A 256,269-nucleotide genomic window follows, 5' to 3' on the forward strand; every position below is an offset into this window, starting at 1 on the left:
AGGGGATGCCCAACTTCCTTATCCTGGCAGGGAATAGAGGGGTTGGGTTTCAACGTGGCCTGGAGAAAGTGCTCTGGAAGCTGTCAGCTTAAACCAAATTGGAAGAGTCCCCCTGCTGTGTTCAATCTGTTGATTAAAGTGGCAGCTGATCTTATTGTCATTCCTAACAGATCAGCTCTGAGTTTTCCAAGGTTTCTGCTGAGTCCATTGTTAGCTTGGCCAGTTGCAACGAATTGCATTTATCCTAAGGGGTTTTTGTTTGTCTTTTTTTTTTTTTAAGTGGTGTTTTTCTTTCTTTCCATTTTTTTCACTGTGGTTTTGATCCTGCTCAGAAAACAACTTCTTCCTCATTTTGCATTCATTGCGGCTTCACGTGAAAGGACCTGGCAAAAACCCTTTTGGTCATGAGCTGCTGAGGAATGCTGAAGCAACTAAAACTAAATCAAACTCCATGAAATCAGAAAAAGCCATGCTAGGGTCAAACCAGACCAGATTCAAACAAACCCCATCACACCAGCTTCAGCCAGACCAAACCAAAGACCTATCTTGATTTTGGCACACCAGACCAGACGTATTTGAATTAATATTTGAGTTAAGGGGAATAGAAAGGCCTTTGGGCATGGGAATAAAAAGATTTTCTTTCCTGCTTCCACTGACTCCAGGAGGAGCCCTGCTCTGCTTTCATCAGAAGTGGGACTTCTGCCCAGGTGCCAGGCTCCCCTAAGGTGAGTTAGCTGCTTGGAGAGCTTGCCACAATGCCACAGCATTTCATGGGGTACCAATTTTCTTTTTGTGGTAAAAGCCAAATGAAGGGAGAGACCCATCCTTACCTATTATTTACTGCCTTAGGAATCTCTGGAAAAAAGACAAACCAGGAAATGGTACCCATTGGTATCACAGCTCTGTCTGTGACTTCTCTGCTATGGTTGATGCCAGATGATAACCTTATTTTTTCCTACCTGGAGGTGACACACAGCCCTGATCTAAATGAAGCTATGTGCCTACGCTGTATGATCAGCCAGCAGCACTGATTCACGGCCTTGATGCTCTCCACACAATAAGGTATCAAACAGCATTCCTGAACAGGAACAGTGAGTGTTAAACAGAACAGGTCTTTGGAGACCGGGTATTTACCAGACTGTCATTATCAATTGAAGTCCCTTACGTTTTTTTCCCCCATAAAACCAAGGAAACAAACAACCCATCAGAAATGATTTTCTGTAGTATCAACACTTAGGATAAAATCTTTGGTTTTAGACCCTCACTTCTTCCCCATGCTTCAAGTTGAGCTCATTACATTTCACAGCTAATTAGCATGCAGCCTGCAGGTTCCGCAGCATCAGCTAAATATAAACCATCCTTTCATTTTTCCCTTTTGTTTGAGGGCTGTTGACAGAGCTTTTTGTTCACTTGAAAGGTAGAGGATTAGCCATGTGAGGATCATTCCTCATGTCTGTTTCCTGTCATCCCATTAGCCAGGCACATGTCCAAGGCAATTCGCCGGGCACTGCTTCAGACAGGACAATGTCAAAGTCAGACTCCAGGGAGTGAGCTCCTGGGCTCCAACCTGGCCACAGTCTAGCGCTGAGGACAGGAGCTCAGCTCTCATCAGTCCTGGATTTTCTTCTCTGCCTCTTGACTGTTACAGAGCAGCTCCCTTTCTTCAGGAGGAAGAGTAGCTGAGGCCTATGAATAGAAGAGTTGCAGGGGGGTTGATTCCAGTTATCAACCTTTCCATTTAACCAGCTGGTACCTGTAAAATTCTATGAGATTTCCTAAGAAATTAGCCTCTAGCAGCCATGGGGCAATGATACATGTCCTCTCCGTGTGCTGTCAGGCTTCTACTAACAGAGCTGGCCTCTGTATCTGACTTGTCTGCCAGTTCGTAGTGCTTTTGAAGTGATGACATTCCAGGCGGGGGAAGGCTGAACACAGCCTCTGCTGTTAATTTCTCATCATTTGGTGCCCCCCATGTCCTTTTTATACCCATTAGGAGGACAGGGTGACATTAAGGGAGCCACAGACTGCATTTCAAAGCCTAAGGGAACACATCTTGGCTGAACTGTAAGCTGACATTTCACCCACCCTGGGATTTAATGTGGAGCAAAGACCCTCTGGGCATGATACACAACTGTTTTATAGAGCACAAAAGCAGAGCATTCTACAGCTGGGATAATAAAGGGAGGGATTTTTTTTCCTGCAGTGGTTCCTGTTGGAACATGTCACGAAACCCTTTGTGAGAGGCTTTAAAGAGTGCATTTAAAATTAATTCAAATGGAGTGAGACTTGGCAGAGATTGAAGGGAAGAAGAACGCAGGGGATGGAGAACTTCCTGTCTGTGTCCAGCGTCACCAGTGATTTTGCATGGAGAAGAAAGAAAAAAAATGGACAAGATCCCCCCCTTCCTAGCACACATTGTTTTGTAGGAATTTATAAAGCTAAGGAATAGGGATCTGTCAGTTCAAGAGACCTTCACCCTGTTGAGCTGATACCTCACCTTGCCTCTGTCATGCTTGCGGATGCTTCATCCCAGCAAGCCCAGAAATCTGAGCAGTCCACCTTGCATCCTGGTCCCCTGTTGCTGACCCAGGGGTGTGCTGCTCTCATGTGAGGACAGCAAGGGGTGAGGACAAGCCATCTGCTGAGGGGACAGCATCATTGGCAGGCACAAGACAGAGATTTCTGTCCCAGCTTTGTCTGACTGGCAGCCAGGGCTGTCAGATGTCCAGAAATCAGCAGGTCAGTGCTCAAAGTGTTAAGTCTGCTAGAACCAGGGCTGATGTGTTAGGGGCTTTCTGGTGAGCCTGCTGAAAGAGAAAGTGGGTGCTTTCTGATAAAGGCTTGTTTTCCTAGTCAGATTACATGGTTATTATAGGGAGTAAAGGATGAAATTTGAAGATAGCCATGAGCATGGGAATCTGTATGGTAAGGTGTCTCCTACAGGTTGAAGTCTTCTCAGAGGAAAGAAATAAAAAGTAGTCTGGAACTGAAGCACAAGAGAGCTGAAGCCTGCTTCAGCCTTGGGAGAGGGAGGAAGGGAATAGTGTTTGGGGATCTCCATACTCTGCCAGCGAAACCTTCTGGTGCAGTACAAGTCTCATACTGCATGACTGACAAAAAGGGAAGCTAGAAATCCTGTAGCTTGACCACTAGCCTGACTCTGCTATATTTTCATTAAACCCAATATCATTGTTACAGTAGAGCCACTAGTTTCAAAACCTTTATTCCTCTGTGCCTCCTCCAAAGTTTATCCATATGTTAACTGTGCAAGCTGGAGTTTTCAAAGCTAGAACTATGCCTTGGGCTGTTTTAATGTTTCATCTAAAGTGGGTCATCCATCTCTGAGGAGAAGATTAGGGAAAAAACAAACACCACTGCTTAGACCACACTGAACAGAATTCAGACAGATGGGTGGTTGGAAAGTCCAAGCTTATATGTTGGAGGCAGGAATGGATGTTTGTAAAATACCATTCAACCTAACTAGAGCTGTCCCAGTGAAAAGCTATGCATCTTGGAAAACTGCCTGTCTCATGTGTTTTCTGTAGATACTGGTTGCAGCTGGACTGTTCTGTCTTATGAAGTTCCTGTGTATGCTGAGCTTGCTCCACCTTCCTGTGTCTCCTGTGGTCCAATTTGGCAGTACTTCCAACAAAGAATCATAGAATTCTAGGATAGTTTGTGTTGGAAGGGACCTTCCAAAGTCATCTAGTCCAACCCCCCTGAAATGAGCAGGGACATCTTCAACTAGATGAGGTTGCTCAGAACCATGTCCAGCCTGGCCTTGTATGTCTATAGGGATGGTGCATCCAACACCTCTCTGGGCAGCCTTTGCCAGTGATTTACCATCCTCTCTGTAAAAAATTTCTTCCTCACATCCAGCCCGAATCTCCCCTCTTTTAGTTTAAAACCATCACCCCTTTTCCTGTTGCAACAGGCTCTGCTGAAACATGTCTCCCCCCCATCTTTCGTACTGGCCACTTAAGTACTGAAAGGCCACAATAAGGTATCCCCAGAGCCTTCCCTTCTCCAGGCTGAACACCCGAAGTTTCACCCTTTCCTCATAGGAGAACATCTGCATAAGCTTTTCTTTGGTGTGGCTGTTCCGCTGTTGTCTCGAGGTAAAGTTTTCAGCCCACAAAGCACCCTACAGCACTGCCTCTAAAAGATGTCTCCCCATCTCTCTGTGCTCAGGAGGAGTCCCCCCTAAGGGAGCAGGAGGCAGCTCCCTCTCCAAGAGCTGCTGCACACTTGGGGAAAGACTAAATCAGGGTAATGCAGAGAGCAGAAGGATGATCTCATGCTGCCCAACCCAAGGGACTGGTTTGCTTCCTTCCTGTCACTGAGCTCCTTGCTGTCAGTGAAAGGTTGCATAAGGTGAGATGTTCATTGGGAGCAACTTGTTCCTCCTTTTCTGAGTAATAAGCCTAACTTGTGCTGTCCATTATAAGCAGAAGGATTCCTGCTTCAAACACATAAAATCCTATGTAAACCCTGACAAAATCATACTTTAAGATCTTTGCAAATCTAGCAGCCCAAATTAATGATATTTTTGAATGAATTTGGCTTTGTTTCCATCCCTCAGTTCATCAGGTATGAAGATAATAAAACCCCTGAGTCAACAGAGAAAGTGCAGATGAATAATTCATTAATACCTGTGGCACTCAAATGCTATCATGAGCAGAACTTAGAAAAGGCTTTGGGGAAGGGCTTTTTCCCTGCTGAAGGCTGAAAGTGAACCCGAGCCAGAAAAGCTGAGGCAAAACTGAAGGGATCGGAATAACTGAAGTCAGTGTGATCAGAGGGAAAAGACTACCTGTCATTGTGGTCCCTCAGTCTGTAAACCTTCTCCCTGGTCCCTCTGAGGAGAGAAGGCATGAGGGTACTTGTCTTGGGGTGTTTGACGACAGGACTGGAAAGATGCTGAGGAACAACCATGTCCTGGTATCCAGGAATGGACCAGATGGGTGGTCTCCATCACAACATCCCCTCCTGTAATTCCCTCCTAGGCAGGAGCACAGGGCTGAATGCGAGAGACAAACGACCCTCCTGCAGGCAATGTGGTCTTTAAAAAGAAACTCCACCGAGCTCTGGCTCTGCTCTGTGTGCCAAGCTGCAAGGCAGGACAATATCAGCTTAAGTCACCCGCCACTATGCTTCTGGCCTCCATTGCTCCTTATCCTTGTCCACCACACACCGAGGTGTTAGGCTGAGAACAGTCTGCTTGCGCTATCCGCGCAGATGCAACCAGCCTGTGAGGGAAGGAAGAGCAGGTATCAAATATTAAGTAACATATAACCATTAAGCACTTCTAAGACATTTCAGTTTGGGTGTATAAACTTAGTGAACTGCTAATCGGGTTATCTGCCAAATGGTAGTTCACATCTACAGAGTGGATCATACGCTTGTGCACATAGTGCAAGACAAAATCATCCGCAGAGCTCTGCTCCTTAGCTGGGCACCCTCCCTCTGTTTCTGATCCCCACAGAGACAGTTTCTCAGCCCTCAGCACTCTGCCTTTTCCCATAATGCCTGAGATGGTAAGTTATTGAGTGATTGCATTCCAAATATTGGCACTAGGACAAGGCAGGAGTTTTCTGAGAGGTGGCTCACATATGCAAAAAAGAACAGGGTGGTTTGGTTACAATGGGGTGGTTCCCCAGCTCCTGGGCAATTCAAAGCATCTGGCATACTTCATAGGCCACAGCAGTGGTAACATGGGCTCCCTCTATCCCACAGAAATCCATTACTATCAAAAAGTAATCAAAGCAATCTAAGTGATGGGAATAATCCATTTGGAGCATTGGTGGAGGTAATACACATCCTCAGGTGTTCCAAGCATCTGAACCCAGGTGACTCCGACTTCTTCCATGATATATCACCAGAAACATCAGGACATGGATCCCCAAGTGTCTCTTGACTGTGTTAGCTCTTGGTGGACAGCCTAGGTCAGGTCAAGCAGTGAGCTACTACTTTGCACCAGGTGAGAAGTTATCTGCTTGGGAGAGGAATATGCTTTGCAGTAATCTGAGCAGTTTAATATTCGATCAAGAAAGTGCCACAGCAATGGGGTTTTCCACTGGGAAGCTCCAATTTATTGAAACCCAGAGTGTGTAACAACAAGAGCTGACTTCAGTGAATGGGGACAAAAATATATGTGCAACAGTATGCATTTGTAGGAAAAGAAAAGTTCCCAGATTGTCAAAACCATTGTGAAATACTTGGGGCTTTCAGTTTGCAGCAATTTTCCATCTTGAAATGTTGTTTAATTCATGGATAGAAGAAGGAGGAATAAAAAACCAGAAGCCACTAAAGCTCTAAAGGTTGTTGAGGCTGCATGAATAAAAGTCTGTAGCCTTGGAGCTGTTGGAGAGTCATTCTCGCTGCACAAGAGCCAGGCAGTATCTCCCATCTACTCCAAGGAGTGCAAGTGCCAGGGCAGGCTCTCAGCCCTGGAGCAGCAGCCAAATGCTGGGCAAGGGCTTCTCCTGAGCATCCTCCTTCCATAGCACCATTTGGCAGGAAAACGACACGTTGCCACGGGGCAAGGGGAAAGATGCTGCGGCTCCCTTCCCAACTGCTTTCCCCTCCCGAGTTACAGCTGGATCCATCCCTCTTCTCTCAGGCTGAGGGGAGGAGAGAGGAGAAGACATGCTGTCATGGAGGGCTGGGCAATAGCAGCCTGTTTGTAACCCTCGATAAATGCCATGGTGCAGCCAGCATGAAATGAATAATATTGCTTCTGGTAAATATTTATTTTATATCAGAAATTAGCATACCAAATGTAATTAAAAACAACTTTATGTGCACATCCTTTCCCCCTCCCAAGTCTGTCAAGTGACATCTTAGAATAACTAGTCATAAAGTATGTGACCTAATTAGCAAGCAACCCAGCCTACTGTTGCTGTTTGATAATTACCCTACAATGAGCTTCTGAAATTAGGATTTCATTCCCCCCACTCTGCCCTTCTCCAGCTAAAGCCAGCACTGGCTGGTTTCCATTCTTCCCACTCTAATTTTACCTTTCTCCTGGTGAGTACCTGAGCTCCTGTGTGCCAGAGCCAGCCTCAGAATCCTTCACTTTGCTGAGCTGGGGATGGGTGAGTGACATCTGTCAGGAGAGGCACCTCCATCACTGGTGTTTGGGAAGCAGGCACTGGGGTTTCACTTGTGCTCCTCAATTCCTCATCTGAGAGCCTGGGCACTTGGCAGGGGTGAGAAGAGTGAGGGTACAGGAGGGCTGGGATATGGGGACATAAGAGAGAGGCATACGGAGGAGCAATTAGAAGGATCTTAAGACAAACAGGAGAGCAGTTAATCCTGATCTAGGGTGCCGCTGCTTAATTGCTCATCCTTGGGCTGCTCAGGGAGTGCCAGCATGCAGTAAGCCTGCTGCCTCTGTACGCCAGGGCGTGAGCCAGATAAAACCCCGTTTTAAAGAGGGCTTACAAGTCTTACATCCATCAGAAATGACTCATCAGTGTCAGAAAAAATAGAAGAACCAGCTGGCGCCTTGTGACAGCTTTTCTCCCCTTGTTGCTAGAGCAAAACCAAGGCTGCCTTCTCCTGTCCTGCACAGGCTTTTACTGAGCCAGGGATTGGGGCTGCTGGCTGCTGGGAAGACACGAGTGTCTCATTTTCTCCTCATGAGAATTACGACTATACCCCAGTGATCTCTGCTGCTCTGTCTCATCCTGGCCCCTTCCTTGAAGATCCATCCTCCAAAGAAGCATCCATGGGGTCCCAGGGGCAGGGCAGATGGAGGATGGCCCCTGGGGCAGGTCCTCAGGAGACCCAGTGGGGCTTCACTGCTGCTCCAGACAACTCCAGTCTGCCTGTCTCTGCCCAAAGGAAATCCTTGCTCCCCTTCTCCCTAGGGGAGAGGATGAGATGCTTTAAGGACCCCATTTGTCTAACTTAGTTTAGACATTGGCTTTAGTATGAGACAAACTACGTCATGGAAAAGTCTGTTTTCTTCACTGATGAAGCAGAGACCCCAGGGTGACTTGCTCAGATAAAAAACCGACAGTGAAATGATTCCCATCCTGAGATCTTGTTCTCCCACAAATAGAAGCTAACCAAGACAAAGCAGAGGAGAGGGGCAGCTAGTGTTAAAGAACAACAGAATCGACTATAGTGGGAAGCATTTCCCAAGAGGCATTTCAAAGAGGTTTTTCATCAGCACACAGAGAGGCATTGGCTTTGCCTGGCTTTGTCTCTCTGGGATGCTTTATCATGAGGAATGAGGGCATGAAGAGCCAAGATTTTGGACAGAGCAGCAGTTGCAAGTGTCACATTGGAGCTGAGTTCACTGGAAATTCAGAAGTGATGCTCAGGCATCCTCAGCACCATTGGCACAGTCAGTGATTTTGATCACTTGGTTGGAAAGCGGAGGAGTAAGGGAAACAGGGGCTTTGGGAAGTAACCTTAAGAGCAGGTTGGGAAAGGCCTTAGGGGCACCTATTCAAGCCACCCCGCATCTCTAAGGGGAAACAGAAAGCTTTGTCCTACTCATCCCTTCCATCCCATGTGAAACCAGAGACTTCAGATCCCAGCATGTGCACTTTGCGACATTGGGAGGACAGCAAAATGGGAACTGGGAAGAGAGGCTGGGGTGAACTTGCTGGGTCTGTAAATGAGGAGAGGCTCTGAGCAGATACAGAGGGGGCTGTGACCCTCCTTGTTGCCTGACAATGTCGAGTCTTGTTCTGTCTGAAGTTTGAAACTGGGTTTGGTGTCCCCAGAGACAGTTTCCCAGGCAGACCCTGCACAGCTGGGGCTGCTGTGTGTTTGCAGCCCTGGGGTCAGCTCTGAGGCTGCGCTCTGAAGGGCTGCAGGTGCCATGAAGAACATGAAAAGCCCCATGCTGCGGCTTGGGACCTGGCTGGCTTAGAGAAGCCTTCCTGAGACTCTGCTGTAACTGTCCCTGTGCTGGTGATGCTTCCTACTTTGCCAAGACCTCCGCCTCTTCTTGGAGAGGGCAGAAAGGATCTCTATGCTGACAGTGCAAATGCAGCAGCCCCAGGCACTGGTTTCCTAATTGCTGTGCATGGCTGGGTCCTCTTGGGGATCCAGCAAGGAGGGCTATTGAAGATAAAGAAGGCTGGTGTTTCATTTAAGTCATTAGAGAACTCCTCAGGGAGCTGGAGGAGAGATAGAGTGAGTGGGATGAAGGGGGAAAGGGAGGGAGAGGCAGCAGGAGAGGAAAGAAATGAGGAGGCAAGCAGGGAGTGAAGGGAGATGTGGATGACAGAGGATGAAAATATGGTGAAAGTATCTGGAAGGAAAAAAAAAAGGAAAGGGAGAGGAGACAGAAAGGAGTGTTGGTGAAAGAGCTAGGGGGGTGTGATGGAGGAATGATGCCCCTGTGTAAGAGGATGAGAAAAGAAGACCTGGTGTTTACCAAAACCAAGGAAGAGCACTGCAAGCCCCTTTCCTGGGGTGGGCTGTACCGGGTCGCTGCAGCCACCCGCTTCTTCCCCCTCTCTTCCTTCCCTTGCACCCCACTCTTTGTACCACTTATCCAGTCACTCTCCCTGCAGTTTCCCCTCTGCAGCCATCTCCGTCCTCTGGCTTGAGCAGCATCAGGCAGATCTTTAACCTGGAAAGTTTTTATTTTATTTTCTTTACCCCCGCCTTTCTTTTTTTTCTTTATATTTTTAAAAATTTTCTTTCTATTCCTTCTTTTTTCTTTCTTTTCTTTCCTTGTGTCCTTTTTGCCTTCTTTCCTTCTCTCTCTCTCAATCTCTGTTTCTCCCTCCTTTTAGACTCCTAAGCTCTTCTCCATCTCCTGCTTCCCCCTTTCTGACAGAGGGAAATGGACAGCCGCTTGCAGAGCAGAGGAAGGAGCCAGCCAGCTGCGGAGTGAGCTCAGCATGGAGGGCTCTGCTCTCAGGAACTCCTAATTGGAGACGGTTAGCTGGTTTTCCTTGGAAATATTTTCCAGTTAAAAAAGCGACCCTTTGCTATACACTTCTTGGTTTTTTTGGGTAGCAGACTGTTGCTTCTGTCAAACATTATGTTTTGTAGATTCAAGAAAATAACAAATATGTATAACAAACATGTACTGTCTTTTCTTCCCTTTTTTCCACGTTCGGAAAAAGAGAGGAAGCTCAACAGAAATTACATGCCTGGAAAAGTGAAATATTTTAATGGATTATTTTGAAGAAAGTGATTTTTTGTTGTTGTTACAGAGCAAAAGCGAAAAAAAACCAAAACCCAAACAAAGAAGAAAGCCAGTTTTGATGAATTCTGCTGGCATTCTGAATAGACAAAGGGATATAGCTGCACTGTAGCTATTCCACTGCTGTCTTGCAGCAGGGGAAACTGAGGTACAAGCATCTCAAAAGGAATTTAAATGCAAGCTGTGAGTCTGGAGGAAAGCGAGGCATCAATCCTGCCTTGCAGGCAGTGCCATACCTGAATGCCATCCCTAATGGCCATGAATCCCTCCCATCTTAGCAGTGCTGCAAAACCCAGGGGGCAGAGTGGAACTCTATTATTCCTTGAGGATGCGGGAATGGGAGAGGGGCTGGATTAACCTTAGCAGCCGTGCCTGGCTGCTTTACAGGCAATTACCTCTTTCCAGTCTAAACTGCACTGTGCTTTTTCCCCTTTACACACAGTATGCTTGCACCTCGCCCACTTCAGCTGCCCAGGGCAGTGGGCACACAGGGTGTGGGCTGTGCCCAAGGACGTTTCTGCAGGTGAAGAGGCTGGGGGGAATGGGAAGGAGAACATTTAGTTGCTGGAGCTCAGGATGTTTTCCAGAACTCGCAGTGCAGACTTTCTCAAAGATGGGATGCATCAAACCTAATTGCTCTCCAGGCTGGCTTGCTCCTTAATTAGAAAGTGTTTTAAAGCCCCATGTCAACTCCCTGCTGGTAAAAAACTGCCTTGCAGAATGAAATGAGAACCAGCTGCCCCAGCAGCACCGCTTGGCTGAGGCAGAAGTGCAGGTTACTCAGTCCTCTGCCTGCAGGGAAACCCCACAGGGCTGCAGCATGTGGGGTTCAAGGGTGCCCTTTGCCTATGGCTACCCCACCTTCCCTCAACCCGTTTCCAAACAGGACTGTCCCATGGGATGTGTACACTTCCCTGGGAATGAAATACCCCTTTATATAAATCCCAGTTCAGTGAGGATGTGGGGGGTCACCGCTGGTTCAGTCTTGAAGCTGGACAGCCTGAGAGCAGCAAAGGGCAAGCAGGGGAGATGCTCCTGAGCTTTCCTGGCATGGAGATGCTACTGCATCAGCCCTCCTGTTTGAGCTGGTCCAAGCTCAACCCATGGGAGAGAGAGGAAGCAAATAGTCCCCAGCGCAGCCTCCTGCCTCTGAATGTGTCCCCCTCCTCTGCTTTTCCCTGGTCCCCTTTGTTATTTCCCACTTGACCAGCTCCACAAACATCTTAATTTCATGCCTGCTTGTTGGGGCTGCTTTGCGAAGCAGCTGAATGACATTAACACAGTTTAAAAGTGTGACAGACTGAGGAGCAGCAGCCTCTTGTGATTGCCTGTTCCAGATGGTTAAGTGACAAATCTCACTTCTGATATCTTAACTAGAGAGGTGCAGGAGGAAAATGTCCCCAGGGAACATCAACTCTCACACGCCCTACTCCAGCTCTGAGCCTTTGCTGGGACCAGGCAGCGGTTAATCCAGACAGAAGGAGACATGCAGCAGATGCCATATTCTTCAGGGACTCTGGAAAGCTTTTCCCCTCCTTCTGACTTGTTGCTCTCTCATCTCAATTACATGCACAGCCGTAAACATCTTAGGCAGTGCTTGTTCCTGCAAGTGTCGTTTGCCCAGCAAGTCTTCTCACTAGGCAAATGCCGTATTCCATTCCCTTCAAATGGTATTTGCAGCCTCATAGGCATGCTTCAACTCCCAGCCTACGGCAGGACATTCTGCAGGAGAAACTCTGCATTCACACTGGTAGTGAAAGACAAGCATTGCTTGGGGAAGGTTTAGAGCCAAAACTTGATGTGTGTGTCTGAGGAAAATGTAGTCCAGGCTGGTGAAGCCCCCAGCTAGGGTGACACTGCAAGTTACTTGCATCTCGACTCCCTTGCTGAACGCAGCTTTGCTTTTCAGTGCAACCCTCCCGGGTTGTATCTATTTCTTTGACCACTCCTTTCATTAGTGTAAGAGTCTGCTACTACTACTACCTTTAGGAGTGATAGAAATGCATTGTAGGACTAGTGCGGGCAGGTTCAAACTCAGCCAGCAAGTAAGGCTAGAAGTTTCTGGGTCAGCACAGGTGATTTTGTGTGTGTGTGTTTTTACGGACTGCTAATCTGCCTCTTGAAATCCAGCTGACCCGAGCCTGGAGCTGGTTGGAAGGACAGGGAAGGATAGGACAGGACATGGCAGGAGGTGTCAGAGCAGCAAGTGACATGAAATACTGTAGAACTGGGGAGGAGTACTTAATGGTCAACTACAGTTGGAGTTTTGTGCCTGCTCTGCAGTACAGCAGTATTACACCACTTTCAGTGAATAACCTGTATGAAATACTTCCTTCTGTCAATGCAGTTTAATGTAAGTTTCTCATCCTGGCTTGGGATCTGGATCTTGAGATGATGGTGTCCTTTCTCATGCTGTGCCGGCAAATATATTTTGGGTCTGCAGGCAACAGAAAATACAACACACAAGGTAGATATTGAGAGGCTATGACCTTCTATGCTCTCAATGCCCTTCCCATTGCTATATTTACAGCCATGCAGGTGTTTGCTTGGTACATGCGCTTGCCTTCCCTAACCCCCCCACATCCCCAGCATTTATTCCCAAGGTCAGACACCCCAGCGGCAGAGGCTCGCCAGAGCCTTTGCTGCCAGCTCGCCTGCCTTGCTTGTGTCAGGGAGTTGAGTAGCTTTACCAGTGCTCAAACAGGGTAAACAGTCCATTCTTCCTGCCCTGACTCAGCCTCCCAGCCCCGAAGCAGGGGCTCCCTGCCTCCTGGAGTGTGAAGCTGAAGCCATTGGGAATAGGTCTGGGAGGTAGGAATGAAAGGCAACAGCTTATCAGAAAATAAAACCGGAGAGTCTGGGGATAGGAAGTAAATCTGGCTTTTAGTGATCTTACATAAAATAGCAGCAACCTGGTAGGTAGATAACTGCCTTTGTAAAATGCTTGGTTTTCAATGTAGTGGTTGTAATGAAGGTTTCCTGGTGATGATACATGAATGAATCTGGAGTCTGTGCAGGTACTGCTTTCCTCTCAGTGAGATGTTTGCTTTTGGCGGCAGGTGACTCACAATCGTAACCAGTGCTCTGCTCTGTGCTTGTGCTCAGCTACTGCAGTCTGAAGGCAAGTCTGACTCTGACTCCTGAGAAATGGTTGCAGGAGGTATTCATCAGCATCCTGGTCCCTGCCTGCCTTCCTCCTGTTGTGCTGAAGCACATCTGTTACTTCAGAAATACCCGTTGAGCCTTTTTGAAACAGAAATACATGGGGATTAGTATATGCTGTTGAAACCCTATCTTCTGCCCTCTGCAAATGGGAGGTAGAAATGGGGTTCATCCAGCTAGGATTACTCTGGATGGTTGAAATGATTCCCAGGCTGGTCCTAGAAGAACAGAAGGAACAGCAGGGGAAACAGACTCTAAAACCAACCTTGCCAGTGGAGAAACGTTTGAAGTTAAACCCTTAAAGAAGAAAGGAGATGTTCAAGGGCCAAAGGGAAGGTGACCTGGCCTGATTTAGTTCCTCTGAGAGGCTCTGGGTATGAGGAATCATCTGCCCCAGCTTGTACAGGGTGTTGCACATCACCTCCAGCCACTGCCTCCCTCCACAGGGATCCTGGAGAAAAGTGACAGGCAGAGCAAAGTGGAGCTGGTGGGATTCAGGAAGACTGCAGCAGAGTCCCCAGCCAGGAGTAAAGTGTGCATTTCTCAGCGCTTTTAATCTCCTTATTATGGTAATGGGCTGATAACTGATTGTGTAGTTAAAATAGAATTTGGCACCAGGGCTGCAGTTTCTGTGACTTCAGAGAGATGCTGCAGTAAACAACCTGGTAAAGAGCTATAAGAGCTGATGTTCTGCTTCAAACCTGTGCTAATGGGAATCTGGAGAAGTGCAAGAGAATAAAGGGAAGCTGAATTTATGTGGATAGATGCATCAAATAGCCCTGGATAGATAGAGCATTTCTTGGCCTAGAAAGGGGATGGTAAGAGATGTCACCTTGTGGGTAGAGATGAAAAGGCACAGAAGGTACAGGTGCTGGACAAACTCTGGGGCACTGGCTGTAGTGCACAGCATCTGCACAGTCCTGCTGCAGTGGCTGTACCTGTAGCCTCAACAGGCAACTGGCCTAGCTGACAAGGATGGCCCCATCATCTGCTCACCCTGCAAGAGCACACCACACCACCTTCTCCTGACAGGGTTCTTCTCTGCTTGGCCCATCTGGTTAGCCAGTGTTTTAACCTCGCTTCAGTCTTTTCCTTCTGCTGTTTTACTAGCTCCTGGCTGCTGTTTCTGTATTGTCTGCTGTATGTCCTGATATGAGGTCCAGAGTTGCCAAGCATATTGGTGAGACATTTGCCCTCCATAGATTTCCCTTGAATTTTCCAAATGTTCGGGAACTTAGCTCTATTGCTTCACCTGATCTGACAGCTTGCTTGTTTTGTATCCTATCCTATCCTATCCTATCCTATCCTATCCTATCCTATCCTATCCTATCCCATCCCATCCCACCCCAGATCCCCCTTTCAGTGTAAGGCTTTTCCAGCAAAGCACAGTACGATGAATGTCTATGGCCTGTGGTTTGTTTCATGCCAGTGGTTTTGCACCAAGCTGTATCTCTACAAAGAAGGAAAGGGATCTCTATCATGGTCCTAGTAATTAAGCTGCAGAGGATAGGTGACAGGGCTATGAACCTATATTCTTCTCCAGCCCTATAGGCACATTTCTGCTATACTACAGAAACAGAAGGGAAGAACCTCTCTCCACTTACCCTTGTGGAATAGGTGACAACAGATGAGGCAAACTGATCTCCTCTGAACTGCTGAGCTCCCAATACTTTTCAGGGATTCTGAAGTCTGAGGAATTGCTGGTTGATGGCTTGCTGGCAGGGAAAATCCTTGTGCAGTCCTGCTGGATTTACCCCAGTGCAGGTCCCTATTCATGCTCTACCAACCACTTAGACCACTCTATTCTCCTTTTGAAAAACAGAAAGAAAAACATCATCATTGTGAGGCTCTGCATTTCCTTTTTCTCTTTTTTAAACTCACGGTCAAGTACATTTGTGTGGGGGGAAAAAAGCCCCATTGAGTTTCAAGGTCTTGGGCAGCAGCTGTTTCCTCCATTAAGCAGACAGATGTGGGGAAATGAGGGAAAGCATATTGATTGATTTTACCAAGGTCCATTATAGGTCGTGTGGCTGTTGAAATATGAATCAGGCTCTGACATAAGGCGGAGAGGAAGCTGGACTCCCAAGAGGGTGCTGTAATGAGCAGGCACAAGCTCACTTTGTTGGTGGGCTCAGCAGGCTGGGAATGCCATATCTAGCATGAAGGCTTTTATCTAACTGCACAGAGCACCCTCGGGTAACAACAGAAGAATCTGCAGGCCTGCAGAAACCCCTTGCCGGCTTTGCTGTGCGAGTGCTGGGAAGAAGGCAGGGCTGAGGGGATTAAACTGCAATGCCCAGCAAGGTGTGTGGGCTAATTGGTTTCTCACACACCTTTATTCTCAACATGTTGAGGGCAAGGAGAATTCACTCTGCAAATAAGAGTAAGTTCAGCTCCTTTAGGCAAAGCGATGCTACAGATCAAGCTATGCTGATGCACACAGCATGTGCTAAGATGTGTAAATCCCTGACACAAGAAATCATCCTGCTAATGATGAGAATAACTTAACAAAGATTTATGACACATGTAGCTAGGCAAACCAGCATGTGTAGTAATGTGATCATGGCATAAGAAGGAGTTCCTTTTCAAGCTGCTCAGTCTGGGGGGCTTTCCCAGCTTCTTTTTATCAGCCTACTGCACAAAAACATCTTTACTGTAGCCGTGCTTCTGTTTGTACCTGTATTTTTAGCAGAGGAAGGGAGACAGGTGACTGATGTTTTTAATCTGTGGGATGCTGGCTGGCTGATGTATCCTGTGTCAGAGACGTGGGCTTGTGTAAATATAGCTAACAGGAATCTATGCAGTTTTCTTTCCTTCCCAGAGCTGTCAGTATATCCAACAACACCGTCTTACAGTACAAGCCCTTTAACCAGCCTAGCTGTTGTTTGGGAGAATTTGTGACCTTCTTCAGTCCTGATAGTCAAGAGCATGCCCTGCTTTTCTGCTGGGAGGCTCTCCTTGTCTTTTTCTGTCTACATCCCAGCTCCCTCATCCCAAACTTTGCATTTGTCAGACACTGCCCATAAACTAGGAACAAACGGATGCTGTTTGCTGCCTGCTTGGCTGCTTCTTTCATATCCCTGTCACTAGGGTTGCACACCAGATTCAAGGCAGTGTTCCCTGGTGTGAGCTGGGCTCTTCTCTTTTCTTTCCCCACCACTGCACATGGTTTGAATCCTTGTCACCTCTTTGGTGCCATTCTGACTTCTCTCCTTGCCTTCTCCCTGGCCTCTCCTTATCAGATACTACTTCCAGAGGTTGCATTGGTCTCCCTCCCTTGACACAGTCCCAGGAGCACCCCTTAGTGTTAGACTTCCCCTGTTTGCAAATCACAGGCAGCCTCACTCCTTTTGGACCTAGCCTCTAATTTTAGCATCACTTTTTCATACAGCTACTCTTCTCACAAGGTCAGAAGAGTCCCTGCCTTGTCAGGGGCAGATATTTTGCCATCATACAAGCTGGCCTCTTCAGAACAAAACACCCTTTACCAGGCAATGGGGATGCAGTGATTCAGGGTCTTTAGGCTAGGCTGGCACTGAAAACCTCACCTGCACATGTGTGTTGTGAGCATGTACCTGTGGCTCTGCCCAGCAATAGCTGGGGGCTCCAGCTCCAGCCCCACACTGGGCAGCAGAGGGGTCTCCCTTCCTTGGCTGGCACTGCTGTGTGGCTGTGCTTCCAGACCTGAATCCATGCATGGACAGACCTGGATCATGCCATCTGAGTGCTGCCTGTGGGAGTAACCTCCTTTTTCTCTTCACAGTTCCCAAGTTGTAGGGAATCCCTGCAGAGGTCTGTGCCTGGGAATGGCCCTAATCTTGTTCCTTACCCAAACATTATTGCTCTGGTTTTGTGTTTCAGAAAGCTGCCTGAGTGCCTGGAAGGGGGGGTGGGGTGGTACAGCGGAGCCCTCCTCCAGCTCCTCTGGGAGAAAGATGTGCAGGAATTACCCGGTCGCTCCACATCTCCTGGAGTGTGGCTTTTCACAGATACTGCCTCTGTCATCCCAGAGTTGACTGACACCCTCTGTGAAGTGAGCTGCCTTTAGCTAGCACTGCGCTGATGGAGTGACAGGGCTGTGTACTGAGGTTCTTTGGGAAGAAAGGCAGCCTATGAATTATTTAAGCACCTCTGTTTCCGATTAGTTTATGACTAACGTTCGTTGCACTAACCCCTGAGACGCTGCACATTAAAACTACTGGAGAAAATACAATGGGTTGAATTGCTTTCTAGGTAGCAAGGTACACACAGAGCTTTTGTGGACTTTTGTGTTAGTTTTGCTTTTGTTTTTAATAGGCACACTGAAAGGGACTTAGAAAATCTGCTCAGGGACCTGGGAGTCCACAATGGGCCTGAATCATTTTTCAAGGGCAACAGAGAGCAACGGGGAGTACATACCACAGCAGTCAAGGGAATTATAAAGGAAACTTACTCCTGGTGTTACATTAAGGTTTTAAGAGCCTTAAGACCAGGAGATGAAGCAGGGAGTAGAGATTGCCTTGAGATAGCTGTGGAATAAAGGGTGTGTGAGCCACACCAGCAAATTTCACATCATGTTATAAAAACATACAAATAGTGTTGGTGGAGCTCAGAAGCTAGCAACCGATATTAGAGCAAGTTAATAAATGCCTGCTGTGTACTGAACTCTTTGTAGTCTGTGGCCAGAGTTGGAAACCCTTTCCTTCTGGAGTGGATATACAGCAATCACAACCACCCACTCTATGTAGGAGCTCAGCTACAAATCCCCTTTTAGACTGAAGAGACCAGCCCAGATTTAACTAACACTTTCATGCAGGATTCAGATACTCAACGTTGTTTCCCGGGCAATTTCTGAGCCTATTAGCAGCCTCCCTTGCCAGGGCAGGTCTCTCTTTTTGTCTGCTTCCTTTCTTCCTGTGGGTCAGATGAGTTGAAAACTCTCAGCTCGTGCTTCTTTATTGACATGCACTGGCTGCTAGATACATGTCTCTCTGGATACCTGTGTGCTGACTCATTAATTACCTAAGTTGTATTTGCTAAATAAGGGTATGGTTCTTAATCACAAAACCCAAGGAGCGACAAAACGGGAAGTTTCATTATTCATCATATTATACCACAACATCAGAGCTACCTGCACTATGTTCCCAATGGTTTGAGTTTCTTGCAGACTTTTTCATTAGCTGAGCTCCCTTCAAGCTAGAACAAAAGCCACTCAGAACAAGAGTTTGGGAGCATCAGGAAATGAGGGAACTGAGTGCACCCTCAGCAAGTTCGCTGATGACACAAAACTGGGAGGAGTGGCTGACACACCAGAGGACTGTGCTGCCATTCAGCGAGACCTGGACAGGCTGGAGAGTTGGGCGGGGAGAAACTTGATGAAATTTAACAAGGGCAAGTGTAGAGTCTTGCATCTGGGGAAGAACAACCCCATGTACCAGTACAGGTTGGGGGGTGACCTGCTGGAAAGTAGTGAAGGGGAAAGGGACCTGGGGGTCCTGGTGGATAGGAGGATGACCATGAGCCAGCAATGTGCTCTTGTGGCCAAGAAGGCAAATGGCATCTTAGGGTGCATTAGAAAGGGGGTGGTTAGTAGGTCAAGAGAGGTTCTCCTCCCCCTCTACTCAGCCTTGGTGAGGCCGCATCTGGAATATTGCGTCCAGTTCTGGGCCCCTCTGTTCAAGAAGGACAGGGAATTGCTTGAAGGAGTCCAGCGCAGAGCCACAAAGATGATTAAGGGAGTGGAACATCTCCCTTATGAGGAGAGGCTGAGGGAGCTGGGTCTCTTTAGCTTGGAGAAGAGGAGACTGAGGGGTGACCTCATCAATGTTTACAAATATGTAAAGGGTGGGTGTCAGGATGATGGAGCTAGGCTTTTTTCAGTGATATCCAGTGATAGGACAAGGGGCAATGGGTGCAAACTGGAGCATAGGAAGTTCCACGTTAACATCAGGAAGAACTTCTTTACTGTAAGAGTGACAGAGCACTGGAACAGGTTGCCCAGGGGGGTTGTGGAGTCTCCTACACTGGGGATATTCAAGGCCCGCCTGGACAAGTTCCTGTGTGATGTACTGTAGGTTACCCTGCTCTTGCAGGGGGGTTGGACTGGATGATCTTTTGAGGTCCCTTCCAGCCCTTGGGATTCTGTGATTCTGTGATTCTGTGATCCCCTACTGGGGACCTCAAATCATCTCTTGCAGCCTCCTTGAAAACTTGAATCTGCTCCTCAAACTTCCTTTGGGTTCCCCCTGTGAAGCAGCAATGTGTTTTGGGCCTGTCATGATTGCCTGAGACTCACTTATCATCAGGAAAAAAATAAAGAAAAATAAATACATAACAACAAAGCCAAGAATTAAGGTCTCAGTAACAGACTGTGCAATTCGTTGCACCGATAAGCATTTTCACAGGGCAATTCATCTGCTCTCTTCTCATCTGGAATTGACGAGATTTCTCTTGTCTGTAAAATGGCTCTTCTGTAAGAGGAGCCTAGGGTGATTATTTCATATGGAGGCATTTGCATAGCAGACATGCAAAGGGTGAGCAGGAGGGGGCAGATTGATTACAGAAGAAAATCACAAGGGATGAGAGCTGTCACCCAATTCTTCTTGTTCCCTTGTAAAGTTTTATGGAGGAATACATTGGCTGCAGGAACCAAAGAGGTATTTTCCAGGACAGACCCGAACAGTGAGTTTCTGATCAGCATTCAGACTGGGGAGCCCCCAGCTTCTACTGGAACCAAAATTAGCTCTAAAGCGTCTTGCAAGAGCTCCTCAATGGCTCTATTCATTTGAGGAACACCAGCGTGCAGTAGCCTGCTTTGTGCAGTTGAGAAAGCCAGGGGAATCTGGTCCAGTGCTGCCCATGAGCACAGAAGGTGCTACAGCACAGTTCCTTCCTTCCCTGGCACCCTCGCCTCTAAGGAAACCAGATGAATCACTGCTCTGAATTTATGTGTATGCCTTGTTGCTCGTCCTACCTCATTGAGGCATCTCCTGTCTGTGTGGTGAGCACCAGCTTCACAGCAGTTTACAGAGACTGTATCTCAGACTAACAGTAGATGCGGAACCTACTTTTGCTTGCTCCCTTCATTAGTTCTGGGGGCCTAACTAGGTCTTTTAAGCCATTTTAAGTCCCCATAGACAAAATTTCATCAGATCTCCTAAAATAAGCAGGATTGTGTGTGGTCAATATTCCCATGGGAAGCCTGCAAAGCACATGTGAAGTGCTAAAGCAGACAGCTGTGGCTTTCTGCGTCACTGGTGTGGTCTCACACAAAGGGAAACTGCTGCAGAATGAGCAATCTTGTCGCTAAATCCTGAAATGCAGACTTCTCACTGCCTTGATGAGTTTTAGTCCTGCTTTTGTGACCATACCACAGTTTGTGCCACTGCTTTGTGCACCAAGCTTCCCACTGTGGCTGATACCCTTCGTTCCTTGCCCAGTGTCTGCAAGTGCTGCCTCTTAGTCCACCACAGGGGCAGCCACACTGCAGCACTAAGGGACCCTGTTACCTGTGGGAGTCCCTTGAGATGGAAGGTGCTATAGCAGTACCTTGATGGTGGCACGAGGGAGAGATCAACTGCTCTCCGTCTCTGCCATATGTCTGTTTCTGTATGCAGCCTGAGTGCAAATGTATTATATTAGATAAAACCATCTTTAATTGAATGAAACTCCCAATGCTGGTTGCACTCCAAAAGAAACGTCAGCTCTAGGCACTGCTTTCCTTCTCTCTTTTGACTTTTAGCTTCTTAAATCCAAACATCTCTCAGATATTCTCTCTTCTGCATTTTTCATTGGCAGGGCTCACAGGGTTAAAACGCTTCTGTGCTCAGTTCAAGGAACAGCATGGCTACAGGGCTGTTGCCAGCCAGACCATCCTGCTTTAGAAGAGAGTTTAGCTGCATGAATGTCAAAACCAATGCTGTTTGCTTTCCACACCAGAGAACAGGCCCTGGCCTCTAAATCAGGAGAAAGAGTATCTTGTCCTAGTCCAGTATTTCTGGTCTTCTAATGCTTCCTGTCACTGCTCCAGAGCACTGGGGCCAAGCTGGCTGTGGAAGGAGATCCTGCACCTCCCTAGCTGTCCCAGGAAAGGATGGACAGAGCAACTTTTCTTTATCCATGGGGCTTTTCTCCTTGCATGAATCCCTCCCATCATAGCTAGGCTTGACTTGAGGAATGTGTTGTGCTCGACTGGTACAGGCTCTTCCCACTCTTTGGTTTTTCTGTAATACCCTTTTCCTAGGCCAGCAAGCCCTTTGTGTCCTATCTATCTATCTATCTCACATCAAACAGTCCTTCCTCAGACTGGTGCTAGTCCTGGGGGTACTAAAATGGAGCCCCCCAAGGGAGAGAGCAGCTCTGCCCTGGCCTGGGCAGACAGGGTGCTTTTCTGTGATAACAACACTACACTGTGTGTCTGTTGCTCTCTGTAGTAAACCAGGGGCTGAAGACACGTGCTAAGCAGTATCCAACTCATCCACAGTTCCATAACTCCCCTGCTAGCAGGGGTGATCACCACCTGCCATATTAGCAGCCCGAGCTGTGCATACAGCAGAACTGTGCTCATGGGGTTCCGAGGGCAGGAGGATGCTGAGACACAGAAAGGGATGCAAGGTGTTGAAAATGTGCAGTAAGCTAAAGCAGTCAGAGAGATGTACTGTGTCACTCTCAGTAACATCTTAGAGGCATGGCACCAGTGTGTGGAAGAGAATCTCCTTCTCCCAGTATAGCTCAGGAGCAAATGTCTACTCTGTTTTGTTACTGTCACTTGAACAAGATCACGCGTCTTGCAACCCTGGTAGTACTGTGAGGTTCTTTTCCATACTGACCCAGCTATAAAACATCCTACTGGACCTGTCCTCTCCCTGATACTGTCAGTGTCACCTGCCAAGAGATGGGACCTGTACCTTTGTCACTTAGAGCCTGCAAAGAAATTCCTCTCCCTGGAAGCCCTTAGCACTGCCCATGCTGTGCTGAAGTAGCTGAAGCAGAGACAGCTGCCTACCAACCAGGAGCTGCAAGGGGCACATGTGTCCTGGAGGGAGCCAGTTGGGCTGGTATGGACCTGGGCCATGCACAAGGGGCAGGGCAGGCTGTCTGGGGCCTTTGAGGGGTAACCAGACTCCAGCAGGATGTTTTTCCATTCTCTGGCTGACACACGAAAGTCCTGTCTGTAATTTTCCCACAGACAGGCAGCACTGGAGCGTTACAGAGTGATGTGCTCTGGCACTGTGCATTAGGCAACCTTGATGAACACTTTACTGTTGTTTTGAAACAAAGAAAGACAAAAGCAGTCATTAGTGTGCAGACATGATCTCATCCATCCTAGCAGTACCCACTCCAGCTTTCTCAGCATTTCTCATGGTACCTCCTCAACGTTGCACAAGAGGATGGCTTGACTGCCTGATTCCTCTTTGTGGCACTTAACTGCTGCTGTCTGCAGCCAACACCAGAAACAACCTGTTTTCTCCCAACACTACCTTCAGGCTTAGGACTAAAGCAGCGAGAAACCAGGAATATTTCCCATCTGTATACTCAGGCTGTTGCCATTGGGAGCCTTCATTTGCCTCGGCTGAAACTTGGAAGTGGAGCTTGGGGATCTGCAGTCAGAGCCAATTGCTTCTATCACCTGATGCTTTCAGCACTCACCTGGGCACAGTCCCCAGCAATCCTGCAAGAATGGCCAACACTTTCAAAGTGGCATCATTTCTTGCAACGCAGGCACTTTGCTTTTGACAGTGGTCCACACTATGCTCTTTGCACAACTCTTGGTTAGTGCATTGTGCAGATCATCTGATGCTGTCACAAATCATTGGCATCTTTAGTACTTGTTTCCAGTGATATTCCAATTTCTTGAGCAGGTTTGGGGTCAAATCAGCCTCACTCTGTAATCACTGGGTGGGGGTTGTTTTATTTCCCTGAACACGGAGTACCCAGGTCCTTCAAGCATTGTTTATATTCCCTCCACCCTGGCAAGGCTCTGGCCATTTTACTATTCCAGCCACGTTTCCAAAAATGTTAATTTTCTCTCAGAGTCTCTGTATAAAACCAGAAATGCTCTATCATTGCCAGTGACTCTGAGGATAGGTTCTGTGGGTTTGCCACAATCCCAGCACATGCCTTGTCTGCAGATTTAATAGACACTGATGGGCTATGCAGCAGATTATAAATTTTAGCCCCTAGTATGATCAGTAAACTGCCATTTCTTTTTCAGGTGCTACACATTGTTCACTCTCACAGCATAGGCAGAACAGTTTTATCCTAACCAGTGGAAAAGCTTGTGTTGCCCAGAACACTGGATGTGTTTAATCCTTCTCTTTCCCTCTGCCCAACTGGATTACTCATAGCGCTGTGCTGGCATCATATAGTTCCCTGTGCCAGATGCATGGGTCTCATGGGTCTCATGGGTCTCATGCTACTCCTCATTCACCAGCAGCCCAGGAGCAGGATAGAGCTGGACCACAAAAATGGGTGGAGAAGAAATGGCTGTAAGTCCTGAGGGCTGGTCTCTAACAACAGCTTTGCTAAGGGATGGTTTTGTGTACCTGTACAGGTGGAGGAGCTGTGCCATCACCTTGTGTGATGCTACCCAGGCCTCCCCCCACCTTCTCTGTCTTGCAAAGCGACAGCAGAAGCTTTGCTGATTCCTGTGGGTTTGTATGGCGTGGGCCAGCACTCCCATCTTGGCTTGGACCACAGTTATTTCCATGACTCAAACACTCTAAACCTGCCTGCAGGTTGCTGACAAGCTGCTGTTACTTCCATGTTGGAAAAATGACAGCCTGGTGGGCTCTGTGCAGGTTTTTGCCTTAGCTGGAGCACCTTTGAAGAGGAGGTTGGCTGCATGCTAAGCAGGTGACGCATTACATGTCCTTTTTTACTCCTTCTTCATACCTAGGTCTCCCTTCTGATGGCTGGGTGCTGCCTGGCTCACACAGGGGGATGCTCTGTGAGCCTGCACATCTCTAGCCAGGGGAAAACTTTTGACCTCTTTAGATTTTGCAGTCTGGCTGATGAGGACCTGTGAGTGCTCAGCCAAGCAGCATAACTCCAGAAAAGCTCCTGAGCCCTCTTATCAGCTCCCAGCTCCCAGCTCCCTGCCTTCTAACCCATTGCTTTCACCTTACATTTCCTCTGACAGCTGGATTCTCCTCCTGGTCAGCTCTCGTCCTCCTTCTGCTTTCTGAAGCTTGCAGTCAGTTCACTGGATGGAGGCATGGGGACATGAGCAGGAGGTGGATGGAGAAAGCAGGCTGTGGGGGTGAGATGCATAGCCTTCAGCATCTTACTCATGCAGATGGTGGGACCTATGAGTTACAGCATTGTTCAGTAACAAGAAGCTGGACACAAAATGCCTTCACTCCTGTGTCATAAGATGGAAGCATTGGGATGGCAAAGTGGTCTCCCAGGCAGAAGCAAGTGAAGCAGGACGAAAGGATTTCCTGAAATCCCTCAACCCCTGGTCTCTGGGCAGAGGTGATGAGGGGGTCACATTGCTCACCCCAGGTCCAGCATCCCTCTGAGCTCTCTGCTCTGGGCTGACATGTTCTCTGCTGAGCCATCCTGTCCTCTGGAGACCTGGGAGAGGTGAGTTGAGGCAGAACATGCCTGAGCTGTGGGGGGCTGCTGTGCAGCTGAACAGAAAGGCAGCTACTGAGTCTGCTGAATGTTTATATTGCATTCAAGTGCTGAGCCCACTATCAAAGCTGGGCATTCTCCATTTAGAGCCTTGTCTTTAAAATAAATGATAACTCTTCGAGGAGGAGCTGCTGCCAGGTGAAGGAAAGGGGGTGTATGTCTGATACAGGAAGAGAAACTATTCCAAGAAGGCTGACCACTCTCACATGAAAGGCAGCAGAGATGGGAAATCAGCTAGCAGACCCCAGGTATCTCTCCAGCTCATGGCATCATCCAAAGCAAATTTCCCAGCCAAGATATTTTCTTGCATTAAATTGGAGAATTTCAAACCCAACACTCTTCCCAGAAGAAAGGGTTCGCTTACTTCTTTTAAACTGCAAAGGTAAGTAAAGCCTGAGCCAGTACCAGTGGCTGGGGGAGGACAGGGGAAATAAAAGAGAACTGTGCTGGGTGGGGAATGCGATGCCACAGGCACTGGCATGCAAGGGGAAGCAGCATGGGCCTGGGGAGTGAGCTGTGTTGTCAGGGAATTAACTGTGGGATGAAGATGTGGATACAAAGGAGCTGTAGGTGTTTAAAGACGTGGGTACAGGTGAGCAGGGGGGTAGAGGAAAGCTTGCACAGGTCTGCAGGGTGCTGTGGGGCTGTGAGCCCTGGTGGAAGGTGTCAGCAGTGGGAGGGGACAGGGTTTCATCTGAAGGAAGTACACAGAGCAGTGACTGTCATTTACAGTGCAGGAATGCCCACCGTGCGCCAGCCTTACTGAGGTATGGATAAAGAGACAATTGCTGCCTGGGAAAACACAAGCTGTGAAGCCAAGAGGTAAGCAAAAGGTATAAGGCAAGGTGAACACAGGAGGGGCCTCACTGGACAAGGTGAATGTCCCTCCAGGCCTTTATCTCAACCTTTATCTCTGTGGCTGATACCAGATGCGCCAGAAGAAGCTGCAGAAACAATCTTCATAGCACATCTGGTCATTGGTGTGATAGTATCCCCATGAGGGCTCTTCCTGCCAGGGCCCATTTACTGATCAGCCTACATGTGGAAATAGAAGACTGAGAGCTCTTGTCAGTTTTGCTCTGAATGATGTTGTAGCCAGAAGGACTTTCACTCATGTAACCTGCTAGCCCAGCTGGTTCCGTCCCCACTTACTCTATGTATGTGTCTTATGGGCTTCTCAATGCTTCTGGCAAACATAGACCCATGAGCTATTCCCCTAATCCCTGTGCTCCTGCAGAGAAGCATAGCCGAGGTGCGGATGGAAAATACTCTTTCTAGCTAAGCCGAATTACCATGAACTGAGGGCTTCATTCTTATCCCACAGTTTAAAGCATCTGCTTTCAAGTGTGGGTAGGCAGCTGGAGCAGTGTGGCACCACTCTTTTCCTCTGAGAGAGACCATTCTTGGAGGATGGGTTAGCAGGAGTGTGAAGAACAAACCGGTGATCCACATACTACTGCCATGGATAGTCATGGAAGATCTAGCAATGCTACATGGCCCAACTGGAAGGTCTGTACCAGCATTTGCAGGTGCTCTAGGCACTGAGCCTGCTACCCTCATTCTGTGTGCAGCAGGACTGATGAATAGGGCAAATAAGTTTGAGGAAGGATCCCAGGAGCAGATGACAAGCATCTAGGATTTGCTGACAATTGCTGAGCAAGTTGATGGAGTGCAGTGTTATTCTGAAAGATCTTTGACAGGTCGTAAGACAACGGTCTGTAAGATACTGGAATGTAATCTACAGAGCTATTGTATATAGACCTTTCATGGAAGACCCACGCTATCTGTTCATACTTAAAGCACAGGGAAATCAAACAACAGGAGAAAATTAAAGAGGAATAAAAGAGTTTTGAAATAAGAACTTTTTATTTCGCTGTAAATTAAAGTTCCTCTGGGCTTTCTACACAGCACGCTCTTCAGGAAGATTTCTCAACAGCTTACATGGCCATCTACAAAAACAGAGGCGGTGAAGCTCTGACCTGATCATTTTTCTGGGCAAAGTCCCCATGGATCAGATTAGATGTGAGCCTGGGACTGCTCTGGGAAAGACCTTCCCTCTCCTCAGTGCTGCGTGGGAAGTGGCAGCATCAACCACGGGGGACCTCGTGGCTCACGGCTAGTTCAGTTCCTGCAATAGACTCTGAACACACTGAGGGGTGTGGGGCTCTGTTGTAGGACCTGCTGTCTGCCTTGCATGTACACCCGCACATGCACTTGCATGTGCACAAATGCCAATGGTTTCCAAGTGCCTTTCAGTGATTTTTTTACATGCCCAGCAAGAAGAAGTGGTTTTGTTCTGTCCCCCCACGCCCTTCCTCAAAGAACTGAATTTGGCAAACACACTGCACCAGTTCATTGCTGTTCCTTTATGCCCTACTGTAAATGTGTTGACCATGGATCACTGCCCCACTGGGCTGTTTCATGTGTTTGGGTTCACAGCACCACAGTCCCCAGGCAGTGGTTGCAGCCTGCTGGCCTTGCTGTGCCCACTCACTGGAGGTGCCCCAGGGAGGTGAGTGCTTGTCTGCTCAGCTGCTGTCAGCCCTCTGGATGCCTCCTCATGTCATGCTGGGGTTGTATCCCACATGGCACTTCATGAGAGGTGGACCTAGGCTGGGACACATGTGGTGAGGACATGGCACGGCGAGGTCTGTTCATCCATGCCCCGCTGTAGCTCCCACAGGAGGTGGCTGTTGTTCATCTCATGCTCCATCAGCTGCTTCAGTGTCATCATGTGCAGCAACACTGGTGCAAGAGACAAAGCAATACCTCAGCAAAACCCCAGCTCTCCATGAGTAATCACTGCTCTTTTCTGGGCAGCTCAGCACACTGCCTTTGTATGTGCAAGGTGAGGGCAGCGGGTAGTATCCCTCCTTGCACTGCTAGTGGGTCCTGGTTTGGTTCATAAGAGTTTTCTGGTACTTGGTTTGGAGCAATTGCCTCCAAAACTGCTTCCAAAACAGAAAAGCCCCAGAACTACTCAGAAAGTTTTTACTAGGCTGGAAAAACTAATAAAAGAAGCAAAGCTGACACAGGTTATTGAAGTATTGAAGCACAGTAGACTTCAGCATCCCCTACTTGCAAAGAGAAAGCCTACAGTTAATGCAGACCACAAAGTCATGAAGTGTTCCTTACATGGTTAGAACTGCCCCTCAATGTGTTCTCCCCTTCATACACATTATAACTTCCCCCCCTCAATAACATCTTGGAACTAGGGTAATCCCACTGCCCACACAGTATGGATCCACAGCTCAAGGACTCCATCAGCCAACAATAAACCACTACTCTCCAAGGCTTGCTGTGGGGCAGGGGTGCCAGGAGAGTGAAGGTTGTTTCTGTGCGAAGAGTATGAAACAAAGTTCAGGTCCCATGAAGCTGAGATTAAATGGTCTATTAGCTTGTGGAGCCAGTGAAGGATTTTTGAGCTTGGATACTCTGGAAGTCAGAAAAGGCACTTGGGAGAGCTGGGAGAAGGGCAGGCTTGTGCCTCTGGCAATACAGCCATGTAGAAATGTGTTTAACTGGATAAATTGAGTAAGATCATCTCAGTGTCACAGAATAAGTGTTCACATCCTAAAATGTTGCTTTCACTGTTGGCAATGCACACACTGAGATGAAGGACTGAATGATGGATTTGTAGCCTCCCAATTGCTCCTAACAAAGATCCCAGTACTGATCCATGCAGTGCCTGTTATCTGTTCTGTGCATAAACAAGGAAATTCATTCTCCAGGGACTCTCAGTCTAGTTTCTTTCATTAAGAATAAATTAAACATTACAAAAAATGTAGGAGGAAATTAAAAAAAGTGGTTTTTTGATTGGAACACATTTCTGTAAAGCTCTGACTGGAATAAGCAGCATGTAGTGCAATGTATTTCAAATAGATAGAAATAATGCCCTAAATATACCAGGCTAATTAGATGTACTTTCTCTACAAACCCACAACTCTAATGTTCCTGTCTCACTGTAATTAAAGAAGCATTTACCACGCATTGGAACTTTTAATTAGGTCTAACATCTAATAAACTTGGAGTAAACTAACAAATATTTTCTTTGTCATTGGGTAGCTTGTAATCAGTGCTTGGAGGTTTAAAATTTCAGCTAGCAGACATCAAACAGTGTCTAAAGAGCCTGAGGAGACATTTGAGCATAACCTGGTAACCATTCTTCTTACCCTCATACAGACATGTTGAGGGACCCATTTCTCAGCTTTTTCCCTTTGGTAGTTTAATTCTGCTGGGAGGGATTCACTCTGCAGACTGCATTTGCACAACATTTGCTGGGCTGTGGGGTGGACTTCGGTCCCTGCTGGGTGCTGGGTGTGGGCCCCTTCCCCTTTGCAGCAGCCATCCAGAAATGAGATCAGCTCCTTCCACTCCTGCTGTAGTCAGTAGAGGAAAATAGGTGTTTAAGAGAGGTGAGGTCAACCCACTGCCCAAGATTCCTCTCTTTCTCCATCAATACAGAGCACCTTGGTGGCCATCTCAGATTAAAATGTGGTAGCAGGGCAAAGCGAGTGGGGGAACTGAGTCATGAAAGGAGTCAGAGATTTGACATTCTCTTCAGAAGAAGAAGGGGCGGGAGGGTAGGGTATGGGTTATACATTAAAGGAGCTACTGAGGAAGCAAGCAGAGAAGGCAGGAGGCACATTCACAGGGCAAAGGCTGGGGGAACACTCTCAGGAGAAAGAGGGTGTAACAGAGGATTTGGTGCAATGAAGATACTGGAAGGATGGAGAAGACAAAGGCTTTCAGATTTGGCCGGGGAAATGGGGCTAGGACCCTCTGAAGGGGCAGGATGAAGCCAATGTGCTGCTAAAAAATGGGGACACAAGGAGCATGGAAAAAGGAAGATGGTAATACTTCCCTCCGTACAACTGGCAGGTGCCTTTATTTTTAGAAGAGAAGGCCATATATTTTGTGTGAAGTTTCCTGCATCTCGGGAATTACTTTAATGTAGCTTGAAGTACGAGTAAGTGGAGTAAGTATGTGCCATTACTAGTAAAAATAACAGCCCTGGAATACTGTCTACCCAAGGATCTCAGAGCACACCTTTTTATGACTTATTAATTGACTCTTTATGTTCCCAGAGAGGGAGGGGATTATAATGATCACTGACTTTATACGAGGTGAAACAGAGGGTAAGTGGCTGAGCTGTGAATAGAGCTGTGACTGTTCTCTGACAGTATCAATTTCCCAAGTCATTGGCTGGAAAGGAAAAACCTGCAGCAGCTGCCAGGAAAAGCCTCTGACATCTCAGGGATGCGGAGCGGGTACCTGTCACACCTTCCTGGTGTGGCTGTGGTGTGGAGAAGACAGACACTCAGGCACCCTGAAGGCAGACCCAAGCTGGCTCAGCCCTGTGCTCTGGCTCCTGCGGCGTGGATCACAGTGCCGTTCGGCTGCAGACCTGCAGATGTACAGGGGTGAAACTCAGCTCTCTCCCCTGTCATGGTTTAAACTCTGTCAGCCACACAGTCTCTCTCTCACTCCCCCCACCTTCCTTCCCTCCCCCTACTCCTGGAGGGACAGAGAGGAGAATCGAAAAGAATGCAACTCGCACGGGTTGAGATAAGAACAGTTCAGTAACTAAGGTATAACACAAATCACTGCTGCTACCACCAATGATAATAATGATAAGGGAAATAACAAGGGGAAAGAATACAACACCTCATCACCAGCCGATCAATAACTTGCCCAACCCCACCCAACCGAGCACCGACCGATACCTTGTCCAGCCCTGCAGAGCACTCCCCTTCCAGGTAACTCCCCGTTACATCCTGGGCATGACATGCTGTGGTATGGAATACCCCTTTGGCTAGTTTGGGTCAGGCGTCCTGTCTCTGCTTCCTCCCGGCCTCCCCTCCTCCCTGGCAGAGCATGAGGCTCAGAAAGACCTTGGTCAGACTAAAACATTTGTGTTATCAGCAATGTTCTCAGGCCGAAAGTCAAAACACAGCGCTGCACCAGCTACTAAGAAGGAGAAAAATGACTGCTACTGCTGAACCCAGGACATCCCCTCACTCCTGGGCACACAGGCTGGTTTCTTGCCTGTGGGCAATTAATGAGCCACACAAGGGTGGTTGTTCTGACCTGGGAGTGTGGAGAATATTTGGGGTCTGCTACTTCCGACTATAACTGAAGTTCATGTTGGCTCTTACGCTAACAGAACAAAGACTAAAGGGTCCACACAGCTGTGGGTCAGAGTGCAGACTGTATGCTGTAGTGTTTGGAAATTTACATGGAAATTTGACAGAGAAACCTATCCCCACTTAAGTCTTTAAGAAGCCTACTAGCAACTTACCTGGGCACTACCAATGTAGTAGGCAACTTCCTAAAAGGCCCCTATGCACAGCTGTGGAGATGGTTGTCTCCAGATGCAGAGCAAAACCTTGAAATATTCATGTCGCAATGGGAAAGGGCCCAGTCCCTACTTGGGCAGGACACAGTTAAGTGTCTTGGCCAAAGCCACTGAGGAAGCCTTTGGTAGTGGAGTGGTGCCTCTCTCTTGCCTCCTGACCCTTTCCACCAACAAGACTCCCTCTTCCCCACTTGCTGCCTTTACTGGACCTGACTGGAGACAGACACCAGCAATGCAGACCATAAGAGCCAAGCTCCTGGAGATGTTTCACCAGTGGGAGCAGCAGTCTCAGCCCATCCTGGGGGCAGAAGGTGGCCTTGTTCCTGCCTACACTGCCTGGCTCCATCTCTCAAACAGGCACGGGCTAAAGTGAAAAGCCTGAGCTTGCCTTCTGCAGCTGAGGAGGGGCTGAGGGAGCTGCATGGCAGCACTGAGAGTTATTGCTATGGCATTCATGCAGCATGTTACTATGAATCGATATCTCACCATAATTACCTCATTTGCCCATTTTTCAAATTAGATAACAAGGCTGAATGCTTGACCAGACCATCCCTCATCCATTTACATTTCCTCCTCTCCCGGGCAGAGGAGGGGAGTGCCTCTTCTATTAATTAGCAAGTCTTGGGGTGAATGGGGTTACACCCTGAAAACTCACGTCTCCTTTAGCCTCTCGTGCCTGAACATTGTCATGAAAAGGTGGGAGGCCAGGCCAGACTGCCTGCTCCGCAAGGACAGGCGCTGTTTGTCCAGGCTGGCTGTGTGCTGAGATCAGAGGCGGAAGGGAATGAGCTCACGCTCTGTTCAGACAGTGACATTTCCATGGGGCAGGGCTCATCCATCATGATCTGGTGGCTGAGGAGAGCTGTTAACTGTGTCGAGCTGGCTGGCTGCCTCCTCACTGCAGCCAGGGCTCGCTCCCCTGGGAGCCCAGGACCCACTGCATCCCGGAGCGGGGGCAGTGTGTGGGGTGGTCTGGGGGAGAACTCAGCCCCCTGAGCAAGGAGGACAGGAGAGCCCCACCATGACTCAGTGTTTGGGGAACACAGAGCATCCATTTGTAGGGGCAGTGCTCCTCTTTCACCCTCCATGGCCAGCACTGGGGAGAGGATTTTTACACCTTTGTGCCCGCTGTTTTCATCACGGAAGACAGGCAGACTCCCCCAGCACATTCCCTGCCTGCATGAGTGCTCCTGGTCTGCACCACAGGCTGACGTGCATCCACCTCTTACCTCAGGGGTCGATTCCTGGATGGACCTATCACACCCCCTCATTGCTGTGGCAGGGGCTTTTCTGTTTCTATTGCTCAACAAAGCGTTCATTCATTCATGCTCATCTGGCTGTCCACTTGGCTTCTGTGAAAATGATACTTGCTCCAAATCAGAAGCTCTTGCAGCTTTCTGTGTGCAGTCCTCCTAAGCCAGCGTCCAGGGCAGTACCTATTGCCAGGTATTACGAGCAAAGCAAATGCTTTGTCTCATTATGTCTCATCAGCTCCTGCTGCTCTGGGGATGCCCTTGTGCCTTTCCTCTGCTTGCTCTTCCCTGTGACAAGCAAAGGACCCCACCTTTGTCAGCACTAGACAACGAAGAATTAGAGAGTCATCAATCTGCAGAAGGGAGTGCAGGAAGGGCACCAGCTGCTGAAGTGTGGTGTTTCAGGCACAGGCAGGAATGCAGCTTGGATCAGAGATGGGGGAACTCCGCTCAGCCTCTCCCTTGCTGTCAATCAGTGCAAGAGGTTAGCCTTGCCTCCAAGGAGCCAGGAGACCTTGGAGCAGCTCTCAAAACCACAAGCAGACTCTTTGGAGACTAATTGGGATCTTTCACCTCCTTTTAGCTGCTTCTGAGTGATGTGCTCTGGAGTGCGAACAGGAGAGTAGGTTCTGAGTTTGCCAGAGACCATAAGTCAGCAGGGCCTCCATGCCCTGGAGCCCAAAGGATAATAGAAAAACAGAGCTGCAATATGGCCCAGTCAGCATGGGTTTAAGAAAGGCAGGTCCTGCTTGGCTGACCTGATCTTCTATGACAAGGTGACCCAGTTAGTGGATGAGGGAATGGCTGTGGATGTTGTCTACCTAGACTTTAGTAAAGCCTTTGGCCCTGTTTCCCACAAAGCTCTCCTGGAGAACCTGTCTGCTCATGGCTTGCATGGGTGCACTGTTCACTGGGTAAAATACTGGCTGGAGGGTGAAGCCAAAACGTGGTGGTGAGTGGAGTTAAATCCAGTCGGTGGCCGGTGACAAGTGGTGTTCCCCAGGGCCTGGCGCTGGGGCCAGCTCTGTTTAATGTCTTTACCGATGATCGAGTGCACCCTCAGTAAGTTTGTGGATGACACCAAGCTGGGTGGGAGTGTTGATCTGTTGGAGGATAGGAAGGCTCTGCAGAGGGATCTGGACAGGCTGGATCAATGGGCTGTGGACAGTGGTACGAGGTTCAACAAGGCAAAGTGCCAGGTCCTGCATTTGAGCCACAACAGCCCCATGCAATGCTACAGGCTTGGGAAAGAGTGGCTGGAAAGCTGCCAGGTGTAAAAGGATTTGGGGTGCTGGTTGATGGAGCTGAACATGAACATGAGCAGCTTGTGCCCAGGCACCCAAGAAGGACAACAGCATCCTGGCCTGTATCAGATATAGTGTCGCCAACAGGACCAGGGAAGTGATCATCCCCTGTACTCAACACTGGTGTGGCTGCACCTCAAATATTGAGTTCAGTTCTGGGCCCCTCACTACAAGAGAGACATTGAGGTGCTGGAGTGAGCCCAGAGAAGGGCAACGAAGCTGGTGAAGGGTCTGGAGCACAAGTGTGATGAGGAAAGGCTGAGGGACCAGGGGGGGTTATTCTGGGGAAGAGAAGGCTCAGGGGGTACCTTGTCACTCTCTCCAACTACCTGAAAAAAGCCTGTAAGGGACCACCTGCTTCTTCTATACCTTCTCCTCTAGTGGGAACACGTGTGGGGAGGCATTTATGGATGCGGGGGAAGCTGATGTTCTGACAGTATGCTGCAGAGGAGGAACAGGTATATCCACATGGAAAAGCACCCCTTACCCCTGCTGCTGCAGGGCGCTGATGGTGACTTCCATCAAAAGGTAACAGAAGGTGTCCTATGACAATGGAAGGGGCAGGGTTGTCCAGAGGTTTCCTCCAGGAAATGTGTCTCCTCCAGTAGAGAGGAGTAAGGGACAGGGCTGTTCTGAAGAGGCGCTGTGGACTGCACCAGAAAACACTGCGCAATGAAGTTGAATGGCAGTCGGTTATGAGCCCCGGGGAGGGGGGGCAGCAGGATTCAGGCTCAGTTATTAAGACCATAAATCATGGAGACAGTCATGGGGAAGTCTGATGAGGCGGGTGCGTGCAGCCAGGACTGCCAGGAGGGAGAAGCGCTGGGCATGGGAGGCACACGGCTTCTCCACATTGCGTTATTTTCAGGATTTTTCATTTTTATGGCGATGCTGTCAGTTTTCTCAGAAGAAGGGACCAAATGATTTCAGGTCCCCTGAATTCCTGAAGGCCCAGGCATGAATTCCAAGTTGTTCCTGATTAAGAGGAACAGATGGGGAGTGGGGGTGAAACAGCATTGGCAAGGGATGCAGGGCAAGAGCAAGAGGCAGGGACAGGGTCAGGGTGAGGAACTGAATCACTGCAGGAGGAGGAGGGTGTTTCAGAAGGAGGAGCCCATGTCTGGGGCAGGGAATGGCCAGGATTGAGGATGACAATGATTTCACTGTCAAAAGCAGGAGGCATTTTTTGATGAAGGGGGAAAACTAATCTGTAGCACTGCCTGTAGTGAAAGATGGAGTTGTTTGAAGTAGCTGGGAGTGAGACCGTGCAAACCCAGGTGAGCTGAAGCCCTTCACCTTGGGCAGACCACAGTGCTGCTTGGCTTCTCTGCTGTCTAGTGCCCAAGCACTGTGGTTTGTAGTCAGCTCTGGTATCTCTATGCTATGTTGTAGATGTGATGCTTGAATACCTGGAGGGTATAACAGGCAGATCCTTGCCCATTTGCAGCTGTTCAAGCCTCCTGCATCTTCTTATGAGCCTTCATCCCTCTCTGTTTTGATGCTGGGTCTCTGAAACATCTAGGTCAAGGAGAGGTGAACAGTCCCTCCAAGCTGTGCAGTCAGTGCACCTGCACTTGGCTCAGGGAGAGGCACTGCTGGGCTCAGGACAACTGGCTGGCTCTGGCTCGGCTCTGGCTCTCACTCAGAGCACCACACACAGCTGGAGCTGCACAGAAGGCATACAGCAAGCTTTAGGCACAGTTCAAGTACTGACAGCTCTGGGCCTGTCGCTTCTCAAGGCGAGGCAGTCATTAGCTAATTAATCCCCGTTCCCTCTCCATGCAGGGAGGAGTACCAGCTCTGTGCCAAACCCGAGGTGGGGGAGCGGGCAGTGATCTTGCCTTACACTTGTGGATGATGAGGTAGTGGAGCTGGTGCGGAGGGCTTCAGCACCCTGCGCCCTTGCTGCAGCAGGGGACAGGGCAGCTAGCCCAGGGTTCCAGACTGTCATCTCCAATCAAGAGTCCCTAGGGCAGCAAAGAGGATCAAGACTCAGTTGTGAGAAGCTGAAGGGAGTCAAGCTGGTTGTCCCATGCAAGGTGGGACAGTGCTGGTGGCAGGTCATGGAGGGAGGCGGGTTTTCCAGGGATCAGAGATCTAATGGGAGCAAAACGCCAGGAGCAGGTCTGTAGGTGGCATCAGCACAGGGCTGTTGCTGGTAGAAAAGGGCTGAGGTAGGGAAGCATGGGCATCCAGAGCCCTCATGGGGGTGGATGTGTGATGGGGCGTAAGGGACCACATGATGGAAGAGTGTGACAGCATGTGTGGGGAAAGGCAGCTGGAGGTAGGTGCCCCCCCCATCAACAGATACCTAAGCATAATCTGATCCAACACATCTTCCCCTTCCCCTGCACACCAAGCTGGTGGACAATGCTTTCCCAGCCAGACTCATGACCTAGCTCTGCTCTGGGACTCACATGGGCTGGCACATGGAGGCTGCTGAGGTGGGCTGTAGTTACAGCCTCTATCTCTAAATCTTCTCTGCTTTTTAGGTCACTTTGCTCTGCTTATAAATCCTGGCCTTGTTGTACAAGCAATAAATCTTCCTCTGTAGTCAGCACCATTTTTTTTTTCCTCTGGTCTTGTTAAAATAACAGGGTCAGAATGTTTAAGACCCAGATTGTTGCATTTTGTGCAGTTTTGGCTCATGATAAGTATTCTCTTCCTCTCTGGGAAACTGACTCATGGCTAGACAGGGTCCCTGAACTTGAAGGGGAAGAGAAACAAGGAAAAAGGGATCCAAAGGACGTGCTGAAATGATCTGCCACTCATATAGCCCCCCCCACACGTGCACAATCCCATGCATTGTGTGTAGCATACCTAGTGCACCTATGTGCCCTCAGCCTTGCCTTCCCTGCTCACACACCTACTGCCTTGCTGCACCCTGCTCCTGCCTTTGCTGAGGCATAACTTTGCACAGATCAGAGCTGCATCTCCCCCCTCCATCCTTGACCCTCATATCCATCCCCAGATACCTGGCAGGGAACCACACAAGTGGCTTTTATACACCTCCTTGCCAAGCAGAGCTGTTCTCCCGGTCCCTACCTTCCCAGCTTGGTGCTCTGTGGCTTTCCACCCTCCCCAGTGCCATGAGTGCCTTCTCAGCCACATCTTTACCCAGCTGTGCTGCTCACCCTTTTCTGCAAGATGCTGCCAGGTCCCCTCTGCAGCATTTCCTCTGCTGCCATCCCAGGGAGGGGAAGAGACTCTGTAAGAGTTGGGTTCGCGTGTCGGTGCAGTGGGAAATAGCCTCTGCTAAGCACCAGGTACCGAGGCAGCCCTGCACGGGCTCAGGAACCTACCAACAGGTCATGTGTGATGGTGCAAAGCCAGCACTCCCAGGCTCAGACAGCCTGGAGCCTGCAGAAGCGCAGTGGAACATCCCTGTGCTTCCCCATTACGGTCCTCTCCTTAATGACTGTACAAGTAGTGTTCCTGAAGGTTTCAAGTGAAGGGCTGTACTCACTTGAGCATGCAGTCAATACTCCTTTCGATCTTCATCACTCACTGTCTGGCTCCAGGCTTTATTTATTGCACAGCATCAAATCACCGAGTCAAAGACAAAAATGGCTTGCTCTCTTGTGGCCTTTTTGGTGGGCATTTCCAGCGATCCAGCTTTAACAAAAGTAGCATCGTTTCTACCTTTAGAAATGATACTGCTGCCTGCAGTGCAGGCAGGAGGGGCTCAGCTGTAGCTGCCATACAATCAACAGTACAGAGCACCTTCCAGGGGCAGCCTGGACCTCAGTCTATTTTCTAATCTGCGGGCACATCCTCTTCTCCTTCAGGGAAGAATTGCAACATAAAGTTCAGGAGTGTATTTGTAAGTCGTGAGAAGGGCTGCAGGCGGGGTGTAAAGCACGGACACAAACTTTAAAGTACGGTTTATCAGACGTAATTCTCTATGGTGGTGCCCTGCATTTGGGGTAAGTATAATTTTATAGCTGAAAGATGTGAGTGCAAAGCAGACCCTAGTGTTGGGGCATCTAGATCAGGTGGAGTTAACAATTAATGACAAAAGCACAAAATAACAGGACAAAAAATCAGTGGCTGGAGCAGACTCCAGCTCTCTGGGTGATACTTACTAGCTTTACATGTTTAATCCTTCTCTGGGTGCTATCTGTGCCTCATTTACCCCCCCAGCCTGGGCAAGAATGAAGCCAGGTTCCTGCAAACTGTAGCCTGTTTCCTTGCCCAGCCTCAAAGTTGTTCTGGCCTGTGTGCTGATGGAGTGGGGCCCTGAGGAGAAGTCAGGCAGAGCTGGGACTCTGTGTTTCAACATGTGCATGACAGGGGTGACCTGAACCTGTGTGGTAGTGACAAAGATGAACACCATGTGCATGCATATATATGTGTATATGTATGTATATACATATATATGTATTTGCTTAATACTTTCCATTTTTAAGACCTGAATCTCCACAGTAATTCCAGTATCCGTCTTCCTCCAGACTCCCACTTGGAGCAGTTATTTTTCATTATAAGAGAGAATAAAGGAAGCATTTACTAGACATGGTTACTTTCATAGATGTGTAGAACCAGCTATCAACTTTGCCAGTGGGTTTCACAACTGCTCACTGCGAGGGAGGCATAGGAGGCAGAAATGCTGGATTGACTTAGAGGACCCTTCTGCATTACTCTGAGCCCCACCCCAGACTTTCTCCAGGCAGCCCAAGTTGCCACTGACTCAGCATTATTAACACCAGCCAAAGTGGGGGCTATGGCTGTGGCATGTGTGATCTACTGGGCCACAGTCAGAGCAGGTACCGGAGTGCTGTTTAATGTTTTAGCATTTGTGGAGCTTCAGCCAACAGTTGCAGCATGTGGCATGTAAACATGAAACTATTTTTGACTCTCACATCAGTTCTCTAAAGTGTTGCTCTAACCACAGTGCTGGGATGAGGCAATTTTTACTTAGGCTTTAGCTAAGTAGCCCTGCAGATGTCATGGCACAGATAAGACACCTTCACCCAAGAACATCTTAGGCGTCACAAGGGCCATGGGGGCATTGCCTGTTCCCTGATGGGTCTGTGGAGTAGCTCAGCCAATGCTGCAGACCCCAGGGTGGAGGGGAGTACTAGGACAAGGGGACCTGACACCACACTGGCAGCCCACAGCTGCTGGCTTGTTTCATACCTACTAGTTTTGGAGCTGCTGCCCTATCATTGAGGAAGAGGTCAAGATCAAGGGACAGAAGAGGACCAGCTTTGCTTAGTGGCAGCAGGAGCCAGCAACCTCAATAGCTGGAGTGGTAAGGAGAGGTTTGGGAAAGGCGATAGTAGTGCTGGGTTAGGGCACATTCAGGGGAGGGCTCTATGCCACTCACCCCCTGCTCCCTTCACAAGGCTCCCCCAGCACTAGATGCCCCAGACCCTCATGTGCCATATCTCATGTCCAGCCCCTCTGGTGAGGTTTGAGCAAAAATAAAAAGTCTTCCTCGGGGAATGGAATTAACCAGACATTTTGGGAATACCCAAGGCTCAAACACTGGCACGTACCCCAGTGTTAGGCAGCAAAATGAGCTCCTTCCTGCCCCAGCCACTGTGAGCACAAGCTGCCAGCTGCACCTTGTCACCCCGACCCGACACAGAGGAACACGCAGGCTCACCCACTGGAGTACTGCAGCTTTATTTGAATGAAACAATCCACGCTGAGAGTCTACAGAGTACATGGTTGGAGTGTCAGGGGTGGGGAGTGGGGTGGATGAGGCAATGCTTATAAAACATCTCACCCTGTTTAAAAGGTTCAGTTCAGTCCCTTTGTGTTTTGTGCTTTTAACGTTGAAGACAGCTTGGTGGTGTGATGGCAAGAGGGTCCCAGCTCTGCTTGATGATGGTGATAGCACCCTATGAGATGTGGAGCAGGGATGAGGATATGGTGGGGAATGGGGCTGTATGCCAGGGTCTCCACCCAGGATACCAGTGGAAAAAGAAACAAGAGACACCAGAGGACATCCCCATTCTCCACAGTATCCCCAAATACACAAAGTCTGTGTGTAGCTCTTTTTGGGGAGTGTTTCTAAACACTTCTGTCAGGTCAATGTATACTTTCTACTGGCCTTGGTGACCTGGAGAAGCATGAGGGTGATGTAGTCTCACTGGCACTGGATCCCACTGAAGTGGCTCACCACTGGGCCTGAGCTGGTTCTCCCTGCCCCTTTCAAGCTGAGGATGGGATTTTGGTGCGATCCTCTTCTATGGAATCCGGGGATGAAGTCTGCTGCTGATCTCTCCAGCCTGGAAGTTAAACACTTGGTGAGGTTAAGTACAGAGCTGGGGGATGGAGTGAGTGAGAGTGTGGGAAACACTATCTGACTCTTACTTCTGGCCAAAGGCAGGAGGTGCCAGAGCTGTTTCCCCACGAGACAGGTAGATCTTGGGTGATGGTCCCTTTCCTCCACTATGTGCACTGCGGTACAGGCAGGATGGTTCTGCCTGGGAGAAAAGACCTAGGCAAAACCACACTGACACCAGATTTTCCATCTCATCTAGACATTAGAGATTGTCTCCATGCTGTCAGGCAAGGGCTGTGACCAAAACCACAAAGCACAGCCATGTATCTGTAGCATCCACAGCTTTTGGGTATGTCCTGAGAGATGAATGAATGCTCTAGAGCCCTCTGGGGTGAGATGGTAAATCTAGAAGATCCCAAGAACTGGGAAAACAGGCCAAGATCATCTATTTGAAAGCACTGACACCAAGCAACTCTACCCAGTGCTAATGTTACCAGTCACATCAATGCAGCAAGAAGCTGGGGATGGACAGCACAGAAGGACAAACATCAAGGTTTGATGAGAGGAAAAGGTCTCCTCCAGCAAACTCTGAGGGAGTCTTTTTGTCCCAGGATGTTACATATGAGGGCCTCCAGAAAGCACCCAAATAAATTCACAGGAAAGCTCCTTTGCTCCCATCCTGTAAATACCAGCGTGGTGGATGCTGCTGCCTATACAAAAGTCCTAAATACTACCCCAGTCAATGCTTGTGGAATTGCAAAGAGAAAATGAAATCAATTTTCTCCTCTTACCATAATTCAGGTGCTACCGGAGCTGACCATGCTGCTACAATCTCTCCTGGCTCTTTGTGCTCTCTTTATTTATAGCCATAGCTGGTTCTGGAGAACAAGGCCCAATGAGACAAGATACACCAAATCCCCCACCTCGGAGGGTGTTCTGGGTTGGAGTGTGGACAGTGGGAAAAGGCAAATGTGTGGGCTGGTTGGAGATGCTGTTGCCTCCAAAAGGTGCTTTCAAGTGCTGCCTCCTCCCTGCTGCATCACTGGCAGCTGTAACACGCACAGCTACCTTAGTTTTCTGATTCCTTCACAAGCTGTTAAGATAAACACCTTCCCAGGGCAGGACCTACGCAGCGCAAGCAACACCCGGAGACAGTTTCATCTCAGTGCCACAGTGTATGTCACAGTCATCAAAAGAAAACCAGTTGGTCCCTGCCCACCAAGGCTGCAATGAGGGAGGGAAATGGGGCTGCACTCACTTTTAGGTGGTTTGGGCTCAGCCTGGCTAACCTGCTGTTGGTCTCCGGACCTCTCCCCTTTTGAGGACGGATGCTTGATGGCAAAGCAACTGAGCATGTACCCTATACCAAAGGTAGGGTTGAGGTGTCAGGTGCAAACCTCAGCCAAGATTAAGCAGAGTGGCACTGCCCTTCCATGGGCAAGAGGTGTCCTGGACAGCTCCCTGCCAGATGCATCCCCTTCCCCTCTGGAAAAGTAGGTGGGATGGAGGTGTCTCTGGGCTGTCCTGCAGTACTCCTGAGGCTATTTAAGGCCTCTAGGGCACAAGTGGCCATCTGGTTTGATGTGACCATACTAGGCTGTCAGTAGCCATTGGAAGACCCCAGAAAGCTGTGGTGGGCTTGGTGGTGGCAATGAGACAAACTGGCATGTGTCTTACTCCAAAGGGGAGTACTGAAACCCATAAAACACATCTGTCATTTGGGATGCTGAGTGTATTGGGGCTATTCAGCTCCCTGCTGGAAACCACCAGCTGCCAGTTATTAAGATGGAGTGTAAATTGGGTCCTGTTAAAAGGCAATTTCCAGAGCTCGCCAGCATTTACTTTTCTGCAAATGTCTTTTGTCTGCATTAAATACCTTCCCAGGCTTAGCAGGAAGAGCAGTTATCAGTGGTGGCAACACCTGGCTTCTCCTGCAGCCTGCACAGGGTCCTGCTGCTGTATGCCTGTTGTCTCTACAAACAGGGTTGCACCCGCACTGACGGCATCCTGAAAAAAGATTAGGTGTCCGTGCAGTTCAATGGAAAAAGAGAGGGGGACCAAAGCTGGTCTCTGCCAAAGCCCAGAGCGTGAAATGCCTTCTCTTTTGCACAGGAGATAGAATGCAACTTCTCATCCTCACTAAAACCAGGATCCTGTCCCCTGGGTGCAAGAGCTGGGTGTTACTGTGCTACTGTGTCCCACTGCACCCAGCTCAAAGCACAGAGCCCACAGCGACGTGTCCCTCCATGCTGTTACAAGGCTATCCAAAGGCACTCAGTAGGCAAAGGGGTGCTGTAGCATTTCCAGGGAAAGATGGATACGTGCATGGCTCCCACAGACAAAGGGGACCAAAACAGCAACACCCTGAAGCAGCAACTCCCTGAACTCTCTGCTTTAAAGAAAAAGTTTGTCTCTTTTAGTGAGGTGACACCATTTAACCCATCTAGGAGGGAAAGTTGCCTCATTCCTTTGCCACTGCCTGGGGCAAGTGGGGTCCTTCAGGGCAGAGTGAAGGACCCCCTGGCTTTTCCTGCAGGTGAAACTCCCTGCCTCAGCCTCCCTGAGAGCTAGGGGGGAGCAGTGTTTGCTCCTGCCAGGGCCTTGAAGAGGACTTCTTCACACTGGAGACAGGGCTGTGGGAAGTGATGGCATGATGGAGGGATGCTTCTCCCACCAGCGCTGCTTGCTGCTCCCAGTGACTCTCTCTCCCAGGCTGGGAAGCACAAGGCACCAACCCAAAAGCAGTGCGCTTTTCCTGACACAGATTGATAGGGGTGAGCTGAGGAGGAGGAATTCAGACACTGCTCTCCCTTTGATACTAAAGCATTTTCATGTCGTTCTGAATAATGCACCCACAGGATTTCATATAGAAATTAAATTTCCGTACTTTGAATAGCAATAGGGAATAAAATACAATTTGTATTATATTTACTACACTCATTCATACATCTATAAATTATTTCTGCGAGAAATTTACCAGCCTAAACATCTGACTCTCCCCCCTTTCTTTTCCCTGATTACCACTCTATTTCTTTCCAGAAGAAAGCTACTTCCCAGAAGAAGGGCTCCATATCACTGCTGCCACAGCTGCTTTTCAGGCAGCTCTGCTGGGGCAGCTCTGCATGCATGCTAATCATAACACTTAACTTTAGGAGTTTCCAAACCGTTTGTGCACTACATGAGGTTTTTCATACAGATGAAATACTTTTTCACTCCCATACGGCTGGGAAGAGTTGCACTCGGGCGTTCCAAATTACTTAACTCCAGATCAAATGAAACATATTAGTTCCATTGCTTTCCAGTGGCTGATCTATGTGGAAGAAAAGCAGTCTATTACCGGTACCAGGCAGGAGCTGCTTTTCAGAGCAAGGGGGAGGAATTGATGTTCACATGGTTAAAAGCCATGGATTAAAGTCCTGCTGATGACCTGTTATTTGGACTCGCATTGAACTGTGGAAAATCATAATTAAAAAAGTATATATTTCAGAATACAATGAACTACAAAAAGAGCTTTCAAATGGAAGTTTCTTTGTAAGCCCAACTTGAAACTACACAGTAGCATTCACTACTTCTAATATCTACAACTTATACCCAGGAGCCTGCACACTCACATATTTTCTGGTTTATACCCTGGAAAACAAAAAAACCAAAATGAGTATATATTGGCTAACACCCACAGAGCATTCTTCCTAATGTATTTCCACAACTACCAAGCAGAAGTCTCCTTGTAAATAAAAGCAGTCTCTTAAATTTATATTGCACTTTTCTTCCGCAGCGACTTTCATACTATGTACAGGAATAATCTCCACCACCACTGAAATGCAGCCACTTCTGGAGTGGAATAAAGCAGCAATTTGACAGGCACAGAACAACATAAAACACCAGGAAGAGAAATATAATGTTGGGACTGCAGCAGATATTTAAGAAGACAGTATGTAATTAAGTTCAAGGATCATAATTTAGCCAGAGCATTGTGAAAAGTGTGAGGAGATTTAATTACAAGGGGTAAGGAGCATGGCTTTATATCTCACCTGGGATTCATTACCACTGCAAGGAGAATTGCCCCATCAAGCACGGGGGAGTAAACCACAAATACCACTGTCCTCAGAGGTGAGGGACACTGTCTCTCCCCCATCATTGCACAACTTCTCATCCTTGCTGCTCAAGTGCCTCTTTCCTCTGCTACACTCTCTTAGCACATCTGTCAGGGAAATGAGGTCCTTCCTTTTGTCCTCAGATCTTCTGAGAAGCTGAGGCACTTGGGTTAATGACTTCCCCCCAAACTTACCACCAGCTGCTTTCTAGCCAGAGATGAAGGAGCAGAGGTCTAAGCAGGAAGGGGCTCCCTGAGACTTTACTGAAGCTGATGGGCCCATGCCTGACAGCAGGAAAGGGCTTCACTGCTGGCTGGGGCCATCTGCTTGTTCTCATCTGCCCTGGACCCAACTGCCCCTGTGCCGTGGGTTGGCTTAGTGAGGCACTTACATCCTTCCTTGCAGGAGCTGGCAGCAGGGCACGGACACCCTCCCTGCAGGTGTCCCTTTCTGAAAACATGGTGCCCCTTGGCCAATGCTTGCCTCACAGATAATGTTTTGTCTGTGATCTGAGCCTTCAGGCTGCACCTCCACAGCCCCACAGCCCCTCTGCTGCCCACTAGACATCAACAAAACATGCTTGTACCACCCTGGCTAAGCAGCCAGTAGAAGCAAAGCCACAAGGGTCTCTGCCTCAGAGCCTAGAAGGTGAAATGGTTGCCCTGGGCTACCTCTTACTGATGGGGAAATGTTCCTGTCTCCACCTTCTGCCCTAGAATCAACAACATAGCACAAATGTTTTGCCACTGACAGATCAGGAGCTATCATGAAGCATCCAAGCACCATTTCTCCTAGGAATGAAAGTAGACTTTTCAGGAGTGGGGTGATGATTTCTGGCCTACAACAAACATGTAGAAAAGGACAGAACTGAAAGAACTCAGCTAAAAGATGATGGTGGCACTGGCTGCCCATGAAAATGGCAACAGACAGCAAGAAGCAGAATTGTTGCTGACACTCACAGCATCCCACAACGCTGCCTGGCCCTGGGACACAGCTACAGGTCTCCTGGTCAAATATGCAGTGTGATTGAGGTCTGAGTTCTGGAGGGAAGAGTGGAGACAAGAAAGACAAAGTCCTCATCCTCAGAAGTGGAGAAAAGCAACAGGAGCAAGGGAGACCTATATCACCCCCTCTCACTGTCTTGCGAGGCCTCCTGTGAAGGAGGTCCCCTTTTCCCTCAGAGCTGATGCCCTTTCTCTCTTCAGTGGTGTCTAGGGAGCATCAGTGCAGATGAATGCCCTTCCAGGAGCTGGAGAGTGATGGGTTTCAAAACTTCAAACTGGATCTCTTGGGAATTAAACAAGAGCTTTCCTCCCCCATCAGTAGAAGAAATGGGGCAACAGCTGTTGCTGGAAGCTGAGCAATGCAGGGGACAGCTAATACATTCAGGCGACTTTAGACAGAGTCGGTTCAGAGAAGCTGATATATTAATCAGAAATGGGTAAGGAGCCATGGGTACTGGGAGCTCTGGTGAGTGAAAGAGCTAGCTCATCATGTATCTATGGTTAACCCAGGTATGGAGTTTGAATGGGCTGTCCTTTAGGGGGAAGATTCCCACTTACTGAACTGCCAGAGTGGCTAGTAAAGCCCGATTCACAGCCTTGTGGGGCTAACTCTGCCCTGTGCATGGAGGTAATTCATGCTCAGAGCTGCTCCCAGTTGCAACAAGGCAATCACAGCTCCCACTTGGCCTGTGTAGGGCAGTCCCTTCTCCTGCGGGGTGCATCTGTATCTGAGGTCAGGCCAGACCTGCTGCAAGTCTGCAGCAGAGAGAGACACCAACTTTAACCTTTCATGATGCCAACAGGAATAAGTTGATTTTCCCTCATCCCTGTTCCCCTGTTTCTTAGTTCAGCACAAGCCTCTCTTTTGGGTCAAGCTTCCTGCCTCCATCCTTCCTGCCTCCAGCTTTCAGCTCCTCTACCCACTGCTTTGGCAGTGGAAGCTGAGTGCCTGAGAGGCTGCATGTGCTGACAAAATCCAGCCACCTTTTCCCTGAGCAGCAATGCTGTTGCCACCCTTTGCCCACCTGCAGCTAATGCACTGTGTGTGCAAAAAGGCCTCAGAAGGTGAGAGGGCAGTACTGGAGCTGCCTGCACTGATGGCCATGGGGCTGGGGCATGGGCACAGGACCTGCTGTCTGGCTGAAGGTTTATGTGCCTGACTCTTCCCATAATTCAAAACGCTTGAGATGGGGGAAGTTAAGTGATGGAACAAAAGACCAAAATAAATAGGTAACAAAAGACAGGCAGAGAAGCAATCCTGGGCTTAGGGCTGAGGTGATTGTCATCCCAACATTCACAAGGGGAAGCCAGTGTGGAATGCTCTCCCCTTCCCACTCCACGCTGCCCCAACCCTCAGTCCAACAGAGACACATTTCTGTCTGCAGCTCAGATCTGCTCTCATAGTTTCTCCACCCAGCAAGAGTGCTGAGAGAGAGTAAGAGACACTCAGAAGCCAGTGCTGCAGCCGGATCCAGCCGGAACTTCTCCACCACTCAGCATGGTCCATGTGATGAGTCTCTTCCTGCTCCATCTTCTTCAGGCTGGTGGGTGAGAAGCACGGAGTGGTGGGGAAAGGCCAAAGCAAACCACACAGGGGGCAATTAAACACACGAGAGCCTGGTAGATGAGGATGGATGGCGACACGGAAGCACGTGCGGTGCGAGGCAAGATGCTCTGGCCACCGGCACCACGGGCGGCTGCTGCCCCACTGTCAAGGCCGGCAGCGGGGCAGCCCAAGCCAGTGGGAAAGCATGGGGAGACAAGGGGAGTGCTGCGGTGTATCATCCACTAAGCTGTGGGCTCTGCAGTAAAGAAGGTAACTGTTCTGGTAGAAATTTGTGCTTTAATATATTTTTGTTTGTTTGTTTAAAACAAGTTCCCACTTCCCTGAGGAAGCCCTGTCCAACATTCCCAAGGAAACATGGGGGTGTTTGTTTTCCTCCTTCATTTGATCTTCACATTTCTTCATTCCTATTTTTTGTCTTTCCTTCTTTTCTGTGTATTTCTGTTTCTTTCCTTCTCTCTCTCGCGCACGTGCTTTTAAAAAGCATTTGTCTTTATTTCTATATTTTGTTCTAGACATTATGACTTTCTCAAGGAGTGCTCCAGTTCTGACCCAGATCCCTTCGCATGGTCATGCCTGTCAAGTCTTTGGTAACATATGGACACTTTGGTGTGCCAGTGAGGAGGGGAGGAAGAGGAGCAGAGGTGGCTGAGTAGGAAAGGAGCAGGAATGTCTTGGTCCGAAGACAGGAGCGCTCTCTTGCCATCATCTGAGCAGCACATAAAGGAAGAAAGTCAATGGGCCACAAAGACAAGGGCTGTGCAGGGCCGGGACACCGCTTCCTGGAAGAGCAACTGCTGCCAGTCGAGAAGAGAGAAAAAGAATTAGTGATGGGACGGATCCAAAGCTCATCAAACAAGTCAACACAGAGCAGTGTCTGCCTCTCCTCCCACCCTGAACCACAGAGCACCTCCCACATATATTGAAAGGTCTTTCCAGCCTTCCCTGGGCATTCTCAAGGCTTCCCAAAACTATTTCTCTTCCAGCTTGGGAGAAAAGGTTGAGTCTTGGTTGCTTCTGCCATCTAACCATCCTTTCTTTCCCAGAAGATTCAACTTGAGTCAAACAAAACGTTCCGCTTGTGTTTTGGTTACAGTGTGGCCATCCTAGGCTGAAACAGGTCTTTACCTGAACCTGAAATTTCAAAATTCTGATTTTTTTAATGTTTTGTTTTCCCCTTCATCTTTGGAGTTAAGAAAGTTGACAAAAATTCCTCCACAAGGCTCTTTTCCTTCAAAAATAAATAGGACAAATTGAACCTTGCTCAGAAGTGCCTGTCTGGCTCTGGTTTTCGCACTCTGAGCATCTGGTGTCCTGCCCACATGAGGCATGTTACTGGGGGCACAGGCAGGACCAAGGTATGAAGCACACCAGTGATTTCTGCCCAAGGACTAATGCTTAGATACTGCTATGCACCTTGCTGTGGCTTCAGCCTATGGTGCACCTCAGTGAGGGTGGGATTATCCCTGGTTCTGCAATGCCTGCACCAGGATGATGTGGATGGACTGGAAAGGGGCAGGTGGGATTTAGCTGAAGCATCTGCCCTGGTTTTGGATAGGACACAGTTAATTTTCTTCCTAGTAGCTGGTGCAGTGCTGTGATTTGGCTCTAGTCTAAGAACAATGCTGATAACACACTGATGTTTTAGTTGTTGCTAAGTAGCACTTACCCTGATCAAGGATTTTTCAGTCTCATGCTCTGCCAGTGAGGAGGGCATGAGAAGCCAGGAGGGAGCACAGCCAGAACACCTGACCCAAACTATCCAAAGTGGTACCCCATACCACAGCACGTCATGCCCAGTATGTGAATGGGGGGAGTCACCCGGAAGGGACTGATCACTGCTCATGTTGGGCTGGGTATCGGTCGGTGGGTGGTGCGCAATCATATTGTGCATCATTGCTGTTTATTGTTTCTTTTTTCCTTTTCCCTTTAATTTCGTATTCTCTCACCTTGTTATTTCCCTTATCATTATTATTAGTAGTCTTATATTGTACTTTCGTTATTAAACTGCTTGTATTTCAACCTGCTGGTTTTACATTCTTCTGATTATTCTCCTCCTCCTTTCAGGAGGGGAGAAGAGGGTGTGAGCAAGCGGCTGCATGGTGCTAGTTACTGGCTGGGTTTAAACCATGGCACACTCACTGTCAGGATTGGAAAGGAAGTGATATACATCTCATGTAGCTTGCTCCCATCTTTCAAGGGCAATACCCTGCCTGGCTGTGTCTCCCTGCTCAGAGTGCAATGGGAAGAAGTCCAGCCCTCCCCGGCTCCAGGCCCAAAAAGGCATTTTTTTTTCCTGGAGAAGGACTGACTCAAGGCTAGAGCCTGCAGAATGTCTTTCCCTTTGGAAAGCTCCCATTCCTAGGGTTTCCAGGAAATGAGACACTACAGAAACCTTCAGCTGGTGCTGGGTTGGGGATGACACCTCCAACCTAACGAACAGGGGTAGACTTCAACACGCTGGTGTCTGGCAGCACAGTCCCTACAAGATCTGGTTGCTCCTCTCAGCTCTTCCTAATTCACAGCTGTAAAGAACAAGTTTAAGGGTCTGACACCCCTCTGCTGACTTCTGCTGATGGAGTCAACGTTCTTTTTGAGTCCCACCAATACGTCAATGTGCTCTGAAATTAGCTGTGCATCCCCAGCATATGTGTTCACATATGCACTCCCACCGACTTGGCTCCTCTGAGGCATGCACACTCTCACCCTTATTCGGTCCAATTGGCTTCCTTGGGCAGTCCCCCTTTTTCAGAGTGACATCATCGATGGCAATGTCCCCCTCATAGCTTGTGCCCCGGACACCTTCGAAGATGATCTGCAAGCAGAGCATGGGACAGACCCCAGTGTGAGGCTGCTGTTGTGGAGGACCTTTCCTGTGCTGTGGGGCTCTGCAGAGGTGAGCAGGGCACAGACCAGGTCTTACCAGGTCCCCAAGTTTATGATTCTTTCCTGTTTCTCCAGTAGTCATAGGATCTGAAGAGATAGACTGCACTGCTGACAGGACCAACCCCTGTGTGCTGAGTGTGGAGTAATAAATGAGCATGTAGAGCTGTGCTATATTAAGGGTGCTGCACTAACTAATCAACCAGTACTGAACAGCTCTTGCAAGAGTTACTATATTATTATTATTATTTTAAAGTACTTAAAACCATGCTGGGCATTTTGCCACAGTGCTACAACTTAGCAGCTTGCACAGGCCCAGCTCTCACAAACAACCCTACAACAGCAAAGTAGCATGTTGGGCAAAAACATCAGCACTAAAACATCCAGTAATGAAGCAGCCCACTTCCCGAGTACACATAAGGCACTTGATGAGCAGACACAGATTGCCACATTCATATTCACAAGGTCCTAAACCAGGGTGATAACGGGAGTGTGCTCTTGCAGCACATAGCAGAAGAAACTTCTAATGCTCAAAGTCACTTTACACCAACAGGCCAGCACCAACAGAGCTGTCACAGACCTGGTGCCAGAAGGAGCTCTTTGACAAGCAGTTTCCAGACCAGCAATAATAATAAAATTTATAGTGCCAAACTGATGCTTGCACATAACAACATTGAGTGGCTTCAGCAAGAAGTGGATTTGATTTATGTGCATCCACCAAGCTTTTACCTTGCCCCAGCGACTCTGCAGGTGGAGAGTTCCCAGTGTCCAACCAGCCCCTGTGCCATGAGGCAGATCTCTGCTGGAAAGTCTCCTGCAGCCCATGGCACATGGACAGGACAGGCAGCACGTGGCTCCTTGGCTGTGGACCTGACTTACCTGGAAGGGCCCGGGTGGGTTGATGGGCACGTGTGCTTGCTGCCACATGTTCCCTCTGTTCCCACTGAGTGACCAGACCTGGGTGTCGATGGCTCGCTTGTTCCGCACACGAACCAGCAGGTTCAAGGAGCCTGTAAGAGAGGAACCAGGCGCTGGTGTGCGCAACCCTGCCTACTGGGCTGGCACAGCTCTGGGGCTCAGCCCTGAACCACAGCTGTATGCTCAGAAACAGTCTGCAGAGCCCCAGCAGTAACCTCTTCAGGGAGACAGCTGTCTCCTGGGTTGATGGGCAAGTGCCACTGGCAATGCTTCATCCATCTGGGCTACCCAAGGGAGGACAAAGACCCAGATGAACACAGAGAAGACAGGACGAGGAAGAAGCAGTCTGCAGCATGGCTGGGTTGGCACAAGAACAGGGTGGCAGAAACGTTAGCTGTGAGGGACCTCCAGAGGCATCCCATCCAACCACCTGCTTGAAGCTGTCTCCAGCTCTACATGAGCATATCATGGCTTTGTCTGGTCACATCTTGAAATCTCCTGAGGAAATCAGTGCTGGGGGGCATTGCCTGTACCACACTGCCTGTACCATACCCACCTTTTCAGAGGGACACAACCTTCTCAATCAACAGACTTCCCAGTTCTTTCAAGCAAAGCAACTCCCAAAAGGTTTTGTCTGCCATTAAACCAAAACCAAAACCAATAAATCTCAAAGCATTTCCAGTTCTCACTTTGAAAACAGTGTCACAGCCCCCTACACCCCACTCACAAATGAAACTATCTCAATTTGTCTTCCTGCAGCATCTTCTTAGCTGGCTTTTTATTTATTTATTTTCTTTGTCTCAGTGAAAAGCCATTTTTAATCACTCACTCGGGGTTAAAACACTTTTTTATCTTTTTTTTTTCAATTCAGCTGGTAAACCAAAAAATCAATCAATCAATCAATCAATCAATCAATCAATCACAATTCTAGTCATGCTGTTTCTGTTCTCCATAGACAGACATCTGAGAGCAGAGAGGCAATAATAACCCTTATTTATATGTCCATAGTCTGTCTGCACTTGGGATGCTGCACTCTGCCCAGGTATGCCCTACTGAGAGGCAGAAGTGAAAGGTCAGGAGAAGAGGCAGGGAAAGAGACTTTCCTGTATAAGGTCCCTTCTACATGATCCCCTGAAATTCTTTGTTCTTGGCACATCACTGTGTGAAGGACAGGGACCTGGAAGTGTCCCCGTCCAGTATTTGGCTGTCGGAAAGTAAGAGATACATCACAGGGACTTCAGAGGTACATAATAAAGATGATGAAATGTTTAGATTCTGAATGGCTGACTTACAGTAAAAGGTTAAAAGAATGAAATATGCATGTAATTTAGTGAACGGATGAAACAGTGCATGTTGTGCCTGGAAATATTCACAAGTGTTAGCAACAAGTCAAGCTGAGAAAACTAGATGAAGGCCTGATGGGACATGGAGAGTTTACCCAATTCCCTTCCCTGGTGGCACCCATTTTGGGATACACACCACAACCCAAGACAAACGAGTGAAGTAATTTGTTTCTCTCTCTTTTGAGGTCACTGGCACTGCACGACCCTGGGGAGACAGAAATAACTGGGTGGGATCTCCCTCCTTGAAGCGCAGTGCCAAGGATGAGAAGTCACTATGGGAGCCTCCAGCGAAACCAGCTTTGAGCTGTTGGTTTCTTAGTGTTTGCCCTGCCCTTTAGGAGCTAACTACAAGGGAAAGTCTGTTTAAGAATTATACCTAGTCCTCACAGAGGCCCTTGGCCAAACTCATGGTCCATGCAGGAACTACATAAACCTATAGATCAATATCAATGCAGGGAAGCTAATTACAGACACCAGAGCTGATGAGGATGGGGAATTGAGAGTGAATGAAGAATTATTATGAAGCTGCTAGCAAATAAGCATTAAAACTAACTGTTGTCTATTCTACCCTCATGTGGGGACTTGCAGGTAAGATCTGCCACTCAAAAGCCTGGGCAGCACTGGGACAAATCAGGCAGCAAATGAACTTTGATGCACTGGGAAAAAAAGTCAAGGTGAGATAGAAAGAGACCGAGGGAAGCATCTGGAATGCAAATTAGTACCCCCAAAGCACTGGCTGTGAATGACTGGCCTAAACCCAAACCAAGCCTGAGCATATCCTGGCTGACAGTCACATGTCCTTGCAGCATCAGGAAAAATATTTCAACCTTTTGGCCCCTGAATTCCCTAATAGAACAATACCGAATTTTAGCAGACATTCTTCAGATGGTTTGCAACTGGAAAAGAAGCTCCCTTACCTTCCCACAGCATGCAGCATCTCACTACCCCTGTCTACGCAAGGAAAACTGAAGGTCAAACCAGATGAACAGCATGTCCCTATCTTGCAAATCAGAGTTGTGAAGGGGAGTCAGATCTCACAGCCATACCTGCAATCCCTGATAAATCACAGAGCCTCCCTGAGGCTGGGAAAGAACCATAACACCTTCCTTTCCCAGCAATGATGTCCCTGGGAATGTGCTTCCGAAGGCATGGCAGAGACTCCAAGAGATGGAACTAAAGAGGGATGAAGCTTCTATCCCATCTGAGCTGTGTCCAGAGTGTTGTAGATGTTAAAGATTAAGCAGATCTTCTAATTTATTCCCTTCTACCACATGTCAGTCTGCCACAAGCTACCAGCCAAGTTTAAGGTCATGTAGCCGGTAATTGGGATACCTGGAAATGAACCTTCAGGTCTGAGCTCCAGGCAGATCCATGAAACATTTTAGTCCTGGACTACAGAAATCTCCAAATCACCTTTCCAGTTGCTCAGAGCTTCTTTTTCTCCATTTTTCACTCTTGTTCCAAAAGCCAATTGTGTGATGGAACGAGTGCTGCAGAGCTCTGTATTTTCCAAGGGAAAACTCTGGGCTCAGCCCACTGCCTTAAAATCAAATGTTGTTCCAGGAACCCACTTACAGACATGAAAATCCATGGATTAAGTCCCAGGCTAAAAAGGGAAGTGAAGCCTATGTAAATATTGACATCCGTAGCTCCTGATCTTGGTGAATTCACACCTGCCCACACTTACCTCTGTGCAATCTGCCAATACCTATCTCATACCTTATTAACCATATTTACTTCCCGTGTAGCTTCCAGCATGTCTCACAAGTTCAGACCAAACCAGCCACCTGATGCTTGTAAGGTGCCCCTCCTAAAGCACAGACTACATATCAAAATCCCACTTTGCAGGAGGTGGCCAGTGCATGGTCCACACATGTGTGGGATGTGAGAAACTCATTCACAGCTCTGAAGTGACTTGCCACACGAACCTTAGTAAACTGCTTTTACCTACTTGTGTCTGCTGACATAATACGATGATGATAATCAAGGACAGTAACACCCACTCACTTCGGGGGGAACTCAGGAACACAGCAAATATTTTACGAGACCTGAGTGAGAAGACACTAGAGAACAGAAGTGCCTGAGCTCATCTGCCTTTCCAATGGTCACAAACTAAAGATGAACCAAAGTGGGACCTGCTTACCCACCCCTATGCCTCCACCAGCAGAGGTGTAAAAGGCCGATCTGGGATGTTCTTCAGCACTCTTGCAGCCCCCCGTTTTGCTTGATTTTATACTAAAATCATACCTAGTTTCCAGTATCAGAGTCCAAATCCAATTGGCCAGTTTTGTTATATATTCCTGTCATTATCACCCCTTCCCCATCTTCCCCATCTGGCATTTCCTAAGGGCACCTGCTGGTGAGGCACACACAAAGACAGGCCATCTATCAGCTGCTAAATCTCTCCAGCTGACCAGAGAGAGACAAACACAAGGGAAATCCCAGGACACCAGCAGCCCTGTTGCAACCTGTCCCCATACAAGGCAATCTTTGCATTTGTCTTGTAATCTGTATTATTCCTTCCTCCTAATCAAAAGGTAGAATAAAGGCCAGTGACGAGCGATGAGGAATCAATTACAGGGAGAGTGAGCTGTACCTTCTGTTGGCTGCCTTTAAGACCAGAGCTGGCATTTCAAAAGAGTGGCACTCACACAAAAGAGCACCAGCTGGGCTGCCAGATAGAGTAGCCCAAGGGATGCCTTTAAATGTTACCTTCCACAACAAGAAAAGGTTGTCTCTCAGTTTCCAGGGGATGTGGACTTCACTGTTCTATTGAATAGTGGTGTAGATCCGGAACAGCCAGCACAGGCAGGACTGGGAGGGAGGTCTTTACAGGGTCTATAAAGGCAGGGCCATGGGCACAGTCTTTGTGGGATGGCAGGGAAGATAGAGGTTTCCATGGGGCAGCTGTTGGGGATTAATGCTGGGTGATAGGATGGGGAAAGTCTGCGGCACAGCTCAGTATATGCAGCAACAGCCGAAAGCAGGCAGCCAGAGGGCTAGGAAGCAAAGAGAATTAGACACTGTATGCTGAGAGATGGGGTGCTCTGCCAAGTGCAGCATAGCTCCATGGGGTGGTACGGAAGGCTGTCGGGATCCACAGGTGGGAGGTGGGCTGGCTGCAGGCTTGCATGCAGCCTGGTCTCACTGTAACTCCCTGCTGTGGTCCTGCAGGATCCCTGCTCCAGCACATGGGGGATCTCAGGAGATCAGCTATCCATGAGTAGTCCTATTTGCAGCCTTGATTTGGTTTGGCACCCAACTAGGAATACAGGGCTGAAAGTCCCTGTGGAAATTCCCATGGCATTTCAACTGCTGGCAAGACAGACTGAGATAAGAAGAAACTGATCAATGGCAAGAGATGTCCAGTGGATGGAGAGAGATTATACACTGTGGAGAGGACTCAGACCCTGTATAGCCTGGCAGATTCACTTGCAGACCCAGCACAAAGGCTAAAACCAAGCCAGGGAGTGAAAAATCTCTCTTACCTTTCTAACAGGGGCTCTGAGCATTTCCTTAAGTGGAGTTTAGTGTTACCACCACTGATCACAAACTTAAAGTCCAAAGCTTAGTGCAGGCAAATCTCAGGAGTGATTGACAGTCCCCAGAAAGAATCTATTACTGTTCATAATCTCCACAACAAACACAGGTCCCTTTCCCTATCTCATTTAAACTGACGTTAATGGATCACAGTCAGTGTCAGGCTGGTCTCAGTTACGGTACTGTGGGAGAAAGCTACTGCTCTGAGAGCTAGAAAGCAGAGGGTGGAAAAACAATTGTAGCACAGATGGAGATGGAGCTTGTACTGACTCATAATTTCTAGGAATGTAAGTTGTCTTTGTGCCATGTTAGGATGTATTTACTTTTTCACAGTCTCTAAGGATGCTTCGTACATTACATATGTGGAGTAAGACAATTAAAGCCTCTTGGCTGCTTTCCACTCCTGATTAGAGAGAACTTTATCTTTACATGTCTTTAACTGACCTCAGCTTGGTGTGGAGGCTCCAGGCACAGGGTCACTACACAGACCCCTTCCTGCAGCCACCACTTCAGCAATTTCAAAGCAACCGGGGTTCAGACAGCTTATCAATAGTGAGAAGATGGAGTCTCGGCCAGAGTTTGGAAAGCACCACTGTCCCACCTCTACTCATCCCCACTGGCTTTAGAGAGGCACAGAGCACATTCAGTGCTGTGCTGCAGGCCAACTAATTGCTATGGGACACTCTTTTTGCTTTGTTACGGTGGGGAGGCTATAGTGAAAGGGATCAAGGGAATCAAAGCCTCCAAGTCCCCTGCTGTGGCTGGGACTTTCTGGGGATATGAACAGCAATACGGGAAGTTTTGATTGGCAATGCTTCCCCTACAGCAAACCTGTGAAAATTACTTGTATCTTGCTACAGGGAATTTTCTTTGGATTTTACTGTGGATTTAAAAAAATCAAAGAACCACACACATTTCCACCCGTGACCTCCTAAACCACCATCAAACGAGGATGGGCTTGGAGCAATATCCCCTGACATGGTAAAGCCAATTGCACACATTGATCTATGATCCATCACTATGGATCTGACCTGTCTTGCATGCATATGAATTTTGGGCTGGAGGAAATGGACCAGCAGAGAAGTAGCAACACTGCACTGTAAAGAGGCAAAGTGGACGTGCAGCTGGACCCCTGGGGGAGACGTGCTGGGCAGTGGGACCTGGGGCATGCAGGCAGTGTGGTAAATGCAATGGTATGGTCAGTCTGCCTTGTGACAAGTGCTAATGGGCGGAAGGCAGGCCAGCTACAGCTACAGCTCCTTCTCCCCAGCATATCCCCACCTGTCTGTGTACATAGAGAGCAGATGGTGATATGGTAGGAGCAGACTTGCAATGGAACTATGCTTGAGCTCCTTTGCTCATTTGAACCACGGTCTAATTAGAGAAAGTGTTGGCATAGAAAGATGAATGATACAAGACTTCCATTTTTGATGTTGTTTGTATAGAACTAAATTCTGCTACCCCTTTTCATGGTAAATTCCCTCAGAGGCTGTTTGTGACCAGTAACAGGCTTTCTTTGTGTGGACAATAGGACGTGGTTTAAGGAATTAAGAAAAGGGAGGAAAAAAATCTCCATGCTCCATAGCACTAAATTTATGCTCCCCAGAAGAATAAAGGCCTACCCAATATGCAGCCAGTGCAGAGTAGAAGGAGAGTACAGAATCTGGCAATTAAAAGACAAGACTTGGGAGTCCTCGGGCTTTTTGCCAACTTCATGTCTGATTCATTATGCCATCTTGCTTAATCACATCCCAGACTGTGTCCTTCCCTACAGGACAGATGGGGTGCCTGGCTCCCACTCCCAAGCCCAGCTGTGTTTTCACAGCCCCTGAATGCAGCCGCAGGCAGCAGCTCTCTTCCCATGTGCCAGCTCGCCATGCTGCTGTGCTGCACAAGGCCTGCCCCTGGCGAGCACAGGAGCTATCATGGAATTTCATCAGGCTAGAAGGAAGCTCCCTCTGCCTATTGCCTCGGAGCTATGGTCCCACTTGCTTTCAGTCCAGACACTCAGACTAAAAGTGACCATGTCCTCAAGTTTCCCCACAGCTCTCGGAGATCACCTGCCCTCTGTAGGCAAAGGGAGGCTAGCAGGCAGGATGGTGCCTACCACTGTCTCAGCTGGATGTGTGCTTATTTACCGCCCAGAGAAGCCGAAAGCAAACAGCATCGTGAGCTTAGTGAGTCTCCAACCACCTGCCCTCCAGCGTGCGTCCCCTTTTGTTGTCAAGCCTGGCATGGAGAATGTGCACCCCGCTTCTCCAGAGCTTGTTCTTCCCAGCCCCAGCTCAGCGGACACAAATGCTTCCCCAGAGAGGTGGTCACTGACCCACATCTATGGGACTGGGAAGCACCCAGTAATCTCAGGGGCAAGGATGGAAGGACTTTGTTGTGTATCCCCTGCTTTCTTACTGAGCAGGATGGTGCTTGTGCTGCCTTCCTGGTCTCTCTGCCTGCTACCAGTACCAAATGTGCTGCCAAGCCCCCTTCCTACACAGTGATGCTCCATCACAAAATGGAGATTCCCCCATGTTTCATCCTGCCTTGCTACAGCCCCCTCCATGCTGGTATATGCAGCATGCTGTGAAAAGGCACTGTCTGGATGCAGGGAAGCTCCCATTTGCTCTGTGTCCTCTGTGCCACAGTAATTCATGCTAACGCTCCAGCTCCTTGCGTGACTGCCTCCATAACCGCTGTGTGTAATAACTTACAACATCTATGTCTACACACCTCTCTTCACAGAGATTCTTTCTCCTGAGATTTCTCACTCTTCAGGAAATACCACCAGCGCCAAAAGGGGGGAATTTGCATTACAAGAAAATCCATATATATTTGTCAGAATTGTCTCCTGATATTTTATACTCCAGACTTGCCTCAACAGTTTGTTTTTATCCAGAGATCCTTGTAAAAGCTGGCGATGTGAAACCTTAGAGACTTCCCCACCTAAGAAAGAGAGGATGTAACTGTAGAAAGAAGTCCTCCTGGACATTTTGAACAGAACTCCATCTGTACAAATTGAGAACAACCCTTTACCCTAAGGGGTACCTCCTTTTTTCTAGGCCTTGCCCTTTGGCTCCTAGCAAGGATCCTCCATACAAATACACACAAAGGAATATCGCTGGCCTGAAGGCATGGAGCAGGATGAGATATATCCTGATCTCAGTGCAGATGTGCAGCTCCTCTTCTATACGTTCAGCCCTAAATAAGGAGTTATGACCTTTCCATAGCCACTGCTTCTACCTATGTAGCCAAGAGCCTGTCCTTGCCATCTGGGAGCTCTCCAAGCAAGCCTGCAATGATACGACTTACGTAAATGCACAGCAGGCAGAAATAGATCCTTCCCAGACAGCAGTGTTGCGTTCCTTGCTGAGCTTGAATAGATAAACTAGACAGTTGGATCAAATCTTTGGTTTTGTCTGCTTAACAAGAAAAAAACTCTCATCAGTGAAATTCTGTTGGGAGGGAAGATGAATTAAAGGTACAAACTCTGAACAAGGAGAGCTGGCTGTAGTAGCAGAAGGAAACATGATTTTAGCAGAGCAAGGAGAAAGTATATTTCAGGCGTAAGTTCAGAGTCGGTCTCTTATCAGGGCCACGGCTGTGTAAGAGCCCAGCACTGTCTCTGGGCTCTGGCTGCTCACCGCTGCTGCATCCATGACAGTGTTGGGATTTGCCAATGGGGATGCACCTACAAAGCCCTGACTCCTGCCCAGCACAATGTGGGCAGCTTCTGCACGCAGGAAAACAGCCCAGCCCTGCTGCTTTCACTGTGACCCTAATCCTCCCAAACATGGCACCATCTCTCCCTTAATTTAATGAGCAACTCTTTCTGCACCATTTCTGGTGGGTGCATGGGGCAGGTGGAAAGAAGGCATGCGAATTTGCCTTTACTGGGCATGTAATGGCGAAAGGGGCTGGCCACAGCTTCAGCTGCCAGCAAAACCACGTTTACAGGGGCTTGCTATGTCCAGACAGGACTCCAAAAGAGGTCCAGAGGGTGATTCTGTTTGGTCAGACTCCAGCTTGTTCTAAGTTGGAAGACAACCAGTGTTGGTCTTTGTCAGACACACCAGCTTTTCTCTTCTCAGCCTCCATCACTCACTGCTCTCCTAAAGTTGAGCACTGTAGACTGGAGCATCTAAATTAATCTCAGCCCCCAGAATGGACTGTCTGGATTATGGTCCTACATTTCTACAGAGGGCGGATGCCAAACCATTATTTCTCATTACAAAGACCAAATCTAAGGCAGGGCTTGAGTCCCACTCTGATAAAGCAGCTGTGAAGAGCCTCCACAGGCAGCAGTGCTGGCCAGATGAACAGCATCATTGCACTTGCTCTGTGCCTCAAGCAAGTGAGCTGCAGCAGCCCCATCTTTCCTCCCCTCTAACGTTTTCTGGAACCAAGCAGTTTGAAGGCAGCCAGGCAGCTTCTTCCCTCTTAGTGTACCTGATGGACCCCAGAAGTGCTGGGTACTAACTTAGGGAGGAAAGGCCAACCTGGAGGAATGTAGCAAGAAGAAGACCATGTTTAGGCAACTTTTCTCACCAGTTTTGCAGACTCAGGAAGCCATTGGTGTGAACTATAGCTGCTGTGGGGTCTGCTTGCTCCTTGTTCACAGTCTGATTTGTGGCATGCCCAGATGCCTCCAGGTAATTGCTCTCTCTTCTCCCAGCTTTGATAAGGGACCCTTTCATCTTTGCCACCAGAGACAGCTGGGTCCTCTGTGCAATGCATGTGCTCAGCTCTCAGACCGAAGAGCACACAGTATGCTCAGTGCTCTCAGATGAGCTGAAATAGAAATCTGCTTCATAGACACTGCCAGGTTTAAAAGAGCATAACAGGCAGACAAGTGGAGTCTGCCTGCTTCCCTTCTGTGGGCAAGCTTTGCAAAGACCTCAGACAGAGAGGAGGGAGCCTCCCAGAGCCCCCAGATACAAGTTCTGTGTGTGGGAGTGTTCCTGACAAAAATCCTGCAGAAGCACTGTAGTTATGCTGTGGAAGTCTTTGCCTGTCTCTTCTATATCCCTATTAACAACCTATTCCCCCATCGTCACCTAGTCTGTGGTCTCTTAGTCCCAGGAGCCAAACACAGGGCAGCTGCATGGCTGCAGGGCTTGGAGCAGATGGGCTGTTTTAGTGCGATGCTGAAGCCAGCAATACAGCAGGAATGAGCAGCTGAGATCACATATTCTTCCTGCTGAAGACATCACTCAAAATCTGTTCTCTGGCCTCCTCCTCTGCCTCACCCGAAGAGCAGTGAGAGGTGAATGTTTCAGGCCCAGGGAGTGGTTCGCTGAAGGAAGGCTGTTAGAGTAGGCTGTTGCCAGCTTTGGGGCAGGATGCATTACAGCAAGACACTCCTTTCCCATTGTATGCCTGGCTGTACTTTCACCAGGAAATTTCCATGGGACTGGCTGATGCAGTGAGACTCTCAATCTGGATCTGCAAACTCCAACTCAAGTGCTGGGGTGCCTATCATCCCTGAAGAACTCTCTCTGGGAGAGGCAGTCACTCCTGGCAGTAATGGTGACGACTGACACTTGTTGAGCACTTTTTGATTTTCTGGGAAGCATTTCAATACATGTTACAAAATCATGTCTTGTTAAAGTTCAAGACTGGGATGGCTGCACAGATAACGCAAGATACTTGTGCATTCTGCCCCCTCAGCCTTTATCTTGTAAGAGCATCCAAGGTGTCTCCAGGTGTGCACCTGGAATGACTTCAGTTTCCACATGGCACTGGTGAAATAGTTAATGGTCCATGGAGAGAACAGAGAAGTGACCTGGGAGTGCTACATGAGTAGCTGGATATGCACTGAGAGCTCCTGTTTCCTCTTGAGTATCTGTTAAGTTTTGTATCTAACAGTTTCAGGGTCTGAATAATTGATGCTACACCGGATGTCTCAGGAGATGATCAGGGAGATGATCAGGTTGCAATATATCTTTACAGCTACTCAGCGCTGGACAAGAAGGCTGATTCTGGGAGCCAAGTCTGAATGGAAAGGTGCTTGATGGAGAGCCTGGAGGAAGGCAGAGGGGATCATACCAGCTTCTCACCTGATGAGTAACAGCGACTCAAATCAGGTGAGCAAGGGTAAAGATGATCTGCAGGGATTCAAGGCATCTGCGAGTGAATTGGTGCCAGCAATCTGTGCCCCTGACAACCTTCCCAACAAATTCTGCAGCAGGGATGTGGTCAAGGTACTAGGCAAAATGATTGAATCAACATGAAGATGTTATTTGTGGAATAAAAATAACATATAGCCAGTCCACATCTGAATACCTTTTCTTCCTCTCTCTGTCTTCTTCAGCTTCACATGACAAGCTCTTTGGCTTAGGGATGATTCAGTCCCACCTCTGCAAGCTGTATTAAGCATGGCATTGATGGTCTTTGTAAGTAAACATCCAGTAAGGGTGTAAACACATAGTCTTTACTGAGTTTCAGCAAGAGTAACTGAAGGAGTTCTCTGCCCTTGGTTATGCAGAAAGTTTGATTAGGTGATGTATTGGTCCCACCTGGTCTTAGTAATCTTTAAATCTATGATTCTAATCCAAAGTTCACTTAAGTCTTTAGAAAAACAATGACTTCATCACTCTTTGGTTCAGAGCCACTGTATTGAACCTACAGAGCTTTTACAAATATGTGGTTATCTTGCCAGGTACTTATAATCCTTGCTCATGGATCACGGTATTTGTCTAACTTCCCCCCAAGAACCAAACAGTACCAGAAGAGACCAAATCTGTCCAAAGGGTCCACATCATAGCCCACAGGAAGCTGCTGGATGTCTGTACAAAACATTAGTCAAATGCACATTTATTGATGTAGAAATGAGTAAAGCCAAGAACCCCACTGAATAAGTGGAAAATGAAGAATATTAAAAACATGGAATACATTTTTTCATTACAAACTGTTCATTTAACTCTAACTGCAAGTTGTTTTCAAGAGCCTAGAGGGAAGCGAATCATACTCATTAGGAAAAATAGCCTCCCCTCAATCAATTCAGTGGTGTCATCTCTACCATGTAGAGTTATTGCACTGGAGATAATGGCATGGCTTTCCTGAAGGATGCATTTGTATATAAGGCAAACTTTACATATCCAACAGAATGCAGCTAACTCCAGGGTGCCACCAGTATAACTGCATGCAGTAGCAGGGTGCTGTGTTCATAAACAAGGATTGGGTAGGAATGAGGGAGCTACAATGTTGAAACTTACAAAAAGGATGTCTTCATGGTTCAGATTGCATTTACATTGACATAGCTGGTACCTATGAATCTGTGTGACCTGATAACTCTGGCTACTGTCACTTCTCAGAAACAAGATGCAGCCACGTGACAACTGTGCTAACACTAGTTCCTATGTGTGCTTGTCCACCATGACCTCTAAGGTACCTTACGGCTTTCTTGAACTTGGATGATGTGGCAAGTGATCTCATTATTGCTACTGACTGAGAACCAAAATCCCTGTTCCTCACATTATCCTAGAATAGAATAGAATAAAATAGTATGGAATGCAATAGAATAGAAATAGGAAAACAATACTTCAGTTGGAAGGGACTGACAACCATCATTTAGTTCAACTGCCTGACTACTTCAATCACATCTCTAGGAAGCCTGTTCCAGTGTTTGACCACCCTCTCAGTAAAGAAAAATTCCTAACGTCTAGTCAGATTCTCCCCTGATGCAGTTTTGAACCATTCCCATGCATCCTGTCACAGGATACCAGGAAGAGATCAATACCTCGCTCTCCACTTCCCCTCCTCATGAAGCTGTAGAGAGCAATGAGTAGTTTACAATTCCATTGGAAGCTTCCAATCCTGATTATACATAGGCTACACTTAGCTGGGGTGGCCAGATAAGGTCTGTATCAGCACTAAGCTGGAACAGAGCACCTTTAACAGCACCTTTAACAGATCACAGGTGCTGGATACATGTCAGAAAATGAGCCCATTCCCTGATTGCTGGGAGAGGAGCTGGCCAAGACCATGATACCGCTAGTGCAGAAAGGACGCTTAAAGTACAAAAATTGCAAGCCAAGAGCAGGGTCTTCAGACATTGCATCCAGTCAGGCTCGGCTCTTGAAGCTCAGGACTTGACACTTTCAATACAGGTAGCGGCTGAACAGTCCTGTTTTGGGAAGTACTCCAGGGCAAGGAGATGTCTTTGCTTTTTCACCTCTCTGAGACCATACCTCGTTATAAGCCTGTATGTAGTGACTACTGTTACTAAAAACACAGAAAACATAATTTGAAAAGGGTCTACCAGTAAGCTCGCAAATCAGAAGTAATCTGAAAAAATGTTGCTTTGGTACATCCTACATCACTGCTTTTATGTAGGTACTCCTGAGAGCAAGTAAACTTGTTGACTCAAGTGTTTTCCCCACAAGCACAGTCACTGGCTCATGAGATAGGAAGCTATTATAGTGTTGGCTACACAAAAAGCTAAATCCACTGAAATTTCCTCTTCCCTCTGAACAACCTTCCTTGCAGGCCTCTATTGCTGCAGGGTCTGCAAGAGCATCTAGCAGCAGGTAGGAGGCTGTGCAGATCATAACTTGGCTACCACTGAGCTACGAGACAGGACAGAGGAAGCACATGACTGCAGTGGGAGCAGCCCATTGACAACACTGCCCCTTCAAAGCATCCCCTGCACAGGCAGCCCTGGAAAGAGAGGAAGAGGAGTCTCATAGCTGAAGCAAGGACTTGAGGATCTGCTCTCAGCTGCAATACTCACTCACTAAGGTGATTCGACAGAGGCTTTTGGAACTGGGTGACTGGTCACTGCCTGCTTCGGCTAACTCCTTCTCCTGAAGAAAGAAAGCAATTCTTCATCTGACATGCCTACGACTTCTGCAAGTAAGACACCCTTGGTTTTGAATACCTCATGGAAACAGGATTTCTTCCCTTCCACTCCCCCTGATTTTTGTGTTTGGGCTGGCAGGATTGTAGGCCAATGCGAATGCTTGCTCTGGAGGATGCTAGAGGAAGGAAAACCAATGGCCAGATAATTCCAGAAAAATGGGAATTGCCTCCAGGGAGCTCCCCTTCACCCTGCTCTCTTATATTCAGTATCACCCTGCTCTCTCATATTCAACATCACCCTGCTCTGCTACTTGCTGAATATCTTATGCCATGGCTACAAACGCTCCATTTGTATTCTGTTTCTCTCTTTCATCATATCTATTATAAACGAGTAGTGTCTGGGAACTCTCCCAGGGAAGATTTGCCTGGATGGCTATGGATATTTTATAGTCAAATTGTGAGAGTAAGCCAGCCTTCAAGTTCTGTAGAGGGGGAAAAAAAGGTAATAAAAGGGTTATTAAAAAAATAAATAAATGTCGGGATTTTATACAGCTTCTTTTCATAGTGACAAAGCTTTGGTTTGCTCCACAGTGGAGCTGGAGCTGCTAGGAGAGGCTTGATCCAGAAGATGTCCCATTGCCAAGAGGAGCAATCTATGTGGCTCTTGCTAAGTGCTATGGCTGGCTCAGCAGGGATGGCATCTGGCTCGATAGCACTGGGCTGGCACACGGTGAGACAGGGATTGAGGCTGTGTCTGATGGCATCATATACCGCTGGCTATATGGGGAGCAGGACATGGCCCAGGGCTGTAGTCACCCCATCTTTACCTTCATATGATTGCTTACATGACACAGGTAGAAGGCCAGGATCTGCCTCCTCATCTCACAGGAGAAGTCCTAGCGAGGAGCCCTGTATCTGAGAGGGTCACTCTCTTCCAACCCAGGGCTAAAGAAGACCACCTGAAGAAACTTGCTTTGCCCTTACGCAGGCTGCCACTTCCCCAGGGAACTCTGAGAGGCCTTCAGCCACCAAGGGCATAGATAGAGCCTGGCACCATCTGAACAAACCGAAGCTTTCTGGCAGGGTTTCACAACCTCCGCACAAGCAAAACCAGCCAGGGAATAGCCAAAGTGCATTCGAAATGTAGATGAGCCATTAGACCTGCTGGTGAAACAGAGCGTGTCCCAAATGCAGGTTCGTTCGTGCATGCATGTGCAGGGATGAGGACAACTATGCCAGAGTGCTGCCAGTGTGGCAGTAAGGAAAACAACCAAAAGTAGCATAAGTAAATAGCATCGTGGGAATGATAAAAACCAGGCATTTTTTGGATTACCAGGCCTTCTGAATTTTCCTGGAGAGGTCTCAGTTTCACCCTGGTGCCCTGATATGTAGAACAGAAGCCAAAACAATTATAGAATATCATGACTGGCCTGAAAGATATACTCTCTCATGAGTAGAGAGCTGATACAAAGTACTGAAGTTCAATTTGCAGGCAGATTATCTTGTGGGTTTGCTAGACCAAGACACATGTTCCACAGACCAAGAGGAAAACAACTTTTTCTCGTTTCTTTCTCTTTCATTCCCTGACTCTATATAGCCAGTCTAATTTTTAAATAATTTATTTGCTCTCAGCTCGGTGGCATCCACCCTGGAAATCATTGTATGGCATTAAAGAGTCTGTCCACCTTGTACAGATTCATCAGTCTCCTCGTGCAACAAGGAGAATAATGAGGAGCAGGCAGGAGCAGCAACATGGGGCATGAAGGGAAAATCAACAGATATAAAAGATGCCTGAAGCAGAGGAACAGAGGATTGCACTCCACGGCTTTCTTAGGTCTTGGGAGTCACTGTATCTTTTGCTGTGGGCAATTTGTGGGTGGAGCAAATTAATAAAGAGTTAAAACACTAAAAGCCAAAAACGTGTAATGAATTAATTCCCTGTCGTGTTCAGTCCACCCCATCTACAAACAGACCACCACATCAGAGCTGTAAAACAGAGCTCTGTTTCAAAAGGAAGAAAAAGCTAATAGGCTTTTACTTTCCTCATGAACCTGGAAATATGACACATAGCTGTATTCCTAAAGGAAACAAAGCAAAAGAAGCCTCCTCCTTCCACATCTTATTTCCTTGCCAGTCTCCCACTGGTTTGGGCCACCTTTCATTGCAATCACAAAGATGAGATCCCTTTCAAAGCCTCCAGGAGAAGACACGCAGGAATTGGGCAGCAGTTGACTGACCATGGTGGGCAACCGCAGCAAGCAAGGGAATTTGCCAGCCAGCATTAACAAGTGGATTCTGTCAGCTGAGCAAGACCAGGAAGACCCAGTGTGCACCTATACTGCCAGTGCTCTGCCTGAGCAACCTGCCACCACATGAAGACAGCACAGAATAGCCTGGCTGTAGGGGGAATACAGGTGATGCAAACGTCTGACTTAGCCAGACGCTGAGTGCAGACAGCAAATATGAACCCAACTTTCAGAGCAAACACAGAGATGCAGACCTGCTCAGCGACCTGCAGCCCAGCCCTTACCCTCTAGCACCTATGGGGTCAGGGTTTCAGCCTCAACCCCACTGAGAGAAGGAGATCCCAGATTTTGCAGCTTAACCTCTCTGCCACGCCAAACGCATGCAGAGATGTGATGGCCAGACTTGGGAGCATGTTCCCTCCCAGTGACATCAATGGTGCTGAGCAGAGAACTGTTAATTAACCCCGTTTACTGAAGGGCGGACACATTCCTGCCTGGGCCCTGATTTTTCAGTCAGGCTCCAGTCCAGCAGGTGATTAATAACCCAGTGTGCTGTGGGAAGAGTGCATTTATTATTCAAATTAATGAAATTATAATCAAGAGGTGACGAATTAGCAATTGCTCCTTGACTGGATATGGAAACTCATTAGCGTGCCAGGCACTTCTGGGGTGCTTGCTGCACTCATAGGCTTACAGTTAGAGAGGAGGGAGTCAGGCAGAGCAGAGAGACCCTTGGCACAGCTGAAGGAACATGAATTCTGTCCACCCCAAAATAGCTGCAGCCACCAAAGAGCCCTCTGCTCCCACATAGCCCATCCACTTCTGTCTCCCTTCCAATGGATGGACTGTTCACCTGGTGTTCTGCTGCCTGGAGCAAGGTGGCTGTGGCCATGAGCAGGGAAAATGTACACACGTGGGTACAATGCTCTTTTCTGTGGAGAGTAGGGAGCCTTATATTAGAGGAGGATTGAGCCAGAGGGGAAGGGGTGATGGCTGACTGCAAGATACTGCCCTGAGGATGGGCTGCAACAGCTTCTCAACACTGACACTGCTAGTGTGTGGGTAAAGGACAAGGATCTGACAGCAGCATCCTACCCTGGTTCTTCGAGCACTGGAATAAGACTCCCACCCTCTTGAATTGCTGGCTGCAGGCACAGCTCGCAGAGCCAGAGGATGAAGGTCTCACCCAACAGCCTGCACTATTTACACTTCCCTAGAGGGTACTCACCAATGTGCTTCCCGTACATGTGGTAGTAGAAGGAGACACAGTAATACTTGGCAGTAATGTTGTAGAGGGGGCTGATGAGTCGGGCTTTGTCTCCTGTTACCCGGGGCCGGGATGCCTCGATGAACATGTAATAACCTGCAGAGCAAGAGTGAAAGGTGGGGAAAGGCACTGTTTCTTCCTGCAAGCGATGGGATGCCAGAGGCTGGGATACCACTCCCCCTCTCAGAGACGTGGCCTTGCTCTCCTCATTGGCTCTGCACCCACTGTGATCCCAGCCATAGACACTTGCAGGATGTCTGCAGTGCCTCCCCTCTTCAGTATTTAGGAGAGCAGGATTTAGGATGGATGCCAGCACTCTGTGAGGTCATGCAGCAGATGAGTGCTTGAACATGTGCACACACATCTGTCTGGATGCAAAACAAGCCTTTCTCTTGCAGTATGAGGAGCCCCAGAGCTGACTGCACCATGTAAGGAGAAAACCAAGGGAGAAAACACTGCAGCCCAATTTCTCTGCCTCAAGCTGAGGGAGTATTCAGTGTACCTGGCCTAAACAACATTGTCTGAAGAGAACAATACCAAGGTAGTTGTTAACTCAGGGAAGACCAGATTAGCTATTTGATTTGCTGGCATAGTTTTCAATGCTCAATCAGGCTGGTCTACTGAACACTAATGGGAAAAGCCATTTCATTATCTGGCCATTGGATGTTTCCCATTTTTTCTGAGTTCAAAGATTTGTGCTTGCATACAAATTTACTTTCCTCGTTAGAGAAAGGGGAAAGTAATACCCAGCTAAAATGGGGGCATGTACTCTGTGCACAGCTAGCATGAGCAATACATGACAGCAGCCTCTTCCAGCTAGCGGTGAGGCACCTGCTGCCACCCCACAGGCAGCTCCTACCTGGTCTCTCATGCTGCTGCTTTGTACTAAGGAGATCTGTCTGCCTCCACAAGACCTTCTTTAAGAAACATCTGTCTAAAACCAGCATTGTGGTTTCTAGTTGTTAGTGATGTTCTCCTACTTGCCTATCCTTTTCTGACTTCAAACTAAGCATCAGATGGGACAAGGGCATTAGGCAGCAGGCAATTAGCTGGTAACAAGAACTAATGCTCACACTATTCCCTTAAACAAAGTCGTGGGTGTTTTAATTGTGTGTTTAATGCCAATCAGTAACATGCAAATTAACTGCCTGCTCCCTGCACCCCGTGTAGAGGAGGAGCGTGTTGTGTGGAAAGCAGAGCAGTGCTCCGCCAGCTCCCAGAGCTGTAGGACTCCTGACAAGCAACGGCGTACATCTTGCCTCTACAGCCAAGTCGAAAGAACCCCAAATGTGTGCTTACCCTCCGGCGTACCGCTTATGTCCGTGGGGGGCCCTGTGTTGACGGTGCGCTTGGGGTTCTGCGTCAGGGCGTTCTGCCGGGTCCAGTCAAAGTTGTCCATCTTGTCCTGCATGAAGCCGCAGATCTTCTCATCCTCAAAGCGGCAAGTGTTATCTGTGGGGAACGGAATGGGGTGGTCAGCTGCCGCTTCTCAAACCTCCTCCCCAGGGGTGCCTGGGTGCCTGCAGCATGTCTCAAAGCACTGCTACATCACCACTGAGGTTCTGCATCAAGCTGGGGACAGATGGGCAGCCCCCAGCCCCAGGAGGAGGCTGAAAAGGAATATATGCGTAATTAGTATGATTATGGAAGGCTCAATCCAGGTTGATGGATGTGTTGGTTTGACAAAATGGAAGAAGGCTAAAGAGAAAGAGAGATTCTGCTGGGAGGTCTGAAGGGGCAAACATAGAGGAGGGTAAAAAAAAAACCACATTGAAGGCGAACAGGCCACAGAGGTTTTTCAACCAGAACAACTTGATGGTAGAATAATTTCCCCAGGAGAGAGGAAAAAGCTCCAGCAGAGGACCCCCCTTTGGGCTATGTATTTAACTAAACTATGGTGCACATGAAAAAAATTCAGCTGTGGAGAAGAGGTCAGCTCAGTGCTATGAATGTGTCATTTAGCTAGAGTATATCCAATTTATACCAGCTAAAAGGCACATTTGATATTGCAAATTATGCTGGTTCCCCTAACAAAATAAATCATGTAGGTAAAAGATTTTTATGTAGGATCAACCACGTGTGCAGCAGGGCTTGCTTTTATTACTGCCACAAGACAGTTACACCCTACAGCAATATTGTAAGACAGGTGAAAAATCTTGTGCATAGTCGTAACCCAATATCGTCTTGCAGAGATTGGAATGAATTGGACTTGACCAGACTGAAGATGGTAACCTCTGTGACAAAAAAATATTTCCCAAACCACAAAAAAAAAAAAAAAGACCAAGAACCAGGTTTACACTGCAGACACAGTGGGAGAGAAATGGAGGAAACAGGCAGAAGAGAAAACTGGTCCAAGACCTGATGTGAAAAGTGTTTTGTGTTCTGAAAGGCCCCTATGCAAAAAACAGAGCTGGAGAATGGGCTGAGAGTGGGATCTCAGACCTCATGAGTGGTGCAGACACAGTAAGTACAGATCTCTACCTTCTGCCTTTATGTAAAAGCAAGGATGTGTGCTCTGAAACTGAAAGATAAAGTACTCAAACCCCCTGGAAGAACACATACAGAGAGGCTTGGGAAGTGCTAGAAACCTTGTCCATGGCATGCTGGTACAAGATTCAACTTTTTGGGGTTTACCCACATCACTGTTCCTGCTATTGTGCTCAGATGAAGAGAAGCCCAAATGTCTACTTGGGCTCCTACATCTTCATTGATGATTTGCTCTGGTTCCTGGGCAGGAAGCTCTCTGTCCTAGCATGGGTGACTGGCAAAACATGCAGGGCAGAGCAGGGTCAGCAACCAATGGGCTGAGTGCTTAGGATGGGATGGGCTTTCTGCAGTGCCAGGGCCAAAAGCTCCCGACATGGAACTCTGTGATGTAGGAATTTCACACACCTACCCATGCACACCAAAATCTGTCATCTTGTACCAGAGAGGAAAGAATGAGCAGCATCTTGACTCTGAGATGCTACACCTCCTGGTTCCTACTCTGCAGCTAAGGCCCTCTGCATCCCCTCTCATTTGGAAATGAAAATGACCATCATCCAAACAAATCAACAGCCTGCACACCCCTGTGGTAGGGAAGTGGGTTCCCCTTCTTGCCTGTCATTGTCCAGCATCCCACCAAATCTGTGAGAAAAGTGGAGGCAGCCTCCTGCTATGGCTCAGAAAAAGGTCTTTGCCACCATAGGTTGGGCACTGTGCTGCAAGCCAAGGGCTTGGTTCATGGACCAGGGCAGCTGGGTTTTCTGTAAGCTCAGGGGGAAATGCTGCTCCTGTGAGCTGAGTACAGCCATCGGGAGCTCGGCTGGGCTGGCCACTTAACTGCTGATTAACCCTGGCTAAGTGCTTTCTGTACAATCCACTCGTTTCTAATTAGCTTCCTAATCCAAATTAGCCACTGCTCTGCGGCGCTGAGCGCAGGGGGTCACACGGCAGCTGGAGATGAAGGAGGAGGGAGGAGTGGGAAGCAGATGACAGGACAGATGCTGGCAGGGTCTGAGGTGAGGCAACTACACGGGATGGGGGGGAAAAGAGTGAGAAATCAGCTTCTAAGTGTCCTTCCCCAGCTCTCATGGCTGAGAGAAGGGAGCATGTGGCTGTATCAGACACCCACTGGTCCTCAGAGGATGGTCTGGAGCCCAAAAGCTTTCTGTTATTTCCATGTTGCTCTAATGCTCCTGACTTCTTTCCATCAAAACAAACATTTGTGTGGCTCCAGCTCACAGGTTGCCAGCTGCAGTTAAAAGACACAAGTTTTCTCTTATGATGGCATTATCTTACACATCAGGATCCACCATGAATGTCCTTTTTCAGTCAAAGAGACTGTGATGGTTTGCAACTCTGACCTTCAGAGGAGAAAGTGGACATCTTTCTCCAGTACAAAATTCCTGTAACAGGGAATAAAGTTCTAACACAGAGGCCAGCCAGGTAACTGATTGAGAAGGAGCAAACCCTTATAGCACAAGGCACAGAAACCAAAAGAAAGTCCAGGCTCAGGTGGAGAACAGAGAGCTGTGCAAGACAAGCGGACTGAGGACAGTATTCCCAGCCTACTGCTGAGGCCTGGTTGTGTCAGCTGCTTCGTTTGTAAGAAATCCCCTACACCCATGGGAAAAGACTGCTCATAGAAGAAGACTTGAAAGCTTGAAGAGAGCTCTTCTAATGCCAAAACAGGGTGCTGACTCCATCCTCTCCTTTCATTCAGATACAGCTACTTAAGGGAGGTAGAGATCATAAAGTAGAAAAGGGTCCTAGATATCCCACAGATACCACAATGTGATCAAGCTTATGTGCAGCACCATTTGCTGTGCAGGAGTTTGTAACTACAGCACGTTGCCTCTACTTAACTTGGGATCTCAAGGCACTTTGCAATGACTAATGAACAAGGCTTCTTAACATCTCTATGCGGTAGTAATGCCTCTTTCTATATATCTCCTGCATTACACACAGGGAAACATGCACAAAAGTATAGAGAAGTACATTTAAGGTCATAGAAGGCAATGCCAAAACTGGAAACAGAATCCAAGTGCTCTGACTCCTGGTCCTTTGGTTTAAAACAAGCCACAGGAAGGCAAAGCAAAGGCATTTCTCTGAGCTAGAAGTGAAGGTGCCCAGAATAACTGAGAGATGTTTGGTGTGGTCTGGGACACTGCCAGCACATCAGCTCTGGACTGTTATCAGTAAGGCTCACAAGCGGAAACTTGGCAGATACAGCTGCAAAGAAAACCTTTAAATGACCGGCTGTGTGTCTCAGAGGCCACAGCGGTGATCTAACTGTTGACCTCGGCTGTGTGAAGCAGACCTTCCTGCAGACTCACACCATCCGCCAGGGATCCTGGCTCAGCACTGCGGTGCAAAGGAAGCTTCCCGTTTAAAAATTAAACAGTGGATTTAAATTTTGAACACAGAAGTTGTTCTCTGGATTGTCAGAGGCGAGGTGGAGGTGGCAGGGGAACTGGTTCCTCAAAGGTTAGAGTTAGTGCTGTCTTCACCAAACAGATTTCCTTGGCAGGCTTTTCAGTGGCAGCAGCTCAAAGTGCAGAGATGTTTGCTCCCGGTTACAGACACCTCCCTGCATCCCCTGTGGAGAGACCCTTCGCTGTGGCTATTAGCATTTCTTGTTACTTTGCCTTCTTGAGAAATATAATGGAGGTTTTCATTTCAAGTCCTTAGGGAGAAGCCATCCCTGGGCCTGAAATACTGTCTGCCAGATGAATGCAAATAATAATAATCCTGTTCTAGCTGCAGACCATGGGTGAACAGCAGATGGAATGCACTTGAATAAAATTGCCTTTGTCGTTTAGCTGTGATCTGATGACTGAAACTGGCTTGGAGTATAAGGGATCATGCTTCGAGCCTCAGCTCTGTTGCAGACTTGCTGTGTGACCCACAGGCTATTGTTTTCCCTCTGGAGATCAGTTTCCCCATCTAGATGATGAGACAACGAAAACTGTATTGCAGCCTCAATGTACACTGAGATCTAAAACAAAGCATCTACTGCGGTAAGTTTCTAAAGCATTTTTAACCAGTAATGGAAGAAAGCTTCACAATACCATAGCAGGTTGGGTCATACTGGATTACCATTTGCTTTAAGATCTCCATCTGCAACAAGGGGATAATATGGTGCATACAGTCCTCTTTGCCATCAGGATACAGGAACTGGTGGCAGCCACCTTTTTTCGCCTTCCTGTTATACACATTCCTGAGGAATGGGCACAGATTTGAGGAATCCAACTCTGGACATGAGGTTCATATCTCATTCTCACATGCTCATGAGGCAACAAACTCAGCTTCCTCTGGACTATGAGGCATTATCAGAGATGGGACACACAAGCATCAGAGAGTAAGCAAGGAGCCTTGGATAATCTACAACAACCAGCATCTGGTACTTATCACCACTCACTGTACTTTTTCATGATCCCAAAACATTTTAGCACCACACACAGCCAGACTGCAGATACACGAGAAATAGTGCTGCTGCTCTGGAAGGGCAAGACACACTGGCCAAAAGGAAAAAATGAAACCAGCAAACCCGTATGCTTCTTGGTGATCATCAATGTTGCAAGGCTACTTCTTGCTAGAGCCAGGGAAACCAAACCATCCACTGCTGATGAGCTGGAACAGCTTGTTAGGCAGCACTGCACAGTTTGGGTTAGAAAGTTAAGACTATATCCAAAGGAAATTGAGAAAGTTAAGACTATATCCAAAGGAAATTGCATGGGAGAAGTAAGAGGGACAATGGAAATTGCCCAGCACTGGAATTTGGTCATGGCATTACAATGATCAGTTATTCAAAGAGATCTTTAAGGTAATACTGTAGAATTAAGATAATTCTAAGACAGTTTTTTTTAAAGATAAATTCTGGGTTTTTGTTTTAGAACCAATCTGATTTTTAAGAGTTACAGTCAGTCTTGCCACTAACCTCTAAATGTTTGAAATCCTCAATGTCTTTTGTTCACTTCCTCTGCTTTTACTTTGTTATTGCTTAATAACCCCATTACCTGGCTCTGTAACCATGCTACATGTGTGCCCGCCCCAATGTCATTAACATCTTATTAGGCTGAGAAAGAAAATGCATGAAGAAATAATTGCATTAAGTGACTCTCAGAGTTTGTAAATTAATCACCATTGTGCATGCCCTTGGATCAGGCTGCCAGAGGCATTAATCATCTAATCTTTGCCTTTCGCTTGAGAGCTCTCAATGTTTGCTCCCAGAATTTGGCTGGGCAGCCTAGCATGAAGATACTTTTACAATGCTGCGCCAAGCCTTTTCCCTGGAGGCGGTGATAGCAGGAGAAGTGGGAAAATAGGAGGTAGTAGCATAGATTTCCATGTATTAGGATGAGAATCTGGGAACTGAGCTATGGCCCAGAGGCCTTTGGGCTCACATTTCACTGGTAGTAGATGAAAAGGAAGGGGCATCTCTGAAAACAAGTCTTTATGCAGTCAATCTCAAGGCACAAACCCATGTCCTAATATCTACCACAGGCTGGGTAACTTGTATCAAACAGAAACTTGAAGTGTTGGATTTACTGCATGAAAATACAAGCGTGGCTGAGTTATGCTCCACCACAGGCAAATTTCATGCAGTAGTTCTGGTCTCAACCAAGCTGCTATAGCAATCCTAGGTGAACAGACTGAAGGTTTCGTTTACAGAGACCCCAAGAGACTGACACAATTAGGACTGAAGTTGCTCTGGCTTTAACAGTGATTTAAGCAGTGCAAAAGCAAGTGGCAAAAGGCCAGATTTTGTCACTTTCACGTGCGGGCTGGGATGTTTGCCTCCTCCAGCAAGTACCGAGGGACACGTTCTGAAGTGTGTGCCTGGCAATAGGCTCAGGGTTTCCCAGTGAGTCTTCTCACTGGGAAATATGAAGAATATTTAAATTTTCCCCAGAAGTGGGGAAAAGCAAAGCAAAAGGAATCAGGAATCAGAGCCACAAAATCCTTTTGACTATATAAGAAGCTCCTGCTCTCAGGCAGAGTACAGTTCATCAAACTACCCTCAGGGTGTGAACTTGCAAGAGTGAATGCCTCATGGCTGTCTTAACAAGATAACACCATCCCCTGATTCCTGGCTGCCATTGCCTAACCCTGGCTTCTCCTCAGTGCTACTCTGCAGTGAAGCAGTAGCACTTGCCTATACATATACAGAGTAATAGACAAAAAGACTGAATGCTGACTCAGTAGCTGGGAACAGGAGAAAGAATCAGCAACGTGGAATCTCCTGCTCACCATGGACCAAAAGCAAGTAGTCTGCCTATCTCTGCTCACGAGCTTCTGCTGGGCTTTTATCTGGCAGTAAAAGCAAAATGGCTTTTTTCTTCCCCTGAAGATCACTCCATTACTACTTAAAGCGTGCTAGAAATCCTCTTTTATGCTCAGTGGGCACCATCATACTCTTGTTAAAGACCATGATTCTGAGACATTGTGTATTCTACTTTTAAAATCAATGGGAACTCTTGGTGATCAGTAAAGATGGGCCTTCATTTTGGCAGGAATGACCAGAAGGTAAATAAGCCAGTAAACAGTGGTGACACTTGAGGGGAAGAAGGAAGGGACTGCGCTCAAGGAGTTTGCAAGAGGAACCACATCTGAGCTGGAGACTGTTCCATACCAGCCTGCAGAGATGTCAAGTGGTATCATTCCTGGTCAGAAAAGGATGGGAGATAAACATTCTTTAAGCATAGATATTTTGGGCAACATTTAATAACTTTAAATGCTTACTGTATGCAGATTGCTAATGTTAAGGGGAGAGTGGGTTCAAGGTCACACAGTCAAAGAGGCACCAGGTGTGAGTGGGAGGCATATCTCTGGTGTATATCTCCTGGCAGTAACTCCAGGTACGAAAAATAGCATTATGTACTGGAAGTATTCATGTATGCAATTTCATCTGCTTTTGGTGAAAAAGGTTTGGCAAAGGCAGCTGTGTATTCCTGATCAGCTGGAGCACTTAGGACTAGCATGCATCACATTCCAAACGTAAATAGAAAGGAGGTCTTGCTACTTACCTGTTGGGTTGGGATAGCTGATTGCTGGAAGAGGAAAAAGAAAAACAAGTCAGAACAGCTGGTACTGCCTCAAATCACAAACAAAGTCTGAAAATAAAACAAACACATCGAGAAAGGTCATAGATGTTCCTAGCAGCATCTCTGTGAAACAGCAGTGCTTGGTGTCTGCCTTGGTGATGAAAGAAGATACTCAATGTGAATCAAGCAGTAACAGACCTTAAGAAAACCCCACCCAAGGGGTGATCCCAGGATTGCACAGGGGAACCCTTATGGCAACCTAAGCAGTTTCTGGAGCACCACTGAGATAGCACCCACTAAGAAGATACCAAAGCCTGGTATCAAAGAGGGTCATCAAACTGGTTTGAGACAGTGTGGAAGTCTGAGACAACAGCTATGCTGGGTACACCAGACGTCATTCCACAGGACAAGAGGGCTTTGTGAAATCATGCAAACACAGGAGGAAGGGGGATCTGTACTTCCTGCAGAAATAGAGGGTCCAAACTTCTGAGGGGAGTAAAGAAATCAGAGGGTTCAGGGAATAGGGGGAGTTGTGAGTTGTTGGGATGCTGGGGAAAGCAGCATGGTCAATGTATATCAATGGGATGATCTGGGATTCAGGGTATTGGAGAGACCTACAGGTTTACTAGTGAACTGCGCATTCAACTCTGGAAAGAACTGAAAACCCCTGAAACCCTCTTACTTTTAAGGGCATGTGGCTAATATGCAGTGTCCAGTGACTGTCCTCTAAAATATGGCACTGAACCATGGCAAGCTGCAGCGTGGCCTGATGGGGGAAAGGGGTTTTGGGGCTCTTCTGCCCACTAAGTGGAGAATGTGAGTCAGAACTGCTGAGTAAAGGACAGAGACCCTCAGAGGTCTCTACCTAGTGCTCTGCATCGATGGCAACAACCAAAATATGGTTGTTGCTGTGATAAAATGTGATAGCACTGTGCCATCAAAACTTCATGGAGCAGAGAGATCACCTAAGGGTCACAGGAGACAACATCTAAGCATGCCCACGTCCCTGGGCCTGAGGCTCAGACCTGCTCTTGCAGCCAGGACCGAGGAGGAGACACCTACGTTCCATGTACCGGATGATGCGGGTAGCCATATCTCCAGCCCCAAAGCTGGTGATGGGTGTCAGACGAACTTCGTAGCTCTGAGGCACTTTCAGGTTGGGCAAAACATGCTCCAGCAACAGGCCTTTCTCCATTTTCTGCACAGGAATGAAGGTTTGGATGGTGTTTCTCTGAGCCAGCTGCATAGGAAAAGAACCCATAATGTTATGAAAAGCCCGAAACTGGAAACTTCAGGAATCCTACCCACTATCTAACACCCTATTCCTCCTCTTCCTATACAGACAAGTACACCTGGTTTATTAATGAGATATTCATGCAGAATTAGTTTGAAAATTCTCACCTGTGGTACAAAACAGTGACCAGGAGCCTGAGCTCTCCTTGAAGGGAAGACCTGGGGTCGCTCTGACTGGGGCACAACTTGAACTATAAGTCCTGGAGCAACTCTGGGTTTGAACCAATATCTCCAAGAGCAGAGGAATGAACCCAGCTCACCTCTATGAGTGCACTGAAGTCCTGTGCACACACAGCATGACATTTTGCCAAGATACCTTTCAGTTCACAATCAGTGCTGCAGAATTCGTTCTTTTGCTGCCTGGCCGCCATGACATTTAATCTGGTTCCTCGCTGGGACCTCTCTGCTGCCATGCTTCCTCAGCACCCTTCAGAGACCAGAGCAAGGGGTCTAGTTCAAGTCAGTGAAGTCATTCATAGGCTCCCTCCTTCTCTATTGCCAGCTGGAAGGAGCAGAACCTTGCTAGCTGAACATTGTGCAGTTTGCTAAGGCAGCATGGAAGTTTCAAGAAAATAATGGGGAAAATATTGTTGTCAAAACCACCACCACTACAAATGATGAATTACGCGTCAGTGAAAATTCCCTGCCACAGTCATGCTTGCTTGGCGGGGGAAGGATAAGAATAAGAACTGCATTGTGAAGATACAATTTCCTGCCTGTGCAGTGCCTGAATCATTGTGTCAAGATACTTTACTGGGGGTGTTGGTCCTGATAAAAAGACCTTCAGCAGGGCTTTCCATGGCTCAGTGTTCACTGTCCCACTGAACTTGAATTTGGTGTCCCACTAAGCATTCCTCTGCCTCCGATACATCCTCTAGGCTGACAGGTTTCACTGCAAAGGCAATTCTCTTGACAGGCAGCCTCAGTGTTCATCATTAACTCTGAAGTTGCAGGATTATTGGAACAGAGACACAGGAAGGAAGGTTTACAACAAATATGTCAGTGTGGAAAGTGTGGGGCAAGCAGACAGAGTGAGGGCACAGTGGAGACCATCAGCAAGGTAGGGCAGACGAACAATATAGGTGCAGAGCTTGGCAAAAACAAGCACACACAATCCCTCCTCTGCCTGCCTCCAGCCTTAGCATACATAACTAAGCTCAGATTCAGAAGAAATGGCTGTCAATAGAGAGCTTCCTGTGAAGAAGCTCTGTTTACTTCCAACACAGCCAGGACTCAACAGCCCACCTCCTCACCTGGGTTGAACTGCCCATGGTTAGGACAGTACTCCCAAGTGAAAGGACCAGATCCTGCCATGGTACTGTGTTGGGCAGGGACTGGCCCTTGGGAATGTGTTGCTGCATGTGGTTCTCACAGTGAACAAAACCTTTGTACCTGCCTTAGACTGTACCTAAGAGTCCTTTGCACCTGAACAGATCAGGGTGCATGTTGCTTGAGGAACTGCTTTCTCCACCCTCCTTGTTCTCCTCCTCCCTCTGGCAAGACAGGTCAGAGGGCTGGGAACTGTTCCGGTGCCTTCCCCTAGCTCAGTGCCTCCCCACAAGGCACCTGGGAGCAGTCCCAGCAGCCAGGACAAGGACAGTGCCTCTGGGAACCAAGCAGGAACTTGTCATGGGGATGCTGCCAGAATCCATTCGTATCAACAATGCCCCATCTGCATGCATGCAAGCTGGGTGCTGATCCAATTGGCATGCCTACCGCTCAACCCTCCCATCTGCCAGCCCTCTGCACCACTGCTCTGCCAAGTGGGAGCAGAGCTGGCCCCAGCAGCAGAGATCTCAGCTGGGATCATTAGCACCGGATCCCCAGCTATGTGGGAGGAGAGGAGGGGTCACAAGCCTGAAGCAGGAGGCTGGAGCAGCACGGCTCCTGGCTTGGGGCATTTTGGGGAGCGGAGCATGACGGGGGGGGGGAGGCTGGCAGCAGCTCCTCCCCACGGGCTGCCATGTGCTGGGGCATTGGAGAAGGCAGCCAGCAAACAGGAGGAGGTCAGGAGCCATTTCGCTCATCTAGACATAACCTTTAGAAGAGAAACGAAATGGGTTGTCAGAGAGAAGCCTGAGGGTGAGATTCAGACAGTGCAAATTCCACCTCAGCTGGGAGTCAGGTGGAATTTGGGTATCTAAAGCCTTTGGGAGCTATGTCAAATCACTTACTCTCCCACATCACCTAATCCAGGACAAATCAAGAAATCAGCCTCCTGTCTGGACTGCAAAGCTCTTGATCCCCTAATTGAGTCTATCCTAAGGGGCATGTGGGTTTAAGCAAATAGATACCTGGCTGCCTCACAGGCTTGGCTGTGAAAAAAGAAATTTGTAAAGGCACATACACACCCCCAATGGGTCACAACTGTCCTGCTTCCCAGGAGAGACCCGGATCACTAACAGGAGAAGTTGGAGGCTGGGCCCTGGCATATACCTCCTCTTGGGACTATAGGGGAAAAGTTTTGCATGGAGCCTTTGCTTCCACCAAATACTTCGGACTCACCTCTTCTCTCAGCCTGTGTCCTGTCTCTATTCAACCTGCAACTTGGACAGACACGGCAACTTGCTGCCCTCTGTACATCCTTACTACAGTCCTGCAGTCCTGGCATCCAGACAGAACTGGCCCAGGGCATCTTTGCAAAGCCTGGCTTTTCTGAGTGAAAAGCAGCATGGGCCAAATGACTCCCCTAGGCTAGCTGCAGTGGTCTGGACAAAGGGACAGATGCCCTGCCAGCAGAGTTTAAAGGGCATGAAATCAGCATAAGGGAGAAAAAGGGTACAGCTCCAGCCAGCCCTTGTTGTGTGCATGTGAAGCAGGTGCCAGCTTGCAGTCACCAGCACAGGCCCAGCAGATAGAGACACTAAGACCAAGGTTTGGCCCTGCCCCCTCCTCCCTAAACATCCTTTGCCTCCCTGACTGCCAGTAGCAGCTCTGTGCAGACCTGCATGCATCACTCCAGCAGGAATACATGTTTTAATCCTCTGCCTTAACAGCCCACAGTGCTCTCATTCTCCTGCTCTGTGTTGTCCTCTTCTCCCATGCTATCCTGGTATCTTCTTCCCCCCAACTCCTTCGCAGCCTCTTTCCTTCTGATCATGCTGGCCCAGTGGTCCAGCTTAATATTGCTGCAGTGCAGTTAATAAGGCAGAGGCAGGCGCAGAGGACAGTGAAATGCTGGCCACCTTATTAGAGATGCTGAAGCCTCAGTGGAGGATCTTACACAAGCTCATTCATCATCAGGCTCAGGATGCTGCCAATGGGACACTGTGCAATGCACAGCCTCAGCTCTGCCTTCACCTCCCTTCGTTTACAATAATCAGGAGATGGACAGGGAAAAATAAACCAAAACCACTGTTTCCGCCAGCTGGCTGTGAATATCACACAGGTTGCAGAGGGGAGAACGTTCTTGTAGAATAGGGTCACTAAAACCACCTTACAAAGGGCAAAATCAGCCCTGTGTGAGATGTATGTATTCACATGCACAGTTGGAACCTCTTTCCCCATCACTTGTAAGCAGTATTAGCAATAAAGGCAGAGCACGCTCTCATGCTTATATGTACTCCAGGACCTGCAAACTAGATGAGTCCTTTCTTGTTCTTGATCACCACATTCTGTTGGTAGGTACTGTCTGCCCAGTCCCTTGTCTTACCATATGAGCTGGCTCATGATACATGGGGAATGCTTGTCGCACTGTGGCTGGCTGAGTCTGCGCATAGTCCAGGAACATACACCAAGAGCCTCAGAGGGAAAAGCAGGATGCCCTCTGCTTCCACCCCAGTTGGGATGTTTTCACAGCAAAGGGGTCCAAAGTATGACACATCTACATTTTCTGTTTATATAGGCTATTAAACTTAAAAAGGATGCTATTTTCAGACCAAACAACGTTTAGGCCAGTCACATATTAGATATAGTAAAGCCAAAGGATATTAATAGATACTTCTGTCAATAGTGTTGCAGTCCTGCTCAACAAACAGAACATGTGTTCACAAGACCACGATAACCTACCTGTCCTGTGACTTGGTGTGACTTGCATGGCTACATGTGTGGTCTCACAACTAGCTGTGCATTAAACAGCTGTGCATGTTTTTTTAAGGAAGAAAAAAGAAGGAAAACATGTTTCATCATGAAGCCCCAGAGAATTGTATATTAAAATCATGCAGATTCCCCAGCAAGCTGATAGGAACAAAGGAACTGCTCTGCAGGCATCCAGCTTTGCAGTACTGCTATTCACTACTGCTACTCTTACTTGTCCCGCTTCTTCAGCAACTTCTCAGCGCAGCGTGTGAGTGCTAGCTTTGCTTTCCACTGTCTCCCCTCCAAATCCTTTCCGCACACACACACATGCTCACTTTCTCTCCCTCTTTTCTCAGCCCCTTTCAAATTCCCCTGGCTGCTCCTTCCTGCAGGACAAATGAGGTAGAGGTGGCTGCACTCCCCCTCCATCCTCACCAGCTAACCGCAGACATGGGCAGCTGGGAAAGCTCCCAGCTCCATCCCCAGCCACGCCAGCTGCTCCAAAGGAAGATGAGATGGCTGGTGTGACACAGCCTTGCATGCAGGCTTCATCCTTCTGACAAACTCTTCCTTGCTCCTTCTACAGCTCCGCAGACAGCACAACGGACAAAGACTGTCTCCAGCACATAGACAAGTAGGGCATGAGGCTGAGTTGTGTGCATGTCCCTGCTCCTCCTCTCTCATCTGCGAGTGTCAGGACACGCAGGAGAGTCAGGACACTCAGGCTGCCAGCAGAGCAGCCATGTGTGGGACCAGGAGCCATGGAGAGCCTGGTGGTGAGGGAAGCCCTGGTTTCTCAAAAAAGATCTGAAAGAAGCATGGGGCAATAATGTTGACAAAATAATCCTCAACTGCCCGTGCAGCTGATGAGCTGCAATCTTCAAGCAGCCAGCCATCAAGGAGGGCTTCAAAGCTCAGTGCCCTGTCAGCAGTAAGTGCAAGGGTGTCCATCTCTCTCATCTGCCCAGGAGAACAGTCAAGTGTCAGCCAAGTACCCAGTTTCTCATCAGGCATAGATATGCCTGTTTAGTATGGCCCAGGAACCAGGAAAAGCTGACAACAGCTGAAAGGCACTTTTCCTCTGACAGACAATATCACTCAGGGTGTGGAAGAGCCTCCCATTTTTATCAGTTCATCCTGTTTGCTGAGTCTTAGACACGCTATATTGCTCTACCCTACAGGTATCATCTCACATCAGATTTCCCCTGTGGCTGCGACTGCCATGAACTCTTCTTGAAAAGTCCAGCTAAAACACAGATGTTCCCTTCCAAAGTGAGGGAACAAACTGTTATCCTGAACATGATGGGACTGGCAGTGTCTGTGGCCTTAAACTGGTGTCAGCAAGGAAAGATACTCCCCAGCACCCCATCCCAGGGACTGGAAGGGGCTGAGCTTTGTTATGGTGCTGGTAACAGCTCCTGGAATGAACATAGGGCTCTGTAATGCAAGATACCCTGCAACCTCAGCAAACATGCCATGTTCTCAATTTCTACCCCAACTGCACCTCCAAAGCTACGGGATGCCTTGCAGAAAGGTAGCTTCAAAGAGTTTAGATGCCATGGACATCTTGAAGTTAAAAAAGCTAAATGATGATGACAGGATTTGTGTGTGTCAGAGTTTACAGTGTCAAAGATGGAGAGCAAGTTAACCAAGGGCCAGACCTTTTCTCCACTGCCAGAGAACAAGGGCCCAGGAGATGAGTTCCATAGGTAGAAATAAGATCATTGCAAATTCCTGAGGAAAACAGGAATGAAAAATGCCCTGAAACAGAGGCAGGAGGAAGGTGGGGACAGAGAATTTTAGGAACCTCTCCGGAACATAAGGCTCCAATATTTTCCACAATGATAGAAAAATATGCCGTTAATCTGGCCATTCATTTCCACTTCTTCCCATTCACTTTCTGCCACTTAACAATGGATCACGATTCTGGTCCTTGATGTCACTTTGGCATCACAGGGCAGAGCAGAGGAGGATGGTTTGTCTTTGACATTGCAGTTGAACACCACAGATTTGATTCTTGCTGTCTGTATTTTGGCAAAGGGATAAACCCCCTTGGCACTGGCAGCCCCCTCCTATCCTCCAAGGGTTCAGAGAAGAAAAAGTATGGCCATGATCAGGCAGACAGCAGGGGTAATACAGTCCTGACTGACAGAGCCCAGTCCCCTGTCACCACAGGGGTTACCTCTACTTACTCATTTTATGAATGTACCACATCCCATCTTTAAAGCTGCTCCTGTGGGGCCTGCTCACCCTGCTGGACAGCTGTTCCAGAGCCTGACCACCCTAATGTTCTCATTTCCAGCCTGAATTTATCCACAAGCAGCTTGTACCCAGTTGATCTAGTGCCAATATTGTCCTTTAACTTAAATGGCTCTTTTTCCTCCCTGCTGCTTGAACCCCTGATGTTTTTATAGCCAGCAATCACACCACCTCTCAGCCTCTGCTTTGCTAGGCTAAGCAAGCTGAGCACTCTGTACCTCCTCTTGCAACACAGACTCTCGCTTTCCCTGATATACTGTATAATCCTTTTCTGCATGATCCCACTTGCTGGAGTTCAGTATCCCAGACCTGCACATACAATGTGGTAGCACTTCTCCACCTTGCCTGGAAGCACCTCAGGTTTCACCCAGGAGTACATTTGCCCTTTCTCACACCTGCATTTTACCAGCAGCTCCTTGAAGTCAACTCACTCATCCTCCACTTCAGTCATTTCCCACTGATGAGCTCTCAGCCTGTAGTAGATACCTCTGATAGCACTCTCCACACGTATGACCTTGCATTTGTATCACTGTGTTTCATCCCACCTGAACCACTCAAGTAGTTTTCCATCTTCCAGGTCTTCCTTACGATATCCTGGTCCTTCACTGAAGTGGCATTGCTGCCCAGCCTGGTGTCAGCTGCACAAAATCGCAGCAGCACAATCCTAACAGCAGATTCTGATTTAACTGGCTGGTATCAGCCATGGCGAAGATGCCTGCCCACTCTGGAAAAGCCACTTGGGTAATTTTTGGGTAGTGGAGAAATTTGGTCTGAATATGAAGACAGTCACGGTAATGTTTCTTTATCATCTCTCATCAAACTTCCTGTGCCTGTCAGATCGGATTAAAACACTTCCCTAGGTTAGCACTTCATCACTACCTTAAATGGAAATAATATTAAGCATTTATAGCATTTATTAAAGGACTAGCGTAAGTTTAAACTTTGATTTATTTCATTTTCCTTGCTCGATAACCATTACTCATTAAAGGTTTCCAGAGCAAATAAACACAGTGCAAATATGAAGTTAGCATTTGCCAAAGAAGCACACGAGCGAACTGCAATTCATGCCTGTGCTGTTCATCAGTCAAGTACACAGGTTCAGATCCTGGGGTTGAGCAAGCAGGGACAGCCAAAGCAAATCCATTATTCAGTCAAAATGAGGAGCTCTCAAAGCTTTTTGTCCTAAACTGTCCTTATCAGGAGGCTCCATTTCCTGGCTGAAACATCCCCAGCTCCAAAGAGAGAAGCAACTGTGACCTTCAGCAGCTACTGAGAACAGCTGGAGCCATCTAAGCCAGGAGACAGTCTCTTCCTCTTGCACATATAATCAGCTGCCCATCCTCATTAGGTGCCAAGAGCAGCAGTTTACAGCTTCCCAGAGAAGCCAAATTGGTGCTGTCATGAATTACTGTAAGTGCTTGTTCCACACTCCTCGATAATGTCTTCCACTAGGGGCTGATCAGAAGGCAATATGTATTTTATTAGCATATGTTTCCTGCTCTAAGAACAGAACTAATCTTCACTTTGTCAGGGAGACAGTCATGTAAAAACCTTAACTGAGGCAGAGCATGACTGTCAACTTCACAAGCCATGGGCTTACTGGGGCACTGCAAGGCTGCACATCCTGATGAGGGGGAGCCTAGGAGTTAGAGAAGCAAAACTGGAAACTAGCACCTGAATTTGGTGGTGGGTGGGAAGGGAAGGAGAGCCACACTCCCCAGGTTGTGCAAGGAGCTTATGTTGCTGTCACTGTGGATGGTACTGAGCTAGACAGGTTACGTGTATGTCTAGCTGTGCTCGTTATCTCTCTCCTACTGTCTCACAACCGTATCTTCGATCCTGAAGGCACATGTCATCCTTCCGTTCAGACTGGAAGCTCTGTATTGCTGCTGCAAGATCTTCCCTGTTCTTGACAATGCCCTGCAAAGCCCCAAATCATCTCTCTGTCTGCAGCATGGGCATAAACTGAATAAAAGGGACAATATCGCTCATGTTGCTTCACAGCCCCCTCCTGCAAAGAGCAATAGTCTCTTTTGAGCCTTATATGTGAAAATTGGCACTGCTTGGTGTCTTACTGGATCCAACTTTATACCCATTCCTAATCTCAGTGAGCGAAGTCTCCTCTTCCATCCACTTCCTTGCACTGGACATGACTAGTACATGTCTATGCACACACTCTCAGCACTTCTGGCTCCAAGAAGAAAGAACAATCTGGCCCAAGTTTGCCCAGCTGCAGTTAGGTTGAGCTCTGAGCCATTTTGTCTATAATATGGTTGTAACTTACCAAGGGAGAGATGCTCCACCAACCAACAGGAGTTGCCATCTCCCAGGCTTCTTTCTGTGGGTTCTCTACAGGCCCTGGCAGAGTCCTCTGTTAGGGCACCTTTACTCTTAAAAACAAGTAATAAGGGATAGGCTATTGCTTACTAGAGCCGAAATAGCCTTTGTGTGGGACTCTGGACTTCCCAGCCTGGTAAGTGCAATTAAAGTATATAGTAAGTATCATTCCAGAGCCCATAGGCCACCACTAACTGAATCACACTTGCAGTCCTGCCTCTAGTAAAGAAGAGACAGGCAACACAGCATATACGGAGAGCCGTAAAGCCCTTCATGTTGCTTCATGAAGCAACATGTGCATGTCGCTGCTAGTGCAGGCAGCATGACTGCGTACGCTTAATTTCTTTATGAAACACAGTCAAAACATCTATCTAGTGCCTATCCTGTTTGTCACTAGCTGCAGGAGAGACTACATCTCTTCCAAACCCTTTCCCCTTCACACTCTCTCCTCTTATCTCCAACATGTTCTAGGAAGTGAGAGCCCAGGAAAAAAAAAACACAAAACCAAGAACAAAAGCCACAAAGGAAACAGAAACAAAAGAAAGAAGAGGTGGAAAATAGGAGGGGGATCAGGGAAGGAGAAGAAGGTGCACAAAGAAAAGACTCTGAAGCAGTAGGAGGAACATGGGCTGACTACTGAAACAACAGATGAGCAGAGTAAACATGAGGAAACTGCATCAGAGCCTATCGATAGTGACTCTGAAAAAAACTCAGTAACTAGCAAGTACCCCTTGAAGCCAGTGAAGGAGTGTGGATTAGAGATGCAGAAGAAGGACTTACTTTTATCTTTGATGTCTGGCAAGCATTTTTCATCCTGTGCTCAGCTTTGTAAAACACAAGCCAACAGCCTGCTGGATACGAACAAGCACAGTGGTGTGAAAACAACATCTCAAGCCTGCAAGGCTGATACGAGGGGTATATTGGTTGGGAAAATGTGATTATCTCTTCCCTCACATCCTCCTTACCTTGAACAATGGTGATAGGAGCTAGAGATAGATGAGATTTTGCTACTAGATGTGTTTTAAGGTCCCTTCCAACCCTTGGGATTCTGTGATTCTGTGATATGAGCCTTTCCAGTGATAGAATTTGTACTGTTCTTCTCAGGCACTGTAACTATTCTAAAACAGAGTCTAAAAGAGCTAGGAGTGGGAAAACTGTTCATAATTATTCCCTTGTACTAGGCAACATAAAAAAATATCTTGCTTTCTCTCTTGCACAGTCAGGTACTTGAATTGCACGAGGAGCAGTACTTACAAAGAGCGAATGTTAACACAAAATCATTGCTGCAAGGTGCCTTATGAATAGCAAGCCACCTTGTAGAACTTTCAGCTGTCCTGTTTTGGGCAGGCTACCTTACGTGTTGGGTCTGGCTGAGTGTCCTGGTTTTGAGCAGCAGCAGTCATAGCCAGGACAGCTGTCCCAAACTGACAAAAGGGATATTCCATACCATATGATGCTTGTTCAGCAACAAAAGCTGTAAGAAAGGCAGGGTGTGGGGGGTATGACGTTTGTTATTATAGTATTTGTCTTCTGGAGCAACTGCTATGTGTACTGAAGCCTAATTGATGGGAGGTAGCTGGACATGGGAAGTAGAGAATAAGTATTTTGTTTTCCTTTGCTTCTGTGTATGGTCTTTGCTTCTGCTTTATTAAACTGCCTTTATCTTGACCCACAGGTTTTGTTTTTTTTTCTCCATCTTACTTTCTCCACACCCCACCCTGCTGCAGAGGGGAGTGATAGAACAGATTGATGGGCACCTGACATCCAGACAGGGTCAACCCCACAACCTTACTTTGGATAATCAGAGGTGAGAAATGGTACCCTGAGACCAAGGCATCACTAACCTGTCACTGCCCATATTACCAATTTTCCCAACCAACTGATAACAAATGATGTGTGCACCACGGATAACCAGCTCAAGAATAAACATGAATCACACTGAAGAACAATTTATGAATATAAAAAACCAGCATTAGTCAGAGTAATTCATTAGTTAGGCGTCATTTGCTAAGCTTTCACTGTCAAAGGGAAGTCTCAATAGGGACATTGGAGATGTTAGGCAGACCTTAAGGAGGACACCTCATTCCATGGCTTCCAACCATTTCCAGTGAACTCACCAGACTTACCAGTGCTGATCTGGCCCGCATCAAGTTTCCCTAGGCAGCCTTGTGGAAATCACTCAGATCAGGGCTAACAACCATGGCTGGGCAGACACCTCTGCCTGAAGTGAGCAATGGCAAGGAAGAAACTCCCTTCCTTTGCTCTGAGTGGAGGCTCTGCTGTTGCTGACTTAGTACAGAATACATACACAAAATATGGAAAAAGCTCCTTGTTTCCCACTCCACCAAACATCCAGCTGTCCTGGAGTTTTCCGTTACAGCACAGGTAAAGAGGACCTTGTTCTAGCAGCTGGTCTCATTGACACATCATCCCCCATGACAGATTGCTAGGGATGAAAAGAGAGACGGCTCATTGTGCTGTCAGTGAGACTGACTGATGTTCTGTCCCATTGTCAGGCAGCTGAGCACATCTGAGTTAGGATCCTGCCCTCTCCACTCCCAAATGCCTGTGGCAAAGTTGCTGCTTTACCCCCAGGTCCTGCACAGCAGTCCCGCTAAGCTTCAAGCACAGCTTGTCCATCAAATGCTATTGATCAGCCAGCTCTCCTTCCACCAGTGTGTGCCACTCAATCCCACCGCAAGTTCCAAATCTCTCTTCCTCTTGCAGCCTAAAAAGGCAGTCTCACCTCTCCCTTCTCTTGTTTTCCCTGGCTTTGCATCATGATGGCTGTTCAAACCATCCATCAAGCACACCTCCTGCTGACACACTGGCTTCTTTCTGCATCCTTTTCTGCCTCTCTCAGGGCTGAGTTCTGCACAGCATCACACAAGCCACTAGCACAACTGAAGGCAATTGACATGAGAGCGCAAACGTAATCTGTCTATTCTCACTGCCTGAACAAATGTTGAAATAAAGAAAAATTAAAAAAAAAAAGCATCAGTGGAGGAGATGGGAGAGTTAGACCTGGAAAAACCACCTTTTCCTACTATGGAGGACGGCTCAGCAGGTAGGCGGAATTGCGTTGATTTGACGATGTCCCGTACGACAGCAGCCTGTGATCAGACATCAAACTGGCATCCAAGGTAAGCAAAAAAGAAGACAGGACTAAAGCAGCTTTCTGACAGATGTGGCTTAAAAGCCATCTTACAACAGAAGGTGTACTTTGAGATTCAATTCTGGGCAAAGAGTGAGAGGCCAAGTCACTGCAATCCCCAGCCGTAACACCTGTGAGACAGGAACGGTGCAGCCTGTGTCAAGTGAAATGATGGACAATAAAGGGATGTGCCATTTGTCCCACCCTGCAAGTGTTTTTATCCATGCAACATCTTACATGCAGCCAGGGCCACCATCTGCTGCTTCATGGTAAGTCACAGTCCTTTCCTCGCTGCAAACTGCCAGGACTGTGATATTCTAACAGGAAGGTGGAAAGGGAAAGGGACTTCCCCGTCCTGTTGCATGTGGCCTGTCTGTGCCCTGCACCGGGACATCAAACTGGGCTGTGCAGCTAAGCAGCCTCTCAGCAGGAGGATGTGGCTGTGGCACCACAAGCCCTTTTCCTTTTTCCAGGTAACACCAGGCCACTGTACCACAGGTCACATTTTATCCGGAGGTGAATGGGTCCCTCCCGACTTTACAAGCCACAAGTTCATCCTTTAAGCTTTCATTTTTGAGTACAAAAAGGACTTAGGAGGACAGCCCTGACTGCTTTTTAGCACCTGCAGTGTGTCCCAGATGAAAACCCCACTGCAGCACTAGTAGGGCGAAACACACGATAAGGCCATTGTAGTTCCTGTGCCCCAGGGAGCCTCGGGATGAAGGCTATGGACCCAAGCCTGCCACAGCCCTCCTGAGGCGGTTACCTTGGTGATGGCAGCGTTGCCCAGACAGCATGTAATCCCCCGAAGCCAGCAGAATGTTAGCCTAGTTGTTTGTAAAGTGAGTTCTGCCACCCCTGCCTGCCTTGTGCAGAGCTGCCTGCTTCTCTTGCCCCCCAGCCCCAAGTGCAGCCCTCAGGCACATCCCCAAGGCACTCGCACTCCATTTCCCAAGAATCTTTGCCTGAGGCCATAGTTGCACCTGCAGAAGAAAAGGGATTTTGTTCGCTTCCCAGAGCACAGGGTTGGGCTGTTGTAAGGGCCATCACCTGCTCGAGTACATCGCTTTGCTGTTTTCATAGCCTTTCCTAACCTGGGATCCAATAAACAAATGGGTTTATAGAATCATAGAATGATTTGGGTTAGAAAGGACCTTGAGGTCATCTAGTTCCAGCCTCCCTGCCATGGACAGGGATGCCTTCCACTAGATCAAGTTGCCCAAGACTCTGTCTGACCGGAACTTGAACACTTCCAGGGATGGAGCATTCACCACTTCTTTGAGCAACCTGTTCCAGTACATCACCACCCTCACAATAAAGAACTTCTTCCTTATATGTAACCTGGATCTCTCCTGCTTAAGTTTTAACCCGTTACCCCTTGTCTTATCGCTACAGTCCCTGATGAAGAGTCCCTCTCCAGCATCCTTGCAGGCCCGCTTCAGATGCTGGAAGGCTGCTATGAGGTCTCCATGCAGCCTTCTCTTCTCCAGGCTGAACAGCTCAAATTTTCTCGGCCTGTCTGCATATGGGAGGTGCTCCAGTCCCCTTATCATTCTCATGGCCTCCTCTGGACTTCTTGTGGTATCGAGGCAGACAAAGCAATAATGCATGCCTCTGTCTTGGTTTTATACTCCAGACACTGGTTACTGCTGACAATAGGAGGAGACAAGCTTTGGGATTGGATGCTCTCATTCCTCGTGAACTGGGTGGATTAGCTTGGTCTAGAAGTTTGTTCTACCCTAGCTGTCCAAACTCACTGTTTATTTTGTCACAGCATTTCTTACAAGCATTGTAAGATGCATCCAGCTTTACTAGGCTGGTTCCTCATGGGTCAAGGGCCTCACACATGGGTTCACCAAGCCATAGTGGTGCATGAATGGGGGAAGCACAGTGATGCGAGCCAATAGTGTTCCCAACTAAGCATTTACACAAAAGACTATCGGCTGGTGTACTGCTGCTCATCCTTCCTTCGGAGCGATACCACGCCTGCTTTGTGCATGAAAGAGTGAGACATGTCCCTGCCCTGTTCTTTGTGCCCTGGGAGGGGTGACCAGCTCCATGAGCTAATGAAGCCAGAGACAGACAGCAGTTGACAGATGCTGCTGAAGTGGGCTCAGAGGAGAGCAAAAGAACAACTCAGAGGCAGAAATGAAGAGATACAGATCTGCAGCCCGTGGACCTCAGCATAAACCTTCTCCTGCTGCGTTGCAATGGTCATCAGCGGAGTTAACCTTCCACTCTCATCACAATCATTAAATTCCTGCTAACGCCTCTGTCCGATGTCTGTCCAAACAGCTCTGTTAACTGTCACCTCCCCACACGGTGAGCCTGGCTCCCCACTGCCGCAGCTCTCATTAATGCTGCTCTGGCTGCCTGATGAGGCAAGTGGCAGCCGACTCTGGAGCCCAGATGAGTTTTGTAGACAGCAGGGGATGTTTATCCAACATGGAGGGGATGAAAGTACAAACAAAGAGAGACTGTACAATTACTCAGGCATCGCACAGGGCCAGTCTCATTAAGGATGGCCTCCGTGACAGGAATTAATCTGAAGTGACAAGCCAGTGAGCTAATTTAGCAAATGGGTTTGGGGCTTGGCCTTGTGCAAATTTCAGGGGTTGCTCCAGCAGGTACAGCTGAGCCTGCTCCGAGGAGGGGAAAGGCAGGAATGTGTTAAATTGGCCCTGTTCTGGCCTGAGCCTGTGTATTAGTAGTTATGGAGGAGACAGCAGCCCCAGGTCTCCTTCAGGGGCACAATGAAGATTAAACTTCTCTATTGCACCAATACCTTCTCCTTCTTTCTCCTGCAGCCTCAGGTCACGGATGGGTTCCAGCTCATTAAGTGCACAGTAATTCTGCCCCTATTCCCTGTAACTATAACCGCCAGCCCAACTCAGATCTTTCCTCCATGATGCAACCTGCTTGCAATATTAGATGGCTTTTCATTTCTCTTTAATGTTAAAGCAGAGCCCTGGGAGGGGGTAATGCACACAGAGAGAAACAAGCAACTTAAAAGGCTTTTTATTTTTTAAGCAAAGATCAGGTTTGGGGAGGCTGCTTTGAGTCCCCAAGCAATGAAAAATATGTTCAGCTGGAGCGCAGCGCCCGATGCCTTTCTATGCTATATGTGTAATTAAAAAAGATGACCAAACAAATAGCCCAAAAGCCTCATGGCATCTGCCTGCACCTAAACCACCCAAGGCTGTGAACTCCTTGAGTTCACTGGCTAAAGGGAAATAAGGTGATTGGCAATTTGATCAGTTGCCTTGGAGCAAGGAAAGAAAAACCTCCCAAACTGTCAGGACAGATGTCTGAGGCCTCTGCCACTCCTCAGAGGGGATCTACTCTTCTCTGAATCTCCTCAACACAATGCCACTGCCTAAGCACACCTGACTGATGAACACTGGGAATTAAGAGCCTCTTTGCCAAGACATACATCTGAGGCTTTACAATGAGCTTGCTCCACATTGCTATCGTATGTGCCTTGCCTGGGTCAGTGGCTCCAAGCTGTCAGGCTGTTTATTTGGTTTTAATCAGAAGTTAATTCTTATTCTACTGGAACTGGTACGTCTGCTCCACAGTGGCAAGAACAATCAGCTCCCGTGGAATTGCACCCGACTGTCTCACTGGGAGCCCCCATGCATCGCTTAGGAAACCAAATTCCCCCAGACTGCTTGCAATCCTCCCAGGAATGCCCAAGCCAAACCAGCCCTCAGAAGCTGTTGAACAGCAAGAGCTGGAGGAGCCACAGCACCAGCCAATTAATAAGCAGCACTTTTACTCTCACCCAGCCCCATTTTCAGCAGCTGCAGCAAGCAAATTTAATTGAAGGGCTCCCAGGTGCCTTGCAAAGCATCCTGCTACTTGGGGATCTTCACATTACATATGCCAAGAGCTCTTCAAGCAAACCAGGGAAAGTGAAATGAAAACCAGCAAACCATTTTACAACCAGTGCGCATCCCAGCTCAGCAAGAGTTAATCCCCTCAGGCAGCCCCTCACCACTCCGAGACTGCAGGCTCCTGCCATCACATTCGTTCATCCTTCAGATGCTGAAGAGCACCTGCCAAGGACCACTGAGGCTGGGGAGCTCCCAGGGCTGGAGAAGAAGGTGGGCTAGCTGGCTGGGTAAGCTTTCATTAGCTTGATGCTGGTAATAAATCAGTAGTGTCTGGCTGCATGTAAGGCCTGTTTTATCTGAGGAGAACATTCCACTTCAATCCTAGCTCTCTAGGGGGATTTTTGTACCCCACCAGACAGTGCCTGGAAGGCAGTGTATCCAGGGAGGAGGGCACACAGGCAAACAGCAGCTCCTCATTCAGGCAGACAAATCCCCTTTCTTAAGAGCTCTCCAGTCAGCAATACTTTAAAGCTTTTGAGCTTTTCGTAATTATATTCAGTAATGTCACTATACTCTGTGGTCCAATGATGGAACAGCAGGATACAAAGCTTAGCACAGGTGCCCCAGCATGGAGAAGGTGCAACAAGGCAAATAAGCCTGTGAGACAGGGAAGAGGGTGATGGCCCAAATAAAATAGTGAAAGGTCAGATGTCTCACTTGGGCTCCAAGCAGCCTTGAGACATCATGGGCAAAACATCAGGAATGCAGGACAAGGAGCACAGAGGCAACACTGGGAAGCAGCAGGCTGGAGATGAGAAGGGATGTGATCCACATTTCCATTTCATGGAAATGAAAAGGGCTCAGTGAGACCTCAGTATGGCACATGGAGATAGAGACCTCATCGTGAAATGCAAGTGTCTTCACTGGAGGGAGTCAATGAAGAGGGGATACCATGAAAGCCTTTTCCAGAGCGTTTCCTACTTGTGCTTGATGAAGTGGTAACAAATCTCCCCTGCTTCCTCCTCTCTCTGTTCTTCCTTATTCAAACCAAGGCCAGCACGATGACACCTGTAGACATTGCTAAGAGCCTGCCCATACATGAGACTGGGCTACAGCAGGGCCATGGTGTAACAGTCCTCTAAAACACACTGCTCAATACTCATAACTATGTGGTGTAACTGGTGGAGTTATAACAGTAGTAACTGATGGGGCACAAACAAAACCAGGGGGGTTAAATTTGCATGGGTACTCAGCTTACTTCATGTCATAACTTAAAGCAGAAATGAGATTTTCCTTTCTCTTGATCCCTTTCAGTAGAAGCTCAATGCAGAACAGACACCAGATTACTTCTAGGCACCTTGCAAAAGGAAAAAAACCAAAACCCAAACCCCTCAACATCACTGGAGAAGGATAAAAATCACAAATTGGTTCATGGAGTTGCAGTGCTGATAATAGCGAAACTTGGCTCAGAGGGAAGGGGTACTATGACAAACTGCCTTCATTATTAGAGGCTCCCCTGTGCCCTGTATTCTTATTAAGCACTTCCAATGTGCTCTACGCAGTCTGAGTAGCAAACAAAGGCTGTCCCACCCCAGAGAGCTCACAATCAAACAGAGATGTAAAACTGCAGCCTACTGTGCAGAACTAGAGGAAAGAGACTCTTGGATCTTTTTAATTATTTTGTTTTTCATCTACAGTAACAAACTTTCCTCACAAAAAACATTTGCTTCCAAGCTACCACTGAATGACAAGAACCACCAATTTTATGTGTCCCCATTTTTAAAAAATGTTGAACACAGCCATTTGCTGAGCTTGGATGAAAGTACCTTGTAATCCTGCTAGGTTAATGTGCTTTTTAAAAACACTAGACTCTTTTTCTCTAGCCTTCTTCAACCAGTCATCTCTTTAGATTCCCCTCAGTTTTCCCTCCTCATCCCCCCATATGATTTCTCTTCAGACTCAGAAACCTTGAAACCCACCTTTCTCCCCTGCTGAGTTTATATAGTCTAAATAGCTTCATTACTGTGGCAGTATGAAAGCCTTTCTCCAACACAAACAGCTGATGACTTTTTCCTGCAGTTCCTGCCTGAAGAGCTCTTCAGCTTATTCTCTTTATTTCAAACAAGTGAGGAGTATGGAATTCCGCTTTCTTGAGTCTTTGGCCTACAGAATCTACAATACCTACTAATGACCATGGGGTTTTGTTCACATTAAACCCCCATTCAAAACACTGAGCATGAACAGTCTGATGGGAGGCAGCAAGGCCTTGAAAGCCCTTGATCGCACCCAATGCCAGGTGTAAAAGCAAATGCAGAGCTGTACAATTGGCCTGTCTCTTCCATTCGATGAGGAAGGTGCAAGACCAAGAGGATCTGGCAATTTCATCACCTTCAGCTCTTCATTGGCAAGAAGACATTGATGTAACTGCATCCTGAGAGATCCTCTTCCCAAATGCATGTGTTGAGGACTCCAGAAGAGCAGATCTTACCTGCCGGACTTCCAGGCGGTACTTGAGGATGGGATCCACAGCATCAGGCTCCTTCTGTGTCCACTGCAAGATGTATGAGTAATTCTTGGATTGCTTCTGGCTCAAGGTGGGGTTGGGAGTGTCATAGTAAAACTCTGGGCTGTAAGCCTTTGCTGGAGGGGAAAAAAAGAAAGGGGTGGAGGAAAGCAAAAGTGTGGGATAAAGGGGAACATAAATTACAGAGAGACACAGTGAGAGTGGAACAGCTCCATTTGCCCAGCTTGTCCATTTGCTTTTGACATGATGAACACCTTTACTATTGCAGCTGGTGTTGCACTGATGCACCATCATTTTCTGTGAATCATGACTGCTTTCAGAGCCTAAACTACTGGGAAGGTTAGCAGCCCTGCAACACCAGCAGGACTTGACTGACACCAGAGAAGGTGGGAACAACTTCAGTTCTCCAGCTGGAACCAGCTCTCGGATTTTCTGTCTTACTTTGTAGTTTAGACTGAGGTAAGAGCTTTAAACAGGTATTTCTCCTGTTTCATCTGCCGCTTTACAGAGTCTCCTGCTAACAAATCATGAGGAAAGATCATCTGGCCAGTAGGTCATAGGAAAAGTGTTATTTATCACACAGGGACCATAGCATTAAAAAAGGAGACCTTGCTCCTTCTGCATCTCCCCTGCCTTGGCAACACAGTGCTCCAGTCTCTTTCTAACATGACAGTCGACTCAGCAGCAAAGGGGATGCTGACCTCAGCCTGGGCAAAAACAGCAGGAGCTTTTACAGGGATGGAGATGTCTTTTCTAAACCTACATCTCCCCTTAAAAACAGAGGGCAGCAGGAGGAAGGGAAACAAGGGAGAAATTATGGACCAGAGAGAAACTGGATAGTTCAAAGAAGGGATTTCCTGTCATTTCCCCAGCCGCTGCTGTCCTGAATCTCTACCAAACAGAATTCAAATGCTGCTGCCATGTAGCCCAGTGACTGATGGACTAATGCACAGGGCCCAGAAGCAACTCAAGATCTTACCCACAAATGGTTTTGCCCTCTTTGTAATTATCTTCATTTACCCCTGTGAACCTCAATTTCTGGCAAGTTCTGTCCTGGCAGGAGTTGGACATGAACCAAAACTCTCCATTCTGGATTCAGGTCCAGTCTGGACTTGCACAGACCAGAAAGATGCCTGGGCAGCAAGGGGTGCTGGAGAGCAGAACAGGCAGAAACATCATCTCTCTAGGCAGTTTGCTGCACCTTTCCACTTGAATCACAGGACCTGCCATTCCAAGTGGTTATAATTAGTCTCGACAAGATTCAATGTTTATTTTTTATTAACTCAGATGGATAATATTGATGTTTATTTCCAAGTCCTTTTTTTCTTATTATTTTTATTGACTTGGATTTTTGCATAAGTGAGAAGTTCGGAACCACCTCAAAGACTAATTGCTGCTTATTCGACTTGTATTGACTGTGGAAGTCAAGCTTCATAATAGATTCTAAAATAATATCAGAACTGATGATAGTCATCCTCTTGCATGATATTAATTCCTTATTAATTGACTTCAAGATAGAAACAGAAGCTAAAAACCAGCATTCAAACAGAAATAAAGCACATCAAAATACTTTTGGAATTTCCTTTCCAGCAACTTAACCATCGATGGGAAGTTTTCTCTTCTGCTTACAGCTGATGGGAAGAGCTAGAGGTTTTTCACTCCATCTTTCAGGGGTTTCCTGTGCTTCTGGCTAGTGAGAGTGCAGGTGGTGATCAGTATGGACTGTTCTGACAACTTGCTCAAGAGGAGGGGATTGGATGTCTCACTAGCCTTCCAAAACAACTCAGAAAGTTAATCTCCCAACCACAGAAGAAACTAATCCCACCCTGGGCATATTTATGCACTCTGTTTCCAGTATACCTGAACACCTCACAGTCACAAATGAGTCACTGCCTCCCTGTCAGATAGGAAGGTTTATGATACTTCTTTCATAGAGAAGAAATAAAAAGAGACTGTGCCATCCTCCCTGCTTGCACTGGAAGGCTGTGGCTGACGAGACTTACAACTGCAGCCCAAGCGCAGCAGTCTACCTACTGGATTATTTTTCAGGCTGTCCTATGATCTCAGAAAGTCTCATTGATTTCTAACTGGCCAAGACACAGGGAGAGATGTCTGGAGGTGAAAAGGTACCTTCAGATACCAATGCTGTGGAAATGGAGAAGGGAGGAAGGAAAATAAATGCTTGCTGCTTTCCCGATGAGTGGTTTCTAGGGATGAATGCTGCTTTCTGCTGAGGGGATGGTATCTTGTGGGGCACAGCATGGCACACCAGGTGGCAATGTATATGTTACTACTTCCAGCAAGAAATTTAGGTCCTGGGAGCATTCCAAAGCTTGCTAGGGACACAGTTTGCTGTGGCGGCTGAAAGCAGGATATGTTTCGCTTCACTTAGTGACATGAGAGTTGTAAGCATATGAAGGGGTAAAGAGGGACAAGGTTCTCAAGCAAAATCCACTGCCAAACAAATTCCAGCAAATCTCAAGACAAGAGAGCAAGGTCATGAAAATGGACCCAAACAGTATAAGTGGTTTGGACTTCCCCATTTCTGTGCATCACAGAGTTACAGCATACCTGAGCTTTTCCAAACCCTTGGAAAGATCTGCTTCAAAACGAGGCCTCTCCGAATGTTATTTATTCTCCTTTGTTCAGCCCTGACTCGAAAAGTATTATAAATTGGCCCTAGACTGACAACCAGCATTTTGGCTGAATTTATGGCTTATTAAGGCAACTTCACTGGAAAACTCTTCTAGAAACTGGTGCTCAAGTCAATTCTGGGGTCATGAAAAACTCAGATTTAATGATAGCTGGAGAGGCCAGGTCAGATGTGTGGGTTCAGATGCTATAACTCTGCCATCCCCCTTTGCAGGTGCTGGAGAGGAGTCCTGTTACGGTGCCTGCTGGATTCACAGAACACTGTGAGCAGCAAATCATAGAATCATACAATAGTTAGGGTTGGAAAGGACCTCAAGATCATCAAGTTCCAACCCCCCTGCCATGGGCAGGGACATCTCACACCAAACCATCCCACTCAAGGCTTCATCCAACCTGGCCTTGAACACTACCAGGGATGGAGCACTCACAGCCTCCCTGGGCAACCGATTCCAGTGTCTCACCACCCTAACAGGAAAGAATTTCCTCCTTATATCCAACCTAAACTTCCCCTGTTTAAGTTTTAACCCGTTACCCCTTGTCCTGTCACTACAGTCCCTGACGAAGAGTCCCTCCCCAGCATCCCTATAGGCCCCCTTCAGATACTGGAAGGCTGCTATGAGGTCCCCACGCAGCCTTCTCTTCTCCAGGCTGAACAGCCCCAACTTCCTCAGCCTATCTTCATACGGGAGGTGCTCCAGTCCCCTGATCATCCTTGTGGCCCTCCTCTGGACTTGTTCCAACAGTTCCATGTCCTTTTTATGTTGAGGACACCAGAACTGCACACAATACTCCAGGTGAGGTCTCACAAGAGCAGAGTAGAGGGGCAGGATCACCTCCTTCGACCTGCTGGTCACGCTCCTTTTGATGCAGCCCAGGATACGGTTGGCTTTCTGGGCTGCGAGCGCACACTGCAGCTGGCTCATGTTCATTTTCTCATCGACCAGCACCCCCAAGTCCTTCTCTGCAGGGCTGCTCTGAATCTCTTCTTTGCCCAGTCTGTAGCTGTGCCTGGGATTGCTCCGACGCAGGTGTAGGACCTTGCACTTGTCATGGTTGAACTTCATAAGGTTGGCATCAGCCCACCTTACAAGCGTGTCAAATCCACTGAGCATAGTACTCACTCCCAGCTCATGTTTGTCCTAGCAGGCACTGTGAAACACAGGCCGTAAACTCAGCAGACGTAAAGAAGGTACAGGAACACATAATACATTGTTTGTTTGTTTGTTTGTTTGTTTTTAAAGGGAAAATTAGATAGAAACCTCTTGGGAGGATGTAGAGAGCCTTTCCCTCCCCCTTGATCAATACCTGTCTACAACAGAGGTTGTCCAAGCTTGAAAACTGGTGGTATACCCTTGAGTATCTTTCAGGCAAGTGGTTGAACACTGCTACAATGTACCAGCGGCTGGCACTAACTGCCCAAGGTCCATCCCAGATTTGAAGAACTGCCTGAATGATTGAGGCAGATCTCCCTATTTGCTTATGGAAATTCATCCGTTCTGAGCACAGCACTATGTTCAGGGGAAACAGCAGGGGTTGCCTGTACGGGCACTAGTTTATGGGAGCAAGCTTCCCCCCTCCATGATCCCATCCAACAGCTCACCCCGATGTGCACTCTGTGACTTACCAGACACCTGGAAGAGGCAGGTGGAGACTCCCACATCGTTGGAAATGCTGCACTCATAGCTACCGCTGGTCTCCCGGCTGACGCTGTCCACCTTCAGCTCCGAGTAATCCTGCTGCTCTGCCGGCGGCTGCGCCAGAAGGGACCCATTGAAGCGCCAGACGGAGGTGGCCACCTTCATGGGGCTGCCCTTCAGCATGGTGCAGCGCAGGGTGATGCTGCGCCCCATACCCTGACGCACGTCCTGGAAGGGTGGCTCCACCACGGGGGGGACTGGAGATGGAACAGAGCAACAGACAGGGATGCCATCAGGTAACAGATACCTTGTTAAGCACAGTCACCACAGGGGTCCCTCTGAGGGGATAGACACCTAGGATTTCCAAGAGGATATTGATTTTCTAGCAGCAGCCAGGCTTCATAAAGCCTAAAGCAGCAATAGTCACCCGACATCCCCTTCTGACTGGGCTGGGGCCACCTCTCACATCCCTCCTATTTACTAAGGAGGGGTGGCCTTTAGCAAGTACTGATCCCACAGTGAGATACTGCTCGGAGCAGCTACCAAGCCCTGATCTTTCATGTGAGAAGTGCAACTCCAGCAGTTGAGTGCCACAGCTTGCAGTCAATCCTCAAATATTAATCAGAATAACCATGGTCTTCATACCCAGTATAAACTGCACTCCCTGAGCAGGCTGGTATGCTCCCAAGCAGTTACATTCATGTTCTTCTGGTCAATATTCGACAGAGTTATCTTCAGATGAAGGGATACGCACCAACTGTCCCCACAGAGCACAGACCTCAAGGGGTGTTAGAAGGCCTCTCCCAAATACATCAACACAACAGGGACTGGCTACAGGTACTCTGGGTCTATTTTTACCTCTGGCAGCAATTCCCTTACACTGGGAGGTGAGTCATGTGTCTCCATGTCAGCTTCTCTGCCAGTGGTGAGAATTGTGATGTGTTGCCACGTCCTATGCAAAGGGAGGCTACTAAGTCTTGTTCCTTAACACTTGTAAAAATTCACAGGAACCTCACAATTTGGGCATTGTTGGGGCAGAGCAAGAAGACTGCTCTGGACTGGTATTGCTTTCTGTTACCCCTTGTTTGATGCAATGGCAGAGGACTTAAATCTTCACAACCATCTGATGCACATGTTTCACTTGCAGTAAACAATTAAAACACTACAGCACAGGAACAACCAGAAGCTCTCCCTCTAAAGTGAGAGGAACTTCCTGAACACAAAACAGCTGTTAGCCTGAATGTAATGATTTATAGCACCTCCAGCACAATCACAGCTCACCTTCTCCAGGTTCAAAGCATCTCTCTTCCACTGAAAATTCTACACACTACAGATCTACAAAGCACCTGCCTCCTCTAAAGGTCCACAGAGCTGCCAAGCACAGACAGGCTCAAAGACCTGCAACACACAGCATCTGCAATACCATGGACACAGCTCCACCACGAACAATAGGTTACGCGGCATCCCTGCTGCCCTGAACATAAGCGTGCCCAAGGAGCTCCAGTACACTAGTCACTCTCCTCCCATGGCCTGACCCAGCAAGACCCATCTACAGCTCCATCTCTGCCTTCACCACAGATGAAGGCGGTGCACGCACCACCCCATTGGTCTGCATGCATAGTGTCCCCTCTCCCAAGGTCTGCATCTGGGAGTTTGCTGTGTGCAAGTATCCCCTCCACCTGACAGCCCTTGTTTGACAGTGGCTGATTGTTTTCTAGGTACCTGTTCCCAACTCTCAGCCTCCAGGCCCTTGGCTGCACTTAAGTGGATTAAAAACAGCCCTTGACTGAGCTCATGTTGCCGTGCTGAGTGGCATGGTCAGCTCATTACAGATGGCTTTGCTAGTGATGTGTCTCTGCGGGTGCTCCAAGTGCTGACTTGCCTTTGGCTCACACGTCTCCCACCTCATGGTGAGAATAATGTGAGAAGTTGTTTGATTAGACCTAGTGCCATGAATATGTCATCTCCATCCCTAGCTGCTATCCCATTTCTGGGGTCACACCTGCTCCTTAATTGAAGCCGGTGGGGTCTCACATTATGATCAAGGTTAGCTGGTGACGTAGGGAGGAAAAAAAAGGAAGAAAAAAAAATAGACAAAGGGGAGAGAAAGAGAAAGGAAGACTTAAAAAATGGCACAGCAGCTCCAGATGTATGCAAAGCAATCTATCCGATAAGGAGGACAGAGAGGGGTGGGAGAGCAGCTTCCCTCACTGCATGTTTATACAGAGCTGGGACAGGGAAGAGAAAGGTCTGAAACCGGACAAAATGCCCTCTGCAAGGACACATGCTGCAAGGAAAGTGGCCTCCCTGACCTCACCGAGGGAGTGCCTGGGGCTGGTAAAGGGCCACAGAGGAGCAGGGCTGGGACACTCCAGATGCTTCCTTAGGCCACAGGAGCAGCAGGGCAGCCAAGGATGCAGAATATATTTAATTTTCTTCAGCTGGGAAATGGGATTTACCTGATTTACACTGGGACAGGCTCTGGGCCTGTTATCACCTTGCGAAGGGAATGTCTGAAAGTGTCTATAAAGTAAAAACTGATTGCATCTTCTCCTTTTGTCTCTGGCACTAAGAAACACCCGGTGAGCATCAACTCTGCAGCTAGCCCTGGAGCCCCTGGGGTTTCTGGAGAGAGAGCTGAAGCAGGTCGTCCCATCACTGCAAAGGATGCAGTCCTACGCCAAGGAGCCACTATTCCTGAAAGCTGCCAGTAGATATGAAAGCAAAGAAAGGTCAACAGCAATTACAGAGCCAGACATCAGTTCTGGCCTCCAATGCCTATTGGGGAGCCCATATTTCTTCAAGTAGGTTATACACAAAAGGGAGACCCGCTATCAAGGCTGGAATCAGTCTGCAAATCCTAGCAGATAACAACACAGCCTTTTCCAATTTCTGTCTTAAATGCAAAAGAAAGCTTGTTTAAATGAGCTGGTGCTCTGATTCCCCAGAAATGGGAATCAAACAGGTCCAGGATATCTGAGATGGTGATTGCCTCAGAGCAGAGACCTCCAACATGCTCCCTGCATGGACACCTTTAGGAAGCTGCAGGAAATTATAATGATTTTCCAGGTGCCTCTCATATTCACAGGGAAGCAGCATCCCTGCTGGCTGCAAGGGAGCAATTCTATTCTGGCTCATTAAGCTGCCATTGTACTCTTTGGGAGCTTGGATATCAACCCCAGTTTTTAGCCCATTTCCAAAGGCAGAGGTCCTTGTCCAGAGGCTCCTCAAATGCCTTTCTGTATCTCCCCTGAACTCCTGTGCATGCAGCTGAAGCAGCCACATTACAAGCAGCAGGTTGCAACCTTTCAAGGAGGAGGTTAAAAAAACTCTCTGCATATACAGGGCTTCAGGATCCCCTGGTAAGAAACACAGCAAATATAGATGATTACTGTTTTCTCTTGGCATGCAACTTAACTCTAGAAGAGCTAGCTGAGAGGAGGAGTGATGAAAGGGGTGAAGAGGGCAGTGCATTACTGTTTTAGACAACACTGAAGGAGTAAGGCTCCTCCAGCAGCCTTGTTAAGCTGTGACAGACTGCCTTTGCAGCAGGAAAAGCTCGCTGGGAGCAAATCAGTTCAGTGGAATACAGGCAACCTACTCCAGCATGCCAGGCACCCTAAGGCAAAGCTGGGTTGCAGGCAGCTCCCTTGCTGTGAGCCAGAGCAGATGCTCTGCACCGAAGGGTTGCTAAGCTAGCACAGTGTTCATAATGATGAAGGGCAAGAGCAAGGGACGCACAACAGAAAAATGTCAAGTGTCCAGGGGTGTTGCTTTGTTCCCCAATAACCTCTTATTTTCTTGGTTTCACTGGAAATAGCCAGGACTGAAATGCTCATCCTTCTGGATAAGCAAGAAGTGCACCGCCTGTTGAGCTACGGTCAAGACTATGAGTATTTAAAGTCTATTTTTATTTAGCCTTGAGGAAGGGAGGAGTGTCCTTTCTTACAAAAGCCAAAGTGCTGGCGGAGAAACCAATCTTCTTGCACTGTTACTGTGCTGTCCTGTGTGGTCACAGCTCAAGAAGGGGTACTATGTGGTTCCTGCAATGCTGCCTGATTGCTGCAGGTTCTCATCAAATCCACACACCTTCAGAAGGCAGAGAGGCTTCTTTCACCAGCGGTGAAGTCAGAGCATCCCAGGATGGCAGTGATGCACTGTGGAATTTTTTTCATTTGTTGGGTAAATACAGAAAGAAAATTTGAAGTGATTTTTTTTTCCCCCACTTTAAAAAATGTGGATGTTGTCATGAAGTTGCTTGATCTGGTAGGGATGAAAGGCAAGAAAGGCTCATATTGGAGTGGGCTGATGCACAAGGATCAGTGACAAGCTTAAACATAAACCAGCATCCATAGAATAGGGGAATACTGAGTGAATAGACCTCACATTAAGAGCTCAGGCAAGAACTAAGAAGGTCAAAACTCCTAAACACCACAGTACAATACTATGATGCAAGACACATGCGAAGTCTGCTTTCCCACTGTAGTGTGAGGCCTATGAATAGAATATCCTGGTCAATAACCACTGCTGGCTTGTTTTGAAAGGGCTGTCAGAACTGAGGAGCACACTCATAGCCTGCTTTCTGACTCACAGATAGCCCTTCACCCCCCTGTAGCACCCTGACCAGCGGCTGACAACAGGCATCTCTGCAGGTGGTCAGCTGCGCTGCCTGTGTTGCACCATGCCCATGGCAGCTGCACTCTCATTTTTCTATAGGGATTTACTTTCCACAATGCTTCCTCTGTTGCGAAGAGCACCATAGGGCAGCAATATCCGGGTGGATAAAGAGAAGCAGAAAGACAGCCTGCCAGAGGTCACATGAGCCAGGAGCAGCAGGCAGAAGCAGCACGAGTCCTGTATCCTGACCCATGCTTCAGTCTTCAGCCTAGGCTTCCTCCCCTCTGAAAAACACCCTCTACTCTACCCTGCAGATCCAGTCACATTTACATTTTTGTTTAAATCTACAAAGTGCAGCATGTAACCCAAGTGATGAAAATTAGCAAGCCTTGCTAGATTAGGGGACAGCTTTATTTTCAGCAGGTCTCATCTCACTGCGGAATGACTGCCTCCAAGCTTAGCCGTGCTATCACAGACCCAGTGGGACTCCTGCTTGTAGTCTTCACCATAGCCCATGTTGACAGCTAATTGACCACTCACTTGCTGGATTAACATTGCAAAGGACACACAAATAACCTGGTATGAAAGACAGTATTTCATGGTTAATTATAATTATTAGGAGTATTTCATTAACCAAAATGGCTAACAACACCAGGCTGCAATTTCTCTCTCTGGAAAGCAAATAAGCACAGGCTGCTACTAGGGTCTTATGAGACCTGTATAACCCCGTCCAGCATCCATTTAAATTCTGATAGGTACCCTTCTGCAGCCATACTGGATGCAGTCTTTCCTAATCTTCTCTAGACAGCCAAAGCAATCCAAGCAAACTGTGCCTTCCTCATCCGCCATCTAGTACCATAATCTGGGGTAATAAAGATGTCGCAGGCATCAAAGATACTGCACACCTGCTTTCACAGCAGTTAGAAAACTGTATAGTTTCAGATTTAGGAGAGACCAGAGTTCTCTACCCGAGCAACTGGGATGCTCTTTTACTGTCACAAGGCTGTGAAATCACAGCCAAGCAATTCTATTCCTTGCAACAGCACCCACACCCCAAGAAGGCACATTAGGCACCAACAGTTTTCCATGTGGAGACAAATAACCCAGTAATATTTACAAGCCCAGTCTCATCTGCTTGTTTCTGAGAGATCATATAATTGAATAGTTAGAGGAGAGGAGACGGAGGAAGCTTTTTCAACCTATTTTAGCTAAAAGCCAGAATCTCTCTTTCATCTTCTGTGCCTTTTGCCTTTGCATTTCAGTCTCCCTGCTTATAAAGAGATAAAATGTGTATTTTTTGCAAAGTGCTTGAAAGCCAAGTCACAAGTATTGTTATTTCAAACAAAACAAATTTGTTTGCATCCCTTTCCTGCTAGTCAAGCAAGTGCGGGGTCTGGAGAAGCAGGGCTCAGAGCAGAGAAGGCTTAGTTCTGTGCTAGTTGACTGCTTTCAAAAGAGGAGTAAATGAAATGTATTCACTACCAGCTTTTCTGCTTTCCTCGTCTCCGAGCTTTCCAAGCCAATTAGCTCAACCAGTCTTCACCTTGTTTTAATAAAGAGGGATTTACTAAAGTATTTCCTCTTATGCATTATGAGCTGTGCTGATTAGTACGAGGCCCCTCGCTGACTTTATGGAGCGCTTTAAAGAAAGTCCATACCAGGTGGGAATATCCAGACCTTCTGCCTCAGATATGCCTCCTCAAAAAAGATCTGCCCCAGACATGCTGAAACACCACTCAGACTCACTGCCCAATTAATTCATGCTAGCAAGACAGTACAAAGACAAGAATTCTCCTGCAGTGTGAAGCCACCTTATTCTCATGCCTCCCTTACTTTCAAGTGCCTGGTTTCAAACCAGTACGCTCTCATAATTGAAAGAGATAAGTGGGAAAAGATGGTATGTACAGAAGACACAAACACATTTGTATGTGAAATGCAGCCTGATAATCCTCCCCCACCCACATACCACCCAATTAACAAAGTTATGCTCAAGAGAAATAAAGAGTGCAAAAGAGTGGGCATTTCAGAGGTAACACCTTCCATTACTGCTAGACTAATGGCATAACCCAAATCTAGATTTTTATTGTGTGTGTTTGTTTTGGTTGTTTTTTTTTTTTTGCCATGGACTAACATGAAAATATTGTCTCTAACTCACAGCCAGTTTTGCTAGTTATAGGCTAGTGAAGCAGGGTGATGGCTAGGGCAGATCTTGGATTCTCCTGCCCACTCACATACCCTCAAGAGGGGAGCACTCCCATGTGTAGCCTTGTCAGACCACCAACTCTCTGCTCACGTTCTGCCTCTGTCTGCTAGAAGATAACGAGATGGCAGCTCATACCCATGCATCTGTTATTACATGTTTCTGTTTAACAAATTGAGCTGGCAGTGACATGCCTCTCCCAATAGCATATAAATAGTTTAGATCCAAACATCCACTAACAGTCAGCCAATGATACTCTTTCCCCAAAAGCATCCTACATGCATTAACTTTTGGCAGGAAACCAGTTGTCTTACTACTCAATAATTCATAGGTGAGCTACTCAGCTGGGTAGTTCTGGGAATAAAGCAACTCATTGCAAGTGCAAACTAAGGAAAAGAAATACATAAAATCAACCTACAAAAAAAGAACCAAATGAATTTCTTCTTCCAAAACAGAGAATACACATCCTTCCTCTTCCTTCAGAGTTTATCACTAGTTTTTCTTACCATCTAACCCAGTTTCATTGCTGCAGCTTAAGCCTATTGCGTGTCCTCCCCATAGGTGTTTTTAAGTCCTAGTGATCAACTGTCCAGTCCCCAGTACCCCTAACATCAAAAAACACTAGAAGGAGAGAATTCTTAGCCCTCTCGTCCTCTCCCAAAGTCCTTGACAAGAGGGTGGTGATGTTTTATATATATGTGTATGTATACTTGTATACGTATCTTTACAATACCCCTTTCTCTCCTTCTGCTCTTCAGGTGGCAGAAGCACAGGTTTAGTTCCTATTTTGGTTTTGTTTTCTCAGGGCAGAAAGACTGTCCTAGAGTTCTAAATGCCAGAGGAATCACATGTAAAAAGCTTGGAAAAGGAAAAAATAAAAGAGAAACCTGGATCTGCAGCTCTGACTTTCCTCATGTCCTGGCAGAGACAAGCAGGGCAGAGGGGCCTATAGTGGGGCAGAGATCAACAGGCACCATTTGCAACCTTGTGAGCAGAAGCAGAGCTGCTTGGCCCATCACAACAGAATGCATTCCCTATGCTCCCATCCACGGTGTAAAGGGAAAATGAAGGGAAAACAGCCAGTCTGTGATGTTCATTGTCCTAGCATAGGCCCTCCACATTCCTGAGGATTTGGAACAACTGAGAAAGAACTGATCCGCCCAGGTTTGGCAGCAAACCCAGAGCTAGCTGGAATATGGTAAAAATTTAAAGCCCAATCTATCCCATCTAACCTCTGCATTGAGGCACCTAAGTTAGGAATGCCACTTCTCTCCAAAGCTACTGATACCAACATCTCCAGAGGATGATTTGGATCGTATTTATAGCTGGCATTACCTCCCTTCATGGTGTGCCTGCACAGGGAGCCTAAGGTGATCAAGCCCTCACATCTCTGTTAGGTGGGTGAATGCAGACAAAAGTGAATGCTTGTGTGACACCCGCACAAAGTGGCTAGTGCCATCCCTCATATGAACCCCTCTGTGAACTCTCAGTGCCTCGTTTAATGAGTTCATCATTAAACTGGGTCATAACACTCATCTGAAACTTGGGCAGCACTCCCTGCTATTGGACAGGAGACACCTCCTGTGTTTGAGCTGCTGTGTGCCACAATGGAGCTACCGTGGAAAGGAAAACAGACACCAGCCTGTACGTTTTCCATCGCAAATATAGTGATAACTGTTTGGACTCCAGTCAGCATCCAATTAGTGCCACTGCTAGGGCTCATGTCCAGAGTATGCAGCTGCCACCTACAAGGAACTGACTGAGTTTCCCCAGGTCTCCTATGGAGGATCTCGCCCACAACCAAAGGAGCTACCAGGCAGAGGTGATTTCTAACCCCAGGTGGTAATCTAATAGCGCCAGGCTCCTATTCCATCACCAGCTTCCAGAGCAATTCAATCACCTCCACACATTTAGACCCATTTAATAAAAGAACTGAAATCTAAGAACAGGGTGGGTGCAGGAAAAAGAGCTCCAGAGCTCCTGAGAACTGCAGCCTTGTCAAAATGAAAAAGAGTCCCTGCTTTAGAAGCCCAATGATTTCTGGGGACACAGGTGGTCAGAGTCTTCTCCTCTCAGCTGGCCTACAGCATCACCTCACCTTCTGTTTTCAGTTTGAAAGCTACACCAGGAGTACTAGATGGTCAGTCCCCCCACAGCTGCTTTCCAAATAGGCAGGCAAAGCAAGAGGCAGCATAGCCAAAAGCATAAATGTTGATTGAAAAGTCAGACCTGCTTTAATGATAGGGTGGTGGGATCAGAGCTGGAAAGTGGAGAGATTCAAGCCAGGAAGAGCCCTGGGAGGGAAAGGAGGGTGGATCTAAGGCAATTAGGATACTCAAATATTAACCAGCGCTCCTTAATATGCTTACTTTGAATTCTTTGTACTACTAAGGAAAAAGGACTCATGGGGCAAAGCTAGACCAGGAAGAGTTAATACAGTGGTTCTCCAATTATCTACAGTGAGGAAGGAGGACAAGCTTCTCCATACAAACTACGCTCTTCTTCAGCTTCTCCTTCAGGCCTAGCAGGGAATTTGGACTAAGAAGGAAGAACCTGGCAACACTCAGTTTTCCATCACTTCTTTTTCCACTACCTTGGAGTTCTGCTGCCAATTATTTAATATTGTGCACCACTAACTGTCATCATTACCCCATTTTTCCATCCTTCACTCTTGATTGAACTTGATTCATCTGAGGAAGATGACGACAATGAAAATGTAACTGTTCAGAACGAGGCTGAAAGGATGCTCAAACTACAAGATTTATGACAAACATTCAGTCTCATAGATGAAGCAGCTGAGGTCAACAGGTATCAAAGCAATTTTTCCCATAAGAATTAATGTAACAAGGGGGGTGGTGCATACAGGAACTTCAGAAATTTATGCAATTTAAAACCACATGATCAGATATATAGCATAGAGAAAGGAGAGGTAAGAGCATTTTTTACTGTAAGCATTTTTGCTGTCACTCTCTGGATGGTTACCTCTTCATCATTGTCATCATCAACTTGAGATGAATCATGGTAGATCAAATCAATCATGGGTGAAGGATGGAAAAATGAGGATAGGCTCAGGTGGTCTAGCAGATGGAATGGCTGAGGTCTTTCAGAATAGTGACCAGCTCCAAAAAGCTACCTACCAAATAGCCACTATTTCTGTCTTCTGAAAGTCCCATCTTCCACCTCCATCCTGCACAGCGTTACTTGCACGCACTTAAAATGTTTGAGTTTCATAAGTGCATGTGTGCAACTCCTCCTATGTTAACTAATTATGAGGAGAAAAAAGTGCTTTATCTGTGTTGTGGTTTAACCCATTTTGGTTTAACACCAGCCAGTAACTGAGTACCACACAGTAGCTCGCTCACTTCCCCCCACCGCCGGTGGGATGGGGAAGAGAGTTACTAAAAGATAAAACCAATGGGTTGAGATAAGACAGTTTAATAACTGAAGTAGAATATTATAATAGTAAAATATTAAAATATATAGTAAAATAGTAAAATATATAGTAAAATAGTAAAATATATTATAATAGTAAAATAATAATGATAGTAAAAAATGGAAAGGGACATAACGAGAGAGAGGAATAAATCTCAAGAAACACAACTGATGCACAACAGAATTGCTCACCCTGAGCCCATCCCTGAGTAACAATCAGCCTTTTCCAGTCACTGTCCCCCAGTTTATACACTGAGCATGGTGCTCTGCTGTATGGAATATCCTTTCGGCTAGTTTGGACCAGGTGCCCTGTCTCTGCTCCCTCCCAGCTTCTTGTGCCCCTCTTCACTGGAAGAGCATGAGACTGAAGAGTCCTTTGTCAGGGTAAGTGCTACTTAGCAACAACATTGGTGTGTTATCAGCATTGTTCTTATCCTAAATCCAAAACCACAGCACTGTAACAGCTACTGGGAAGAAAATTAACTCCATCCCAGCTGAAACCAGGAGAATCTGTTATACCAGTAACGGTCAACTTTTCATGAACGTATCTTTGGCAAATTAATGGTTACAATCATCTCCCTACACCTTATTCCCAAAACTGCTAATCACCTACAGAGACAGCAGAGGATTTGGCAGTCCCATTTCTTCAGGTATGGATGATACTGCTTGTGTCACAGAAGGGCATGGACATGAGCTATGAACGGCTCGCTCCCCCACTGGAAACCTCACGTCTCCTTTTTACATTGACACCGTGTTTCCAGAGAAGCAGCGGCACAGCAGCCTCACTGCTGAAGCAGATGCAGCCCTGCAGCTCTTGTCTTTTCCTGCATTAGGAAGAGTGCTGTCAATTCTGACAGCTGCAGGTGGTGTGGGCTCCCAGAAATCACTCTCTGGGTCTCCTCTGCAGCAGAGGACACAGGAAGGGGGCAATGACAGAACTGGCAATCACTCAAGGACAGCAGCCCGCTCCCACAACCTCCCCATATGGCTATCAGCTCTGTCCTATCTCCTCTGGACTTGAACCAGAAGAAGGAAATTCATTATCAGTCCCGCTCACTGCATAAATCTGCTCTGACATTCAAACTTACAGGCTGCTTCTGTGGCTGCCCTCAGGCTGGGCCAGCGCTACAGGAACCATTTGGAGGAGCAGCATGCCTGTAATGTGGGCTCATGCCTATCACATGCCTTTTCCATGTTGACTGAGGAGGACTTAGGCTGCAGCAAAGGCAATATATAGGACAAGTGGGAAGTACACAGGCAACCTGATACTTGAATTTTGGTCTGATAGATAAATGCCTAAAGCTGGTTTCATAAAGTTTCTGTTATTCACATTCCTGACTCCTCTGAGACACAAAAACTAAGGCCATTACCTTCCTTGTTCCCATCCATTACATGAAGATCTGAAAGGGGAGCCTGGCCTGAGTCAATCTATCAGTAACTATGAGCCCGAGGGTCTGCGGCAGCACACACTGTAATGTGGCATATCATGCTCCTTCCAGCCTCTCCATGATAGGTAACACCACCTCCCAGAATCAGATACCCCAGGTGAAAAGGACATTTTAAAGAAGTTTCAGCAATGTTTGCTGAGCCTTCCCATTGTGGTGAGCACAGAGTAGACATAATTCTGTGTACAGCTCTGCAAAGAATTTGTATGGACTTAGATCTAGGGAAATCTGTGGATAAATATGTAGTAAAAGCCAGAGAGGAGGGAAAAACAGGCTTCTCTGTGTCCTGTTTGTAAGAGTAGCTGGAGCTGTGCATCCTGATCTGAATTCAACAATGCAAAAATGGCAGAATTACAGACTAGCAGATCATAAAAATGCCACAGAATGTAGTAAAAGATGGGGGGAAACTCCATCTAGCCAGGCCTTTGAGGGGAAGTTTGCATCCTGTAAACACCAGAGAGGATAAAATTATTCTGTTCCCTCCTTGCATGTATTGCCTGCAGGAGTACAAACACAAACCAATTGGGTCAATGTAAGCAACAGAGCAAACAGCAATAAACCTTTTTATCCCTCACTGATTCCAGGGGAGGAAAAAAAAAATCATGGAGGAGGAATGTGGGATGCAACTTTACAAGTTAAAAAAAAAATGAATGATGATTAATATTGTTTTTATGGATCCTTGGCAGACAAACTGGGTAGTGTTTGAGAAAGCAACAAGAAAAGTAACTATCTTGTCATAACATCCTCAGGCATTGGAGGGATCCTGGCTTGCTTCCACACAACAGACTAATTGAAGATGTAATACTATTGAAATGCAGCCCACATTAAGCAGATTAAAAACACATTAACCGAAAGAGTTCAAAAAGAAATTTTAAAAGGGTGCACTGAGATCTCTCTAGTGAGAGGGAAGACTTTCTCCAGGAGCACATCTCTAGTAAGATCCCATATGAACCTCTTAAACTGATGCTATTTCACATCTTCGTCAAGGTCAAAGATCCAGCCAGCATATCAGTGACAAAGTCCCCTGTTCAGGCTGTGTAGCCAACATCACACATAACCACCTTTTATGTCTGAATGACCTTACATCCATTTGCAGCTGGGGTGACTAGGCGCAGACTTTGGCACAGCACTGGGATGTGGCTTGTGCTTTGCTTCCTTCTCTCCCACACAAAGGCAGTGCTTTAATGTGCAATAACCGACAATCACTATCCTTAAGTGCCTATGTCAGGATAAAATACCAACGTCTGTAAGGGACACAAAATATGCAGCAGTAAATAACATACTAGAGAGATACCTCAAGCAGGATAATTTGGTTTGTTTGATGGAATGGGCTTATGGTAACTGCATGCAATTTATCTTTGATAACTGTAGAATAGTTTGGGTTGGATGGGACCTTTAAAGGTCATAATGGAAAGGTCTGAAAAGAAAACTGTTGAGGAAAGTATTTGTCTTACTAGGAAAAAACCCAGTGATTCCAAGAGGAGCCTGAGTTGATGTAACCCAGTGAACATCAGCTTTCAGCTTAATTCCATAGACCAAAGATGTCTAAATCTTTGGGTGATTAAGCCAAAGCTTACTAAATTCATTGTGAGATGGACATAACCTCTGAATCTGCATTGGTGAGACCATTTTTGAAAGACTTTTTAATACAGGTGACCATGCTACCAGAATGATGCTGAAAAAACCCTGAGAACAGGACTACAAAAATTAATTGAGGGCTGGAAAACATGCTTTGTGGTGAATGGCTAAAGAGACTTTCTGGATTGCATACTGAAAAAAGGCTAAGAGATTACTTGTTCTGGTATCTGAGACTACACAAGGAAGAGACTGCTGGTAACAAACAGCAATGTAAGAAGACAAAGGTGTAAACGGAGCTTGTAGTTAGAAACTCAAATGAGACAGGCTTAGATTAGGTCATGACAACTGAACCATGAGACTGAAAATGCATTGGAACAGCTTACTGAGACACACACTGAATTCTCTGTCGCTTCAGCCTTTGAGTAGATGCTGCACTGAAAATGTACATTTAGATGCACAAAGGTAAACTCACCTTCTTCCTCAGCTCCACTAGTGAAAGACGCTAGCTTGGCATATAACTAATTCTGTCTGGACAAACAGCACAAAATTATTAGAAAGAGATTCAAAGAGCCTTTGTTTTCTTGCAATGATCAGGAAGCTGGAGCCCCAGCATTTTGGGTAGGTCAACTGGAGTATATAAGCTTCCCCAAACGGTTTAAAAACCAAACGCCCCACGATACCTAACCATTTTTCCTCCTCACTTTAAAACCTGTAGACAGTTTCATTTGCATCTTTTCATTGATACATGTGAGCTCATTCCTAGAAAGCTAATAAGAATGGAAACTTGTCCATTTCCATGTATGAACTTGAAATTTTGCAAGGCCTCCTTACAAGCAGCCCATGAGGAAGAGAAAAATCCTTAAACTACAAACCCTTATTTCGCATGTTGCTCATTTTTCCTCTAACCCAGCCAACCGTCACCATCTTCTCATCCCTTTAGACCCATTCCGCTCTTTCCAGCAAATCACCATAGATGTATGGCTGCTCCCTTTCCCTTAAGCCCCAGTTCCCAATTTTACAGCATATCAGGATATTGGCTAAAGGGCCTGTATTACGCATAAGCTCAGAAAATCCTAGCAGACCTAGCACTATTAAGTCCATCTATATTGCATTAAGTTGTTATTAGCTACTGTATTCTAGCTTATGATTAGGACAGTAAAACACCTCTTAGCAAATCAGTGCTTGGTAAGGAAAATCCCTGTTCAGTGCAAATGCCACTGTTATTTATCGTCCTCTTGACCTCAATCACAGACACTGTCGGGAACCTCTATTAGTTTTGGAATTCTAGCCAATTCCTCACATCAGATGCTTCAGACCATTGAATTATGGAATCAACTAGCTTGGAAAAGACCTTCAAGATCATCATGGGGACTAACCGTTACCCCAGGACTGCTAAGTCCACCTCTAAACCATGTCACTGAGGGTCTTTACACATTTTCTGAACACTCCAGGGACGGTGACACCACCACTTCCCTTGGCAGCCTGCTCCAATGCATGATGAGCCTTTCGGTGAAGAACTTTTTTCTAATATCCAGTCTAAACCTTCCCTGATGCAGCTCGAGGCTGTTTCCTTTTGTCCTACCACTTATTACTTCAGAGAAGAGACCAACCCCACCCTCACTATAACCTCTTTTCAGGTAGTTGTAGAGAGAACAGCTTGGCTGAGCTGGGCCCAGAGCTGTAGCATATTTGCAATGGATGAGATTTTCAGCACTTGTTTCATAGGTGTGAGAGCAGGTTGCAAAAGATCTGCTCTCATACAAAGGGGTGGCTGGAATGGCCTTCAGTTGCCATTCTTTCTTTAGCCAGCAGGGACTTATCACAGATTCTTCTTCACCACAGAAATTGAGCAATTTTCAGTCTCTTCTACATCCCATTCATCCCTTTGCAGCTTGGCAAATAAGCAGTCTCAGAAGTCAGCTTCCTCCCAGTCAACAGTAATGAAAAATTTCGATGGCTTCCTGCGATCACACAAGACCCTAGAAACAAGGACTCCGAAATCATACAAAATGCAACAGGTCTGCATACAACTAGGAAATTTCAGCATGTCTGTCAATTCCTGGGACCAATGACAGTTTTGCAGGTTCATAAAAGAAAACCAACTGTTTTACCTCAAGTCCTGAGGGCCAATTAAACTTGAATCAGAAGCAACAGCTGAGATAAGGTAGGAGGGTGTGCATACACATGCTTATTTGTTTTTGCAACAGACAGGCAAAGAGGAATGGAAATTAGGAACTATATGAAGTGAAATAGGGTGAGAGGGGTGCATGCTGGAAATGTGATCTCTGCTCATCGAGAAAACAGTCTCCTGGCTTTGAAGAAAAACCGGTTTCTTTCCCAGAGCCCAAACAGAAAAGCATAAGCTAGTAACTGAACAGTTGTTTCCCCACAGAAAGCTCCAAAAGGCCCCTATGACCTTCCTAAAAATTTGGCCTCCCAGTATAGTGTACCAGCACAGAAATGGCAGCAGGAAGATATGCTGGGATGTAGTGAAGCCTGAGCATCTCTGAAATATAATTCACATTAGAACAGTTTCCTGGCAGGGGGTGAACATAATTGGTGCTGTTTCAGAGCTTGGTGTCAGGATGGTCACAGCTAATAACCCCCCCAGCAGCCCCAGTATACTCAGTTTCCAAGCAGGGTTTCTGTTCACATCAGGACTCACTCAGGGTTTTCCCTGTACAAGCCCCATCCCCAAAAGCAGCATCACTATTCTGTGCATTGCCTCCATGTGCCTGCCACAGCTTTACAGCTGGGCTGGAGGAAATAGCTCTGCTCTGGTGCCAGGGTGCAGGGAGGAGGTGAGGAATAGCATGGGAGCCTGCTCCTATACCTTCAAAGGTGCTGCCTGACATGGGCCCAAAATCACGGGAAAAAAGCAAAAGCACAGGCACAATGCCATGGCACTGCATAGGTCTCTCTGGGAAAGAAGCTGAGGGGAAAAGAGTGTCTGATCCCCTGGCAGGGGTCCTGTGTCAGGGCTGATGCCCTATGATTTCCTGCAGGTATGGACAGCTGTTTTAACTTCTCTATGCCTCAGGCTCTTGTGCAGAGGCTGAAAGTTATCATGAGAAAATGATAATAAATTGCCTTCTTAGTGTCTTCCTGGTTCCCCTAGTGAGTTCTGGTCTGTGGCATCCCTCTCCTCAGAGATGGGGAGAGCACGTTCATGTCCTGGTCATCAAGAGGCAGTATTTGACAGGGACAGGGCATCCCCTCCTTTCCTATCCTGTGATGCCAGGCTTAAAATGAGACCTGACAGCCGTTTTCTAACTCCCTCCATCTAACCACCTCCCTTGCTCCATGTCTACTGTGGGCAGTCTTACCACATATAGCGCATGCCTTCCCAAATCCACTTTGCTCAGGTGTCAGCAGCAGCTCTCTCTTTTGCTAGAATATATATACAAACCTTCCCATTCTTCTAGCTCTCCTATCCTCAGTCTTTTCTACTGCCTTTTCTCCTTCAAATATACCCACTACATCCAACCCAGGCAAACAGGTACCATTATTTCCTCTCCCTAACACATGCCGCATATACCCAAATCTCAGTCCTGTCCATCGTCTCTGGCAGGGAATATCCTGCCATGCAATGTTCCAGGATCCATGGCCCTTTGCCCAGTTCCCACATCCCCTGGACATGTACTGGTGCTGTGCAGACCAAGAGAGAAAGCTTGGCAACAGCTGCCATGTCAAGCTCACCATTTCTGACCTGGCAGCTGGAGGTAAGCATGTGGTAGAAGTACTCACAGTCCATGTTAGAGAGGAACACATGTTACATCCACGTAAAAAAAGAAGCAGAGCCAGGACAACCTCTCCCTCCAACCAGGCTGCCTCAATGCAGTTTGGGTACCACCAGCTGTATAGCAGTTCAGAGATCTTTGATGCAGGTGGTTTCACTTAACACCTAAACTCAAACAACAAAACAGAGCTCAAAACCAAAGTGGTTTCTTCAGAACAGCAAGATGGGAAGCACTGGGAGTAGTGACAGTAGTTTGGCAGCAGTATGCTTCAGTGGCTTTAAGATAAGGACACACTTGGACAAGACCCAGACATGCATAGCCTTGCAGGATGCCCAGCACAAAGCATTTGAGAGGATTCTGGAGTTGGTTTATATCCCCACAGATTGATGTATAGCTATGTCCTACAGGGAAAATAGCTGCCATGGCAGCAAAACCTTAAAAGGAGTGTCTGAATTACAACAGTACAAGATGTGGTGCTCAGCACTGAAAGGGCCAGGGTGGGTGAGAAATTGTCCACAGAGACATGACCAAGACTGTGTGCCATCCATTGTGTCTATACAGCTCTTGTGTCTTCTTTCCTGACGAAACTGTGTAGCTTGGATGTCTCTCTCTTTTGATAAAATTAAGTTGCTCTTCCTGAGAGTCTGGCCAAAAACCAGGATAATGGCAGCTTATGGAAAGCAAATTTGTTTCTCCCCAAAATATCCAAGAAATGGATTAGCTGATTTAAACCAGTTCTCTTCTGAACAAATTCATCTCTCTAGGCAAGCAGCTCTCACACAAGCTTTTCCTCAGCCTAACATTACAACTGCAGAGGTGTTCAGAGCAGAGCAAAGAGCTGCCCAAAGGCTCAACGACAGTTCAGGCAGGCTGCAGTCTTACAGAGCAGACCCAGGTCCCCTCTTTAAAGAGGGCTCCCACCTTCCTGACGCGTGTGTCTGGGTGTCATCCTCTCTTCTTTCACAGTCATTTACCCAGGTCAATGGCGAGGAGGCTTCCTTGTACTTTGCATTCGATGTGTAGTGCCACAGACTGAACATGCCAGCTTTACAAAACCTGCTCTGGTGACTTCTCCCTGCCATCTGGGCCTTTTGCTTCACATCTCAAGTCTCCTGTATCTCCTGGCCACCACAACGTGCAGACAAGCTCTGTCAGAACGATTTCAATCAAAAACTGCAAAAGGGCTCGGGGCACAAGGGAGACTTCCCAAGAAAATCTTGGTGAGAGGCAGCACACGGGAACCTTCCCCACAAGGCAGCAAGCAGAGAAGAGACCACGGATCTGCAGAGCAAGCCCTAACAGCTACGCACTAAGGAGAAAACTTGCAGCCAGCCAAAATCCATACTGTTGCTTCAGCGTGTGAGTTGTTTCCCTTCAAAGCTGCATACACCAAACACCGTGTAAAAGCAGCAGTGGGACTCCTGGGGCTTTGTTCCACAAACAGAAGGGTGGTCACAAAGAAGAAAAAGGTTTCAGCTAAGTACCCTTATGGTAGCAGGAGAAGAGGGCCAACAAGTCCTTAACATACAGGAGCCATCCTCTTCTCAACTACATTTGGTACAACCTCATCTTAAGACGCAATCCAAAAGTGATATAAATGCTGTCACATCCGCTGTCTGCCAGGCCTCAGGACCAAGGGATGGTAACTGTTAAAACAAATCTGAGGCCAGCTAAGCCTCTGTGGCTGTTACTGTGCTCTGAACCGCGGCCATCTGGATTTACAGCCATGATGGAGTAAAACTGGTTCCTCCTTCAGCCTGTCCTTATACTGACAACTCTAATTAATTGTTAGCAACCTAGGCACTGGGAACTGGAGTGAGCAGTCCTAACACCGTATCACCAAAGACAGGGCTATGTGCACAGACACAAGCTCTAAGCAGCTTAATCCCAGACACAACACTGTGGGCAGAAAGCGTGCTGACAATCAGGAACAGAACTCTCTTCTCCTAAAGGGGGAGCACGAGGGGTCTGTGTGTTGGTAGAAACACATAAATAATATGGATACTTTCAGCTCAGTCACACAAACCTCCGTACAACAAATTAGGGGATAAGCAGAGAGGATTTTCATCAAAATGGAACCTAACAACCAGGTCAGGCTTTGTTCAGACTGGTGGCTTGAGGTCATGCCCATGACTACAAATGATTTTCTTCTTTTCACCAATGAAGGTCTCAAGGTTTGCGAATGCTGAACTTGCAGAAGGCTCAGTTTTCACATAGCTTTGAATACAGACACACCTTCGCCAGAACATCTGTCCATTCTGAAACCTCTGATGGTCTAAGCAAAACCAGAACACCCCAGGTTTGGTTGGTAGGAGAGACCAAGGTTTCCCTCTCTTGGGAGCAGACCTGTACCATGTAGAACTGTTATACTGAAGTATGAATGGAAGGGTAGGAAAGCCTCAGTCACTGGAAGGGCAGAAAAATTACCTTCTGCCCCCGAGTTAGCTCCTGAACTGTGGTTCTCAGCCTGAAGGAGGGTACCAGGATGGACCTGCTGATGAAACCAATGAAAAAAATTAAAAGTCACTATTAATAAATATGATCAGAAATGAAACCAGCTAAGTCTAAAATTCTTAGCAGATGGCTCCATACTCCAGCTCACATGGCCAAGTGGCAAGACAGATAAGCCAGCTCAGTCACAGATATGGGTCAACCCTGGCCACAGACAGACTCATTTCTCTTAAGACTTCCTTCACATTGGCAGGGAGAGCTGTAGGGAGCGCTCAGGAGCCAAAAGCCCAGTCCCAGCCACTCTGCAGAAACATCTCCATGCCAAAAGCATGTCTTTTAATGGAGCAGTTAATATCAAGGCTTATGTTTCAGAGGGGGCAGGGCACCAGTAAGAGCACACTGACATTGAGCTATGGCTTCAACAGTTGATTGAAACAGTTTAATGCATTTCCATTTCCAGTTGCTTGGATCCAGCAATGCTTCTTACTTATTTACAGTATCTCTCCCTCCTCTCTTCTGTGCTCTTCTGTTTGCTGCACAGATAATAGGGGAAATTGATGCTGACTATTTCCTTCCTGATGTACAGCATTGCCAATGGGTTCAGCAGGATTTTAAAGAGAAATGAGTCAACAGCATGTGACCAGGAATAACATTTGCCAGTGTGTGAGCTTGAATGGGAAAACATACCTGTGCCCACCCGAACATTAGTTTAAGTGACAAGGGCAACAGATGCCCCAGCAGGACATATTCTGGCTGCCTCCCAGGTCAGGTCTGAGCCAGATCTGGTTACCAGTCCTGTATCTAGGACTACGCAATGTCTCCTGAAGTCCCATTAACCATGGTAACTGCCACTCCAAAGAGAATGACAGTCTATTTTCCTGATTACACCTAATATTCACTGTGCTTTGAAGATACAGCACAATAATCCGTCTATTGCTTAATGTGGCGAAAATCTACCTAAGGGCAATAAGCATAATCCTTTGGAGACCAATCTCAGATGATTGTGGACTATTATTTTGGATCCAGATGGGAACAAATTCAAAGGCCATGTTCTTCCAGGGGAGGAGACACCCAGGTTAATTCCTTTTCTAGTCTTTCTTTCTGCCAAGATCTCACCTGCTGTGTGACCCAAAGGTGAGAAAGGATCATCTTTCAGACCTGACTATCCAAAACAAGGTCAACCCTATGTAAATATCTCCTCTTCCTTTTTTCCTTCTTTCTCTGGGCACTTAGAGAAGCCAACATTTCTGCCAAAGACAAAAAGGGCACCAGCAAAAGGCTGCTTATCCAATCATCAGAATTCGGTGAACTAGTTAATATCTCTTAACAGAGGTGATGGGTACTCTGCTACCAGGCTTTGGTAGCTATCCAAAGAGAGAGAACCCATTCAGAGGATTGAGCAAGGGTTTGAGACAGCAAGTAGTGAGTGCTGTGAGGAAGAATAAACCTATCTACCTGTAGGAAAATACTGGGGTAGATATGGACATGGACAGTGGGATTGAGTGTGCCCTCAGCAAGTTTGCCGATGACAAACAAGCTGTGTGGTCCAGTTGATACGCTGGAGGGAACGGATGACATCCAGAGGGACCTTGACACGCTTGTGAGGTGGGCTGATGCCAACCTTATGAAGTTCAACCATGACAAGTGCAAGGTCCTACACCTGGGTCGGAGCAATCCCAGGCACAGCTACAGATTGGGCAGAGAAGAGATTCAGAGCAGCCCTGCAGAGAAGGACTTGGGGGTGCTGGTCTATGAGAAAATGAACATGAGCCGGCAGTGTGCGCTCGCAGCCCAGAAAGCCAACCGTATCCTGGGCTGCATCAAAAGGAGCGTGACCAGCAGGTCGAAGGAGGTGATCCTGCCCCTCTACTCTGCTCTTGTGAGACCTCACCTGGAGTATTGTGTGCAGTTCTGGTGTCCTCAACATAAAAAGGACATGGAACTGCTGGAACAGGTCCAGAGGAGGGCCACGAGGATGATCAGGGGACTGGAGCACCTCCCGTATGAAGACAGGCTGAGGAAGTTGGGGCTTTTCAGCCTGGAGAAGAGAAGGCTGCGTGGAGACCTCATAGCAGCCTTCTAGTACCTGAAGGGGGCCTATAGGGATGCTGGGGAGGGACTCTTTGTCAGGGACTGTAGTGACAGGACAAGGGGTAACGGGTTAAAACTTAAACAGGGGAAGTTTAAATTGGATATAAGGAGGAAATTCTTTCCTGTTAGGGTGGTGAGGCACTGGAATCGGTTGCCCAGGGGGGTTGTGAGTGCTCCATCACTGGCGGTGTTCAAGGCCAGGTTGGATGAAGCCTTGTGTGGGATGGTTTAGTGAGAGGTGTCCCTGTCCATGGCAGGGGGGTTGGAACTAGATGATCTTGAGGTGCTTTCCAACCCTAACTATTCTATGATTCTATAATTCTATATATCAAGGATCGGCTATAATCAGTACAGGGCTGAGCTGGACCTTCACTGAGCTGTGCAGGTTACGACATGCTATTCAGAATTCACAAAGCATTAGAGCTAGCACAACATCATTCCAGCAGGATAACGCACTAGGATTGCAATTTATATTTATGTATCAGTTATAAGTTATATGTGGCTTTAACGAAGTAAAATTCCCCATGATATGACAGTCATCTCAAAGGCCAGTTGTAGCAACAGCTAGAGTTTGGGGTCACTACTAATCTTTGAAATTCATGGAAATGCTATTTTGATCAGGCTTTTAGGAGTAATGGAGTAATAGAGTAATTTTTTTTTCCAATTTGTTATTATGCATTTCCTAAATTCATATGTAGGTAGCATTGTTTTCACTAATTCACACATACACCCTTTCTGTGTTTCCTCCTTTCATATATAATGGCTCAGATGACACATTGTATTCCAAAATCCAGAGTGCTGCACATTTTCAAGCCCACTGTGTGTTTTACAGCCTTATTCTATCCTACCCACACGGGATGACCCAGCCCTTATTTTAAACCCACCTTTGCAAACAATTTATTTTTCCACTGGGATTTTTCTGAGTGAGTACCTGGTCCTGAGAAAAGCCTTGACAACAGCATCAGCAATAGCACTGATATTATTAACAGCAGCGCTTTGCTCTTCCATTACTATTTTTATTTCAAGATTTCAAAGTGCTATGTTTATTATGCCCCACAAATCCTTGAAGAGATGGGTCAGTTTTATTCCTGTTTTGAAGATATGGGCAAAACATGACAAGACACTGCCACTCCAAGTAGTAGCCAGATTCCTAGGAATTATGACAAGCCCAGTCTCTGACCAGGACACAACATTTCTTCATCCTTAAACGCAGAGCTATAAGGCTGCAAGGATTTTCATGAACTTATTAATCTTCCAAAACTACAGTTCAGACCAAGACGTCCAGCCTCTCAGAGCTGATGACAGACAATTGCGGCTCACAAGACAAAAGGAGAGCAGCTTTTTCTGCTTGCAAAATAGAAAAATAATAAAAAACCCCAAACACTTTTTTTTTCCTGACAGCTGACTTAGTCTTTTTGTCTTTTTTTCCTCTTTCCGCTACTGCAGTGCAGTTGAAAAAGCCTATTTCTGGGCTAGTTTGTTACGATACAGCACTATATGCATGAGGGTGAGGGGAGAAAAAGAAAAGAGAAACAGAAACAGGTTCTGACATCTAATCAGATTTGTTGTATTGATTTTGCAACTTCAGCTTTAGAGCAAATCAGAGAAACAACCACATTATCACCCAGAATTTGCTCTTCCCTTGAGTGAGCCAGTTCAAAAGGAGCTCACACCAACAGAGGCACGCCTGCATGCACTCACACACACACTCATGCCTGTATGGATGCACACCCCACCAAAGTGGTTCTCTGGGGGGATGCATGGGCTAAGGGAGGAGGGGGAAGTGCTCATCACAGGGGCTGCAGGAGCCACACGATCACCATTTCCAACAAGATGAGAATTCCAGAGCAAGCCACCAGACTAATGAGCTACCTGTGCTGGAGAGCAGCGTTTCAATTAACCGCAGTGGCTCCTGCCATGGTACCTACCTCCTTCTAGCTGCATGAACAAGGAGGAGAGGGAAAAACTGCTGGGACTGTGCTGTTTGCTGAGGTTTTGTTTTGCGTGGGAGGAAAGGTGAGAGCCTATAAAGGAGAAGAGGGCAATTCTTGCCCTACTTTCTTGGTCTGCAGTTTGTTTTTCATGCTGATGGAAGGAGCAAATTGACAGCCTGCAAACCAAAGCTGCCTACTCAGGAGCAGAACAGGCAGTGCCACTGTAAGGTCCTTCCACAGTTCCCAGGCAGGAGGAGACAGAGCAGGTGTACAAACACTCAGTACACACCCAGCTCCAACCAAGGGTACACAGAACTGATGGAGAAGGGAAGAGGGCCATTTGGGTGGGCTGCCACATGGACTGTATCACCATTACTCTGGCAAGATCACGATAAAGCACTGCTTGGCCTTGAGAAGAGCTACAGAAAGATTATGTTGAGTTGCTCTTTACACAGAAGTTCATCACATCTCTGCCTTCTTTGGGGTCACACCAAAGGCTCCAGAACAGCTTCTGGCTTGTAGCTACCATCATTCATGTGAGGGGAGTCATGTCCTTCGCCCCCCAGCTCAAGATTCAGTGATGTGTTCCCCCCCCCCAGACCGGGTGTAAACCTGAATTCATCCCAGGCTCGGCACTGCTGCTCCCTTTGCAGGGGCAACGCAGGGCAGCAAGGACTGCACAGCTTTCAAACACCAGTGCCAAACTGGGAACACCAGCAGGTCTGACAGTTCTTTGCTCCAGAGATTTTTGTTGCATCTCCCATCAGTTCTTGGGTGACCAGAGTCACCCTCCCTGCCATGTCCATACGCCTTGCCCAGCCTGCTTTCCAAAACAGCTTAAACCAAGATGCATATTTCCAACCTACTTAAGGGAAGCTTCTCCACACATACATACCTGCATGGAAACCTGCACACATTTCACAGTTCTCATCTTGTAATTTAATTCCTGCCATGCCTCTGAAAGGACACAGATAATTTTAAAAGGGCATCTCGGAATACTCGAAGTGCCTGCAGGATTTCGCATGCCTCCGTTACTGCTGTGCTCTCAGCAGCTCACATCTCTGAGCAGTGTGTCTGGTTGGCTTCAACCAGGTTACCCACTCCCGTCTCACGTCTCTTCTTCCTGAAGAGTGAGCCTGGGAGGACTGTGGCAGCATGTCTAATGAGCACTGCTGCGCTGTGCGTGGAGGCTCAGCACTCACAGCCCAGGGGCAGTGTGCCTGGGTGCAAATTAACCTGCTTCCTATACATCCCACATCTGCTAAATCCACACTGCTCAGAGGACTCTGCCAGATCTCAGCGATCAGATTATCCTGATGGGATGTAGGGAGGTATGGAGGGAGGGCTATTCCTACAGTCACAGCTCCTTTCAGACCAAAGCATTTTACCCAGCTGCCTTCCCCGTCTGACTCAAAGTCTTGAAGGACAGAGCACAGACCCCTGCATGTCAAAACAAATCAACAGCATGGCAGCTTAGCAGGCACTCACTCCTCTAAAGGGAGAAACCACTGCAAGGAAAGGATGGAGAGAGTCACCCAACAGGGACATCAGCAGCATCCCTACCTCCACGTTCACCTTTGTGCACAGGTATTGCCTTCAAGCAGGGCTGGGAGCACCAACCATTGCTGAAATCACTCAATAAACCACATGCAAAAATCAGTTTTCTGTTACAGCTTTATTGCATGGAAGCCTTTGGGAGTATGCAGTTTCTGTTAGAATCTGCCTAGCTCTGCTTTCCAGGAATGTCCAGAAGTGACAGCTGCGGTAACTAAGTTGAAGAAAGGACTGCAGGGTGGAAATGGCTTAATTAACATTCACTTGGTACCTTTTGAATGCTTGACTTTACAAACTTACCTATGTACCCTGAAGGTATTTTACCATTGCACAGTGCACACACCTGGTAAAGCTGCTGTTCCGCACTCATCCACTGGTAGGGAAATGAAAAGAACTGTATACCAACATACACAACACATCTCCCTTCCACTTCCAACACACTGGCCATACAGTATCCTGTGGAGAACCTTGTGTAGCCAGACCAATTAAACAAAATGTTGGAAGGTCCGTAGACAAGAGAAATGTGTCTGCTCAGCCCAGTAAGAAAGGTCAACTATGCCTAAAAGCAGCACTGAGTGTGTCATATAGCCCACAGGCTTTAATATACACAGGCATTCAGACAGGCACTACTGTATGGTGATACTCACACTGCACGTTGAGCTGCACCATGGCTTCACGGGGTCTGATGTTAAAGCCATTGTATCTGGCTGTCTGACACTTATAGGTCCCACTCATTTCTCGGCTCACACTCTCCAGGCGTAGCTTCCCATCGTATGTCTCCACCGTCATTGTCCCTGAAGGCATGGGAGTTTCCTTATCTACCCGGGACCAGATGATGGGTGGCTTGGGCTTCCCTCGAACCTCACACTGCAGCTCAGCCCTGGAGCCCTCCCGGACGGTGATGGTGGACTGACCCTTAGGGATGCTGATGGTTGGTGGCACTAAAAAGGAGGCAAGAAGGGTATCATTTTACACCGAGTTTCCAGGGAGCAAGGAACATTCTTGAGATGCTTGTGTCTGAGTCACACCAAAAGCCCTAACTCCAAAGGTTTCCACTTGACACAGTGCAGCCTCTGCCCATTTAAGTCATCCTACAGGGTCTGGAGCTGCAGGGTACCAAGGAAAATCCCAGCTTCTCAAAAAATGTATCCCAATACCAACGGCAAGTGCCAGCTATATTGGGCCATTCCCCCAGCTCCTGTTCCTCTGCAAAATGCTGCCCAGGAGGAGGGCTAGCTCTGAGAAACCCAAAGGCAAAAGCCTCTTTGATCCATTTCTCAATTTTTGGTTGTTAGTGAGTTTCTCAAGTGGAATTTTGAATAAGAAATTAAAATCTTGGTCTTTTGACCAAAAAATTAAAGTCATATCTGCCAAGGTATCTAGTTTCCTTACCTGGGTCAGACCAAACCCAAAACTTATAGGATTAGTGCTTGTTGATCACATCTCCAGCCTTACCAGACATCCAGGATCCCTGTTTGCTCCTGAACTACAGCAAGGAGCCAGCTCGGTTAAGTGTCTGCTTACTTTACACTGAGATTCTGAGCACACTGGTTATCTCTGGCTCAAGTGAGTGAGAGTGGGTCTCAGCAAAGATCACTTCTGTAATCCCTCCCAGACTGGAAAGAGCTCACCCAGCAGAACTGCTGTCGAGCCAGGGCTAGAGCTGGAGGCACAGTAACACTCAGGAAACATCCAGCTATCAACTGACAACAAAGCTTGAAAAAAAACCAATGACTCCAGCTGAAAGGTACTGGTGGGGAGAGGTTTGCTGTTCACACGCTCACACCACCAAGAACCCAGGAAGGGAATGTTCATACTAAAACCTATGTAATATTGCCATTTTATTTGTATGAGGCTTCAGAGTTAACAGTTCAGCTGGGGTAAATATGGCCATGATCAATTTCTGAAAGCTCCTTTTTGAGCCTTTTCTGCTGACAGAGGCAACACTTGGATTGACACTTCTGTAACTGCAAATGCCATGTATTTCGTTTCCATTTAAATAAAAATTTAGAACTACAGAGGCTGTAACAAGCCAGTCTGACCAATGTTAGCTCAATTCCACTCCAGCAAAGGAGAGTGTGCTACAGTAATTGTGCACATTACATCCCACAGCTGCTTTATAAGCAGATTTAGTATGGCTCCAGCCCGGTCTCCCTATGCAAGAGGGAGGCCACATTTTCAATTCACAGGTCTCTCGTGGGCTGGGGAACCTCATCACACCCTATCCCGCACAGAGTGAAGGTACGAGAGCACTCTCAGTGCCCGACATTGCCAGCAGCTGCTCACCTGGCGAGAGGCAATTTTCTCCACAGGGAAAAGCTGTAAATTGCATTTGAAGATGTTTTTTAATTAAAGCTATCTCCTTGGAGCCGCTCAGTGGAGGCAGCCACCTTGGCGAGCTCAGGCTTTGTCCAGTGGGGAAAGATGGAGCCACTGCTGCCACCTTCCTGCTCCGACCCTGTGGCTGGGGGAAAACCCACTGGGTTTTTTTGTAGGAGCCACATGTTGGAGGTGGCTGCTTGTGGGGATCTCTTGGCTGATGCACAGAAGGCCGCTCTGGTAGGGATGGCGGTTTTTCACTCCCTGCGTCACAAAGTGGTTCTACTGGACCAGGCTGCCAAAGAGAGGCTTCAATACCCCCCAGCTTGCCCTCCCTCATCAGCAGCATCCATAAGAGCATGTAGTGCTCAGCCTACAACAGACAGGCAACCTGCCACTGTCTTTAAGGCAGCAACCAGCTGGTGCTTGGACCAACACCTGCACCAACAGACACTGTCCAGCCTTTTGGTGGGATCATCCAAGGTCTGACAGCCCTCTGCAGCCTCCTACCCTTGCAGGCTTAAACACAACTGCACTCTGCCATCTAGTGATCTTGGGCAAAAAAAGACTGCTCACAAGGCTGGGAACGCCAGCTTTGACTAGGACTGGGGGTATGTCCCAGGGGAACTGAGGGTTCCAGGAACTGCGGGTTCTCCTGTTTTTGTTCCCTACTGGTACAACAGGGTTGGTGTCTGCTGGCATGGAGAGGGCTCTACCTTTCATGAAGGGAAGCAGCACCCTTTGGTGTTTAGTGGGTCCATGGCATAGTCAGGGCTTGTTCTCTCAGATGCTAATGAACACTAAGCGCAGTCCTGTTGGGAGCAGGCTGGTCCCAGCATTTCTGTGGGACAGAGGCTTCCCAAAGCATCAAAAGCAGTTGCAGCACTTTCTGCATGGGTGAGGGAGTTGAAGTGAGCAATGTCTGAAATCAAGACTGAGACCAGCCAGTCCAAGGATCCAGCACAACCACGGATGGACAAGAAACTTCCACTGAAGTTTCAGGACAGAATCTGTGGGCAGCTGGCTCCCCTCAGGAGTCCTCACCAGATTACTGGCCCAATACTGCTTTGTGCTGTACCCTCTAGGTCTTGGGAAGGCAGCAAGATGATATGGATGTAACGGAGAGCAGAGCTGGATTCACTACTTGCCCAGAAACAAAAAGGCAGCCCTGAGATTCTGTATGTCAATCCCTGAGATGACTGACCAGCACAGTTAAAGATTAGTCCTGTCCTCACCAAGCCATGGGGTGAAGTTTTGACCCTGATTTTAAACAGGGAGGGGAAGCACATTTGTAACACTTGGACTCCTACAGAGAGTGCCCAAGACAGATTGTAATTGCAATCCAGTAAACACGAAAGCTTTCCAGAGAATTTGTTATGACAGATGATACCAATCTCCTGTCCACAGCTCTGAAAAAAGGGACATTCCTCATAAGCAGTGCCAAAGAGAAGAAAGAGCAGCTTTCTTTCTCTTTACTCCCTTCTAAGCAAAGGGACATTTGAAATTTGGTGAAATGCCATCTGCTTTTTCTTCCATCACAATTTGGAGGCTTCTTTGAACAACCACATTATAAACCTGTCTTGCAGGTTTGATTGAACTTTTCATAGGGAGAAAACATAGAAGAAATATCTGCTTGGTGGGCAACGCACCGCCAGGCTCAGCTAAATGCTTGCCTGAGGATGAAGAGACTGGGATTCAAGACATGTCCTTCAAGAAAGCCAGAGGCATTGGGGTGGTGGCAGTTCGTAATGCCAACCACTCCTCTGAGGTCCCCTGCTGGCACAGAGGCTCACCTGTCTCTGAGGAGATGTTCACCTCCACACTGAGGTCAGGAATGGGTGCTCCCTGGAAGGTAGCCACACACATGTAAGTGCCGTAGTCACTGAATCTCAGGTCAATAATCTCCAAGCTGCAGGTCACAGGTGGGAGCTCGGGGTCGTTCCGCGTGATGAGCAACCGGTCTGAGAACCTGGCTGGTTTCCCATTCTTGTACCAAGAATAGACAACTTTCTCCTGGGGGACAGCATCTACATGGCACGAGAGCTTCAAGTCCTGCCCTAACTGGATGGTCTCACTCTCTTTGATCACATCAGGGGTGATTTGAAATGTGGCATTCTTCATGGCTGTGATGAACACAAGTGCAAAAATGGTTAGGGACAGCAAAAAGTCTTGCATGGGACAGGACAACAGCTTTTTGCTGCTCAGGAAGGCAATGCCTCCATGTCAAATCTGTCTGAAGACCTCTCCCAGTTACATTCCTACAGAATATCACCCAGGCCACCCATCTGGCAGTCTAGGACCATTCTCCAGTCCAGGATAGTGCTACAGCCTGGGATGAGGCTGTAAGCAGTGCTGGCACAGCTTTTGGTCTGGGAGCAGAGAAGCTTGCTCAAGCACTTCTCCAGAATACTAACTGCTGCTAAGTTCCACATTCACCCTCAGCTGTACAAAAACAGCCAGGAAAAATGTAAATCTAGACCCTCTAGCCTGAAAACCCCATGCTCTGAGACAAAGAGCCACTTACACCGCACCAGCAGATTCACCGTCTTCTTTGCTGGGTTCCCCACGTTGTTGATGGCTGTGCAATTGTAGTAGCCCGAGTCCTCCACACGGATCCTCCAGATGGTGAGATTGCCTCCTTGCACAAGGCTATTGGGAGGCACTGGACCAGGAGAGTGAGACCAAACCACTTCTGGCTGTGGGTCACCACCCGTCAGGGAGCACTGCATAGTGATGTTGTCACCAGGGTTGACCACCAGTGTCTCATTGACAGACAGCTTCAGAGCAGGTGGGGCTGGAAAAGTACAAAGAGGCACACTTCTGAGCTTAAAAAAGACCCATCCAATTGCTGTACGCAGCTTCATATTTTCTAGGATTTATTCTTGAAAATGGCTGGTTTGAGTAGGGAGAGCTGGAAGGATCCATGCATTGATTGCAAATAGAAGGTGTTTGTGAACCTGAAGCATGATCATTACAATGCCTTTGAGTCAGAGCACTCTGTTATGGTTAGGAAACAGTGTAGACAGGACCTGACACTGCCCCAGAATGGAGGTGATACCTAAATCACTCCACTACTAGTGCTTAGAACTGGGGCATAAACTAGCTGTTTATGGATTAGGACTATGGCTTAGGACTCCGGTCAGAAAAAAGCCTGATGAGCCCCTTTGCACAGGTAGAAGTGGCAACCAGACAAAATTTGGCAGCGGAAAACCCAAGGCTAGAGGCTTTCTGACTCCTGATGGAACAACTGCAGCAAGGCAGAAGGGCAATGGAAAGCCACTGTGGCTCTGCATTACTTACCTTCACTGCACCCAGCCCACTACTCTGCAGATGTCACTATGACTTCTGCTCTGACTGTATTTAACTCCCCTGACTCTAGGCAGGCCCTGCAGAAACAGCACTGGCAAAAAGGCTCAGCTGGTAGCTCCTACTAGAGTACCTGTCTATCCCTTGCTGCAACACTATTGTATGAATCACAGTTAGTCTGATTGTGCCTTGAACAGAAACAGCACAACGGACTGAGCCCTGAGAAAGAGAAAAAAAAGCAAGAAAAAAGGGGGACAGGAGAACAAGGGATTCATTGTCACAAGACATGGGAAGCTGCAGCCACGGATTGAGTTCACCTCTTAGGACCCAATCCAAAGCACGCTGGGAAGCTCACTGGGATGTCAGCGTTTGCTGGATGGTTCTCACAATCCCAAGGGAAGGTCAGGCAGAGCACCAAGTGCATGCTCAGTCACAGCCTGCTCCTTCTGGCTGACCACCAGAGCTCAACCCTATAGAAGGCTGAAAGAGAAAGGTCTGTCTCAGAGCAGCTCGCTTAAACCCAACAGATGGTTGTGTTAGAGGACAGTTGGGATTAAGGCACTCCTCCTGTAAAGTGTTGCTGTCCCAAGAAGGAGTTTTAGGGAAGGTCTACCATTAAAAATTACCTCAGCCATCCCATGATACGCCTCTCCATCTCTTACACCCAACTAGACATCTTTGAGAGGCAAAGCCTTTGCCAGGCACCTGGCCCTTTCAGCTCTGAGCAGAAACAAGACCAGGACCTGTCTGTACCATAACAGACCATAAACTGCAGCTCTGCATCCACTCTTAACCTCCTTCACCTCCATAAGTGTCAAATACACTTTTCTACAGACTGGGGACTACAGACCAGGTCACAGGGATTGTCTTGCATGCACAACTGAACTGAGACTAGTCTAGAGAACGTCCAGACAACCTCTCATTTGGATACCCTAGTAACTGGTTTTAGTTTATTTTATTTCTGCATCCTTCTCACTACACCTCCCTCTAGGAACTGGTCCAAAAAACTTTCCATGAAAAGCCTTTTAAAATCCTTCTCAGCACCGTCACTGGCTCCATCCAGACAGAACTGAGAAAGTAGCAATTCCCAGCATAAAGGCAGGGAGTATGTTTTAAGTAACAGCCGTAATAATGCAAAATAAGACATTGTTCCATATTCATGAAGCCTGATTTAACGGCATCATTATTTCTGCCTCTTCTCTCCCTGGACCCTGCGTTAATGAGCTGTGCTGGATTTGTGTTGGATCTGTGAATTACGGCCCATACAAACAAGGCAAGGAGCAATGCTCTCATCCCAGAACCAGCACCATAATTTAGCAGTGCAACCACTGCCACACTGGGACATTGCTTTGGTGCACTGAATCAAACGTCCTCTCCATGGCCACAGCATGTGCTGTTTATGCCAGAGGTGGTCAGCTGTGCCTAAGGAAAAAGTTGGCTCCTCTGCCACCTGAAAGGCCAGTGTCTTTGAATTTCAGGAGGCCACAGCCTGCACCCAAAGCCTTTGACAGGTCTCTTTGCTGGAGTCTTGGAAACAGTATGCAAGGGTTAATACATGCTAATTGGCAAAGAAAGGATTTGTACATCTTCTCCAAGCTCCAGGTAGTTTCACGAGATGGTATGAAGTCCAGGAATGCAACAGCCCAACTCACAGTGGTCAGGCAGGATGCATTTCTGTCACCAGCAGGCTGTCAGCGGTTTGTAGCTGACACCAAATAGCCATTCCTGCCCTCTGACATTAGGCAGGTTCACAGTGCACAACCAAACTGACAGATGCAGCATCTTGCCTGGGAATCTCCATCCATCCCTGTCAGAGCCAGAGAGAGGCTGAGACCAACCTATGTCCAGAGTTTGAGAGAACAAATCAGAGGTCCTGCCGGTGCTGGTTAAGATTTAGGGCTCTTGCCATATTTGATGTGCACATCTGATCGACATTCATCTTCCCTAGCTCTGGGCAAGGCAACTTGGAAAATAAGTGACATTCTGGTGCAAGCAGTGCCTTAGGGCAGGTTGTATGTGCATGCAAGAGGGAGGCAGGGAAACTGCAATGCTGCCACCCACACAGCTCCAAGCAGCAAGCTCCCATGAAGTGCCCCAGAATGGAGCCACAGCTAGGCAGGCTTCGTGGGCTTCCACTCTCACTCCTGCCAGCAAACAGAGGTTAGCAGTCTGCAGACATTGTTATGCAGGAGATGAATCTCATTTATTTGTAACCTGTGGCAATTCCTTTTGTTCTTGGCTCAGAAAACCTGCTGGCGGAGTATGCTGAGCAGCAAGGGGACCATTAAAAACAAAGAGTCGCTTTCAATTCCCTTTGAAGTCCAATTTGCTGCAGTAAAGCTTAGGGAGAATTAACCAGCTGGGCTGCTTAATTTTGCAGAAATTAAGGAAAGGGAGAACATCAGCCTGACCGCGCTGGAGCAGGTGACGACAGCCCAGGGCTGAGCTGGTCCTGGGGCTCTGCGGACACAACCTGCTGCTCTAGAGCCACACAGCATCCACAGGACAGAGAAGGAGCAGGTAAAACCACCTTCCCATTAAGGCTGCAGACCAAGAACCCAGTCCCTGCTGCTTCTCCCAAGCTTCACTGACACAAGAGCTTGGGAAAAGCATATCCCTTGTGGGAAACTATGATCTGCCCAAAGGCCATTGCCAGAGTTGATGAAGCAAGCCAGCTGAGGAACAGCAAATGAACTTGGAAGAGAGGATTCCCTTGGCCTAACATGACCTGACCCTCAAGGTCTGTAGTACTTGGGTCTATAAATATTTAAGAGATTGATTTCCATGCACCTCTGTGCATTTTGGGCCCTCCTCAGCTGCAAAGGTGAAGGCATCCTGAGCAAAGCTGCTCAGAATTCTGGGCACAGCCAAGGCTACAGAGATTGCTAAAGCACAAGTGCAAGAGGGAAAGAAAAGAACCATGCATAAAAGGAGAGAATTAAAGATTTTTCTTTAAATATTTTCTCATCTGTGCACAATACTACCTACAGGGCAAGTAAGTCAGATAATATTTCATGTTAAATATACTTCTGTTACTGAACACAAACCTTGCTCACACCACAATGCCAGCTTCATTTTCACAGCCAGCTTTTAATACAATTTGCTAGGAACACATTTGCCATGGCCCCTTTGAGCTTGTAGTGTCAGGCTCCACTGTAACTATGTATAAAAATGCATATATAACTAAACAACAAGAAAAAAGAAATAGATTTATGAGCTATGTGATCCAAGTTCAGAGATTAGTTAAGAACTTTAAAAACTGGTGTAAGTTCAGCTATATTGCTGTCTCCTGACCTGGCTACAATCTGAAAATACATTTTTCCCATATGCTAAGGGGCTGGACTGAAATGAAGGGTAGATTTCCTGTGCTTGGACTGGCAGGGGGGAGTGGACATGAAGAGAAATTTGATTTTCTAAGTCTTCAAAGGTAAGGGCACAACAGGGAAGAAGAGCTTCATCATTAGCACAAGATAAGTTTTTAAAGGGAATATTACAGCATCTGCTACAGTCTCATTCTGAGAGAAATTCAGGCAGTGGTGTGAGTTGCTTGAGACATGTTCAGAGATCTTAGTATGTAAAGAGTATTTTTTTTCACTTTTTTAAGCTCTTTTTTTTTTTGCTTCTTTCTACATGAAATAATGCACCTTGGAGCCAAGTCAGATGAATAAATGTAATTTACAGTATCAACAATATCTTGTCAACAGTTGGCAACATCAAAAAAGTTCTGCTACCACTGCACAAAGATGAAACAAGGGATGCAAACTACTTTGTGTTACATTAGAGAGGTGAATAATTCAAATAACTACAATGCTTTTCCTTCTGATCATGGAACACCCCAGGGCTGGAAGTAATTTCCAAACATTTACTTATTGCTTGCAAGTATCCAACACGTGGAGGCTTTGTGGGTGCACTTTTGTTGTGGTTTGTTTTCAACGGACAGGTTGCAATCAGGTCCTTGCAAATATTTGGTACGCTATACTTGGTTATCAGTCAGTTATTGCAGGTCAGCAAGAGGCACCAAAGTAATTCTGTTTGCAACTGGAGGCACACTCAAGCACTGCCAATATGGGTATGTATTGGTGTAAAATTTATCTATTGCGAAGGCACCGGAGATATTTGCTTTCCACAGACATCGGCACCAATGGAGCCTGTTAGCTGGGAGATGCTGAGAGTGCAGGCTGGCAAACCAGGCCAGCGTCACACATGAATGAATTATTTGTAAGAACTCCTGCAGCATCTGCCCCACTCTGGACTGAATCAAATCTATTTTTAAAGTCACTCAGAATTATAAATAAATAAACCAGAGTCTGGATTAAAAACTACATAGTGGCTCAACACCTACATGTAGTCTGCTTTAATGATCTCATGGGAGACCTGGCCAAGGCGCTGGGTATATGCATATCTTCAAGAAATTAGAGCATCCCTGGCCATAAGACTTCTACGTGAAGGATTTTTAATCCTAGCAGCCATGCATATGAATGTGGGGTGCTGCAGGTCCTGGACAGGGTGCTGTGTTACTCTCCTGGAGGGTTAATGGCTGTTGAGCAGCCCGGGGACTGGAGGGATGCAGACACCCCTACGTCCCCTCTTACCTGTGGTGTTTGTGAGCTGGAAGGTGATGGATTTGTCAGGGATGCTGCAGACATTGCGGACGGACACCTGGCATGTGTAGCTGGCATAATCCTGGGGCCGCAGGTTCTTCAGCTTCAGGACTTTGGTTTCACCCTGGGAGTTGGGGAAAAAAGTGGAGGGGAAAAGACACAGGTGTGCAAAGCACAGCTCATCACTGCAAGTCCGTAACCTATTCCAAAGTTTACAGACTGTCAGCAGCACCCATCAAAACCTCAGGGAATTGTGCAGACTTCAAGCTCCCCTAGCTATACAGAAAGGAGACACCAAATATTTGTGGTGGTAACTCCACCTCCAGGATTTCTCAAAAGTGCTAGCAACTGACTGACATTTAACCTGAAAGCACTGCTGAACAGGTCTAGGCATAACTTCTTGACAAATGCAGTCAGAATCATCTTTCAGAATTTGAAAAACCTCAAACATCCCTGAATAGACCTCGAGATCTCACACCACGATGTCAACAGGAACCCAAGGGATATTATTGGGGTCTCAACATTGCAAGCCCAAAGTAAATCAGAGTGGATTCAGGCATTAATGCTGGCCTAAATATGGCAAGTTTAACAGTTGCGCTGTGAAAAATTGCAGTACAAGGGGAAAAAGATAAATCAGAGAACTACTCAGAGAACTCCCCAAAACTTTCTGATCTCTCTTCTCCAGATTCTAATCTCATTTATGCTGGTGTAAATTCAGAGTAACTACATGGATTATGGCAGCCGTTTCTCATACCAAGATAACAAACAAACAAACAAACAAAATCACTACCTGGAGCTCTATTAGTTACTGGCTTGTTACAGAAACAGAATTAAGTTGTTAAATTAACAGTAGATGTGTTCTGTAGATTTTTATTTATGAAATCTGGAAAGCTCTAAGATTCATCCTGTGGTTTGCACGCCCTGCAACTCATATGTCTTCCCATGACAGCTTGTCGCTGTTGTTCTCCTTGTGTTTGTCTGAATCTCTTCTGGAGAAATCATTCCATAATTGCCTGCAAATGTGTGAAGGTCTCAGCACAACAAATCCTCTTGAGGACAACCTCAAGGGACTGGACAATGAGCTCAGGCATGCTAATATGTAGAGAACAATGATGCGAACTGAGTAAATGAGAAAGATACCTAGGAGACCAATAACCCTATGGGAGTCCTGTCCCCTGAGATTTGTTGCTATGCCACACAAATGATGGCATTTACAATGTGTATACCAACTACTCACTTACAGGGCCCTGTTTATTGACTAGTAATTGTTGGGTAAATGTGCATAAATCTTTAGTGTAGGTAAGTTTTAGAAAGATTAAACAGTAAAGCCTTCACCTCCTTTTTAATGTAAAAGCCTACCCAAACCTGACACTGATACCACTTCATCCCTAACACAATACACAACCCCTGGCAAAGTGTGGTTTGTTAAACAGTGCATTTGAGCTCCAGCAACATTTTCCCCTCCCAACAGTGTTGCAAAGGTGTGTTTCTGTTAACGTCAACTCTTACCAACCCAAACTTAGAGACTTATGCTGGTGCTAAGGAGAGGACCATAGGGCATGCCTGTGTGAGCACAGCAGTCCTAACACTCTCTCTCAGAGCTGGAAACGACTCATCATGTTAGGATGGGTCCTGACAGGAGCTGCGGGATGTTGGGTCATTTACACATTAATATTACAACATGGTGAATTCCTGCCAGATGCTTTATTTAGCTGAATAAAATACCTCAAGTCCTAAGACATCCTCTCACTAAGCAATGTCTCCTGTTAATTACGCTGAGTTAGTGAAAGCTGGAAGACCCCACTGTGGCCTCCTCTAAGGCCAGGCATGTCCTAGTTGGATGCCGTGTAACCCTGGACTAGATAAAGCTCTCTCTGGGGCCAAACAGCGGCACTGACCTACAGCATTTTAGTTGCAGATCTGTCACCAACCTGCAGCTCTCTCCTCTCTCCTCTCCCCTCTGAGTGTTTCCATTTGGCTGCCCATTTACTCCCTGTTACTTGTGGGCATAAGGAAAAGCTCTTCATCATTTGTTTCACGGATCCCATGGCAATCAATGCCTGCCATTTGTCGCACTGCTGAAGAGGAAGCACTTCCCCTGATGTATGAAGCTCGGGCACTCAATTAATTAAAGAAAATAGTAATGGGAGACAGAGGAGACCTGATCTTGGAATTGTTCGCTTGGATTTTAGTCTCTGCCATCCAATGACTACGTCACCTCATTAGGGTAGCTGTGGCCTGAGCTCAGGGACAGAGCCAGAAAGGGCTTTAAGGCTGTCAGACGCCCTTCTGCTGCTCTATTCCTCTTGTACCCTGGGCACCCACAGACAGAAGTAGGCTCTACCAGCTTTTTGGAGACAGTGCTCCTTGCAGCAACCCCCACCCTCTGCCCAACATTGTAGTCCACACAGGGAACACCCTCTGCTGCAGTGCACTGGGTTACCAAGACACTCAACACAAGCTGGTGGAAGTTTGTTTTTTTTCACCTGTGTGTAGAGGGGTTCATAGATGTCCACACCATTGTCCTGACTGTGGGAAAGCGTCTCAGCTCCCCGTTTCCAGATGAAACGAGCTGGTGGGTTGGAGTTGACAGTGCAGCGGAGGAAGACAGTCTTCTCCTGGTAGAAGCTGCCACGAACATCACTGATGGTCTGGTGAATGGTGAGAACAGGTTCATCTAGATCTGGAAGGAAGGTAAGGAGGGCCGCAGCAGCTGTTAGTGAAGCTTGGTCTGCACAAACAGCCTGCAGAGCAGACGATGCTCTAGGCACTGCAGAGGGGAGGGGAAGCTCCCGCACGTTTGGCTGATGACAACTACCGAATTAAGAGCTTATCTGAGGGCAGGGAACACAAACAAAATCTAAAGGGAACACACAGGAGAAGACAGAATTCTCCCTCTCACCACACAACCTCCAGAGAATAGAAAGCACCCTCTGGTATGCAGATCCCCATGTAGTCCTTAAGCAAATTACCTACCTTCCACATGCTTCTAGGGCAGCGGGCTGCCTCACCTTCCCCAGTGGCACCCCACACTCAAAATCACTTCTCTCTACTTCAGTGAGAGGTCAGAAGGTTCCCAGGAAACTGCTCCATCATAATTTCTTCTGCTCCCACTTTCCACTTCCCAAATTCCCACTGAAATCATGAAGCTAAGCCCATGGCTGTGAGATGCCCACACAAATGACAGGACAAACCTTCAGTTCAAGGGGTGAAAGTAAAAATTAGGACAAGATCAAGGAGCTGAGGTGGAGAGTTGTCTCCTAGTCAGGAGCAAGTCTTGTGGGGAGCCATGGGAACATGAGATGTAAAACACTGTGACAGGTATGCACAATTTCTCTCTCTTCCTATTAAAATATCATCTGTGCATTTGCTTCTTTTCAGGATCTGTACTGACTTTCCCTCTTCAGTAACTTCTATTCACCGCATCCCTATCTATCACCCACCCCTAAACCCATCAGATTATTTTGCTTTCTCCGTTTACAGAAAATGCTCCTTCTAATTCCCTCACTATATCTGCACTGGACATGTAGCCATCACAAATCAATGGCCATCAGTCGCTTAACTTGCAAAGACACAAACAATAGCCCTGTAGGGAGCATACTCCCTCCATCCACTCAGAACACACTGCTCCCCAAGGTCCCCTCCTGCTAAAAATGGATCATTTTCTTGGGTTTTGCACCAGACATCAGTGTCTGAACATCAAGGAAGCATAGGGAAAACCTCAGTTCTTTCTCCTCCCAGAGACTGGGGTTAGGTGTAAAGATCCCATTTAACAAGATGGGACCAACTGGCCCCCTAAACTAAAATCTGTCCCTGTGCCCTTAAACATGTCTTAAAAGCCATCTGTTGAGCTCAGCTGAAACAATTCTACACTTTCAGGAGCCTTATGACACCATCTTCAACTATGAGGAAACTGAGGCACATGCACCCAGTATCCTCTACATGTTAGCAGAGAGGACGAGGACGTGTGCTCATCACCTGCTGCTCTCCTATGCCACCTAATTTTCTCTATATTTTATTTCAGAGATATGTAAGTTTGGAGATCTGGCTCCCAGAAAGGAAGAGGGAAGCAGGGCTGAGTTTCTTCTAACTTGTTATCCAAATGGCATATGTTGTCTTCTGAATCACAGGCATCAACTTGTGGATTTGCATATTTTAATGAGCTCTGTGCTTGGTAGACAGCAATTGTAATTGGACCTGCTTGACCACATCATAGCTCAGAGATACGAGTAGAGCCATTAGCAGAACAAGGACAAGGCACCAAAAAACCCCCAAAGCCCCAGAACAAAACAGAACCCAAGGCTGAAGAAAAACATACATAGGTAGAAAAAAAATGCCGCAGCTCCTCTCCATGCAGTGCTCTTTTCACGTGCCTAGGGTGACTGAATTTTATACCTAATTCTTTTGGACCAGGACCATGAGCATAGCCTCTCCTCCTTGTTTGTCCTTAACGCTCCTTTATTTGTTCACACTTCACAAGAGTAACTCAGTAGCTACCATCCTTCTGAAGCTCCATTTCTCATCAGGATGCATGGTAAAACACTTCCCTTACTGATCAAAGAAGATACTCACCGTTCAGGTCTCCTGGTTCCCAGCTACTCCCCACACAGAAAACACCATCTTCCTTTTGGTTGCTAAACCTTTCTTCCCTTGAATCTTTCAGGCTTTTTCATAGCAGTCAGCTCCATGTCTAGCCCTCCTGAGAAAAGCTAAAATAAAACCTACAAAGATATGTATGTCCTTGATGTACAAGTAACGGCACTGATGTCAGTGAGCTGCACACAAGATAAATTTGGCCCATGGCTGCTCATGGAGATGGTCATATGGGATATTTCATGTGCAATATAAGCTTGTAAACATCCATTCTTTCTTTTTCTTTACTTCCTCTCTCTCCCACATGGAAGTAATCCAAACAGCAGCTGCCCCTCTGCCAGTATCAAACCAGTACTTTAAAGCCTCATTTGGTGCCCACTTGGGGCAAAGGAATAACTTGTTACACAGGTTAGTGTTTCCAGTTTAATACCCTCTTGGCACCAATGGTGTTCTCTGCACAACCTTGCTTGTCTAATACTAAAAGTATGAGCGAGGACTAGCACTAGCTGTCAAGGACATCAAGGTTCACATGAGGGTGATTACTTACCTCTAACTACAAATTGGGACGTAGGGAAAGAAGGGTTTTGTTTTCAGATTCTGATTCATTCAGCTGAAGGTTGACTGGGTGAGTGTTCAACAAAAAGTGTGGCTTTTCCTGTGTGTTCCCTTGTACATACTGCTAATGCTAGCAGAAAATAGTCTCTCCTCCACAAAACCCAGAGTAAGCAGAACAGAGGTGCGTTACCAAGTCCATCTGCAGAGTAGATGTTAGTATGAGAAAGCCCTTGGCTATCCCATTAGCCCCATAGTTCTACAGGTCAGAGCTGCATGAGGGACCATGGGACACTACATTACTCTAGCTCCAGCCTGCACCCCAGAAGTAAAGGGAGTACCCTCAGGGCATAAAGAGATTCATACCACAGTCCTGTTCCTAGAGACGCAGGACCTGGCAAGGTGTCATAGTGAGGCTTGAGAAAGACAAGTCCCCTTTGCAATGGACAGTTACCATACGCTTCCACCACACGCAGAAGAGGAAATAGGCAGAGACTCCAAGCAAGTCTAGGTGGGTGTCAGAACTCCAAAGCTATGCAATGATAGTGAAGAAATGCTCATCCCATCCAAAGAGGCTGCTGCTGAAGCAATTAATCTTTCCAGTCTGTAGGATGGTGCTCATACTATGCTACTCCAATAAAGGGCAGGGCAAGGAGAGAACTGAGAGGGGAGCTGCTCCAAGCAACAGAATACAGCTGCAGATCATGAACTTGCCAAAAGCCTAAGTGTGTTCAAGTCTAGCTAGAAGGAGTGTGGGAATGGGTGGTGATGGGTTCAGGGAGAGTTCCAGCTGCTCTATCACACCTCACATCTTTTTAGCATCAACCTCTTGCTGGCTAGGCCTTCTCAGAAGATGTGAGTGAGAAGAGGGATTTGGTGTTACTTGGGTTTGAGAAAATTGGAATAGTTGATAGCCAAGGACAATAAACTCATTGGTAATTTTCCACAGAGAGTAAATCTCTTTTAAAGTTGCCTAGACCTTAAATCTTGGATTCCTCCCATATTGGGATTATGGATAAGGTTAATTTCCCTTCCTTTTGGTCACAACAGCCCAAAAATAAGCCAGCATGAGAAACTTTCAAACATGGGTCCCAAGATGGAGAACTACTAACTCCAGGACACAAGAAGAATGGCCACTGCAACCAGCCCAAGAAATGTTGAGTCACTGAAGCAAAGGGGCCCTCACAGATTCCTTCACATTCATCCCTTCACAGCTCAGCCTCCTCAGGTGAGTCCAAGAGTCTTCTACTGTTTCCACCAATGCTACAGAAGTAGCAATTCTGGGAGCAGGGCACTGGTTTCAGGAATGTCCCAGGTATCTGAGGCATTACCAATTTCAAGAAGCATTGTTTTGCTTCAAGCATTGCCAGCTTAAAAACAAAGTCAAAGAAAGCAGAAAGCACCTACAATGCTACATCCCAGACAAGCTCCAGAGACCACTGGCTGTTACTGACATTGTGGCTCCTGGGTAGGAATGACTCACATGGACAGGAAGAGCTATCTGTTTTGTGGATGGATCTAATCTTCTAGGGAACATGGACCCTGGGGTGCACTGCACCATTCCCTTTGCTCCTGAACCAGGCGCATGTAGTCCTAGGGCAATGCAGCTCCTTGCTGGCCCCGCAGCAAGGCAGAGACATGCAGTAGAACTGTGGGAAGGTCTGGGTTGCCACTAAACGACTTACACTGCACATCTACTCGAATGGACTTGATGGCAGGGACCCCAACCCCATTTTCTGCTTTACAGTAATAGCGGCCCCCCTGCAGCCTTTGGATCTTCTCAATCCGAAGGGTCTCGTTAAGCACTGACGTCTCTTGGAATTTGTCCGACGCGCTGCCGGCAGTTTTGGTCCATCTCACCTGCATGAGAAGAATGAGAGGAATGCAAACAGTGACACAAACTAGAGATCCCAAGTGACAGCAGCACTGCCTTTACTCCTCTTCACCTCCTCCCTAGCCATTCTCAAAAACTGGCCCTACAGCACCACCAGACCTTACCAAAGTTCAGCTACTGATCTCGGTATGTCTTGGTAGACCAGCTGCTGACTCTCATGCATCACTAATCCCCACATTTGAGAGTCCAGGGTAACCCCTCGGTTCACTCAAACACACACTGCATATTTACCACTTTTGCCCTGGTCCTGTAAACCCAGCGGCTTGTTTAATTTTACACCACTATCTGCACAACACAGGATTCTGAGCTTTAAGCCTTGGGACCCCATGCGGCTGGTAGGCCACAAAGCTAAAGCAAACATGAGCTCACAGCTACAGAGCTTTTATTGCAGTAAACGCTCACCTTTCTCTGGACAGAAAGGCTATTTCTGCTTTATGCTTTTCCAAGAAAGAGTGAGAAAATGCAGCTGCTATCTGGCTCTTGCCCCTTTCCCACAGGGAACCCCTGTGTGTGTTATTTTTATAAGCCATCTTTTTGCAGTGCACAAGCTTTTACCTTGATTTTAAAGATATAGAAAATGAAAAGAAAAAATCCCTTCAGATTCCAAGCTATCTTGCATTTTTTGTCCTTATGTTACATGTCTTAAGATCTTGGCTTGCAAGGGTAACTGATCTGCATAATAATTCATGGTGAATGGTGGTAAAAGGACAGAACTCCTAAAAATTGAATGGTTATTCTTATGTCTGCAATGAGGTACAGCCCTAACAGTGGCAGTATAAGCCTCCCCCTTGTTTTCTGCAGTCCAGACAATGAAAGAGAGAGAAGACAATGAAAGAGAGAGATAGCTTTTCTCAGACCGCTGGTTTTCTGTATCTGCAACCTCCTTCCTAAAGGCTGGTGACTGGTGGTCTCCCACACTGGTGCCCATCCAGACTTTGGGACTGATATCTGGCAAGATCAGCAAATAGAAAGGAGACTTTCATTCAACATGGACCACAGACAAATGGATCAGAAACCTTGACCACTCTGCCAGATTTTACTTGAAACTCACTGCCACCACCTGATTGATGCTGATGCTCTAAAAAGAGCAGGGGTGTGTGCATCCCATCCCCAGAGCACTAGGTTGAGCAGATTTTTGGAGCTAATGACTATGGATTTGTTTAGCATTTGTAGACTTATTATGAAATTGTCTAAGGGCCCCAAGACTCTCAGAGTCTCCTGCTTGCAAGGACACTTCAGCCAGCTCTTTAATCTTTTCAATTTTAATCTCATTTAAGTATTTTGGCTACATTTTCGTGTTTTAATGACTGGCTGATAGAAGGGGAAATAAAAGATGAAACAAAGGTTAAGATACAAGCTTACCTGGGGAAGAAATCTGTCCGTGAGGAGGGAGGGCAGACATAGGACACATGCCATGTTTTATGTGTGTGGGTCATGCCTCCCCGGTCATGCCTTGTGGGTCTGGTGTCCCCTGTGCATGTCCAGGCAAAGGCAAGCCACAGTGTTGCCCACTAGCATGCTGTCCGCATCAGGCTCTGCTCCAGAAACCTCTCTGGCTACTCAGGCCCCTGCAAGCTGCCACCACCTTCACACACATTCAACATCCTTAGGCAGGGCTAGGCCATCATCTTAGTTTCTGACATACGCAGCTATCATCTGCCCATCACTGTCACAAGCCTAGGCTGGTCGTTTTTGCTGTCTTAGATTATTTCCTTTTTACTGTTTCCAGGATATGCTTTGATGGATAAACTGTTTCAAATTCTGCTGGCTGAGTCTCTCTCCCTCTCTTTTGTCATTGCCTCTTCGCCAAGTAGCTACTCAAAAGCTAGTCCACAGTGGCACTGACTGGTGCATGAAGACACATGGCTTCTCAGCACAGATATCTGTGGCAGGATTTGGGAAGGAGGACAAGAAGACATATGTACTGTACCTGGCTCCCTTGAGCGTATTCTGTCACGTCCAGCCTCGTAGCACATACTAGCTGCCATTCCTACCACACTCTGTCCCAGAGCAGGCAGACCCACTCTCTGGTTCAGTGTTTCTATAGATCCATCCACACTATTACTGAACCTGCCTGCTTGAGCATCTGAAGGGTGGAGAGGTGCCTGAATGGGGCTTGAGGCTATGCATCCCTCTAGGGACCCTGGGGAAGAACTGCAGCAGTTACTCAAGCTCAGCCCTGCACTGAACTGTGGCTTTGACCACAGCATGGACATACCCAACACTGCAAGTCTGAATCTGCCTCTGGCCAGTGGCCATTAAGCAATGACCAGCAGGGTCTGAATGGGCCTCACTATGAACAACTTTCCAAACTCCCCCAAGCAGGTTCCCCTTGGCTGTACATCCAGAGAAGCTAAGAGACTGCAGAATCATAAAGGAAAAACTCCTATGACCAACACATGCAGGAAGCCTCCTCTAACCTGCTCAAGCTGTTCCTACTTTGCAGTAAGAGGGTTAAAGATTTGAGGGTCACTTGTATAATGGATTCAGCTTGAGATTTCAGTTTTCTGGGGGTCTTCACATACTGATGACCACTAGAAACTCTGTGTATGCTCCTGCAAAGCTCTGTGGACTGTTTTCCATAAAAGCAAGACCAGATGCTTAATAGCTTAACAGGCTAGTGCTTGTACTGTGAGGCGTCCCTACTTGACTGTAACATGGAGGAGAAAGCTGGGCACCCTGCTGCCCACAACTCTCTTCTATGTGGAGACTACAGGGAGTTGCCAGGGGGAGAGAGGTGCCGGGCAAGACCGACAGCTTACCTGTGGCCGGGGGTGTCCTGTGACCAGACACTGCAGGACCAGCGTGTCCCCCTCCCGAATTGTGTAAACACGTTCACTAATGTTGTCTTCCTTCACCACGCACGCCTGCCCAGCATGGATGATTTGGGCCTGAGCAGGAGCTGCAGAGAGGAAAGAAGAAGTAAACAGGGAAGTGAGCAGCACCCCAGCCCCCTGTGCCCACGGTAGCTGCTCCAATGGCAGGGTGGAAGAGCCACCTCTTGACACATAGAGGGGAAGAGCAAGACAGTGATGGGCATGAGACACAAAGGTCCCAGGAGATGGAAAACAGCAATTTTCCTCATCTCCTGGGCAGCTGGTATCAACTGCTATTTTAAAACCTTTGGTCCTGTTGGGATGAGCAGCTTTAGGCTCCGAAAAGCAGAACATGGAGCTTTCTGGGAGGACTGTCTTAAGCAGGCTGAGAACCAAGAATTCCCTGCTCTCATCTCTTCCAGAGAGGAGCATGTGTGAGCAGTTAAAGCAGGGAGCTGGTCAAATCACAACTGCTCTACAACTGCTCTACAACTGCCTAAAAGAGGCCACATTACTATGATTTACTTTGCAGGAGGCTGGGATAACTACTGAGCAGAGTCAGAAAGGATCGTGAAGCTCTGTAGAACTTTTAGCAACATCCCTAGAACAGGCAGAGCACACTGTAGGAAAAACAAGTCTTTCCCAAATTACACTGAAATCTAAGCCCTGAGCAAGAGGAAACATTCTCTGTGGGATCACGGGACCCATAAACTCTAGGGGTCTCTCCAGCTAGGGCTTCAAGTGGAGACCAGTTACTGCCAGTCTGGCCAGGAAAAGGAGTGAAGTGGAAAATACACAGAAATTAAATTCTGCTCCAGAATCCTGTGCAAACAGCCGTTGGCTCCAAAGCGTTTGTGTGATCACTGAAGCAGCTGACATGTATTGAAGGTGACTGCACAGCCCAACAGGACACCTGTACTTGTTCGAGGGGAAAACTCCAGTCTCACTTCAAGGAACAGAGAAACTCACAAACATGCCTAGGAACTGGCTCCTCAGTGAGAGTCCCCCTGGGATCCTTCCCTGGGCTTACTGCTATGCTTCCAGGTCACTCTGGAGTTGCAGCTTTAGCTCCCATCAGTAAAATACACCACAAACGAACAAACCACTGAGGACATCATCAAAGGGTTTAAAGCAATCGGCCTTTTGAAACAAGTGCAGATTTTGCACAACCTGTTAGAGCTGAACACCTACTTTTTCCTCCAGATTGGCTGAGCTTCAAAGACTACTTGTTTGTTTGTTTTACTTCTTCCTTTTAGCATGACCGAAATGCTCTAAACACAACCACCTGGGCAAGGAAAGTGCTCAGATTTATCAGATTTATGCTGGTTTAACTAGCATAAAACAACCAGCAGCACATACCTAGGGCAGTCTGGGCTCAGGCAGTGGAAAAGATCTGCCTTTGAGGTCAGCCTTTATGAACTGGTTTCACCACAATGCACTGACCAAGCAGCAGTGACACAGGAGTGGAGACAGGGCTAGTGAGCAGCAAGCTGCTCTTGCTGCTGGGGCTGCACAGCCTGCCATGGCTGCACAGCACTCAGGGAGCAGCATGGCACATGCAGCAAGCTACTCCCTCTTTTTGTATCTCTTCTGTCTTTCCAGAGTGGTGGCACTTTGCTAAGATCATTATTACTGCCCAAAGTGTTGACTAGAAGAAGCAACATGCGGATTTGGATTATATGATGGCACAAACATGGACAAATCCCTCAGCTTCTCTCATCTTCCCCTTCTGCAGGGCTCCTGCGAATATGCATGCTATTGCTTGAGCATCATGGAATGCTGAAAGTGACTGTCAAAGCTTCACTGAATACAACTGAGTAAATGAGTCACCTTCCCTTGCCTAGATTGCAGAAGGAGAAAGTAAAAACCTATGCATGTGCTTGTACACATCTGTGTGTTTATGCACATACATGTATGGATATACATACAGGTATGTAAATACATCAAGTAAAATAGTGACTTAAGAGGAAAAGACATCATGAATGCTTGCCAAGTGAACAGTGGCAGAGGAGTAATTCGAAGGTGTATATAACCTTTGCCAACATACCTTAATACAAATGACAGTCTCTTGGGATGTTTTAGCCCTTGGCTCAGTCCTCTGCAGACCTACCATCACACCTTTAACCCCATGTGCACTGCAGAGCATTGCTCACAGTGCCAAGGCCCAGGCTGTGATGCTGAAGAATCCCTGCTCTATGATTAAAAGAGAAATCCTGTCCCTTCCCATCCTGTACAATATTTCTGCCCATCCTCAACCTGTGTTGCCTGTGTTTCAATGTGATCTTGGCAACTGCAGCAGCAAAGCTCTCCTAACCTCTCACAGTCAGAGCTGCATTTGCCGGATGGTGGCTCTATTCTCCCTTTTCAAACATGACCTTGCTGCAAAAACTAATTTCCAGCCATCCCATGGAGAATCAGAATATTTATCTGCAGCTGTAGCTCCCAGTTAAATGTTTCCTTCAGATGCTCTGCTGTATCCCACGCGGTAAGTCTTTCAACTTAAATTCTTTTCCCTTTGGCCATCTCACTTCCACAATTACCAGTCCTGCGCAACCGTTTCCTGTCACCTGGGGAATTTCCACAGCAATTTCATTAGGCACAATGGTACAGGATTAGAGGGGTTTTGTGCAACTATTCTGGTGCCCAAATACCTTGTGGTAATTTGCTGGTGTCTCTCTGAGTTTGATAGAAATATTATATAAACTACTTCTTATTTGGCAATACAAAGCACATACATGGCAAAACAATAACCCTAGGGATAAGCCCTATGTCATAATTTTGTCCTCTTCTCCCAGATTCTCCTTGGATCCACTGAGCTTCAATGACACTTACAAGCAAGGGTGTGCACACCTGGCTTTGTTCATAGGTCTTAACTTGCTTGTATTACCACTATGGATACCTTTCAGATACGTTCACTGGAAAAGGACACCACTCTAAGTGAATCTCCACTGCTTGAGCTGTAACATCTCTCTTACAATCACAGCACAGGTCCCAGCAGAATAACAACCATTTTGTCATGTCTTAAACCCTATACGAACCCAGATCCCTCAAAAGGGAGCCTGGAGTTGTCTTGGAAAGAAAAGCACTCGTATAACTGGCATAGGAGTCTGAGAAACTCTGCCTCTGGTTACAATCTGACATTAGCAAAATAGTGGGGGCTAAGCAATGAATGAACCAACCCAGCTCTTACGGAATCGCATTAAATCACAGGATGACACTCGGGAAGGTCTCTAGTCCAAGCTCAGCCTGCCACAGCACGCAACGGCTGGGAAAATCACCTCATGCTGCATTACAGATGGGCAGAGAGATTGCGAGGATTAATTGCACTTTTAATGTGCTTGAACAGAAAGAATACATTATTGTTTGACATCATCCCAGGTCTCCTGGAGGATTTCAGCGCACAGACGGTTTGCGCACTGCCAGCACAACAGGATGGCAGGACCATGCCTGTCAGAGTAAACACTTCCACAGAAGATCCTTAGGAGGGCAAAGAAAGGCTGGAGCATGAGGCCAGGTGCTAGAAATGAGGCAGTAATCTCAGCTAGTCTCTGCAGTGCTCCACAAGAACAACCCCTGCACAGATACAATCTGCCCTGGTAAGTCCTGCTGGTGCAGAATCCCCCCCCCACCCTCAGGCTGTCAAGGAAGATCTCTAATGACTAATACAGGGAAAGGAGAGATTGTTCACCACCCTTTTTCCCCCAGCATTTTGAGGAACAGGTGTATCATCACTTCCATTCCAGTTCCAAATAAGAGATCGATCGAGGGAGGGCTCCCAATACTAGGTCCTCCAGAGAAACTAGACCAGCCAAATGTTGAGTGCCAGATGTTTTACAAGGGGGAGGGGAAAAAAACCATCAGGCAGCATTAGAAGAAAGGGCTGGCTTGCAACGCATTTGGCCTCTGCACTGAGATTTCCTACAATGCTTTCACTTGACATATTAATACATTAAAACAAAAAGAAATTGGAGTGGATAAAATAACTTTATTCCCAATGCAGTGTAGTGTACAATGTTATTATTACCATAATCTGGAAAGTTTATGAGACTCTTGGTGCTTAGGGGTTGCTAATATCATTAAAATTCAGGAAAGGAGAGAGAAATGGTCTTTTGGAGAGGACTGAGTAATCTGTATTTGGTTCACAGGTCTAGTCATTCATCTTTCTGAGCCTGAGATCCCACTGCTACGATGGCAATGAGGAATGTTCCTTCACAGAGAGGGTGGTGAGTGACAGATACCGCATTGACACTCCCTCAGTCACACTCAGCAACCGCAAGGGCAGGCTGCTACCCCTTTTGCAGCACAGCATCCACTGCACTTTACTACTGCCTTTTCAGCAGGATGACACTAGCCATCACTGTTAGACTCAGCATCCCCTTTGTCACCTTCACATGTCCTGCAGATGGCCTCAAGGATGGAGAACACTCACCTTCTAAGCTGCTGGCCCAATACCTGCAGCTAGACACAACAGGGAGAGTGAATCTACCCATCTCCATTATCACGTTCCTGCAGGGTGGGGAGAGAGGGAAGCTGCATCTAGAACTTTCCCTCTTCCTCAGCCTTTATCTACCAGCCTTATTTACAAGGCAAGTGATGCCCTGCCAAACACCTGGAGTAATTATAATTCAGCCTCTTCTGCACATAAGCTAGGCAAAGAAGCCAGGGTCCTTCCCCGTTCCTGCTCCTAGGCTCCCTGGACTCACACTGCTGGCTTACATAGGAGCAAGAGCAGGGGGAGCATTTGCTGCTAATCTGCTGCTTATGTTCTTGTTCCCTCAAGAACCTAGTTGTCTCCTTCCCTTCACCCTTCCCATCCTGAGCAAGTGAAATGAAATGGATGCATCTTGAAGGGAGTTCAAGGGGAAAAGCAGACAGTGTTTATGGAGTAAGTGGGGTTGAATGAGCATTTCATTAAGGAAATCCACATGTGGCATTTCTTGCTGAGCAGCCACTCTCAGTAACTTCCTGTCCATGGGTAGAATTGCCCTGCAGCACTGTTTGTTACAGACCCTGCATGGCAAAGCACCCAGGGAGCTTCTCAAGCATTGAAGTCACTGCTTTAGCATTTTATCCCGCCTTTATTCATACAACGCACAACTCGGCTTGAAGAGCAGGGGCATACAAACACAAGACCTTTGAGAAAGGGGTCATGTCCTCTTAGCAGAGCACAAAGAGTAGCCAGCACACAAGTAAAGGGAAGAAACATGCTACCAATGCTTGTCAGGAGTGAGGAAGGTCTAGTAGGATGGGAAGGGTCTGAAGGGGCAGCATCTTGATGGTCAAACAAATCACCCTGCTCATGCCTGCTCTGGGAGGGGGTGGCAGCTGCCTTGTTGTGTGCTCCATCACTGTTCAGCTGTGTCTCACTGATTGTTCCACTGTAGATGAAGACCACAGGCTTTACTGAAACTTTTGACAAAACAAATTAACCAGGCCAGCTCCAACCCACAATGCAGGGCACAGTATCGATAGGCCATTTGAAAAGGAAATTCACTCCAGCTTGGGGACGATTATGGATATAATAATATGCAATCAGTGTCCATTAACACTCTCTGCAGGGCTGTGGATCAATAGTGTATTAATGGCTGAAGAAAGACTGCCCATATCTATCAGCAGTTAAGACCAGCACAATAGCAGAGGGAGAGGACATGGCAGTGGGTGGCTGTAATTGAGCTCAGGCACTGGATGGACATCTTTGCTTAGCCTGCCTAAGGGAACCCCTGTCACCACTGCTTTCTGAATATGTTCCCTGGCTGCTTGCTTGGAGGCCTTCTCCTGCACACCTCTGCCCCTCACAGCATCTTTGCCCAGCACAGCCCCTGCAGGGAAGTTCCCCAGCTGAAACTGCCTGTACAGCTTAGCCTGATTAGGCTCCAGCTTTTAACACAAGGTCAGGGCAGTCCCATAGCAGAGAAGAATGTAATGCAGGAGACCCCAAGGGATAGCTGAGGAGCAGATCGCATCCATGGTTCCGGGTCTCCTCCCTCTCCCTGTACTTCTTTCTTGCATGAGCTCCTCCTGTTGACTCTTCCAACACGGCGTGCTACCTGGGTAACTGCTACCACAAGTCTGTCCTAAACAAAAGCTATTAGGAAGCCCTCCCTGCAAGCTGACACTAAGGGCTACAACCCCAGACAAGACATCTCCGGAGAGGCACTTTTGCCTGTCTGCATCCCTGTTTTTACCACAACGCAAACCATGTACACTCAAAAAAAACCCCAAAACAAACAAACAAACAAACAAAAAAAACCCAAAACCCCAAAAAATCTGTTTACTGGACTCCTGGCCTAAGTGTACAGGAGGGAATTTGTCATATTTCAGCAGCAAAATGTCTCTGACTCCTGTGGTGTTTCTGCACTGATCATAATTAAAACACAAACATCAATCCACCCACAAAAGAAACACAACCATTTCCGATACGTGAAACAAGCATGTCTAACCCCATTCAACACTCCATAACACTCTTCAGCAAGAAGAGAAGAATATAATTTTCAATGGAAAGGGCACAGAGAAATGACAGAGCTGTGGAAAGCAATCACAGAGTACGAAACTTGGCTACTTAAAATAGTACGAGATTTTTTATCTTTTTAACTTGGAAGAGACCAAGACTATGTCTTTGCATCTCTGGCTGATTACATCTCCAGAAACAGAGTTTCCTCTGCAAAGCTCAGCCAGATGATTTGCATGGCCTTAAAATAACTTTTTGCTTAATCAATGTCGCTTCCTTGAAGCATTTCTATAATTTTGTTTCTTTTAGAAAAAAAGCCCCAACGAAATCATGTGAGCTGTCACGAATAGCAGGTACACCCCTGTGACTGCAGCACCTGCTCCCGACACCTTCGGTCAATTCAAAACCAATGAATTATTATGTGCTTTATTAAAGTATCAGTCGGCAGATCATCACTGACCACCCTCCCACAACCCCCGACAAAAAGGAGTGCCTGCAGCTTACTGGTTTTCCTAAGTGTTCTCAAAATGTTCTTACACAGGTCCACGTAACTGCAGAGTATCAAGCACTAGAGCAAAATCGATCGTCAGCTTTGTTTCATAGGAATCAAGTGACAGATGTTACACACACAACATTAAGGTGGCATAAGCTCTGCATCGCTGCCTAACTCATGTGCCTGAGTGGAATTTGTAAAGATGACTGAATGCCAGCAATATGAAGTAGGTTGTCTTCAAATCTTCTGGGGCTACAGATACAGTGGCAGTCAGAACCTGCACCTCAGGAACACTGTCCTGGAAGCTTGCAGCTTTGGTTAGGAAATGAAAAAAGCTTGTTTGTATCATAGCAGCCATAAAAGAGACTTTATTTCCCAACCCGCTTCCCACTGTGCCAGCTTCAGAGCCTGAGCTGTATCTCTAAATCTTGCTGCAAAACCCAATGAGCCACAGAGCCACACTCAAGCTAGGTGATCCTGCTAAGCTGAGTGCTCAAAGTGTTGCCCTTAAAAACCCATTTCTTCTCTGGCTGCTCCTTAAAGTTCCTAAGCATTTTAGGGGAAAACACAAATGAGGCAAGCAGCTTGGGGGGAAAAATCAGGCATCCTCTGTTCTAGAGAACATTGACAGACTGACTTGTTTGTCAGCTAGTAAAATATCCGAAAATCAAATAGTCCAGTTAGAGGACTACAAAGAGAACTGGACAACGGTAGCACAGATACTCGCTTAACCTGTCCATGTATTGCAGGAACAGTCTTTGGAGGCCAGGCCAGCACCAGGTTCCTTGGCAGGTTTGATCCCTTGCTTCCTTATGGAAGCTCCAACCAGGTCTCCCATTCCTTGTCAATGCGCAGCTGCTCCATGCACCCACCACCCTCTGAAGCGGCATGAACAGCTACAGGTATTCAGAAAGCCTGCTGACCTTCCGGCCTCTAAGCACTCATGCTCTCAGCTTTCAGTGTTGCCCATCACCAGGAGCCTCCCAGCAGTCAGTTCACAGGACAGCCAAGGCTGGCCCAGATGGAGATGCTATTAATAACTTTTGCAGACAAATGGGCTTTGCTCAAATGGTCCCAAGGGTTTTACCTCTCTCCTTTTTTCCCTGATTTCAAGATCCACTCATTCCCAAAGTCACTGTTAGTGCTGCTTGTTCCACTTCCTTTCCTATTTCATACTTCAAGCCACTTTGGTACAACTGTGACTCTTCAGCAAGGAGGTCCACGCACAAGATCTATAAAACAGTGTTCTTTGAAACTCAGCTGTTGTGTCATTGCTGCAGCATTTAACACAGGAGATGAAAGAAGAGCACAACACAGACACTTCATCCCTTCAAAAGGGAGGAAAAAAATGTCAATTTGCTAATCATCTGTTGACTAGATTAGCAGCAAAAGTGCATGAACTCTAATCAATGACTAACTACAGGCTCCTTTTCATATCAAAAGGGGAAAAAAAAACCCACATCAGGCAACAGCTGTGGCTTCTGAATAATGAAAAATAAGGAAAAGCAGAGGTAGCGGTTTCAAACTGGGTTTCCCAGCTGGCAGGACACACAGGGACTGCTTCAGACTTTGCTGATGAGCATTCCACCAAAGACGCATGTGTGCTAAAACCCACCCTGGAAAAACAGGAAGAGAGAAGGATTCAAGCCTCAAGTACACTTAAAAAGAGCAAACCCCAAAACAGCATGCAGTCAGAGTACACTAACACAAACTGGGTAAGAATAGGAGTACTTCCATGAAACTCCAGCTGGTGCTGTTCAACATGCTAAACCCTAAGTCTCAAATTCTTCAAAGCCAAGGTGGAAACTGGGGGCTAGTGAGCAAAAGAAGGATTGGCAGAGAAGAACTGGCAGAGAAGAGGACTTCTCTTTCCCTGGAGAGTCAAAGGAATGTGGTACGCTCAGTGCTGCCAACCCCAGAGGGTGGGTGCATAGCCATGGGGTTAGCAAAACAAGGCAAGTGGGGATTTGACCACCTGGTGCCCCAGCTCTCCTGCAGACCTACCTGTCCATGTGAGCAAAGCAGCTCCACCACTGTCAGAAGAACTTCTGCAGAGGCACAGAGGTTTGTGCAGACCACAAAGAAGCTGGGTAAATACTCAGGCACCAAATCTATGCTAAATTCTCACCTGTCATGGCTCTGCTGCTTCTAGGGCCCCAGCAATCATGCCATGGCATCAGTGCAAACATTCCCTCCACGCAGGAGAAGGAAGATTCAATAAATGGCCATGATTACCTGCTGCCATACCAAGCTTCCACAGAAAATGAAAAGCTATTTCAATTGAGAAATGGAAGGGAGGTGTGGGGAATCAGTGCAGGAGAGGGTGATAAGAGCTGCAAGAAAGAGAATGAAATAAAATTTCACTGAAAGCCTGTTTTGTTCTCACTGTAGTTAGAAATTCAAGTATCTAAAATCAATTTTTGTTACTGAAAAGTGGTGGGCACCAGAGACTTGTCTCTGTCCAAAGCTTTATGAAGAGTGATAGCCATCCCACTGGCACACCAGGTCCTCTGCAGCAAAGTCACCTCCCTGGGGATGAAAGCATGGTGGCTACACAAGATCAGCTCCCAAACCCAAGCCACTTAGTGGAAGACAGGCAAACACGGCACAAACTGCAGCACAATCTCTTGCTGGCCAGTCTAGTAGAGATGCCAAGGGCACAGGAGACAGCAGAGATTTGGCACCCCTCTGCTGGCTGCTTTTCTGCTCTCAACAAGAGCAGGATTAGAGACAGAGGTGCTTCTGATGGTACAGGGATGCTGCTGGCTATACAGGCCCTCAGTGGAAAGAAGCCTTTGTGCTCAAATGGGCTCCCATACAGGCCCTCATAAAACACTGATGCTTTTATCCCCCCAGGCAGTGCTGTTAGGTGGGGAAATGCTGCTATTGGGAGCTGCCAACTGGGGAAGATAAAGAAATGAAAGGCTTGTCCACCGTTGGGCGGGAAGCCTGAAGCACAGCCAGGGATCAAACCGTACCTAATTCCAGTTAGTGCCTTACAATACAAAGGCCAAACTTTAAACTCCAAGGCTGCCTAATACAGCACCAAAAATTCACATTCACAGGGAGCAGAGGAAGAAAGCTTCTTGTGCAACACAGAAGGGTCTACTCAAGAAAAAAATGTTTTCCTTTGGATTTTCTCCCACATCGCTTTTCACAAGCACAAGAAACTCAAGCCTGAAATCTAGTGCCTGCAAGCAAAGCAACCTGGAGAGGCAAAAGCAAATATGACAGTTCAACTTCACCCCAAAGGAAGAAAGGGAGCACCAAAAGAAAACACGAGCAAATTGTCAGCAAAGCTGAGACAATGCGGGATGCGTTATACCCATGGAAATCAAGCCAAGGAACATTTTATCTTGACAGCATCTTTTACATCCCTACAGAGCCTTTGGTCCGCAGAGTCCTAGAAAGTCCACAGTTCTTTCCCTCTTGAGTACCAGTAATTAATAACCACAACCTGGCAGACAAGTGAGCAATTCCTCCTGGTTCTGATAAGAGGAGCTGACATCTCTCTAACCCCAGCCACCTCCATTGTTTTATTCTCTTTGTTTATTGATCCTTTTATGCGCGTAATGCAAATTGACATTTAATAATTCAGACAAGTTAATGGTGCTTAAGTATTAAAAGGCTTTTCTCTTTTAATTAGCTGCAGCAAAATAGGCAACAAAGGAGTGCTAGATAGATGCCATACAAGATGCTCTTATCCAAGTTCCTTGGCATTTTTCTAGGGATGGGAAAGAACAGTTCACGGGAAATTTTGTCCAAGTCTCCCACTCTCACTAGGAAAGTAACTAACCCATAGAAGCATTTCCAGAGGCTTTGATTCATAGAGCATATTCATCTCTGTCAGCTCTTTGTTTTCTCTCCCTTCTGTTTTTCTCCTAGTAAAGACAGAGAGGAGGGGAAGGAAGCGTGAGAGCAAAAGACAAATCCTTCCCCATAAGAAGTGCCACCACTGGCGGCCAGCACCCACATAACACAGTACAGATACGGATGCAGCCGCCTTCTGACATGTCATTGCAAGACCTGCAACCAGGTGGAAATAGAGTTAAAAGGAAGAAGTACTCACAGCTAATTGAGGAGTTATAAACAGCACAGAAATCTTGTAATTATTCCCTGGTACAAGAATAACCAATAGAGGAAATTAATTCAAGATTATACTGGGAAAAAAAATATCCAGATGTAGTAGGGTCAGGGAACACACATTAATTTCTCTTCTGCTCATTATGCCAAGGGCTGAGAAAGAGGGAAAATACATAATATTTTTAAACCTCAGTTTCATCCTAGCTGGAGCCAATGCCAGGAATACATCTTAGTCATAATGATGCTGGTATATGGCATCATCACTGCAAAGAGTTGGTATTATTTGGGGTGTTTTAACTGTCCATATCTCCTCCCTTAATTAGTGCTCATTTTTAAGTCCTGGATTGGTTTGAGTTCGGGCTAATGATCTCCCACCTGACCCAGAGCAGACGCACATAGTCACAATAATTAGACACAGTAACTGTTAATAGCTTAGTTTAATTACAACCTATTTTCTTCAAATTTAGCCTAGACATAAGATTTCAATGAATTCTAATCACATGCCATGTTTGAAGAGCCTGTACTATTACATTATTAATTCCAGACAAAGAAGACCCACAAACACTAAATTCCTTAAGGAGGACACTAAAAAAAAATTAATCTTAATTCAAGCCAATTAATAGATTGACTTGCAAATTCTCTGCAAATTCACTCTTCCAGTGAGAACTAAGCACTGTAAATCTATAAAGGATAAGCTGGATTTTTCACACAAAACAAAGAGATGAAATTCCCAGTTTACGTGAAAAGTTCAGTTCAATCTCAACAGCAGAGGTGCTAGTTGTATTTCTACAAAACTCTAAAGACACCACTCTGAAGCTGCCAGGTAGGACATCATGGCAAAGGGCATCCCCATGTGCAGTGGCACCAAAGGACTCCAGGATCATGGGAGAGGGCAGAGCACTGGTCCTTCTGCCCAGAAGTGGCAGGGGCGTGCAACACAGCCTTGTTCACAACTGGCATCCCCTCTGCACACAGGAGAGGGCAGTGGTGCACATATCAGAGTCAGCCTATTACACTTTTATGACTGATTTTATGGTGAGGAAATTTGGATGCAGGATCTACCATTTTATCTCTCCTTGCACGCAAATGCTAGAGAAGACTCTTCCACAACCCTCTTAGGCTTGGGGTACCCCCTGCCGGTTGCTTTGGCAGAAGGTGGGGAACCCCTCCTTGCCTCTGTGAGGCTCTGCACACAGGGAGCATTTTCTGTCACTGCATCTGCCACATGCTGCTCATGCAGTGAAATATTCTTGACACCATAACAAACAGTTTGCATTGTTTCCCTTTAATAGATTATCTATCTACTCCTCTCCAGCTGTGCAGCACATCTGGCTGCACTGCCTCTGGCAGGCATTCCTCAGCCCAATATTCGCATACTGTTGTTCAGGGGACTGAGGAGGTGATGGGGGAGGCAATGCCCAGAGGACAAGTTGCATCTTCGGGATTTTTCAGAGGCAATAAACCACAAGCCTGTTTCCAGCCTCTTCAGCACTGAGGTACAAGCTTCATCCTTCTTTCTGTAGTGTCCCTTTGCCCTACAGCTATTCTCAGTAAGATAGGGCCAATCTCTGGATGTACTAACACAGTACTACAAGGCTGTTCCTGCAAATGGGATGGGCTTTGAACCACTATTAGAAAGAGCTCTCCTCAACCACAAGTGCCAGGTGCTGGTCTGAGGAGTATCCCCCAACCGCTGCAAAACAAGACTAGCTCTAGGATTGCCATGTTGATGGAGTTCATTCTGACAAACAACTGCAGCAGCTCAAATAGTTAATCTGTTTGGGGGAAGAATTAAAAAGGAAAATGGACAATTAAAAGTGTTTGGCTGGAAAAAAAAAAAGTAATTGATTACAACTAAAACACAGGCAAGGAGAAGCAGCAAGTCAGGCTGATGCTGGCTTGGCTGCTCCCTGGTGGGAGACTGATAGCAATGAACTTGGGAGATAAAGTTCCCCAAAGCAAGGTTATGAATTTATTACTCTGCATCTGTGAGGAGTCAAAAGATCATCTGAAACACCAGAGACAGGCAGAGGAAATTGGGGAGGCACTAAAGCACATGGGATGGTGTTTAGAATAATTTCTCAGCTGTCTGACTGCACAGGGGGTAGGGACAGAGATTAATTCTCTATCCGAGATCATGCATTTGTGCAAACATTGTTGAGCAGCTTGTTCAACAGCGGATCTGGGGACTAACCCAGCCATATCAAAGCAGCCAGGGTCTAGCTGACAGCCTCGCAAAGGAAGCACGTTGATCTTTGACACTAAGGAAATAAAGCTCTGAGAGACTGAAATGCTGACAGGCACCAGCCTCAGAGCTGAGTGTGTCTGAAGAGGAAAGCTCTTTAAAGACACTTGTTCTCAGACTCTCTTCTGCAACAGAAAAGAGTTTTGACTTACTTAGGCAAGGCCAAGGGCAGGCTGAGACCTCAGCATATTCTAAAACCACTTGCCCTCAGCTCCATTTGATGTTCTCTTGATTTTAGTAAGAAATCTCATTTCATTTTATAAAACCCTTGACCTTCAGCTGTTTGTGGAATGACACAGAGCAGCCCATCCCATGGAGAATGAAACAGTCCCTTGATCTCTGAAGGGGCAGGAGGAAAGCAAACTCCCAAGGAAAGCAAAGTCTCAAACCAGCCTCCTCTCTTAAAGACCTCAAAGAACCCAGCCTGCGGCAGAGCCCTTGCACAAATTAACACAAAACTGGACTGTGGGCTTTCCATCTGAATGAAAACACTGATGAGGGAAAGAGGCATCATTTCTGAAAACATGCCTTACCTGAATCTCCATAGTGTGCAAACTTGAACGGCCAACCGCTAGATGAGCAAGTCCCTTGTTCTGCCCATCAGGCAAGGAACTGGTTTACCTTATCAAAACTGGTTTTGCACCCTGTTTCAATATGCTCAAATTTTGCTTAAAGGAGAATGAATCCAAAGGAGCATAGCTCTCCAGTAGCCCACAGACTGATGGCTGAAAGGGGCTGTGGAATTATTCCCCAGTGTTTGTCCTCCGCTTACCAAAGCACCACCAGTTTGTTTCACAGAGATGGGCAGCATGCCAATCTTAGAATCATAGAATAGTTAGGCTTGGAGAGGACCTCAAGGTCATCTAGTTCCAACCCCCCTGCCATGGGCAGGGACACCTCACACTAAACCATCCCACACAAGGCTTCATCCAACCTGGCCTTGAACATTGCCAGGGATGGAGCACTCACAGCCTCCCTGGGCAACCCATTCCAGTGCCTCACCACCCTAACAGGAAAGAATTTCCTCCTTATATCCAATCTTGGGGTATTTCAAAGCCCCATGTGACAAAAGATGGCTTCTGTTATAAATGACATTGAGGAAACCATCAAGAACCGTTTAAGTCTTGCAAAACAGTTCTGCTAATCCTCACCTGGAGGGACCCATGTTGGCCTGGACAAACTTCCTAAACTGGCTTCTGAAGTCACTCCTTGCCCCAACAGTGGTGCACGTGCAGCCAGGTCTGCTCCTCTTTCCACAGGCAACAAGCATGTTTACTGCTGAATGCTAAGAAATTAGCCACTCTGTCACACATTACAGCCACCATGCCTTCAAATTTCTCTCCCTATTTGATCACATCCTAAAACAGTCAGGGAATGAAAAAGTTCAGTGATCAGCCCTGTGTTTTCCCTGTTGCTGCCTGCTAAAGGAGCAGGGCAAGGAGCCAAATGGGGTAGCAGGGGGGAACACCAAAGGGTTTCACTTGCAGCAACAGAAATGTTCCAAACCACCAGCCACCATCGAGCTCTGACAGCAAATAGCTCTTTCAGGACACCGTTAAGCACAGTTTTCCAGCCAAACTACCCCAGCTCCACCCAGGAAACATGGCATCCCATGGTTTCGCTCAGTTACATGGACCTAGTGGTCTTCAGTTCATGGCCTTTGCCCTCTACCGCTCTCATAGATCACTGCTCAGCTGTAACACAAAGGAAGGCAGAGAGTGGGAAAGAAATCCAGAAACTGAGAATAATCTTCAGTGAGCACGAGTCAGGAACTGATTTGATGTGTGACCTTGGGCAACCGTGTTCTCCCCTCAGTGTGTCTTTGTCTCTCTGTATGTCATTTGAATAATTGCAATTCCATGTCATGCAGGGTACTTTTAAAGCTCATTGTTTGTACAACTTTCTGAACATGCAAAACACCATATAAGTGCTAAGTATTATTGTGGTTATTACCTTCCTCGCAGGGGGGTTTATGAAGCTTCGTAATTAATGTTTGTAAAACAAACCTCTGTCATTGGATGAAATGTGCTAGGGAAGTGTGAAGGATTAATATCCTCAGTAATCTGATGTGGGTTTTACTGTTCTGCGCAACACAAAAATAATTAAAAACAGACCTAAGCTGATACTGATAGGAAGGATGAGGAGACAGGGACGGATGCATGTAGGGACAGACTGCTCCTCATTAATTAAGCCTGACACCATCAGCCTGCAAGACAGTGCCAAGTATTTTCTTGGTCCTGGTGATAATCATGGATTAAATTTAAAGCTGATTTTGGGTAGTCACTCAGAGCACCCCAGCAAGAACGTGAGGAAAACTAAACATGGCAGAAGCAGCACAGCTGCGACCCATAACCTTTTACAGAGCAACTGCTGCTAGGGACACTGAGTGAGCAGGGAGCAAAGAGCTGCAAGTATGCTCAGAGACCCCATAAGCACCTAGAAAGGAGCTGAAAAAAAGCTGGAAACTCATCCACAAGACCCCACTCCCATACACGCCAAGTCCTGGTCTCCAGCCACTAGCCTGAAGGAGTAAAGACATACTACTTCTTTGGCTGTGCAGGAATTCGAGTCCTCCCAGAGCACAGGCAGCTATCAGTCCTATGCACCAAAAGCCACAACGCATCAAGCCCAGTGCCTCTGTAAAAATACATACCAACAGCTTTATATTTCTTCAGTATGAGAAACTTGGTTGCTGAAGTACAACTACTTCCAAGTTCAACAAAGATGGAGAAGCCTTTGGAGAGTTTCTTGGAAAACAATTACCACCAGAGAAGGGAATTGCTGGCAATTGTTTTAACTGTTTGAGTACCAGCTTTCTCCCCAGCAAAACAGATGCAGGGACAGTAACCCTCTCCCAATACATGCATTTAACAGTCCCCCAGATATTGCATGTGACTGAGCTCCCACCACAAGTGCCCTTGTACTGGGGAGCAGTGGTATGGGCTGTCCTGATGTTACACACACAGGTTGCAAAACAGCTCCGTATTTTGGCAGACTCCAAAACCAACAAGATGTCTAAGCCCTGCAGATATTTTGTGCAACTGTTAATTAGGCTTCACTCTTATTTACTGCATTTGCCCACATGGTTTCTTCTGGTGCCAATTCTCTTTGGCTACCACCAAAGTGATAAAAGTGATACTGTTTTTTCCCTGCATACATGCGCATAGACAGACCAACACTTCCCATAGGCAAATGGACCAACAGCAAAACTCATGAAAGAGCTCAAGGAACCACACATGTTTCAGATGTGGCACTTGCCAGGTCATCTGCAAGACTTCCCTACAGCCTGCTCTACAGCTGTGAGCCTGATCAAGCTTTAAAAGGTCCCCAGAGAAGCATCTCCACAGCTACTTTTATGTTAGCATCGAGTAACTTGTTCTGGCATTCAGGCCAAGTTGTCCCCACAGACAGAGGTTTAATACCGGGTAGAAAACCAGCACCTAAAGCACCTGTCTTGTAGCACACTCGTCATCTTTTTGTTTATCACTTGAAGGCACACAGGGAGGGGAACTGAGCTCACAGCAGATATTACAGTAACAGGTGTGATTATCAACAAGCTTGGTTGGGCCTGACACACCACCACAACAAGGAAAACACATCCTTTATCTTCAGAAGGCTTCAACTGATGATGGGAAATAGACTACACTGCAGCAAGAAAGACAACAGCCACTTGAAGAGTCCCTGGGTTGGGAGCAAGAAAAGCTAAAAATCACCCTTCTTCACATAAGGGGCTCCACTCAGTACTTTCAAAACCCACTTCCCCTCTACACTGACTCACTTGAGACTCAAAAGGAATACAAAATGTCTGTGGCACTGCATGGCAGCGTAACAACCCTTCTCTCTGCCCGGTGCAAATGATAAAGCCGAACATCTCCTCACCATCTTCGGTTTTATAGGGGAGAAACTGGAGAGGGTGTGTTTCACTGGAGGATGCTCTGCTAATCCTTGCTATACATGACTGATAAGGGCAAAGGATCGGCATCACCAACTGCTCTGCTAGCAAGTGCAACATGGAAAATTGGATGCATATATGCAGTGTAGAGCCATTAGGAAGAAGTGTCTCCCCCTCCCCATATAGCAGTTCATAATTCCCCATGTCATGTCCACTGCACTCCCCTTCAACACAGCCTCTATTTCTTGTATCCTCTGTTGCCTGTTACTCCAAGTGCCGTTTCCACTGCTGAAACACCCATTATGGCAAGCAACACCCCTTTCCCATCTGCACTCCTCTAAAGCGTGTTACTCTCCTCAAAACCATCCAGGGCAGGTGGTGCGTGCTGCAGAATGTGTAGAGAATTCAGCACCTACTGCATCTTGCCCTTAGCAACAGGGAGATGGCAGACGCCCCAGATGCGAGAAGTCACTTTACCTCACATTTTGCCATCATTTGTCATCTCAAAAAGACTTTATAAGTACACAGGTGGGGGAAAGGGACTGCTTCTGTAAGCAATAGAATGCGGCTTCCTCTGAGGTGGAACATAGCTGGTTAACAGGGCTCAGGAACATTATCTAATTGCTCAGGCCAGAAAGGGAAAAGCAATCTAAAGTGATTTGAAGCTTCAGAGGGAATTAGGGAAGCAGAATATAATTACCTAAGCTGGCATTTGGCCAGAACTCATGGCAAGGAAAAAAAGCGATTCTAGTCTTTAATGACCACAAACAATCAGCAACTTGGTTTTCCATTGCTTTCCAGAGTGGTACAAGCATGCATTTGATCTCATTCACACTATTATTGCTCCTTAAGAAGCAGCTTTGAGGTAAAGAAAGACATGCTGGATTTACAGCAACACAGCTGCTGATTACACCGTGACACCATGCTAGAGGCCAGAATGTCTCTCATCACTTGGGTAACCTCAAATTTGGGAATATGCAGACTTTCAGTCCTTGAATTTCACAATTTTTAAAATCATCCAGCAAATCTTCAATAAAGTAAATACACACTAACAACCAATGGCTTTTCAGAATATTCCCTATCAGTCACCTGAAGACTTGCCACCAAGCACCCATGGAAAAACAGAAGGTTTACCATGGCCAGCTGCACAGGTCTGTTTCCATGCAGTGGAACTACCCTGGGCTTCTGCCCCAGCAAAAGATCTTGGCAGCAAAGGGCCTGGCCAAACCCTGCATCCCCAGAGCATGCACTGGTACAGTTCTTAGCAGACCTAGTGTCACAGTGAAAAGAGACCAGAAAAGCATGCATTATCAAGGCAGGAAAGCCTTCAATCTCATTAACTCTGGCATGCCTTTACTTCAAAGCTTCCCTGGTATTTTACAAGCTGTGAGAAGCAGTCAAGCCAAATCTGGTCTGTTTTAAAGGACACCCAGACTCCCACTTAGGACTGAAAGAATACACAGCTGCCTGCAGCTCACATGAAATCCATATGTGAAACAGGTCATGGTTAAAACACCCCTTGTAAAAAGCTGTCAGCAATGCCAGACTGGCCCTTTCCCACCTCGAACCTCGAAAGCATCTGTGAACAAGTAAAAACAAGGCTGGTGCCCTTCTGCTCCAGCCTACCCAGAAACAGAGGAAAAACCCAGCTCTGACAAGGTCTGAGCCTTGGCTATTCCTTCATAGATATGGTGGCAGCAAGCTGAAGAGCACAGAAGACTCTACAGAGTAAAGCCACTTCTTCTGTTTCCCTGGGAAGGGGGTTTGCCCCACAGAAATCATTACCAGCCCTAACTTTGAGAGCTTTGACAGACAAAAGAATGCCCCACAAAGGTGGGAACCAAGGCCACAGTCCCATCATCCCTACAGGTCCTAGCCGAGTGCCTGTTTCCCATACACCTTATGGCCAGCCTTGCTCCACGAAAATAGCAAGGCCAGAGCTATGCTGGGCAGCGTTTGGGCTGATCCAATTGCACTGACATTGATCCCTGTGCTTTGCTTCAGCAAATGTGTCCCCAGAGAACCCAGTGCAGGTGCTTAAGCCCGTGGAAGTAAAGCAATGTATTTAAGTTACACTTGGTGTTAGTGCTATACCAGAAGGACTACAGGAGAACAGACAGGGCAAAACCATCTCTGCTGTTCAGGACTAGTCACATAGGTTTGACAACATTGCTGCTCTCTTCTGAAATAGAAGATGGAAGAGGTGGGACTGAAGTTAGCTTTGAAGGGATAGGAAGGTCTGCCAGGAGGAATTAATTTCAACATCTTTAGTGCTTAATATAATCCAACAACAACAACAACAAAGATACCCAAGCCTTCACAGAATGAAAAATGTCACAAATTAAAATACTTGAAGCCATATACACAAAAAGGAAACCATTAGCAGTAGGCGTTGCTCTCTCTGTCACACTTCAGTTCTTATTGGTGAAGCCGGCTGGTGGGAGACACTAGCATCTCCAGTCCACTGTAGACTGGGTGAAGCACTGGTCACAAACACTTGGGAGAGTGTCTTGCACTGACCTTGGAAAAAGGTCCAGAGGAAGCCAATGATGGGGTTTCTGTCTCTAATATGTATGGATCCAATTCCACCTTCCACTGCAAAATTCTAACTTTCACTGCAGTCGATGGGAATTACACCTATTTAATAGATGGTAGAATTGATTTTGCGATCTCAGGTGTCTGGGCCTGCAAGATTTCCAGCCCACATAACTTTAGATAAAAATCCAGCAGCAAACCTCAAGATAATGAAGTCTTTGAAATTCTACAAACACTGCCTCACTGAGCAGAGCTCAGAGGTGGCCAGAGCTAAACGCAGTCACAAGCTTCTGCTAAATTACCTTGGGCCAGAAACGTTGCAGATCAGGACATTTCCAGACAGGCTAGGGACTAATGTCATGAGAATTGCTACCTAAGGGATATTTTTATCACTACTCCATCGCTCTTGGGCAAAATGCAAAGATTATGCGTACGCAGAGTTGAGCCTAAGCTTCACATCAGTTGTTTGACTTTACTCTGCAAGCTTTGCTTGTCACAGTGCAAATGCAACTATGTGTTTAAGGAGACCCTGTCACCAGACAGAGTGAGAAAGACAGCAGGAATAGCTGTCACCTGCTGAGATGCGGCTTTGCGACTTAGTTGGTGTCACGCTGAGGACTGTGAAGTCCCTGACAGGAGCAACAAAGGTCACAGATACACATTTCACTAGTGGGTCTTAGCACCTTGATCTAAGCCCCCTTGGGAAATGGGAAGACTCCTCATCTTTGTTCCTGTCTGTGCTCTCCTCTCTCAGCTTCTGAGCACAACTCAAGGGCAAGAGGCTGCTGCTGGAGCCAGCAGGTGCCTGGCAGCTGGGGGAGTTTGAGAGGGCATGACAAAGACCTGAGGCGTGAGGATGAGCATTCACAGCTTTTCCCCCAATGCATTTAATTGTTTCTGCAGCACAGGAAGCCTCACCACGTTGGAAGAGCACAAGGCACCATTCCCAACCCTGCAGCAGTGGGGAGAAGAAACCAGAGCCATGCTGAGCAACAGGCTGGGAGCAAAGCAGGGCTCACCTCGCACTGCCATCCCAGAGCAATGCCTGCTCCAGACCTAAAGGCTGCCCTAGAGTCCTAAAGATGGATTAAGAGTGTTCAAGCAAGATTTTGGCTTGCAATCCACGTTCCCCTCTCAGGACGCAGCCTCTGCTCTCCTCCTCCCTTGGGAGCACTCAACAAGCGTTACTGCATTCAATTCAGCATCCCTTCTCCATTAGCAGTAACTCAATACCAGTGGACCCTGCGGTCCTGGGTGATTCATTGTTCCCACTACACAGAAATTACATTGTTTAGCAGGCACACTGGCTACAAACTGCATCATTGAGTTGGCTCTTGGCCATAGCAATGGTGGTCCACTGGGATGGAGAGCACAGACAGCTTCCAGGGAGTGGTCTCTGCTGATGCCCTGCTGTGGGTCTCCAAAGACAGACAGCAGAAAGAGGTTCTGTGGCATTCTGTGGGAGCCCATGCCATGCCTGGAGAAACGGAGGTGAGAGAAAAAGGAAATGGACATATAATCTTTTCTCTGGAGGGCATGCAGGTAGACTGGAGGGATGTGGTTCACTGCCCTTCCTTACAGCCTTATACAGGCTTCCTATTTGCAAAGAGACAGATGCTCATGTCCCTGCAGACTGGTCAGCAGCTGCACAGGTAAGGGAACCAGACACAGAGAGATTAAGGATTCTGACCAGGATGCTCAACTAATCAGCAGTTCAGTACAGGAGGTCACTGTACAAATTTGCTTCCATAGCTGAAGCATTGTTCAGCAATGTACGATGAGGAACATCCTCTTTGGTGCTCATCCTTGCAATTTGCAACAGCCCAGTCAAGTGTCTACCATCCTCCCACTAAGGGAACCACAGTACAGAAAACACCATGGCCGTCAGGGCCTCTTGTCTGTAAGATATCCAGCACATGTTAGTGTGGGCTGCTTGGTACATCCCCACTCTACGTTAACTGCTCACTACAACTGCTCCTGCCACACAACACCTCAACAGCCTAGAAAAAGAGGTACTGCAAGATGGAGAGATTTACTCAATTTGCAAGCAACCTGATTCACTGCTGGAGAGATACAGCCCCTGAGGAGTAACACAAGGGAGGGAAGTGATGAGCAGGCAGAAGGAGACAGAAAGCCACCTTTGTGTTCATGAAAATAGTGTCTGCTAGTTCTCTCTTTGGCAGTGGTGCCATTTATGCTATGAAACACTGCCTTGAGGCAGAAGCCAGCACTCCTGAAGTAACACCAGCATCCCTTTGAGATGCACAGTGCAAACGCGTTGTCCCCACAGGAGGCTGCAAGCACGTCTTTGTCAGTTGCCTCCTCAGCCGCAGGTCCTTCACTTCCAAACCACTTCAGAACATGGAAACACCCAGCCTCCTAAAGCCCTGTCTTGCACCCCACAGCTCTGCAGACTGCCCTGCGTGCCAGGAAGGGCTGCAGGTTTGCACTGTCTGAAACACCCAGGTACAGGGAGGAAGGAAACAAGGGGAAGGGGCAGCTGGAAATGCAGGACAATGCAGCAACTGCCTTCCTGTTAACCTAATAATGCACATTACTGGCTGGATCTTTCAACAGGGAAAGCATAAGGTCTCCCACATAACTTAACAAAAAGTTTCAGGCTACTAAACATGCAACCTGCAACAGACTCCTATTCATCACTTGAGCCAGATTCCTCAAAGTAGACATTGATCCTTGCACTTTAGCATTATCCACTTCTTCCTTTGCATGCTCCCTCCTTCCTCATAAAACTAAACACATGTAGGCTGTTTTATGGTCTGTCTCACCCAAATCAGTCTGCTTGCCAGTGAAATGCATGCACGTGGGGGCAGAGCCCAGCAGCAATTTAATGGTGCGTTGCAGTACCAAACACAACTTGAGTAGGGCAAGAGAAGGAGGAACATTAAATATAACCTCACATCAGGCATTAAACTCCTTCTGCAGTCATTAAATTTAAGAAAAATAAAATAGCCCAGAACAGAACATAAACCCATGGTTGCTCTTCTTTAATCTCTAAGAACCAGGCAAGTCAAAATACTAGTGCAACACCGGATATTCACACCAGAACACTGAGAAAGACAGCATTTTGCCATTCACCTCTCATTGATTCTACCAAAACACTCAGAGATGTTCCCATCTGTTCCCAAACCAGAGATTTCCTCCTGTATCCTGTGTTTTTGCCCCAAATCACTGAATAAAGATCCTCACAGCTCTACTTCATGCAGCTGAAGAAAGACATAGCAAAAAACCAAACTAGCAGCTAATGGAAAGGGCTGAGAGTACCCTTCTGTACTCACTGATGACAACAGTGCTGGTGGACAGACACTGTTGCACCAGTTCCCACATAAAAGGCATGAGTCAGAAACCCAGGGAAGGCAGCTTTTCAGTAGCTGTAAGGGACTAAGAACCCTCATGGGTGCCTTGGGAGGCCACCAGAACCAGCCAGGTCTGTAAAGGGCTTTCCCAGGGCACCATGACAAGAAGAAACCCCAGGCTCATCAGGCTGGAGACATACATGCTGCTTTCCTTCCTCCAGCACCTTGCTGTCTAATGCTGCTGGCTGCCAAGCCCAAATGAAACAGATAAATGAAGGTAGGGAGTAGGAAAAAAGGAATAGCCTTTCCAACTGTTTGGAGAGAATTAAGGTTTCTCTCGGAGAGGAAACATCAGGGAGCAGCATCAGACCTGCCTGGGGAAAAGCAAGCCTCTGCTCACTGGAGAGATGTTATTTTGTTCAAAGACCAAAGAGCAGTTAAAACTCAGTTCTGTGCTCTGTATCTAAGACAGAAATGGAGGTGGTATAAGGAGCAAGTCCCATCCTGTGGTGTGATAATTGTCTTGGTTTTCCTTAGATTGCATTTCTCAAACTTTTTTTTCCCTCCACCCCCCCAATCCCTTCCATAATTGAATCATGCCTTTTCTACAGATACAAGGCTGGTGAAAAAGCAGGAAAGCATCTAAGCTGTGAGTCTGAAAGCTTCAGCTCCCTGCAATGCACAGGGGCAGAGAGACAGCCTTAAATCCACTGCAGCTCTCTGGGCTAGAGCACATCTGCCTGGCAAAACTCTCCATTTGGTCCCCTTCATTTCCTACACAAACTTCTCCTTAATGCACAGGGGAGAAGGGAAGAGTTCCCATCACTGCCCTTTCCTGGCTTGCGGGAAGCCACAGTCCAAGCTGCACAGATGACCACAACACAAAGTGTCTCCACACTGACTCCAATTTATGGCTACACTTCATTTGTGATCTGAGATATAAACTGATGCTCATGCCAAGGAGAGCTGCCAGGGTGTGCTGATTTTGGCTTGGGTAGAGTTAATTTTCTTCATAGGAGGTAGTATGGAGCTAGATGTTCAAAGGGAGTATTCTCTCTACACATCACACATTTGATGCTAGAGTAAGTGGGTCACAGTGATCACACAACAAGCTCAAATAAGAAACCCTAGTCACCCAGGAGTTTTGGAAGCAATCATGGACTGGCAACATAAAGAGAATTCTATATAGCCCAAAGGGCCCATGACAGCTCAGGCCACCAAGGAAGAGACATATAGATGGGCTCACGATCGAGGGGTGGACTTGACCATAGACACTATTGCACAGATTACCCATCCACATGAAACATGCCTGCAGTCACCCAAGCCATGCGGTTAAAGCCTCTCTGGAATGTAGGACAATGGCTGAAATATAAATATAGGGAGGCCTGACTGATTGATTATATCACACTCCCACAAACCCGCCAAGGCAAGCACTGCATGCTTATGATGGTGGAAGCAACCACCAGATGGCTGGAAACATACCTTATACCACATGCCTTACAAGAAGTGGTGTAAACGCAGCAGTGACCCAACCCAGGCTACCTTCGGTGCCCAGTAACTCCATGCAACACACCACCTCTCCTGTCCTGAGTGACCACCATAACAAATGGAGCCCAAAGTCATGGACTAAATGAACTCAATGGGCATTCTGTGGATGTATTACAGACATGTCACAGTGGTGGTCTATATGCTAAGGGAATGACACCTGTGTTTTATATCAAAGGATGGGAAGGGTGGTGGTGGTGGGTATTGAGGATGTATTAGATAGCGTGAAACCTGAGGTATGGAATAAGGGGTGGAGAATGTGCTGGTCTGGGCTGGGGTAGAGTTAGTTTTCTTTGTAGTAGCTGGCATAGGACTATGCTTTGGATTTGTTCTGGAAACAGTGTCGATTATTCAGGGATGTTTTTGTTACTGGTGAGCAGTTCTTATGCAGCATCAAGACCTTTTCTACCTCTCACATCACGCAAGTGAGGAAGATGAGCATGGCACAAGAAGTTGAGAGGGGACGCAGCCAGGAAAGCTGACCCCAACTGACTCAAAGGATATTCCATACCATCCGGCACCACACTGAGTGTATAAAGCTGTGGGAAGAAGAAAGAAGAACATTCGGAGTGATGGCATTTTGTCCTCCTAAGTAACCATTACACATGATGGAGCCCTGCTCTCCTGGAGATTGCTGAATGTCTGCCTGCTGATGGGAAGCAGTGAATGAATTCCCTGTTTTGCTTCTCTTGTACAAGTAGCTTTTGCTTTGCTTAAACTGTCTTTATCTCAACTTATGGGTTTTCTCACTTTTTTGATTCTCTCCTCCATCCTGACATGGGGGGAGCAAGCAAACAAGCGAGTGGCTGCATGGTGCTTAGTTGCTGCCTGGAGTTAAACCACTACACAGGGTCAACAGGGAGGGCCAGTGGAGGGAGCTGATCCCTTTGGCGTCATGGCACCAGCCCCAGAAGAGGAGGAGATGCAGCCCCTGGGAACTGTCTGTGCACACAGGCTTGTGCAGCATGAGATTAAGAGCTGGAAGAGACTTGGAGTGGAGCGGTGCTGTCCCCACAAGTCACACCAAGCCTCAGAAGCGTGGGCAGGCAAACACGTAAATAGACAGAAGTGAGTGAAGTCCGCAGGGAAGGCTTCCTCCAGCATTTCAGGGGAACTAACCCTGACAGTGATGTTACCTCATGGAAAAAATACACCATACAAGACATTAAAAAGAACACAAGAATACATGTCTACAGAGATGGTGGCGAGAAGCAGGTGCTGTTTACCACAGTCATGAAACAGACAGAGCCTAATGCACTTTCTAGGAGAAACATGATGAATTGGCCCTGTGCAACAGCAGGGACATCAAGAGGCTGTTATTCTGGGGACCTGCCACAGACTGTGTTATGCATCCCAGTGACACACTAGGCTTCTATATACACCTCATATGTTTTCCCAATAGCCACCTCCAAGGTATACTTCACAATATATGCTACAAAACTTTAAACATTAACCAGAGGGAACAGCTTGCCTCAGTCCTTGTAACTTGTGAGTACTATGCATCCCTCCTTATCCCCCCTTCCCTCAGCAGAGAAGGGTCAATCACAGCATTTTCTCCCTACAACCAAGGCAAAGCAGCCCCCAATCACCTTCCTGCATCATTCTACCCCAGAAGTATCCTCCTACAGGTTGCTGCTTGGTGCTGTGCACAGCATCCCCCATGGAAGCAAGCACACAACTTGATACCAGCTTAGCTCCATCTCTTCAGCTCAGGAGCAAACCACGGCTTTCTTTGCTGCAGGAACCAGCACTGCAGAGGATAGTCAAAACGTTAAAGACAGGAGAAACTGTTCAGTTCCCTCTCTTACAGCCTGTACCCTGGAGAAGGGAGACAGTGGAACAAAAGGGCAACACATGCAAAGCAACACCAAGAACCTGCAGCTTGACAGCTCTGTTTCATGAGTCATTCTTCTTTCTGCTAAAGCCCTGGTAACTGGTCGCGCCTACAGCAGGGATTGGACCAATTAGCTGGCATGAAAAGCTTAAATTCCTACACCTAATGAGAGCCAATCACCAGTGCCGTCCAACAAATGGCGCCTTGGATTTTAGTTGTCCTGCTCTAGCCCACGTTGCTCAGAAAGCCTGGCACAGCACTTGTTCTGCCTGCTGTCCAGAAAGCCATACTACAGTTTGGAAGAATGAGGCTCTCCTTCCCTTGGAAATGTGGTCTGCAGTACTCCTACAGCAGCCAGGGCAGAGGAGCCTGCCTTCTGCTAGCCCTCCCTCCAGTACCCCAACAAGCCTTCTACTGACTCTACACACTCTACAGCCTCAATGCTGTTAAATACTCCCCTAAGTATTGCAAAACACTGCTGCTGTTGTCCCCATGCACACTGCCCTCGTTCCATCAACTGCAGGGACCTCTGCTTGACTGCTTTAAAAATCTCAAACTTTCCCACTCTTTCTCAGAGCTGGAATTACTGCTTTCCCCGGCACCCATGCTGCTTCCTGAAAATTACAGCCAAGTCAAAAATAAATGCGTGGTTTAAAAATGACACAGACTTAAGATTTGAAGTACTTAATTTATTTCTGCCTTCCTACTCTTCCCTCCCTCAGAGTGTTTCTGTGGCCATCACTAAATTAAAGCAAGTATAACAAGGCTGAGGAGAACTCAAGCCAATTTTAAAAGCTATAAAACAGCATAAGGAAAATGAACCCATTCTATTCCCCCCCCCCCTCCCCCCCTTACGCTTTGCTTTTATACAAAGGAAGATTTTCCTCTCTTTCTCTCTTTACTATAAGGATTTTTCCACCTTAGGCTCCCATCTTTGGACTAGTGGTGGAAAACAGGCAGTGTGGCACCACTGGTTAACGTGGAAGCCCAATATAAAGATCAGGACCTTGGCCAGCTGAGTTTAGAGGTCTTCTCCAGTTCTTACATATTTCAAGACGATGTATTTTAAGACACAACAATACCTTTTCTGGCCTTCTCTGGTGGGGTGGTGTGAGAGGCAAAGTGCATGCTCCTATGCATAAACAAGGACTTTCCAAATCACTTCCCAGTCTCTCAAACCATGGCTTCACAACTGCCTCATTACCAAGATAGGCAGGCTAAACCCCAGACCTGGAGGTCTCAAGGCTGGCACGTGGACCAGCAGGAAGCAGTTGGCTTCAGACCTGCTGGTGACCCAACAAACACTGGAAACTGTGAGCTTTGCTAACCTCATCAGGTTTTTCACTGTTGAGATTTCTGGTGGCTCTTGATAGCTGAAGGACATGGGTTTAAGGGATGCTGAGACTGTTTTCACATCTGGGTTACTTCTGAAGCAATAATGTAACAGGCAGAAAGGCAGCTCCATGACCCTATGTCACCCTCAGCACAGCTTTGGGTGGAAACTGGGGCTCAAAGCTTGTTGTTATCAAGCAACTTTTGGCAGACCCCAAGAAAGCATCACAATTCAGGAACTTCTGTAGCAAACATGGAACTTGAGAAGCAGCACCCACACTGGCCATCTCCAGCAGGAGCAAATGGGATCAACCTGGTTGTGAGCCCAGCTGGATCAGGCCGGAATGCACTGGTGAAGAGAGCCAGCCTCAAAGGAAACCTGTTCCTCAGCCAGTACTGGCAGCACACAGGGAAGGTGTACACAAGAGAACACTTCTGCTCTCTCTCCCCATCCCTTTAAAAGGCTCCGGCAAGGGCAGATTTCTCTTCTCTGGGGCAGCTTTGAACACGGCAGGTCTGCACATCCTCCCCAAGAAGGAGATACAAAGGGCTGCTTTGCTCCCCTTGGCAGGCAAGCCTGCTGCAGTGCCCAGATAGCCCAAAGAGACAGATGGAAGGTGCCTGGCTCAGAATTTAATCAGGAGGTTTTTTCAGCCAGTTACCTGGCTCAAGCTTGATTCTCACTTGAGAAGCACCACCCCGTAAAACCCCACAACAGGGCCCCCCTCTGTACACCGTGCAAATTGGAATACAAATCAGAGGAAAAAGCTTTCCTCTGTTTGAACAAATTGCTATAGATTCACCCCCGTCTCAGGTCAGAGCCCCCGATGGGAAATATTTTCACTGGCTGACTGCTAATAGACTCTGGAGCAGCCATTGGATCAATACCTGAGTAAGAAAATTAGCCAAAGCATACAATCTGATTTTGCCTTGTTTTGAATTACAGCAGGTTTGTGTTTATCTCGCTCCCTTTTCCCTCCTTCTCTCTCCAGCACGCTTCCCCCGTCCTTGCTCCCTGGTTACCTATCTATCAAATCTAGTCAGATTTGTGGGAATATAATAAAGTACATGCAGGAAGATGTAATGCCTTTTGAAAAATGTTTATATGCATTAATATTTCCTGGTGAAACTGCGGCACTGCCACTGCCTCAGAGGAGATGGTTTGGGAACAAGATTTTCACACACCTTCCTCAAGAAAAGCTGCGTGCAAACTAAAAAAAGTCTGCAGAGCAGGAATGGGGACTGGCTGCACATTTCCTCCCACAGAGCCCAAGAGGTCAGCAGCCAGCTTTCAACATCGGGAGTTAGAAAATAAACTAATAAAAAAAGCAGCTCAGTCCTTTCGTTCATATGATTCAGTATTGGTATCAATGGAGATGTGTAGCTGCACCTGGGCTAGATTTCAGGTGTACAGACATTCAGGTGTACAGACATTAGAAGTCATCCTGTTCTTTGAAAGGCTTTACCAGCAAGAGAATAAGCAAAGTTGATGCCTTTCATAGGGATTCAGCACTGCAGTTCTGGCAGCTGAATGCATGGACCTTCCCAACTTCCCAATCCCTTCTTGCTAGTTTAGAACCTATTTCATTTTAATCTGGAAATGGCCCTACAGGGGGAGGAGAAAAAAACACTGATACTAAGAACATGAAGGCAAAAAGAATTAGGAAAAAGAAGCTACCAAGCCAACTGTTCAGATAGGGCATGTTGCCCAGATAAAATGCAGTGGGAGTAAAATAAATCCTTCTCCTTCCTACCCCAGCATCCCACTCTCCATGCCACCTACAATTGTGTCAAAAGGAGAGAGAAAGCACAACTCAAATCTTCAGCTTCCTGCTCCAGCACATCATGCTGTGAAGCAAAGCCACCAACAGGGCGCCTATGGAGAACTCAAAATATAAAGAAACCCCGGAGCACTCAACGTGAGATGAAGTCCCCCCTGTCACATTAGCACACTGTGGGCAGCTTTGAACTAGACAGTCTGAGTGAGACCTGAGATCCCCTTTACAAAGCTTCCCTGAGAAACTGCACCTCTGTCTTCCTACCCAGCCATTTACTGCTATGCACCAGGGACAGGACCCTCTCCTCAACACGGGCATCTGATGGGCACCCGCTGCTTTCTAATCAAGCAACTTAATTGGGTATCCCAAGAGAGACCCTCCAAAATGCACTTGTGTGTTGAATAAATATATATAATATATATGCACACAGATGCATACACCTGTACCTGTACACACATACATTACTCCCTGTGGTATGTGGTCAATGGGTTTATCGCCCTTTCCCACTATCTCTGACAGCATGTTTGTTCAATCTTTATGTTACACTCACAAAAGAATACTAAATATAACTATTACCAGAAACTATCTGCATGTAATGGAAAATGTACTACTGTCTACCAGTGCGTCTTCAGTTTCCCTGCTTGCCTGTGGCAGTCTGTGCCAGGAATGTGCTAATTACAGCATGTTAATCAAAGAATTTTAAAGAGGAGGATAGGCCATAAAGTATTCTTTTCCATAAACACCATGCAGCAAGGACCATCTCATCGGAAGAAACACAAAAAGATATTTTACCAGAAAGCATCACTTACATACTGGATCAAGTCCAGTGAAGAACCACCAAAATGGTCAGGCAGGTGGAGCATGTGGTGCATGCAGAAAAGCAGAAAAAAGTCTGGTTGTGTTGGTTGTTTTGTTTGTTTGTTTGCTTTTTCCTCAAGCCTTAAAAAAACCAAAACAGAGACAAGAGAAATCTTACCGCTATTACTAATTGGGATGCGGGGGAGAGAGGAAGATGGACATGGAATCAGACTCTCCTCAGAGGTGCATGGTGAAAGGAAGGGCAAAAGCCACCACATGCAACACAGGAAACTCCCATTGGCCATAAAGATGAAAAATATGTCACCGTGAAGGTGGTCTAACACCAGTAGAGCCCAGAGAGCGTATGGACCTTCCATCCTTGGAAGTTTAAGTGGGTGAGGTCCTTAACAGCCTGCCTTAACTTTAAAGTTGGCTCTAATGGCTTGTCTAGCCCTGTTTTGAGCACAGGGCTGGACCAGGTGACTTCCAGAGATCCCTTCCAAACCCCAATTATTCCATGAAATAACCAAGGCAAGAAAATGCTAGATTGGTACCACCTAGCCGACAGGGTTTGATCTGTGCCCTTGCCCCCTCCAGTGGGGAAGAGAGGCCATACCACCTTAAAAATACAGATTTCAAATTGGAGATGTAGAAGCAGGGGAAAATATTAAAACCATCAAGGAGGACTATCTTGGACATTTGACATTAATAATGTAGTTTTCTTTTGCTTATTTGTGGGTTTGTTGTTGTTGGGTGGGGTGGGTTGGTTTGTTTGCTTTGGTTTGTTTGGTTTCTAAGATCCATTCCATTATCGCAGATGTTGACAGAGATTAACAAGGGGTTTTATGGTTTAGGGCCTCTAAACCAGGCTGCAGCTCAGGAAGGAGGAATTTCTGTCAGTCTTTTCACTGGCATTCAGACTGAATCCTCAACTACAATGACTTGGGTGCAAGTATAAATCTGAACCTTGCTGTCTTCCAAAAAAGGGCAAGAAGAATGGAAAGATGCCACAGATTAGACACAAGCTCAGTCCCAAGGAAACAGAACTGTAGGCTTTCTTTTTTCCTCTAAAAATAAATATGGATGTCCCTCTCCCAGTGTTGATTTTCACCATTATGAAGTTATTGTACTGTTTCCCCGTTGAAGACCATAAAATCCAAGAAGAGTTTCTGGGAAGGTGGCCACAGAGCTCCCCAAACAATGCAAAAAGTCACAGCTTTCCCCAGGCACGGATTCCAGGGGATTCTACTGGATTATCAGAGAGACAAAAACAGTTTTCCCCAAATGGATGGAAAATGCCTTTGCTGTAGTGCCTACAACCATACTACTCACCTAAGGCACCTCATTGCTGCTGTCTGTGGGCATGCATGCGCCTGGAGGAGAGCCACCAGACACTGGAGAGAATAAATAGACCAGCTATGAAAGGGGAAGAGTCACACTCCTGAGAGACTGGAAGGAAAAAATAAAGGTCACTGTACAATTTAAGTACGCTTCATGAAATTCTTTCTTTAGTAAAAAGGACTGCACTTATCTCTATTCAACCTAACCACCTGCAGATGATGAAGAATAACATAAGTTTTAGACCTACTACTCACAAGTTACCTGAGAAACAACAAATACTGATCCAGCAGCAAGGCACATTGTGAGTGCACAAGTATCACAGGGAGACAGCTTTATCTCCCTTCACCCTGGGAAGTTTAGTGTCTGGAGGATGTTCTGTCCTGGAACATGGCTAAGTGGAGTTTTGGCTTTATTTCAGTATCAGCACTGGGCTGACTGGTACCCTGGCCCAGCTGAGCCCCTGTCAGGAAGGGCAGTGCTCCAGGAGACACACAAACTCCAGAAGCACTCAAGCACTGACAGACTCCGCTCTTGTGGGACCCCACCTGGAGAACTGCCAGCTCTTCAGGGTACTCTAGCCCTGGGACCCCCAACACAAGAAGGATGTGGACCTGTTAGAGAGAGTCCAGAGAAGGCTCACAAAGATGATCAGAGGTCTGGAGCAGCTCTCCTATGAAGACAGGCTGAGAGCTGGGCTTGTTCAGCCCAGAGAACAGAAAGCTCTGGAAAGACCTTATAACAGTCTTCCAATACCTAATGAGGACCTACAAGAAATCTGGAGAGGGACTTTTCACAAGGGAGCATAGTGACAGAAGAAGGGGTAATGTCTTTAAACTGAAAGAGGGTAGAGATTTAGATCAGATATATGGATGAAATTCTTCACTATGAGGGTGTTGAGGCGCTGGCACAGATTGCCCAGAAAAGCTGTGGCTGCTCCATCCCTGGCATTGTTCAAGGCCAGGCTGGACAGGGCTTGAAGCAACCTGGTCTAGTGGAAGGTGTCCCTGCCCATGGCAGAGGGGCTAGAGCTAGTCAATCTTCCAGGCTGCTTTGAACCCAAACCATTCTATGATGCTACAAGACCTAGGGCCGGTATTGCTTCCTGGAGGGTGATGAGAAGATCAACAAGTAATCTGGGTATCTGCCCAAGAAGGAGGCTATAAATAAAAAAAAATGAAGGCAAAGACAGCAATAATTCCTGTGTTAGGAATATCATGGACTGATATCTACACACGCAGTTGGCCTGAGAGGGTGACGCTGGCAAGATATCTCTGAGAAGGAAAGCAGAGTGAGGGAGCATTGGGAACCTGAGAAGCTACTTGACAGGAAAAACAAATCAGATGAAAGTACGTTTGCTTTCTCACTCTTGCTCTAAAATGGAAGCAGTGATGACAGTTCATACCAGCAGGGTAAGTGAAGGAGCAGAGACTGTTAACGTGGCTATGGAAGCAGTCCTGCCTCACACACAGGCCTTGAGAGACCCAGGAGCTGGCCCTTGAGCCCAAACTCCCAGGTCCACAGTGACCACCAGGCTAGGTTCTCACCCAGGAGAGGTGATGCATTTAATGTCAAACCCGTATGAACTGCAAAATAGTGACAGGAAAGGAGGGACACCGACACAGCAGAAAAGTCCATCTGCTCTGGTTAGCAGGGTAATCTGAACTCATTATGCCTAGGTCTTTCTCACATATTTCTCCAATAGTAACAATCTGGCTACATTTGACAGAAAGAGCCCAGACTCACAGCAACTTTGGAGGCTTGTACGGACCCACACAGTTTCACCCCATACAAGGTAGTTGGAAAATAAAATTCAAAGCAGCAAAGGCAGGGCAAAGACTTACAGCACTGCTCAGACCCTTGCATCCTCCACACAAAGACAGCCACCACAAATTAGCCATGAACATAGGAGGAGGTGGAGAAGGACAGAAAGCTGTCATGCAAGGCACTACGCTTCGGCTGTAAGGGAAGCTTCCATTCCCCACTCAGCTGCGTGTGCCACTGGTCTGTTCCTAACTCATTAGAAATCATCCATTCAGGTTACAATCAGGAGAATTAAACTGAAAATATCAACCCTCCCAGAGAGTGACCAGTTACAAGCACAGCTGGTCAAGCCACACACACGAACACCATGAGACAGACAGATGGCTCCAGCGAGAGAAAGGGACGCAGGCAGAGCCCTCCACTGTGCCAAGCTCTTCAATCACCATTCCTTCAGCAGGTGATAAAGATTCTCCATGCTTCTCCAGAAGCTTTCAAAAGCTTTGTGGAAGAGGGTCAGGAAAATACCCTTTGCCAGCACCATGCCTGCTACTTAATCTTATTCATACAAAAAGATCAAACCAAGGTTCCAGCTGCCTTTTGCTATAGCTCAGTATAAAGGTATCGCTGGCAGCATTTCAATGCTGGTTGGTTTTCCCTTGCTGCTGCTTCAGCGGTAGGAATTGCCATTGTATTTTGATATTTGCATGCAGGAAAGCAGGGGAGAAGGGCTTTCTTCAGTTGCAGACCTCTTTCAGGATTTTGTTGACATACTCATTTTATGTGCAAAAGCATATAGACTTCCTTCTCAAAGCCCTGTCTCACAGAGCCAGTATGTGTATTTAAACTAAGTGATAATGTATCCCTTTAATACAGCTTTTATTGTTCAAACAAATATTATTTTAAGCAAAGTGAATTCAGGAAGGATTCTGAAGTGAAACAACAGGAACTGAGGAAAGAGAGGAGGCAGAGGGGAAGATGGTTGGGACAATGGAACAACGGCTCCCCACCATGACGCCCTTTCTCCAGAGCCAAGTGAGATGCTGAACACTAGCTCTATTTGTGTCCTTTCCTTCTAGCTGTACTTTTTATGGCCGCCAGAAAAGTTGGGGAATAAATGTAGGTGACAAAGGTGAGGAGAAAAGATTTTAACCAGTGTAATGAAATTAAGCACAAAAAGGGAAAATACCTCTTATCCCACCACAACAATCCTGCAGGAAAGCACAGGATGAGGAGCAGGGAAAGAAACCTAAACAACTCTTGCCAGCTACCTCCACTTAAAGACAGCAAGTCACAAGAGCTGCACGCCTGCGGTCTCTAGGAAAGGATACTTAAGTAGGTTCACATACCAGAGAAAACAGCCAAAAACTTTTGGGGTAGGAAAAACTTTTCCACATTAGTGTAGACTTATACAGAGGCATAACTTGATGAGACTTAGGCTAAAGCTCAAGTATAATCAGAATTATCCCATTCTGGAATAATCACAAGCATAATCTGAATCCTCCAGAATGATGGGTTTTGAAACCAAAGTGCCCAGACCCTTTTCAAGCCAAAGAAACAAGGAATCCCCTATCTCAGAAAGTGGATACAAAAATCCAGTGACTATGGAGCCTGGCCTCTCTGGCAGCCCATTACCCAGCTAGCCCAAGTCTCAAGGCACTGCACTCTGGCTGTACAAAACGAGCATGCTTTATGAAGAGGGCTCACACTCAAGGATTTTCTGTGCTTTGATGACAGATCTGCTGTCAGGTTCTCCAACAGCAGTTCGCCAAAGGCAGCTCAGGGGCTGCCTGAGACAGTGGCAGCAGCTCAGTGACCACAGCAACCAGCCGTCAATGAGAAGATGCTCATCAATGCATCCAAGTAGAAACTGCCACAAAGCTAAAAATGTTTCAAGTCAAAACTTAATGGAGCTGGGCGGGGGGTGAGATTCAGATGACCGTGAATCCCTGTGAACTGCCAAGACAGGACACAACAGGAAAACCGAGATTGCCTGTCTATGCCCTCCCTTTTCACATCCAGATGCAAACACCTCCTGAAATTGCCAGCTTCACCTTCAGAACATCCGTTTGAGGCAGATGAATGGCACCACCTTTTATTTGCACAAGCAGAAGACCAGGAGAAACTGGCCTTTTTCTGAAGTTTTAAGGCTTTAAAAAAAAACCCAAAACAACCAACCCACAACAAACACAACCAAAGAGACTTGCCTTACATTGAAGCCTTTAAAGAAAAGTCATAAAGGAAGACTAACAGCAACAGGATCCAAGCCATTATGAACAGCATTTCAGGCCAGCATTTTTACCAGAGCAACAGCTGAACTGGATTTAACTCCCTTGCCTTAGAATTAAAATGCAATCTACATGAGTAGCACAGCAGAGCCAAAAATTGTAGCCAGGAAAGTGAATCCTCTAAGATTTTCCCCACAACCTGCTTCTAACTTCTGTTTTCCTGGAGGATCTGGAGGAGCACAACCATTCCTCCAGCCAGAGAGTAGCAGAGGCTGGAGTCAGAGTCTGGCCAGCAGCTTTTACTGGTGGATCACAGGTATAACAGCTGCCTGCTCACAGCACTGTAGTTGCACTGCTTCCTTCTGGGCTGGCAAGCAAAGAGTCATCTTGTCTCCACAAGGCAAACAGGTGTGACAAGGCACATGCAAGGAATAAGAATTTATATCAACAAAAATCCGATCAGCCCAATATGCCTCAAAAACTAATTACAGAGAATAACTGGATCAGACAAAAAGGGAGAAATAATATACAGGAAAATGCAGAAGAGTTAGTTTGGCAAATGAACCCCTTAATTATGAGCTATCACCCTTTTCACACCACCCTGGGATGTGGGCTCCAGCTTTGGTATTACCTACAGCTGTTTCCACACAGACAACAGCAATGCTCACAGAGCATCCAAGACCTTAAAAAAAGTGTATAGGAGTATATATGCAAATCCTCCAGTTTCTTCCAACAGGGGTGCTAAGACTATCCCCCTTTTACGTGACCCTGGAATTACAGCTATCACCCTCTGAGATGTGCAATCCTGTTCAGGCAAGGCTTCTGCCTGGTGCGGATGGCTGTTCTCACTTGCTCTTCCAATCCCTCATTTTCAACAGCAACAATGTCATGGGTATTATCATGAGGCCAATGAAAGAGAAATATTCTCACTCCTAGAATTTACACACCATCAACAGCATCCATTTCTTTTCTCTCTTTTTCTTTTTTTAAATCTAGCAATAGCTAGACACATTTCTTTCTCATTTCCCTGTCTACCTCGCCAAGCATATCACAGATCCTAGTACTTTTTAGCACCTTCCCCTGCTTCCTCCTTCTGCAAAGCTTTTATTTAGGCATTACAAGCAAAAAGCTCACATAGTGTTTTCCTCCCTCCCCCCTTCCTCACTTACTACTTCCTCTAGACTTGCTTTGAGACAATCAATTGCAATTCTTAAATTAAAATCCTTTATTAAGAATTAGTTCTGCTGGAGCTTTCCTGCATACTGTTCTGTGTAAGAAAAGAAAGTTTGCAATGCTGTGACAAAGGGCTTGCCCCCCATTTTTCTGTGTTGCTCTTTTAAGTGTCTGTACAAAATGCCCTGCTGACCTGTCTGAATCTGAGTGATAAGCAGCTGATCTACTGTGTTTTACTCATGTCTCTTATCTAAAACCATCTCCTTAAGCAAGCCATATGCTGCAAGCATACTTTGAAATGTCTCCATAATAATCTGAGAAGCAGAACTGTTTGTCAAATAGCACACACACTACTGCTGGCCACTTGGAATAACCATCAGCCACAAGTAGGTACATATGCTCATTGTGATCTGCAAAAATCAGCATGGCATCTCTGCCAAGGCTTAGCAAATGCCAAAGTGGTTTCTAGTTTCGATAACTACCATTCACTTTGGCTAATTCTTCCTTTTACATGGAGTTTTAAGTGTGACTGCCAGGCACAAACATGTAACAAACTGCTCCTTTCAATTTGTTGTGGTGATATTCATACCTTTCACCCAACATCCCCAAAATGAAAGATTTATGGTATTAATCATGCACATCATAGTGAACAGTCACTCTCTACTGTCAATTGCATTTTTCTGCTGGAATAAGGATGAAGGTCCTGAGCTGCTTATTATTTGACCAGCCAGAAATCAAACTATTATTGTGCTATTTTAACCAAAGCTGGTACTTAGTTTCTATGGATAATGTCTTCAGATGCAGCTAACACGGTTCAGGACCTTGACTATCCCATTTTGAAAAACAATCTAAAAACTTAATCACAGCTACATGCAGGGCTTTTCTACACGAGGAGTTATTCAGGAAAAGCCTTTCAAAATTAAAGGTTCATTCTAGACCTGTTGTCTAGAGGCAATCTTTCACCATAGGAAGCTGCATTAAACCAGCTTGCAATCCTGCATTGCAAGTTATGCTTGCCTGGAGGATGCCACAGAGCAAGAGCAACCCCAGAGTATGTCTTGCCACAGTTCACAACTACTGGCTTGCAGTAGCTAAGTTGCTGCAGCTCTCAGACTTCAGAACTGCACCCCACAATAAGCCACCTGCTGGATTTATAGGTTCGCTACCCAGTTGCACAGCCGGGTTGAGTATATTTGTTTGTGTTGCAATCCAAAAGCAAGAGCGAACATGGTGTAGGTGCCCCACAACTTCTCAAGAAGTTGAGGGCAGGATGTTGCTGTCGGGTGACCCCGGGTGCAGGGGGATGAGCACACAAAGCTCACTTGGGATATTACATAAATTGGTTGGAGCACAGCTGCACACCGTTACAGATGTGCTGCAATCAGAACAGCTAATTTAAAGCTAGCTCAATAGTGCACCCACAAGTTACAGTTCTACTTTTGTGTAGGCATAGTGTACACGCACCTTAGTCAAGTTATTTGCAAAAATGTTCCCCTAATCCCACTGTCTCATAGCATTGGAAAGCTCTTATACTGTTATCCAGTTTCCAAGTATTCCTTATGTGTAGCAGTACCGGGAATAGCAAGGTGCCGTCTTTCACTATACCTTAAAATAGGAATCTTCCCAACCTGCAGCTAACAGCAGTGTCCAGTTCCGAGACCACTTCCAGAGATAAGGTGGTCATCTTAGTCAGCAATTATTTTGATGTCTGATCAAGATAATCCCCTTCTCAAACACATATTTGTGAATTTTAGATGCTCTAATTACAAAAGAAATCTCTTTCAAAAATAATAATAAAAAAAATAAATCACTGACATAAAATCCTTTCAGCCTTCATTAGCATTTGGGAAACAAACACTAGAGATTTCTTCCTGTCTTCAGACTTGTAAGAAAAACAGGAATATGGTTTAGCACATACTTAAAATAACAAAACGTGTTGGAATATTCAGAGTTTTCTTTTGCTTCTTCAGAAGCTGTGCTCTGCTCTGATACCCAACCTTATTTTAGAGCCATAGCTCCACCCTTGTGATAACTTCCTCTGTCCCAGTCACTTTCCCTCATCATGTACCTATGATATGGTTCCCTGGTTCCCCCCCTGCCCCATCCCAAATCTCTGCTCCTTCATAGCAAACACAGAGTTTTTGTTCTTTCCTTGGGTACCAGCAGTAGTCATTTCCATTCATGACAACAGCTTTTCATAGTAAGAAATACTGCTTCTTTGATGAAGTGCAAAATAATTTAAACTGTTGTAGAATGAGTCAACTGATTCAGGAACTAACCTGGTCCAACACCTCCCTCAGAGCAGCTTTTCAAGGCACCTGCAGATTCACACAGAAAATCCATGTACGTACCCATGATTGAAAGATTTCTCTCTCTCCCAGTGTCAACTTCTAGAAGACCTCCACTTATTTTATGCCCCAAAATAAATCCTATCCGGTGAGCAAAGATCAGCGAAATTAATAGTGAAAGACAAAATATGGTTTTGTTTTCTTATTAAAAAAGCTTGATTCTGAGATAACTGTATCAGAGCCTCTTTTCAGTGGCTTATTGCTTCTTACTGAGGATGTATTTACCTTGGATCTGTCAGCAACAGGGATTGCACTTCACACCAATTGCACTTTACCAGAGAGAAAAGGATGGTTAAAACTTTGCTGATGTTCGATTCTCCATTCTGCCACAGGCAAATCACTTAATCTCCATCTCATTTCCCCACATGCAGAGTGGAATAACTGTAGGCAACAGAGGCATTGTAAAGGTGGAAGTTCATAGATATTGCAGTGATGGGAATCACATAAACCCACAAGAAATCCTACTTATGCACTCCAAGAGGGATTTTCAGGGTCTTACAACTGCAGTGGAAATGCCCCAGACCAGTTTTCTTAACACCATAACTGGATTCACTTGACTGGCAGGATAGTGCAGTCTCCCATATCCAAACTGGCTCTTGCTGCTCAGGTTACTTGCACGAGCCTTCATTCCTCACATTTCCACTATTTTGAGGGATGCTGTAAATCAGAATAATCTGACTACTAAGCTTAGCAAGAGGCAGTCACTTTTCACTCTACAAATGCCTTTCTCCACTGTGCAAGGCACAAAACAAGCACCAGAACGTGAAGCAGCATTTGCAAGCAAAAGCCATTTTGCCACATTTCTCAAACATCTGTCTGAATCACATCTTTTCCTTTTTATTTCATCACAAAGGCACACAAGAGATGCACGAGATTCCCATCCACATTTATTTTAAAACAATTTAAGCCAGTTAGTGAAGGACCATTTCCTTCTGAAACAGAAGCAGCAATGACAAGCAGCTACTCTCGTATAAATGTTCACCTGCAGACATCCTAAAGCCCTTCTCACAGCTTGATTTTAGCTTTCAATGTTATGTCAGTTCTTCTTCAGGCAACATTTGCTAGTTTGTCTTTAGAAACTGCTGTTCTTACTTCACCTTGGTCAATTGCTATCCTCACCCTGCCATCATTTCCATTTACACAAACACAGCAAAAGTATCTGCGTGCCATTCATACTATGCTACCACTCGCACAGGAGAGAAGCCACAAGCCAGCACACCACAGCCAGATTTTTTTAGTTACATCAATGGTATCTCCCCTATGAAAGCTAAAGCAAGGGAATAAGAGCCAATACCATGTCCATGAGTGATTTTCAGCGTGAGTAAAAGGAACAATAAGAAAACAAGAGGCTGGCAGGATCGATAAAAGCTGCTTGAGATCCTTGCTCACCACCTTGCTGCACACTCACTCCGGAGGTCTGCAGCCTAGCACAGAGCTGTGACCTGTTCACAGAGCAGTCCTGGTGACTCCAGCTCCCGGGGCCACTCCAGCATCACAGCTGTCCCCAGTAGTCCTGCCCTATTTGCAGCCACTGAAATACACAACTATATCCACACTGCTGCTCATTACTAGCACGATACTAAGAACATAGAGTGCTTTACGGAAGTGTACGAAGGGAGCATCCTTCTCACAGGAGTTAAACATTAGTAGACATGAAGATTTTGGGAATATAGTCACAAGCATATTGTCTAGTCTAGAAGAACAAGTAAAAAATGTAAAGAACTAATGATTTATAATCCGCTGTCTCTCTCTAGTTCCCTGGTTAACTTCAGGCATCTCCCTTTGCCAGCCATGGACAATAGCATGTGGGCATTAAAACTAAAGATATTAGTAGTCAGCAGCCAACCTGGGATACAGCACAGCCAATATACTGGTACAAAGAGCTACCTGTAGGCAGCCACAGTGCTCAGAAGGCAACACTGCACTAAGCTGGGGCCTTTAAGTCATGGTTTTCTAGAGCCAAAGCACCAGCATCAATCAAATACCTCTGTTGTGGCACACTCAGCTCTGCTGCCTCACAGAGCCAGGAATATCTATCACAGTGCTAATGCCCTCACCTGAACACTCTAGAGACCCTGATAGCAGGCCACCTCGCCATCTTTTCTCCTCTTGCTAGAGCCAAAGCCATGAGTGAGGGTCCCTCTTCCCTCATACCTGTTCAGATTCTAGTAATGCCTTTAAACCTATTTTTTTTTTAGTTTTGAGAACCAAAACCAACCAAACAAAAATACCCAAACGAAAGAATCCCAAACCAACCATCACACAGGTATGTGAAGAAAAACAGAAATGGAGACTACAGGTGAAAGCTAATCGAGGATTGAAGAAAGAGACCTGCGCTCACTTTATTGTACGGTCTTTTATGGGAAACAGACAACAAATGGCTTCTAGAAGGAAAGGACAGCACTGTTCCAGCTCCACAAGAGTATTACGAACGGGAGAAAGGAAAACCAAAAGGACAAATAAATAATAAGAAAGTAAAAAGATCCTGAACTGCTTAGGTACAACATGACAGAGCTTCGGACCATAAAACAAGACAGCGGGAAACGCAGAGCAGCGTGCCAGCATCCAGTACTAAAAACCTGGGAGAAGCAGCAGCTCACTCCGGCAAACTTCACCCCCGCTCCCACTCTCTGGAAGGCGCCGGAAGCACAGGCAAGCGGGTTTCCCGAAGCCCACCAAGGGGGCACCGGACAAGAGGCGCTGCCCACGGAGGACGCTTGGCGCTGCCCAGACCCGCCGCACTACGCGTGTTCGGTTCCCCCGGCGGACACCCTCCGCCCCGGGGCCAAGGCGCTCACCCACCCGCCGCCGGGTCGCTGCAACGCCTCCCTCTGCCGGGCAGAGGCGGAGCGGCACGGGCCGGCCAGGACCCTCCGCCCAGATGTGCCCCGCACGTCCACAGCTGGAGGGGAGCCCGCAGGCAGGACGGCGGAGGGCGGGCGGCTTCGCTGGCCTTTCCCTTGGGCGGGAGGGAAGGCCGAGTCTCCTGCAGCCGGCGCGCTGGGCCGTCAAGGGAAGAAGCTGGGAGACAAGCCTGCCTTCCCGACACAACATGGAAAATCTCAGCCTCGCAGCAAGCCCGGTCACTGCTAACCTGTTGGCAACAGCCCTCCTCTGACTTAACTTTTGTTGAGCCAAGTTGATGCCCGAAAGCTCTCTTTCCTGGCTCCACCTCTCAAGTTCTTTTCTACCTCTTTAGAGCAGGTTTTTTATTGCCGGCTCCATGGGTTATCACACATTTAATTCCTTCTTTTAAACACTAAGCAAGTGCTTGGCTATAAACCCCAAACTTCTGTCACTCCTTCAACCTCTTTTCCCTAACTAAGGAACAGACTAAGGAACAGAATAAAGCATTTTTCTTTCCAAAGCAAGTACTTTGGATCCTAACATGGGCACTGAGACCTGAAACACACGCATTCCCCTCTCCTACCTCTCTGCAGCACATCACTCTCTGGTGGATGCTGGAGGTCCTGCCAGATCTGCAATCTGCTATGCAGAATCCATGCTGTATCCCTTTAATTCCCCCACAAGCTGGGGGGACATTGGCACATTTTCCCCTTCTGAATTTCAACCTGTGCAACACCAACAGACAACGACTGGCTGGGACATGGATACTCGATATGTTTACCTCGACTGCTTGAAAGCATAAATGATCTCGAAGCCTTAATAGTCTGAGCCTGCTTAAGACCTGGGTTTGTAGCCTGAAGAAATCCACATTGTATTACCAGATGTGGGTACCCACAGCATCTCTGAGAACAAACCCAGGGTCTCCACTGTCTGTTGCTTGGAAGGTTCATCTCCACAGCAAAATGCAGCCCCCTCTGAGGACACAATGCAGCAACCCCCCCTGCCCAAAAAATATTAACATCTCACATACCCTCATGAGAACATCACCAGAGAACTGTCTCTCCAGAGAACCCGTTGACCATGTGACTTGGGTTATGCTGACTAAAGACAACTGTTACAGGTGAGGTTCAGGACATTTTCATAAACAAAGAAATATCCTCCAACCGGAGCGGTCTCAAAAAAGAAGGCTCAGGGGACACCTCATCACCATGTTCCGGTATTTAACGAGTGGCTACAAAGAAAATGGAGACTCACTTTTTAAAAAGAGTGACATGGAAAAGACAAGGGGTAACAGGCACAGGTATTCCTGGTGAGATTCCGACTGGACACAAGAGGAAACTTTCACAGTGACAACAATCAGCCACTGGACTAATCTCCCCAGGGAAGTGGTGGATTCCTCAACACCAGACACTTTTAAGATCTGGCTGGAAAAGGTGCTGGGACATCTACTTTAGGTCATGTTTTGCTTAGGCAGGTTTGACCAGATGGTGCTTGAGGTCGCTGTTCCAATCTGATTTCGTATGATTCAGCTTTTCATCTCTCTATATATTGCTTTTGCCAGCACACTGGCATTGGGCAAACACAATTTTTCCCCAAGTCTGCCCTCCTCATAATAAGCCATAGCCACACAGGCAAGACTCTTAGCCATAGACTGTGCTTAACCAAGATAGCATGGTGTGTGTGGAGGGAGGGACTGGAAGCCTGCAATTGCACTATTCAAGCAAGCAGAATAGCAGCAACTCCAATAAAAATACAGGCAAAACAGTGGGGCTTCTGGTTGATATGAAGTGTCACAAGATCTCCGAGTTACCGGCATGGAAGTCACTTTGTCTTGTTACTTAAAAATAAGAACAGCAGCCTCAGCAACATAGCATCGCTTACTGCCACTGCTGAATTGCTGTCTGACTACTGAACCTCCAAGGCCATCTTCTGCTGTGTCTTCCACATATTGGGACCCACTTGCTATATCTCCCTTCCTTCTCTCAAACTCATCTGAAATACATATATATATTTCAAAAAAAAAAGTTCACGCCTGACACGGTGATAATTTTAAAAGCTATGCTGCTCATGTCAAATTATTCAACATCTGTCTTCATGTTCCCACAAAAATTAGCATAGGATGGTGGTTTCTGATGACACCTATAGTGAAATATTTTGACTTCTACCAACAAGTTGCAAACAACCTGTCAAGAGGATAATGTCAGTTTTCTAGAACTGCATATTAAAGCCAATTGAGGGCTTATCTGGTGTGTGAAGCTACTGACCTGACCTAAAAACAGAGGCTTTGAGTGTCACGGGAGGGTGAATCTGATACACTACAGTTGGAGAACAGCAAAGCATTCTGAAGCACAGGACTGCACAGATTTAATGACTTGACCTTAAAGAGCTGCTGAAGGGCTACACAAATCTTGAACTGACCCAATCCTTTGGTGAGAGTTTCTCTAGCCCTCCAGTTACAAAACTCATTCCTGTAACCAAAAGGCTACAGCCTAAGCTACCACAGATTTAAGGGTTGGACAACAAGAGGAAATGGCTGCGCACAAATGATATATACATATATATATACACACACGCATGTATATATATAGTTTGGAGGACCACTGTGCTCATGCATCACATTTTTCAAACAGAATCAGCCAAGAAGTGTCTCACAGGAACCAGCTCCACCACGAGCTCAGCCAGCAATCTGCTCACCCATTTCTGAAGGCACAGGTGGTACACTGGGATAACACAAGAGAGCTGAAGAGCTCCGTGTCTGGACTCCTGTTCCAACTGGCAAAACAGCTAGAGGCAGCAGCAGCAGGGGGGAGGGACTGATCCAGGTCACCAGCTCAAGGTTAACATCAGAGTGTTTCTGTGCCCCCAGAAACTGGCAGCAAGATAGGCATGCACACAGGTTGCGAGAGTGTGAGGCATCCTGCATTGAAAGCTCTAGGAAAAGAGGTTTACTTTACAGGTAAAAGGAGCAGGAAACAAATCGTGTCACACGTACACGAAGTGAAGAAGTGCAGATGTTTACGGAGTAAGCCCAGGTTATGTTTTACCATGACACTCCTCCATCGCAGACACAAGAAAACATTCTTTCACTAGATCTTTGGCTGCCTGTAATGGCACTTCAGGGGTGATTCAGTGTGATGGTGTCTCTTTAAAGAGAGAGCTTTACTAGGTCATTTATTCCCCACCTCAGAGGCTAGGGCAAGATTACTCTGTATTGTGAGAGCTTCCTCCCCACCAGTTCCCAGCGCCTAAAGCCCATCCATCCCCTCTGATCACCGTGCCAGGCAGCTTTCCCTGCTGCCCCGCCTAAACCTCCTTTATTCCATCACCTTGCTGTAGCCCTTCATCACACATTGTGATGACCATCCCCAAAATGCCTTTTTCACAAGTCAATTATGAGAGGCACAGACAAAACATCCCAGGCTTATTTAGCCTGAAAGGCCACTGCTGAGCAGCTGGACTGTGCTACCTGCAAGGCAACCCAGAAATGTTAATTATAATCTGCACATGGAGTAAGCAAAGCAACAGCTCTGTGACAGAGCTACAGATACCCTGAAATCTGCAAGGCCTACTAGACATACTCTTCCCTTTGGACACCACCCTTCCACCCTTCCCTTTCAGTCTAATTTATAGTTTTTACAGTCTTTAACTCCAAGGCTGAAAGGGCAAGTCCCCTTTCTCCTTACCTCTTCCTCCCTCCCCCCAAATTCTGACATTTCCTAAAGATCTATTCCAGCTTGCTCCTCATCCTGACCAGCAGCATTAACACACCAGGACTGGAAGGCACACACAGTTTGGGAAATACTGTACCACAAAAGGTCAATAAAAACCGCTTCTTGGCAGTCTGCTGAGCTGCCTTCCCTATCAGGCCAGCCTTGTCTTGCTGCAACCAACAAGGCTGAAAGGATGGTATCAGCTATGAGAAAAGGGTTTCAGACACACTTCAGTCATTACGACAAATGCCTATTTATCTAACAAGCCTCTCCAGGTAGCCGGCAAAAAGCACCTTGACTCCTAATTAAATTGCACCTCCATTGCAAATACTCCTTTCCCAGAAACCCTCTTACACACATTTTATTTATACCATTCATCTCAATAAACCTCTCCAACAACTCCACTGTCCTAGACAGAGGTCTTTTGTGCTCATCCATGTGGGTGTATTATTTAAAGGGTACATCAAATGGATAGTTTATCTTTTTTAATCTGATTTAATCTCATCAGATTTACTAAAGTAAAATATATTTATAGACCCATATAGATGCCTCTCCCCATCTCCATAAATAAATATTCAAAAGCAGAAGAACAGATCTGAAACATGATACTCAAGTTCCCATCATTTCTACCTCAAGTGCCACATGATACCAACATTCACAACACTGAACACCTCAGTAAAGCTTAAAGCTATGGCGAGAGACTAACATTTAGGACAAACCAAAGTGGAGGGGGGTAGAAGGACTAGTTTCAAATCCTGCTTTATTTATCCTTGCAAATAAAACAGTATCAATCTGGCTCTGCTCGAGCCATCAATAACAGCAGTCTTGCATCCGAGCAAAGAGCACTGGCTGCACAAGGCATGAAGTAAGTTCAGAGCAGTGGACTGAAGGCAGGATTGGGGAAGACAATATGAAAACTATTAGTCACCATAGAAGTTGCAGTGTGCTGATTCCACAAGACACTGCTCTGGGCTGCACTCAGCCACAGTTGCTTGTTAAGGCATCTGATAGTCTCGATAGTTTGAATAGGTAAGGGAGGGGAGAGGAGAGGAAAGAAAGGACTAGGTTTCTCCTTTGTGCAGTTAAATAGGAGGATAGAAATAGTGTACCATTTTGGCTTAAAAGGATGCTTTCCTCTTAGTGCATGTCTATATCTGTGCTTTCTTTTGTATACAGCTTCCCCAATCTCCGAGAGAAAAAGACAAAAACATTAGTAAGTTATTCTGAAGATCTAATTTAGCAGCAACTCTATCAAATGCAAGTTCACTGAAGTGGATGAAAAAACACAACAGGCAACCTTCTAAAGCACATCAAGTTTAAGCTCCATCCCTCTGGTTGCTATGCTGAGTGGAGAGACCATTCTACAGCAAGTGACAGCTACTCACCAGCGAGTACACTAAAACACAATAACAGAAGTTCAGCTAGAAGCAGATTACCTGTTTTAAAGGATTAAATAACCTGCCCTGACCAGGCTTCTTTACCACAAACTCATTCTACTTCTCATCTTCCCAGCCTTCAGAGGGTCCTAAAATTTTCCTCTGGACATACAGACTGGGAGAAAATCCATATACTGGGAGGGAGAAACAACAAAAAAAGCAGCTAAACACCCTCTATTTAAAATGGTTATTTTACAAAACGGACCCAAAATCAAACTAACATCCCAGCCCTCAAGGAGAAAGGAGGAATTGTTTCCATTAAAGAAATACATCATTAAAAAGTGACCTACAAAGACTTACCCATAGTCAGTGAGACTGAACTGATCTTTGCCAGAGCTCACACAAGAGACTGGCTGCGTGCTGTTAGAAGAGGGGGAGCGGGGGGCGGGGGGGGGCTGGATTCTCTCACTGGGGTCTCTCTTTAGAGCTCCGAGAGCTTGGCTCGTTAGAGGCAGAGGCATGCCTTCCAGAAGGACTTTACAGCAGCGCACAACTGAGTTGTAAGCCAAGATAAAGCCGGCTTGTTGTAAGAGGCAAGTCTTGTGGGTTGCTTTTATTTATTTTTTCCCAGTGTATTGGAAATGCAGATCTTGTAAAGCAAGAATCAAGAGAGGGCTGGCAGAGGGAAGGGGGGGGGGGGGGGTGGGGCTGTGCGGCTGGCTAAAGTGAATCCCGACTGTTCTCTCCACCCAGGGCTTGTGCTAAGCGGGGGATAGGGTGCCGTCCCCAGCCTCTTCTGCCCCTGAGGGGCTGTGGGAGCCAACCTCTCATGGCGGGGGGAGGGAGGGTGACCTTCGAGGTTGCTATTTGCCACCCTGCCTGCAAGCAAGGAAAAGAAATAAACACCATTGCAATAATAATAATGATGATGATAACACAAAAAAGCCAAGCAGCTCGACATCAGCTCTGGCACAGACCAGCACCCCCAACACACACTCACAATCTGAAGAAGAAAATCGGTAGCAAAGTTCAACAGGGTGCAAAAGCAGCCTCAGCCCTCGCGCCCCGGGAGGGAAGGGAGCCCGGCGGGGGTCGCCGTGAGGTGGGAGGGAGGAGCCGAGCCAGCCCCGCCGAGCCGGGCAGACCCGGGCAACTCGGCGAGTGGGCTGCCCCGGCAGCAAGGGAGACCCGAGGCACCGAGCCCCGGCGAGGCAGCGGCGGCTGCCCTTCGCTGTGTTTCCCCGCGCGGGGCTCTGGCAAGGAAGAAAGCCCACAAAGGCTGCGCAGGGAGGGGATACTCAGGCCCCCCCTGCCCCAAAGAAACTGCAACTCGGAGTGCTCCCAGCGCAGCGCCGCCGCGTTTCGCACGGCATCAGCGAGGCGTCCCCAGGGGACAGGGCCGGGCCCGGGGTCGTTCTCGCCCGCGGCAGGTCTCTCATGCCCGGCTCCCGGCGCGACACCTCGGCGGGCTCCTACACCGGCGGTGCCAGGGGTTACAGAGAGAAATTATGAAGCGGCTGCAGGCGCTGGAAGCCTTATTGCTGCATGAATCTCTCCGCTCGGGCTGCGACGAGCTTCGCCGGCATCATTTACTTTCTCCTGCAGGTGCTTTTTAACTTTGATCCCGCCGTCGTTGTCTGCGCCCTCACCTCCCCAAACAGCGACCGCGACAACGTCTCTTACCGTAAACCCCTTGTCCCCTGCTGTACACCGGCACCAGAGACAGGAATAAAACCCAGATCATCTCCATCTTCAAGGCAGAGCCTTCATCGCCGGCGAAGAGAAGCATCCAAAACAGCCCAGGCAGCATCCGGCGGGGAAGCGAGTAGCAGACGAAAGCCTCCCGGAACGCCGCCCCATGCGCCCGGCTTCGCGCCGGGCAGCGGCGCCCCTCGGGCAGAGGGAGGGAAGGGGAGGAACCCCCCGAACTCCCCCACCGGGGCCGCCTGAGGATGGAATCAAAAAAAAAAAAAAAAAAAAAAAGAAAAGAAAAAGGAAGGAAAATAAAAAAAAAGGAGGGAGCGAGGGAAGGAGGCAGAAAGGGGGGCAGGAAAGCGGGGCGCTGCTTCCCGCTTCCCCTCGCCAGGTTCTCGAGGGTCTCCAGGAAAACGGGCAGCCGCGCCCGCCCGCAGGGGGCCCGGAGAAGCCAGCCCAGGGCACCGTCAGGAGCGGGGCCAGGCTGCCTCCGGCCCCTGCGGAAAAAGGGGGTTCTTTGTTCGGTGGGAGCCGCCGAGCGCTGCCGAAAGTGCTGCCAACTGGGGCCAACTTGGGAGAGTCCTCAGCCTTCCTCCTCCGACAAGGATCTGGCCGCAGCCCCAAGAGCAAACGGGGAGAGGGAGGTGGAGAAAAAGGGGGGGGAAGGAAGGGTGGGGGTAGGAGCCAGTTGCTGAAAGGCGGAGGGAGAGGTAGGTGATGCTCTCTCCTATTTTCCTGATCTTCTGGGGAGGGGATTGTTGTAATTAATCAAATCCAGGAAGAATATTTTTTTTTTTAGAGCGGCTCCCAAGAGCTTCCCCAGCTGCACTGCCTCGCCCCAGCCAGCCTGAAGGGAGAAGCAAGCGGGGAGCAGCCAGAGCTCACGCTCGCCCCGCCTGCTGCTCAGCCAGGCTTTCTTCGCCTCCACCCCAGCCTGACAGGTCCTTCTCCCTTCAAAACTTTTTCTTATGTGGTGTGCCGGCCTCGGGTGGGTGCTTTGCCTCCGCTGCTTGCCTGCTCCTCCCGCCTCGCAGATTATTTGCGGCTCTGGAGGGGTCCGCGTCGCACTCCCTCGACGCGGCTGCCGGAGGTCCCGGTGGGAACTAACAGGGGCTGCAGCTGGGAGGATCCGCCGAGGAGGACCGAGAAGCTGCAGAAAGTTCGGTTACTCCTGCCAGACACCGGCTGCGAACCGCGTGGCAGGTCCCTGCCCCACCGCTTCTTCCCGAAGCGCCAAAATCTCCTGCAAAAGTTGCCGGGAGCGTCACCGCTCTCCGGCCAGCCCCGGGGCGCTCCGCTCCGCCGGTCCCCGACGGGGCGGCCGGGAGGCACCGCACGGCTCTCCTGTGGCCCCACCGGCCAGGCTTGCCCGGGGCAGCCTCACCCTCCCTGCCTGTCGCTCTGCCGGGCGCACCGTGATTCCCTCCCCTTTGGCTTTCCAGGTTTTCTCCTCCCCTCTTCACCATTTCATTCCTCTTCAGTTTAAAAAAAAAATAAAAGGGAGCCAATTAAAGAAGCCGTGCTCTGCAGAGCCCTGCCTCCTGCCCAGTTCTGAGAGCCTCCCCTCTCCCCGGCCCAGTTAGAGACAGCACCGCGGGGCTGGGGAGAAAAAGGGACTTGCTTCGGGCGGAGAGATCAGCCGTCAGCCCGGGGTCCCTCCATCCTCAGGACACTCGTGGCAAGGTCGGCTTCTCCCGGGTGGGACTTGAGATGTGGGAAGCTCAGGGGCGGCGGGGACTCGGGGCACCCCTTGGCGCTTGTACGGGCAGCGAGTCGGGGATGGGAGGAAGGGAGCGCAGATTGCCGGAGGGGGTGGGGGGAGTCTCCTGTGCTGGCGATGGCTAGTACCAGCAAAGTTTTTTGGCTTCTTCCCCAGTAGGTTGCAGGTTGGTGGGGCTGCCTTGTGAATGCTGCTCGGGAGCGGAGGATCGGGGTTCTAAGTGCGGCGGGGGTGCTGTGCGGGTCCCCAGCCCGGTGCATGGCTGCGGGAATCGGCGGTACCCGTGGGGCTGTGATGATGCTCGTCCATAAAACCCGGAGCGGGGGAGCTGCGCTTTCCCCCCCCCCCCCCGCTTCCCCGCCGCGCAGGGCCCGGAGGGAGACCTCCGGCCGGGAGGAGGTCTGCGGAAGGAGATGCTGCCCGACCGCGCCGGTCATCCCGGTCATCTCCACCGGCACCCGAAGCGCCGACGCGGAGCCCTGCTTCGCCATCCTTACCTCCATCTGCTTTGCTGGGGGATAGGTAAAATGCTGCTTCGGCCACGCGTGGGCTCACGGTGCTGCTCCGTTGCGCGGTGCCCCGCGGCTCTGCATGGATGGCCGCTCGCCACTGGGGCTGCTGGCGGGAGCTGTACCAGGAGTGAAAGCGGACGGGAAGAGGCACTGGATCGCCATGTGAACGAGTCACTCCCTGGATAAAAATGTAATTAAAAACTTAATAATAACAATATTGGAAGATATATTGAAAGATATAATAATATATAATATTGAAAGCAACCAGACAGGGAGCGGCTGGTTGCTGAGTCATGCTCTAAAAACCAAACAATTAATAGATATAGCCGCTAATTAGTAAGCGGTTATTCCTAATGTAAGCGTGCTCAGCGGGAGAGGAAAGCAATAGCATGCACCAGGAGGAGAACGGCTTTATGGACAGAGCAGCTTCCCCCAGTGACCATCATCCACTAATGCGGGAGGCAAGGCAGGCAGGTCTCACACTGGACCCTACTCCCTCACTTGTCAGGATGTCGCCAGTATAGAACTGCTTTGTTAGATTGTTTGAGGTTTATTCCATTCATATTTTATTCTCCCAACTCCCACCATAACCAGGATAAAAGAACATTTGCCAAGAAACTGTGGCACTCTGAGGTGTCCTTTCCCAAGATGATAGCATATAGCAGGGCACTTTATGAAAGCACCTGATGTGAGCAAGTTTACTTTTAATACAACAAATCTTCACCTGAGAAGGAGTTAATCCTTCCTACAGTGGTGGTGGCAACATTAATAAAAGGTGTAGAAGTAGAAGGAGGTGGCCAGCACTGGGAGGACAAGCAGGGCAGCCCCCTTACTAGGGCATGGGGAGAAGCAGAAGCTGCTGCTGAGAAAAATTATAATTGTCCACATCTGCATGGAGCAAGCCGAAAGCAACGCAAAGAAATGAAGTGAAGAGATGTTTACAGATCCAGGAAACTTCACAGTGATAAGAAAAAAAAAGCATAGAGATATGAATCCTGTCTTTTCTACTCATAATTTTGAAATAAGGATATTTATGGGGCATTTTGTAGCCTTGCTTTTTTTTTTTTTTTTTTTTTTTCCCCCAAGGATTCTCATTCGATTGTGGAATAGTGCCTCAAAGTTTGAATGACTTATGTGTTACATATCTGAATAATGAGTCTAAAAAAAATCCCCAAAATATGCACTTTACACCCCTTTTTGTGTTAACATTCAATGCACAGGCTCACATGTTTCACTGGCACACATGCTTATGAAAAATGAATTTCAAAGTAAACTGTCAGAGTATGCTCTGAGTGGAAAAAAATGCTGCCAAAACACAAGTACATTACTGCATTTGCTAAATAAGGTAATTAATTATTGGTTGAGGCCTAATAAACCCTAGCATTCATAACTGTGGTGTTTCCAATGGGTGACAGCAAGCCAGCACTCCTATGTACCCTTGCTAAGCAAGTAGATATTTGTCATAAGGAAACCGTACTCTGTAGCGATTCCACTTGTCAGAAAGCAAAGATGAAGCATGTTTTTCCTTCCCTAGTCTGTTTCCACAGAACATATTTGTCCCATCTTTCCGGCTGGGAATCAGTGTCTCTGGTTGCTTCTCAAGACCCCACTTGTCCAGTGAGTCCTGTCTCTTTGAAATATTTATACATACTACATCACCTATATTTCACAGCTATGTTAAGAGGTAGACAGTCGCTGGGACGGATGTGCTGTTCAAAGAGAGCAAATCATATATAGCACAATGTCACCAGGCAAGAGACAATTGAAGAGCTGTGGGAGGCCAAGGTCCAGTTGCAAGAACATTAATTCTCTCTGTGTAGATATTTTCATGCTATAGTCTGGTGTAGTCTGTCATTTATTTATTTCCTGAGATGATGCAGCTATCTCTGGGCCCCAGTGATCTCTTGAGCTTGTGGCCTGACATTTCTGTCACCTCATTCCTGTTCATTTTCTTCTCAGTACCACATCCAAGAATGTCTCTGGGATCCCTGAAGTTCAGTCTCTTCCTCCCTTCCCTCCCTACACACACATATGGAAGTGGAAGCTTTGCAGCAGCATTTCCCTTCCTATAGCTTAGTAAAAGGGAGTAGAAATAGAAAGTGAGGAGGGAAAAGGAACACAGTGGGAAACCTTAAAGGCAATGGGCAAGCAAGGGTGACTCCAAATGCTGCAAGAGAGGTAAGAGTTCAGAAGGGGAAAGCCAGAGGACTCTCTAGTGCTGCAGCAGAGATGTTAGGGACAAGGGAAAACAAGGAAACTCTAACTGCAGGTCTGTATTGAGGAGCTGAGCATGCAGGGAGGCTCCTGCATGGTTGTTGCTGTTGGGACAGGCTGAGCTGGGACAGGCGCTGCAACAGCACAGCACAGGCGCATGTGTCCAGCCTGAGGCAGTGAAGTAGGGCACCAAGAGAGCCAGAGAGGGAACTGGGAAAGGCAAGGAAGAGCAGGGAGTGTGGGGAGGGGGAGCCCTGTCTCACTGCTATAAACAAAGTAGGGGCAGCAGCACTGACTACTCTGCAAAGCACAAGCTACAGGAAGATAGGAAAGAATGGGTGAAGCTACAGTGACAGGATGCACTTAAATTGTCATGAGGTGGTGGAATCAGCATCTCTTTGGGGAAAAAAGTCCTTGTAGCCTAGAGCAGTGCTTCCCACCATGTTTAATACTAGATTGGTGCTACTACTGTCTGAAATCCTCATGGGTATCTCCTTGTGGTATGAAGCATGCCAAGATAGGGCTATAAATCCCAAAGGCTCTGCTTTGCTGTCCTCAGTTCTCCTCATCTCCACTCAAGGGAATACACCTATGCTGTGCTTGATTTCTTCCCAGATGCATTTTACAACACTAGTAGTACCTGTGAGCCTCTTGTGTATTCTCTGCTTTTTTGATTAGTTCTCCTCATCACAGAGAGTGTTTGGTACTGAAAGGAGTGATGAAGAAGGAATCCATCTCTATTTTTCACCCAAGGTACTCATCCTGTCTCAGCTTTACCACCCTTCCTCCCTGCAGTTCCCAGCCAGTTTCAGAGCCATGCTGGGGTTTCTGGCAGCTGGTTGCTATTGTATGGGGTTTTGCTATTCCTGCCTTTACTCAATTATACTTTGAAAAACATCTGTTTACTGGTTAAGGCTTATGGGAAAACCATTGCAATCCCTCACCCCTGTGATCTCAACGTGTGGCCACCTGTTTTTCCTCAGCTCGAGCGTTCATACATAGACACACAACACACACAACATCCCACCTCTTGTGCACTAAGTCTACAGGCTTCTAACTCAACATTTTCTACCAATCCCTATGCTTTTTAGCTTATATATCTAGTTTGTCAGAGATCCTGCTGTTATTTTGCTTCAGGACAGATTGGGGCTGGTATAGGGGCACAGACAAGTGTCTCAGCATCACTGGGAGCATCTTTTTCCCGTTTCACCCTTTCTTTGATCTTTTTTTCCTCTCTGCCTCCTTCTCCTCCTGCATTCATGCTTTCTTCTGCTTTCCCACCCTCCCTTTCATGTGTAAAAAGTGAGTTTAAAAAAACGACAAGCTGGTGCTGGTCAAAGGAGCTTGTTCTCCCTTTCTTCCACTTCCTTTCATTGCTGCAGCCCCCCTCTCTGAGCACGTCTCCCAGAGTGCACTGGAGAGGGATGATTTTTCACAGAGATCAGGTACAAAGGGTTTGGGCATGATCCTTCCCTGTTCTTGCTGTTTGCCACTGCCAGAAAGGGTGCATCGACTGCAGATTTTGTCAGTGCCGGGCAGATGATCTGAAATGTGTGATCTCTGCCCTGCGGTGGAGGTGGTGGTGCTGGGGAGGGTAAAGGAGCTACTTTTGAAGCAGATACCTTCAGCCAGAGGGTTGTGTTTGAAGCAGTTGCCAGTACTCCCAGGAGGCTGTGCTACTTGTATTTCCCTTGAGAGGTTTTAAATACAGCTCACAGCATGGGAATGATTGATTGACATGAGTCGGAAGTAAAATCTACATAGGACAGCTCTCAGATGGGGCCTTGCTCTTTAGACCTTGGTGGAGACATCCACACAGAGCACATCTCACCTAGCCTGACATGAGGAGGAAGCAGCTCTGCAGAGCCACTTTTGTGGGAGCACTCAGGTAAGGCTGTGGGCTCGTATGCCTCAAGACCTCTTGTTGGTGAGAAAACCTCCAGCTGGTACCGCCTCACTTCAATTGCCCAGCGTCCACACCTGGTTTTGGGAAGATGACATATTATCAACACATTGACTTAAAATTACACACAAGAAATTCCTCAGTCCCTGTTGTCTCCAGATGGAGCCACCCTCACTTCAGAAAGGCGAACATCTGTGTTTTGGATGTAAAAAGGAGGCTGCAGAGAAAACTGGTTTGCTGCCATGCTCTCCCCTTGCTACTGATCCTGACCACAAGACTGAGGAGAGATGGTCACAGGAAGATTCATCAGTGTGCTAGGCAGGTTGCAGAAGAGCATGCAATTCAATGCCTGAAGCAGCCCCACCACTCTCTAGGGAACCATACAGTGTTCATCAGTGGTGCAGCTCTCCACCAGCCTCTTGCTGTAACATGACAATGAAAAACTCAGAAATCCAAAGCTATCAGGGGCCTATGTGCACCGCCACTGTCCAGACAGCTTGCACAGTCAGAACTTTACTGGTATGGGCTTGTTTTGCCCAAGAGAATGAGCATGTAGTCCTAGCTCACCTGGGCATCGGCGGCTGTTTTGGCTGGAGAGATCTGAATCAGCCCAGTTCTCCGGTGGAGGCTTCCTCCTGCTCTCTTTTCAGCAGCTCTCCAACTGATCGCTGTTTCCTTTCACTACCATAAATCCTCTCTCCTGGCTTGGCCCATCTTCCCTTCCCCCCAGACACCTTCCAGAAGCATTATAAATAGCACAGCTTCAACCTGAGTTTTGGAAATCCTGGGGCTAGAGCTCCTGTTGGAAGTGCAGTGGCCCCAAGTGTACTGATATCCTCCAGAGCTACTCAAAGGTGGATGTGGACACTTGTGGTTTAGTTCAAAGTAACTTTTATGGCCTGTTTCACTGTCACACCTTACTCGGCTTGTACCTATAACCCAGGTGGCAGGTGAATCCATCAGAGGGTTTCCAGGCTTAAGGAGAGAAGGCAAGGAGCTGCTTCTCACTGGGAAATGGATGCTCTAGTGCCACTGAACTTCCCTGCTTTGAGCCCGTAAGCTGGTCAGGTCTGAAGGGATAGAGTGCTGCAGTTCTTACCTCCCCAAGGAAGAACTCTCTCAGTTCATCTGCTAGGAGCCTGGGTCTCTCAGCCCTCATTTATGTTCCCAGCACTACTTGCATATACACTATTTCATCTCAGTGTTTTGACCTTGCATGACTGTAAGTAAACTTAGATGCTTGAATTCCAATTGTGAAGAGAAATGTGGAATGTAAAAAAACCAAGGAAAGTTGGCATCCCTAACTTAATCCAGAAGACACTGTCTTCTCATAACCCAAGTATAGCTAGCAAAACTAGCCCACAAGGCTTGGCTCCTCGAGTTTGAGAATGAAGCCTGTACAATTAACTTGCGCAAAAGTAGTTTCCTTGTTGGATGTCATATACAGTCTATGAGCTACCCCTACAAGTTACTTTTGCCTCTTCATTTGCAGGTGGTTTTGGCCGCTGCTGGAACACTCGACTCAAGAATCCAGTGATTTTTGCCTTTGTGTGAACCTGTGTGTAAACGCGCACACACACAGATCCTCTCCGCTCCTGTCCAGTGACACTACAGCTACATTTTTAACAAACCATCTGTTCAAGTCAAAGCATCTGAACAATTCTTCACACAAATCTAGATGTGCAAAGAAGAGAAAACATCTGGAATTGTGCCTGCTGAATGGATGCTCTAAAACACTGCTCCTCGCAAGGGTTACTGCTCCCTCCTTATCTTTGGGGTGGGTCCAAAACAAAATTCCTTGTTTCCTCTGTGCTTAAATATACTCACATCCTCAAGACACAGTGACACCCTTGTCTTTCCCTTGATCTATTTTAGAAAACCCACGGTGAAATACTCTGTTTAAACTTACCGTGACTATTTATAACACAATCTTCTAGCAGACCAGAGATGGCACATACAAGGAATTAACAGAAAAACCCTATTGGGAGGAAATTATAGAAACACAAACTGCATTTACAAACATGTTTTTTGGTTGAGCTGCTCTAATCATTTTAGAAAAGCTGGGGATGGGGCTACCTAGGGACATGATCCAGGTGTGCAGGTGCTGCGCAGCACTGAGGTACTGCTGGCGGAGAGGCACAGCTCACCATCAGAGCTGTTCTTGCCAGGGTTACCACTGCTCCCAAGCAAAGCAACAAACAAATGTGCACTCACAGATGGGTTTTGCTGGCACAGCTGTCTCAGTCGTGAATTGCACCTCTGATCAAAATTGAGAATCCTTGGGCGAGGAGATGGGGATGAAACACAAAGTCGAGGTGTGACTCACAGTCAGACAGCGAGGCAGGGACATGAGCAGAGCTGGAACAGTACTTTCTTCCCTCATTTCTCAGAGCTGCTGCAGACAGACGGCGTTGCCACTGAACTGTATATTTCAGTGTATAATTACTCGCTTATTAGCTGGCTACCTCATCATGCCAAGAAAGTTAGCGGGAATGTGGAGCAAAGACATTTCTCCTCTCCCTGTCTTTCAGACCAGAGGAAAAACAACAGATCATACAACCTGCTGGGAATCTCCACCTCCTCCACCCTTTTTAGGCTGGCAGAGGTTGAAGTTGGATTGATTTCTCAGTTACATCTAGTATGCAGAAGAAAGAGAGCTAATCATGCTAGCCTGATACTAGAGCCAGGGATGCTGATGGCCATGGCTATTACTGCTTCCAGAGTGATGTGCTGGGCACATGTGCCTGGTGGGTGACCTTGCACTGAGCCATGAAGATATTGGGAGCAACCAGCTCTACCACACACCATTGCTCAGTACCTCATAGAGGGGAAGGAATATAACACAGGGTATCAACCTGACGTAGAGCAAATTACAGGGCCACTGGAGTCAAGGTAAGGCTTGGCTTACCTACTATAGAGGTGTCACTTTTTAAAGCTTGAAAACGTAACGGATCTCCGGAGAAGTTTCTCCATGCAGCTTCCCAGGTGGCCACGTTTTCATGAAGGGTGAAGTGATTGTTCTTGTCAAATCAGCCCCTGCATTCAAACTTCCCCAGGAAAACCAGATGAGTTTTTTGAATAACAGCAGCAGACTTCCTTATTAGCAAAATCAAGCAGGAAAATTAGTGAAAATAGTATAATTTTTATACAGACCAAATCATTCCTACATAGCAGAGACAGAAAGAAATACTGCTGGTCCGACCCCCTGTTCTAATCAGAGCACATTGTAAGGAACAACCTTCAACCTTGATTTCTGAGAAGCCAATAATAAACCATTCATTTGTATTTCATGCAGAGCAGTGCCATATTCCATCAGGATGCACAAACCAGTATTCTGAAGGAACAATACGCATTTGGGATTGGATTTACAGCTGTTCAGTAGCCTTCAGATTTTCAGGTAAACTATAATATCTGACTTGCTGGAAGGTTTCATGGCAAGTGACACTGCACTGAAGAATAAATGCCTCTGATTTTCCCCCTCTGATTTTTCCTGGTCTCTGGCATCAGGACTGAAGAAGACAGGAGCCATGTCTCCACCCAACTTCAGGAGGGACTGGGGGAACCAGCAAGATCCAAGAGATAGGGAGAAGCCGGTGGGAAGCCAGGGCAGGACTGACTCAGGAATTAGTGTGGGCGGGCAGAGAAAGGATCGGGTGGGAAATGGCCAGTAGAGGGGGTGAAAGAGGGACCGTGGGTCGTCTTGAAGCTTGGAAAGAGAAACCAGGAATGCTGGAAAGATGGTGGGGGCACGTGAACAACCAAAACTTGGAGAAAGTCAGCATGTAAGGTGGCACTTCTGCAGCATCACTGGTGCAGGGGCTAATAGTCCCAGGCTGTGCTGGCATGTGGTTCTGGGCCATGGGCAGGGTGGCGACAGGTTTGGGAGGGGAGTTTGGGCAGGGTCCCCAGCATCTGGCAGCTCTGCCCCTTCTTTCTGCCCCTTCAGCTCTTACTTTTCTCCATTCCAGCTTTTGGCAACCCCTCGCTTTGCACCCCGCTAGGATTCCGTTAAGGGAGCTGGAGGGGTTGGAGGAGCTGATCAAAAGGTAAAGAAGAGGGTGAAATATGCCTCCCTCTTCCTAAGGAGCTCCCCTGGGCATACCTGGTCTTGGGCATAACATGGAGTTTAACCCCCTCAGCTGGCAGGGGCCTAGCTCATCCCTGCTCCAAACATCTTGTTTGGGTGCAGGAGATGCATCACCTGTGTGAGGTGTGTTAAGTACTCTTCTTCCTTCACCATGTCTGGAAAAAGTACCTCTGAGCCCCTAAAAACAGCAGACATTTTGGTGGAAGATGGATAAGAAAGAATATTTTGCAGGAACCAAGAGATGTCTGTCTCTGCCAAATGAGCATTGGCCAATCAAAAAATTACCAATAGAGATTTCTCATATTAGCACTTTTTTCCCCCCTTGCTTGTCTTGGTGGAATCACATTTCATTTTCAAATCACAGTTCTACATTTACCATTCCTGATTTAGTAAATTGCCTCTTGGAGAAGCAGTGTCTAACCTACCTTTATGTAAGACTTCGCAGGATAATGTGTCTGTTGGACTCAGAGAGGCTCACAAAAAAAGTGGCAGATGCAGCAAATGTATTGAAATGGAGGTAATGCAAATGATTTTACATTCAAAATATTCTTCCTCTAGTAACTTAACACTTTCAGAAAATATTGTATTGTCAGTAAGGCTTAAATCTAAAACCTTGAAGCAAGAGGAATTTTATTGTCTTTCTCCTTCTTTATTTTTCTCTTAACAGGGATCAAAATCAACCTTTCAATAAGCCTCTTTTTGTAGTCAAAATAGAAGGAGGTGAAGATACCTCTATAATAAGAGTTGGCTCAAGGCTTATCAGCAGGGTAGGTAAAATTTAATTTTGCAGCCCAAGGATTTTCTCTTCACCCTTGGGCAGGCAAAATTCACCTGTGTGGCAGCAGCAGAGTGAGTCCCTCCTGGGATGTATTTCTCCTTTTCTACCCCATTGATACCTCACAGCTTGTAGGGGGAAAGGTTGGACAGTCGGCTGGTGCCTGCTGCAGCTACGCCATCCCCATCTCTTCCAGCCCAGGCAAACTACGTTGCTGGCTGCCCCTGGCAGGCTCCCACCTTTGCCTGTGCATGAAAAAAGCCCTGTCTGTAATAAGGTAGAGAAACTCACATCTGCAAAGCCGAGCCTGGAACCATTATCTTACAGCTGCAAACACAGCCTCCCACTTAAATGAAAGGATGCAGATAATTGAGTTATCTTGTATAAAACAAATTCTTCTGCCCCATAAACTGTACCCAGTACACATGATGCAATCTCACTGTGCCAGGCTGGAAACGGGGGGTGTTGGGAACGGAGGTGGCTTACTCACCCCAAGCAGGAGCAGACTTCTCATGTGCTGTTAGCACACACAGCTAAACTTCAGAGGATGGTGACATTCACATATATGCCCCTTCCCATTTCAGATCCATGGGAATACCATCAAGCTGATGATTTCTACTGAAATCAATAAGAAAGGTAGAGGGCATGAGCAAAATCATTAATAATTCCTCTCAATTATAATCTAGTTTCTTCAAATACAGCTGTTGCTGGAGCCTTCAGCCAAAATTAATGAAATGGAAAATCTGAAGGACAATAAACAGTATATTTGTGAGCTAGAGGGATGTGAACAAACGGTAAACAAACAGAAAAATGTCAAAGGGGTTAAATCTTTAATAAACTACTGCTCCAACATCGTTTGATGAGCTCTCCTTAAGCTGTTTCACAAATACTTTTCTTTGCTTTCAGAGTCAGTCTGGTCTTTTTCAAGCCAAACACACTTCACAAGACAAATTGGTAGAGGAACCAAAATGGGCCTTTAAAACAGAAATAGATTGTAACCTTATTCTTGGTTTTAAAAGCAACAGTATGAATGCAAGATTACATATTCATCCTAGTTGTGATTCTTCATCCCTCATAGGTACGCAGCCTATCCTGTGTTTGGCATGGAGCTCATTGATACTCAGTAATTTCTGCTGTTTATAAAGTGAATCAAGCAGGTACATTCTGCAATTGTTAATTCTAAGGGTAATAACATACACACACGTGCATCCACCCACATAAGCACAGTGAGGTTAATACCAATCTAAACATATTTTGTATGGCAGAAAGAACAGAAAAACATTATCAGCAGAGCTGTTGGAAGAGGGGGTTGTAGTGCTGGGCACATGAGTTCAGAAGTTACTCTGTGTTCGCCTGTCCAGCCTGGGTAAACACTGTATGTACCTCTCTTAAAGTACTTTATTGAGTGGTTTGGGATGACAAAGGCCACAATCCCTGTATGTCTTAAAGCAGCCAGCAATGCAGATGAAAACATCACATTTATGAAGCCAAGGGAGGAAAGGATGTTTTCTTAGGCCTGATTTCATGTCGCAAGTACATTTTTGTTACTTTTGGACTTACCAAGAGTGACTCAAAATACAGAAAGAATTCCAATCCCCCAAGACACAGAGACAATCAATCACCGATGAAGGGGAAATGCTGAATTCCCAGTACCTAGCCTTCCTTAAGAAAGCCTGTCGGCTGTGTAATGCAAACTAATCTGTTCTGAGCATCAGCTTTCTTGTTTCTTGCCCTGGTTCACATATATACAACATCCATTGGGAGAGGGAGAGAGAGAGAGGGAAAAAGAAGGGGGAGGTACAAGGCAGGGGGGCATAGAAAGAGAGGCCACATCCACACATATCAATGACTGTTGGAAGAAAACAGCCAATACATGGAGCTGGAGTTGGAGAAAGGTGGACTGCTCTGCAATTTTCTTGGTAAACTGCAGCTGAGATTGGTTCAGAACTATCAGAAATAAAATGCTGCATGGAAGACAAAAATCAGAGCATGTTTTTAACTGTTGGGGGAGGGAGGGAGTATTGGCTGGGGGAAGCAGATGGCAGTGACTTACGAGAACAGGGCACTGCTGTTGTAGCCACTGCTGCAACTGCCACAGCTCAGCTCTTTTCCGTCTGACAGAAGGGCCTCTGGGCAGCCACAGATGAGTCAGACTCATGGGTGTTGTACAGGCATCTCTGGAGAACCCCAGTTCTTCCCTTTCATTTGTGTCACGATACTTCAGGGTTTAAAATGAGTCATGCAGCCCCTACATCCTACGAGCAGCCTTTTCCCTCTCACTGCATCTTTCCCAGTGCCTGAGCTGCGGTCAGCCCCGATGAGCCCAGCGTGGCTGGGTGGCATCATACAGAAGGCATCCCTACAGTCTCCAAGCAAGAGTGTCGTTAGCATCCTCTTGAGTGTTTCACCAAGGAGGCTGAGGAGCAGCAGCTATTGACACACATTGAAGCCACTTCGTTTGCACTCTTTAGGAAGACCTTCTGGCTTTGGCAAACCACTTGAACCTATAAGTTACCTATTAGCACTGATGAATAGCTCCATTTGTTCCGGGAGACACCACTGCCCCTGACCAACACTGGCCCAACCCCAACAGACAGTGGAAGCAGAAGGACAGTTTTGAGCTTGAGACTGGCCAAAGCACATATCCAGTGTATCCCACCACACAAGAAACTCCTGGCTGTTTGGAAAAGAGAAACTGTGTCAGCAGCGGCACCCTGGGCTGCTCTTTTTTCACACGACTTATCTGTTGGTTTGAAGCTGGTGCAGTTTCCTACCCTCAAAAGACTATTTTAAGCTCTACAGAGAGCAGTTGTTGAACAAGCTGTGTTAATACAGCAGAGCAGCAGCAAATCCGTATCACCTTCTTAGCTAATGGCTTCCTCTCCTGGAAAAGAGATTCCTGAGAAAAGAAACAAACACTGCTATCTGTGCCAAAACGCCTGACCTGAGCCTCCACACAGCTTGCTGTTCCCCCGGCATGTGGGAGGGGAAAGGGCACCTCTGGTGAACTGCTCTGCCCTCAAATACAGGTCTGGAGGCTGAGGGCTGTGGTCAAAGAGGTGAGCGGGTGCAGAATTATTGCTTTCTGTGCTTTGATACTTCTGGGAAAAAATAAGGGAAACTTAGCCATTGTCATACAAACATTTTATGCAAATCTTATCTTTGTCTTCTGCATACTGGTACATAATTTGCATCTGATTATCAACTTTGGGTCTATTGTTTTATTCTAAACAGGATTCTTGATGATGAAAGGTGTTCAATTGACAGCCCTGGTGAATAAAGTGATCTCTCTAACAAGGTGATAGGAGAAGAACAGCTACGCACACTGGGCTCTGCCATTACTTGGTGATCTTAAAGGTCATTTCCATCCTAGCTGATTCTATGATTATTCCTCAGCCAGGGTCAACAGTGAGTCCTTGGCCTCTCTGAGCCTGCCAGCTGATGCAGAGTAGGGCTGTGAATGTGGATTCCCTCTGAACTTTCTATGAAGACAACCCAAAATGCTTTAAAAAGTAACAGCTAGTATGTTGGATCAGATTCACATTTGTGCTACACCTACAAAGGGTAGTAGTACCTAGCTGGCTCTGACAACACAGAGAGAGATCATGAGAAAGTTTACACAGTGGTATCTTCACACCCAAAATGAAAGCCTTCGCCCTCTTGATCCAAAGGAGAGCAGGCTTTTGCTTCCTCTGGCACATGCACAGATATTGCCAGCTGGATATAGCCCTGTGTGTGAGTCCTTTTTCTGACTGTAGTAGCGTGTCTTGCCTTGTGTCACAAGGAAAAAAGATTTGTCTGGTGTTAAAGTGGCTCAAGTCTGCTGGAGTCAATGGCTTGACTGTTCACTCTGGCTGACATTTTGGGTCCGTTAGACCACATTAGCATAAACTTTTTGGGAAGCCCTGTGTAGAAATCAATGATAACAAGAGATCATGGTCTTCAAGTTCTGCTACACATGGATCTTAGCAGTTACCTCCCCTGCCTCTGGAAAGATTCTATTACTTCATATTGAGTGGTGGCACAGGGCCCTCCCTAGTGCTGGATGAGCATAGGGAGCTATTCACAGTAGCTACAGGATGAAACGGTAATTGATCTACCAACCTACCCTGCACCACAAGCCTACTTCAGTCAAGCCAAAGGATGAGGACAAATGGATGTTAATCCTGATCCTTAGGCTTAAGCAGCCACAATACTGAGCACTATGAGCCTGTCCACTTGATTTTGGGATAGATGGCTGTTTTAGCTGCGTTTGTCCTGTCAGTAAAGTATTCAGGCCCCGTAACAGCTGTTTCTGTAAGAGTGCCAGATTAGGACAAATAATGCAGACTTAGTGCTCTTTACATGGACTGCATGGGCTGACCCTGCTGCAATATGCACACCCACAAATCTTCTCAGCTTGTTACGTCATCGAACGTGGCTGCTCTTCCGTAAGGACAGGAGCCGGGTGATACCTCAACAGATTTTGAGCGCTACATGCTAAGTCAGAACTGGAAATAGCCTGACTAGGAGAGCCCTGGGCCTGGCCTGGCAGGGAGGTAGACCCTGTCAGAAAAATGCAGGATCAAGCAAGACGTGGCAGCCCTGCTGGATAGGACCCTTGGCTTTGCAGAGGAGGGGGCATAGTTTTCCTGTCATTAAGGAAGACATCTCTCATTGTTTCTGCACTTACTCTTTGCTAACAGCCCCTTAGTATTTCACTTCTCTCTCCTCTGCACAGCCAATTCCAGGTTAAGAAGGCAGGAGTATGCATTGTGTAAATGAAGTTTGTTGTTTTCCTTTGAAGTATGTGGGAAGGCTTTGAAAGCCCAACTGTAGCCGTTCCTGATAATCTCAACTTTCTGCTCTATTTCTCTGGTTAACCTTGCTGACTCGAAACAACAAAAAGCGTAGCCTGAAGGAAATGATGCTCACTGCTTTCTTAACTTTCTGATGGTATTTTACCAGAGATATTTTCTTTTTGTTAAAATCTTTGAAGTCCATTTCTCTCTTTCTGTGTGGATTCTCATTGAGACCAAATGGCTCTTATCAGCCTGCTTCCCCAGGCATGGGGCAGGAGGCATGACTGCCTTCCCCAGGTCATAACAAGAAGACAGCTGGTAAGGGTGCCACTGAGATGCCAGGAGTAAGCAAGTCAACACAGGGATGTTTTCAATTTTCTTCCCAGAGGAAGGTGAGAGTGAAATGTTCCCTCACACGTGTCCCACTTAGAGCCAAGACGTGATCTATTAGGCCACCACTCTACCCGTCTAGTAAGACTGAACAAATCTCTTTCAAATTGCTTTGCAGTCAGCTCAAGAGGTCACTCTTGACTCAAGCAAACTTTCTTCTCCTATGCACACTTGCTTCCCTCTGCCCCTATCTGCATTTCAAACTAATTGAACAGCCATCCCATGCCTTCAAGGCATAGATGCTGCTTCTGCTGTGGCACAAATACTGAGTGTGAAGAAGGCGATGGAGAAAGACATTTGACACACTGTAACATAATCACCATACCATACAGCAGGCTGAAAATGGGAAGGACCTACAACTGGAAGATTTCACTGCCAAGAAAGTCTGTCCCATGGGTAGAGCAATAGGGTTCATCCTGACCAAGTCAGCAGAATATACCACCCACCTACAAGAATTTAATATTGCCAACCCCTGCCTCTGTCTCGACGCTAAGGAAATTTCTAATTCTTCAGGGGAAGAAGAAAAAGACATGTTCTGCCTCCATAAACCCCAACCCTTCCATCATGGATGTGACAAATAAAAGGAGGGATAAAGAACTGTGTAAACAGGCCCCTTGAACATAATTGAAGAACCAGACTAATTTGGCTTGTCTTTATAACAGGTCAGAGCTGGGCACTAGACTTACCCACAACAGATAAAGATGAGTAACTACATAATGAGGGTAAAATATTCATTAAGCTAATTGCATGTTAATTAAGTAAATGATGCTATTAGGGATCCATTGAGCTCCATCTGTGTGTGCAAACAGGAGTGAGAATAATCACACCAGAAAGCATGAGAAAAGACAGTGACAGCTCTGGGGCTCCTGGCATGCAGGGGTGGAAGGGACAACCAGTGAGGGCAGCTCCAGGTCTTTTGGGAGCTGGCAGCTGTGGAAAGAAGGATGGTCTCATGAGAAGAGGCAGGGCTGGCAATGAGAAACTCTAGGTGCTGTTGCCAGCAATCACGTTGTAAATGGGCATATCATTCCCAGCACTCCATTTCCAGATAAACCAGACAGGAATTACAGCCATCTCCCAAGCGAGAAAATTCACGAGAAAACTCAGGAAAGGGTCTAGCCAAACTCACCTTTACTATCATATCTGTTGATTTTATCAGAATTGCTTGCAGGGGCAGGGATCCATCACCCCAGAAAGCGACATAGGACTCAAGTCAATAAGCTGTAAGGCACTGGAAAAGTCTGGTTTTGAAAATGGCCTACAAGGCTAAAAATAAGGAGTCCGAAATTACTCTTCCCTTTAAACTTCTTCGTGTCAGCACCATGGAGGACAATTTCTAATAAATACTTCTTCAAAAAAGGAGAAAAAAATTCTTCTGACATAGTTATGGCCAGTGCTGCATAAAGCAGAATAGAGAAAATACCTACATATTTCATGTTAAAATTCATTAATAATGGAAGGCAAGGATTAAATTACATAACTGCCAGATTTAAGTTAAATAATATTTTCATCAGAAAGAAAGGGAGATGGGACCACTCCATAACCAACACGTTTATGTCAGTACATGAATAATTTAGGCAAATAATACAACAGCTTTTTAAAGGGGAGAAGATTCGATGAGGAGATTGGGTTAGAAAGGACTTGCACTGCATTTGGAGATTTGAAGGACTGGGAGAATAATTCATATTCAATCATTCATTTGATTAATTTCTTCTTTCTTTCAGGCCATTAATGGGCAGATTGTTCTTTTTGCAAATGCACTTATAGTTTGAAGTTACTGGAATAAATCTGGTTCATGATTTGCCTTGAGTGCCCAGTTTCTTGCAAGGTGTCACTGCATAAAACAGAAACAGTTTTGGAATGGGAGGTCACCTCCCTGTGAGTTTCTCATCCCAGTCCAGCTCCTCAAGTACTTTTTGCTAAAAATCTAAATTTAACATCTCCTCATTCTCCTGCCATATTTGTTTAAAATTTCTGCTTCCCTGAGTAGACATGCCAGCTCACCCTGCTTGTCCTGCATGTAGAGGGCAAAACTGGAGTGAGCATGAAGGAAGCAGATTCATTAAAAGTTCAGACCATTATTAATGAAAAATTAGTTTATTGTGTTAGCTTGTCCCCAGTGAAGCTGGCATTGATCCTAACTAACCTTCTGATGAGCAGGGAGAACTGCTAAGTCATTCATATTTCTGTAGTGAAACCTCACAGATGACACTTTATCCAGGGGCTGTTTGTTGTCACGGGCAAAACATAAAAATCCATATAGATTCTGCTAAATGTTCAAACATGTGCTTTTCTCCACAGGCCCCAGAGGCTCCCAGACACACTCTGGCTTATGGAAGATGCCCAGGAGAACTGGCACAACCATTCCTACAGGTCTCCAGATAAAACCATCTGCAAGAGTTAAGCAGATTTTTCCAAGCAAGGGGAGCTGCTGGTGAGAGCTCAGCCCTGGTCTTGGGATGCAGATCCCTGTGTAACAGCAGAGCTCTGGTGCCCAGAAACCATCTCTGTGACTGACTCAGCAGAAAGCCTTAATCCTGGTAATTTTACAGCTCTTTGAAGCCTATGCCTAATGATTTTTGTCTGGGGTGCCTGCCCATTTCCAGGTAGATAAATGTTCACATAGTGAAAACAGAAGCCTTGTTTGGCACTGGGGTGCCTGCCAAGCTAGGGATCTCAGCAGGCAGCCTCAGAGTTTGGTTCAGTCTCCACATCTAGAGAAGATTGTTTTGCAGCAAAAAGGACGGACAGCAAAGCAAACACTAACACACATTGGCTCTGTTCTGTTTTGTAGAAGGAACAGGCAAAGAACATGCTAATAAATTCTTCACCTTATTTTCTTTATTGAAAGAAACATCAGAAATAATAAAAACTTCTGAAAATATTTGCTGTAGGTTTGAGATGCAAGTGAAATCCAGGGAGTTCATATGTGTATGCAGAAGGAAGAAAGAGCAAGAATGAATGAGAGCACGGGTATGTGTGAGCAGGCAAGACTGTTATTTTATCTGAACTGCTTTATGGGCTAGATGACCTAATAATTCTTTTCCATCTCTAATTTCTTTGCTTCACCTATCTCTAGTTTATCATTAAGGAATCACTTATGCAAATTCAATTAAGTATTTAACATTTTCCTTCCTGTAGCTCCCTGCCTCACTGACTCTTCCTCCCATTTCAAATCTCAGCTGACAACATTTCTTTCCTCTGTGGCTCCCATTTCTTTGCCCTTAGACTATTAACTCAGTAACCGTGTGATTTAATCCACAGAAATATTTTGGGGTTTTACTTTCTCTCAAAGGAGATGCAAAATGAAGCTGTGGCATACTGCGCTAGCAAAGCGCAGTTTGGACCCTCTGGGTGCCTTGTACTCTTGCAAGAGATTACTCCACTGGCCTGGCAGCTCTAGTGACCCTAGTCCAATGCTGCACTAAGACACAAATGAAACTGATGTTTTTCCTTTCCATTGTTTATGTTCACTTGCTAGATATGACATATGGGGCTGAGTTTAGTAGGGTGTGTTTGTGAGCTTAGGATGCGAAGAAGCAGGGTATGGTGGGGGCCAGAGGAGGGAGAAGAGCTGTGCATGAGGAGTTCAGGGCTGGAACAGGAAAAGGTAAGGGCTGCAGGATGTACAGCAGTGATGTGTAAATACTGCACAGTCTTGGCCAAGAGTTACTCCTTCTGGGCTTTGAGAAAAATTTTAACTGTTTAGCACCTTGGGTGTTATCCTCCTGTTCTTGTTGTCATTAGTCCGTTTTTCCCCTCTATCTGGCATACGCTGTCTTCCCTTCCCACATTCATGCTAACAAAACTGTATGTAAACTTGCTCAAGTTGAAAAACAATGTTCTAGAAAGGCTCAGGAGCAAGTCTCAGCTAAGTACATAATTATATAGTACTTGGAATAATTTTCCTGTTCCTCTGAAAATGCACATTGGCTCTGATTTTCCTATCTGCAGACTGTAAGCTCATAATTAGCAGTAAATTACTCACACAAGTGACAAATTTTGTGCTTTCAAGTAAACAGACAAAATACAGTTTACAAATTGCCTCTTGGTGCCGCAGACACCTGGCTTTTCCTGCTCCCCTCTATCCCTCTTGTAAGAGGGGTAGATGGATCAGAAAACATCTATTCAAGCAGCTTGGATGATGATATCAATTACTGAGTTACCACAAGAAGTTATAAAAAGCAACTGCTGAGCTAATGCTGGCCAGTCCCTGAGGATTGTGTGTCTTGGCTCAGTGCGAGCATGTGGCAGAGGCAACTCAGGAGCAAAGGGCTCTCCTGCAGGCATGTTCCCAGCCTGCCTACCCAGGGCATCTAAGAACATCAATAAACCCTTGATCTAAGCATTGTAGAAGATGTACTTACCCCTCTCAAGCAAGGGGAAGTGATATGAAATAACACGTCTGATATTCATGGGAAGCTGCTGCAGAGCACTGGAGGAAGGTGAACTTGCTGACATATTGTGGAGCAAGGGCCAGAGTAAGCACTAAGAATGGCACAAGCTTCTTAAAATACAGTCTGGTCTTGGACAACGCTGCATGATGAAGCAATACTGATACACTTTGTTAATGGCAGTTAAACATATTTAAATTGCACAGATAGCCAGATGTCTTGCTGGGGGGATAGCCCAGACAGAGTGGATGGACTATGATTCTCCAGTTTTAAGAGCCATCACCTGAGAAATGGCCCCTGGAAGAAGCCCCAGAGAAGGGTGCAGCTAGATCAAAAATTATCTATCCTAACTGGGCATCTGTCTGAGGCTCAGAGAATGGCAAGAGGCACATTCATCTGGTTAATGAGCAATACGTTTTCAGGGATCTGACCTGAGAGTCATCCGTACCTCCACCACATGGCAAGAAGGTGTCTCAGAAAAAAGTTGCCACAGCAATTATCAGAGAGGTGGAGATGACAACAGAAACTAAATGACTTCTGGGGTGAAAAGGTATCTGTTTGGCAATATGTAAGTACAAAGGACAGATTATTGGAACGTGCGGTTAGTAGCAGAGGAACAAAAATAAAATGTGAGGAGAAGATGCTGGGATATGGAGTTGGTTGGGTCTGTAGTAACTTCCAAGAACCAGTGTGTGCAGAGGTAAGGTAAGCCCTGTCCCTGGGCTGGAACACTGTCATGGATGCTGTTGTGGTAATGTAGGCATAAACAAAGGGCAAAATCATATCCTTGTTTCAGTTTTATTGGAAATTCAGGGAAACCACATCATCTACTCAGGAATCAGAAAAGAACAAAAGAGGAAAGGAAAGGCATTAAAAATGGCCTTTAAAAAAGAATAAATAAATAAAGGGGGAGATGGAAATAAAAATTGAAACCAGATGTTGCCGTGGGCCTGCTATCATAATCCTTTCGTTATTACATATTAATATGTCAGGGATGTTTGTAGGAAAAAGATACGATCAAACAACTAATCTAGAGCACCCATTCAAATAAAGGCAATTCTTTTTTAATGTGAAACATAAGAAACAGGTATGATCATGGAAGCATTTCACATAGAACTCATGTTTTTAAAGGTGGACTCAAATTTCTCAAAATGTATGTATGCATTTGGGAACACTGCCTAAGTCCTTGAATAGTACTTTGCACTTTTATAGCAACTTCTGAAGGACTTAAAGGACTTTACAAAAATGAATGAAGTAAGCTTCTCCAACCCACTGAGGGAGATAACTACTTCTACCTTATTATACAAAGAGGAGGAGGACAAAACAGCAAGACAGAATAGTTAAGCAATTTGACAAAAGTCACACAGTACATCTGGTGGTCTGAATGAATTTAAGAATGAAGTTGCTAAGTTGCAATAGAAAATATTCAGCTTGGCTGATATCAGCTCTAAGGAGAATCAGGGGGTGGCAGATGTTGCAACAGCATTGAAATAGGTGTTTGGGAAAGCAGAGCAGGGAGTGTTGGTTCCCTGCGACAAAAACAAGACTAAAATGACAAAATATCTGGAAGTTGCAGACATACCAGGGACTCTGGAAGGGCATTTGCAAAACCCACTTCAGTCTATTAGCACTCTTTGAGCATGTCAGCAAATATGGGACAAACGGAAATTGTTTGCCTGGCTTCACTTGGGTTTTCAAAACATTCTCGACAGGACCCAAACAAGAGGGTAGGCAATCAGGTACTCTCTTAATGAGAACATCATGCCACAGCAAGCAGACAAGCTGGCTAAGCGTCTGAAAAAATAAATACGTAATTGAGCATCAAGTTTACTGTTTCCAGCAGGGCAAAATATTAATATCAGCATGCACTTAGCTCCTAGAAAGATCTGTGTTTGTTTGTAGATTAATTGACAATATGGTAGAGGCGAATCATCAGTAAGGTGGCAATACTTGCAAATGGTACATATTCTTTGTCAAACCTAGAGAAAGATGGGAGAAATCAACTGTGGCATGGTGTAATATTTCTTGGTAAAAAATGCACATTGCATGGATTCATTTGAAGTATCTGCATGTGTTCCTAGGTTCAAAATTATAAACATCCGTGGCCTCGTAGGCTGTAGTCTGTATCCTTGTAGCATTGTGCTCCTCTGCAGTCATATGCTCTTCATTTGTTGAGGTGTGCATAGGCAATAGGGTGGGATTTCTTACTAAAAATGGTGTGAGAGCAGTATAGAAGTGCATTATGTCCGGAATGTTGTGCTCAGTTCAGTTTTGTATTCAAAGAAAATTGTGGCAGAAATCAAAAGGGTCTAGAAATAGCCAACACAATTGTTTCAAGGCATAGCACAAGTTCCATATAGGAAGCAAATTAAACGGCAGGTGTATTTATTTTGAAATCATATGAATAAAATAGGTATTCAAAATAGTTAGAATAAATTATGTAGAAAAGCAAATTCAATGTTTCTATTTACCTTGTCTTTCACACTCCAGCACCAAAGGCACATCTCATTAAACTGAGCGCTAGGGAAAGCATTTTATCAAAGGGAATACTTTTCCTGAGGCATCCTCATTCACCTGTGGAAATTTCTGCTACAAGATATCTCTGAGGTTCAGGGTGTGGAAGGATTCAAATAAGGAGATATTTGTGGATATTGAAATTTTCCAGATTTACAATAGAAGAAGTTAAGATACAAGTGATGAATATAAAAGCTTCATATTATAGCATGTACACCAACCACTAATGAAGGTGCTAGGGAGATGTTTCCCTAAGCAATGGTTATCCTTAACTGTCCAGCATGAGAGCCTGTGAGCCTTTCTTTGTACATTGTGATACTCACCAGTATCAAAGCCAAAATACTAAACAAATGGATCAGGCATGGCATTTCCCGTGTTCTTGAGCCCTCTCCTCTGTTTCTTTCTGTCCTCAAGGTTCCCCTTCTTGTCATCTAAAGTGCATGGAGGTACCGCTGAATCATTTAACATTTCTGTCAGCGTTTTTTTGGCTCTTTTAAGCAATTGAACTCATGGTATCCAGAATTACTGCCAATTTTGACTTGACCTGGTCGCAATTTCGCAAGCATTGTCAATGCCAGAGCGACAGCTGAAATGGAAATTTTAATGATGTTAATGAATAAAAGCTTAAGCTGTGCTTCCTGCACCTGGGCAGCAAAAGTGCATTTATAATTACTTGCCAAACAAGCCTCTGGCTGTATTCTATCTGCCCCAGGCAAGCAGTTAACTGAGGTTCTCTCCTTTTTCCGAGATTATTTTTGAGTGAATACTGCCAGTGAAAGGTGTTGCATTGACAGCTCTGGAGACTGAAGTCTTCTATTATGTGACAGAAGTGAAAAAATCTGTAACAACAGTTTTTATTAGGTCACCTCATTCATTCCTCTGTCAACACAAGATTGTTCTCTATAATACATTTATGAATGATTCTCCCCTTTTCCCCATCCCTACCAAATACAAATCCCCAGATCTTTTCCATTTTGCTGTACAGTTCTGATCCTCACAGCCTCTTATACACTGATGTTGTAGAAAAAAACCCACCCCACGTGTGTGAGTGAAAAGATATACATGGGCAACTTTCAGGCTCCCAGATTTCATTGGAGAAGGGGCAACAAGAAAGTCTGGAATACGCAAGGAAGATGCTGAGAAAATGTCAAGACAGCAATTTCTGTGGGCCAATGTTTTTGCTCCTAGATGCCTCCTGAAAGGAGACTACAATGTTCTTTTCCTTGCTCTGCTGCTCATACACTACTGCTATTGTCTGGATGGCTATAATCTTTTTAGCAGCAGATCATCCAGAGAACTCATTATGTCAACATTGCCTTTGGCTGAAGAATGAGAATTGAAGCACAGAGGGGTTAAGTGACTTGCTGAAGCTCTCAGTGGGTGAAACACCTCTAGATTCCTCTCTACCTTCTGGTCCAATCTCTTAAGGACTCTCTGAAGACTGGTTCAGTGAAACTCAATCACCAATGAACCTTTGTCCATGACAGGGTAATGGTCCCACACCAATGCAGTAGAAGAAGAGAAGCCCTTCAAATCCTGCATGCCATAGATGTCTGGGAATTCCAGTCTCCTCTTAGCTCCTTCTCCCCTTGCATATTGCCAGAGCACAGGATTTATTGCCCAAGTATTGTTACATGATGGTATTTCTTCCAGAATAGGTCCTTCCTGTGTGTCAAAGTTAAACCAACAAACAGATGAAAAGGATCCTGCTGAACCTCATGAGGAGCTCTAACAGCTGTTAGTATTTAGTACATGAATGGAAATGGGAACAGAAACTACACTAGGGATGACCAGATTACAGAGATACATTATATCTCTGTTCTGAAATCTTGTATGTACAAAGCATTCCAACAACCAGCAGCAATTACCAGACACCATTTTTTATCAGACTTCTGTCCTGCTACCAGTTCCTTTACTAGACAGACTTGGACTAGGCAACTTTCTTCAGACAGATACACTAAACCCCCTTACCTTCAAAGGAGCACGTCATCAGCATATCAAATGGCCGAGACTACTGTCCCAGGCATGGTCCAGTTTAATCAGCATCTGGGTTCCTGCCATTTAATTTTATACATTGGGTTTATAAAGGAACCTTAGCTGACTAGTGCCAAACAGTAACAAGGTGTGCTCAGTAAGGGAATTACAATGACTTATTCATTGCTGTGATAATGCACGTGGATGGATCCTAGACTGCATGCTCAAAACCACAGAGCATCTCCTACTCTCAACTACGCTAGAGAGCATATGTCCATCATGCAGTGCAGTTCATGCAGAAACTTCCACGCTTGCATGACATGACTTAGCTGTGGTTTTGAAGGCAGAGGAGCTGCACTGTGTGGTGCTGGCTCCAGAGAATTTGTCCTGCTGGGAGCAGTCTGCTGGCATTGCTATGCCACATTCATGACCCGAGCTGATGTTTCCATGCAGCACCCTGCTGTTGGGCTTACTCAGACCTCCAGCACAGCAGTGCACTGTGCCATGTGGACATGCCCTTGGGTCATTTGCCAAAGACATTTTGTTCCTCCTAGCTCACGGCATGGCAATTGTGCAGCATCCAGCTGTGGCTATTGAAAGAGAGGATCAAGGGAGGATGCAACTGACAATCTTGAGGAGCCTATACAGAAGGGCTGGTTCAAGAAAGTCAGGGCATGAGCAAAGCTTAGAAAGGAATATGAGATGGCAGACAGGCTCTATGGAAATTTTGCTGTGCAGAAGAAAGGTATATGCATAGGCCAGATCCAGCAAAAAAATAGAGTATAACGGAAGTGCAACTATGCTGAAAAAGAATCATCAAGGTGTTTAAAAGAAGGAGAGGATCTGGGATGTAAATACTGGCAGTGTCAGACGTCCGGACCAAGCCTGGCCACCTGGCCTCCTTCTGTCTGATATGGTTACTCTGCGCTCAGCCCAAGGGCTGGATCGCTGTGCAAAGACACCTGGAGCCTGCCCCATCCTGGAAGAGATATACCTGGCTCCCAGCCACCCTCATGCACTACAGAGCAGCTAAGTACACGAGCTGCGAGGACCACCCTGGGGCTTCATCCACATCGTATCCACTGCAGTCATCAGGATCACAGCGTCTCATGCCCTGGCACAATTCATGCCCTTTCTAAGTGAACAATTTCCAACAGAGCAACACAAGTGATTCATTCTGTCTGACAGTCTTTTACATGTAAATATTTTATATTCCTATTGAATATTTTTGGATGATTATGAATTCTTGATGTGATGAGGACCTTGCTATGTATGAAATGCAGGAAGCAGCAAGGACTCGGCAAGGAGGAAAAGCATCCAAGTATAAAAAATAAGGTATCATTACACACTACAAATTAGAAAAAGCTGGGATAAAAACACAGGCTCATATCACTCTTCTTTCTCTGTCTGGACACTTTCAGAAACAGTCTGGAGCTCACATAAGGAGTTTTTCACATGGCTAGATAGGGAGTCGGCTGCCTCTCATGTCTTACACCCCATGCCCTCCCCACACCTCCCCTAGTTCTTCTTGATTTAGTTTTAGTTTCTTTATTACTTGAAAGATTTGCATGGAAAGATGCAACACCAAAAGGGACCCAAGACTGAAGTCACTCCAGAGTGTCTTCTCTGTCTTTGGTTTGACTGTTTCTGCAGCGCACCCAGAAACCTCGACTGTACCTCTGAATCCATGCAGTGAGTCTAGACTGAAGATGGAGAACTTCTACAAAATGTGAAAAGATCTGGACAAGACAATTCTTAAACTGAGAAGATAAGACAGAAAATGCTTAGCTGCCTCATGAACCCATCTACCTGTCCACCTTTTCTCATGCATCCCTAAGTAGTTGGCTGCAAGACCAACCCCCTATGACTGCCTGCTTAGCATGTTGCCTGCAAAGACAAATCACCCCTCTGTGAATGAGGGAAATGTGGCTGACGAGCACGGCAAAGGGAGTTCTCAGCTGAACAAGCCCAGATAAGGGTTGCACAAAGGACTCTGGTTATCTGGTCTGTGTCGTGCTTGCATCAAAGTCCAGCACGAAGCATTAAGGTTTCCATGTGTCCCCAGGGTGCGCTACGCTGACTTTGCTTGAAGTGCAATTTAAGATTGATGAATTCACAGGTTTTAAATCAACTGCAAGCATCCAGGCTGGCCTCTTGATATAGGCTATTAACTTAATGAAACTGAAATGCTGTGAAGTCAGATAACGGACATTAGAGTCTTTATTTACCTAGAGATTTAAGGAGACCTGTCTGAGGTAGCACAGGACTTTTTAGAGAAGTGTAAGCTACCCTCTAACAGCACTTCTCAGGCACATTTACAGGCACACTTGAGCTGCCAGGAAGGCACTGTGTGCTGACAAGTGCTTGCTCCCTCTCAGGTTGGCTGACAAGTGGTATGTTGTGGCACAAGGAGAAGGGATTCTTTCCAAAGATCAGGTTCTGCTGCAGAGGTTGTCCAGTACCAAAGAAAGGACACACAGCAAGCATCAGGGTCCTACGTAGCCAGCTCTCAAAAAATGATTCAGCCAGATGATTAATGGATGCTCTTGACCAGGTGTATGCAAAGTCACCTAGCAATTCAACAGCAGGGCCCAGCTCTCTTGACTGATGCCTGGCTGTGCTGAGCACTGGGCGCCACAGCTTTCCATCACATTCTTCAAACAGACGAGCTGGAACAGCTGTCCAGATGAGTGAGCTGAGATTTAGCAGCAACTGGGAACACCCTGCTTCCTGCCTCATGGTTAATGCATACGGTGTAGCGCATGTGTACTCATTCTGTGCACAAATGTTGCCCATTTCACCTGCTATCTGAAGGAGTTTCTCTGATAAGCACAGACCTCATGTTTCCTGCCTTTCCCGCACTTCCATACACAGCTACAGAGATGGGGTGCACATTCTAATGCTCTGGTGGCTGTGCATGCGGTGGGAGAAGCACAGCTATCTTGCTCACTGCTTTTGAGAGGGAGCGAGGAGCAGCAAAGCAAGTGCCCAGCACACACAGCAACTGCCAGGACCCTGCTCACACAAAGGCAGCACACCAGGCACAGCATCGCAGCATCTCTTGCAGTACCAGGGTAAGAGCAAGGAGGACCTGAATAGAGGATGGGTGGCAAACTAATCTAGGGACAACCCCCCAGCCCCTCTCCTCCTCGGCAGTCAGCACAAGTTAAAAAAATGCCCCAGCTCCATGTCCCTGCCTTCACTGCAGCCAGCTGACACAGCTCTGAAATCGCACCAGGCTTCACAAGCAACACAGGTTTGTGATGAGAGCTGTTAGGGCTATGGCATAGCCTCCTACAAGGCGGTAAGGATATGCTGCTGCTGAGGTAGTTTGGAATAATGATCTTAAGTGAACCACCAGTGGTTGGATGTGTTTGTGGTTATGCCTCCTTTGCTCAAAAATACTCCCTTACCCATTTGCTAAAGTGCAACAGGGGAAATTCTTTACAGGTTACTCCTATCCTGGAAAGCCCACTGCAGAGCCTGGCATATCTTGCTCAAATGTACTTGGACTCTTCCCAGCACCAGACAGAAGGACTCGCAGAAGCATGTGATAGAGGATTTAAGTGTCAAAATAGCTAAGGAGTATTAGGGAATTTATCTTGGCTAAATGACATATGTTTCAATTGCATGAGGCTGAGGACTATTCCATTTAAGCTCTTATGCAGATGATTTTTGCTCCTGTTCACCTAGATAAAACCATGTCTTTTCAGAGAAAGTGCAGGGGTCACTTTCTGAAACAGTCTTCCTACTCAATTCTCTTCCAGAAGAAAAAAAAAGAAGAGCAGTTCAATTGTATCTTTTAAACCCTTTCCGGTTTTCCTCCTTTACTTCTTTTACCTCTTTGGATTTTCCTGTGGGCTGAATGCATTAGTTAGTCTATAGCAAAAGGACTACATTTAAATTCCAGAACAATCTTCCATCTGCAGGAAGCTGAAATCAAATATTATGATGAAGTTTGTGTTTATGGGCACAGTGGAAACACACACACACACATTTATCTAAAGCCAAGAATTTGTTCGTAGTATAATCAAAATCTTAACAGTGTAATCCAAGAGTAATACTCCAGGTTTGCCTATAACAGACTAAGGAAGCATACTTCTGTACAGAAAAAGACAATCCCTCAATAACAGGAACAAGGCATTTTGAAACTTCTCAGTTTGCATGCCTTTTCCTGGGGTTATGCTCACCCTTGCACTGCTCTTCTGGGTCTTGATGGTGATGGTTTCTCTCTGACAGGAGGGGATGGAGGTTGTTATGGTGTGTCATCAGCATCTGGAGTCCTTCACTGGCAAGAATATGATGCTGACATTGACGGCTTCTTCTTCCTCACTCTAGGGTCCTGTTGGCATGTTTTTTATATGCCTTCTTTTACACCTTCATCTTCCTTCAGCAGTCTGCAACTCCAGATTACATCAGAATATATTATGTATGATGCAATTTACATATGCTAGATACTTGTTCCTTGTTCACTTTGTTCCCCAGAATAACTGGTTGTCCAGCTCCAGGACATTTATCCAGCTGCATTTCTTAACCTGGCTGTTGCAGCACTGCCCCATCTCTTGCTATCCCACCATATCTGTGCTTTTCTAAACTGCATCCCGTGTCCCCACTTCCTAAGGTCTGTTGTCAAACCAGACCTACATTCTCTGTGCTGCAGCATGATGTTAGAATCAGAAATATGGTTATACCATGGAAAGATGAACAAAAGCAAAACAAACTGGCTGTAGCTACCTGGTCAGTTAGCAAAGCTGTTGTTACAGCTAAACCAATTAAAACAAATCTGCAGGCAGGTCAAGAAAAGCTCAGGCAGAGCTGTGACCTGCTGCTAGCAATGGCAATATTGCATTACAGGGCTACAAGTTTGCCCAAGCTCTTTCTGGAACTTTTTACATAAAGTAACTGGACTTTCAACCAAAAATGCAGAGCTCCATACCTATGAAGCTGACAGAGATCCACCTGCTGCACAGCCCCACTGGTGTGTCCAGGCATTTTTGCTTTAGTATTGTTCTTCACTGTCACAAAAATCTTGAAGACTGAACACAAAGACAGGGAGCTGTTTCTTTTAAATCCCAGTGGCTTTCATTCCTCCTACTCGATGTCTGCCACTTCTAATTAAAGTGCAAGGACCATGTCATGAGGATGGTGAAGTTGTATCCGGACTGCAAAATTTGCTTGCTAGCCCTGTCACCAACTTACCAACTGACATCAGGCAAACACGGAGTCTGTGCCCTTTGGTTTTCCCTTTGTAAGGAAAGGAGACATTGCTTATATGTGTCTGCAGAACATTTGGAGGAAGGACAATGCATTGACCCAGATTTGCAGATGTGCTCTGACAAATAAGACAGTGAAGGAAGTGGCTAAAACAGAGTAATTCACTGACCAGTTTTTCACTGGTTGTGGTCCTGGGGTGGAGAAGAGAAATCCTGGGTATCACCAAATGGTAAATTTAAGCATAGGTAGTCCCCAGTGGATTACCCACCTGCAATGAAAACACAGTGGTTCCCCGCTTTTCCTATATCCCTTATATGCTCAGTGCCAGGGAGGGTTTGTGGACAATGAGACTTGAGTATGAGGAACTCCTCAGCAGTGGGGTACCCATCCCCGCTGGCAGGACAACAGGCTAGAAAAGTCTGGTAACCTTTCAGAAGCAGTAATAACAGCAATAAGAGGAGCCGTCTCTCTTGCAGCCTGCCTCCCAGAGAGAGAATTTCTTTCTGACCTCTCATCCTAATTCACTGCTTCATGCCTCCCGGGCTGCAACTAGAGAAGCACGCCATTGTGCTCAGAAACATTTCTAGTGCACTGCTGCTGGCTCCATTATTAGAAAATTGTGCATTATCTACTGGTGAGTGGCTCGTGTATTCAAAGTCACCGGGGGGGACCCTGTGCCCTGTGCACACTGGGTAATGCAGCCTGTGCTTACTGAGACCTGGCACTTGGTTTCAAGCTGCTGCAGATCCATCACACTGCCCACCACACTCCTGCCATAACACCGCGTACTGAAGGGCTGCTTCTTCTTGCAGCTGTACTGGTCATTGAACAGTAGTCTTGCTGATGATTGATACTCCAGGGTGGGTGAAAGCAGAATAAGTTCTTCTGGTTCTCAGGCACATCTCCTGCAGCAAATGCAAAAAAGAAAAAAATCCCCAACCAAACCATAATACAAGTAATTCTGTGTCATACAACTTACCCTTCTGCATTAGGCATAGTTAGGGACCTGGATGTAGTCCCATACCCTGTCAGCATTTTAAATTTTGCCTTTTCAACACAGCTGATAGCTATCAGAGAAAAAAAACTAATAAATGCACAACAAAAAGTTAACCATTCCTGCCCCTATTCCCTGCCAGAGGCTTTCTGCCCTTTGGCTCTTGCAGAGCCAGAGAAATAGCAGACTGACTGACTTTTCTTCTTTGACAACAGGCCCTCCAAAGACAGTACTCTTTTCCTTTTCCTTTCTGTCTTGAGAGATTGCTCCTTACCTTGCCCTCACCCTCATTTTTTGCCCTGCTTGGCAGAAGCAGCCAATTCGCTGTGTGGCTCAGTCTCTCTGAAGTGTTATCACTACTGGATGGGGGAATGGGACCCCCTTAGCTTGAAGGCACTCTGGGAAACTGAAGCAGAACATGTAAAAGACAATAACCAAACCCATTATCACTTGTGAGGACAATAATTATTAAATCTGCTGTGAACTACACTAACCTACACCTCCTTTCCCCAGTCTACCTAGGAGTACAAATGCACCTTGAAATGAACATTCACCCCAAACTGAGATCAGCTGGAGTTACCCAAGCACATGATATCTATGACTGTAGGAGTAGCCAGGGCTATACCCTAGCCCACTTGAGATTACCTCCAGCTACTACAGACAGTCAAAATCTCTGCCAGCTTTCCTGCCTAGATACCTTGGGCAAATTCATCATTTACACTGTAATGCCTCAGGTGGATTTTATGAGATGTTACTTCCGTTTTGCCCAAGAACAAACCGAGAAAGCTAGCTACAAGTGAGCACCAAAGAGGGCCATCTTCTCCCAGCTGTGAAGGAAAGCTCTGCATGTCTTCCTGCTCAGGCAGGGAGGGGGATACTCACATAGGGACTGTGCAGCCACATGCTCCTCAGAGAACAGGGAAAGCCCCCCCAGCTTCTGGATCTTTGAGCTGTTCAGAGGCCTGCCCCAGCCCTGCCTTCCCCACCATCTTCACCCTTGGAGGGGAAATACGTGGTGCTCCTGCAGCCAGGCTGGCCCTGCCCCATATGTTTAGTCTTTTTGCTCTGTTGCAGCTGGATTAACCCTCCCACTCAGCTGGACAAGCTGATTAGTTAAAGAACTTATTTCATCCCTCTCTAGGGCTTTATTTTTCGTCTGTCATTTTCCTCCTTGTTACAACAGTAAGCTTCAGCTTATGCAGCTCTTTCCATGCTCCCCACTCACCACCCCCTCCATTTCCCCTGCCACCAGCCCTTAACAGCCTTTCCCAGCTGGGATGAGGGAGCAGGGCCTTCCTGTTTCACCCCAGTGTGATGTGTCCCAATATCCTTTCATCTCCTCCCTTGACACTCCCTTTCACATGAGTTAATTTCGAGTTTATTCCTCCAGCACTCTTTCTTACTTCCTTCTGTTTCATCCCCCTGGGCCACATTAGCCGCATGCACAGGACTATGCTTGGAGACCCAGGTGCTTCTGCAAAGGTAGTCAGAGGCAGCCCATCATATTGGGGTCTTTCCTCACCATGCATGGTGAGGGTCGGGTCAAGGAGGAAGGTGTATGCAGGTCATTGCCCTAGAGAAAGCTTGTACATTGGTGCTCATTTCTGGCCAACAGGAGCTTAGAACCGTGAAACGGAGGCTCCAGGAGCTTGCAGCCCACCGAAATGAGAGGGATTGAGTCCAGCAGCCTTCCTCAGCTTTTTGCAGGCCCAGCAACAACAAACCCTCAGCTTCCTTGTTCATTTCAGCAGTTTGAGCATGGCCTTATTTCTCCTTCTTAGCTCTGTCTAGATTGTTGGTTATCTGATCCTGACCGTTGCTCCCCCCTCTTGCCATCTCTTTTCTCTGCTGTTGTCCTTCCAAGTACCTCTCCACATCTGTCTTCCTCTCTATCACAGACAAACCCTCCAAACGGTGGGCAAGTGAAATGTATCTTTCAGGAAAAAAAAAAAAAGAGAGTCTATAATTATGCTGCTCCCCCGGCTGCCAGCAACAGCCCCGATCACTTTGATTGTGCGCTGTGACCCCTTTCGCCACGCTCCATCTGTTTGTTTTTATAGTCTGTGAATTTGCAGCAGCAAAAGGACCATGTCTGCTTATTTGTATCTACAGTGCCCCATACGCAGTCTGCCCCAGTTCTGACCAGGGCCTTCCTCTACAGGAGATATAAGTAAGAATAACAGTGAAGAATGAGAGCTGCAGTCAGCAGCACAGCACTACTCTGGAAGTAGAACAAGACAATTACGGAAAGGATTTTCAAATAATCCAAATGAAGAATACAAGGGACTAAATATTTAATACTCTGTCATCCTCTCTAAAAATCCCTAACATTTCTAAAGTGTCTTTCAGAAGGGAGCAGTGCATAAAAGGCAGATGCAAAATGTTGCTCCAACAGGCAAAGATTCCCCTCTTCCCCCAGTGGGAAGTGAGTGTGCAGCTATACCCAAGACACAAGGGAGTCCTTTCAGCAGCAGCCATACCTGTAGCTCCATGGAGCTCTGTTGGAAGGATATAAGCAGTAGCTGTGGCTGTAGTTCCTATTCTTACTCCCCTTGAATTTACAGGCAGGATCATGGAGAGATTATGGATTTGTAATATAGTAATACTTTGTTTAAAATTAAATGAAACCAATTCACACTTTTTGCAACACAGTCCACATTCCCCTTTGTCTTGTCAGCAAGTATAGCAAGGGGCAGAAGAAAGTATTCATGTGGAGGGAGAGTGCACTGACTATATCTCCCCCGCAAAAACTCTGCATCCCCCAGACAATTTCTCTGACCGCCTCTTCCCTGGGCACTTTCAGGTGCCAGATGCCACACAGGAATTCCCAGTACAGACCAGTGCCAGTATGACAAATACCGGTGACCAGGCTGCGTGAAGGGGAATTGAGGACACTGGGAAGGGACAGACAGATTGCCGGTGGGTTGGACTGGCCAGGGAGAGAGAGAAGGACAGGCAGAGAGGCTGTGTGTGCATGTTGGAGGATGCAGGAGCCCGCACTTGGGATATGTGCTGGTGGCAGTATCATATCTGTGGGCGTGCAGAAATGAGAGGATTTCAACATTCTGCTTTGTAAACTATTTTCCACTTGATTGCTTATCAATCACAATTATAAGCCAAAATTAACAAGTCATGCTCATGCTGGGCAGGTAATATCCATGTGCAAAAGGAGACGTACATACAATAGGGAATGGGCCACCTGCAAGGCATCTACAACCCTCTTCCCTCTCTAAGTGCAAATTTGGTCTATTTTTCCTCTTAGTAATCTAGGGCTAACTGCAAGCAACCGGACGGAGAAGGGAGAACTGTTACCAATGGGCTGCATCCCTGTTTCTGAGATTATACGAGTGAAAAGAAATCCCAGAGTCAAAGGATGGATCCAGACAAAATCTCACTCTGTGACCTGAAATTTTTATCACCTATTGTGTTATCTTCCAGAGACTTGATCAAAGGAGGTGATCTGCCACATTCCCATTACAAATTCTTTGGATTATATAGCCCTTTTCAATTTTCTGCAAAATCAAAAGTGCCCACGGAGAAAGCACCCAGTTTGTAAGGTGTTCTTAAGGTGTTTTTCCACTACTCAGTTTCAGGTCCTGCATTCCAACAGGAAGACAGGCTGGCATCTCAGAAAGGCATTTTCTTTCAGTGGTTTCCATGTGACTAAGAGTTCAACACTGTGTAGTGGCAACCTTGGGAGGAGAAAGGAGCAAAATAAGCAATTGATTAATAATCCAGGCTGGAAGTGACCTTCCAACTCCTGCTCATAGGATGGCTAGCTTCAAAGTTGAGTTGGGTTATTCAAGGCCCTGTGCAGGTGGGTTTTGAATATCTTCAAGGATGTGGATTTTACAACCTCTCTGGGAACTTCTCTGATGATCACCCTCAGGGCGAAAAATTTCTTTCTAATGTCCAACTGGGATTTCCCATGCTGCAGTCTGTGAGGACTGCCTTGTGCCTTTTCGTCTCTGGGAAGAGCATCTTTGCTATCAATTCTTTCAGGGAGTAGAAAACAGCAATTAGATCTCCCCTTTGCCTTCCTCACTTAAGACTAAACAAATCAGGTTCCCTTGGACTCTCTCTGCACTTTGTGCTGCAGCTCCTGACAATCCTGGTGGCCCTGCATTGGACTCCCTACAGTTTGCCAAGCTCTTTCTTCTACTGAGAAATCCCAGTCCGGACACTGAACACCAGATATGTCCTCATGAGTGGCAGAGGGGAACAATCATTCCCTCAGTTTGATGGTGACCTCAGTTTTCAAGATCTGCCCCTAATAAATCCATATTGTGGATGTGTCCTCTGCAGTTCTGTGCTACGCATTGCATACATGTCAGAAAAGGGAGAGCTTACTGGTGACTGCCAGGCAAAATGTCTTATTATACAAAAAACGAAACACTTGAAATAATTAATGTTTGAAAATTACTAAGAGGGAAGAGATTTTTCAGTGTTCAGTAACATTTAAGGGCAAATTGTGTGTATGCATACGGGATATGAGTAGGTGGCTGAGTGGGTGTCAGTGGCACTAGAAAGGAATTCTTGGTGATTTTTAAAATAAAAAACATTAAGGAGCTAACAGTATGAAATAGCAATTATTATGAAGCGTGATCTCATTTCTGAATCTGGTATGAATCTCAAGCTCTGCAGTTATTACATTTTGAATAAATAGCAATTAACATCTAAGGCTTTTCTATTCCTTTTTGCTATTTTTTTTTTCCTTTTCTTTTGGCTATCAGACAAACTTCAGCCATTCCAAAATTCAAATACCTCTGAAGAGAACGTCAAGACCCCTACATCACCACTAATGGCAAAAAGCCAATCCAAAGCGTGTTGTCCAACTTTGAGATTTTACTGTATCTTCCTGGATTGACATGCATGGACCACTCTTGTGTTGTCAGTTAATGCAGTGCAGAACGTCTGCAAATCTCATACTGACTTTATAGCTGATTTGTATTTCAGCTTCTTTTTCTAGTGCCTCACTGCCAAGTGAAAGCTTTTTTCCCCTTGCTTGTACAGTAAGATCCATAACAAAGTTTTGCAGGCAGTGTTCTACTGTCAGTGGCATTTGAGAAACTCCAGTTCCTGCAGTTCACTGACACTGATATGCATATGCTGAGTCTCCAAATTGTGCTGAAGCAGCAGATGTGGGAAGCCCCCACTGCTACTGGAACTTGTGAAAATGCAGTGTGGAGATGAAGGATGGAGAGCAGGAGCTTCAGGTCACCCTTCAAGGCCTGTGTTGTTGCTGTAAAAGACACAACGCTGGAAATGATGAAAATGTAGTTATCAAAGAAAACAAATCTGATTCTCAGATAGTACTATTTCTTTCACTGAGAAGCCCTTTCTGACCCATCTCCTTTCCCTAATGTCTCCAGTCAGTAGGATGTAATGTATGAAACCATTTTTTACAGTTTAGGAGCTGCCTAAAAAAATTCCAGTGTCAATGTTATTTATTTCCTGTAGAAAAAATGCAAGACAACTGACTACATTTATGTGTCCTTGTTATCATCTGCAAGTCCTTCAGGAGCAGCCTCTGGGCTCTGAGGAATCTGCAGCACTCAGACTGAAAACTATTGCAGTGATGTATAGATACACAAACTGCAGAGCAGCAGCTGGAGGTATGAAAAATTCTGAGAAGACAAAATATTCCAGTGTTAACCTTGGTTTAATAGATTGAGACTTTGTGCTGCCTGTTTTAAGAAAACCACAAAGGATATTCCACTCCTTTCCTTGGGAAACTATTCCACAGCGAGATAGATGCTCAGTCAAGATTTGCCTTTAGACTGAATAATGCGGTTTGTTGCTACTTTGCCTCCCTGCCCCTGTTTTACCTATTGCCTCTATGTATACTTTTCAAACCTCCTCTGAAGCAAGCTGTGGTATGTTCAATGTGTGTGACACGAAGGCTCCCTTTGTTCTTCTCCCTGTATTCCTGATGAGGCACTGGCACAGGTTGCCCAAGGAAGCTGTTAATGCCCCATCCCTGGCACTGTTCAAGAACAGGCTGAACAGGACCTTGAACAACTTGGTCTAGTGGAAGGTGTCCCTGTCCGTGGCAGTGGGGTTGGAACTGGATGATCTAAAGGTCCCTTCCAACCCAAACCATTCTATGATTCTATGAGTTTGAATTAGTGTCTGCCAGCCATAGTAGGGGATCTGGATGGAGGAAGTTTCTCGGGAAATTTCTTCTCTGCAAGTACAGGAGTTTCCTCCACTGCTGCAGGGACTTACTGTCTGCTGTGTATTTCAGAAGGCAGAAGCAGGGAGCTGGGTGGCGTTGCTGAATCTCTAATTCATGGCCTTAAGCAGGGGTCACTTTCAAATGGTTCTCCCTTAATGATGGACTGGCTGTTCCTTCCTGACGTTTCATTAAATCACAAGCTGGAGCAAGCAAAGGTGTCCTGGAGTGAAAACAGGGCAAGTGCGGCCCCAGCTGGAGCCCTCTGCCCTCCCTCAGACCCTTCAGTCTCCTGCAGCTTGACCCTTCCCCCTATCTTCAATCATGAAAGACTGAAGCACTATTTTTTGTGCTGAGGGATTTCGTTGTTGTTGTTGCCTTTTCCCAGTGCCGTGCCCATCGTTCCAAAGAGAGGAGTGAATATTTGATTGCAGTAATTAGTTAATCAGTAACTGGCATAATTTTTTCCCTGATTAATGTTTTGAATAATCATTGCAGCCCTATCTGTAGGCAGTCCTGTTATCAGAGTCACTTTGAAAACAGCTTTGAAAAGATAGATCTGCATCCTTACAGATAAAATTAGACAGGACAGATGCTCCACCCTCCAAAAACTGCTCCTTCGCTGAAGTTGGTCAGGGGAAAAGAGAGATCAAAAATGCACTCTTTTCTCCCAGCTCACTCATTTGCACTTCCCTGTAAGTACCATCATGGAAGGACCTGGAAAATGAGTCCACATGGAAAATTTCAAACTCACAAGGCAGATGGAGGCACAGGATGGGCCTTCCTGGAAATGAGGACCAGGGAGAACATTTATGCAAAGACTAATCTATCTCTGTCCCTAGAGCTTATTTCATTGCTCTAGGGGAAAGCTGAAACAAAGGAACCACATTCTGATGACAGGGAAGGGCAAGATCAGTGTGGACTCTATGTGTTTATACATGTATGTATAATATACATATATACATATCAATATATAACATACATAGTATATTTTATATCTATAATACATACTTTATTCATATAAAACATGCATGTGCAAGAGAAACATTAAAACTAACTTAATAGAAAGAAAAGGATGTGATCTCCTCCTTCCTTCAGAAGTAATGCCAATTCCTAAAGAGGTATCAAAGTTCAAAGTCAGCCTTGCTTTGGAAGGGTGAATAATGCTCACTGGGGATCCCTATAAGCAGGCCCAGGTGGAGATTTTTCAACTCCCAAAATTTTTGGTAACAAACCATCAATTTTGAAAAACTGAATCTCTCCAGAAGAACATCCCAGCCTCAGGAATAGTCTCCTTTGCTCCTGGGTGGTGTTTCTAAGCGAAAAGTGAGAAGGAGTACAAGTGATTATTTGCAACCCTCAGAATGCTCAAGATGAGGTAGTGCTTAGTGGGAAAGGCCAAACTTTCAAAGCCATTGCCTCTGCAGTTAAGTTTAAAAACCTAGACCCCAGTTTTATTCATCCCTGGTCAATGCTGTAGCCTGCTGCACATGAGCTATTCTGACTGCCAGCTCCCAGACGGTCGTCTATCACCAGGAAACATGAAAGACAAAAAGTTTTCCATATTTTCTCCTACTGTGAAGCAGGGATATTACTGAAATCCTGAAGATGCTGGTAGGATGGGATACCATTTCCTGACAGCTCCACCTGGGACACCTGGATTTTCTGTTTATTTGATATAGCACTATTGGGTTTTTATTAGCTACTCTAAGCTATCAACAACAGCCATGGGAGACCAGTGATCCTTGCTGTGCTTGTTACCAGTGGCTAGGTAAAGAGATCATGACCTGCTGCCACTTTGCTAGAAGAGCGAAAAGATACATACAGCAGGTAGAGAAAATGCCGCTTCTGTAACTGGGGCTATCACTGCCAGGATGAGTTGAACAGGTTAAAATAGAGACGTACCCAAGCATCCTTCCTCAGCTACAAGTTTAATCCCCTCCTTGAGCCAGTTCTCAGAAAACCAGAGCGCTGATGTATATCAGGTGGGAATCAAAGGGATTTTTAGATTAAAGGAGAAGAGAGAGGTGGCAGATTTGTGTGAGGACTGACACTACGTCATTCACAGCACCTGGACTCAGCTGCACTGTGTGACCCCACAAACATTAGCAAGAAAGTGTTGAAGGAACCTCTGCTACGAGACTAGGATTTCCTGTAACATGTTCAAAGAAATATATTTAGCAATCCTACAATATGATATCACAAGTAAATCAAGAACAATGCAACACAGTTACGACCAGACCATCTTATCTATATCTAAACTGTGTCATCAGTTATGTTATAACTTAAGCCAAAAAAATTATATCTACTGGTTTCTTGGCAATGTGGTCATTTCTTCTGATCTTTTGCCTGGGCAAAGCCTCAAGTAATTTGTCTCACACCTCCGATATTTCCTGGACATTTAATTTCCACTTAACCTACTTAATGCTGAGCTGACAAAAGCTGCCTTGATAATGGGTACTTGTGTGTGTGAAACCACTACCTATACTCCTATCATATTCTCTCTGTAATGATTATTGTATAGCATTTCCTACTTTCTCTTATGCTTAATACTATACTTAGACCTACTAAAAGAGTCAGTATTAAATGACATGTGAACAGCTATTAAAATTGATAATATTATTCCCCTTGTGTCAGGAAGAATCCTTGAATGATAGGGTCTGGCTGGCCAGTGCATTTGTAGGCATGAGAAACTGAGCAGACAGATACCTTCTTATTTCTGGCTCTGTAGAAAGGAGATCTGTTAGAACTGCTTTCTGGCTGCTTAACATGCAGTGGTTACCTAAGGGGTGAATAAAGCAGGACCCAGAATGTGACCTAAGGGGATCCTTGGACAACACTGTCTCATTTTTGTGCTTGGAAGAGCCAGGTCACCTACAAGTAAAGCCAGTAAAAAATGTGAGATTTATTCTTGCTTACATGATTTCAGAAATAGCTCTCATCTTCCAAAGACCATTTCTGCCTTAATAATTGACCTGTCAATGATGTTTGTTCACTCTCACCTCAGTGGTTATGCACCAAAGACAGAGGGTCATGGGCTCCCTTGTCCATTTGTTTAACTAAGGGAATTTGTGCTGGAAGCTGTCCAGCAAACCCAGGGCTCCCAGACCAGGGAGAGCTAGGGATGCTGTCCCGTCCCTTCTGGTGGCAACTCAACAGCCCCTGGAGACTCAGAATTCACTGGAGATGCAGAGAGCAGAAGTGATGTTAAATTTAGACAACATTCTTTTCTGCTGTCTGAGGGAAGAGGGAGCAGCTGCCCATGCCCCAGATCCCACATCTGAGCTATCTCTCCCTCACGCTTGGATGCTTGGGTGTGCAGAAAGTCTGGGAAAGGACTAGGGCTGGGGGCAAAGGCAAGAAAGCTGGAGGACCTGTATCCACTCTCATCCCCAGGGAGACTCTCCCCAGGCTTGGATGTATTTTTAATCTGTTCCATCAGCAATAACAAACACAGTCAGAAGAAGTAATAACAGATTTTGCTGTGTATGAACGTGTTATCATGAAATGTAATTTCTCGATCAAATTAGAGCTGTGTTCAGACATTCTCTTCACTGACCTTGGGCTCATCAAGAGAAAAACATTTCTTTCCAAAGGTGGCCTTTTCTTCAGTCAGCCACCGGAGTGTTTTCCCCTTGTACTTATTTTTTTTATCTGTCAATGACTAACCATACCTGCCTACCTCTGGTTGAGTCAACAAGTAAGGTCAAAGCAGCTGGAGACATTTTAACATGAGATGCCCCACAAAACCCACAGTTGAGTCTGTTTACTTCTGGTGTTCTTGTTACTTCTGTGCCCAGACCAAATTCGAAGCCAGAAGAGTTACAGTCCACCCTGGATACCTCCTATTGTTTCAGTTGGCCACAGGTACCTCTTCCCTTCATATTCTTAAACTGATGTGTAGCTATGGACTGAAAATTGACTTCTATAGTTCTCAGGAAAGCTAACTGAATTTCATTGCTGGACAGAGTACTACCAATATGCATGAGGTGCAGTAAGTTGGTGAAGTCTGTCAGATACCCTTTGTGGAAGACACTTGCTCATCATTTACCCAGGTGCAACTCCTTGGGCAATCAGTTCAGGATGTCAGACATCTTCTGTCCCAGAGTGCTACTGTTTAATGACTCAGAAAGATTGAACAGCTACTGCACCTTCTTGCTTAGTCAGTGCTCCATGTGATGAATATTTGGGAGGATTCCTTCCTGACCCATAAGGCTGATCAGACAATTCCCTGATACAAATGGCCTGAGTCTTTGTCCAGTCCTCCAGCAGATTCATCCAAACTCACACAGGAGAAGTTACAGGGCAGAGGTACCCTGTTGTGTCTTTAATGTGCCAGCATGCATAATTCATTATCTTCAGATAACTTGCAGTCCTTCCACCCTTCTGGTGACTGTATCAGCACTTGCAATGCAGAGCACTCCTTTAATTTTATTTATTGATGGATTGATTTGCACAGCAGGGCATCACTTTGTTTATTCTCCACTATCGTTGTTACCTTTAATGAAGACAATGAAGAATTTAAAATAATAATTAAAAAATATATCCCCCTCAGTTACCGTGGCAACAAGCTGGAGCTTTTGAACACTGCCACATATTCCATCTGTTTCTTTCTTTTAAATGACAAAACAGCTTCCTCCCATACCAGCATTGCATGGAGGAGAGGAGGTTCTCAGGTGGAGGAAAACAGAAATTTTAGCTAACAAATAATGCACATTACTACCCTGAAAGAAAGCCACTTTCTGGTCAAGACTGCTTTCCTCCCACCAATGCTGTCTAATAAAGTTTCCTCTATACAAAAAAAGGCACAGTTCTGTTAGCAGCCAGGCCTGTGGGACTTCTCTCGCTCCTCCATTGCCAGGCAATAGGTACAGTGGTGAGTATCTCCCTCCCCTATCTCCATCTCAAGCTAAATCAGACACTATCAGCTGAATATCCTTCAGCTTGGTGCAAGTCCAGACCTGGGTATGACTCAGCCACATCTGGAAAGTAAAGACCAAGATCATTCTTATGATACTGGGAAAGAGATGACGTAGAATCATAGAATAGTTTATTGTCAGAATTAACTAGGCAAATTGGTCCACCAACTAATAACAAAGTGTTTTCCAATAGATCGGGGTGTGTGGGGAGGGTGGGGTGTGTGGGGTGTGTGAATTAGAGGTAAATAAAACATCATAAAATTATTATTTTCTAGCCTCAAGTTTCCCTCACTACTCTCTCACCCAGCTTTCCTAGGTGGACTTTTTTCTCTTCCTCCTCATTCTCAGACTCTGTTTTGAGGCTTAGCCCACCCCATTCCCATTCCCAGAAATCTTTTAGCCCTCTAAAATGAACTCTGCTCTTCTCTTCCACTGGGCTCTTGGTTTTGCTGCAGATAAACCCTCTTCCCCTAAAGACTGGCTGTCTGCCACTGCTCAGATGTATGTCACACCTGCCTCCTGCTTAGCATCTGACTCACAGATGGAACCATTTGTTATATGAAATCTCCATCTGTAAGATTTTGCTCTTATATGGATGTAAAGCCAGAGTAATTCTCCCAGATTTGGTGGAGATCCTGCTTGCATAAACAAGATCAGGACTATGCCCAAATGTTCCCCTTGGTCTTGCAACTGATGGTCCACAGAAGAACACCAATGGTCAAAACTGAATGCTTAGAAAGAAAGCTGGGAAATGACTTTTCATGCACAGAAAAAGCAAGCTTTTTCAGAAGTATCTTCAGAATCAAAGAGGTTGTGGTCTCTCTCCCTTTCTCTCCAGCTTCCAGGATTGATGTTTCCCAACCCCCACCCCCCCCCACCCCCCCCACCCCCCCCCCCCATCTAAATATCTTCTGTAGTTTTCTGCCTTTCTTGACAGTAGATTTTGCTTTTTTCCATCGTGTGACCAAGTGTTTCTCCCAGACTCCAGTTTAAGCAGCCAGAACTTTACTTTCAGGCAGGCTGTATCATGTTTTGGATTTTTGCCTCTTCTCATACAGTCAGTTTACTGGTTCCTTCTGTCCTTCCAAATAAGCAGCAGATTGCAGCTGAGGGGAAGGGGGAAACCTGTTGGCTGTTTCTCTCTGGGAGGCAATCTGACAGTCCACCCACTGATGGAGAAGCAACTCTAACCAAGCCTGAGATGAGAGCCAGCACCTAGCCAGGAGAGATTAATGCCTTTCAACCACTGCATGCATGGATCCTGGCTAGAGCCAGGTCTCACCTTGACCACTGCTACTGGACAGCAGAATACCATCATGATGGCAAGCTCTGCTTTGGAAAGACTCAGAGCTGAACAGCAGGCATATGAGACAGTCAGTATCAGGGATCTAGTGGCAGAAAAGCTGGGAGGTCAGAGACTAGAGTAGAAGGAGGTGCTGTGCCACTGATTGTGGTTGCCCCAGGACATGGACAACAGGACAGGTACCTGGTGGAGTTGAAGGGACAGCTGTGTAGTGGTTGCAGTGTAGACAACTGTGACAGAAGTAGAAAGACTGGTCTGAAGGAAGGATGAATACAAAGGTTGGGGTATGGGTGCACAAGAAAGAACAGCAGAAAAAGAGCTATAAGAGCAGATGATGATGGCATCAAAACGAAGAGGTCACCAGAATCATGGCATACCTAGAGTATTTTCTTAAGAAATCTAGAAAAAAACCCATTGAAAAATAAAGAACAAACTAAACCAGGGTTTAGAACTCTTTTTGTTTGTTTGTTTGTTTGTTTTGATCAGCTCTGGTGTTCTTGCCTTGAAAGATGTCACTACAGAGGCATAAATGCTGCTAGCCTTTCTCTGTCACACAGATGCTGAAATGTTCCCTCCCTCCATCTTTCCTATAAAAGGAGGTTCTGAGAAACGCTGTTGGTTTCCTGGAGGACATAAGGAGTTATGAGAGATGTTTGCCTGTAACCCTGATGAGCCATGGAGCCAGGGCTGAGGAGTGGTGAAGCTTGTCTGTCGACCAGCACAGTGTAGAAAAAGTGGAAGAGAGCTCCTTCATGAAACAAGAACAGTGTTTGAGAAGAAACAGGATGGCTGAGTGACCTTTTAACAAGTGGGTCAGAAAAATCGCTTAACAAGTAGTAGAAGATGGAAACACCAAGCTGGTTTTGTGATAGCTTGCCTAAGGATTTCTAAGGGCTACGTGCAGTGTGCTGCCTCACTGGGTTCGTAGTGTTTCTGAAACCACTACCAGCAGCGTGGTTGATACCAATTTTAAGATATGCTTTGTTGAAATCTCTGAGGAGCAGAAAGGGAAAACAGATATGTAACTCCTTCTGTAATATTACATGTGTGAGCCAGGAGTGTTTGGGGTAGGAATGCTGCCATCCTGCCATGGACCTGGTGTTTCACAATTGTCCATTTTGGGTGATTTTACCCTTCATGCTGAGGTGTGGGGTGATTGTGTCCATTGCAATAAACAGGGCTCAGGAGCCAGATGGTCGGTCCCATTAGCAGTCCTGATGCTGGCAAGACAAGAGCACAGCACTCGGCGCTTTATTACCTTCCCCTTTACATTGTGTATAACTGGTGGTTGTGCTGCTAAAGAAGGACAAATATGATAAATAACCGTGGAAAAGAAATCTATGGAGATGGATATTTTACCATAAAACATATGTCTCTGTCCATGGCTGCTGCACAGTCATTACTGAAAACAGCAGGGTAATAAAAAACAAGATTTCCTACATTTTCGATAATGTTTTCTGACCACCTGAAATACCAAATGTTGAGAGACTGGGCAGAATTTCAGGTTTGGAGGCCAGTCAAAACCTCCTCATGTCATGTCATGCTGTCTGGGACGTTCTGCTGTGAGGAGAGAACCATTGCTGTAGGCCAGTGCTTGCCTGGCACCAGGCCCTCCTCCTCCTGCTGGTGGCAAATCTGCACCTCCATGAGAAGCCAGTTTTCAGTGCAATCCTGGTGATCATAAAGCTAAATGTATTGGACCTTGGCATTAGCTGTACAAGGACAGAAAATTCCTGAAGAGGAAGAACACATACACAGTCTGAGATAAAAACAGAATTCTAGTGGCAGCAAAGAGTTAAATCCCCAATTTCCCAGGATCTCTGATGACAGCGTAAACTTGTTGCATTCCTTTCTTACTCAATGATGAGGATATACTATAGGGAATAGCTTCTGGACACTGATCTACTAGACTACACTCGTGGCTAGGCATAACAGCTCAAGTATTCCTTTGCAGATCTTCCTCTAATCCCCACAGAATCAACTGCCTTCACTCTTTTAATATAGATATTCACCTCAATTAATATCCATACAGGGGGCATTTACCAGAGGCGTTTCTGCTCTAGTAATGCCCAGACCGTCATCTTTCAGCAGTCTTCTGTAACAGCTGTCATTGTCAAGCTTTCAGTCAATGTTGACTCTCTGAATTCCTTGATTTCTATATATTCTGCAGCTAATACTTATAAGATGAAAGACAAAAGTGCTTAGAAAAACGAGGACCAAGGTCAATGATATCAAATATTTGGTACCCACAGGTGAGCAGCAAGACACGAGTAAACACAAGATGCTCCAAATTATAACTGGTTCTGTCCCTTTACCTGCATCCAGATGAGTGGGCAGGTAATTAACTGTCACCCTCAAACATTAATGTTTTCTGCAATTAAAAATAAATTATTTTGACTCTTATAAATCTGAAATCCAAGGTTAGGGTGGTTTATTGCCCTGTCACATAGAGAACTATGGGTAGGGAATACTTACAAATGGAAATAGAGTAATTTCCTCTTCTACCTGAGTAGATGAGATAAAGAGTCCTTTGTCCATTGGACCTTTGGCTCCTGGGCATTGGTAAGGTGGGAAGATTACCTTTTTACTAGCTACTACAAATATAATAGGGGTTTTCAGTTGGATTTCTGCCCCACTGGGTTCATAGAAGTGAAGCATTACAGGACAGCAGATCATCTTCAGTGTGTCCTTGCAAGACTTATCATCTTCTCCTAGATGGTAAGAGGAGACAAAGGATTTGTTCCTCTACTTATCTTCCCAGACTTATTTTTCATAGTGGACTGAGAAGGGTTTAAATGCTACAGATGGCTGAAAAACTTGTGGTGTCGGCACAGAATGACTGTTTCTGTTCATGCTAATAGCTTAAAATGAACACCAGCAGCAGCAGCAACATGCCATTGTGAGCTCACTCTGGTCCCTTTAGTGTCAATCAACTGAAAAAAAATGAACCAACATACCTGATGTCAAATACAGTCCAAGGGCTTTTTTGGCCCAAATTTCCCACTGTTACTAAGACTGCTTTGGCTCCCTCACTGGTAGCAATGGAAAATGAGAAGGCTCATCCAGACAGTTGATAGCACTATTGCTGTAGTTTTTAGCAAAGCTGGACCTAAGGGGCTGTATGGGATATTTGTGTGTTATAGGGAACTTACAAAGCCCTTGTGTTTGAGACCATTTGTCTTCCAGGTCCCATTGACTTTGCTCTTTACAATAGCTGGGACCCCACAGATCAGTGTTGCGTAGCCTTTTCTTTGCTGTACGGTTTTGAAGCAGCATTAAGGGTAATAAGCATCTGACTGCCTAACTGCTTTCTGCCCAGTAACCAAACCAGCAGATGAATTCGCAGCATCTTACTCATGTGAGCTTTTGGTTGGAAGACCTCTCAATCTGGTCTTGTACAAGTCCTTCTTCACGAGAAGTCCCTTCATGACCTGCCTCCTTCTTTCTTACTTCTACCTTTCCTCAGAATGTAGCTGACTGTGGTAGGATCACAAATCAAGCACAGCAAGCTAATTATTTTCATTCTCACATCAAGTAATAGCAATAAGTACGGATGCTTTGTGAAAGAGTGCCTGTGACTGAAGCCCTGGAGGCTTCTCCTCCCCATCCTCAACCATGCAAGACAGAGATTTGCCAGCAGGCATTTGCAGGTACATGTGTGTCACCCACACAGGAGGTGTTCAGCCAGGCCTGTGTTTGAATGGCTCATCTAACAGAAAGAGTGATCCTTTTTAAAAAAACTTTGCGAGCTGGTATATTAATACCTCCAGAGATGCATTTGTTGGAGACAGATTCCAGGGTGTTCCTGAGAAGTTGAGCTTGGATAGCATAAAGTAATAAGGGCTAAAACTCAGTTTCCATGTTTTTCTGCAGATAGGTTTCTAACACTAACCATGTTTACACCTTGGAGTGGCATCCCAGGAAAGCAGATGGGCTTTCCTGGCGATGGGTTTCCTGGGCTTTTGGCTGTTGAAGTCTACTGCATCATGTTGTGGGGAGAATGTATTTTCCATTGCCATAAAAAGATTCTATTTCCAAATATAATGGTTCCCTCCTAATTCTCAGGCATGAGGTACTGCCAGGCATGGCTCAGCCTGACATCATTTTACTACAACGCGCATGTGAAAATAGCCTGATTTCTGCACTGAGTTTCTGAGCCAGGAATTAATTGAGCCAAGAACAAATAATAATTCCTTGTTTATTCCTCAGTTAAGCTTTGCTGCTGTTGTCAGGCCATAACAGGTCAGGGAGGAGAATTGTTCTATGTGCCTCAATGAAATTATGACTCACTATTGCAGAAAATTAATAAATGGCAGGACTCCGGAGTGGGAAAAGGACTTGTGCTCCTCTTCATAATTTACACTAGTGCTTAGTAATCTCTGCCTCTTAAAAACAAAGGGTCGGAATACCACTAGTACTTTTTAAAACAGTGGGAAACTTGAAGCAAGAAATTACAGAAAGGGTAAGATGCAGAATTTCACTGTAGCTTTCTCTCACCTCAGACACCAAGTGGTTGTCCCATGGGGAAGCTGTAGAGGTCATGCTTGGATTTAAGGGCAAATCCAGTGACAACATTCCTGAAAGCACTGAGTTTGTGAGCTGAACGCACCATACATGTCCATGCAGAAGTAGCAAAAAGTTAGTGTTCAGCAGAACATCACTGCCTCACTAAAGCCATGGGATCTGAACCACAACCTCATCTGAAGCTTTCCTTCCTGTACCACCCCAGTAGGATGAAAGAGGGGTTGCTGGTGCTCGCAGCCCAATATGCTCTCTTCCTTTGTAGGTACTTTTGAAAAGCTCTTTATCTTGTGATTCAGTTTCTGATCACTGGGAACTTTACTCTCGGCTTTAACTCTTAAGTGACAACATGGTCATTTCCTAGCATTGGGAGCATTGCTTCTACATAGTGAGCTCTGAAAGGAGTGGTTTCCTCAGGGCTCAACCTCCTCTGTTGCAGGCTGCTTCTCTCCAGCAGCTGAGGATACTCTCCATGGTCTCTGCACAGAAGATCAGAAGAGCAGAAGATCATCAGGGCAGCTCGGGAACTTGGCTTGTCTCCCACCAACAGAGACGCACGCACTGCTGGCGCACACCTCTGCAGTAGCCTGCAGTCATGTGCCTGAGCTCACTACACTACAGGAGCAATGCAAAGGTGCCTTCTTGGATGAGATTGACTTTAGGAACAGGCTAAGTTAGAGGGTGTCCCATGGGGACACATAGCAGTCCTGCTGCAGCAAGGGAGGTGCCCAGGTCATCTTTCCCTGCTCAGGGCTGCTTGGGATGTTTCTCTGCGCGGTGAGGCAAGGGGCTGCCATCAGGATTCTGCTCCATGCTTCTGCCAGCATGGAATGTGGCTACTGTTAATGTAGTGCTTTTACCTTAATATTTTATATTTCTATTCTACTTTTAGTTTTAGCATTGTTTGATGAGCAATGGGACCCTTCCAGCACGGGGGTAAGCACCAGTGAAATAATAACAATTGGTAAAGCTCTCCTGTCTTTATGTAACACATGATTTTCCTCCAGCATTGAGATGAATAACTTGTGGAGAAGAATGGAGTGGCTCTTTAGTGGTGTCCACTAAAATTAGGCAAGAGTACAAGACAGAAAGCACAGTGAAACGCTGCACCAATCTGAAGTGTTAGGGAGATTTAAAGAGCAGGACTCTAATTAACCAAGCAGGAATGTGGCCAGGAAACCCTGTTTAGTACTCCACTCTCTTTAGGAAAGGACCTGAATTTTGTATGTGCAGCAAATAAGGCATTTACTAGGATATTAACAATATCTCCATTCCTATATGACAGCGCATCCTTGGTACAAATAGAAAGGTATTGCTTGCCACTCACAGTCTAGTGCCCTTGCTACTTAAAGACCCCAAGCACTTTGCATTTTGCCAGCCACTTGGAATATATATACTAGCTATAAAATGATACTTAAAGAGTTCCTGCACTTTGTATAAATGGCTATTTATGACCTGCCATCAGTGTTGTTCTACAGAGAGGCATGGGGAGGGGGGATTGATGGAGCACTGAGCCTAATCCATCAGTCACTTTGCTACAAACTCGGAACAGATTTTAATTGTGAGGCCAGATTTACTCTAGCAGTCTGTATAGCAAACATGTCTTCGCACTGAAATAGAGAAATACTTCATCCTGAATGCTCTTTTGCAATGTATACATTGTATCAACGTCAATAAAATATTTGTCACTGCAAAAATGTAAGCCTGTCTGCTACATAACAGAGAGCCCCAATGGAAGGCAACACTCCCAGATTTAATGCTGACTAAACTTCTCAGTTTCACAGGAAATTAATGGGGCTGGGGAAGAGACTTGCAATTAGAGCAGCAGGGCTACAAATTCTTGCCTTGCCGTTGGCTCTTTTTATTGGAAAGATCTCAGTTCTCCGGGCAGCACTGGGCTGATGGCTGGAATTGCTGGGAGCTTTTATTTCTCCTCAGAGCAAGAAAAATAAAGCCACTGGCACGACAAGCTTGCCTACATCTCCATGCCCTGCTCTGCCAGAGCACTCTGGGTTGTTCCCCACCCAGAGCAGTGGATTTACACCTCATAACCCATTTAAATCATGGCATCACTGCTGAGACTGCCAACATGGGAGCCAATTAGGTAGTGCTACAAAGATGTTGATGCCCGTGGTCTGAGATCTATCAGCTCATCTCAAATATCCCCTGAACTGCAATGAAGTAGTAGCAGCTTTTAATCACTGCTGAGCTTGACTCAGTTCAGACCATTTCCTTGAGCTATCTAGTCTTTTTGTCTGCCTCACTTCCACAGCGATTAAAACTCTATTTACTCCAAGAAGACACTTTCTGCTTTAAGTTTTATTCCTTTCCTCATTGCTAGCTTATAACAGAATTGCTCCTGAAGATCTTAGGTTAAGTGACTTTCATGTAACACGCTTCTCTCTTGTGGTAGACCCAGCCTGCAACCTCAGGTCTCCATACAGTCCAGCACAGCCACTATGCTCAAGACCTGGTATCCACTCCAGACACAGCTCAGCTCTCTCTGGCATTAACAAAGGCACTGAATTATGCTGTCCTCTCAGCAATACCAAAGACAGACTTGCTCTGCCACTCACAGATCTGTTTTAAACCAGGTAGAACAGTTTTTCTTTGCAATTCCTAATGCACCACTAATGATAGCTAGCACAGACTAAAAGTGCCCAGTAGAGCCTGAAGCTTGTTTATGCAGAAGTTGGCTGGAGTCTCTGGGACTCTCAGGAGTTCTGTGCAGGTGGGAAACACTTCCTCTGCAATCAACTGATCAGTGCATGCAGTTGTCATCTTTATTACATGTGAAGGTGCAAATCCTACCAGTCCCATTGCGTCTACGTTTGTATTTTTATCCTGTAACATTCTGGGTATCACTCGCTCATCTGTTGCAGGTTTTGATTATTCACATAGCTGGTGGCACAGGACTTTGTCTAATTAACCTGAATGGATGCTGGCGTGCTACACACTGCGTACTCTGATTTATAGAGGATACCTCGAACACTTATCCTTGTAAGGCTTTTCAAAATCCAATTTCCTTTTCACTTTCTGCTGTTTGCTTTTTCCTTGGCATTACTCTCTAATGGACAATGAAAACAGACGCCTGGCTTTGACTTCGGTTTCTAGTCAGGTTTACTCTGAATTTTGTGCACTGAGTAACATTTGTGTTGCAAGACCCAAAGGGGAATTTTCCTTGTTTTTAAGAATGTTTCTTTCATTGGATTTTTTTTTTTTCAGTGAATTGCTGTACAATATTTTTATTGGTCTGTGGTATTTTTTGGGTAGGGTTATTTCCAGCAAAAGCTGTACTTGAGGTTAAGCCCTAGCCTTGGTGCTTCCCTTAAAATGGTGGCCCCGTGACAATAGTTATATGAATCTAAAACATTCATCACAGGCTTCCTGTGCGCATGAAGGGAACAACAGGTATTGACAGTCTCTTATCTCTGTTTCTGGTCGGTATCTCTATTTCTTGCTCAGTATCAGAGCAGCTAGTTCTCAAATCACCAGATGAATCCAGATCTCAGCACCGTGTGATTCAGAGAGGTCTGCTGAAAGAAGAAAACAGTAGGTTACTGTTGGTCCTTCTTCCTTAACCTGGGGATGTTTGTTGCACAGGCTAAAGCCTTGTCTCCTGGGTGATATTGAACAATCCAGGAACGACTCTAAACTTCTCAGGATTTGCTCTAGCTAGGCTAGCAGCACACTTCACCCTTCTCCCATTAGTGGTGAAGTGAGACAAGAAGCATAAGATGTGAAGATAAGAAGGGATCCCAGTCAGGCAGGCAGTAGTTTGGCAGTTAAATTTACCATCAAAAACACTCTAATGTATTTGAGAGGCATTTTAAGTGCACTGCATTAAACACAACCGGTAATACAAAACCAAAGCAGAAATACGTCTTTGATTCCCTTGCCTGTGTTTCAATGCTCTAGTTCATGTTCTGTAAACCACGTGAGCATTTGCATCCAGTATAACGCATTAAGTGACAGTGCAATTCAGTGGGCAATGTTCCTGCCTCCAGGCAGGAGGTTCAGAGGTTCAGATTTTCCTTCAAGCTCATACCTGCTGGTGGGACAGCCGCAAAGGGCTGGAGGGATAAACTGATTTTTGGACTAAGCATTAAAAGACAGAAACATTGTAAGATGCAACAGGGTGAAAATGAGGATGGACATCACTCATTGCAGAACATTATAGCAGAACATTATAGTATGTACATCTGACACATAACAAAACTTATTAAAATGACAGTACAAAGTAAATCACTGAAAAATTAGGAAAAGGCAAGAATCTTCAGGCAACCATTAGTTTGTTCCCTTATGCATTAACTATGTGGCTACACAGTATTTTTCCTTCAGGGCCCTGTTTTATTCACTCCATAAGGTAGGCAGCGCTAAAGACATAAATAGCATTTCAGAATTTCCTTTCTCCTTGGTGTTTGCTCTGCTGCTTGCACGGTTTGGTTCCTCATTGCTTGTGCCCTTCTCCCCTTTCTTGCTCCCAGCTATACTCCATTCCTTTGGTTGTGTCCCATGCCAGATCCACTCCCCAGCCTCAACTCCAAATCTTGCTGACCCTTCTCATCAGCTTCTTCAAGACACCCTATCCCTTTAGTCTCAGCTCCACTACATCCTCCTCAAGCCATATCCAAGGGTTGTCTGTACTCCTACAAAGTCCCACCATTATGTCTGCACCCACCCAACCTCAGCCACTGAAGAGGCCTCCCATAAGACCCTCATCCAGCAAGCCCCTGTCAACCCCAGGTGAAGAGATGGATGGAAGGGTCCCCCACTTCATCCAGGGGCTGTGGGGGTTGGACACAGAGACACACCCTGCAGAGCGTTTGCATGCCAGCCTAGTTCAAGGGCTCTGCAGTACAGGCAGATTCACAGTTGCCATCCGCCTCCAAAGGCTTAAAGCACCCACGGGGCTGGGCAGCTGATGTTCTCCCACAGGCTGTGAGCCCAGGCCCCATCTGATCGAATGAAGAGATGTCCATCTGAGCTAATCATCTGAGTAGACTTTTCTAATCAAGGCAATAAAATAACAGTAGCCCTGGGGCATGATTCGTCTTAAACAGACACTTAATATAGGTCAAATGAATTGTTCCCTATGTGTGCCACTGATAGTAAACAGAGTGTACAAAGCTTTGCAAGATGAATGCCACACTGGTGGCCAGGAGGGGGAAATCACACCATCACCTAGACATAGTCTCTGTCCCCACAATCCCGATCCCAGCCTGACTTCCTGCTCCGCTTTCCTCACCCAGACCATTTTTCAGGCCCAGACTGTGCTCATCATGTCTCAGTCTTTCATGCTTCTCCAGATCCCAGCCCTGTTTCTTTCTCTCTTGCTCTTACCAGCTCCCAGGTGAAGCTTCAAACCTCACCAGGTTCCTGTGCAAATCTGTTCTGCCAACAGCCACTGAAACCTGTTTCCAGATGGCTACAGCCCTTGTACAGCAAATTCTGAAGCCTGGAGCATCAAACATGGCCAGGAAAGACTGGACTCTTGGGAGAACATTGTTTCAACAATCCAAGTAATTTCCAGTAGGCATGTGCAAACTGCAGGTTTTGGAAGCTACATTTGGGTCAGGTTCACGAAGAGACAGGGGGTGTATTCCCAACTCAGAGTCTACCCAAGCACTCAGTTTCAAGTCCTATTTCCACAGCATGCTGGATACAGAGCATTTAACAAAAAAAGGTCACTTTTGTTTTTTAACATGGACAAAGGTATATACTTTTCTGACTTCGCTCTTGAAAACTGCTACACTATTTTGGATGAAACAGTCACAAATATAGGTACCCCTAAAAGGGAGGCTGAGTCACCATGAAAAATCTCTGCCCAGAAAAGGTTTTGCATAACTAAAAATAACATCTTATGATGGGAAATGCTGGACAATCTTAATTATATGTGAGGCTAACAACCTGCACATAAAGATGAGACACCGTTAGGAATTGATGTGTCAAAAGAAAAAAAGCTAGAATAGATGCATTACTTTAAGTAGTTGTAAATCACTGGTCTCTGATGGTTAAAAGATTCTGAAGGTGCTTAAGAAGGAAGTTTTGAGGGAAAATACATAATGTTTCAGTAAAATTAGTTAGCTGGAAGATAGCAAACATTGGGTCTACCATTCTCAGAAACTCTAGGGTTACTCATACAGGAAATACATCTTACTCTGATAAACAAGTTTTGTAATGAAAATTTAAAACATAATTAGAGTGCCACTGATTGAGATACTTTCAGGTCTAAAAAGGAAATTCTCAACACAGGAAAATTGTGTTTCATTGGTCGATTGGACTTCTTTGGATAAAAATGCAATGGAGAATTGGTTGCTACAGGCGAAGTCTCAAGACAGAATTGCATAAATTAAGTAGCCAGAGTCAAAGCAACATCAGAAACTAGAGCAAGGCTTCAAAGCAAAAGAAAATCAAGAGGTACAAGTGGCAAATTTTTATTATGGTAAAACACCATTAGTGAGATACTATAAGGTTTAGTACCAGGGGATCATATTATTTAACATAGTAGTTGATAATCTTGTAATGGGAACAAGCAGTATAGTAGCAAAATGAGACAACAAGGTCCCTTTATTTTGCCAAGGCTGTGTAAAACTATAGGGGCTCATCCAGGTGCCTGGGCTACTCAAACTTTCAGAGGGGCCACTGTCACCAGCAGGCTAGAACTCAGATCTATGAGCCTTGCTTAAAGCTGTATTTGCCCACACTGCTTTCGCAAGCCTGCAGCTGCTCTAACTTTCATTTGAAGTACAGCTGGTCTTCAAACAAATGCTCCCTTAAAGATCACTGACACTACTTACGAAGCACAACCTTCCATTTTTACTACAGCCAGACCTCTCTACTCAAGGGTCAAGCCAACCTAGGTCCTTTCTCTTAGCTCATTTGGACAGGAGACTCCTTAAACTCTCTGCAGGGGCAGCCAAACTGAAGCCAGTTGCTATGGAGGGTGGCTGCTTTAGTGGCTCATGTGTCTGCTTTTGAACTCTCTGCTTCAAGTTGCTGAGGACAAGGCACCTCCAATCTCCACAGCTGGGCACGCAGCCATAGATCACAGCTCCCATGCTCTTGCGCCTGACCCCACTATTTGCTGTGGCACAAACAAATGTCCCAGACTGTGTGTATAGTGGGTAATACACATGCCTCAGTCTCCCAGGTGTGCACCACTGCTAAGTGTGGGTAGCTGACAAGGAGGTGCTGTTCCCAATGGCCTCAGAAATGTTTCTCTGTTGGGATTTTCCTCTCTTCTCTGGTAGGTTGGAATTGCAACACCCAGGAGCTTTCAAAAGCTCTCCACCCACAGCAGCTCCCCGCAGTACTGCAAAGGGGAATGTAGGGAAGGAGTGGAGGAGGAAGAAAAAGCAACATAAATTTGTCGGGAATCAGAGCTAGAAATGGAAAGCGTTTCTAAGCCCTCACCTGCAATGCAATATTCAAAATGGTCAGGCTGGTTTGCAGGCTGTATTTCTGTGATAAGGTTTGTAGAGTTCTCTGGAAAGAGCTGGATAGCCCTCAGATTGGGGGCTGTAGTATGAGAGCAATATGCTCTATGGCTATTCATCTCTGGGCTGGGCCAGCCGTTGGGATGCACACTGCCCACACTCAGATGGGGCTGTTTCAGAGGTGCTCCTTTCTCCTCTCTGCATGGTCATTTCCTTTCTTACACACAGCATCCTAAAATGCTCAAGTGGAGATCCATCTGCTTATAATCCTTAACTACACAACACACTGTGAGATTACATTCACCTGCTTCCCCCCCTCTATCCCCCTTCCTTGTCATGTAAGTTACCAGTCTTTCCTCCTGTCTGTACAATCTGATGTTTGAGCTGATTTCCTGCAGAAATTCATATTTTCCATGTTTGCCTACCACAAGGGACATCCCCCAATGCCACCCATTTAAGAAGAAAATGTTAAACCAATATTTTTTTTAATATTATCAGACAGTAGAAAAAATAAATATTTACAGTTGCTCCAGATATTTACAAAGGCAGGTGGATGTTCCCCCAACAGTAAGGACAGGATGTAGTGACAACCATACTTCAGGGCTACTAAATCAAAGAAGCACCACAGAGCAGCTGGTTAAGCTGAGATCCAGCACCGCTCCTCTGCCCCTTTTCCCTTCTCACCCTTTTCCTCAAGTCCCCAGCTGTAAAGCAGAAAGACAGCACATCTTCAAAGGTCAAACACTGGTACTGGCTTGCCAGGGTGGGAGAATTTGGTGTCTGGCTTGTGATGTGGGGTCGTTTTCCCTAGTGCCTAAGGCAGCATGACAGGCTGTTTCAAGGATGACACCTCAGAAGTAAGATGGATACTTGGGGTCTGAGTTGGATGACAGCTGCCTAACAGATTGAAAAGAAGTGTGACAGCACGGTCATGTGGGCCTGGCAGCAGGTGACCAGCCCCCTGATTAATACCTTCACATGCAGGCTGGAAAAAAAGCCCCCCTTCTCCTGTCCCCACATTTGACTGCCTCAGAGACTGGGGGAAGCATTTTCTAAAGCAACTCAGAGAAGTGCAGCGAGTTAAAAACGGCCAAAAGCAGGGCAGCTCTGAGGCATGCTGCACTCAGGTCTCTGTGAAGGTCCCTTCCAACCCTAACTATTCTAGGATTCTATGATTCTATGAAGTGATGTGCAGAAGTACCAGCCTGAATACGTAGTTTAAAACACCTGAGCTGCCTAAATGGGAGACAGTGTAAAGAAAATACTGAAGCTTCTGTGTTTGGGCCATGAGCTTTTGTGCTAGAGAGTCTATATCTGGATCACGTGTGCCCATGACTCAGTACCTGCTGTAAATAGCTGAGGTACAGGGGAGCAGAAAGGTGCCATTTTTCCCCGTGTACAACTGAAGATTTTGCTATCTAGACCCCATGTCATTCTCAGGCAAGGTGAAGTGACATGGACTGCTTCAGCTTTCCATGACGATCCAGGATGGGCAGATGAGATGTGAGAGCACATCAGGATATCTGCAGGCCCCTGACAGCCAAAGCTAGGCAGAGCATCTGCTCTCTCCTGCACTTACTCCCAGGGTGGAATTGGGCCTGGCCACTGACACATGCCTGGGGGTGTTTTGGTTCTGTGCACAAACCACACCTGGGGGAAGGGAAGTGTTTCAATCATGCCTTCTTGTCCTGGATAATGGGATTAAATGAATGCATCCAGTGATATAAGCAGTTGAAACTGTTAGAAACTAAGGGTAATTCCCACCATATTTTTTTCCTACTTTGCACTGAAAAAAACGATGACTTAGAATCATTTGGGGTTATTTTTTGGATCTGATTTTCTGAGACAAGTTTATAAGTTTGTGGGGAAAACAACAGCTAATGCAAAACTCTTCCGATGCTCTAACAGGGCAAATACTGGGGTCCCATGTGTGGTCAGATAAAGATCACAAGCAGAGATTGTTTGATTTTTGTGACAGTTTCATGAGTCTCTCTATTAGCAACCTCAGGTGTCTTTGTAAAACAGTGGTGCACCTTTTCTTTTAGGGGTCAGGATATCACCTCATCCTGCTCTAATACCCCACGGGAACCATAATAAAGTTACAGGACAGGCTCTGTCTCTTTTCTTCAGCTGCTTCAGCCCCACAGTATAGCTTTATACAACAGTTTTAGCTGTGCAAAATGTACTGAGTGGTAAACTGGAAGAAAGTTTATCCTTTTTTACACCATCTTGTCAATGGTTTTCTCTATTAGATTTTTTCTTCAATAGGAATTGTTTCAATGTAGACCCTTAGGGATAGTCTGCACACAATTTTTCATACTGACTTAACTATATTAGCTTCAAAGCCAATGTAATTAAAGTAGTATTCCCTCCTCCTCCATAGTCACACTTTAGCTGGTATAAAGAGACTTATAATGGTACTGCTTATATGAAAATTAACTGCATTAATTCTTCCTTTGCTGCACACCTGTATTACACCTGGACAGCTGCAACATCACCAGGAAACGGACTGCAGATGAAATACCAAAACCCTTCTGACAAGGTTAAATGGGTCCAAGTGTAGGCAGGTGTTGTAGTTTAGCCCCAGACAGCAACTAAGCACCGCCCAGCCACTTGGCTCACTCCCACCATGTCAGAATGGGGGGGGGGGGGGAGAATCAAACAGATAAAAGTGAGAAAACTCGTGGGTTGAGATAAAGACAGTTTAATAGGAAAAGCAAAAGCTGTGTACAAGCCAAGCAAAACAAAGAATTCATTCACCACTTAACCACGGTCAGGCAGCGGTTTAGCCATCTCCAGGAAAGCAGGGCGCCATTGCTGGTAGGGTGGTATGAGAGGTGGAAAAGGCCTTGATACTGTGTAAGCACTGCTCAGCAGTAATAAAAATATCCCTGTACTATCAATACTGCTTCCAGCACAAACCCAAAACATAACCTCACACAAGCTACTATGAAGGAAATTTAGCTCAGCCAAACCAAGCCCAACAGGTAATACTACAAGGCAGACCATCTCACACTCTGGTCTTGTATTTAGTGGGACAGATTGAGAATCAGCATCTATGGGTTTGAGGAAAAGGTATCTAGAAATAATTGATTTGGGGCACTGTGTTAAGAAAGCCCCGAAAGTGGAAATCTCTGGTCTCACACCACCATTGAGGTCTCCACTCCTGATGGCAGAGAACAATGTGGTGATTTCAATATTGCCTCTGACTATCTCCTCCCACATACAGACCCGTCAAGTCTCACAACTCCTCATCTGGGTGCTGAAGTGTGCAGCCATCCCTCCACCCTCCCTGCCCTGCCTTTCCCTCACCCTGAACTCCAGGTCTCCTTCCAAAGGAACTAGCTGCTCCCCGCATCAGGCAAGAACCTCTAAGTCACCGCAGTCATCTTCCCTGCGCAGACGCCAAGCAAAGTGCAACATAATTTCACATTTGTCACTTCCCAGGCTCCTTCCCAGTCTCCCTGATTTGTGATTTCTATTTCAGGAACTCTGCAAAGGAGCTCCACTGATTAATCCTCCCTCTACAAACTAAAAGTAGCTGTAATCCCAGGGCATGGGGGAGGGAACCTTAAACATCCCCGGTGGAAAGAGGCAGTATTAATTCTGGCATGGGAACAGCACTTAGCTTGCCTGCAGAATGACTTAATTTGTTTCCTAATGGACACAATGCTTTGCTGATAAAAGCACTAAAGTGCCTTTAAAAAAAAATTAAGAAAGTGATTGTTCATTCTTTACCCATTGGCAATTTCATTTGTAATGTTTATGCTCCAGCCTGGAAATCAGAAAGGGTCATGCTCTGGATGGGAAGTTAACACACATGCAGGCTCAGGCGCTTTGTTAACTTTGAAAGGGAGGAAGAAGCTTATCATTAAAGAAGTGTGGAGAGCAGCTGGCTGTAGGAATTACTCCAGCCAGAGTTTCAGGGCAGGTCAGGAGGGACACCTAAGATATTTTACCTATGCTCTTCTGTTATAGGGAGAAGAGTTGGAGACTAAACCCGTACCTAAATTTCCCCAAACTGGACAGTAAGGAAAGTCAGCTCCATTATGAGTCAGGTAAAATCTGGCAGCAAACACCACTCCCTGGTCAGCCACTTGGCTCTTCCCTCTGATGCAGCCTTCAGGCGCTGATATTTCCTTATAATCACTGCCATCTCTGAGAGATGGAGGAAGAGTGATAAGCCCTAGAGATGGGAATGAGGAAGAGCTTTTCAGATGATATATGACATCAGAGTATTAACCAAATATTCAGAAACTAAAAGTCAGATCACTGCCCAGCTCTGGATCCTAGCCCAGCACTTTGTTTTGGCCATTTCTTCAGGCTGAATTTGTGCTGCTGACCACTGCCAGGGAGTAGGTCTGAGCTAGACAAACAATTTGTTTAATCTAACATGACAGCCCCTGTGCTCCATAATGCATGGTGGCTATTACATTCTAGGGACCCCACGCTTTCATCTCAGGTCAAACATCCAAGTTTTGGAACCCAGCTCAAGCGCAGGGACTCTTGCTTGCTCTGTTTGTCCCATTTGCTGGGAGCTGCTGAGAGAGCGCCAGCCCCAGCGCTGCCGTTTCTGCACACCTCCATGGCAGACAGTGTCTTTCTGGCATCCCCTCTGAATGCGCTGTGTGCTGGGGATGGTGCTGCAGCAGTGTTGCTCATGTTCCCTGTCAAGGTTAGTGAGTCACCCTCTCCTACCTCCCCTGGTCTTGGATCGCTTGTTCAGTTATTCTCGCACTGGACTTCTTGGAGATGCATGGCAGACAGAACACCATGCCATCCTATGGCTGGAAGCCTCTTTTAATACAATCAGGAAGGGGAAAGGAACTTCTTCTCAGCGGCCCATCCCTCTCTCCAGTGAGGACAACAGATAGAGATAGGGGATATGGAGGTCAGAGTCTCTCCACAGCAGGAAGCTTCCTCCCTGTCCATGAGGATGGAGTAGCAGAGCTTCCAGGGGTTGGACAAAAGTGAATGAGAAACCAACGTAAAGCATTTGAGCTCACAGGGAACTTGATGACCCAGGAGTATCAGCAGGGTGAAGGAAGATTTCACAGAGATCAGAGCTATAAAGGGCAATAGAGCAAAAGAACATGACTAGCTACTCAAAATAAAGCTTCTTGAGTCATACTGTATTAGTCCATTGACTTAAGCAGGAGAAAAATACCCTTAGTAATGTACAGAACAAATAGGTGCAAAAATCCTGGGCCAAAGCTGAAAGTGCACAGGAGTCTCTATATCAGTGTTGTCGTGTTATAAATTGACTCAACAAGATTTAAGTACCAGTGAAAGCTGCGTATCACCCAACCCAGAAAGAAGAAAGTGCACCCTTGTGTCTGCAGAACAGTAAGGATGAGCATGAGAGAGATGCAGGGACTTGGCACCAGACAAGGTGAAAATCCCTTGACATTGAACAAATGCAGGTTGAAATCAGTGCAGGAAGCCCTGTGCTCTCTTGGACTTCCCTTCCTCTTGCCTAGCAGGTCAATATGCTGTTACTTGCTCATACAGGAGAAACCAGGGAAATCCCATTTCTAAATGCACTGTTCTCTGGTACTGAGCATCCAGCCCAAAGTCTGATCTCACTTGCACAGGCATCAAGGAAACATTAACATCATCTGAGCAACTTCAGACTTAGAGTGGTGTCACCACAATCATTATCAGCCTTCAGTCATTCCTGGCATGAGACTCTGTTTTCCTCCCCCTCTTCCTCCCTTTATTTTCTGCAGTCTATAAGATAATTCACTAAAAATATTACAATGTGCTGTTTACTCTGGCTGCCTCTTTGAGACCTTCCTGTGCCATCACCTCTTCCCCACCCCACTCTGCAGGAATTTCACAAATCACTGCAGGTTACACTCACCTAATGGGACATGTATCACCTAAATACCCTCTTCACAAACTGCATTTCACCTCAAGGACAGTAACAAAAGATGCTTCTGCTTGCTGGCTCACTTCTTGCCTTGCAGACAGTATGTGAGGAAAACTCCAGACACAGCAGTACATTGATCTAAATTAAACACACACATACAGTCTAATTGAACTGACAGGAAACTGGTGGTTTAAGGCAGAAAATTAAAGCTGTTAGTATAGTAATGAACAGTTGTGCTTACTGTCTGTGCCTCTGACATTTCATATTGTCATCTCACCAGCTAATCACCGCCTCTCCCCATTTTGTGGGTGTTAATATGTTTTCATCTATTCACCCAACAAGGTAGCTCTCCAATTGTTTGGCAGTTACTAATATCTGCTACCTGCTAATGAGCCACCGAGCTGAAGCCACACAGGTGATAGACTGCCCACTGCTCCGCAATAACCCCAGTCAGGCCAGGCACGGCGCACACACTACATGTCCGCTTGCCACTCACTTTGGCCCCCTCGGTTGAGAGCAGCTGCCCAGTAGCCCCATTCACCCCTTCAGTGCTGGGACACACACACATCAAGAGTGACCCCATCCAAGCAGTGATGCTACACTACTGCAGGAGGAGGGGAGAACCACAGCCACTGCCTTCGGCTGGGGAGGTCTCTCCCTAGCTCAGGGCTGGAT

The 256,269-nt window shown here is 46.6% G+C and overlaps 1 protein-coding gene and 2 long non-coding RNA genes across 10 annotated transcripts; 1 reads left to right on the forward strand and 2 right to left on the reverse strand.

Annotated features, from left to right (window-relative positions):
• Positions 1-43,568: 43,568 nt before the first annotated feature.
• Positions 43,569-198,351, reverse strand: MDGA1 (MAM domain containing glycosylphosphatidylinositol anchor 1). 5 transcript variants are annotated; one of them, XM_065680017.1, is made up of 19 exons: positions 196,111-196,130; positions 193,882-194,144; positions 145,067-145,206; positions 142,096-142,270; positions 137,752-137,948; positions 135,257-135,389; positions 129,883-130,152; positions 129,152-129,481; positions 125,687-125,980; positions 99,985-100,254; positions 95,673-95,824; positions 77,351-77,528; positions 76,271-76,294; positions 69,060-69,212; positions 67,722-67,856; positions 50,530-50,660; positions 49,474-49,582; positions 49,291-49,388; positions 43,569-47,564 (listed from the first exon to the last, which is right to left on the reverse strand). In XM_065680017.1, exons 2-19 carry the CDS (start codon positions 194,006-194,008, stop codon positions 47,502-47,504), a joined length of 2,979 nt encoding a protein of 992 aa, XP_065536089.1. In that variant the 5' UTR covers positions 194,009-194,144; positions 196,111-196,130; the 3' UTR covers positions 43,569-47,501. The 5 variants fall into 5 exon arrangements, with proteins under 5 accessions (XP_065536089.1, XP_065536086.1, XP_065536085.1 ...); XM_065680014.1 differs by lacking the exons at positions 49,291-49,388; positions 193,882-194,144 and adding an exon at positions 197,603-198,351 and having other exon boundaries at positions 43,569-47,561; positions 196,111-196,303; XM_065680013.1 differs by lacking the exons at positions 49,291-49,388; positions 193,882-194,144 and adding an exon at positions 197,603-198,351 and having other exon boundaries at positions 196,111-196,303.
• Positions 195,448-203,624, forward strand: LOC136014876 (uncharacterized). Of its 3 annotated transcripts, XR_010612903.1 has the most exons (4): positions 195,448-195,576; positions 195,773-196,315; positions 201,735-202,019; positions 203,538-203,624. It is a non-coding gene; the product is annotated as an uncharacterized LOC136014876 (long non-coding RNA). The 3 variants fall into 3 exon arrangements; XR_010612904.1 differs by lacking the exon at positions 203,538-203,624 and having other exon boundaries at positions 195,770-196,315; positions 201,735-202,079; XR_010612902.1 differs by lacking the exon at positions 203,538-203,624 and having other exon boundaries at positions 201,735-202,079.
• A 15,178-nt stretch (positions 203,625-218,802) lies between these two features.
• On the reverse strand, positions 218,803-226,356 carry LOC136014251 (uncharacterized). Of its 2 annotated transcripts, none has more exons than XR_010612573.1 (4): positions 226,248-226,356; positions 224,640-225,276; positions 223,348-223,554; positions 218,803-218,848 (listed from the first exon to the last, which is right to left on the reverse strand). It is a non-coding gene; the product is annotated as an uncharacterized LOC136014251 (long non-coding RNA). The 2 variants fall into 2 exon arrangements; XR_010612572.1 differs by lacking the exon at positions 226,248-226,356 and adding an exon at positions 225,640-225,755.
• Positions 226,357-256,269: the final 29,913 nt, after the last annotated feature.

This window comes from Lathamus discolor, chromosome 5 (assembly GCF_037157495.1).
Source record: "Lathamus discolor isolate bLatDis1 chromosome 5, bLatDis1.hap1, whole genome shotgun sequence".
NCBI classification, from domain to species: Eukaryota; Metazoa; Chordata; class Aves; order Psittaciformes; family Psittacidae; genus Lathamus; species Lathamus discolor.

Bases quoted from the DNA above. Each gene is read 5' to 3' on its own strand.
- MDGA1 (XM_065680013.1), bottom strand. From the start codon at position 197,677: ATGTTCTGTGGAAACAGACTAGGGAAGGAAAAACATGCTTCATCTTTG. The intron at 137,949-142,095 runs GTAAGTCGTTTA...CCTTCCTTCCAG, and splicing joins CATTCGAGTAGATGTGCAGT to ATCTAGATGAACCTGTTCTC. The intron at 130,153-135,256 runs GTAAGAGGGGAC...GTACTTTTCCAG, and splicing joins CCAGCTCACAAACACCACAG to CCCCACCTGCTCTGAAGCTG.